Source organism: Porites lutea, chromosome 5, assembly GCF_958299795.1.
Source record: "Porites lutea chromosome 5, jaPorLute2.1, whole genome shotgun sequence".
Taxonomy (NCBI): domain Eukaryota; kingdom Metazoa; phylum Cnidaria; class Anthozoa; order Scleractinia; family Poritidae; genus Porites; species Porites lutea.
The window spans coordinates 32,569,042-32,809,041 of NC_133205.1; the positions used below are offsets into that span (position 1 = coordinate 32,569,042).

Here is a 240,000-nt window from a genome sequence, read left to right on the forward strand (position 1 = left end):
AAAATCTAACGTATTTCAAACTCTTCAAGTCACTGTTAAAAGGAAGGAAAAATTCGAGGAGCTTCCATTAGAAAACATTGAAGCAAATGTGGGATACAATAATGATAAGGATGACAGGAGCGACGCCTTTGGTGGTTGGAGGTCAGCTCGGGCTGGAAGTTTAATCGAATTTTCTTTTCAAGTTCCAGCTGCGACGAATTATAAAGGGTATGCATCTAACAGTTACTCACTAGGCATGGTGATCCGACGTTTGACCCAAAATTCAGGACAAGTCAAGATGTGGTTGGACAACAGCAAAAAAGCTGCAGTAACCATCGTGGGGAAAAGGTTTGGTAGAGTTCACTTCCAAACTCGCGTCTACTTTGTAGACTCAAACGTCCTTCCTGGTCACCATACTTTAAGACTGGAGACAACAGGTAACAAAGCAATTGGGCTTTTAGTCAGTGGCATTGTGCTAGGTCCTTCTGGTATTCGAGGGTTTAAGGGTTATAAACCTACTGGTACCCTTGAAAAAGTATGGAGTAGAGAAGACTATGAAAAGTTTAAAATATGAGCAAAGGCAATTAATACAAATGACAAAATAATAAAAAGGCCAAAAAGTAAGCGAGTAACCTTCGGTGTTTTTTGTAGGGATTGTTTCTCTTGTACTGCAACAAAAGTTTTATGACTTTCATGTTTTCGTAACAGTTTTCTAAAATTTCTCTTTTGAATCACAGTGAACATCCAAGCTAACAATTGCCTATTAAATGTAGGTATGCTGAAGTATCTTTAAGTCATGAAAATTCAACAGTGAACCAATTTTTTATATCATATTTTCGATACGGACTCATCATTTGATGGAAAAAGAGGAAATGGATTGATATTTCAAAAGGGAATAACTGGGGATCAATAAACCATTAGTGCCATTTAAAACCAGTTTCAACAAGAGCGAAGAAAGAAAAATTTTATCTTCATTTTTTCACTACATATATGGTGCTAAGAGAACAAACCTAAAACGTTCCCTTATAGGTAGAACATTTTAAAAGTTACGACTTGAAAAGGTGCTTGATTGCCGGGTTACATTCCAAAAAAGAAAAACGCTTGTAGAGTTTGTTACAAATCTTGCCTAGTTTTGTTTTGGGGACACTGCAGTGCTTTATACGTTTGAACTTTCCTGAATTTGCGATTCACTCTTATACAATATCTAATCAGGTGAAATTTGATTTATTCTCTAAAAATTGCCTGAGTACCGAGACTAAATAGTGTTCAGTTGTATTCACTTATTATTTACCGATATGTAACTAGTCCCAGTCTAATCTAGTCTATTGACTGATAAAACGTACAGCGCATCACATCAGAGTATCAAATCAATGACATAAATCAACCCTGCCAAACCAATGGTCCAAATGGTTTTTAAGTTATTTTTTTAACGCCATTATTAGTAGCACAATAGGCAAATCATTTTCAAGATCATTGGTGGCCAAATTATGGAATTGCATACCTCCAAGTATTAGAAAACTCCTAAAGCAGCTTTAAAATGAAAAAAAATTGCTTACTTCAAATCCTTTCACAGACAACGACTATTCTGGACTACCTACCTTACCAGGACAAACGCAACATATTCAAAATCATACGTAACTCACTCACACATTATCATTGCAATCATCTTAATAGTGTACTTGTAAGCTTCTGATTTAAATTCTGTATTCCAGCTAACCTCAGCATTGTTTTTAACTTAACTTTTCTTTTTCTCTTTACCATTTGCACAATTTATATAAATAACTTTTATTGACTTGTTCATTGAATACTATTTGGAGTGCGTATTTTGTGTTACATAGACACTGCGGTGCCCATCTAGACTAGCCTTTGCTATTTGTGAGCAGTGAGGAAATAAAACTGTAAATGCCAATAAAATGAAATGAAACATTACCTCCCCTGCTTCTAATCTCTAGCTGAAGATGGCTAAATCTTATTCAGGCAGTTCTTATCTTCTTAAAAATAAAGATACCAGGAAGAATTTGTAATATCCGGCTTTAAACTCACTAAACCACAGAAGAGCTTGGCTTCACAAACAGTTGAAGTATGTCTAAACTACCTCCAAATAACACTGAGGATATACTTAACGCGTGATGTAATACTAGCAATGACATCTTCTCAGTTAAAATCTTCCGAAAAATTAACACTCAGATTGGAATGATGGTGGTCGCTTGCGTGGCAGGCGTTTGAAAAGGAAGGGAAAGGAGGTTTTGGGAGTGAGAAAATAGGGGCGCGCGAGGAGGGAGGGATGGAAACTTTCTTTCCCTCCTCGCGCGCCCCTTGCGTTTCTCTTGCGCATAAAAACCCTTTTCCCTTCCCTTTCAAACGCCTGCCACGCAGGCTATGATGGTGGCTGACATCTAAGCTATGGTTATTGTATTAAAAATATTGGGTGCAGCCTGATTATATACGTAGCCTGCGAAAACAGCCGTTTCTCCTCGCTCTTTGCCGCTGAGGACGTTTCACGAGAAATAACGTCTGCGACTCAGCGACAGAAATTCCATACTGATGACGTAAAATCTGTCCGAAATCCGGTCAGAAGGGCTGATTGGTGGACTGAGTAGTTACATTACACGAATGACAGACAAAAGACAAAAGGCCTCGAAGGTTGGAGGTGGAACCTCATGACCACAGGATATATTATATAAACATTGATTTACGTCATCAGTAGCTGAGTCGCAGACGTTCCTCCGCGCGAAACGACCCCAGCGGCGAAGTGCGAGGAGAAACGGCTGTTTTCACAGGCTATTATATACGCCATTTTTCAAACGTTATCGCGGCACCGCAGGAAGTTTGAGTATATTAATAATTATACAGGCTTGCAAAGCAGCGGATAATCTTTATACTAAGAGAAAATTTGTGCTATACCCGGTAGCCTGCATAAATAAAATACTGTTGTGCCTTTACTTCGAGATTCAGTGATGATAGCACAGAATGTTGCTCTAAAAAATGCATAGGAATTAAGGAACTACAAAAATAAAACAAAATTTTTAATCCTGGATTGGCGCTGATCGGCCTTTCAGGTACCGGGGCCAGGTAAGCTCTAATCGACCTTCCAACAACTGGACCCAACGTGTAAATTGTAATGAAGCAAGAATTTTTTCATAACAGTATATATCCCATGTTCCCTAGCGTTGTATATATCAACACCATTCTTCCTATTGTGTGCCCCTAGGCATGACGCAGTGCACCGCCTGCAATTCATGTGAATGTACAGCTGTCCACACCTGTGGACAGCGACCATTTTCACCACTCCACATCTAATTACATATTCATGTGGATTGTAGGTGGTGAGAATATGTTATGAGCAACTCGCTCTACATGTGTAAATGGGATCAAACCAAAGCTTGGGGTAGATGTATAGCAAATTTAACATTATTTCTAGAGCGTGGTTGCCAAGCGGTTAACACCTTGATCTCCGAATTTGGAGGTCGGGGTTCAAACCTTGCCATCACGTTGTTTCATTAGACAAGAGAATTTACTCCACTTTGTCTCTCTTCACCCAGGTTTGTAAATGGGTACCGTAGAAATACTGCTAGGGGTAACTTTGATGGACAATTCTTCCATCCAGGGGAGCATAGCAATTATCCTCAGTCTTTTCTTAGTATGGAAACCGGGGATAATTTCGGGCCTTAGCTCGAATGCAGACTTAACCTTTTATGATTAAAGATTGTTTCTTTTGATATGAACTCTCTTTTAAGTTAGGTTTCAGCTATTAAGTTTGGAAACTTACTTTGAGTTTTCTAATATCATATGTGAATTTAAAAAAGGCTCTATATGGGTGTCAATGTATTTAGCACGAAGTACTAATTTTACGTCTCCTACTGGAGACGGGACAGCCATTTTGCGTGGTCATCCGAGCCACACCAAGGTCTAACTGTATGCAGGGAAAAGACAGTACCTTCATTTCTCCGTTATTTTAAGACCCTGATCTTTGGTCCGGACCCCGGGAATCAAACACACGGCGTCCCGCTCTGCCGTGAAGCGTTCCAGACCAGTGACTGAACTAATCATGTCGCGGTTCAAATAAAAGGCAAACACTTTTCATATTTGTATTCTGAACATTTTATTACCTTAGGAGAAATGAGTTTGAGCAAAAAAATCTAAAGTTATTGAAAATAAACAATCAGGCAAAGAACGCCCGTTTACTTAATCCACCCTGAGCTACTTTTTCTTTGAGCAGAACTCTTGAATTTTTCAAAATTTCGAGTCTAATGGAACTCTCTCAAGGCAGTTTAGTTCATTTTGTTTAGTTTTGTAAATGAACTTCTACGAAACTGAGCATCAGCGGAAAAAAACTTCTAGGTGAAAAATCGACGCTTCGCAAACATTAAAAATCACAAAGATAAAGTTTGAAAGACTGACACATGCCTTAAACAGTTTTGAAAAAATGCATTCCATTTTATAATTATCCAGTTAAGTCCATTATCAAATTTCTTGATTTGTACCAACCCCCTATTAAACGTTTATGAAAACACATTTCTATTATACTGTTTAAAATGAAAAAACGTAAAAGAAAACGAAAAAAGAAATATTTACTTCTGAACACTTGTGCTTTCCCGCTACAAATAACTTGGTAAGCCAAACATGCTGATTTGTAAGTTGTCAGAATGCTGAGCAAGGTGTGCTTGATTTTTGTCCCTCTACCCCTTGATTATAAGAGCCGTTCAGTACTGTTTGTAACTGGATTAGCCGCCATTACAACGAGTATTTATTGTTTGCGAAAATTAGGTCATCATAGATGTTCTTCGCCGTCCGTCTTGCTCATTTCGTTCCAGTGCAAGCTGCCACGCATGAATCGTGTGCTTGACAGAAACGTCTTCGGGCATTTCATCCAAGCCCGGAAATTCTTCCTCGTTTTCTTCAAAATACCTCGCCAAGTATTCACTTAGGCTGTAGAAAGAATCAATAGCTTAAATTTAAGGTGCGTTTGTTAGAATGCTTCATGGAAAGTTCGCGCGTATGGTATTTGCACATGGTTTTTTCACTTCAGTAATATATAGATATAGCCAAGGCCAAAGGCGAAGCTCCCGTTAATAAATTTATAATTTACTTCAAACAAACCGATTAAAATAGAAATCCACCAGCAATTGAGCCTGCAATCATTTAAAAGCTAACGACTTGTCAGCGACGGACGGTCACGTGACTACCAAGCGACATTCATAAAGCCAATAAAAATTAAGGCTTACACGCAAGGATTGCATGATGATAACAATTATTTCATTGATTTTAAAAGAAACGCAAACGTAAGGTAAATACAATACAATATAGTACAATACTTTATAAAAGAGATAGAAAACAAAACAAAATATCTCTCGAAAGGAGATATCTAGAGGTTATCCCTATATAAAAGACACCCCAAAATAAAAGAAAACAAATGTAAAATCTAGAATCTAAAACATTATATACTGAGAAAAAAAATCTAAAAACTAAAACCTCGAATCAAAAACAGTATTTGCATATCATAATTTAAACCATTATTCCACACAATAACAATCCGTACAAAAAAAAAGAATATTTGTAGCAATTTAACTGGCAACTTTTACATAGAGCTTATAATCGTGATTGGCTCTAGTTCGATTACACATGGTAAGCTCAAAAAAGTCCGAAAAAGGAAGGCTATCTAAAAACGTTACACACTACCTCATTTCCCCAATTTCTTCTTCCTCCTCAGCAAGACTAACACAGATGACTTCAACAACTTTAGTCAAGAAGAGATGTACGTCAATTTTTTTCCTAAGCGCCCCACTAAAGCGAGTTACCACTTTCTTCGGCATTTCATCCTTAAAACAGTCCGGAACGTGCTCAAAAGGATCCTGAGAACGATAGAGATGAAAAATACAAAAGGAGTCCAGTTTACTAAGTTGCAAATATACACAAAATAAAAGAAGTTAGCAAATCTATTAGTGACCAAGTTACAGATAAGCATCGTTTAAAGCAAATTAAAATAATAGAAAAATACCTCATTGTTGTTTAAGAGAAACCTTGCACGCGCAACAGCAAGGGTTCGCCACAATTCCAGAATGTTTTTTAATTTGCACTGCTGGTAAGCCTGGAAATAAGGAAAACAATTTTTTTTCAGTTTGAATAGAATAAAATATCTTTAAAAAACAAAACAAACAAAATATACCTAACTTTAAAGGCGTGTCATAAAACCAAATTTTAACATACATTTCAGTCATCACGACCTCTTTAACAATTTCCTAATGAATTCAAAACGGGCGTCAACATTAGAATCAACCAACTACATTACACGTGCTGGATATTCTTCTTCCTGTTTTGATATTATTTGTGAATTTATATTTATCATAGTTCTAGGAATAATTTAATGGTCTTGTATTTTGTTCACACGATTTCCTTTTCCCCGACTCGATTACGGTATTTTCGGCTGGGCGGGCTTGGGGCAAACATATGTTGGCTTAAATGTTGTAAACATAAAATCTTGTGTCCCAAGAGATACTTAAAGTCATTTCTACAATACGGGACCAAAAATTATCATGGTTTAGTCCTTCACCAGAAAAGCACTACAGTTAAAACCATACGGCAACTAATAACTACTACAGCTGTACTTATCAAAATAAATAAATTACATTTTATGTTTAATTTTTATTGAAAACCTTCTTGTTTTTCTGCCTTGATTTTCCTTCATTCAATCGCAACACGTCCCTGCAATAGTCACCGATGCTCATCTCTGGGTCTCCACCACTTATAGACAAAAAGCCAACTGTAATTTCCAGCGTTTTGATTACGTCGGTAACATCTTTGAGATCTTTGAACTCCGACAGGATCTGAGAACGAATGTGTCCCGTAATGGGCTCCTTCGAGATAAATAGAAAAAAAAATGTGTAAAGAAATGCTGTTTTGCTCATGTAAAAGTTTTTATTGCTGATAATTAACTACTTGATATGTAAAAACAACGCACCTGTGGAATCTTGTGTTTTAATGCAGCAAAGGAAAACTCATCTCGGGCATCCTCGAGAAACACAAAATCTTCTATCTGATATGTAAAAAATATTTTATGTTTTAATACAAAGGTTTTTTTCTTCTATAATTTTGTAGGTTTAAAATCAAGTTAAAGGTGCCGGCGATGAGTTAAAAACACAGTGTAATTTGCTAAACTTGATCCCCTATCGTTGTCCCTGGTTTGCTTCAAAACACTTTAAATTCCATCATTATGGTTTCTTTCAAACTTCACTTTTCAGTGAAGCCCGCCAAGAATTCTTTATTGGACGGTCGCGAATTTCCAGTCTCTCCCTTAAGCCGCTACAATTGTTAAAAAATGTCCAGCGATCTAACCATCGTTAACATTAAACCAGGGACGCCGAAGCCGGGGCCTAACCTTCAATTTTTTTCCATTCGAATCAGATATTTATCAGTGTCACGTGTGCTTGTTTCTCCTTGTTGTGAGAGCTCATAGAAGCGTTACGTGGTGGTGCCAGCTATGGAGCATTACTCAGTCTAGGGCCTGGCTGCCAAAAGTGGACGCCCCTAGATGTTCCAGGCACCCAACCTCGAATCAGCGATGCGGTTGTTAATACCAAAAGGATTTACTAAAACGTCTTTCAACAAAGTAAAAAAAACTTAAATTTCCTGTCAGTACAGAGCATTAAATAAAAAGTTGATTACTTCAAACTCCACTTGTGGTCTTCCCCGTATGAACCGATCAATGATTTGCTTCTCAAGCGCTTCCCAGTTGTACTGGAGCTGCGTTTCTCTTCCCATTTCTAGCGAGTAGCTGCAGCTCGCCAAAATCATAGGCAATAGGTCCCTCTCATAGTCATATGCAATCAGCTGCGAAGGCGACACCTCAGAGAGGGGAACATGGCCTTTGGGACTGGTATAAGATAAAAGACATGCATAAGAAATTAGGATTTTTAAAAAGTCATACTGAAACTTAATTAAGCTTATTTCAAATTAAAAAAATTATGATTACTGCCAATAATATAAGAAATCATTTGTTAAAATTGGTACCGGTTCGTTTTTCGAGCGGCAAAACGGTTTTAATTTCGAAGGCGACTGCGCGATGTATGAAGTAAGTAAATAGGAATGCGGCCTCTCGTGGTACTCAGATCAAGTGCGAGTTGCACATTTGCGGTAAGGGCTGGAAGCGTGGAGGAGGTTTTGTGCCACTGGAAACTCATTGTAAATTACCTTATATACCTAGCAAATCGGTGCACATCGTTTCAGCAACTTCAATGGATACAAGGGTCATGGGGATGCAAGCCAAAATTTGTGCATATTTACGGAATTTATCGCGCTGTGCTCGGTGTAGTTTAAGGAAAAAAAGGTGCTTTAAAAATGGAATCTACATATTTTTTTTAAATTAGGTTTTAAATGCTAATTACGTGAAACTTGGATGAAAGTAAAAAGAATAGTGAAGTTACCTGGTATTTTCACAACTTTGGTACGCTTGAACAAGTTCATTGTGGGCATTGACTAAAAAGAACATTAGTCCCTTGCAACAAACGCCTGGCCCTTCACTGGCTGGGAGTACTAATGACACGCTCGAAGTTCTCTCCATCGTCTTTGTACACTGCTCTTCAGTTGGAGCAAATCGTCCTGAAAGCAAGGGAAGTTATGGTGCTGATGATGCTTAACTTCTGGGTGCTCAAATTTTTTAAGGGCATATTACAAATCTCGATGCTACGAAATATTGTTTTGTATTGATTACAAAACAACTAATACAGACACAAAAATGCCCCACACTTCTCTTAAACAACATTTACATCTGTTAACTGTTGAGGCAAAGCGCCGTCTATACTACGTAAAATCGAGGTGTGAGCGAAAAGTAACCCTACGGAGCGAGATAGGAGGAGCGTAGCGCGGGTAGGAGAGAACCCTGGGAACTAGGATGACTCATAACTAATTGAATTGCAAGATTCGTAGGATTATTTCCGAAGCGATACATTTATAACGTCAGGGGATCACGAAAAAAGCACCATTGGTACCTTGAGAACTTAACTGGTGACGAACAAGATCCCATGCACACTGGAAACTTTGAAACAGCTTGAGTACGCTCCCTTTTTGATCTATGAAAAAGGAAGAAATAAACATTCAAAAAATTGTGGCAAAACAGCAGTTGCTTCACTTAAACATTTCAACAAATCGGATGATGTTTTATTTCATTCTATCGCGTTGAAGTTTTGTTCTTTACATAACCCTTGTTCAACTACCCTTTTCTTTAGTAAACTTCATTTCCTTGTCCCATAATTCCCCAGCTGCAAATAATTCAGAACGGAGAATACGTATTTCGAGAGACAAAAATTTCGTACAGTAAATAGCCAATTAAAATACCGTATTGTACATCAACCTCGCTACGTTTAGGCCTTCGGTCCTTGCCGCTGGGAAAAGAATAAATGTTCTGCTGTTACGGGCAAAATAACCTGGCCAAACACATGTTATTGAACGTGAGACAAATGACGAACATTTTAATGGAAGGTGGTGACTGTGTACAGTCTGTCATTAATTTGACAAGGAAGGTGGTTTCGATCTTTTTATTTTAAAATACTAAGCAGAAAAGGAAGGAACAATTTCTTAATGTAAAATTATTATTATTCAACCACTTATTATAAAATAGCTGGAATATTCGCCTAACCTAATATTATAGGTGACGAATTACTCCTTAATTTTGGCGCGAAATTTCAGCGATAATTTGTAATTTCACATGTGAAATTACAAAATTGCCATGGCAACCTTCTGTAGGTCTCAGTGTCAAGATGGCGACAAAGTTTTAAAATGCCGTGAATGAAGATGTCAGGGCACAAAAAGACGCTTTAGAAAACCTGAACACACAAGAGAACATCAAGAAGGACTCTAACAGGTATTTTGCCGAAAAAGTCTGAACTTTACAAGCCAAATTTAAGGTCTAAACATTTGAGAGAGTGGATTTCTCGATCGATATGATCCAGGATAAACATGTCAAAAATCCAAGATTGCTAACGTAATTCGTCACCCATGATATTAATAGGTAATCAAATTGTATACTCGTGAAATTAGGGAATAATTTCACTCGTCACCATTTGATTACACATACAAATTCAATAGCGCGAGCGTACTACATATTTCCATTGAGCAAGGCGATGACGTCAATAAGCTATACCTCGAGTTCTTGTGAGCTTAACACTATCCTCCAAAGACGTCTCCCAAGTGCATCCATAACTCAACAGTACATGATGAAGCGTTTGCCATGTTTTATAAGGTAATTTAATAGAAAACCTTTCGAATTTGTTTACCGATAGTAGGGAAAAGACGTGAGTGTTGTTTTTGTCATCTCCTCGAACTGTGCGGGCTATGGCGTGTGCAGATCATTCTTTGCAAATTTGTTTCTCTCAAAAATAGTTTTTCGGTGAATTAATAGTTTTCCGGCACCTCAATATGGATTTTACAATTTTTTTTGAGTTGTCATAAGCGACTTGAGGAAACTTTTTCTCAGTTTCAAGAAAAAAAAAACAACTGTGAGGTAAAAAAGATATTTAGTCACGTAGACACTGACGCGTACTGCTTTGAGCGCGCGTTGCAATAATAAAATTTTAATTAGTTAACTGCTGCATTGATCGCTTTGATAATGTTATTTAAGCAATAGAAAACGTTTTCCGTGTTTGCACAGCCTGATATAAACACGAGAAGGGTTGGGAGAATTCGAGACAGTTATGCAAACCCGAGACGAAAAAAACAAAACTCTCTTGTTTAGAGCATTGATTAAAAGAGAAATTCTTACCAGTCGCGAAGTCTTCTATACGAAGCTTGTAGGCGTAATCAGTCTTTAGTTTGTTTTGCAAAAAATATGCTTTCCAAAATACGTGTTTTTCTCGCGAAAAAACTGTCAGCTCAAGCGAAAAAAAATTGGCACAGCATGTTTCTAAAGATTTTTCAAGTTTCAACCGACGAGGAAATGGGTAAATAAAGTAAACTTGTCGAGTTTTTCAACCCAAAACCTTTTCCAAATTCGTCCTTGCGTGATTAGCTCGCGAAAAGCAAAACATCTTGACGTCACAACCATGATTACATGCTCTCATGCAAACACACCTCTCGGCCAATCAGAGCGCTCGTACTATCTTTAGTTAGTTATTTTACAAAAAAAGAATTCATGCTTCAGCTGTGCGTATGTCGAGATATTGAGCACTTGGGAAGTTTAGAGAGCACTCAAGAGGCTAGGGTTGCTCTCGGCTGCGCCTCGAGCAACTCTTACACCTCTTTCGTGCACTCCAAACTTCCAGCGTGCTCAATATCTCGACATACGCACGTTGACGCATGAACTTATTGTTAAGTTGAAAATGTGTGTTTTTTTTAGGAAAAAGACCTATAACCTCAAATTAACGCTATTTAAGCTTCAATAAGCTACCTTTATGGAGATCTTTCAGGACATCTCGTATTGTTAACTGATTGGCTCTTTCTCTCTCAATTCGTCGATGGAAGCGATCATTTAATATTCTCTGTAAGGCCACTATGTCCGGAAGATATTGTAATGCACGGAGTTTGTGTTCCTACACAAATAAATAGAAAGTAATATTAGTAATAAAAGTAGCAGATACATTTTTCCGGCGTCATTTATAGTCGCTAATCAAGTCAAACCTGGTACCTCATTAAGGAACCTTCCAAGAATCTTATGAGTGGTCTTGTTTGACTCCACATCATCAAAATTTCGTTTGACGAGTTCGACTGTTACGCGTGTCCTGTATCTCCAGAAGGCTGCATGCCCAGGGTTAATTTCTGTCACTGTTCGAGGAGGAGAAGGCGCATCAACCTCGTAAACCTCTCGCATGAGTGGGTCATTTCCTAAGTTTGGACAAAATTGAGTTAGTTAATGTCAAAGCTCTATGGAGCAAATTTCTTAGGACACAGAAAAAGTGGGTGCAGCTGGAACTGGACAGTTACTGGAATGGATCATCACTGTTAAGATCATTTTGTTTGAGTGACAAATACGTTTGAGTAAATTTTAACACGTTCGTGATCAGCGCGCAGAATGCTTGAACGTCATTGGTTATTTATGATCCCGGATGCGGCTAATTCTAATGCTTGAAAAAGGAAGGCTGTCACGGGGGTGGGGTTGGATGGCACCCCTCGTGTTTTTTAAATTGATGAAGAGGATTTTATCTGGGCACTTGGCTAATTCAGTACCTGTTTGTTTATCTTTGAGACACATTTATTACAAATTTGGTGTAAATCGGCCTATAGATGTAGCAGATATTAAATGACAAGTAAAGGTATGGTTAAAGGCCTGATATGAAAATTCAGTGGTAGCTCATAAAAAACGCTGAGTTGAAAGTTGAAAAGGGAGGTACGGTACACCTGTGAGCTAGTATTTGATTTCTTTGTCTAATTTTCTTTTTTCCTTTCAAGTTCGATTATGTCACTAGACCCCAGCAGCCCATAATGTGAACATCATTAACATAACAGGCTTTCTATTAAGGGTAAAAACTTTTCAAAATATCTTGAGTAAACTTCACGAGAATGCTAGATAGGAGGTATGAGTTTGCATATACGTGCGAGGATCAAAACTATGATCGACTACATTTTTACGAGGGCAGCACCTTCAAAGTTATGACGTAATAATTTCAATTGATTAAAAAAAGAAAGCAAAAGACAACTGGATGTATACGTTTTGTCTAATTTGCCATCTTTTTTATTGTCCGCACTGTCATTGCAAACAGGCGTAAATAGCACAAACAAGATCATTTTGATGTATAAGACATAGTAACTGTTGTCATCGTTGCAAAGAAAAAAAGTGGGTTCGTCTTTGCCCGGTGCAGTGTTCCCTTTCATTTTATAAGCATTGAGAACTTGGACACAGAGCCATAAGCAAATATGCAGTTACCCAGTCTTCTGTCGTTTACAGAATCTGCGTAGAAGGTCTGCAACCTTTCTTCCAGATCCTGTTGAAATAGAAGACCCATCATTACAAAAATGATTATTTATAACTAGTGGAAACGTAAGATTGATCGATCGATCGATCAATCAATCTATCAATCAATCGATCAATCGTCTATTTACCCACGTAACGTTTAGTGAGCTAAATACGTAGATAAGATAATATTTTCCATTCAAAATAGGAAATCCAAGTTATCTTTTTCTAGAGGCCTTTAATATGCCGCCTATAAAAGTAATTTCATGTTCTCCCAATAATCCATTAGCGCAGCCTGTAAGAGCACACGGGCTTCTGGTCAAAGGGCAACCCTTGACCGAAAACCCTATCGCATGTAAGTTTTTTTAAAAAAACCATTAAAATGGTTTCAGTTTCCACAAGACTAAGTGTCTTAATAAATGGAAAATTCACTTAAAAGTTGAATATAAAAAAAGGCCGTGTGTTTTTTTATGGAGTTGTTACCCAAACATCCATGCTTTTATCATGTTAACTATATAAACGGAAGCTTGGCTTTTAGGCCTGGCTAAATCTACATGTTACTATCAAAACTGCTTTAAATAAACATTTCCGTAAATTACTTTTCCACGAAACTCGTTCGTTAATTGTTTGATAATACACGGATAAGGTGCATTGCGACAGTTGGACTCAACTCGACCAAACATGTTAGACATAAACCCGGTCCTAGTGATCAAACCCTGAGACCACTACTTGAGCCTGATTTTTTCTTCCAGCTCGGGAAAACCAACGTTTTGTATGTAGAAAAACGACTTTGGAATTAAAAAGGCCACTGGATAGACAAAAGAAAAAAAGCGATTTACCATTAAAATCTTTCTCACAAAGATAGTCACAAAATCATTTTCCCATTTTCTTCTTTGTTCTTTTGTGGACCAAAATGATATCTTCTCAAAGCCAAGTAGGCCACTTTCTGGCTCCAGAGATCCTATTAGAAAAGGAAAAAAGTTGCAGTCAATTAAAATTTTCTCATGCACTTTTTTCTGTGCAGATCTTATACATCTATCATGCCCTCGCCGTTGGAGAGTACCCTTTCCTGTCCCAACTTACACAACATCTACCTTGATTTAGATCTTTCCTGCAAATTATGATCGATGGATTTATAAAGAAAGAAGGAACGAAAATAAATGAATGGCTTAGTATCAGTTGCTCAAGGTCGTCCATATTATTGGGCGAACTGGAAATTGAGGAGAGGGCAGATAAAACGGACTCTGCATTGAAAAAATCTCGGAGCAACGGAAGGAAAGTATCGTTAAAATCGAGCCAGGGAAACACAAATGTGAGAGGTGGGTGTTCTCACCACCACGCCACCCTTGCCACCCTTACCAAAGTAAAAGACTGATAAAATTTGAACAAGTACTGATTCCCAGACTTACTGTTTGTTGCTCGCCACACGATCTCGGATAAAACAAGATGAACTGCCAAAAGCACGTCATCCTCGCTCCTGTCTAAACTTGTGGATAAACTTCGCACGTCATTGGCAAGATGTTCCCAAAGAAAGCTACAGACATCATCTTCTTGGACATCATAAACTATCAGCTGCCTTATTTGCTAAAAATATATAGTTAGTTTATTAAGATTAAAAGCATATGCAATTTTAAGCTTTGACCTTTAGAGACCCTTGTTATAACACTCCAAAAAAAAAAAATCCTTTACCTAGAGATCCACTAGCATCAATCGCGGAGTCTGATGAAGTTAATCACAGGAACTAGTGCTATAATTTTAATTCGTTATTCTTAAGTCATCTTGTTTTCTCATTTATAATTTGTGATAGTTACCTCTGGTTGCCTACTGGCTGACACTAGCATGGCTGAATGGAGAATGATCCTTAATAGGCTTACAGTTGCTGGAGAAAGATCTCTTTCTGCGATTGATTTCTGGGGTACTCCTAAAATATGTCCTTTGGTAGAACGGTCAACACTGAGGAAAAAAATTGTTTTTTTAAAGTAAGTCAATAATGTGATACCACTATAATCAAATCTCCTTAACAAGTACAGAATACTTTGTAGACTTTATTGCTCAATATTGTATGTAAGGAAAGTTGACATTTTTTGTTATTACTTAAAAGAAATCATTACCATATTGACCAGGCAGCCTTAGAAGCCCTTATGGGCTTATCGAGGAGACTCCCTGTCGGTTTACACCAATGGATAATCATTTGATAACTTGACGATTTTAGCTCAAGAAAATAGGGGTTTTACATCATCAATATACCACATACTTAGGTGCTTACATTAAATCGAATATATCAATAACATATTACTAGACAGTGTGCAATCACTGTTTCATTCTACCTCTTCTCTCATAATGAATATTCTCATAATGTATATTCTATTCGAACAGAGGTCAGTGTCTAAGTAGTATTTACAGAAGTTTATATGTCCTAGACCGATGCGTCAATTCAGTATAAGAAGTTTGGTATCTTTGTTACCAATAACCAGTCCATCAATAGTAGAGGGTCCAGACTAAAAAGTTGTTGTCAGTAAGGAAGAGTTTGACAGCAGTAAGATATCACTCATTCCATGGTTTGTCATCTAGACACCAGTATTTGGTGTCACTTGAAAGGAAAACGGGGATTTTACAAAGCGACATTGTTTCCTTGTCTAGCCTAGAGGCTTATCGCACTGCATGAAAACTGTTAGAAGAAGTCTTTCTGTGACTGAATACGGGTAGCGGAGTAGTAAACTTAAACTTTTGACATTATGTAGGAAAAATCGCTTAAAATCATCGATTATTGTTTGCTCACGCTCAGACTAGAAAACAAAGTTGTCTTTCTCTTATCGTTTAAACTGCTTGAAGGCCCTCCGTTTTGTGTATTAGCGAGCCTAATTTATGTATGGCGTGGTGTACACATAAACTTGGTAAAAAACCTAGTAATTTCGCCCCTTACTCCTTCACCATTATAGTAGAAATAGTGTGGTGTCTACCCTACAAACTAGAGCAGTAATATCTTGCCTTTGCCCTCTCCATTGTTGTTTTGTGGATTTGACAAAGGGCATGCTAGCCTACCTCGTGTTTACAGGTCTGTTGGATTGCGCCAATGTGTGTTTTACCCCTCCAATTGTTACGGACTCTGAGCAATTAGGACAATTGCGCTCCTGATCTGGTCTTCCGCACTAGTGAAGAAAATCAAATAGACAAACAGAGGAAATAAAATCGAAGTAAGAGTAACTGTGTTTTGGTCACTTGCGTCTTGTACTGTTCTGCTCTTGTAAGTACAACATCGCCATGTTAGTGCAAAACTGGGATATAGCGATTTTGGAAGACCATTCTCAAGGTTTCCTCTATTTTAACTACCCTTTTATTGAGAAAAAAAATTACTTTAAGAATTAAATGTCATAATTTTTGTGTTAACTTAAAACAAGATACTTACGTCACCAACAAAGTATCGATGGCCTGCTGGACATTCTAAACAAAGAAAGACAGAGGACGCTAAACACACTGAAGTATAACCTTGATTTGGGATTCAGTAATTAAGAGATGAACCTCTAGTTAGTAAAGTTCTTAAAAAGTTTAAATTATCCATTTTGCGACAAATTTATTACTATAGACACAAACTGGATAATTCAGTTATTATTCAATTTTCTTAATTATTCATTCAAGATATTTCACCGTTTCTGATTGGCTGTACTCCTCCGGCTTTTTCCTCATAATCAGCCGCCACTTACCAAATTTGGAAGACGTAGGCAATATTCCACCGTTACGATGAGTTATAGCCCGAATATAAAAGAGCAACCTCGATTGCGGCAACGGTGCAGCAGCCTAACTGTGTATGCACAAGTGAACACCAAAAATTATCGAAAGAACATATACGAAATAGCCGAATCTCACACTAAAACTGAGCGGAAGGAATTGAAAAATATGCAAAAATGTTTCTCCGCTGATTTCATCTACTTTCTGAAGAATAGCTACAAGAACAAGAAAAGCATATTAAACCTTGAAATCGTGCCGAGAAACAGACAAATGGCTTGAAGAAAAAGTTTACGAGGAGAAGAGCTGAGTATTAAGGATTGTACATACCATAAAACTGACCGCCCTCCTTCATCATGGCTGACAATGTTTCATCAAGGCTGTCTTCGGGCATAGTTGGGAGATAGGTGTTCTAAAAAAAGTAACGAAAATAATGGAAAATGTCACTTTGAAAAAAAAATCGCACTATCTGGTAGGGTACAGAGGTTTTATTTAAGTACCTAACGGTAATTAGAGTTTATTTTATGAAATTTTTAGGGAATCCCGTAATAGAAATCCAAAATTGACCCGTTTTGTTGTCTTACTTCAATCTCTACCTTTATGTCTCTATTGTAAACTTTAACTTTCGGAGAATCTTCGTTGTACAAGGATCACCATGGGTGATGATTGCTAATTGCTATAGAGAACACGCCCCTTTCGGGCCAGTCTTCCAGTGTATCGGCTTTCAGATCGCTCCACGTTAGCTTTGAGCAAGACGTCGCTTATTTGGTTTATCTCATTCCGGGAACGAACGCCCTCTCGACTTTTATAGTCAATCTCTAGCTTTTGTTGTTTCCACTTTCAGTCATGTCGCAAAAATCCAAGCAGAAATCCAGGTCCAAACCCCAACCGGAAGATTACGCATTTCCACCGTCGCCGCAAGCTCAGCCATTCGAGCATTACGCTCAATTCCGCGACGGCGAACCAGCCCTTGGGCCTGTCCTCGGGCATCCTTCGCCGTCAGAAAGAAAACAACAACTTTTGGATAAAGAATTAGAGCTGGTGAAGCAGGAAAAAGAAAAGTTGGCGTTAGAACTGGAAGTGCTCCGTTTACGCCAAGTTCTCGGACCAGCAACGCCCCCAACTACATCGGCAGCGCCATGTGCGACTGAGGGGGGCGTAAGGGGGGTCTGAAAACCGCAAAACCGCACAGAAATACGCCAAAAAACCGCAAACCGCATAGGATTTTTTCCCGAATACCGAAACCGCGTACATGTAGGCCACAATATGAAAGCTGACGTCAGCAAGACTTGTGATATATTCTGATAACATTGTGCGTTAGCATTAAACGTACCATCATAACGCTAACGATATCTTGTACTACACTGTTATACTCTATTTACTACTAACCAAATGCCAAGTATGCTGGTCATGTACTTGAACGAGTATCGATTATCTCCCTTGACTTTGAAAAACTCTGTCACTGATCCTGTACGTCTTACATTGGGTGACTGATTACTTTGGATGACCCTGTGCTAGTTGTGGAACGCGGAATAAATGTTTCTTCTGGAATTGTGACCTTCTTGTCTCGTAAAGAGTTCACGTTCAGTGGAGAAGACGATTGTTAAAACGTACAGCTCTTCTGAAATTCTCCCCTTCCTTTCCTTCTTCATAGAAGATTGCCACGCAATTAATTATTACGTCCTCTTCGCTTTCAGTTGCGACCTCGACGACCTCAGTTGCCATTGTCGCGAATTGAATCAAAGCAATGAGAACACGAGGCTGTACGGCTGTACGGCTGTACGGCTGTACGAGCTAACATCCGGCATGGAATTTCACGAAGTCGACGCGTCATTGGCCAAAACGGTTAATCACATTAAGTATTAACTGGAAAAGGCCGTAATTGCAAACCACAGAGTTAAATTGTAAGCTGATATAATGAACCCTGATGCGTTGTAAAACAAAACACTTGGCTCGCGCTTGCAAAACAACCGGATGCCGACCGTTCTAAAGAGTGTTATCACCGCAGACACTTTTTTTTTCACCGAAAACCGCGACTTAAAGGTTGTAATAACCGCAAACCGCTTAGTGTTTTGAAACCGCAATACCGCGAGTTAAAATAAAAATTACCGCAAAACCGCACCAAAAATAACGCAAAACCGCATCACCGCAAACCCTTACGCCCCCCTCTGCGACTGGAAAGTCTGACACAAAGAAAAAGATCATCGACTGGCCGCAGGACTTTGTTCCAGATCGTCGCAGGCCAGTTCAACCATTACCAGATATTCTCGCATTGGATTCTCTCGGACGCGACTTGATTGAGAGAGCATACGCAGATTCAACCCGGCGGAACTTGAACTCCCACATAAACATTTATCTGACATTTTGTGAGGCGGTTTCGTCCGCTCCGTTTCCAGTGACTGTAAAATTAATTACACGTTACATAGCTTATTTAGTGTCACTCGGCCGCGTTCATGGTACTATCCTGAATCATTTAAGTAGCATTAAGCATATGCATAAGTTTCTCTGTCATGATTTGACTTGGGATAGTGATTATGGTTATAAATTGTTGTTACGCGGAGTTAAGCGTCATTTAGGAACAGCAATTCAGAGCAAGGCTCCAATCACTCCACGATTGTTATTACGCATTGTACACCTTTTCGATTTTGATAAGCCTTTGCACGTCGCTATGTGGGCGCTTTTTCTAGTAGCTTTTTACTCCTTTTTATGCAAGTCGAATTTGGTTGTCGATCGCGTGGCGCAAGTCTCGTCTAAGGTCCTTTTGCGGTCAGATCTTTGTTTTGATGCATCGTTCGCTTAGCTCACAGTTCGCGCGTCTAAAACTATTCAGTTTCAGGAACGTCTTTTTTCTTTACCCTTGCCGCGCATCCCGGGTAGTTTGTTGTACCCTGTAGCTGCTTTGGTTAACCACCTTCGGATTAACCAGGTACCCCAGGACATGCCATTATTCTCGGTTAGGTCCGCTAGTTCATTGAGTCATATTACCTATATGCATTTTAGTTCTTTACAAAATAACAGCCTTAAAGTAATTATACTTTGATGCTCCATGCAGCTTTCTTGCATGTTAAGTCGTATTGATCCTGGCGCTCCTGTTACAACTACGTTTAAAGCATAAAACCAATTATTTCGTTCAGAAATAAATATCATTGTCACACGTAACATTACTTTTACTATATCGAGTCATTAAAATTTTGCCACACACTTCTCTTTCGGCTTACCAGCACTTTTTCTGGATTCAGAAGAATCGCACTTAAGGGCTCCAGCAACTCATCAAAGTCGATACACTCGAGGACTGAAGCTGCATGTATCAACAGCTCAGTCAAAGCGTTTTCGTTGTCTTTTTGCCTCCCTGAGATTATGAGAAAAGGAAAACTCTTCTCTGTTGAATTTTTCAGAAGTGGGCGAGCCAAACGCCGTCCCTATAATAAAAAGCAAAAACACTGAACAAATGAGTGTGATGGGTTATCACCTACTCATTACCTGACAGACCATCAGTCAATCAATCCATCAATCAGACAATAAACCAAAGAAAAAACCGATCAACCAATCAGTTAATCAGCCATTCATACCCCCCAAAAATAAACGATACAGTTATGCCCTCCGTGTTACCACCAGTTCGATGCCCTTCCAAGTTCCAATAAGCTACGAAATCTTAGGCGAATTTTAAATTTTTATGATTTTTATCCTCGGGCTTCCTTCTGCTGGATGCATAACAAGGACGATGATTACTTCCTCATTTCACAAATTTCATGTCATTGATTTACAGTGCGACCGGAAGAACCATGAACACCTGACGCTTCCTAACCTGCCATACGAGTTTGGGGAAAATTTTTCGCGGCGAAGCCGCCAATGGAACGAACTCATAAAGAAACAGAAGAGCGCCTGTAGTTGTCCTTTCACCAGTCACTCGCACTCCAAAGTAATTGTTGCTTTCAATGCATGGCGTTGTTGCTATTACCTAATCTACTTTTCTGAAATACTTAGAACAAGTGAATCACAAATTTAAAAAAAACATATTGTTGAACGATTTTTAGTACGCTAAAAACTTATCAGCAATTCAACAGTCAGCCGATATTTCGGAGCTAATTTCCACACTTTTAACATTATTTTAAGCAAAATCTTACCTTTTCGATTCTTTTGATTTCGATTAAACCCAACTTATAACGGTTATTCAGTTTTTTGCCCTCAAACATTCCTGACATATTTAAGGTGTTCACGGGATTTCCCTGTCGCACTCTTGATAAAAGATAGTAAACGTGGTTTAATAAGGTCGGTACGAAGCCGCTGTGAGCTCTGATTTGCGGGAAAGAAAAATCAGAGTTCACTTGGCCCTAGTTGTGAGAGCAGCGTATCACCTTGAAAAGAACATTCAGACTTACAGTTTTAGAAAGAAATTTGCCACATTTCAAAATGACATCTTTTACCATTTGGCACGCCTAAAGGGTGGAAAGTAGATAAAATTAATGGTGATATAAAGGAAAGGGTGCAACTAGACGAGCAATTTAGTCATTTTAGACACGTTGCAACCTCATTTCACTAAAAAAGACACGTTGCAACCTAATTTCACAGAAACAAGTGAAAGAGAACCTCAGATGAAGACTAAAGCTTTTCCAATATAAAAATCAGTAGAAGTGAAAATAAGATGTTAATATCAATAACAGCAATCACAATGGCTGCAAACATTTGACTTTTACTATTAAATGGTGCGTGACTGAATTGTTAAAATTCATTATCCAGAATTCAGGAAATGTACCTTAGAGCCAAGATGTTGCTGGTTTTGCTCCTCCCCCTGCGGCACTCCAACTTCTCGGTACAAAGCCAGGAGTATTATGACATCTCTTGCATGTCTGGGAATACCATCCATCGCCTACAAGAAACGTGAACATCCGCACAAATTTAAAACCTGGTAGAACGCAAGGCTATGGAGATATAGCTGATTTATTAAATCCTTGGCATTAATGTTGAAGTTGATAAATTGACTAAGAAATGGGCAAAAGTTACCTCCAATGATGCAATAAGTTCATCCATATTTTCACTTAACATGGCACCTGCTAAAGAATCTCTCAGTTTGTGATAGTAGTCTCCGTAAACCAAGAACCTGTCTAGCGTCATTCCATCACCCTATTAAAGGTTAACAAACGCTTAGCGAATACGTGTTTGTGGAAAGATGTAGAACGAACAAATTCCATTTCCTGACTTAAACTGGTTTTGCATTTCTAGGATTTCATTACAAAGCAAGATTAAGAAAGATTGCTAGAAATCCCTTACCCCAATTTGTCTGAATTCAGCAGGAACTATCCAAGAAAGCTCTTCCTTTTGAGATACTGTGGCAATGGAATTCACTCCGTAACGCTTAACTAGCTGTTTGAGGAGAAAGATAGTGGGCGAACTGGACCGGACGGAAGCACACAGCTTCTGGACATGATTAAACAAAGGGTTTAGTACTGCGCGTGTTTGTTGGTTGGACCATCTTTCATCATCTCTGACGACGCTCATATACATAAACTCTGCGATCTTGGTCAAAGCGCAGCGCGCCTTTGCTATAGCTTCCAAGGAAGTCACATTTAGCTCATCACAACTTGAGACGTCCCTCGTCAGGAGTTCTAGTGCACTTTGGCACAAATCATTGACAATACCAATAGTAACTTGAACTTCGATGACGGAATTCTTGGCACAGTAACTGGCCCAAAAGTTCTGAAAAGGAAGAAGATAAACATGATAAATGCCTTCCGTTAAAAGACACCCTTTGGAATTACCAGCTTTTTTTCCAAGAACTGAAGACTATAACGGGAGCTTTAAAAGAAGAGTTGAAGCTTAAAAGGCCGCCGCACCATTTACACTTGAATGAGGTTCACTTATATCATATTCGTAAAGTAACACATTATATATTGGATCCTTGCCTACCTCCATGCATTGCACAACTAGGAGACAAACTTTCAGAACATGTGGCGTTTCTGAGGACAATCCCTGAGCTTTGTAAAAGAACCGTTCAAGATGCCTCTTGGCCTCCTGGTCACTAAATATTTAATAGAATTAGACACAGAAAATATTATTATTACTATTCTCATGTCCATACAGTTACATTCGCATGCGTCATGTAGAATGGATGATGAAGCCATCGTTCTATCATCACTGGGTTTTTCGTATCACGTTAAATCATCGTTTCAGCTCCGGCAATGTTGGCTCTATAAGGCCCACGTGCGACCTTATTAATATAGTTACGTTTGTGAAAAACGTATTTGTCGTGAATCTTAGTTTTGACCAAAAGTCCTAGGAAAAGTGAGGGAGGATCAATTTGCAGAATACACGTAATGATGCCGACTTTGCCCGTTGGCGAATTTGTCTTTGTTTTCAAGCTTAAAAACGATTGCAGATTTCGACGGAAAAATGCAACTGCTACACGTGTGTGTTACAATTGAATCCGCCCTAAACGAAAAACACCCAAAACTATTCCAAACCATATCAATGGAGCATGTTGACCAATGTAAAGAGATAAACAGGCCTAAAAATGCTGATCTATTCCACAAACCAGCGCTGATTTATGCCACAAATGCTGATTTATGCAAAGATATAGAATCTAACCTGGAATTAATAAGATGTTGTAAGAGAAATGATCTGACTATAGGACTGGCGTCCATTCCAAAGCTAGGAAATGGAGAAAAGGCTTTTGTTTCTGTCAACTCCTCTCCCATGGCATATCGCATGAGCATTTCAAACACTTCTGGATCCAACTTAGCAATATCTTCCTCGAAACAAAATACAGAAACGATATCCATGAAAAACGCGTTGCAGCGCTGAAGAAACTGTTCATGACTTTCCATGCCGTCTCTGCACAGGAAGAAAAGAACATCACAGACATGTTGATGGTAAGCGTAAAATTTAATACAGTTAAAAAGAAGAATAGTGGCGAATAAGGGTAGAAATTGTGATTATATTTGAAACGTAAACAACGTTATACCATAGGGCAACAAATTTTTCCACAAGTCAACTGTTACTTATAAAATCGTAACTGAAGCTACTTACTTCTTATGTTGTTGAGAAGAATCCTCACTGCAGCTCAGTAAAAATCTTTCAACAACACCAAGAGAGGTTTTCTTTGAAAAGTCTGTCCTTTCACCCAAAGCCTGGAAGAGAAAAAGGAACGTTTTAGAGATCAGGATCATCTTCTGAACAGTGAAAAACGAGGTATTAAGAAAATATGATGAAAGCGCTTTTCGAACGACTGATCATGAAGGAAATAGAATTAGCAGTGGTTTGGTCATATGTTAAAAGCATTACAAATCGCGAAAACGGTGCTCAGATGGAAACCTCCCGGTAAACTGAAGAAAAAACATGCAACCTAAAAGAGACTGGATATTTACAGGAACCTGAACCACTATAGGAGGTGTTTTCCCAGGAAAAGAGCTTCTGAGCGTAAATGAATGAGTGAATTTGCAAATGGCCTACGCTTCGCGTGGGGTTTATAATAAGTAATAAGTACAACCACAGAATATGAACCTTTAAATATAGATAATAAACCAAATTTATCCTATTTCTTACCTTCCAAAGCTTCAAAATTATCTGCCCAACATCGGGATTGATCTGTGATGGGTACACATTCTCAATGAACATTCTCACTGCACTCAGACGTTGCCACATGTACCTGAAAATTTTAAAGAAGGCTGGTCGATGAATTCTTGACAGTTGTTGAGAACCACCAAATTCTATCTAAAATCAATAGGAAATATCATTTAGGAAAACCTGCACTGTGTGAGTATTGCTTCAGTTTTGTCTCCAACTGCTGGCCTGTCTTTGAATGCTTTACCAATCATTGCTTCCACTGGTACTTTTAAGGATAATACTTCATCACACCAATCCCGCCTTGGTGTTGGCTCTGAGACATTTTCTTGGTGAGGCTCTAAACTCTCCAAACAAATTTGCAAGGCACAGGCGTCTACACACTGTAAAATAAAATGCGTCAGAAACGGTTGAAATGAAAAAAATAAACACTAGATTTTCCCAAGGCTATACTACCATTTACTAATGGAAATTCGACTTCTTTGATCAGATATGCTTTTATATTTCTTATGTCAGGAATCTAAGATGCTAATTATGGTCCAAAACCTTACATAATTACTTGACTACGAGAGTGAACAGATATGCATTTGCTCGTGTTGTATTTTAAGTTTTCTTTTGTTTTTGTCAGTGTACTCCTCTTTACGATTGCCCGAAAAAGTCACATTCTCATATGGCACAGGCTTCCAGAAATTTGACTTGTGGTTTGATGAGAATATACATGAAAAAGATAAAAAGAACATACGTGTAGGCCTTACCATCTCGTTTTCATCCCAAGAAAAACTGTTACATAGTTCTGGTGATATATCAGTCTTGGAATGTAGTAGCTGTGACAGCCAAGTAAGCCGTTGCCTTATACGGAAATGTGCTGTATGTATGGCTGCCAAGTCCAATTCAAAAGGCCTTCCAGTGGACCTCTCAGAATGCATTTCCTTTGCCGCGGCTACAATCGCTCTCAGAACAACCTGGAAAAAAAGATGTACATTTTTCTTGAAGTGAGGGTAAGCTACAATTTCTTTTTTGAGGGAACTCGACTCAAATAATCATACATACAGATCAAACAGGATAACGATTCCCAACTAGCATGAGACAAAGCAATTGGTTAATGGCAAGGGCGGGTCGACCGAGGTGTCCAATTCAAAGCATATCCAGCTAGTAATGCCTGGATTACTTTTATTCATCAACGTCGAATAGGCAAATGGTCAACTGTTACCTCTAGTTCGTCATCTCCTTGAGGTGTGTACGTCATGTGCGCAAAATCGTGCAAATAGCGGTCTGCCACTGCTTCCCCGCCATCGGAGATGGCTTCTGACAAAATTTCATGTACTTGTGAACTTTTTAGAAGGTTCCGCATACATTCAGTTGTGGATTCATTGGAGTTAACTAAAATCGCGATAACAATGAAATAAATATGGCGATCAAAGTAAATGAATGAATGACTAGTGGCGTTCACGCGTATTCATGAGTATGAGATCAGCTTTAACTAATTTCAAATATATAAGGTATCACTAAACATTTTCTTAGGTGTCGAGAATTTCTGCGCCTCTAATTTCAGCACATTCTAGAACATTAAGTATATTAGAATATGTCGACAAAAAAATGAGATTACTGAACTGATTTTTGAGCATGAACACTTGAAGCTCAGGTTAACGACAACCATTTAATCAACCAATATTCGGCCATTTTAGCATCATTGTTATAGCATCAAAAGAGAAACGGTGGTATAATTGATTCATCAGATTTAAAGTTTTGAACACAACTGGGATCTGTATTGCCATACACTTTGAACAGCGATTGAAGAACGGTAATTTATTCCCTGTGACGAAAGGCAGCTTTCAAACATTCTGGCTTAATCAAATTCCGTTTACATTCTCATGGACGCACATAACAAACTAATTAATTTCTTAACTTCGCAAAAAGCAATTTATCTGGAGATTTCCTTTACCTGCTATATTCCGCGCATCTCTATGCAACTCGTCCATACGCTCCTTGAGAAGCCATGAAAATGGTAACTTGCACTGAAATGAATGGGAGCGATATCCTGATGTTTGGACCGGAACCTTTCTTCTCAAAACAGAGGCATCTCCCTTTTGGACCAAAAAGTCATCGTACTCTAGTTCAGTGAACGAACTGTTTCGAAGAACTTTCAACCACAGGTTTACGATCCAATCGTCTTCGCTAGCTGCCAGTTCAAGATTTCCATCTCGGTCAACATATGCAATGAGTTCTGCCAGAAATGGGGCTACAACGGACTGGAAGCGACGCCACAATGCCTTCTTGAACGTTCCGGTTTCTTTTGTAGTGGCAGATAATGCCTCAGTTTCAAGCCATTCTTTTCCTTCATTCGGTGCTCGTAGATCTCTTTCTTGCAACAACTGATAGACACGTTCTGCAAGCACTGCCTCAAAACTTCCTTCACCTACAAAGGTTTGTCATTATGATCTATTATAAACACTTAATTTATAATAACGTTTCTTTACTCTATTAGGTTTTTGGCAAACGGATTTAGCATCGTTAATTTTTTTAAAATAAAAGAGTGATACTGCGTGGGCCATACAGTAATTCTCTATAACTTTTCCTGCTGTACTGAACTTTTGATAAACTAACGTAACAGATTGTGTTGAAAAAAAAAATACCAAGTACGAACTTCACTGTGGGTTATCTGTTAACATTCCTCGACATAAAAAGAGGCTGTAAAAAGAAGTGTGTTAGTTGCATTGAAAAATAAACTGGCTATGTCTTCTAAAGATATTTTAGCCAATCGTCTTTTTGGTTTGCAAAGTAGTCTCCGTAAAAATGTAGCAGTGGGTACTACAGCCAGATCGCCTTAGTGTAAGAAGAACACTGAGGCAGAGCCGTACCCTCAATGCAGAGAAGAGATCAAAAGAGAAAACAGAGAGGTGACAGCGACGATAGGGTTTGACTATATCATAACGTGTCTTGCAAACGCTCTAGATGAAGAACTGTTGTCAACAGTATCAACAGAAATTTATACATACTTTCACGAGTTATAGTCGTTTTGGGGGAGAGTAAGCTGACCATCAGTACAACTCTTCTTGTGGCTCTTTCAAGAGTGGTGTCATCATCCTCAATCCTACTAGCAGCTTCCTGCACACAACTAGCTAGCACCTGCCGCACAGTGAAATCATCTTCTGTCTTGTTTATTGCACTCTCAAATATTCTGCTAACAGAACGGCCTGTCATAGCTTCAATGGGTGGTATCTCCTCACTCGGTGGACAGAGCTCGTCAATATGAACTGACAACCAACCTTCCCCTTGAACTGCAACAAAATCGGGGCATCCTCCAGCCACTCTAGCCAGTTGTACAATCATCAAGATGTGAATGGACCCAATGCATTCTTCATCCAGCTCTTTCTCTGTTTCTCGGCACTCTTCTATGAGAAGATGTCGGGCACAAGCAACCAAGTCTAGAGTTCGGTCCGTGGAATCACATTGAACTATCAGTAGGCCTTCTCTGCCTCCAAGTTTTGCAAAAAACTCCCTCCTATGATAAAGGAAAAACAGTGATCCTAGTACTGGATTATAACCGTTAACCTTTATGGAAATGCTCGCTAATAAATACGATTCACGCCCGTTTATGAATTCTCACCTAAACGCAAAACCGCTTTGTCAAAAATGAGGTCAAAAGTAAATGAAAAATTGAAATTGTGTTTAATACGAAGTACCCAGGGTCAAGTGTGTGTGTATTTCTGGGCATATCTCGGAGAAGAACAACAACTTTTCTTTAGGGATCACCTGTATACGATAGATATTTTTCCAAGAGACAATCTTAGATGAAACCCGCGGTTTTCATCAAAGAGGGAAACAGGTCAAAACTATCGGAAATAAGTTATAATGTCGATATAAAATCTTCTCCGGCCTGGTATGAACACCTGTTCACACAGTCTCAAAGGGTATCACAAAATCCTGTCCGACATGTCACAATCGACTTAAAGGTACAGGTGCAGCTTCCCTCCGTTACATAAACCGTTCCGAAATCACAGTTCTTTTGTATGCGATGAACGAGAGCCCTATCCGATATGTTTCTTTTCTGAACTGTTCTAGTGGAGACAAAGCCTAGGTGCCGGTACCAACAGGTTCCGTCTCAGAGGGAGGGGGGGGGGATGGGGTTGACTCTTCGTACTATTTTATAACAGATTTTGTGATTCATTTACCATCATAACTAAGCTTACCCAATGCAATTGCAGAACTGTTGCTCAGTTTGGAACTGCTGTAATGATGCACATTTCACACAGCCTTCAGGAAGGCCAGTAGCTTCCGCTATGGATGTGATGTCGCGGTCAGAGAGTAAGCGGGAATGTGTGGAAATCTGCAAAAAGTGTTTTTTCTCTTGAGAAGGTAAGAAACGTCTTCTAACAAGCTGTGTACTAAATAACCTCTGGTCTGTTAGGCGCTCATTTCACAATAAGGGCCAGCAAAACCGTATACCGCGTTTTATCTCAGGTTAAAATATATTAAAATCCGCATTTATCCTCTTTTTGATGCGAACGTCAATGTATAATTGGAATATCAAAGCGAAACACAAGTGCTTGTTTTTCGTTCAGAGCTTTTCTTTTCAAAGTTATTTTTCCTCTTGATCTATCATCTAATAGCAGTTTCCTGTCAAGGACGGATTCTTGTTGATTTACTTATCGGATTATTTTCATTAACTCAAAGTTGCGTTTTATTCACAAAAGTAAGAAATTTAGTTCGTTAGCTTAGCAAGAACTATGATAAATAAGAGTACTCATGAAATTATCTTACTTGAGCACGCAGCTGAAATTTGAGCTCCTTCAGAGTTTTCGCCAAAAAGTTAGCCAAACTTGAGTGTTCCTGCTCCCGAAAGTACTTAGTCCACAAACTAGACGCCTCTCTTATCAGACGAGACGAATTCAGACGAGCCACAGAATCAGGAGTCGCGCACTGTAATAGACGTTCCTGGGAGCACCTCAATATCTGAAAAAATGGAGAGAAAACAAGCAATTTAGATAATCTTAAGCAATATTATAGGGGAAATCCTATGGGAATCAAGAGATCAGAGAGGGTTACCAGCAACACTACTGAGAGTTTACTGTGGCTGTCACTCACAAAATCCTCGCGTGAGAGCTGAGTTACCATCACCATTTGAGTCTCCAAGGTTTTTTCATAGTTTTTCTTTAGGCTCAAGGTAATTTTATAGTCTCGTTTATTCTTTTAAGTAGCGAGGAAACGAAAATAAAAACATGCAAATAAATGAATAAATAAATAATTAAAACAATGACATAAAATGAGGGAAAGTACCTTCTCTTGCCATGCGTCCCTTTCTACATCTGATAAGTCGGAGCCGTCTTCATGAAGTTCAGCACAAACTTGCAAAACTACAGCTGGCACGCAATCTTCGTGGTAACCAATAAATGCGTCTCCTTTTGTGAAAGTTCGGCTGAAGGCAAATATATACCTCTTATTAGCCGAGTTTTCGGTCCGTACTGTAAATTACGGACCGAGTTCTGTTCCATCGATTTATGGCCCAAGCGCGTGGCGCGCAGGCCATAAATCGATGGAAAAAAACGAGGATCCATATTTTACAGTGCGGACCGCAAAAAAAGGCTAATAAGATGTTTATTATATGGCTTCTTCCAGTTTCGGGGACCAGAAACAAGTGCAGGACGCGCGATCTGACAATCATTTGACAGGCGTCAAGAAAGAAAGTTTTTATTGGCTCACGAAAACAATAGCACACAACAAAGGGTTTCCGAGAAAGTGAAAACAAATTCGCCATGTTGAAAAAGTTTATTTGGTCAAAACTAAGAGCACTGTAAGTTTTAGCTCTTTAATGTAACGCTGGAGTATTTTGAAAACCGGGCATGGTGAATTGTTGGCACTGTATCTTTCTTGAAGTCGTTTCCATCTTTCCTCCGTTGGTCCATGTGAAAAAAAAAAAAAACACTGCAAAAGGCAAAGAAGCTTTTCAAGGTAAGTTTGTTGTCATTGTCGAAGATTCGCTCGTTCATTTTTTGGGAAAAACTTCTCGGATTTCTGCCAGTTCATTCATTAGTCTTCAATCGTGATCTGCTTTAAAATTTTCAAACACGGACCATATTTTTTTCCACGCAAAGGTTACGGGTTACGATTCAGTTTCTACATCAGCTCCGTTCTCGTTCAAACAAAGCTAGGTTAAAATCTGAAAAGCAAAGTCAACATCCCAGTCCTCAGGGTTTATAGACATATTGTTAAGTATATTCGGTCAAAACTAAGAGCACTGTAAGTATACACTCGCCAATGTGACGGTGGAGTCTTTGGAAAACTGGACATTGTGTCTGGCTGGAAGTCACGTCTATTTTTCTCTGGAAAAACACTGTAAATGACAAAGAAGCTCGTCAAGATGATCGGGTGCAGGCATGTTTGTTATCATATTTGTCGAAGGAATTACTCAGTTTCTCTTAGGCAAAACATCTCGAATCTCTGCAAGTCGATTTTCGTCTTCTTAACTGTGTACTTCGATAACATTTTCAAACACTGACTAGAATCCTCTTCGATTAGATTACGAGTTAGTTTCTTCATCGCCTTCGTTCACAAATAAAACACATTTTAAAATGTTGAAGGACAAAGTCAAAATCTAAGTCCTCAAGGTTGATAGACGTCTTGTAATTTAATTTCAACCTTTTTTTCCGAGGTAGGAAGAGATTTAGAGCTCCGAAATGAGCATTTTGTTTGAAATTTTGGTCCGTATAGCAAGTTACGGACCGCAAATTGACCAATCGCCTGGCGAAAACAGACTCACCCATGTAATAAATATACATATTTCACTGTTATTTAGCTGGTAAGGTACCTGTTGAACCCGGCCGTAGAAACACAAACACATAATTACTATAAATCGTGCATGCATGTAACGAACCCGGGTGCCTTAGTGTGATTCAGAATAAAGATGCACTGACACAAATCAGTCTTGACGATTTCCGCAGTTTCGTATGTTCCATCGAATGCAAATGGAATGGGAGTTTTGTAGTATTGGGTCATAACAGGTCAAATTTGATTGTTCAAAACCAAAGCTAAGGTGGAGGTAAACTTGGAGAAAATATTAATGCAAATTTCAACCTCTTTCTTTCATACGCCGGACGACAAACTTGTGCAAAGTCCTCCACCCAGCCTTGTAAATCCTTGGTTACGTCCTTCTGTGCTTCAGTGAGGCCTGACGACATGACCAAGAAGTGCTTCTCCATGCGGTTAATAAGTGGAATGGAAAATCTGTTGTAAACCACATCCTTCTCGGCGATAACAATAAGCCTAGAAAGAAAGCCAGTTAGAGGAACTCAAAAATTCATCTTCTGTTGTAAGGATACTGAAGATGTTATACTAAGTAATACTATTTTTTTGGCCTTTTCCTGGCGCAATTCTTAGAGCATGAGACTTTGGACGATAAAGTTACCAGCATAAGTCACTAAAAAATCGACATTGTTACAAAAATAAAAAACAAAATGGTTTTTTTTGCGTTCTCAATAAACTCTAGGCAGTTTTTCCCAATGTCACGGGCGAGCCTTGGCGTTTTATCCAAAATTTTCAGCATAATCACAAGATACACAATGTTCCTATCAATTTTCCTATCCAAAGGTTCAGTTGTTACCTGAAATCTTTGTGAACACGGCACTTTACCCGGTGGTTTCCCAGCCCAAGATCAACATATTTCTCTCCACCGAAAGTGACGTAGTACTATGTAAATAAAATGACAATTAGGCATACTCTTTGGTATTAGTCAGAATAACTAAGTAGTAAAAGTAACACATGCCACAGGAAGTTACACTTGAGCACCTTGCCCCCAAACTGCCATTCCAATTTCATCCACGGAAACAACATGGCAAGCTAATAGGTCTCATTTGTCTTAAAAATCACAAAGGGGTCCTTCATTTCTTTATCGAACAGTAACGTTTCAAATTGTCTGTGAATTCCTTAGATTTGAAATTTTTCAACTGACCTGATTTAGAGCATCGTAAAGGCTTTCGTAGAGATTGTCAAGATTTAACAGTATCACAGTCCTGCCTGTTTCCATACACATCTTGACGCGGTTTATGTTACGGCAGACCTGTGATAATAAAATTGCCCACGCATCATTAGGAGGAAGGAAGGAGGAAGTTAAGTGGTCTTTTTTTCGAGACAATTTTATTTTTAACACTTTTTCAAGACTGATGGGGAAACTAAGCGCAAAAAACGGGTCGCAAACTACGGGAAATCATTGGAGGAATGGAAAACAACCACGTGACTTACCAGTAATGTGCTTAAAGAGGGCTCTTTCTGAAGCAAAGACCTTCTTTTAATACAAATTGGGAATGAAATTAACCCTTGCCTGAGTGAACAACTGGTCCTTTGGGAAACTGCTGCCAAAAATAACATATGGCTCTTCTTTGTCCAATTCAAGCAAAAGCTGCTTAATTCTTGGTAAAGCCGCAAAATTTTCAGTCATAATCAGCAAATAGCGGCCCTCTCTATAAAGAAACATAATATTGAAAAGATCAAGTAAAAGAAAAGAGCATTGGAAATGATAGTTGACATTTACAAATAACGTTACTGTTAAAGAAGGGAGAGTGTGCTGGGAGACGCAAAAATCAAAGAGAATGAAAACTGGATCTGCTTGTCAAGTTGCTTACTAGCTACACCGTGGATTCGTTGCTTGCATCAGATGAAAGTTTTGAAACGACTATCCTTCACAAAAAATAATAACAATAATAATAATAACAATAATAATAATAATAATAATAATAATAATAATAATAATAATAATAATAATAATAGAGAGTGACACAGTAAAATGGAATTCGTCTAGCTAGTTGGAGTAAACATAAGTGCATAAAGCGGGTTATCGGTACACGACAAATAAGTCAGTCAATTTTTTCACGAGGACAAACTGACAGCGATATTTCATTTGAGGATTAAATATGCGGTAAAAAAAGGCTTGTCAGGAGAACAACCATCACGAATACAGCAAGTGAGGAATGCATTGAACATTTCAGACTACTATCAACTCACCCCATTAAGCTTCCGCCACTCAAGCTGTCCCGAATGAGGCTCAGATTGTCAAGACCCAGGTGGTCCTCCTCATCCTGTAGGCAAAGGAGAGTAATTAACATTTACGGCGTCGGCAAATAATTGATCTACTCGCCACTGACAAATCACGATATTTTGTGATAACCGAATCCAGTAATTGTTTTATCATTCATTCAAGTTTGTTTTATAGTGATAATCTTTGGAAAGCGAAGCGCTCCTACATTTTTACACAAGAGTGATCACAAGAAAGAGGAAAGAGTGGTTTCATTTACTCATGGGCAGTCTATTATCTGCAGCAGAACACAGTTGAACGACATTGCGCATGAGCAGACCATTATTTATAGGCAATTATTTTTAGGTCACGTGGTGCGCTCTGGGCCAATACAAAGGAAGAAAAATTTGGATCGAATGATATCAAACCTTTGGTGACGTTGAAACCGCTAGTCTAAGAAAATTTTTCGACCTATACATATTAAAAAAGTGCCTTGTTTATCCTTGTTAACACAAAAAATCGTATTTTAAGCCCGTAAGAATATGGCAAGCAAGAGCCACCTACAATATGAGGCAGATGTAAAGCGATGAAACACCTATCATCGCATTAGTTCGGTAATACTTTAATGTTGGCATGGTATGACTTTCTGCGCTGTGATACACGATATACAAACTTTTTAAAAAATATATTCAGAATTATTATGGAAATAGGTATAACTGTAAACTTGAAAAGATAGCAGTGCCGCAGCCAGGCTTGATCAAATGTTAAAAAACGTTCTCTGGCTTAAAATGTTTATAAAATACAAGCTTTCCATCACCTGAATTACGGTCCTCAAAGGGCAAAAAAAGGAAAATGAAAAATTCTTAAATATAGTTTGATAAAAATACAAAAGAATGAACATTTAAAAATTCAGTTTTGTTACGAAAATTTTATAAGTAAGAGGGCTGCATGTTTAAGAATTTTGAAATAATTGAATTAAAAAAATTTCTCTAACAAAGGTGAGCCTGTTTGGACTGTCGTTGGATTAATTTGTATAGGTAATAGCATGATTTGTAGTGATATTTGGCATAAATACCACGAGTGATATTTCGAAATTGTTATACGTAATTTCACGAGCCGTTAGGCGAGTGAAATTTGAGGCAATTTCGAAATATCACGAGTGGTATTAATGCCAAATATCACGTACAAATTATGCTATTAAATACCACTGCTCTGAGCCAATCAAATTGCAGAAATGTCTCATTTAGTATTATAACATAATGTACTTCTATTATCACATACATTTGTCTGAATCTCTCCTAAATGGCCTTCTTGGGGAGAGAGGAAAGTGGCCGTTGTGGAGAGGTTTAAACAAGTCAATGTAAGGACTGTCCGCCAAAAAAGCGGCTGTTGTAGAAAGGTGGCCGTTATGGAGAGGTGGATGTTAGTGGAAGTTCGACTGTAGTTATTAAACGGAAATAAAATACCTTTAGTGAAGTAAAAAGAATAGCCGATAAATCAAGAAGCATAGGAAGCCATGATTATGAAATGATTGTCTGTTTTCTTGCGTTGCTTTTACTTGCAGTATTTAAAAATGTAAATCTAACCTGTAGAAATTCGGGTGGAAAACGAAGGTGTTGCTTAATAATTTTCACGGGGACAAAATCCTCCTCCAGTAATCCGCCGAAATTTCTTTTAATTGCATGTTCAAGCTCTTGCCAGTTTGGAGAACGTCTCTGTTTCTTTGCAATGTGGAAGACCATCTTCACAAGGCTGAGATAATAAGAGACAAATATAATTAACATTCCTTTACAATAACTACCAAAATGATTTTCAACGAGGTATAGAAATAAAATCTACCCACAGTGTCAGGTGAATTTCAGGAAGAAACCTTATGTACACTGTTTAAGGCATAAAAAAAAAACAAAACAAAAACAATGCGTTACTACTGGCGCATCATAATCAACACAGACAGACCACAATCCTTACAAACTTGATCAGCATCGATAAGATTTGTAATTCAAGCTAAACAACACACCTGTAGAAGTCCCTAAGGCCGAAAAACTCGTCTTTCTTTCCATGCTGTAATCTTGCTATGTTTTTCTGTCTTTGGTAGAGGTCACGGTAGGCGGTGACTAAAGGAGGTATTAAATTCTCTAGCCAAGGCATAACGTCAGAGTCACCACCACAAATCCCTCTATAAAGTTAAAAAAACAATGTATAAAATAATAATCCCGCGAACACCTTCATGAGATATTGCTAAAAACTAGGGAATCGACTGAAGTCGTACAGTTTTTGAAAGACAATTTTGGTGTAGCTTTGGGCTTTCTTTTCCTACTCCTGCAAATATATTTTTGTCTTCTCTGTTTTGCGTTCCGCACCATCGTCTTTCGTTCTTGCAATTTTGTTCAAATGTATATTTTGTCCTATTCTTATCTTAGTATTGTAACCGTGTGAAAGAGATTAAATAAATAGACTGCATAGTCATCATGCCCGGCATTTCCCTAACACCTTTGGAAAGGTTATTGCTCCTGTACAATTGTGTTTCTTTTTGTAACACACTTCCCCCCTTCTGACGCATTACCTGTTGCTATCACACAAAAATCTTAACATACAGAAGAAATACCTGGCAGTTTCTTCAAGCTCATTTTCAGAAGGTTCACCACGAGACAGCATAATTCCACGGTTCATCTTGGCAGGGTCCAATGCCCAGTTTGATAGGCCAATGAAAGCAACGCGAGAAAAACTTTCTTCAGTTTCAATGACGTCATCTTGAGTTTTATCGCTGTCCTCCAGCAGAGGATGTAACGTCTTTAGGGGCATTTTTGGGGAATCCTCTGCAAGTCCCACCTCATCGAGCACTACCACCGAGGCAAACTTGTCGTAAATTGTCTCTGCCCGTTTGCGGTCTTGAAGCTCGCTGCATTGTTGGAAGGTTGCCATTATACCTTCAGGGGTAGACTGAGGACTGCACTGATACGAAATCAGCTGAATCTGTTTTAAACGACGGAAACACAAATAAGTCCTCGTGTGGTTCACCATGCTGGTAACTGCACTTAGTGTTGTGTCTAGTGCTTTTTCAACTTTTGACGGGGACGAGTAAGCAAACATCCATCAGAACGCCTTAAAATCACTGCAGTAAACGTACAAAGTTTGAAAGTGATTTGTTAAAAATTAACGAAGATATAACTTTGCAAAAAAGTTTACAAAAGTTTGCATGATGGGAGGCAAGTTCGCGCTCCTCCCGAAAAAATCTCAGTGAAGATTCGCGACCTTGTGTAGTAATAACTTCGTCGCTTTGGACGTATCATCCTAAGACTTTGTACGTTTGCTAGTTTTGAGACGATGAAAATTCGTCCCTATTAAACCGTGGAAAAACCGTGGAGGGTATATTACATTTATATACTGTACTATACTCGGTTGTATTATACCTAATTGAAAGAAACTGTGAAGACTTGCAAACCTGGCAAGAGGACTACCAAATTTCTGACTCACCTGTTTAAAATTTTTAAACAGCTCTGATGATGATCGTTCACCTTGCATGTTATCAGCCACAACAGTCTTTGCTAAAGATTTGGAGCTGCCTGGTTTACCAACTACAAACAGTGGAATTCTGAGTTCAATGCACACCAACATCATGAACACGTTCTCGCTTAATGCTGTGTTGCGGGCAATGTTAGGGCCAAGCTTGAGTTCCTTCATTACAGCTTGTTGACAGCTTTACGAAGGAAAATATTGTCAAAATAGCTAGTCATATAGTAGCTTACCACTACATGCGTGCAATCGAATACCCTGAGTGCCAGACGTTTTCTTTTTCTCTTTTTTTTTGGACGACGTGATTGAGCAGCACAGTTCAGTAATTCGCTCTTTATGCTTCTTAGCTCGCCGCTTGTAAGCGGGATCTTTGGCATTCAGGGTAGGATTAGTAACCGCACTACATGAAATAGAGGACATGAAATTCAGAAATTGTAGTAGGGGCTAGGGGTTTACTCAGTACATCGAATATCATTGACGGGAAAAACTAGTAACACAGAAAAGGGGAATAAATTAATTCTATCCCTTAAACTTTCACCATTTATTCCGACGACTTAGTAAAACGACTTTGTCAAATCTTCATTTCATCTAGTTTAACTGGCCTATCCGTTGGTAAATTGAGCTCAGTCCGACATCATGAGTTTCTTATATTATATGTCTTAATCTAAATTAAATATAAAAGGTCGGACTGAGCTCAATAAATTTTATAAACTGATAAAATTTAGGAAGACGAAGTAAAAACTAGGGTGGTACCTTATCTCATGTAAATTATAGTAAAGACGTTGCCACAGTCAAGAGAAACTTGAAAAAATTCTTCGGGCTATTGAATGTCTTTATAGGACTGGTAGTTTAGAAATAGGTAAACTAAACTGTGTTGTCAATTGCAACTGAAAGTTTAAATACAGCTTTCAGCAATCTAAAGTTACCATTTTGTTACAAACACTGCTACTATGAAAATAAAGTCAGTCTGAGCTTCAAGGTAAAAAACTAACCGAGTGATCTCTGTCTCTATTCTGTCTGGACCGCCAGGAAGCCTGCATGGAGGACTGAATACTTTTGCCACTTCCTGTCGATATTCGTCTCGGTTTTGTAATCGCGCTTGGTAACAAACTCCAAGAGCCATAATTAGTGACCAAGTGATTGGGTCGAGGTCATCTCCAAGTGTTTCCTCAGGCTGTAGTAAATAAGAAAATGAGACGCATGCATAACCACGGCTATTCGCTGCAAAAACAACCAAAAACTTTCCCCATACTCAAGAAAACAATATCCACACAATATGTTGTGATTTCCAAATATTGAAAATCCGATACGATGACTACGTCTTAATCAAAGTGTTTTGAGAAATGTACCAGGCTTACGGCTGTCCATGCAACGGGAAGGACGATGTAAATCGGACAAGTGAAAGATTTCGCTTTGTTTTCGCATTTGGCCTTCTCGCTTGTGCGTGTTAAGCTATTCGCTAAGGGCTTACAAGCCATGTTATTTTGTTCTTTCCTTTTTATTATTTCCAATTTGCGGATGACTTGGGCTATTTCCTCGTGGTGTACTTTATATTAAATCGGGCCTTAAACAACTTGCGTTAGTGCAATGCAACATTAACCGGTTCCATTACCTCAGTGAAATTCGCCGAATCATCCATGTCTTCTACAGGCAGCGAGATACCGGATTCAAAATGTCTTGCTTTTGGCATGGATATTCCATCTACATACAAAAATTCGTCGTCAGGCAATGGGATGCGGGAATCAGAAAGTTCTTCTTGAGGCATGGGCATTTCATCTAAAAGCTCTACTTTTTTCCCAAACGAATGGACATGTGGCGTTTCTTCTTTATCGTCCTCGTCTTCTTCACTGTCTCTTCTTTCTTTACTTTCCTGATCTTCACTTTGCACCAAAAGCGCAAAATATTTGTAGTGTTCATAAAACCAGACCATGACCTCCATAGCTCGTTTCACATCTCTAAGGCTGACGAAACTGCATTCATCCTATAATGAAGACAAAAATGTAAAAATTAAAATAAAATCAAATTAAAAGGACACTGACATCGTGAAGGAGACATGTATTTTTTCAAAGTTTGCGATCCGTCAATGCAACGATAAGACAGGTACCACAGGAATAACATGCTTCAGTCTCCAACGTTTGCTTATACGAACGAACAAATTCTAATGAAACAATTTAAAAACGTTTGCTCCACCTTTCTCTTTCCCATGAACTGCTGTGACACTGACAAGATCCTTGCTATAGTTTTGACCAAACCGTCGTCTCCCTGAAAGTGCTGTTCGTCTAGTACCTGTAGAAACGTAGAATGTGTGTAATTACCGTGTGCGGGGGTAATTCAAAAAATTTTAGAAACTGTTGATGCTGTGCATTTTATGATGTTGATTGTAATGTGCAATCTCATCGATAGGTCCTAATCCACTATTTTTACCATTTATCGTTTACTTACATAACGCTTTACAATCTGACAAATGTACTTCTCTTCCACGTCTGGCTGTAGGCGTCCAAAATCCCATACAAGACTGCGCATACTCTCTGGTAGTGCGTGAACTCGATACACCAGCTGACGCAAGGGAATTTCACCTGTTAATGTTTAAAATTTAAGAGAAGTCAATGTGATACTGCTCATCGCCTGCTACGGATAATAATGCCAAATCAAAGGTGGCTAAAGGGTTTTGGTAAGATGTAAGGGTCCAGTTTTCTTACGTCATTTGCAAGACAGGTCAATTTGAAAACACTTCAGCAAATGATTTTAGCCCAAACAAATTAATAGGCTCTAGGTTTCAGAGTTTCAGAAACATTCATAGTTTTTGGAAATAATAGAAAAAAGGACACACACTCTAAGAAGAGGCGGGGTGCCCTCATTTTTATGCCAGTGTCCTGTAAATTAAATGACTATTAATCCTGTTAAATAGGAGAAAAAGATCGAGATAGAACAACATTTTCAAGGGAAATACCTTAACTTAAAATGCTCTAACATAAGCAGGATGATCGTAAACAGATGATTAACCTTACCAATGCGTTCTGTTGTTTGGTCAGCTCTTACACGGTATCCCAGTCCTGCTGACTCCAGTTTCTTTATCATTTCATCGGTATGCCTAGTATTAGAAGAGGTGTTAACTTTATAATTTTAACTAAAACATTTACTCCTGTTTCTATTACATGCTTAAGACTAAGGCTAATAACAAACCCAAATTCCTGTAGCTTATTCAAAATTATGAGGTAAGCATTTTAAAGACAATTCTACGTTGGCTATATTTTAAGGCGGTTACCATTACTAAGCATTCACCAAGTCCCAATATAGAACATTGATACTTCCTTTTATGCACGTATATGTATCCTGTAAACATACAAGCAGAAGACTCACTTTCGATATGGGTTGCAAGCAACAATGAATTTCAGACGGTTACTCTTCAAAGAGAGTGGACGCCCATTGCATCTCCGATCGATCATGATTTCCTTGATCATGCCCAAAGCTTCAGTGGTGTTAGCTTCGTCAAAAAACAGAACGGTGTCAAAGCCACGTTGTGCGTTGCGGACGGCCATCTCCTCTGCGTGAACAACATTTCTTTCAATGTCTTTGAAAGTTGTCCCACCATGAATCTTTAGAAAAGAAAATTTCAAACGTCCATCAAAACGATATATAACTTACTAAGGCTATCATATAGAGGGTTTTTAACCTTCTATGTCATTAGTGAAACGTCGAATAGGGTGACTCTGCAAGGACAAATTCATTTTATCAATAGGCCGAAATATGCACTCTGATTCATGTCTCTTGTACCGGTCGTTGCAAGCGGTACAGGTGATTCACAAAAAAAGATAGTATAAAAACACTGATTTGTTTTATCGACGGCCCAATTAAAGAATTACGTATTCATCTTCTTCGCAGTTAACCTCGTAACCCGGGTCTGTAAAAGGATTCGAGCCCTTGATCTCCCAGACACCGTAATGGAGTTCCAGCTTTTGTTTTTCTATCTGATTTATCCTCACTCTCCTGTTATTCCTTGCATGAGGAATATTTAACAGATAAACACTTTTCCAGCGTCTACAATCTTAAAGACAATTGCAGGAACTAATCCGGCAACGATTATTTCTCATGATCAGTTATTGTTAAACTCAATGTTCACATTTCTTCACCGAAATCAAAGGTGTCAAAGCTTGCCAAATTTCGATGTTTATCCTTGTTCAAGTGCTTTCGACATTGTTGACCCAAGTAATATTCAGCAGGAAGCATTTCAGACATCACCCGTAAAATGGCTTAGGTCCACATGATTTTCTCTTTAGTGTCAGTAGTTGCGGCGTCAGAGTGGTTCTTGGTAAAATCAGATGAGCTGCTCTTTGTCCCACACTCACGTCGTCTTTTTCACATTATTGCTAATTTTTTAGGTGCTTTTTCGCTTAAGTCTTAACTCTTTTCTAGTTACATTATAATCTATTACCTTCATCAACAGCAGGTTTTTGCATTTCAGTCCCCCTGTCTGTAGACCACACATGTAACGAATAAGGCGTGTCTTTCCACATCCTGTTTCGCCCATGATGATTACAGGGATGTTACATCTGAATCGCATGTGTATGGCTAGAATTTTCTTAGCATTGTCTCCAGTCAGCTCATAAGATTTATCAGGGTCAATCATCCCCCAGTCCAGGCCCATGACCTTACACAAAGTTTCCATTATTTCACGTCTAGAAACAAACAGTTATCGGTCAAGTTATAACTGCAAAACAAGAACTTGTTGCAAAACGGGGCATGTGTGCTGTTTTTGCTGACTGGGTTTAAATACTTGGTGCATGACTTAAGGCGCTTTCCATTTGTCAGAAGTGGCCGGCCGGCCAGACCAGTCACTTAGCAAATGAAATGGGCTTTTTCCAGAGGGTTTTACTGAAAAACCATCTCCTTCGTGCATACTATTTAGGATTAAAAGTGAAATTAGTGATACGATACCCTATATTTTGTTAGCGATATAGCGTTGCTAAAGAAAAGAAAAGAAATTTAAAAACTGCCCCCTTAATTAGTTTGCTAGTGTAAAAACAGGAGGGTATCATGCAGGTATCCATATAAATGAGAATCTTCTATCTGGGCCGTCACAAACTTACTTATTCTTGCTCTCAAAGTCGTGGTTCAGGTCCACATTTTGTACATAAAGTCCCGTGCGAAGACGTCGTGGCATTAAACTTTTTTGAATAATTTCTCCAGTTTGAGGGTCCAAGAACTCAGCATTTCCATCTTCATCAACTTTGAATCCAAGAAAAGAAAGGGTCACATGATCCGGATGGAAAAATAGATACGGATGAGTACTGCAATCAAAAATCAGTATAGCCAAGGATGAATTTCAATAGCAGGCGACTTAAGCAGTGTTATTACAATCACATGGGAGTTTCGAGTAACTCAGTACTTGAAGATAAGATTTTTCTAACACTGAGCTAATGGGAAGATAATTTCTAAAAGTTTAGAACATTGACAGACAGGTTCTATGAAGTAAACGCGAAAGAGAAACATTATAACATGTACATTATATTTCACATTAATTCCGAGCGAAGCGCCCTGGCGGCGAGGTTTATTAATATGTCATCGGGATATTAGTGTGTGATGCCTGCCTGCCAGGAGAAATAATTCTCCTCCCTGCAAGGGACTCCATATAACAAGTGTGGGAGGTTCTGCGATACACGTATTTCTAGCTAGTAATAGATCGACGTATCTTACCTTTGTTCCCAGGACCGCCGTAGTTGTAGGGGACGAATGTCACTTTCATCATCTGTCTGCTGCATGCCTCTTTCATCTGTTTCTTGTAATGACCGTAAGGAAAAATCCTAGTAACAAAGACATGACGTCGTTTTAAGCGTGAAATCTGGCTAGCTGCAATGCTAGGGATTGGAGAAGGATAGTTCAGATTGAACGGAGTCCATCATAAGCGTGTGAACCAGACCCCCGGTATTGAGTCGAGTGAACCCCTGTGCTCTTTCGCCTTCTTCCGTCCAGTCTAGTCTCCTAGGCCCAGTTGTTCGAACGACGGTTAGCGCTAACCCGGGGATACGTTTTAATCCAGGTTTCTTTTTCTTTTTATCAAAAGCACTCTCTAGAATAATTTTCTCTATTCTTTTTAGAGTATCCAATCATCAAATTGTAGGCAAAGAGAACTAAACTGAATTTGCTTTTTGAGCCCTCATACCTGCTTTCAAATTTCGCACTAACCTAGACTCCCACGCGGACGTTCTTAGGGGTTCGTCACGCGTTCCTGCCCCACGAACGTCTGCTGACTTGAGCAGAAAAAACGTAGACCAATCACAGCAGACTTCCAGATCTGGGAAGTGCACTTTGGACCTTGAGAAATTTAGCGCTTGACTTTTTATACAGCTCCAGAACAGTTCAGAAAGGTCGCATGAAAGGTGAAGACCTTACAGTTTTAGAACAAAGTACTCAGTTAACTTACAAGCGTTATACTAGTGGTTACCCTCAGAATCTCGTTGAAAAAAAAACAATAACGTGTGAAAAAAATTCTGCCTTTTTTTCAGACTTACAAGGTAACCCCGCTGTTACATCACCCAAAGAACAACTTTATGAGCAAATGACATCTAATCCAGCATTTACAGAAAGAAATATGCAAAAAGCCAACGCTTATCTCCTATATTCTTGTCAGAAGCAAAAATCTTTGGTCACGTATCACACTCTAGAGAGCTTGTACGTATCTGTTTGGCTTGTCAACACTTTGACTTGAACAGCGCCGATTGAATCTTCGATAATCTGCATGTGATCTCCAGCCGATATTTGCGAACAATGGGAAAGGAATTTATCTTTCCGTTCAGCAGACGTTCGTGGGGCACGAACGCGTGACGAAGGTCGTTTGCGCGGGAGGCTTGCACTAACCCTGGTTTACCTCAACCCAGCTTCGAACAACCTAGCCCTGAGTCTTGTCAGACTAGTCCAGCATTGTATTTTGTGTTTGATAAATAACGGTAAGAAATAATGATTCAATGCATGAAACTGAAAATGTGTTGGGTTCGTTTTAGATAATTTTCCTTCGGTTGTTAGCTTGAAAGCTGTGCTCCTCTGACCACCGTACATTTCTCTCAAAGCCGTTTACTCGTATATTTTCATCTCTTAATTGTTACTTATTCCTATGTTACTCATATTATATGAAGTGTGAACAAAAAACTAAACTGACCTGAATCTGAAACTAAAGTAAAGTTCTAGTTCAAAAATTTTGACAAGTTTACTAAATATGTTTTACTTTGCCTTGTATGTTTAGGATTGTCTCATCTAAAGCATTTTTGGGTGTATTTAGTGCCTCATTTGCTAGTATATCCAGAATTACCTCATCAATCATCTAAAGCACCCTACAGTTACTCTCACCTTTGACATAATGATCATAAATCTCACTACAAAAATTCGAAAACCTTCCAAAGTGTCCCCAGTAAATTCTGATTTACAGTACACACTTTGCTCGCAGTCCAGAAGTTGGTGATTAAGAAAGCTAACAAATTGCCGCAGCTCGAACCATGATGGGTTATGAACGCCACAGTTCCTATGGACAGCGAGAGACAAAACGTGAAAATAATGGTAAAAATGAATTTTATTCGACCGAATAAATAGACATTTGTGGGGTACATTTTACACAGTGGTCCGAGAAAGCTACAAATTGCCATGAGGTTATATTAAGGATACAAAATCACCGTTGTTCGGTTATTCGGGTAACGCAAGAGTCAAAGGCAAATCTGTCATTGTAAAACAAGTTGAGGTTATCGTAAAAGATGAAGTCCACTAACAAGGACACAGTAGTGGATTATGAGGAACCAGTTGAATAAATTTTCGTCATGAATGCGCGCTGACCATTGCAACAAACAATTCATAAAATGTTTTTTTTTTTCACCAACAGCACTCATAACATAAAATAATAAAAGGCTTCTGTGAATGAGTAGGTCGCGAAAAAAAAATTATACCAACCTGAGCAAGACCTTTAAACATTCCAGTGGACTGCCTTCCGTTCTTTGAGGCATAAATTCAAAGTCCTGTATTTCACGCGGATCTTCATTAAATCGTCGAAGATACTGCCACACACGTTGCACTGCCTCGCTTTTGAACTCTTCATCATCAAAGAGAGGACTTTCATCTGGTTTTAAGACACGATAGTCAAGGCATAGTTATTACTGAGGCTTAAGCAAGTAAGTATTATTTACAAACAGCTATTATTATAGTGTTTTAGCATTTGTTCTATCGAACGCGTCATTAATGCCCTATCAACATGAGAGCGTCGTCTGACACTCACGCATGAAGAAAAATAAATGAATGAACGGACTGATTGAAAAAATATCAATATCTGTTTGAAATCGAGGTGAACGGGGAAAATATTTCTAAAACAGCTAGTACTGTCAAAGAGAATAAAGTTGCTTTTTTACATTGTTTGCCTTTCGCTAAAACTGTTTTGTTTACTTTAATTGTCTTTCTTAATAGGTAATCTTCCAAATGTTCAGAAATCGACTTGCTCAGAGTATGGAATTTAGTTACCTTCTCCTCGGACAAACTACAGTTGTTAATCAATGAGAAACTCTGATTGTTTTGAATAGTTTTATACCTCTATAAACTGTAAGGCGTTCCTAGACAATATTTTTAGGGCCAGTCATGCTTCTGTCTTAGCAATCCAGTACAGTTTCACAAACCACTAGGATCACTGGGTGCAAGTAACTAAGAATTATTCATCAGTGGAACTCGCTGTGAATTACCTTTCTGGTTTCTGATCGGCAGTATCGTCATTGGACGAAAGCACGTAATGGTGGGAAGAAGTTCGAAAAACCTGCAGCTTGTTGTTTCTTCTTTCTAATGGATAAACATATAAAAATTCTTATTTCATAACTCGTGGTGATGAAGATTGAATAAAGAACATTTAACTTTTATGATCCGTTATCAAATAGACCTATTCGGCTAACTCAATGTTGAACCCAATTCAAATCTCCTGGGGTTAAGATTCTTTATGTATTGTCATTGCATTATAATGTGGCATTCACATTTAAATGATATGGAAATTCCTGAAACAAAAGGTTTCATTCCCGAAGCGTGTGAATTGGGTACAACATTAAGTTAGCCGAATAGGTCTATTCGTCATTTTCTTTCTAAAGGCATCATAGGGGAGAGGAGGAATAACAGCAGGATAGACAAATGGGATGTAAATGGCAATCTAACATACCTGGGGTGAGGTGTAAGTAATTTCCAGGATGTACAAATCATGGGGGTTTCGTCTCCAAACACGTCCACGATTATCTGTTAGTTCACCCAGGATGAGCAAGTTAAACAGCAGTGTGTCAATATCAGGTATAACCTGAAAATCGGGGGAAAAACATGTGACACATAATAGACACATAACTAAACTGATGTAAACGTCAGTCTGTATATAAAAAGAGATTTATTGAGTTCTGGTGGAATAGCTCAACAGCGTTAGCTCTAAGCCAAACGTCGAACGTTTAGTGAGACGAACCAAACTTAGTGAGTTAAGTTGTTGAAAAGTTCGACGTCTGGCTCAGTTATGTTCGTCTGAATGAGTTTGGATCGTCCAACACGTTCTATCCGTCTGCTTTAGACGGAGAGAACGTCCAAAGATCGCTTCCGGGACAAACATCGACCTTCACTTGCGACGAACTAAGCTAGCCAGTAAAAAAATGTATGACAATGTATATTTAGCCTCGTTCGGGAAAAAAAATTAAAATTGCTTTTTGGTCTGATTCAGTTGATTGGTTCGACGCCTCCTTAGTTTGACGTCTGACCCAACAGACGACCTGAACTTAATTTACGTTGACAAAATTAGAGTTTGGTTGGTCTCATGAAAAGTTCGACGTTTGTCCTAAGCCTTATATTATCAGCTTATTATTAATAGTAATACTGAAATAGGAACAGGTCAAGTAATTGCTAAGTGTTTCAATTCCCATCGTAGGGAGATGCTGTTGTACTTAAAGACCGATGCTAGGCAGTCACTCAGTCAGTCGTTCAGTTCTTCATTGGTACTCGAAAATACATACCGTGCAAGAACTATCGAGATGAAAAATCCTAGACAAAGGCAAATCTGGATGGAGAGCGTGCGGAAGGAAATATTCAGTGATATCAGCGACACTTGCACGCTCATTGTGCAAGGGAATCGTCACGCACAATAATGGTGGATCTCGTTTTTGCTCCTTCATCTCCTCCGTGATAAGAAGATTGTTTGGAAGGTTTGACACCTGCTCTGCTAACCTTTGAACGACTAAGCTTTTACCCACTCCAGAATCAGTAGAGGTTACTAGGCGAACACTTAAGCTGCAAAAAGAAAGCATCAGATGTTATAATTTTTGGAAACACTGGAGAGGTCTGATCAAGCCTTCTTGTTTAATAATCGATTTTTGGATTTAATCCACACACAGCGTATACAAAATTATAGTTCAAAACGTTTTGTTCAGCCAAACACATCGCTTAGTCTAGAGTGTGTGACTGTCAAACAACTCAGCGTAAGTCGAAAAACCTACTTTCCTGAGCGAATGGTGTCGGCGGCTGGTCTCCAAATCACGTGCTGACCGTGATAACAGCCCTGCCGTCCTTCAGGTGCCGTAAACTGGTCCCGAAGGTAACGTCTTAGCTCCTCTGGTTTAGGATATCTTGGTATTCCTGTCACTTTGTATTCAACCAGGGCGGCCACCATTTGAGCACGTTCTTCATTTTCACTGCTGCACAAGACCACAAGACCAAAGTCTGGAGAAGAATATAAAAAGATCCTTTCCGTTACAGAAAGAATTATAAATCACGCTCTTAAGTTTTGTTTTTCTTCGATGGATCGAAAGTTTTATGTAGAATTCACATTGTTAATGTTATTTCTTTGATATTATAATTATAGTAAATTACTGTTTCTAACTCAATAAGTAATAATGTGATAAAGGTAGGTGATGATCGCTTGTTCATTAAAAGTCACGTTTCTGAAAATAATCGTGCATTGACTATCCAGCATATCAGTCTAATACTGAAGGGACAGGTACTAGCCAAAATTAAGACTCTAAGACAATCACGAGAACTGCACTTGCACCGGTAAATGTAGAGAGAAAACTACACAAATTGGCTAACGATGAGGAAAGAGTCCGACAAGTTGACTAAAGAGGCACACCCGAGGAAGGAATTGGTTTTTGCTGACGAGCTGACACCTATAGTCTTATCCATCATTCACAAAATACATGTCACGAGCAGGAACATATCAGATGTCTATGTAAGTTGTTAACATGCAGAAGAGACATAGGTTGGGTGGAAAGTAGACTGAAAGTGTCTTAGGGCAGGAAAAGTGAATTATCAAGGGAGTTTTTTCCCAAGAAAAGCAAACTTAGAAGAATTTAGGTTCGACTGCTAAAGGTCAATCATGTCAATTACCAAATAACACTATTACGATGACATGAAACATCATGTGATTCCTTTGGAAGTTTAAAGAAAACTTTTGCTTTCCATGTTGACTCCAACTTTATGCACAAAGGGGGGAATTTCATATATCCCATGATGCTTCGCGGCAAATTTCTGTCTTCTCTCCGCAGTCGAAAGAGCGTTCGAGGGAGATTTTCAACGACCTAAATTTCAAGACGCCGCTCATCCAAGGTAAGTTTCAATGAGCCCTGTTAATCTTTGGTATCTTATTAATAATGTAAAATGGTTCCATGGTCATTTCACGCATTATTGCTCTCGTTTACGACCCTGTTAAGCTATGCTGTTTTAACTTGCAAGTGAATATTTATTTAGATGACTTTCAATTACCGAAAACTGTCTTTATCCTAAGAAGGTTTTACCCTAATAAATTATTTAAATCGGCGGACAAGGGGTGCTTGATACTAGTTCCACGCTCCGACCTCTTTCGACCTCGCGATTTTTATGCGTTTGATCGTTTTGAAATATCGCATTTTCTGTCCTTTCTCCGCTAAGATCCAAGACCAGGTTTCAATTTCTTTATCCTAAGTCCTGCGAAGATGGGACATTTTTTCTTGAATTCGCTCTTTTTTCGCTGATCAAAACACAAATATTATCTCTTGAGGATATGATGAATGTTTGAATTCAATGGGTTCTATTATTAAAGCTTTTTTGTCTGATTATTTTAGGTAAAATTGGTTTCTCATGGTGGCTTCCGGTCGCAACCGCGCCTGGCGAACTTGAAATATACATGCCAGCAAATGTCATAGAATAGCACGCCGTAAGACCTCAACCGGCGTATAAAACCTTTTAAGACATTTTGATAATTCTTTTAGGATCCATTGTAGTGAAGAAGTGGGTGTTTTTGTACATGTATTTTGCCATTTCGTAATAAAGCTTTTTGTTTTTATGTTTGACAATGATGCTTAGCTGGTGTTGTGTTATGAAAAATATAGAGATGTCTTTGTTATTTTTATTGTTTGTTGGAGCTATTTCCCTCCTTTGAATTTCATCGCCGATAGACGTCACTTTGCACTTTAACGGTCTCGGTGTTTTCGACTACATATGCCGAGCTTGTTGCGAAGTAAAAGCATGTGCGGTCACCGTACGGTTGACGTACTGCATCGATGAATTATTGAACTGACAATATGAACACAGCGATCACCTACAAGCAACGAAGAGAAATCTCACACCTAGAATATGTATTTATTTCAAGCCAAGTACGTGGAAATCGCTTGTTAATCCATGAAGAGCTTTAATTTTTATCAACGCACGTTAAAACAGGACGTACTAGTAGTAGTAGTAAACCTTTATTTAACTAGGGTAATCCCTTCAGAATACTTAAAAGTATATCTGTTATCAATAGGAGCCCTAAATTAAGACTAATAAAAAAAAAATTCAAAATAAATAATAAGAAACTAAGTAACTATAAGTGACAGTATAACAATTAAAACTAATTCTTATTTACTAAATAATTATTATACACAACTGAGCCATTATAATAAAAACTTTTCTTGGCGGTCTCTTACTGCAGGTAAATATATAAAATTGCTTCTTCTTGTTTCTCTTAAAATAATTTCCTTATTCAACTTAAAATAATTCTTTAAAAACTGTGGTACATTATTACTTAAACACCTCTTCACTAAACCTAAAATATGAGCGTTACGGCGATCTTCTAAACTCTGAAATCTGACGCAAAGACTTTCCTCGCTAGCTTCTAAGAACATTTGTGTGGACTGCGTTGCTATCGTAAGGCTTAGTTAACTCATAATCGGCGACCAAAAGACTCTCTTTGACTTAACAAGAGATATATTTGGAATAGTAAAACGAAAATCATAAATAGATCGACACAGCAAAGGTACAGAAAGTTTTATCGGCAAAACAAGTCGCTCTCCACTGCCACGTCCCTGTTAATAGCATCACGTGCGTTCGGAAGCTTGATAAACAAGACGCTACGGAGCGTACACTTCGGCGTCGTGGTTGTGGAACTAATCAATTGTAAACGCGGAGGAATAGTAAGAAATCAAATATGGTAAGAGTAAGGTGTTAATTTGTGAAATTATGGGATTTGTCAGGATATTCTGAAAAACTAGCATTTCGGGACAAATTGTCTCCGAGATATTAGCCCAGTTATGCTCTGATGACTCCATACAAATCCTTCTAAAAAAACAATTCTCTATTTTTCTTAGTCACATCAGGCTTCAAAAACAGCATAGCAGTCTCATGTACTGATTAAAGATATGTAAGGCATGGGTAAGGAGTCAATTACGTTGAGCATGGAAGTGGCTGAAACTCAAAGTCACGAGTTCGAATGTTTTGAGGATAATTTTTCACTGACTATCAGCACGCAGGGATGTCGGATTAACACAAGGAAGTTTAACACCAAAGGAACATAGCCTTTACAGAGCTTTAAAACACAGCATCCACCAACACAAACTTGACTTGAACTTTGAGTAAAACTAAACAGCCTCTACCAATAATAACAAACTCTCACTTGAACTTCAGATATCTTACGGCTTCCGCGAACTTGTAAACACAATACCTGAAAATCGACCTTCATCACACTTGACTAAACTCAACAGTCCAGCTCGTGGGAAAAAAACTTAGTTCTTCAAAAGAACTCGCTTGGAACTTGTATACCGTTTGAGATAAGGTTCTAGAAAATACTAAACAGCAGGCGAATAGTAGTAGCTTTTCGACATATTTTATGATTTCAGTAACTGATGCAAATCTGCTGACTCATGCTGAAATGTAAACATGCCCTAATTAATTATTCATGGATAATCCAAAAACGTAGAGAACGTTCGAGAAAGTCACGCAACGCATGAAAGCAATTTTACTACGTAACACTCAACAAAGAAAAAATGTCTTTTTGCAGCATTTTGTAACTTTAAATTCATCATAAAACAGTTCGAAAGGAGGGCTCACTCGTGAAATGTTTTTCAACACTCGAAGAGAACTTTCTTGTCTCTGCGCGGCCACGAAATATCCTCTATTTATTCCTCGAGTAATTAAAGACTAAACTCTGATCTCAAGATATCACGAAGTAGTCCGGTCTCATTTCGTGAAATAGTTGAAACAAGCCGAAAAGTCACGAACTTGCACGCCCAATCTTGTCCCGAAACAAGTGCATCATTTCATAACTATTTTTCATATCCTAAACTACCTTGGGTCGCAGTAGCGCAATCGGCTAATCCCTCAACTTAGAGTCTCCTCTGATCTGACGGGTCACACAGGTGAGTCGGTTCAAACCCCGGGAAAGCCAAAATAATAATTCTTTCTTCCTCGAAAAAGTTGAAGAATAAATCAAAGAAATCGAAGTGATCTCGAGGTATCTCGAATTAATTCGGCTCTCACTTCGTCAAATAGCCGAATAAAACCGAAAACCTACAGACTTTGCATGCCCAATCTTGTCAAAAAATTATAACTTTGATACATTCCTGAGCGTCGCGAAACCTTTACTTCGCGCTCCGCCGAAGTAAAAAGTACGAAGCGATGAATCATGGGATATATGAAATTCCCCCCTTTTTTATGCACCCAAGCGCAAACATGGCCAATCCTAAACCAACATGTCAGGAAGCTACCACGCTGCGAGGTGAAGTAATTAGAGGAATGGATAAAGCGGAACCTGTGACGCAGTATACTGTGAGCTGCCAACGTCTTTTATGGTTCGTTAAATAATTCTAGACACCTCACGGTAGCTTATGATGATGATAAAGATTTCTTGTGCAAAAGAAAATAAACAATAATAAAAAAAGAACCAAACCAAAAATAGAAATATTACTTTCATTGTTGTAATCTCGTATCAATGTGTGCAGACAATCGGCTGCCTTCTGGCTAACGTCATAGTCCAGCAGATCACCCATAACAAGACAGTGAAATTTTCCCTGTGGGTCCGTCAATGCACGACGCCACAACAACTCTACCTATAAAATAAATGGACCACATTCGAAGAAATAAATATCTAAAAAATATCTAACAAACATCTAAAATGTTATCATAACATTTGTAACAAGCCATGAATGCACGGATGCCCAGTGAATAAGCACTGGTCAATTTCACTTGGTTAGTTCCTGTATGCTTTTCGCTCAATTATGAGATAGTATTTAGTTAAAGGCTGTCCTTCCCGCAAGCAGCTCTAAGGGCAAAGTGATATACCTCCTTAATTTAAATCTTGGAAAACACGAGTAAAAGCATTTATCGGTAGAGTCCTTACTGATTTAAAGGGTTTCCATCATGAATTAATGACATAACTTAATGTAATAAAGTAACATTTAACCAAGTAAGTTCATTGGAGCAGTTTCATCGAAGACTTTTCCTTTGCATGATTAAATAGAAAAGATATTACGAGGTAACGCGGACAAAATAAAAGCGGCTCCAGGAAAATAGAAGGATGAAGCGTGAAGTAATGTGAAGGGTCAATAAGCTAACAACAAGGTCGAAAAATGTTTAATTTAAGCACGGAATAAAGCAGTCTCCAGGTTTTTACCTCCTCTGCTGTCGTTGTAGATGTGCAAACCAGAACTTCGTTACCATCTGGAAGATTCTGTGCCCCACCTTCCTTGTAAAGGCTGAGCACGGCAGGAAAAATGTTTTCTGTAACAAAAGATGACATATTCACACATATACCCGCAAACTTACGGGTAATCACACTCCAGTAAGTATTATGCACTTGTCCTCAGGACAGTGCTTCAATAAAAAACGTAATAACTTCCAATAAAATTTTCATCTGTTACTTCATTGATTGGTTGCCAGGTACAAAAGCCGTATTGTTTAGCGTTCACGACATCGATGTCATTTGAAACCGAAGATGTGGCCTAAAACATGCGATCTAAAACAAGTATTACCTCTGGGCGCCAGAATCAGATTTGGTCTTCCCTTTTTCAAGTAGTTAGGAAACGGTCGCGTTGCTGTTCTTTCTTCTAAGGAAAGGAAAACCAATAATAACATTTGTTTTTGTTCTAATCTAAATATAAAATGGTTTTTGAGGAAAATTCCAAGTATATTTTGTAATGAAACAAAAAAAAAAAAACAACGTACCCACCACCGGAAAATGACGAACAAAAAAATCAAATCAGTGAGTTAACATAGGAAGATTAAATATACCAAATAAAATGCCAATAATGTTACTATCTACAAACACGGCGAAAAAGTTAGACTCGCGACTTTCGGAAAAAAATTCCATTAGTGGGTGATTTGGGACTGCCGACGCCCGGGTGCCGACGTGCTAACCACTTGGCAATGCTTCCTTCTCGTATTTAAGCGAGCAGTAGATAATTACCATTGGAAGCAAAATGGGATAGGAAAACAGCGACTTCTTCCAAGGTTAAGTAACTGCCTCCTCTTTGTTCGTCAAACGAGATCTCTTCTAATGTGCTTGAGTCTACCACTTCTACCACTTCAGAATTATTATCGTCTGATGCGCTAATGAAAAATAACGGGTGCAAAATTCGCAAATGAATAACTCGCAACCGTTCGAGACAACAATGATTTACAAACAACAGAAACATTGCATGTGCACTTAAACTTGCAGTTGTTGGAAGGAAAAATAATTACAGGCTTGAGAGGGCTTAAACAAGAACCTGATAAACTTACACGGAATTGGCATCCATCATTTAGTTAAGGGTTATTCGTGAGGCAAAGTAAGAATACCATGACTCTTAAATTTTTCAAGTAAAGACCTTTGGCAATCACAAAAAGAACAGTACATAATAAACTGTTATCCCAGTAGGTTAAGTTTAGTTTTGTGTCGCCAAAATGTGTGTAACAGAACAAAAATCTGCAAACCTTGAACCCCACCCCAAGAAAACTACTCCCAGGCTTACACCCCACCACCGCCAGAATAAAAACCGTTCCTGACCTCCTAAAACGGTAGACACAGATTATAAGAATTGCCAAAAATATCGTAAATGTTTCTGAAAAGAAATAAAAAAAATATGAAGTTTGAGATCAAGCGAACTAGCTCTCATGAGGTGTTTGAGGCGGGTTGAGCCAAAAAATAATAAATACCTGATGTCTTCTTCTTCCGAATCTTCTGAGCTCTCCGAAGACTCTAATCCTGCAACCTCTTTTACAATAACTCTAAATAAGGGATTCTTTTTCGCCTGATCGCAGAGATCATCTATCAGATCATCATTGGTGTTGTTTTGTACACACCAAATCACGAGGTCGGCTTCACTGCTTTGCCAGTTGTCCACAAGGGCAGCTAAGGCTAGACGTTCAGCCTCGGGATAATTCAACTTCTCAACACTTTTCAGAAGAAGTTCGAATTTTTCTTCAATTTCAACTTGTTCATCTGCTGCTTGATGATAATCAACCACATGGCTGCCAGGCAATTTGGGTTGGTCTGAAACCCCATCGTCAAAGTTTTCACTCTCTTGCATTACCCCAGCTTCAATTAAAACATCCTTTAAGGCCGACGGAGAAATACCGGGAGCAATTTTTTCAAGAAGTGCAAACACTTGAAAGTTGAGAAAATCTATGTTAGCGCTGCGTTTAATGGCAGCGAGTTCCTTTCGCAAAAACAGTAATTGCTGTGTTGTGAAATAGTTAAGCTCACGATACTTCATTCTCTGTTCGTGCAAGCGCACTCTGTAGGCATCATAGCGAAGTTCGAATTCCTGGGCTTGGGAGATGATGTCATTTATGACTTCTTTACCCATAATGCTGCTTTTACATTTATATTCCTTGTTCCAGTCGAGGTAAGACACATCTCCAATTCCGCAGAGTTTAACATACGCCTCACCCAGTCGAACGGCACCTTGCAAAATCTGAAAAAGAAGTAGCTGATTTGTTATTTCCAGGCATCGTGAAGCGATGTAGACACTAAATTGAGTTTCAAACTAAGATGTGAAGGTGCCCTAAGAGCTTCAATTTCTTACTCATACCGAGAATGCCAGGTTAACCATAAAAGAGTATTTAAGGTGATTCCATAGTAAAAGAACCTAACATAGATTGTAGCTTAGACTTGGTACACTGATGTAACAAGTCAAGAAGATGATAAGAAAGTAAAAAAAAGTGGGGGTCACCGTGCTCGTTTTGACGTCACAATGCTGACAAATACGGCTATTTAGGACCCTTTTACAAAAACCGCGGGCAGCCCAAAATTAGAGAAAAAGGAGAGATTTTTTCGATGATGCATGTGGCATCACACAGAATTTGACTTTAATGTATTGTTCATCCACTTAGGTACCAGAAAAATGCCTTTTAATGTCCTTGTTTTTACTTTACGCTCCAAAGTAGAATTAAATTGGACGCGCGCTTTTTGACCCGTGATGGCTCAATCCGTACAATTTAGTAAAATTGCCAAAAAACTGAACATAGATTTATGCCAATTTTTTTCTCATCGAAAGGAAGCACTGTCCTTATTAAAATCATGAAATAAAAAATGGGGGTCACCGTACTCGTTTTTGCGGTAGAGCTGCAGAAAGTGCGCACCAAACGCATTTTCTCCAATTTTTGATAGAGGACTGGGGCGAGTTTCAAAATAGAATGTATGTGAAAGGGGGAAGAAACTATTAAAAAATCCGTTTTTACAGAATTTACATCGAGATATCACATTCAGGACACAACGTGATAAAGAAAGTGTTTAAATGAAAATCAAAGTGAGTAAGCACAAGTTAAACATCCACTATCGAGGTTCTCCTAGAGGAGGTCGAACTCAGCAACACGCGTACTGCTTACGTTATGCACATTCCCAACACGTTGAGTCTTACCTCGGCAAGAAAAACCAGCAAGCAAAAATTCCAATAGCGTTTCTCTTCAGTCAACTTCATTTTAATAATGTTACTTCACATGCTCTTGTTTACGGCGGACATCTTGTTATGCGCAGTAAGAGATGCGCAGTGCAAAACTAGGGAATCACCTTAAGATGGGGGGCATTTAACGATTGCCACACATTAATCACTGTTCAAACTCTAAACGGAGAATATAATCTGCCAAAGAAACTTAGTCGCCTGACGATTGGTGACAGTGAAGTAATTTGTGTTTAGCAAAGAGAGAAAAAATCATACCTGGCCAAATCTGTCCACATCATCCTGCCCAGCAGAGCGTTTACCAGAAATGAGAGCTAATTTGCTTTGCAGTTCTTTAAGTTTATCAAGACTGTACTCTCTGAAAGCCGAGGTTGCGTTGGCACCGCCCTCTGAAGGAAGTATCAAATTGACAACAGAATGAACTGTTTTCTTGTCAGAAGGCTGTGATGCGGTCGTGGTGTCCAGTTGACCAATGCAATAAACGCCTCTTTCATTAATGTTCTGGGCCAATTCAAGAGAGGACATGGCATGAGCATCTTTTACTCCCTTGAGCCACTCTAGATGAGCAGTGATACCCTCCTAGAAAGGAAAAGCGCAACTTAGGCCAGTTATGCATATCTTGATCATGCATAAGTTAATCGCATTAATTTAGTAAAAATCTGGTTAATTTAGAACAGAGTTAAGTTCTTGAAATACTCTATCGCCAAAATTCATTAATTTGACAGCGGAAAAGCAAAAAGAGAATAGGGACTGCAAATTGCTGGTTTGCACGTGACGTCACGGCGGTTATGTTGGTGGTGTATTAGGGTTAAGAAAAAAAGCATTTCCCTCCTCTGGGAGCTAAAACCTATTTTCATGTAATTCTTCTAGAAAAAATTGTATTATATTGACCACCAAAACACCATCAACATGGCATGCAGCCTTGTCACGTGGTTGCAAGTAAAAAATTACGGACAAGGATAAACTAAACAGTTATTCTTTACCAGCTGTTTTGGCAGAGTTTTGTTTTCGTCAATTTCTTTCCAAACTGTGTCAAATATCCTTAACAATTGACTGAAGCCAATATCTTTATCCAGATCAAAAATGAATGGAGCGAATCCAAGTGCTGTAGTGTGCAAAAATGAGACACGGTCGGTTTCAATGTCACTTTCTCCGGCAGACATCATTGCAAGGTCCACAAGTGTTTTGACTTCTTCCCGCCCTCCTAAATTACAAAAAAGGAAAAAAAGAAAAAGAAAAGGAAAGAAGGCTACTTATTTCTGCTTGCCATTTAAATGCTGACTACTATTTCAAGGACCATAAGTTTCCAGACAATTTGTGGAAATGAAGGGCTAATATAGATCTATCCAGTAATCAAGATTCTTATTACAACCACTCGTGCGATTGACTTGCTTAAGTAACATTTTTACCAATAAAATCGCTTTTAGAAAAGGGGAAAATTACACTTTTGTGATTTTTGTCAAGAAATACGATGTTGTCCAGTTCCATGGGGGTAAATTTTACCATTGTCCAGCGCAAATAACCTATTAGTAAACTTCTGAGATGAATCCTGGGCGCAGCAATGCTTTAAACTAAAGGTAATGTGGCTAATTTCTTACGATTCAGCTTTGTTTTGCCCAATGTTATCTTGCTTCTCGGTAGTAATCTGGTTTCAGCCGTGCAGATGACCCAAATTAATTGTCTTGGTTCCTTACCGCAGTGCGGACTCTTAAACCGGGACACTTCGGAGAAGATCGCCCAATCAATGTGAAAACAAGAGATTGTCAATTTCTTCTTTTGCAAACGGACCAATAACGCTTTATGAATTTGTGGACTGATTCCTGAGAGGTCAGGTAATTCAAGCGGTTAAAGATTTCATCAGTTGCATACTTAAACCTTAAATTTTATTGGTCTGCAATTGGGATTGAACAATCTTCGATCATGCCTTAGTTCGGTATATTTGTCCTCGCGATTTCGTCTCCAGAGCCTTCGATACCATTGTCCAGCGAATCTAAGACTCAGTGGGATGGAAAGTAAACGGCAAGGTCATTCATTGGTGAATAATTGCTTATTATCAGAGCAAAAGTGATTAACTTGAAGCACGCCTATTTTCAGTCAGTCAATCTTAAAATGGAAAATGGTTTTGAATCCATATGGCATTTTTTTAATTAACAGGGCTAATCCCTCTTTCTGGAAGTGAATCCCCTCTCATGCGTACCAATGCGGTATAGTATCCAAAGAAAGAGATTTGTTGACTGTCTGTCATTTGTTGATTTGTTTTCCCGGAAAAAAAACATTTACCTTTCAATTCTTCTCGAAGCCAGAAGATGTACTCTTTGCATTTAATGACAGTTCTCAAGCACTCAATCTTTTCTCGTGTAAGCTGTTCAAGGCCTTTTCCCATTTCTAAAATGCCTTCACTGATAGTGTCTAGTGTTCGCCGGTCAAACGATTCTTCAATCTGTACGGAATTAAACACAAGTAGCTTTACTAAGTTCTTGGCATTGCTACCTATACTTAGCTTATTCTTGTCATTCATGTACTTAAATAACTTGAATTGTTTATAAATGGGTAGCCTGAATGTAATAAGCCCCATGGCTTTCTATTCGGGCTGCCCTGCCACGTTTGGTGGTAAATTACCTGATAAATAAATAAATTAATTAATTAAAATTTTAAAAAAATTCCAATCCAATCTTTGCAACACCAAGCGTTGAGTGAAAGATATAATCATTTCAATACTGAGTATTTTCGGATTTAGCTTAATATGTTCTCTCGAATATGCCCCCTATGTCGATTTTAAGCTTATATGGAAGTCTAAGGTCCACTGAAACATCGATGGAGTAATGATAGATCCATTACAGAAAATGAAAAAAGCAAACAAACATACAAAAAACGAAAAACAAAAACAATTACCTGATCATGGAAATCCTCAAGTCCTTGGAAGTCTCCCTCAAGGCCCATTTCATTTTTAAATAGCAGGACTATTTCTACTGCATCGGAACACTCACTTAGTTTAAGAGACTGCTTGATCTGATCAATTCGATGATAAAGATCGGACTCTTCGACACCTTCTTTATCAGAAAAACACGCCAATGTTGTTTCTATCTCGGCATCAAGAAGTTTTTGATCTTCCACAAATCTTCCAAACTGTTCCTTTACTTCTTTAAGACGAATTTCTCCACTGATAATTCTCATCCACAAGTCCTGCCATCTTCGATAGCAGGGTGTCCACACAAGCTCAAACACATTATCTATGGTCATCCTTCCATTGATTCCCTTGTCTTTGGAAATGTCGGCTGCTCTTTGAACACACTTTTTCCACAATGCCACAAAAAGTAAACTACCCTGAACGCAGTAGAGCGATTGTATCATCCGCTTATTCATTGCAGAAAGGCCAAAGAATTTTACAATGGGTTCATCACCTGAACTGCGCTTGTAGCACATTTCTGACAGTTGGCAAGCTAAAGGATCTTTGTCTAACTTTTCTTTGATTTCACCTAGGTCCACATCAACAACTGCAAAAAAATAAAGTCATAAAAATAACGTTGTCTAGATTATATTTCTTACATCCGTGGCCCCATTCAGAAACACGGTAAACATTGGACACTCTTCATGTTCGGCCGTTATCTGTAGAAAACGAAGCGCTCTTGAAATATATAAATTTCACCCCACATAGGGGTGCAAGATCATGGAGATAGCTTTAGCCGATTGCTGGCCGAAGAGAAGGATTTAATTGGTATGTATCAAGACGCTCTTTTTAAAGGGGTTTGTACAAATTTTGTTCTCCTTAAACAGAAGAGGGAATAATAGTTTTTGAAACTGCTTCTTAATCGAGATTCTACTTAAACAGAAGAGGGAATAATAATTTTTGAAACTGCTTCCTAATCGAGATTAACCGTCGTTTAATATGATCTTAGGCCCGTTTCCGTCAAACGTCGTACTACTGCCGTGCCGAATTAAATTGATCGAATCAAATTCGACTTTTAGCACGGCAGTAGCCCGAAGTTTGAAACCAAGTCGTGCTACTGCTGTGTCGAACTCAATTCATAAATTATAAATACATTAGAATACATGTAAAAGTTTGCTTAATCGTTTCTTTATTTTTGTGTTGTTTTCGGCAACAGCCGTCCTATTCGACTGAATTAAACTCGACGTCTGAAACCAAGTCGTGCTAGTGTCGTGCTGCAGTCGAGCTACAGTCAAGCCAGCTTAGCACGGCAGTAGCACGATGTTTGAAACAGGTCTTAGAGTTTCAAGATACTAATAACTCGTAATACAGTAATAAAAGTGCTACAAACGTCGAATTTTCCATAAGACGAACCAGACTTAGTGAGTTCAGTTTGACGTCTGGCTAGGTTAAGTTCGTTTGAATGAGTTTGGATCGTCCAACACGTTCTATCCATCGAAGATCGTCTTCGTGACAAACGTCGACTCACATGCGCCAAAAAAATTAATGAATTAAAAATTTGTATGAACGGTATATTCAGCGTAGTTCGGTAGAAAAATTGTAAAAGTTGCTTTTTGGTCGGATTTAGTTGATTGGTTCGACGAGTCCTAAGCTAGTTCAGCGGTTGACACAACGGACGATCTTAACTTAACAGTGCACAGTAGTTTTCAAGGAGTTATAATAACTCCTTCATTGGGGCTAATTTAACTCCTTACAGTGGAGTTATTTTTTGGGGAGTTATTTTAACTCCAAAAAGAAGTTTGAAGAACTCTTTTTCAGGAGTAAAAGTGACTCCAGATATTGAGGAGTTAAAATAACCCCAGAAAAGGAATTATCCTGTACCTAAAATTTTTACTCCACTTTCAGAGTTAAATTAACTCCAAAAAGAGTACAGGTGATGTTGCCCAGTATCCGGACACTTCAGTTTAAAATTGCAATAACTTTCCTTTATTAATCGCAAGAGCTCGAAATTTGGCCCAGAGAAAATCTATCTAGTCCTTAATATGACGAAAGACAGTTTAACTTTTTTGCCTTTGTTTCCATCGCGAAATTAATATTTTTGCAGAGCTCCTATGTTGCCCAGTATCCGGACAGCTGGCCCAGTATCCGGACACAACAATAATAACGTCATTGTACGTAAATTTCGACAGGCAAGCGACTTATAAGCTTTTCTTGCACTTGCAAAGTAGTCTGGCAATCGATTCCGAAAATATAACCCAGCATCGTGAAATAAAACATAACAAATGACTGGGGCATGGTGGGGAACGCGAGCGGCTGTTTTAAAAATGGTATAATTTCTCACTTCTTTGTCTAGGAACTTTTCCACTGATTTAAGGAAGGCATCCGTGGACATGCCGAAGCCGCAGTTTGCAAGCTCAATTAGCCAATCTGCAAACGACTTTCTTTCTTCATTTTTTATTTAAAGACAAGCTTGGGGAAGGGACCTCAACCTGACGGTCAAAGGTCACTCTCCTATTTAGTTTGACCTGCAGTGTTGATTTCTTCATGCTCAGTCCCCACAATAAGCCTTCTTTTCTAGCACTAATTCCTCCTTCTTTCACATCTCTCAATCCCTTTGTGACATTTTTTAGACCATTGCAAACCCATTCTAGCAGTCCCAACTGGGGAAAGTATGAGAATTCCAGGTTCAACTCGGACGCTTTCAGTTATATATAGAAAATGCAGTCACGCGAAACAAGCGGCGCACACGAAATCAAGTCGCCTCTGAATGAGTGAAGAAAATTTCCATACGGAGTTGAGTAGAGTTACATTTTACGACTATATCATATATCCTAAGCTTTAATTATAGTTACTGATATGAAATAAGTCTTATCCGGGGAATTTACACAGCTAATTCATCGATTCTGTACAGCAAAGAAAAAACTGTCCGGATACTGGGCACATGACATCAAAACTTAGTGAATGTTTCTGGCTTCCGTTATTCCAAACAAATCGAATTTCAAGAAGAATTAATAAACTTTCTGAAAACCTGACTTCCTTAAGTATCTTCACTTTAAAAATAAAACAGTTTCTTTGAAAATATCACACCCTACCCTCCCTTTTCTGAGCAGCATTAACTTTACTGCGCAGTAAACAGCGTAAATATTAGCCATGAAAAGTTTCTTCACCTGATCAGAACGGCGTCTTCTGCGACTGTCTCGCAAGCTTTCAAATCGCCAAAACTTTCACCTTAAAGCTGAAAAGTTCAGCTTTCATTCGAAATACTTCGTTTACCGAAAACTGAAAAGGGCGCCTCAAAAATTGAGTTTTTGTTTCAAGTGTCCGGATACTGGTACCGTCCGGATACTGGGCAACATACTGTAAGAACAACCCATGTAAGGAGTAAAAATAACCCTATTTAGGAGTTATTTTAACTCCAGACTGGGAGTAAAAACAACTCTTTTTCAGGAATAAAAATGACCTTAAATTCGGAGTTAAATTAGGAGTTAAAGTAACCCCGAAAAAGGAGTTATCCTTTACCTAAAATGTTTACTCCATTTTGGAGTTATAATAACTCCCTAAAAATTGCGGTGTGGATTTTAGTTCGACCTAAAATAGAATTTGGTTCGTCTAATGAAAAATTCGACGTTTGGCTTAGGCCTAAGAAAGATTACTTTTTTGACTCACTCGACTTGGCATCGGTGCACATCTGGACAAAACAGCGCACTGCTTCTCTCTCTTTCTCAAAAGCCTTTAACTCTTCAATGCGCATGTCAAGAAATATTTTCTCTGGACTTGTATCCTTCTTGCTCTCATCACCTTCGCTCCTGTGGCGTTTATCTTTGTTGTGAGATACTAAAGGATACAGCCTCAAAAAACACTCGGAGTGTTTCTGGACAATTCGAAGTGTTTCCGCATCAATCTCGGCCGTTCTCAACCCCAGGCCTACATGCTCTAGGAGTGAGGAAGCGGATACTAGGAGGTCCAAGCTGTCGTCCGGTAGAGCAACTCCTTGCAACTTATCACCACCTAAACCACACATCATTATCATTGTAAACGACAAATCTTTCTTTAATTATGAATACTAGCTGCCAATAAAACGTAAAAATTAATAAACGATTTATTCCATAAGCGTTGAATTTATGTGCTATTCATTTCGTATTCGTTCTAGAGACATATGACATGTTAGAAGTGTTATTATTACCATCAAATTATCCTTTAAAAATTTACCTTTTATTATTATCAACATAAAAAAAAAACAGTAAAAAAAAAAAACAAGTACATTACAAAACCTTTGATCTCACTTTTACATTATTACTATTACTACTTCTTATTATTATCATTATCATTATCTTCATTATTATTATCATTGTTATTATTTTGATTATTATGATTATGATTGTGATTATAATAAAGATTATGAGAATTATTATTATACAGTAGAACCCCGATAACTCGAACTCGGATAGGTCGAACTCCCCGCTAACTCGAACTAAGCTTAGTCCAATTTTTTGGAGGGGGATTTCACTTTTCAGTCATTTTTACTCCGTCGGTTTACTCGAATCCGGATAACTCGAATCCCTGCTAACTCGAACAAAATTTCCTTTCCCTTAATTAAAGATTTACTGGAAATTAGCCCGATGACTAGAATTCTTAATTGGCGCAAGAAACAGATCACGTTTTATCATAAAATGCCTATATTATCATGTTGCCGTTTCGGGTGAAAATAATTTAAACTTGCTCTGCAGTAGCACAATACACTGAAGTGCTGAAAACTCAAGAACTATCGATTTTTAACACTGAAAATTGAATTTTGCAATTGACCCCGATAACTGGAACCCCCGCTAACTCGAACTCGTGTAACCTGGTTTCTACGTGACTGTAATTATTTTCATCATCATCGTTATTGATATTACCACTTACCGAAGCACTGAAAGTATTTAGCCATCGGCTTCCAGGAAAGAATGTATCTCAACTGATCACCCTGTGAAGGCTTTTTGCCACCATCCCCTTTAGGCCAACATCTCTTCAAAAAGAGGCCAAGCAATTTTCTAGGACCAGAGTCTTGTTCTGTGTGTCTCTTCCTTATTAGATCCTGCAAATAGACATGGAAATGTATCTGATTTTATCATGCAAAGTTTCATGGAGGTTTTTGTTCAATGTTAATGTACACCCGGCTGAATGCCAAGTATCAGCCTCAGAAGTGGCATCATTAGCGGTTTCCCCCGCTCTGTGATATATGTGAGGACATATAAATGAAGGGTTATTTCTAAAACCGTGATCGGTGAGGGATGATTGAGTCGATCAAGTTACAATCATATAAAGATGTTATCAAGTTTCCATCCTACAGCTGAACTCCATGCAATGTGTGTTGCTTATATGATATACAAGCCACTCATAACCCACAATCGCTTGAACGTTCGAAACGTCAGCTTTTTAGTTGATTTACAATTGTAAATTGGCTTCAAAAACTCCAGGTGAAGTTTAATAAGCAGCACTAATCGATTATAGTGTAGAGATATAGTATAGATATATATGCATGGCGTAAATAAGCCTTCTAAACACTTTCTTTCCATATAATTCGAAACGAATTTTAACAGCATACCTCCGCGAAACAGTCTACGGCCTCAAATGATGCAGCCATGAAAGATTCGCCAATTTCCTGGTGGTAGGTGCTCAGATCCAATTCACAAAACAACTCCACAATATGCTTCTTTTCCATCTGTTTAATACAAGAATTTCGAAGTTGAGAAGATGGAGTAAGAATTTTTTTAGCCGTGTAAATTTAAGTACAAGTTCTCAAGTCATTACTCCAAACAAATCAAGAAAATATGCAGTTAGGCCAGGTCATCAGTAACCCAGATTTAGAAGGTGACTATAGCCCCATTTACACTACAGAAAAAAATGGGTCCGGACCCGTAAATAAGTTGGTACGGACCAGATATTTTTTCCGTGTAACCCTTCCGTACTATGTTTTCATGAAATGGATCCGGACTCGTTTTTTCTGGTGTTGTGGCCCCAAAACCGAAAAAAAAAAACCAGTTCGGACCCCTTTTGCTGTTGGAAAGCGCTGTGTAAATGCATCTTCGTTTCATACCATCTTCTTTATGTGAGCCTGCCGTACTTGGTTTGGTTGACTGGTTTAACCAGTCTTTGATGCACGGGAGATTTCCCGGATAATTTCTATTAAACCAGGCCTGACCGACGTTTCCGTATCGTAATAAAGGTAGCACTTGAAAGACATAGTTAACAGCCATATTCTATAAAGGTCCTGTAGCGCGCACTCTTTGGTCAAAGTCTGTAATTCTGGATCCACTTTTCTCTCCGTCTTCGTCTCATTGTTCGAAATTCAGCTTTTCTTTTTCTTACCATGAAAGCTATACGGTTCAGGAATTTCTGTCACAGTGACTCACTTGAAGAAGAGTTTTAAACGAAAGCAATTAACCCGAAAATAGAAACGAGTGAGAAGTTCACTCATAAGCTGCGGTAAATATAAGTATCCTCCGTGCACACCATGGCCTACGAACGGCAGACTTTTCTCCTCACTCATCGCTACTGAGGGACTCGCGAAACGTCCCTCAGAAGCGATGAGCGAGGAGAAACGTCTGCCGTTCGCAGGCTATGCACACCAACTCGAGGTCTGAACTCATTTGACAGGCTAATATGCTAGCTATATCTGGAAAAAAATGTACCAGATTTATTCGACGTTTAAGAGCCTCCTTGACACCATGCTCCCAGATGACTTGAAATTCCCTCTCCTCGATCATCACGGACAGCAATGTTGACCAAACCTATTATGTTTTAGGAAAGAAACTAAACTTAATAAATAGTCTTTTCTAACCATCAATGCAGTCAAGTTTCTATTTTCTGTGGGCATCAATAAACACTGGAGCCTAAACCAGTACGCACTTGTACTCGCCGCAAAAGCCGATAACTGAGGCTGATCATGAATAACTTTGAGAAAAACAATTAAATATCACACTAAGGAAATGGCAGGTTACTTTCTAAAACAGATATATTAACTGAAAGTGTGTGTAGAATGGACGACTGATCAACTGATTAACTCTCATATACTGCACATGGCACATCAAACGTAACTTAACATAATGACCGTCTAACAAGTCTTCAGCCGCCACAAACACTTAAAATACCTACAATCGGCGACAAAATATTATTGTTGAGACATGTCCTCATATGAGATAACTTTGGGAAACAAAACAATCCACACCCATCTGTCCCTTGCCTCTATTCAAAGTTAGGGTATTTGTTGTTTTCAACCAAGAGAGGAGGAGCTTGTTTCAACATGTAGCCCGAAGGGTAGTGTAGTAGCCTGGCACTAGGCTCCGAATTGGGGGGAAAAAGCGAAAATCGGCGTGGGCGAAAAAAAATATCGGCGAGCGAAGAGAGCCGAGAGGTGGTCTGTGGATGGGAAACGATGGCGCCCTTTTCCCCTCCCCAGAAGGCTGCTGGATTGGGAAAAACGTCTTAGAGACCCCTCAAGGCATACCGTCTCAGCAAATTTTTCTGATTGTATATACATTGAAGGAAGAAAAACCGAACTTTGCCCAAGAACTAAATTATGAAGAGGATTTACTATTCAGTGATGTGAAAACTGATTCAAGAACATTGGGGGGGGGGGGGGGGGGTCTATATTATATTATTATATTTTTATTGCAACGTGTAAAAGAACTTAGCAGATGATGAAGAAGAATCCAGGAGATGGACATAACATCGTACCTGAAATTCTTCTTGTCGCAAATCTTTCGATGCGTAGAACAAGCTCTCTCTAAAATTTTCGTCCAAAAAGCTAAGTAAGGACTGAACTGCCCTTTGAAAAATGTCTTGGCAACTGTCATCAGCTTCTTTTGATGATGCATACACGACGAAACAGCGCTTGGCCAGTTGAAGGCTTTTGGCCAGAAGTTGAAAAATACCAGAGATGACCTGGCTTTCTTTACGGATCGCCAATCCGTGTACTGAGAGCAAATGGTGTAAAAGATAGAACGCAGCCTGCGCAAGAGACATCATTGCCTTGTAGGTAGATTCATTTGTCCTTAAAAGAGAAAAACGGAGTTAATTTTAAATATGTAGTTCCGAGATAAAGATTATGGTAGAGAGGCTGACAATACTCGTTAACTCGGTTTTTTTTAATCATAAGCAGAAGATGTCATTTTGAACACTCGCAAAGAAAATCTCTTTTCTTGATAAAAACAGCCATATTCTATAAAGGTCGTTTTTCCATACAAAGCAATATCAGTAGGAAAGACATATGAAACACTGGTTTTCCTACCGCCTTCACCTTTCTCTTAACAACACGCGCTTCCAAAAGTGATCAGGCAGACTTGAAACAAAAACCTTCCTGTTTAAGAAACAATTCTTACCCCAATTTTAATTAAACAAGAGTGTTATTTGACCAAACGATGCTCTCACCTGGCATATGCTTCGACTTCAAGGCACATTTGACTAATGGCATTTTCAAGGGAAACCCACTAGGTAAAAACATCAGCAGAGTTATATAGTCAGCAAAGAAAAAGAGTTGGTTTCAAGGGTTGAAAAAGTTACCTCATACTGTTGATAAAGCAATTGTTTTTATACTTTTTATCCGATGAAAAAAGTATATTGTTGCTCAAGATCATCCTGTGCTCAGAGATTGGCCAGTGATCACATTTCAAAGATATTACCTGCCTGCGTCATAGCATATTAGGCAGCTCAATAACGACGACGGCGACGGCAACGAGAACGGCAAAAATGCAATTACGGTTTAGATTGGCAAGATTGATTAGATTGATTCCTTTGCCGTTGCTGCACGACTACAACGTGAAAGTGCCTAATTTCACGGTTTGTGGAGGACTTCAACGAAGACAATTCACTTACAAGTGACGTTTTTGTAGACGTCGTCGTCGTTGTTGCTCAATTTCCCTATTACTTACTACTTACAAGCGCCTGCTACGGGGCTAAGATATTACCAGCTTTGGGTCGTCGTAGGCGCTTTAACAAAAGGAAGCTTGAGCAACGACGTCGGCGACAGCGGCGAGAACGCAAAACAACAACTCAGGACGGTCATCACGTTTCTTTTTACATTTCTTTGCCCTAAATGCACGGCTCTGTCGTGAAAACCAGTATCTAAAAGACGTTCTATGAGGACGTAAAGACACGAAGTTGATTGGCGTCCCTACAAATCCATGGACGTTTTCCGCAACTCCGGGCGAAGTTGATTGATAACGATAAGCCTTGAGAGTGTCAACGTTTTTGCTTAATTCTTCCTCGTCACAAGTTTCTTAAGCTCCAAAATAAAGTAGTCAAGCATTCAATTACCCCTATATCTAATGCAATCGATCAAATCATGACAAACGGCCCAAATCCCAAGTTAACTTACGGCGGTGTTCAATTACTCCATAATTAAGAAAGTGAAGTTATCTAGTTACCTTTTCTGGAGACAGATACGGGGGATCTCTCTCTTCCACAACTCGTGCGAGCGTCCAGCAGACGTCGTGCAGTTGAAATATGTTTCTTTCTAGAGCCTTAACAAGGTCACAAATGGGAAGAGCCAACAAAAATGTCCGCTTAAATAAGGGATCGACCTTGAACAGTGGGGTGAGCTGAATAAGCAGATTGAGAGGGGTACTGTTGCTGCAATGATAACAAAGCAAACAACTTAAAACTTCTTTTCAATTTGCAAGAAGCTAGGGCGTATACAGAAATAACTACTCAAGAGCAGTAACAACAAAAGACCTCATTAACTTTAATTTTTCGCTGGAAAGGTTTGAACCCAGGTGCCATTTTATAAAGTAGGTGGAGTAATGTCATTGGTGCGTTTCAATCGGTCTTTTGTCACAGTTTAACAATCGTTTACCGGGTGTCCCAAAAGTTCGTTCCTCTAATTTCATGCGCTATAACTTTTGATCAAAACTTTATTCTCGCATGAAATTTCTAGAAGGTGTTCATTGCTCCATCGATTCAGAATTTCAGTAACCGGCATTCCCCCTTCGTTATTTTATGAAGCCGTTGCAGCATATGGAGTGGGATACAGCATGTAGAGCCACAGATGACTCTATTTTGACCTTTTTTATCACCTGGTACGCAAGAGCCACTTCTCCGCTTCGACCCTCCCCCAAACAACATTATTTTTAGTTTGGGCGTTTACGCAGCTGGAAAAGTATACTTTAAGCATTCATCCAAAAACACATAATCATCCCAGCCTCTATTCACAGTAACGCTTTTGTACCTCTTTACAAATTTGTTTTGCAGATTAAGAGAGGTTTTATTTGCCGTTTAAGGGCCTCTAACCTTCGCTTTTCATGAAACTGCTCTAGACATGGCTTGCTAACTATTGTGAGAGCTATCTCGTCGAGTTGTCTCTTTTAATTTGTATCTAACCTTCTTCAAAACTATTTTAGCCGCTTTATTCAGGACTATCAGTCTTCTCCTCCTTTTTTTGTCTTCAAAACCTTCATTTCTCGATGACCATTTCACCACCGAAAATTCGGATTTTTCCATTAATTTATCAGTTATTTCTACTGATAAGCCGGTAAATCGAAGTAAACATGTTTATGCTCTCACGTAGCTGAACGTTTTTGCTTTTTGAGGTTTTTTTCTTTCATGATATTCACAAAAAACAAAGAAGGAGTCATCCTCGGAGACCCAGGGGCAGTGAGTCGGGCCGGGTTAAAACGCGCGACGAAAGTTTCATGGGCGGAAGAGCCCCTGGGTACCGACTGTCACCGGACCATTTCCAAACGGTCAAGAGAATGCTGGTTCCTGATTGGGCACAAAAAAAAGCTTTGTATTATTGTGCCCAATTAGGGAACAGCATATCCTGAGTTCTTTTCGTGGGTTCGTACACAACGGCTATTATCTCGCCACAGTTGCCGGGTTCGTTCAGCAAGTTTTGCTAACCAGAAACGAAGGAACTACCGATGAGTCGAAAAACGTTTCAGATGCTATCAGCAGGAGCAATTTAATTTGCACTAAGAAAATTCTGTTTCTGACGAATCACAATGTATTGTAAATAATAGGAAGTTTACGATGAAGCGGCGACGAGAAAGTAAAAAAAGCAATAGCTTGACAAGGCAAAACAACAACTTTGCACGTGCATCACGCGTTTTTGTACATTTCTTTGCCGTCGCTGCACGACTACCACGTTAAAATGCCTAGACGGAGAGAGAGAAGGAGAGAGACCTCTCTCCTTCCTCTCATTTTTTCCTCGTCGTGAGAGACCTCTGCTAGCAGGGAAAACTTGGATATGATTGATAGAAATTCAGCTCCAGAAGAGTTCGCTTGCATTTGACAAAGTAAGTGAGTTGGAATAATCACGATAGAGACTGAAAAAATGTGAGTTTACTCTTCATGCGACGTTTTCGTGGTTGTAAGCTGTCGTGACATACAAAACTCCCTAAGATTTACGAAGGCGTGATCGATGCAAGCGTGAATACCTGTCAGTTGTAAGCTCAAGCTTGTATTTTTGGAAAAGCGTCTTTAGTTTTCGTGTAGACAGTGGTTGTCTTTACACTAGGCTGGTAAGTAAGACTTAAGAGCTGCTAAGTTTTACTTAACCAAAAATGCGTGTGTGAAGGCCTAAGCAAAATCTCAAGTAACTTTACTTTGCGTCTCATTAAAACCGACTTAGCGAACTTGCGGTTTTCCAAGCTTTGAGAAAAGCGAAGCATGTCAATCAATCTTAATTATTTTGCGTGGGAAAACCTGAAGTGAAAAAGATAGGTTGTGTGTGAAGCTTTCTTTTACTTGAAGAATTTAAAATTTACTTGTCTTGAAATGTTTCTTAGCTTATTTAGGCTCTAGTGAAAAGACTACCAGTATTTTGAAATGTAGCGTTTATATCAAACTGAAAGATTCCTGACTGCGTGCGTTTCTTTGGTGCATGAGCCAGACAAGCCGTGATCGAGTCAATAGCCGTCCTGTACGAACTCACGAAAAGAACTCAGGAGATGCTGTTCGCCGATTGGGCATAATAATACAAAGCATTTTTTGTGCCCAATCAGGAGCCAGCATTCACTTGACCGTTTGGAAATGGTCCGGAGAGAGTCGGTACCCAGGGGCTTTTCCGCCTGTGCTTGAAAACTTTTGTCGCGCCTTTTCTCCCGGCCCAACTGACTGCCCCTGGGTCTCCGAGGATGAGAAGGAGTTTGAGCAAATCAGCTATAAAATACAAAAAATATGTGGCGGGAAAATGTACTCGCGCACACGCACCTTTGGCGCGGAAGCACACAAATCGAATATTAGAGTCACAAGATGGCACAACAAGTATATAATATTAAATTACTTTGAAAGACACAACTTTTATTTAAGTGATTTGCTTACCAAGTCCAATCGTACTACATTACAGTCTTATAAAGTAGAGGAACGAACTTTTGGGACACCCTGTATTGTTTGCGGTTGTCCAGATGTTATGTCGTTGTCCGTTTTACTTGGGTCCGACAAAAAGCAGTTTGTACGGTGCCGGTAACTGTTGACTTTGAATCAGTGGCATTTTTTCTAAGTAAGTAAACAAGCTTTCTAAATTAAAGTGAGACGTTGATAGTAGTCTGTACATGACGCAGAATCCCAGTAAATTTGATATTTCGTCTGTAACTGGTGTTCAGCGATGCGATTGTTGACATTACCGTTTCTTGTCGCTCGTTTGTATTCAGTCAATCGCGTTTCAAGGGTTCTGTTGCAGTCGCAGCATTATTTGATCTTTTCGGTTTGGGCAGTGACTTACGCATGTGCACAGCTATAACACTCAAGAAGTGGCAGCCATATACTTTTGTACAGTTGTTTCGTTCTTGTAAGATACTAATTCCTTGTCAGAAAACTGCGGGGACTGCATGCGTCCTTATAAGGGAAAATTCTGGAGGATAATACGGCTGTGTGCGTGCGTAAGGTACTGGAAATAACACGAAGCGTTGTATTTCTGAGCTTCTTGCTCCTTATGAGTTTGAAGGGAATCCCGAAAGTTACATGAACAACAACGACTTTAAAAGTTTTTATAAAATGTTCAGTTACTTTGCAAATACAGCTATCTTTCATCCCTACTGGGTGTGTTTCGCGACACGTCTCTGCGACGAGGAGCGATGAAAGGCGGCTGTATTCACAGCAGTACTATTCAATACTACAGTATAGGTAGATTTAACAGAAGTCACTAATTGCCGTGGTAGTTAAGTTACTGTCGTATGGTACATCTCTTGTTTAGCAGGACTATACTTACGGCATCAACTCAGCTCGTTTCCGAACACTCTGAAAATTAATTTCTTGCGCTCCCCACCAAGTATCGTCTTTAACGGAACTAGGTACTGAGGATAGTTCACCAGAGTATGGAGCAGCAACTCCGGAAAGGAAATGAAGCAGAGGCACCGTAAAAAGCCAATGGTAGATTCCAGGGAGATTCTCAATAACATAGTTGCAAATTCGCCACAAGCCATCTGCCACTATGCTATAGAATTCAATTAAAGTTGAATTAGAACATTCCAGTTACTCTTAGTATGTGGTAGTAAACGCAATAGTAATGACCCTATCCAAAACAATTCAATTTATCTGGCTTCATTTTGTTCCCCAATGCCACTTTGGAAACGGACAGATTAGTAATATAGCCTACTGATATAGCGCCTCTTTGTCTGGCACAGGCATGGCATTTGCACTTTTCATTTTAACACATTTAAAACGTTTCTATTGACCAGAAAATCATACCTAAACGCAATTTATACTACTCAATGGATCATATAAAGCAAGGGAGAAACACTCTGAACTAATGTTATGGGGAAATAAAGTATATTTCATAACACATTATTTTTACCTTAAATGTTCCATTTGGTCAAAGTGAAGGAAAATCGCATTAAGGCCACTGCATCTCCTGCGATCTGGATCCCCATTTAAAGTCAGACATTCCAAGAGGTCTCTTATCTCGTCATCTCTAAGAAAAGTCATTTCATGATAACCGACAAGGGACGTAATGATTGCAGAGGTAACCAATCGCTTGTCTTGAAGATTCTCGTCCTTTGTGTGTAGTTGTAAGATTTGTATGTTTTGGTTCAACCGCCGAGAAAGATATTCCCAAAGAACCTTAAAAAAAGGCAAAAAGGGAGTAAGTTGTTATAAACCATAAAACAGTAACTACTGACACGTTCAAGTACGAAAAACTGTCAATCAAGTGTTGCTTGAGAAGTTGAGCGACTTGTCTATGGCGTGTGTTCCCCGCCAAAATTCAATTTATCTAATTTCTGTATTTCGCTAAATTGTGGCCCGAAAATTTCTCGTTCCCTTAGCAAATTCTGTCCTATGTTATCAAATTCGACAAAACCAAATTCTATTCCGTGTTTCTAATTTCAATACTGATATAACACCAAATTCGATGTCTTGACATCAAACTCTGTCACATCAAATTCTATCCAGTGGTTTCATATTCGTTACTTTGCACCAAATCCTATGCTGTGTGCCAATTTCTATAACTCCAAATTCGGTCACACCAAATTCTGTGGGACACAATTTTTTTACTCAGTAACAGCAATTTCTGTACTATTGTATGGAATTCAGGAACAGCAAATTCAGTTAGTATTTAATTTTACCGAAGGACGGCAAAATCTATCAGTCCGCACACAAAATTGCAACTAAATTCAACAACGTCAAATCCTGGTACCAAGTACGAACAGGCTATCTGGGCCTGGTTAAAAAGTATTTAACACAGCTGACAAAATGGCGGAACAACAGCAAATGGTTCTGTTTATTCGTCAGTTGTTGGCGAGTCTTATAAGGGAGCTAGAAAATGACAACGATCAGTCAGATCATTTAGATAGCGTTACGATCTATGATCAATTAGTAAACAATGAGCGAAAATTGGCTAGCGATCGATTTTGATCAGCTTTTGCGCTCCATGAACATTCATTCGCTAGGGCACTTGATTCCTGTGCTCCGGGATTCACAAATGACTGTAACAAAGAAGTTTGATGAAGTAGAAGACGTCGAAGGTCTCGAAGAGGAAGAGTTTTCCGGCCATGTGTGATGAAACGAAATAAATTATCGCAACGCGAGAAATAAATTTGCACCTCTACTTTGTAACCAGGCCCAGATGCCCCGGCCGTACTGGGTTCCAGGATTTGAAGTTAATGGGTTCAGTTGCAATTTTGTGTGCGCACTGACAGATTTTGCCGTCCTTCGGTAAAATTAAGTGCTAACTAAATTTTCTCTTCCTTAATTTCATGCAACAGAAGAGAATTTGCTAGGGGAACGAGAAATTTACGGGCGACAATTTAGCGACTTACAGAAATTAGATAACTTGAATTTTTGCGGGGATCACATGCTTACTTGTCAAGTTCCTAAGTTATGAAGGAGTAAAACTTTGTTTGCAGCACAAACCTGTTTGGCATCAAAACCAAATAGTTCACGAGGGAAGCGATAACCTCCATTCTCAAAAACGCAATTTAACATGCAATATAGTATACTATTGATCTTAGTTATAGCAGCAGGGGCGGTCAACCGTTCTCCTCTATGTTCTGCAAAGATATTGTCCAATTCAGGAAGCATAGCAAACATCGCCATCCTTCGGCCTTCCACAGGGTCTCGGACAATGCTTCTTAACGGTTGAATATGACTATAGAGAGATTCCAGGAATCCTGGTTCACTGAAGACTGCATCGTCATACTGATGCCATGTAGCTGTGTAATTAAAAAAAGAAAAAAAAAAAAAGAAAAAAAGAAAGAAAACAAATAAGAAGCTATTCAGTAAGCTATTCTAATCATACAACTGAAAGAACTTGAATTCAGAATCACTTTCATTTTCTGCTGTACTTGTCACTAAGCAATATTTAACACGTTTTGACCAGTAATACCATGTTATTATGTGTTTTTGGATATGCACTGTTTATTAAAGACGTCACAAGAACTGAAACACTTTTGTACTTACTATTTGCTTTAATAGATGCTTCGGGAATGATAAGGCAACGATTAACATGGCCAGGCACGAGAGACTTGAATCCAATAAGGCACTCCCACAGCTCCTTTCCATTCTGCTGTACAACGACGTACTTATATGAAACGCCTCGGTAAGCCTCTTGCAAAGACAGCTTAGCCTTGCCTTCCAAAATGAAGTAACCATTCGAAATCTCTCTAAGAAAACAAAACATCAGTCAAAGTAAACGGTTTTTTTCCCAGTCATGTCATACATGAGCATAATATAAACGATACCAGCATCAAGCGGCCTACCTCCCAACGCGTATCTCCAGTTGTCTTCCAGGACGCCAGGAAAATGGCGGGTGTCCACGCAGGACCACTTTATTATAACGTCGCTGGAAATTAAATGTGGGAGTAAGCAAAGCATGAAAAACAACGTTAATACATTCTTCATCTAAATGGGATCTTTCCGTGTTAGTGAGGTTGTGATCAGACATTCCCTCGTTGTTTTGCAAGTTGTTTATGCTTGATGTCACCTTAGCATGTCCGTTGGTCTTTGTTACTCCAGTATCAGGTGTTCGTAAATCTTGCCTACCAGAATCACTAACATTCTTTGTGTCTCCGCTTACGAGTGGAGTGTTCTTTATGTCAACAGGATTGGACTGCAATGTAATTTGGTTTTTAGACGTCACCACTCTCTGTTCATTACTTTTTCCATGTGTTTCGTTAAGGTTACCACCTCCTCTATTAACCTGGGTACCCTCCTGCTCAGAACCCGTCTCAATTTCTTTTAAGTCAAGACCTTTTGAAGCAGTTTTTCCAGCATTATCGCCTCCGTGAATTCCTTGTTTTTCATCACCATTGGCATCAACTGAAACTTGCTTGTCGGTTTTAACATTTTTTTTCTTATTCTGATTGATCTGAGGTTCATCGGAACATGATTGAGTAACAGGTTTCGCGTCATTTTTCAGATCCCCACTGAGTGCTGGTATTATGGTACCACTGTCTGGCACTGAAGCATTATGGGCTCCGTTATTCAGCAAGTCTTTCTCAGGAAAGGATCTTAACGTGAAGGAAAAGAAAGAATTCCAACAATTATACATAAATAAAAGTCCCATGCCACATGTTAAGCAGTAATTGGAAATCGAAATGGGATCGTCTTCCGTTTAAATGCAATTCGTTGGAAAACGACCCAAAGAAAGACATGGGCGCACAGCTAAATCATTTCGTTTAATTGCATCAGTAAATCATTTTAAAAACACAAAGGTGAAATGAGATAACTTTATTTATACATGGTGTCTTCATCTGCTTCAGACGAACCTCTTCCCCCTCACACTCCCAAAAGCGGGCTCGCAGCTGAAGCTATCCTTATAATATTATGGAATAAGACTTAGGCTACGCGGTTCACACGATGCCGGTCGAATTTTCGACTGGTCAAAAATTCGTACGTTTAGGTGTTCCGTTCGCATGAACCACGCTAACCGTACGAACATTTGAACGCCAAGGCAAGGTGTTGCTGCATGGGTGTGTGGTTACTGAGCTGAAAATAGAAAGGAAAAATTGCACACAGATATTGCGAACATGGATTTGCGAATCGTGTTAATACTCGCATTGCTTGAAAAGTACATCAGCTACTTACTGAGATGATTCCCTTTGTATGTTATCTTGAATGGTGCTCCCTTGCTCTCTCTTTATTAGCGCTTCCCCATTGCGTATCTGTTTTCGAAGAAACAAATGTAAAGTTAGTTGCAGGAAAAACGGCCTAATTCCTCGAAGCTTCCGGTAAGTAGTTCGGACCAAGTTATTATCAATTATTGTAAATTAAGTTATTGGCTAAACGGGTAACGCTCGGGTAGCTTTACTCAGTCATAAGTATGTTCTTCCTCTGTACCGTTTTTTCGAATTATCCGATTTGTTTTCCTAGTAGATTTGAAAAGTAGGGATTCCACTTTTTAATATCACTTTGCTGGCTCTCAACCAGGTTCCTTAACTTATTTTATCCATATTTTTTGGTATTGACACGACGTCAGAGTCCATTGTATTCCACGTAATGACGTTTTTACATCTTGAATTCCTTACGGAATTAGGCTTCTTCTATATAACTTATCAAAATGTGAATCTTTTCTTTTATACAAATCTCAGAAGACTCAGTATGCGACATGCTTACAGCAAGCGCCTCCTGTTTCTCGACATCTTGGTCAGTAAGTCCAGACGCCGCGGGACCATGTAAGGTCGTGTTTGATAACTCTCTTTCTGCTGTTCCTGAGGCTTGAATATCATGCTGCACTGCAGGCTTTGTGTCTTGAGCATTTTCCTGTTTTGTTGGCCACGCATTAAGCTGTTCTGCACTAGGAATCTCTTTTAGAGGTTCTTTACTGGCATCGCCATTGTCTTGGACAATTACCTCTTCACTCTCTTTAACTTCACCTTCCTTCTTGTCCCCCTGAGGAGCTAACGTAGCCTGAGACTGAGAAGGTTCGGCTGCAGCTGTTGAAAAATTGATTAAATTAAACAATGAAACACAGTGGGACCAAGCCACCACCCAGAAGTGTCATCAAAGCGTGATATTTGTGGTTAATTTGCGATAATGTTTTAATCAAGCTTTAAATCTCTCTGTCAACCAAACTTGCCCCAAAAAATATATGATGTATATCTGTATTTCTTAACAACTGTATATCTGTCTACACCTGAACATATGATCAGAACAACAAAATTGGCATAGAAGATGATACAAAACGTCAAATTATGACGTCACATTTGCTGACATCAGTCATACGTAAATTTTTAACTTCGGGATCATTTAATTTCTTATATAGTCCATGGGCCCGACCAGATTTTCTTACCACTTCAGGGGAGAAAGAGTGACATGTATCAGTTTAAAGACTAACTTAAGTTGTTTAAAATTTTTGATGATAGCAATTTTTAACGGCAGCTTTATTATATTTTTTGGAAATTAAAAAGGTGGAAAATAGCCCTCTATAAAAACCAGACCTTAGAGAGAAAATAAAGTGTCAGAGAAGAAACGATAAACGTTGAACCTTCTAAAACAAAGAAAGAGATGAAATATGTTTTCTTTTATTCGTTGCTACCAATAAAGAATAAAAACAACGTAAAAAAATTGTTTTATAGCGCTTTTACTTTCAGCTGCCTTTGTAATGCATTATGGGTAATCCAAGATGGCGGACAATCTCTCAGGTAAATGGTTGGTCAGGATTTCGATGCACAATACAACAATTTACAATATTATAATAATTGTCTTTGAAATACAATTAGGCAAAATTAAACAATGTTTGCAGTGGTTTTCGGTAAAAAGTATGCAAAAACTAATTACCAGCCTTCGAGATGTGAACTAGATTTCAAAACTATAGTTATAAAGCATCAGTTAATTCCACCTGCGTCCAGCTCCCCCCCCCCCCGGGGTTGACCCCCGGGCATTGGCATTTTTTTTTGTCTTGGATGGCAAATTCCCGGGGATGGGGACTTTGAGCTGTCAAATTCCCCGGGGTGGGGACAAAAAAAGAGGGCAAATGCCCCGTCCTCCGTCAACACTGTAACATTTTTCATTGATCGCCCAGTCGAATAGTTCCATTTTAAGCATTTTAATGTGCGATTTTTTGTTTCAATTAACGTCTTCCTTTGTAATAGCGCTAGGATTCTAACGATTCTAACGACGACATGCACCAGTTTATGGTTTTAGTGGTTTTAGTTAAATTAATAGAACACTGTAAAGTTATATGTCATGAATAGTTTTATAATCTTCAAATAATATCAACAGAAATTTGATTCAATAACCAAAAAACGTTGATTCACATCGATAGCTCCAATTTCGCTATGTCATTTTAGCTTGATAAGCAATGAAGAAATGCATGCATAAAATCGAGAAAATGCCTTTACAACCGTCTTCAATTTATTCCTGTCCTTGACAGATGGGCCAATCTGCTTTTTTTCCAGTAAAATCTTCTGTGTAGTTATATTCTGATAGGAAACCGCGTGCGTGTTTAAAAGCTTGGGAATCGCCCTGGGGTTGAAAAATGCCCGGCCGCCGGGCAGTGAAAAATTTGCAAATGCCCCACCCCCGGGACTGACAAGGCGGGCAAATGCTCCGCAGTAGCCTGGGAGGGGGGGAGGGGCTGGGCGCAGGTGGAATTGATTGATGCATAAGTCGACTTAACTTTTCATTTTCCGATTTCTATCGTTGTACAAACATTATTATTACTGGATAAATTTCACCGGAGGTGTATGAAAGAGAAGCTGCCTAGTGCTATGAGGGATTTAGAAGAATGCTTGAAATTTGTTTAAGTTCCAGACAGTGAAATGTTGATTTTTTTCTTTTACTGGCCTACTTTCACGAAAGTCTTCACAAATATAGCCTTGTTATCTTAATTTTTTAGGAAATAAACATAAGAGGATTATCAATATAGAATGAGATGGACCCCCTAAGAAACGTCTTTGTGTGGAAATGAGAAAGGACTGTTCAAATTTATTACATTGTACCAAAGATTATGGTGACTTATCAGTGCAAGACTTGCAGTCATGGAAAACGCTTGTAAGGGCTGCCGAAATTCGGCAGTAAGCACCAATTTTAGATCTCGCCAAAGCAGTGGTTGGAGAAGAACTTCCAACCATTACGTACCACCGTAAATGCCGCAATAATTTACTTTGAAAAGAGATCTATACAACATATGTAAAGAGAGAATTCAAGGCAATGAACCAGAATTATCAGAAAGAAGATCCTCTATTCGGGAACCCCCAACAAAAAGCACAACGTATAAACTGTAAGCTGAAAGCATTCCTCTTATCATAAATAGTAATTTATATATATATATATATATATGTATTTTTTTTTCTTCCTTTGTTCTTTTATTTTCTTTTGTTTTGTTTCGTTTTTTCTTTTTGTCATTTCGCTTTTTTTAGCCTAAAACTATGATTAGTACGACTATCTAATATACTTATTTTAAGATTTACTGTAGCTCTGCCATTGATTTTCCCATGTGTAATTACGATAATTTTTTGTTCTAATTATCTAACTGAGGGAGCCCATTCCTTATAAGCCCGGTGGCTTCTCTTGGGCTTCCTCGCCATGAGAGTTTAAGTAATTAGATTTTTATTTGATTTGTACAATTTTTGGCAAACAAAACAATAAACAATCAAGTTTGCATTTTCTGTGACAAAGTTAGTAAGTACGCTAAAGGCAGAGATGTACGGGAGAAACTGATTCAAGGCATTGATCTGCGTGCAGACGAAAATATCAGAAAGACTGCGTTGGCAAAGAATGATAGCAAGTTATTAGCTATTGTGTCACGAGATTTGGTAGCAGCTGAGGCATGCTATCACGGAACTTGCTACAGAGAATACACCCGACCAAAGCCAGAAACAGGCACATCCACGACTTTATCATTTACATCTCAGGATGACGAATATGCTTGCACTGAGGCAGCAGCGTATGAGAAGCTTTTCGATTACGTCAGGAATAACGTGCTGGTGACGCCTAATCTAATAAGGCTCACTGATCTCATACTCAAACGATGATCTCCTACATGAAAGATCTGGGCATCAAGGAAACTAAAGAGTCCTCCAAGACACATATTCGCAGGAAACTTCAAGCAGAATGTGGGAGTTTATTACAGTTTGAAGACTTGCTTGGTAACAACAGAGCCTTTATTATCCATGCCAATTTGTCACGACTTCAGTTGGCTAAAGAAGTAGCGGGATTACAGCATCTGCAGTGCAAAGGTCAAGCATCATTAATAGATGACATCCAACGAGTTGCTCTAGAATTTCGGAAAGCCATATGTTGCAAAGAAATCGAGATGTCGTGGCCTCCTAAGCCTTCCCAGCTCACTGAAGAGGAAATGAATCTCCCTGATGAAGTTAGAGTGTTTCTAGCTACCTTTTTAACAGGAAAGTCAAAGTATCCAGAAGAAACATGCTCATCAAAAGTCCAGCGCCTTGTCAACTCGTTTGGGCAGCACATGGTATTCGGAGTGACTGCCGGCCGAAAGAGGCCTCCAAAACACATATAACTACCCTATGCTGTCAAGACCTTGACAAATAATATAGAACTAATTCAGATCTTGAATCGATGAGGACATGGGATAGCCTACTCACAAATCGAAGAATTGAAGACAGCGTTGTGTCTTCAGAAAATGGCAATGACCCCGGAAAATGCCGTCCCGTTTCCTGACAACATCAAGCCTCACATCAGTACATGGCTTGCCTGGGACAACATCGACAGATTAGAGGAAACACTCGCAGGTGGGGGGATGTTGCATAGAGTTAATGGCATTGCAATACAAGCTCGACAAATGTCTTCGAACGTCATGGTTCTAGGATTTGCAAACGTCTTCCTGGTGTGCATGCTTTCCCTGGATGTGATAGTGTCAGCGCATTTTCTGGATAAGGAAAACTGATGGCGTTAAAGTTAGGAAAGCAACGTCCTGCATACCAAGATTTATTCCAACACCTTGGCGTGGAATGGAAATTATCGGATGAGCTATTTGTGCGTCTTCAAGAGTTCACATGCCTGATGTACTCTTCAAATCCTGGAACTAAGGATTTTAACTTGTTGCGTTACCGTCTCTTCTGGGCCAGGAAAGGAGAGTTACAGTCGCACCAGCTTCCACCATGCCAGGACACGTTACGAAAGCATTGTGAGAGAGCAAACTATCGGTCAGCAATATGGTGCAGGATTCTTCAAAGTTCACCCCAAATCCCCTTGCCCATTGGCTCTGGATGGTGCCTAAAGGATGGTAAATTGACTATTGACTGGATGAGTGGGGAACCGGCACCCAAGGCTGTGTTTGAGCTCCTATCCGGCCAGTGTAGGATAGTCTACCAGTTGCCAAGCTGTACCTGTCTGGCTAACGGATTGCATTGCAATGACATGTGTCGGTTACAGGAGTGTACAAACCAGCCAGAGGAAGCTACAGAGGATTTAACTGCAGGTGATGTTGAATGTGAAGATGATTGAGCTGTAGTACTCTAAAGGTTCTCGCAGTGCCTTGGCACAATCTCTTAGTGTTGTAGGGTCGTGGACAAAGTTATTTGCAAAATACCAGACAGGAAAGTAAAAATGGTCATTAGGTGTTGAGGTTTTTAGCAATGTTACTGTGTGTCACTAAACAGACTAAAGCTCAAGCACTAGTGTGCTGCTCTTGTAATGTTTATTTCGATGGAAATGCGACTAAAACGTTGATTATTTAACACAAATATTCGATGCAAAGTGTACATTGACACATTAAAGCAAGTAGCTGACGATGTTTCCTGAGGGAGTTCAACATTCCTATGTATGAAAACACTTTTAGCCCACGTGATTGTTGCTATGGCAACCAAGGTATATTAATTCTCGTTAATTTTCTTAGTCAAATGTTATCATAATGCAATTTCGCATTTAAATCAACAGTAGAGCACAAAATATGCATGAAACACTCTGTTCTCATCAACCACTTTTAGACAGTTTGTTCATATTTTGTCAGTGATTACGTCACTTAATCACGTGATTTTGATATTTAAGCTGGCCATATATCGTTGCTATCATATACCAAACTAAAGTATAGGAATTGAGGTTTAAGAAAATGTATGATAGCACTGCTCCGTTTAAGTGGTAAGAAATTTCACAATTTTAGCTCTTGGCCCATGGACTAATATCGTTTTTAAACTTTTCAAAGGGAGTTGAACACCGAAATAAAATATTTCAAATCTGGAAAACTCAGTTACATCAGTCTAAATTGAAGTGTTTTATCGTCGTTTTACTGTAGAAAGCTAAAAGAAAAAACAAATTTGAAAAAGGAAGTTCCTAACTGGTCCAAACCCGCGAATTCACGTAGTCATTTTTTGTTTTGCTTAAATTAGCGTTTTTAGTCAAAAAAAGAAAACCTAAAATGATACGAGACTTGGGGCAACTATAAAATCTTTATGTTAAGAAAAATCAGCTTCTTTTGAAAAAAATAATAATAAATAAGAAGAAAACCACAGGAATTTTTTTTCTTTTAGGAAAAGTACGTTTCGGGGGTAACACACTAAATTTCTTTGAAGTCCAATAAAGCGAGTCGGAAGTGTCGTAGCGAAAATTGGTTTTCGGTGCCTTAACCCTTTTCTAAAGCTCTAACAGAAATTTCATTAAACCTTTCTATGGCGTCATTCTTGGTAACGTCATAATTTGGCAATTTGCGTTAAACAGATACTTAAATATATTTGGCCGTGAACTGACAAGTTTGGTTGTGAAATGAAATGAAATACAAAATATTTCTAAAATTAGCCCTTATAGTCACCTTTGAGGGGTGGTTTTGCCCCACCGTGAAATGGTTAAATGAGATAAAAGCGGATTAAGCTTGCCGAACTCATTAGACGTTTCGACGTTTAGGACATTCTGCCTTTTGTATTGACTTCCAAACAAAATGCTTAACCCTTTTAATACTGTTTAATCTAGTTGAAAGTATGTTCATTACAAATACTTTGGCATGATTATTTTCTGGCAAACTTGCCCAAGCATTTTCCAGGCAAAGAAAATTCCGCGACAGTCATAGATGCTTATCAAGTCCAATGGTGTAATTCATGTGTTTTACGGAAGAAATCTTGGAGCTGCAATTCAATGTCCCTTATAAGAATCCATCACATGGATAAAAAAGCAGGGCAAGAAACTTATTTCACATAAAACTAAAGTACAGAGTTTTTATTTATTTATTATTTTTTTATAAACAATATTTATTGCAACATTTACAATGAGAGCCCAAAGGGCTCATCTAGAGAGCACATAAAAAAAGCGAAAGAATAAAAAGAAAAAACAAGCAAACAAAAAAATAAATATGAAAAATGAACACACAACAACTAACAGAAGCGATTTGATGGCAAAATAAACGTTTGGACAAGCTGAAACAACGCAGAGCTGCAAAATTGGGCAGTAGAGGAAATAATGTTTCACGTCTTCAAAAGATGCATCGCAAAGAGCACAGGCAGGTGAAGGACAGCATTTTTTTTAAAAAAAGGTGATAATTTAAGGTACTAAAATTAAATCTCAAACGAGTCTGAAAATTTGACGCTGAACGATCCTCGATGTAAAAAGGTAGCTGCAGGATGGAAATGCAGGAATTTTAAAAGGTTGCGCTTGAAGATACCTGGAGAAGACTATAGTACAGAGTTCTTTGGTTGTCAAATAGTGTTGCCAATTTTTTGTTCTGGGAGAAACTCCAATCTTGTGACTTTGGCCTTTTTCGTTTGTCTCCTTGCCCCGCTATCCACAGTTTTTTTTATCTATGATGGAGAGGGAGAACATGCCTTGAGAAAGACTTTCACTGCATTTATCCTAAAAATGGACCACTTTTGGCTAGTGTTACTAAAAATTTGTTGATAGTCCGCGCAATAAGCTTTGGGCGGATAATGAAGAAATCTGATTAGCATAAAAGATTTCCAGGTTAATGATGGTTTTAAGGCTAATATACTGATCACCGTTCGGTTTTTGCTCTCTTTGCTTTACAAAATTTCGTACCGAGTGCTCGAACAGCCTCGAACGCGTGTGTTTTTTCCTCTGACCTGTTGGCTTCTTTTTTCAATTTCAGTCATATATCACTTTATGTTCATCCCCACTGACACCCTTTGAAAATTTTATTATATTACAGGGGCGAATCTTAAAAATTCAGAAAGGGGTGGCCCGGACACTTGCCCACTTGCCAGGTAAATAGATACTTTTTTATTTCTCTGAGAATTCTGTACTTGAATATAATACAAAATATCATCAAAGAAAAAGAGGTGGCCGCGTTTCCCTCGGCCAAACCCTAAATCCTCCCTTGTGATGACAAATCTTTGAATTAATATTCTTGTGACTCCTTTACTTAAATATATTACTTTCACAGCAATTGCCGATTGATATTTTCATTTCTTCGGAAACAGTACAGCCTGGAAACAGTATTGATCATGCTTTAAATTAAAACTTCCTTCAATTTTCCCCAGGTACAATTATACATGACGTTTTCCTTTCGTGTTATGAGGGATAATTACCTGGTCCCTTGTTTATAGTACATTAATATTCTTTAACTACTTCGGGCCTTCTGATGCGATAAAAAACCCTATCGTTTATCTTTCGTGTCATACCGCTCACATTATTAAAACTGAAAAAACTCCCTACTGAAAAGATATTACAGAAAAACAATAACCAAAGTAAAAGCAAACTTTCTAATCGGCTAGCTGCTGAAATAAGCCTGAGTTCCTAAACTGAACTTACTTGGGATGTTTCCAAAAACGTAAACATAAAATAAATAAAAAAAGCCTGAAAATATATCTATATTGATCGCTCGTCTTCGGCTTGTGATTTCACCCGGGCTCATCACGGTGGCAAAGCAATAGCTTTGAGTTTGCAACCCTGGACGACTTGGCTTATATTAACGACTCATAAAATAATAACATAGTATTAAAATCTTCAGGGTCACTGTTGGTGAGACGAGACACGTATCGATTATTATACTTGGACATGGTGCAATAGTAAGTTGAGTTCTAAATTCACGAGTCTCCAATTTCTATCTACCACAGCTGCAGCTCCTTATCTTCCAATGAGTGGAATATATATGTTCTCTCATCCAGCCATCATTTTAAACTGTAATGCCGTCAATCTATAGTCCATTGCAGCGAGCCAGAATTTCGAGGCATTCTATCGCTGTAAAAAGCTGTAATCGTTTCTTCGATCGACTCAAAGGACATAACCATCTATTAAGATGTCTTAATCGCAAAAATGAGATGTATACAGAGTTTGATTTTGTTAATATGCATCTCCTATCATTTTTATTATTATTTTATTATTTTCATGTGGAAATACTGCAGTTGTAGTGAATACTGTCTCTGATTAGTATTTTATTGACCTTTGCGGGTTTTCCACAAGGACAAGTCTTGTACAAGTTTATGTTCCTTAAAATAACTGTTGTTCCAAATTAAAGAGCAATACAGCGTAAATTCCATTTCACGCTTATTTTTTATACATGGAAGCGAATTTTTCGTGCAAGCCTTTATTACATGCCAAAAACAATTTTAGTACATTGCACCAACAACGCGGCAACAGACTTTAAACTTACCTGGCGTGAGGGTGAAACTAAGTACTAAAAGATAAAAAGAAGATCGACAACTGACCCGTAGAAGGAGTCTTCAACTCATGATCAGGCACTATCTTCTGCGGACTTGTTTCTGATAAACTTGTAGCGCTTGATGCTGATCTGCCGTCAAGGAAATATCCACATTGCGAACAGAACCGATGATGCTGTTGCAACTCGCTGTTCCCACACCTGGGGCAAATCATATTTTCTCAGAAATTTTGTCTACATTTCTTGGTTTAACTGAAACGTTTTCTCACTGTGTGTACAATTACAACTCGTAAATCTAGTCGCTTTCCAAAGAAGAGACAAATCAATTCCAAGAAAGCCCCCTTTATATTTACCTACAACCCGTGACTTCTTGGAAACATGCAAATGTAAGCTCATTTTTCTTTCATTTTTTAAAAAAAAAAAACAATAATAATAAAAATTCCCTGAAAGGAAGTTGATATGCATTTTGATTTGTTATATATCTTTTTATTCATAAGTGATACCAGGAGAAAGAAAAATTACAGATAGGCTGATGATTTCTTCTGAGCTTTTCTAGGCTGGATGGTTTTGCTTGGATTCATAAAATATAAACTGTACTTCCGGGATAGTTTGTTAATCATCCATGCAGGCTTCCGGGATTCTTAGAAAATTCAGCGGAAGTTGTTTCGATATTAAAGGCATTTGTAATTTAAGTTCTAAAACAAAGAGTTCTGCGGGTAATCCCTGGAACAAAACTGCCAACTGTTATTGCAAAAGGGTGTTTTCCTTTCTGTTCCTTTCTTATTCGCGAAGCAGATGAGAATTAAAAATTATTGCTCGCAGGGTAAAGGACTCTAGGCAAATAACAGCCTTTTTTATTACGAGTGATTTGTTCCTCTTGTTTCTTGAACCCATCGTAAAAGTTTTCAAGCTCACTTAATGCTAAGAAAAATTGATAATTTATTTTACAGTATTTACAATCACGACCATCTTGAATTCGAGAAATTACGTATGAGGCGGACCAAGAGTGAAAGGAGTTGCGCAATATTTCCAGTGGTGCCGAGTACATCGTAATAATATTGTCAGGATTAATATCATTTTAGGGACAAGTTAAAGATCAAGAAATACCAAGGAGACTGGCCAGCATGAGTCTGGTTCAATGCGGCTCTGTTGCCATAATAGGATATGGCCTATAGTACTGTTTTGAGAACATTCTCACTTTTTTCATTGGGCTGTAGCAAAGTTACGCAGAATACTGGGTATAAACAAGAGAGGATAAAGCTCAGAGAACGAATCCCCCATATAGGCCCTATACCCATCGTAAACCCTCTAAAGTTAATTTTGGAACGTACCGGTCTTCCTGTGCATCCAAAAAACGGCTGCGAGGGAGACTAGTCTTACTGCGGATAATATTTTCTCGCGGGTTGCGTGGAACTTCGTGGAGGGGCGATAGTGCAAAACATGTCGGGATTGACACAATGACGTAAATTGATGTCATTATGAAGTCATGTTGTTGAATTTATTGGCAAAATCCAATTCCATAATTTTTCCCTCGACGCTAAAAATACTCATTAAACAGATAGTAAGGTGTCTGGAAAAATCAAGAAGTTGACAAACATATTTAGGACACCTTACTTTTAGAGAAAACCCGGATAGCAGCTAAATTCCAATACAAAATCCCATCACAACGGACTCTCGCTGTTATGGACAGTATCTCATGGTCTCGAGGTCGTCCGCATAAAAAAAGTTGTACTTTCCCACAAAGATCTTGAAGCTGGAAGGCCGCAGTTGATGTGAACACTTTCCTCCGCCCCCACTTGAGACACTGGTGCTGAAAACTTTTCAGTGAAATGCTATAATTACAATAATAATAATAACAATGATAATTATTATTATTACTATTATTACTATTATCATTATCATTATCGTTGTTGTTGTCGTTGTTGTCGATGATGATACTTATTATTGGGTTTACTTGTCCTCCGACCATACATTTCAAGTTTATTACAAAGTGCGACAATTGTTATTACAAAATGCGACAGGTAGTACTAAGTGCGACGATTATAATACAAAGTGCGACACAACAAACCATCTTAGCCAACCACTATTAAATGGAAAGCGGCTGCTCATAAACGAAAATGAATTTTCTCGTGTTTTGGTTTCCCGTGCACTTATTTTTCTGGCGGTGAACAAAATATTGACCGCTTGTCCATGGACTACCCCGATGGACTACCCATATGGACAACCCCTAAAATCGACTAGCTACGCCGCTGGAGTTTAGTGATTTCCCTCTCTAGTCTCCATCGTTTTTTTTTTCATCGTCAATTTTTCACCGGCGCTCTTCTATCTGAACGCCCGTAACAGGTTAATATTTTCTTCTCTACTCAAAAACTGTGCCATTTATAAATTGTTAGAAAACTGTTTCTTGAAATCTAAGTTGAGGATCTGTTCGCTTTTTTTATGAAAGTCACCTCAACTCTGTCACTGGATGATTTTCCCGTCTTCGGCGGCTAATTTTTAATAGGTCCAGGTCGTTGAAATCGAAAATCTTAAATAATTCCCAAACTTGGTCGCATTTTGAAATTTAAACCTCAGCAGCGTTATATTCATTAGAACCTTACTACAAAATGAAAATGAGGGTAGGCTAGGTTTTGAGCTGTGGCCACGGTTTGCTCGATTTTTCTCTACATTCGCTCTTAACGTTTTCAGCTTAGTTTTTTCTCTGCTCAACGTTTAGAGAATCTTTACTTTCTTACTTTACTTACTTTCCCTTCGCAAACGTAATCATATTTGTCATCATAAAAAATGCAAGATGAGAATGACCTTTTAGGACAAAGCGATTTAGGGACGGACCATTAGAAAAGTTATGAGGGGGGGAGGGGAGTTTTCGAGCTGCAAGAATTTTTTTTAGTTATCAAATTCCTTGTATGAATTTTTTTAGGCCATAGCATGAATATTTTTTAGGATTAATTGGCGTGCATGAATTGTTTTTCATGTAATTTTTCCTTGCGCCAAAATTGTTTTTGTACTTCGCCCCCCGCCCCCCCTGCCTCCCCCATAAGTTTTCTACTGGTCCGTACCTTAGGTAAGATTTTTATATCGCTCAATAGTTTGGAGAAATCAGGTTTCAGAAAACAAATACTCGTTACCCTGTTTCTCGTTACTACTTTACGCCGTTACGGGGTTTACTAACAACCCCTGTTATGTTCTGACGCTAGACGCTCTTTAATATGTAATGTTTGCAGGACGTTGAATTATCGCGGTAAATTATCTTCAGATCCGAATTGTTGCTTAAACCGAAGCCACACCAAGAACATTCCTCGGGCGCTGATACAATTCACTTTGTTTTTCTTGTCATAGGTGAATCTTAAGACTGAAGCGCGATGTCTTATAGTTCCTTTGTTTTGAATTATTTGAAGCTTTACCATGTTAGCTGGTTTTACAGTCTATGCGACTGTACTTCTTCTTGCTAAAGCACTCACTACACTCACTTCTTGAAATCACATTCGTCAACAAAACGTATGCACGCGTCGTTTCCCTACGGCTGCAGTGTACAAACAATTTGATTCGCGAACGTCGTGAAGCTTTGCGTGGGACTTCGCCCAGCTGTCAAAATGGGTAAAATTAAGGACTTAACACTCAACTCTCTTGGGAAAAACGGATCAAGGAGAAGGTTTAAAAATATCTTAAGAGGGATTATGATGGGTGTAGGGCCTATATAGGGGATTAGTTCTCTGAACTTATCCTCTCTTGGTTTCTCAGAACAGATCGAACGGCCATGCCAATTCCGAATTTTTAAACTCTCTGGCACGATTTGGCAATAATCCGCATCTCCAACTACGCATACAACTGTATGAAGCAACCGTTTATATGCATGCGCCATAACCTACAGCGTACAAGATTTTAAAAAAATATATCGTAGCTGATAAGCCGTTATTGTCAATCAGGATTACAAACATGAACCTATAGGTTGTTAGTCATTCCCGTTCAAAAATATGATACTGAAGTGGGAGATAAATTCCATCAAAGCCAGGATTCGAGCCAGGACTCGAGCCAAGACTTCCCGCCATTTTCACGTCTTGCAAGTCCCATGACCATTAAGAGGAGAGTTTTCGTGGCAATCATGGAAGGAAATAGGGTTAGGGTTAGGGTTATGTTAGGGTTAACAATAGAACACTCGTACAGTCAATGAGAACATCACTCTGGTACTCCTTAAAAAAACAAAACTCTTTACGTTGCTATTAAAGTGACAAATTTTTTATGTCATTTTCTATTACAGTTTGCTTGTAATTATTATTTTTGGTAATAGCATGATTTGTAGTGATATTTGGCATAAATACCATGAGTGATATTTCGAAATTGTTATAAGTAATTTCACCAGCCGTTAGGGGAGTGAAATTTGAGACAAATTTGAAATATCACGGGTGGTTTTTATGCCAAATATCACATACAATTCATGCCATCATTTGTTTATAATTCTACCCTCAAAAAGTTTGAAATTTTTACATGTAGGTATTTCAAATTAAGCTGAAATACCACTGCTCTAAGCCAATAAGAGAATAAATACGAGAACAAATAAGCTGGCACGATGTTGATATGTTTCGATACAAAGCGAAACTTCCTGTAGTCTTGCGGATTGGAGGGTGTATCTACAATACAAAGGTAGTTTTTTCTTAAGGTATTTTAGTGACACGTCATCAACAATTGATATGTCACATACTGGCCATTTTGGAGATAGATGAGGCTGCGGGCCGGTGTTGTGACCAAGTGCACTGCAGCTTAGGACGCTATTCTATATGAAGGTAGCGTGGCCGAGAAGTTAGAGCGCTGTGCGCATTTGCAATCCGGTGGCCTCAATTTCAAGTCCCACCATAACCGCTTGCTGGATTTCGGCTCGAAATCTTCAATCACGTTTTTAAATAGCCAACTGGTTCACCTTCTGCCAGTTGGTGTTTTTAACCCTTTCATGTCATTTTTTTATTTGAAATTTTTTGTTCCAACTGTTGTCCGCGAATTCCTAAGATAAATAAAGTTCTTCTTCTTCTTCTTCTTCTTCCTCCTCCTCTTCTTTATTTTTAGTGGATATAGCAAAGTTACACAGTAAGTCCATATTCGTCCCAAAAATAAATCCACAATGCACTTCATTTCCGCCACCAATGTATTTCACGCTCACCCTGTAAATGGCAATCAGCATCGTTGACACCAACGTGCAATATCCGTATTTTCACAAAACTCTCTACATATGTTATGACTATTGCCTTACGCCCTCGGCATTCTACAAATGGTATATACCCAGGGTTAATATACTCCAAATTTAACTTAAAACGAATTCATCTTGAACTTGGACCTGCTTGGCGGATAAACTCTTTAGCCTTTTCTAACGGAATGTATAACATAACCAGTGATGACTATCTTTGAAAATTCTGGTTGGTGGTTGCTGGCATCCTACCAGTGCTAACAAGGTCTAGGTACATTTTGTTCTCTGTTATCGGAAAATCTTTTTTGACGATTATTTTCTCCTTAGCAAAGAAAAGAAACTGCATCCAATTCCCAAATCAAGCTAATTGCACGATGACAAATCATAGTACGTTAAAGTGCTTTTAATTATATTCACTGAAAAGTAGAAATTTTACCAAGAATTTATGGCTCAATTTGAATTAAGGATGGCTGTTACTTGTGTTAAGTTAACAAGCTTTGATTGCCGGGATTTCAAATTGTAACATTTTAATATTTTGAAATTCTTGAGGTAGCCTTTCATACTAAAAGCCCAGTGTAAACAACTAACTACAGCAGGTACCTTCCAAAGACCAAAACGTAAGACTCAATTTCTGCGTTTAGGTCCCCCTTTTTAAACAGGAACAACTCTCTTTCAAACCCTGTAACGAAATAAGCTGACTTAAGTGAACAATTTATTTTTCACAAAGGCAGGGATGCTTATAATGTCTGTATCGCCCGTAGCTGTACACTGCTGCGATGCGTATTTACGCTTTGTGGAATAGAGACCAATGCCAATGCCTTAGCTGCTATTGTCTGTGTTGGCGCTAGTTCTACGTTCCTGCTATCCGCAATGACGATCTGTGGAGTGGGGGCCAGTAAAACTCCTCTGGATCTTGAAAAGGAATTCCTTATTAGCTTTAGCACTCTGGTCTTGCAGACAAAGGCCACGAATATGAATACCCCTTGAGTAGTTGTGAGAACTAGGAAAGGATATATCAGCGCCTTGTGTATGAGTTCGGCGCCGAAGCTAAAAAACCAAGTGAAGCCCATGAGTGTGACCAGGCGCAGGAATATTTTGAGGACGACCTTTTGATCTTGACGGGCAGATGTGACTCGGGTTGTTTGCTTTCTGGCACTGTTGATGACCCATATGGTATGGGAAAACGCTCCAATGTTGTACAGAAGAACAGAGGCAATAGGAACAGCAAAAACAATGATCTTGCCATCTTTACTAACGAGCCAGCAAGCGTCTTCATTGCCATATCCGATAAACACCACTTGGAAATGATCAAGAAGAACGCATCCACCTACAAACAACATAGGTAAGCCCCAGGCAAGGCACGTGTACTTCAAAAAACGAATATTCTTGTTCTGACCACCAATTGAGATCCCTGGAGCTCTAGAAATCTGACTGGAGAAGGTACGGTGAGTGTCAAAGGCTATGATGGCCATGCATCCAAATGATACCAGGAAATAGTAATGGATGACGGCCGCCACTGCGGTACAAAAGGTTGGTTTATCGGTATCTCCGGTGCCTAACATCCACGTGACCTGAGCAAGGGTAAGGGCCAAGCACAAACTCATGAGATTTTTTCCCGGCAAAGGCCTTCGCATTTCAGCGAAAATGGAGTGGATCACTAAAGTTAGGACCAGTGCAAAAACGGACACTGAAAAGCCAACGACAGTAAAGTACCACAGAATACGGGATTCTGTCTTGGCAGTTATGTTAGGTTCTATAACCTGGGTGGAAGTGTTGGTAATTCACTTGGTAATTAGTGTAGTTAGTGCAAATCATAACTCTTTCTCCATTCACATCGAACTCTCCCGTAGAGTAAACTCTTCCAGTAATGATGTGTAGTAAGGTTTTGTTGGCAAATATGGTGTACTCATAACTGCGTAATGGCAATAGCAGAAATGAACATTGAACAGTAAACTTTGATTTGCACACGAAGAGACTTTTATTGTTGCTACCGTCGTTAACAACAAAAAAGCGGTTTGAAGGTAAAGTTTGCCCTGTTTTGTTTATTTTAGCCTGACCTGTTGGTAAAAGTTTAAACTCTCCAGGAAAATATTCCACTGATTCCACGCAGGCTAGTTGTCTTTCAGTAACGCGAATGACCTCCCATGTTTTGTTATTAATGCTGATCTCAAAGGATTCGTTGAAATTGAACAAAACAGACACATCCATGTTGTCTTTGTAAGGCATATGTGTCAAGTTATTTATTCTGGAAGAAGCCCCTGCGTACAAATTGAAAGCTACCGCTTTGGAATTATCTTCAGAGGCAAATACAATTTCGTCGATTTGTGATGGATCTAGTGCAAACGTTTTGCAGAAAGCGATACTAAATTGGTCAGGTGTAACCGGTCTCATTTGACCATCCAAAGGATGCATCCAAAACTTCACGCGATACTTGTCGCGAATTGCGTGTAAAGGATTAGGAACGTAACCAATCCTGCAGGTTTCCAGATGTGGGTCGTAAACCCTGTCTTGTGGACAGGTCAAGGTGACTTTCGTGCGCTTAATTTTCTGTTGGTTAGTGATCAAAGGTTCAAATTGCATGACTATTTCGAATGATCTGGGTTCAAAGATAGTGTCTGGTTCTCGAGGGCCGCAGCTTGCATTGGTCATTGATAATCCATTGCAAAGCACACAATGATAGTTCTTGTAATTCTTCAAGGTCTCCCCTTTAAAGACAACTCCACTTTTACCCTTCAAACAACCATCTTTGTGCTGAGTTTGCTTCTCTATGGAGCATGAAGATACCATTGGAAAGCAACTTCGAACTTTAAATTGTTCAGGCGGTAAAACGACTCTTGTTGGACAGTACTTAAGCATGTAGTCCAATGTTTGAGTGTTGTTGAAGCCCCTGGGTGGTTTTATATTGCATCGAAATTTTAGCTCCCAAAAAATGTGAAAGAACTTTATCACGTTATTGCAAATACCACAATACATATTGCTATAATGGATTCCTTGTCTAAGAGGGTCAAATAATGCCACTGGAATGCCTTCTAAGACGTTCGCCGACGTGAATATGCGATTCGTGGCGTTTGCCCCTGACAAACATTTCGAACGCACTTCTTTGTCTTTCCAACCGGCTGCACAAGTTGATATCATAAAAACACCTGTAGCAATTTTTTGGTCAGTGGATATCTCGCGGCAGATATAATTTGCATTATCCATTCCTTGAGGTACTGGACTTAAGGGATGACAGTAACGTGTGTAATCAGCACAGCAGTCATGATACGTGAGGCAAGCTTGATCGCAATGGCAGTGTTCTTCACTTTTTCCTTGGCTGTCTAGCTCATCCCACTGTGTAGAACGGTCCTCACATTTATTCCAGCAGGAAAATTTCTCATTTGTCTCATTGCATCGAGGAACTGGATCCGGCGTTTGGGAGGTTAACACGTCAGACGTTGCCGTGTGAGGAGTGGCTGTAGGGTTTGATACAAACGATGAAAAATTTGTTTCTGAGACCAGCGCACCACTTGCGTTAAAAGGCGCCTGGAGATGGAGCAGATTCAATGAAAGGAATAGGGCACAAGCTGTGAAGCTAATGGCAACTTTTCTCATTTTTTTGTAGTTATAAGCTACGTTTTACCCTTTGTACCTACAAAACAGTCAAAAGCTATCAATTGCCGCCTGACAAAAATAAACTGGCGCGCTGCTTATGTGCTTTTCGAACTGAATTGGTGATATCAGACGTTTTTAACGGAAATGTACTTTCTCTGTATAGAAGCTGTTTATATACTCAACAATATTGATCGGAAGAGCTGTAGCATAGGTTGGAGAGTCTGAAAAAGAGGGAAATAAAAAGAGATATCAATCTGTTATATACATGAAGCCATATATGCGTATTATAAGGAGGTACGTGAATAAACGAAACGTTTTTTTTTTTTTCATTTAACTTCTAGTACTATCATGTTTGTTTGGTCCGTCACAGACTACCCTCTCTAATCAGCTTTTAAATTTATTTATCTTCTGACAGAAGAGTGACTTTATTATTTATTTCAAACACTGAATTGTATGTGGTGTAATTAGTGAACGGACGTCGGGGCTGTCTTTAAATGTATGTCTGAATGACAATGAGATTCACTGAAAGTTTTAATAAATGTTCGACGGGAACTTAGCGATAAAGTTTAAAAATGACGTCCCACTAATCAAGTGTAGCAACTGACAACATAGCTTATCTAATGAAGCTCTTGTGTTTTCTTTTACCCAGGAATAAGCCAGCCTGAATTTCAGACGATTACTTCGAGTCGTTTTTACTCTCTCAGTAACATCTGAATCGACCGGCCGTTAATGCAGTCCAGTGGCGTCACTACCCGAAAACCGGATAGAGATTTTGATTGGTTGATTGTCCAAACATTCGCATAATTATGTATAATTATGAGAAATTTTAGCGGGACTGTCGTTTGGTATTCAGCCTAGTTTTATTAGTTTCCTTTTTTTTTTTTAGGTTTTCTGCTGCCTGTTTAGTAGTGACAGAGAAACGGAACGCCTCTTTTTATCACACAAAATTTCTTTATATCGTAGAGACATCCAGTTTGAGACAAGTGAAGCTCAATTTCGACCAAATACTTGCATTTTTATTGGTGTGTAAATGCTTTGAGTCTGTCAAAGGAAATATTGAAACACCCGCATTGTTCCGCATTCAGCATAACGTACACTAAATATTTTGATAAAAAGTTCTAGCGGGGTTTGTGTACTGATCAAAAAACACAATAATATGCCCAAATGTTGTTATCATGTTCAGTGTTAGGAAGTTGATTTAATTCATAAATTTGCATTTGCTTATTTTTTAGCCACTAAAACATTTGGGGGAAAAGCGCTCTTTAAAAAATTACATATCCATTTTTAGTTCAATTTTTATTCAAATGTTTGGTTGCTGCGTAAGGTTAAATATGTGCTCTACCAAAATAATTATCAAAAAAAAAGCATGAACGCTGTGGAAAGAGAACTTCTAAGGAACAGCCAGGGATGCCATGAAAGAGTGGTAGCCTTCTTATAGTCATAGTGAACGAAATTTATTTTATTCCGCATGAACAAAGCCTTTGAACAAAAGAGTTTAGTCAAGCTTTTCTGATTTTCTCTATGCGTTATCATTCAAGAACGAGAACCCAACCAAACTTGTCACGAGAATAAAAAAATTAAAAATAAAATGATACCAAGCAGCGTGACGATAATAACTGTGACGCAGGGATTCTTAGAAGCAAGAGGCTGTCGAAACCGGCGAGCATAACATGTGTTTTCATTGTCACATGCATTACACATACAATGCAATAGAAAATTGAAAGCGAAGACACTAAAAACACCGCCCTTCACTTAAAAAACCCAAGGGTCACTTATAACGGCTGACTACCTTTAAAAAATGGTGACTGGAAGTCCAATCCAGAGTTCTCAGCTCCTCCTGTTGTTACTGAAGCTGACAGGAAAAAATAATCAGAAATCCATAAAACCCGAAGATGAAAAATGTTTTAGAAATACCATACTTTTCATGACAGCCTTAAACTGAGTGAAACGCTCGCCTATATATAGTTAAAGAGGAACGGCGAATATTTGCGTTTGTCAGCTATTAAACCCACGGTGGCAATTGTTGACTCAATTTTGTTTTTAAGTGATGGCAGAGTCTAATGCATTCATGGTTAAAATGGAGAAGACTGATCAATTATTTAACAATTATTCCACGAGAGTGCGTTGGATATGAGATAGTAGTAGCCAACGATGCGCGTAGCGCCGAGTTGGCTATAATCATCTCATATCCAACAAGCGCGAGAGGGATAATTGTTTTATTAAAAACGCCCCCAAAATATTGATCATTCGTCCCGACTTTATATTTAAAAACAAACGATTTTCAACTTGTTTTTAATTTTTGAGCAGGCACGCACAGTTACCATTTTTGGAGAGCATCGTATAATGGCTCATATACCATGATGGCTAAGCCAGTCAGAGCCCTAGAATTGCATTATCCAATGATTCAGTTTTTAATAATTTCAGTTAGTAGTTGCTCGTGTACTGGTAAAATCGATTTAGGCCTGACGGTTCACAAAAGCGCCAATGGAATACTCAATTAAGTTAGAGCCAGTATTATGATCGCAAGTGAAAATGGGTTTAATAGAAAAAAAACCTAACTAACTAACAAACAAAAATAAGACAAATAATAAAAGGTTTCATTTTAAGGCTCGCCGATGTATAGTAAACGAGGATTTTACGACACAGAATTAATTTTGTGTATCTCAACTATAATAAAGCCCCATTAACAATTATAGTACCTGTTATTATTCTCTCTTAGTAATGGTAGCGACTAAATGGTTTAAATGGAGACGAATGATGAATTTCGCTTGGTATAGTTAGTAGTTGCCAAGTTTATAATTATTGAAAGTCACCTGTTCTTAAGCTATCAAGTTATGGCTTACAGGTCACGAAAAATTGCCGTCGGAATAGAGAGGAAGTCTTTACGTCACGCTGGCATGGTAGCAAAATTTCTGTATCGCAAAAAACCGTGGTCCTGGAAATATGACAGAAAAAAAAAGGAAGAAAGAATTGACATATGTGACTTACCTGTGCATAATTGCACTCGGGAACAAAACAGTAGCCCATACTTCTTCTTCTATCGTTCGACAATGTAAATAGCTGTCTCTGTCAAGAAAAATGATTGAGGTCCATAAATATTGCTACTATGGTAACCTGACGTCACACCTCTGTTCTCTATATTCGATATATTCGTAAGAGCCATTGCAGTATATAGGCTTTTGTACATTATGCTTTTGCTTCCCTACTAAAATGCTCCACCTTAATGCTCCATTTTTCCCACTAAAATGCTCGGTCTCTCCAAAAAAGTCACTAAAATGCTCGGATAATGCTGATTATACAACTGTTTTTTAAATTAATTTCAAAGTTTACACTTACAAAAACGTTCAAGTGTTGCCAGTAACAACGACAACGTGTACAAGTTCATAAATACAGCCAAAAAAACTAGCTGTATTAGTTTTTTTGTGAATTTTGAATTTTAGTCTTCATTTTAGTTAAAAAAGCAGGAGCTCATGGGGCATGGGCTCCTGAAAAAAGTTAATTTCTATTTTATTTTCTCGGAAAAATTAATTTTCCGGGCAAAAGGCCACTAAAATGCTCGAATAATGCCCAATGCTTTTGCCTCACTAAAATGCTCGAAAAAATGCTAGCATAATGTACAAAAGCCTACCAGTATAATGATCGCAAGTGACGTTGATAAAAAGGTCGCAAAGGAAAAACAAAACAAACACGAAACAAAACCAAATAAAAGTTATTTAGTTAAAAGCATGCAATATATAGGCAAAGAAGAAAGGCGCACAATTGCGTAAGTCCACTATTAAACCCACAATTCTTTAAGTATCTATTTTGTTAATAATTGATGGCAGCGACTAATTAATGTACAATTCAGTTATATTAAAGTTGAAGAGGAACGACGCACAACTGTGTATTGCAACCAAAATAATGGCAATCAGTAAAGTATCTTTTTTGTTGATACGTGATGGTAGCGACTAATGATTAATGCCTTTTTGGTCTAAACGGAGACTGATGATCAATTACACCCACAAGTTAGTAGTTGCTAAGTTTATGATTATTGTTCATGATTATTATTATGCCATATATATTTAAAGAGGAAGGGCGCCCAATTGTGTAAGTCCACTATTAAACCCACAATTCTAGTATCCATTTTGTTAATAACTGGTGGCAGCGACTAATTAATGTACAATTCAGTTATATTAAAGTTGCAGTGGAACGACGCACAACTGTGTACGTCAACCAAAATAATGGCACTCAGTATACTATTTATTTGGTTGATATGATACACGATGGTAGCGACTAATGATTAAGTTGCTGCTTATATGTCTTTTCAGTAAATCATCCAGACTTTTGATTTTAATTACTTTGCCCAAACCGAAAATTCATTGTGTCCTGAGTAGGCTTAGCTTACAACTTCCTTTTGCGGATAATTGACAAGAAGGGTTAGTAAAGAATTCCGATCCCATTAACACGAGATATTCAATGTGAAAGGTTTATTTAGGATATGTTAGTCATCTCGGTATCCTAATTAAAATACACCAATGTTGTATTTTACAGCAAAACGCTTTAAGTTATACCTCCTGCGCTAGAACGTGTGCACCCAAATTACGAAAAACACTAAGAAAACAAACACCTTTGAGAAATGGCCAAACCATATGTAAACATATTCCCAATTTAATCTAATGCAGTGGCCAACGAAAACCGGGAAAAGGTTACATGTACCAGCAAAAAATATAGACAGTTGAATTACCTTCTTTCATAAACTACTCTAACACTGAAGACTGAGATGAATGCGCGTTTAAATACCGAAATACACAACATGTTGTATACCAAAATAAGAAAGGTTTCTCCAAAATTCCGAATAAGCACAAACATGAATTAAAGACGAAAGCTATGACGACTACTAGCCCGACGTAGAAGCATATAAATAGGCCAAACCTATCCCACGAGGACTCGTGTACCTCTAAGCTGGCCGTCAGATTATCTTTTCTAAATTTTTTTTTCTCATGTCTCTTAACGGTCAGCAACATTTTTTTTGAGGAGACGACGTTCTTTGATATCCAAGGTAATTCCGGCACAAATAGAATAGTAATACGAGCTTTTTATCTAGGGGTTTCTAAATGGGGGATTCAATCTCTGAGCTTATCCTCTCTTGTAGATACGCGCCAATCTTCTCATATCCAACAAGAGCGAGTGGAATAATTGTTTTATCAAAAACGGCCACAAAATATGGAGAAATATTCCCGTCTTTTTTATAAAAACAATTAACCGATTTTCAGGTTGTTTTTAATTTTGAGCATACTCGTACAGTTGCCACATTTGGAGAGCATGGTATAATGGCTCATATACCATGATAGCTAAGCCAATTGGAGCTCTAGAATTTCATTATATGCAATGATTTAGTTTTTAATACATTTATATTTATAGTAGAAGAGGAACGACGCACAGCTGTGCACGTCAAACACAATATCTATCTATTTTGTTGATACGTGATAAGAAGCGGCTTATTTTTCCTCATATAATTGGCCCTAATGGCAATTACAGTAACCGTTCTGTTAATTGACGTGATGTTAGCTATTAATGATAATGGCTTTTTAGTCTAAACTGAGACGGATGATTAATTACACTCTTATCGTAAGTAGTTGCAAAGTTTACGATTATTGAAAGTCGCCTGTTCTTGGACAATCAATTTATGGTTTGCAGTTCACCATAAGTGCCCACGGCGGTTAAGTTAGAGCCAGTATTACGATCAAAACTGCAGTTATTAAAAGGAGTTCAAAGAAAAACCAAAACAAGCTTAAGATGCTGTCCCATAAGAAGAATTTTATCCCAGATAAGGACTAGAAGAGTAGATCGTACCAAGCGCTGTTGAAATCCAAAAAGAAAAGCGATTGGTAAACACGCAGTTTTCAGATATACTGAACAGTTGCTTCCTTAAAAAGCCAAAGACGCCAAATTGGCATTTCTAGAAGAAAATAGAAAAAGGTACATTTTCCCAGCTCTCAGAGTGGAGACTTTAACTGGCACAAAAGCAACAATAAATATAAGGCGGCTTCAAAAGAAGGAGCAATTGGTGAGAAAACTACTGTTGCTTATATATCTTTTATTAAATAATACACACTTTAGATTTAAATAACTTTGTCCAAAACGAAAATTGACAGTGTCAGGAGTAGGCTTACAACTCCAATTTGCTCATTTGCGGATAACTGAAAAGTGAGGTTAGTAGAGAATTCCGAGCCCATTAACACGAGATGTTCAGTGTGAAAGGTTTTTTATTTAGGATGTGTCAATCATCGCTAGAGCAGATGTATCCTAATTTTTAAAACACATAAATGTTGTACTTATAGCAAAATGCTGTTATACTGTTTCCTACGCTAGAACGTGTGCCACACGGGTTAAGAAAAAAAAACTATGAAAAACACCTTTGAGAAGTGGCTAAACCATTTAGAAACATATTCGCAAAATAATGTAGTAGCCGACGAAAACCGGGAAAGGAGTACAAGCAGAAAAAAAAGAAAGTTGAATACCTTGTTACATAAACTATCCTAAAAGAGACTATCTCAAAAGGATGCAGTTCTAAATATCGAAATGCAAAGCATGTATACCGAAATAACAAAGGTTTCTCCAAAAATATGAATAAGCACAAACGAGACAAAAGACGAAATCGATGACGACTGCTGGCTCGAAGCAGAAGCATAAATAGGCCAAAACCTATCCCACGAGGACCCGGGCGTATCTAAGCTGGCTGTCAGACTATAATTTCTAAATAATTTGTTCCCATGTTCGCAACGGTCAGCAACATATTTTGGAGGGGAGGACGTTCTTTGATATCCAAGGTAATTGAAGCACAAATAGACTGGTAATGCGAGCTCTTTATCCAGGGGTATTTCAGTCTAAGTGCCGAAGTGAAAAAGAGCCAACAGGTATTTTTAGCTTGTGCATCTCTGAAAGGTACTCGTAAAATCGTTTGCTTACTCTCCTCCAAATTTTATCATACTATCTTTCCGTAGGTTGAAGAATCTTAACCAATTATAAGCTTTATATTATTCTAAAAAATGCTGTCAAGAAGAGACCGTTGTTCTTACGAGAAGCCTCAAATGTAAAAAGAAATAGATGCGGCGGTATTTGTGTAAACATCTCTTTGAAATCTACGTCTTTCCTCAGTTTTCAAACTGGCAAAAATTACACCGTTCAGTCAGAGCTGTCTGGTGATTCAAAATATGTTATCTAGGTAGCCTCTTTTGAAATGTCACCTGCAATGTGTTGGATCTACCACCACTGATTTGCAGATTCGACTTCGCGATCACAACTCTGAAGTTCATTACAAGCAAAGCGAATAGACCTTTCGCATCTTGACCCTCTTAAAAACTTGGCTGAACGAGAATATTCAAAATCAAGAGGAAATATCTCAGGTTTTTAGTGCTTTTAACGCTATCGAATGGAAAGAATTGTTGGTGGTTTCCTTTCTACCCAATGGTTTTACATATTCAATACGTGAAGACCTAGACTGTTTGATAATCCCCTATTTTTCCGTGAGGTCGCGTTTATTACCTCGCGTTTAGACTACTGCAATAGTCGTTTGTATGGGCTGCCTGCGTCCCATCTGAATACAGTACAACGCATGATCTTAAATGCTACCGACAGCCAGGTTAGTGTGCAGAGCGCCACGCTATTTTCACGTAACGCCTTTAATGCATTAACTTCACTTGCTTCCGATAAGACAACGAGTACATTTTAAAGTTCTCTTGTTCATATTCAATTTCACGGCATCGGCTCTTGAGTACATCAGGGAGCTGGTGGGCGTGTTTATAACACGAAACGGCGAAATGGCTTTCCTAAACAGTAAAAACAAATGACTCTCTCTTTTTTTTGTCGTGTTCAGTTGTTATTTCTTTGCCTTCTATGAACCGGCAAAACTCTGTTCAGCATTGAAAACCTCACAAATCTAGCTTGTTCTGCCATCGCAGTTGTCACTTTCTGTTCGCGACTAATCGCAGTCACGTGTCTGATCTTTCTCGTTCGAAGGATCTCTCCTCTCCCCAGGGGCTACTTGGTTTTCAAAATGGTGTGAGTTTCTGTTTCCTTCTGCTTCCTTTGGTACTCGACCAATATTTGGGTATAGGTGAGCCACTGAGGGTTTGAAACCTGACCTACTTTACGACAAAAAATCGTTTTATTAATACATGCCCTGCCTAGGACAATATCCTCAATTTTATTACAATGTTTAGGACAAGGGACAAAATGCACGCCGTCTTCTTTTTAAAGCCATTTATTGGCAATTGCAGTAGAACAAATTTCACGTCATAAATATTGCTTTTGTATACTTCGAGTGCAAACAAATTTCATCAAGCAAATCAGATCAGACAATACACTGTTTATAATTAGGATAGACTCGCAGGAAATTACGTACCATGCTTATCTGTTAACAACTTTTTTTTTAACTTTGGAATTTTTACTCCTTCATCCTCACGAACGTTGAAGTTGAAGGCTGGTTCGCTTTGTAATACGCTCCGCCATCTCGATGTCTCTGCTAACACTGCAGTTGATTTCCCCACGGAAGAGCTATTTTTCGACGCGTATGATGAGCCGGTGGGGGGGGGGGGGGGGGTACTTCCTAGTAGTAGGCTAATGGGTATGTGCCGCTGGATGGGGTTGCATTTTCAGGACTGGATTGACTATCATGGGGTTATAACAGTTACTAACTAGAACGGGGTCGCCACATTTTTAGGATTTTGGGGGTCTGAAACTTAAGGTATGTGTGGCTGCAAATTGGTGTAGAGTTCGCGCTCGGGTCGAGAATGCGCGTGGAAACTCCACCGACCAAGTAGTAGGGAGGAAAACCGGTGAAAGAAAAATATGTATTATTTCTAATTAATTTTAGTCTTTTCGCCATATCGCCATTTCCGCCGTCTCGTCATTTTGTGTTTTGAACACGCCCGGAGCTGGTCTCACTCAAAGCGCAAGGTGCTTACAATATTAGATCTGCTAGTGGACTACTTTTGGCCATGCCCTCCAGTAAGACTAGGGTAAATCTAGGCGACAGATCAAGGTGGAATTCGCGCAATATAAGCAATACAATATTATTATTATTTACAAATAATAAATCTCAGTCTGAGTCTGAGAGTACTGTGTCCTTTATTAAAAGCGTACTAATTTTATTGCAACTAACAGTTACTCACACAATTAAACGCAATCGAAAATAGATCATTTGCTTCTAACTATTTGGCAAAATTTGAAATAATTGATTGTTTATTAATTTAAAATGATTCTTAGTTTAAAAACAAGCTAAAGCATACCTACCTCGATCGATGTTACGTAAGTTCTCGTATTCATTTCCCTGTTCCTCGGCAAATTCAAGATGTAAAGTAATGCCTGTTCTAGCGAATATTAGTCCAATTTCAGATGTCATGCGTCGAGTTAGCATTCTTGCTCTTTTTACTATGTTCTAGAGCAGTAGTTTGGCCACTCTTCCGTCTTCATAAAATGTGAGAAATTTCAGCCATTTTCTATAGCTCCATCAAAACAGCGTTACCTCGTCCCCAAGGGTTCTTGTTTTTGTTCCCTTTTTCTAGTTTTGAGACCCTTCTTCTCTTTCATTTTCCTGATTTTTTTATATGGCAAACGTCTTCCGTGTTTTCAACGCTAAAGATGGCTATGAGGAATTAGCCGGGGGAAATTGAGCCAATCAGAACAGCAAAAATAATGATCTGTAATGATCCGTATTTCTAACCAAAAACAAGCTTCTGGAGAATCTTTTTATGCAAGAAAACGAGTATCGTAGCTCAAGCCTTTATTGTCCTTTATTGTCAATCACGATTACGAACTAAGTGCGGTGCTCAGGTCATATATTGGTTCTGTGTTCGAACATGTAATACTTAAGTGTAAAAATCCTATTTATAATCTATAGGAAAGGAAATGCACAAAACCAAACCTTTGTATGTTCCTGTCATTACATTTATTTGATTCTCCTTTGTAACAACTAAATCATTCGTTTATGTGTTTTAATGTTTAAATATATATGATATATATTAAATTATATTCACTGGCGCGTTATTGAACACGTTGTTTACGTATTGTTGATATATTGTCCATGAAGCTATTAAAACAGAGGAGCTAATTTAATTGATGTTGCCCATCCTATCTAAGGGACCTTTTCCTTTTCAACTTGCAAGTACAGCGTGTCCGTTTCTCAAGCAACGAACTCTTACAAGCATCGATATTAAGTCTAAATTCTATGATATAGTGATGGATCTTTCAGTGTTCTATCGAAAGACGTGTTTGATAAAGCTTTGAACTCTATCTTTTTAACCAGTTTCTCGTAAATTCTTAATCTGCTCTTTAAAAACGTGAGTATTTGTAATAAATGTATAATTTTACATGTTGTTATAATTTCATTATTGTCAGTGCACGAACTATTTCGATAGCTGCTTCATAAAGCCAACAAAAAAACCATTTGATATTATCTTTCTGTCCGTTGCCTAGCAAATTTTTCATTTTTGAATTTTATTTTCGTATTTCAAGGATTGTAAAGCTCACCTTGAACGTTTAGAATATGCTGCTCTATATATTTAAGTACTTGCTTTAAATAACAATGATAATAATAATTATTATTATTATAATTGTTATTATAGATGTTGATCAAATGACAGAGAAAATTAACTCCTCTTAAAAAGAGACCTCTTTCTAAGCAAAACGATATAATAAGTACGTTATTACAGAACAAATGTACCTGCAAGTCGTTGTGAAGATGCGATGGAAAGTCAAGCGAAACTTCGTGTAGTCTTGCAGTTATACATGTATATTAGTAATTAGCTAACATTGTAATTAGTATTAGATTAAGTGTTGTCATTAGTTATTATAAATAATGTAATATAATCATTGTTCCTGAAAAGCCCCTTTGGGTAGGTAACAATAAAGTATGCATGTACGAATATTTATATCATATCAAACAACTTATAGGAGAAGAGGGATCAAAAATGATATATAAAAAGAGAATAAAAGAGATAAGGGAGTATATCTCCAATGTAGGGCAGTTTGCCTTCTGCCATTTTTAGAAGCATTAAGCTTAAGAAATACAGTCAACACAAGGAGATTAACCATTTGACTGTCATCTATTGGCCATTTTGAGGTTAATCATGATACTGGGTTTGTTTTTGTCACATTGCACCACAGAACTGGTTTGTGGACGCTATCTTCCATTAGGCTAAGTCAAGCGGTAAACTGGGTCCAAATTCGTCTCCAAAAATAGGTTCAATAATGGAATAAAGACGAGAAGTGATGACGTCACAAAACTAACTTTGGGAAATTATGGAATAACTTTGCATACTCGGGAAGAACAAGATGAAAAATCTCCACTTGTTAAAAATGAGTCTGTTGGTGCAAAATGGCGGGAATATATAACAACAGTTATGCCCTGATAACGCCTTATAAATCCTTCTAACATAGGCTTGGATGGAAATTTTATAAGGATTTGTATGAAGTCATCAGAGCATAACGGTACTTATATCTCCCTACCAATTTGTACTACCAGGCTGATCTTTGGCAAGAGGACTTTTTCATCTTGTTCCTTCTGAATATGCCAACCATTCCCATTTTTGACGTCAGGCTTCTTTTCTCTTTTCCGTCAACACTCTACCAGCCTCACATTCAACCTTGAAATGGCAATCAACATGAATTAATCGGGTGATGACGAATGTGAAATAAGGGTACTTTCTTAAGGTGTTTCCATATAGTTTTTCAGAGGCCATACCGATATTTTTCAATCGCTTTAAAAGTGATTTTATCCTTGTCTGATCGCTTTAAAAGTTTCACCAATGATTGACTATAGATTGAAATTTGTCAAAATGTAGGTTTTAGTGAAATCGATATTACTATGACAACAATAAACAAAAAACTTTGAAATTAATAAACACCTAATTTTGCGCGATCTAGACCAGCTACTGAAAATCCAACGCTAGAAACTTAAAGTTTGGTGTTTAGCAAATAACCTGCGTAGGAAGTAAAAAATTCTGCGTGTTTAAATTCGACTTAAACGAAAATATATTTCAAACCTTAAATTTTCAATAACCGTAATAGATTAATTAATAAAAACGTTATAAATGACTCAGATTATTTTTAAGTAGGGTCAGAATGCTGATTAATATGATATTTTGATGCTAGGAAATTTTGATGTATTTTCGTTCTTGCGATCTTAAAAACTAACCCGTTTTCTCACCACCTGTCTAAGTGCAACTTCATTCAAAATTTGGACGTTTACCTCTTTTTTGTATATCTCTTTAAAATTTCTTCTTATAATCTTCATAATGTATATAACAATGTCTGAAACTTTCATTAAGATTGATTCACTGCAACACGTTGAAATTTCAAGACAAACCTATCCTACGAACCGGTCAAAATTCTGCGCTACAAAGTTCATTGCTTTGACGTTATGCTAATTTTTTTCCAAATTAACGCGAACGATACATATATCCATGACTAGTACATTGCAGTGTGAGTATTGTCAATGTTTTACATTCAAAAGATGTGATAAATTCAAACTTAAATGTACTAGTCATGGAGGTATGTATAGTGCGCATATGATATTAAACAGCATTCTTACGTTACTTAAGAATAGTTTGAGTCATCTATAACGTTTTTATTAAATAATCTATCACGGCTATTGAAAATTTAAGGTTTGAAAAATATTTTCGTTTTAGTAGAATTCAAACATAAAGAATTTTTTACTTCTTACGGAGATTGTTGGCTAAACACCAAACTTTAAGTTCCTAGTGTTGGATTTTCAGTAGCTGGACTAGATCAAACAAAATTCGGCTTTTATCAATTTCAAAGTATTTTGTTTATTGTTGTCATAGTAATATCGATTTTACTTAAAACTACATTTTCACAAATTTCAATACATAGCCAATTACTGATGGAAATTTTAAAGCGATCGGACAAGGAAAAAAAACACTTTTAAGGCGATTGAAAAATGTCGGTATGGCCTCTGAAAAACTGTATTGAAACACCTGCTTTTGGCTAATTCCCTTTGGGACCTCTACGACTGGGATAGTTAGGATGCATTCTGTAATTTTTTTTTGTAACGGATTTTCTAGTGGTGATAGGATGTCCTATTAGCGATTTGCGTTAAACAATAGGTAACAAAGACCTCTTAATTTTAAGTTTAACAATCTCTACGAGTTTTAAGTTGTATCCTTGTTTATCATGATGCCATTTACACCCAGTATGAGCTATGAACTCGGGAGATGTTCGACTAAAGACCAGGTGCCAGAAAATCCCAAACCCATGTCCAAGAGCTGTGAGTTTCAATTCCTGTCCTAGATAAGCTGCCTGAGAACCATTCCCCATGCACCAGTCCAAAACGATCTCTCTTTCACAGTTTACGTGATGCTTTCATATATGAGTGTCTTCTGTTTCTGATCTGTATTGGCTGTACGTTGGTGGTAAGCTCCTGGAATCGGTACTGGCTGTTGGTCGGGTGGATGCCAAAACATCCTTCCTGGATCTTAGAAACGAATCCTTTATCAGCTTTAGCACTCGGGTTTTGCAGACAAAGGCCACGAATATGAATACTCCTTGTATAGCTGTGAGAGCCACGAAAGGATATATCAGCGTTTTGTGTACGAGCTCAGCACTGAAGCTGAAAAACCAAGTGAAGCCCATGAGTGTGACCAGGCGCAGGTATATTTTAAGGACGACCTTTTGATCTTGACGGGCAGATTTGACTCGGATTGTTTGCTTTCTGGCACTGTTGATGGCCCATATGGTATGGGAAAACGCTCCAATGTTGTACAGAAGAACAGAGGCAATGGGAACAGCAAAAACAATGATCTTGCCATCGCTACTGACGAGCCAGCAAGCGTCTTCATTGCCATATCCGATAAACACCACTTGGAAATGATCAAGAATAACGCATCCACCTACAAACAACATAGGTAAGCCCCAGGCAAGGCACGTGTACTTCAAAAAACGAATATTCTTGTTCTGACCACCAATTGAGATCCCTGGAGCTCTAGAAATCTGACTGGAGAATGTACGTCGAGTGTCGAAGGCTATGATGGCCATGCATGCAAATGATACCAGGAAAAGGTAATGGATGACGGCCGCCACTGTGGTACAAAAGGTTGGTTTATCGGTATCTCCGGTGCCTAACATCCACGTGAACTGAGCAAGGGTAAGGGCCAAGCACAAACTCATGAGATTTTTTCCCGGCAAAGGCCTTCGCATTTCAGCGAAAATGGAGTGGATCACTAAAGTTAGGACCAGTGCAAAAACGGACACTGAAAAGCCAACGACAGTAAAGTACCACAGAATACGGGATTCTGTCTTGGCCGTTATGTTAGGTTCTATAACCTGGGTGGAAGTGTTGGTGTAATTCACTTGGTAATCAGTGTAGTTAGTGCAAATCATAACTTTTTCTCCATTCACATCGTACTCTCCCGTAGAGTAAACTCTTCCAGTAATGATGTGTAGTAAGGTTTTGTTGGCAAATATGCTGTACTCATAACTGCGTAATGGCAATAGCAGAAATGAACATTGAACAGTAAACTTTGATTTGCACACGAAGAGACTTTTATTGTTGCTACCGTCGTTAACAACAAAAAAGCGGTTTGAAGGTAAAGTTTGCCCTGTTTTGTTTATTTTAGCCTGACCTGTTGGTAAAAGTTTAAACTCTCCAGGAAAATATTCCACTGATTCCACGCAGGCTAGTTGTCTTTCAGTAACGCGAATGACCTCCCATGTTTTGTTATTAATGCTGATCTCAAAGGATTCGTTGAAATTGAACAAAACAGACACATCCATGTTGTCTTTGTAAGGCATATGTGTCAAGTCATTTATTCTTGAAGAAGCCCCTGCGTACAAATTGAAAACTACCGCTTTGGAATTATCTTCAAAGGCAAATACAATTTCGTCGATTTGTGATGGATCTAGTGCAAACGTTTTGCAGAAAGCGATACTAAATTGGTCAGGTGTAACAGGTCTTATTTGACCATCCAAAGGATGCATCCAAAACTTCACGCGATACTTGTCGCGAATTGCGTGTAAAGGATTAGGAACGTAACCAGTCCTGCAGGTTTCCAGATGTGGGTCGTAAACCCTGTATGGTGGACAGGTCAAGGTGACTTTCGTACGCTTAATTTTCTGTTGGTTAGTGATCAAAGGTTCAAATTGCATGACTATTTCGAATGATTTGGGTTCAAAGATAGTGTCTGGTTCTCGAGGGCCGCAGCTTGCCTCGGTCATTGATAATCCATTGCAAAGCACACAATGATAGTTCTTGTAATTCTTCAAGGTCTCCCCTTCAAAGACAACTCCACTTTTACCCTTCAAACAACCATCTTTGTGCTGAGTTTGCTTCTCTATGGAGCATGAAGATACCATTGGAAAGCAACTTCGAACTTTAAATTGTTCAGGCGGTAAAACGACTCTTGTTGGACAGTACTTAAGCATGTAGTCCAATGTCTGAGTGTTGTTGAAGCCCCTGGGTGGTTTTGTATTGCATCGAAATTTTAGCTCCCAAAAAATGAGAAAGAACTTTATCACGTTATTGCAAATACCACAATAGATATTGCTATAATGGATTCCTTGTCTAAGAGGGTCAAATAATGCCACTGGAATGCCTTCTAAGACGTTCGCCGACGTGAATATGCGATTCGTGGCGTTTGCCCCTGACAAACATTTTGAACGCACTTCTTCGTCTTTCCAACCGGCTGCACAAGTTGATATCATAAAAACACCTATAGCAATTTTTTTGTCAGTGGATATCCTGCTGCAGATATAATTTGCATTATCCATTCCTTGAGGTACTGGACTTAAGGGATGACAGTAACGTGTGTAATCAGCACAGCAGTCATGATACGTGAGGCAAGCTTGATCGCAATGGCAGTGTTCTTCACTTCTTCCTTGGCTGTCTAGCTCATCCCACTGTGTAGAACGGTCCTCACATTTATTCCAGCAGGAAAATTTCTCATTTGTCTCATTGCATCGAGGAACTGGATCCGGCGTTTGGGAGGTTAACAAGTCAGACGTTGCCGTGTCAGGAGTGGCTGTAGGGTTTGATACAAACGATGAAAAATTTGTTACTGGCGAGACCAGCGCACCACTTGCGTTAAAAGGCGCCTGGAGATGGAGCAGATTCAATGAAAGGAATAAGACACCAGCTGTGAAGCTAATGCCAACTTTTCTCATATTTTTCTTCTTATATGCCACAACAGCATAGAAATAAATGTCAGTTCAATGCGAGATTGATCCAATCACTCTCCTTTATGCTTTCGTTGCGACTCCTTTTTGTCTTTAGACCTTTGTTGCTACCCACTAGTTACACTCTTTCTTTTGACGTCCGACGAAGATAAGGTCGATGAAGGTGGGCCGCATATGTGCTTTTTCAGCTGAATTACTTACGATATCAGACTTTTTCAGGAAGTGTTATCTTCGCAGAGAACCTGTTTAGTTATCGGTGATGTTTATCGAAAGTTCAAGGGTCTGAAAAAGAGGGAAATACGAAGAAATATCACTTCCATGAAGCAAAGCATACATAACTAAAGGCTGTCCATGAGTACACGAAACCTTTTTTTATCATTTCTTCTCTGTCAATATATCTTCTGTTTGCTCGCAAACAACCCTCTCTGATTAGCTTTTACATTGATTAATTCTTCAATGACTTAGAACTGTACCGGTGGTTGGAGCAGAAAACAATTTCCTTAAACAAATATAATAGGCAATGTTCTAAGGACTATATGACGTGAGGCTGAGGCTTGATTGGCTTAAAGCCTTTAAATGCGGGCAAAGACCGACAAACACGTCGCATTACAGCGATAACAAATAAACCACGAACTTTTGTATTTGTCATTTTCTTTCAGTAATATGGGAAATAAGCAGGTGAAGGCAAATTATTATATTAATCTCAACGTCTTAGAGCTTTATTTCATCAAGAAAAAAATGCGACAACAAAGCGATGAACCCTGCCTTGCTTCATTCCTTTCTTCGTCTTTTCTTGTGCTTTTCCTCTGGATATTTAATTTGAAATTTATTGAATATTCGCAGAAATGCAAATTATCTGCTCTAAGGAACAAAGAAAGGTGATTAATTTCATATTGGAGAAATCAACTGGAAATTGAGCTCTAAGCACATAATGTAGGGGAAGGAATTATATTCGAGAAAGAAATTCATGTGTGAGACTCAGATGACCAATCGGATGTTTCCAAAAGATATGCATATCTTCTCAACAGATTAACACTGCTATTTCCTTCCTTTCAATACGGTTATGTGGCTTTTGTTCCCACAAATTGTCGCTTTCTATATGGGACTCAATCTTTTCATCGCTACCATAATGAGTGAAAACATACCTAATAACTAACATAATCGACGGTTTTGCGCGGCGTTACAAAGAAACTCTGGTGCTTTCTATGTGAAGTATACAATGAGACTTTTACTCCCCACATCTCGTCCGTCAGTTTCTCGTACTTTCGGGAAAATTATTATTTTCAGGCAAATGCTATACTTATGTACAAGCTCCATCAAAAGGGTGTGTGACATAACAGCAGGTTAACCCTTATTTTTGGGATTAAAAGTCATTCCAAACTTTGGGTCAATATCTATCTAAATGACAATGAGAATCAATGAAAGCTTTAATAAAGTTTTCGCCACAAGCTTCAACAGAAACTAAGTAATAAAGTTGAATTTTGACGTCCGACTAAAGTATTAAATCAACGTTAGCAACATGCTCAAAAAGAATTATTGCTTAATATTTCGACTGTAACAAGGCTCCTGCTTTTGTTGTCTTTTTTGCCGTTTTTTCAATTTTTGTTTGTTTTGTTTCGATTTTTTGAAAAGGAAATGCTTGGTCGTTTTTCTGTCTTATGTATTAAGCAGTATTTTGAGTTGCTTTCGAGTTGTGTGAGAACAATACTTTAACAAATATCCAGGCAGTCCAACAAATCGCGATTTAAGTGCAATGTCGTGGGGGTTCTGCCTAAAAAGTATAAGAGACCCATTAAGGGAACTTCTAACCTTTTCAGTTGGGTTTAATCGTGATTTTTTTCCCCTACCTTCACCCTATATTCATTATAGTGATCATGGGAGAGTAACAAAGACATTTTAATTTCTATAATTTTTCCGAGGTGCGACCGTCGATAAACTTTTAATTCTTTATATGGTCAAAATCTCTTGTTGGAGAAAGTTAAGTTGATTTTCGTCTACATATATGCAGTTTCATTAACATGTAAATTGAATGCTTTCACTTTAAGCTCAGTGAAGTGATACGGCACCTTTCAGCATAATGTACAAAAAATAAATCAAAATGAAAAAAAAAAATGAAAAAATGAAATCCGCAATTTGTTCAGTACTACGAAGTAAAGTGCCACCACACAAAGCTACCAAATACATTTTTCTAAATGGTCGCCTTGTCCACATTCACAAAGTTAAAAGGAACAACTGCGTTGTATTGATCTACACTGTTCCTGTGAAAAAGGGTAAATTATTCCTTCACTCATGTCTAACTAGGGGGACATTGAAATATTGACAAAATTATGGTAAGGTAAAACCGATGTTACCGATGGTAAAGGCGAGGGTGGAACGCGAATGTCATAGAGCATTATACCAAGCCAGTTGAAGAAAAGCATCCTGTCAACTGCGTATTGTGTAACTAAACAGCTGCCCGAATGCCGTAAACGGTGGTGCCGATATCAAGCCTATCATGCTCGAAAATCATCTTGGCGCGTACGAACTGAAGCTACCCACCATGAACTTTCTGATACAAAAAAAAAACAGTATTAAATGACACAGTAAATTTGCTTTCGATGGTAATTTTTTTTATGTAAGAGAGATTAGTCGTTAGGCTCGGCCTACTGAATGTTTTTTTTTTTTCAAAGAGGAAACGGAAAAATAAAGGTAGATAAAATACATAGAAACAATGTTTCTAAAAGAACGTATTGACAGAACTAGGATAGTCTTTACTAAAGAAACTGAGCTCTTCTGCTTCAAATCTGAAGATCTAAAATCTTATGTATCGAGGAAGACTTTAAGAAGCCGTTTACTGAGAGTATAGTCTTAGCAGCCAGAGCACCTCAACCCTTTAAATTAGCTTTTATTTCTTTGGTGTTGTTGTAACAACGCCCACCCAATCTTAAACAAGGAGAATTTATGTAAAGCTGGCAAGTTGATTTATTTCAGTTTTTCTGCTGTTTAAAATGCTATCTCTAATCTTCAATCGCTGGCAATGAAATTTAGGGGAACAACCGAAAGTTATTAACAAATTTCTAGCTCTAATATGAAGTTCACGATTGGACCGGCTAAACCCATTTCATCATAAACAAATTGCGATAAAATGAAATGACCGAAATTCGTCTCCATGCCCAGTTTTCATTTAATTGTCACGTTAAATGTCTGTGCCATCAAAATTGTTACCCCATACGCAAGTGAACGTTACATAAAAAAACAAGAAACAGGGATCTTTATGAACGAATGATAGCTTTCGAATTCTTATATCCGAATTGACCTGTATTTCCGGGATACATGAAGTAAGATAGCTAATTGTACGAAATCTGTTTTATTTGTGCACAATTTTCTTAGCTTTTCATAGGAAATCCTCCTTGTGTCATATAAAAAAATGTTAAATAGTTTCACAAGAAAAAAACTTGTATTTACTATGAGAACTCCGAGTTGCAGCACATACACCACTTAACTTTTATTTACGAGTTATGATCCCTGTCTGTTCTTAAGGCCGTCAAAGATACATGGTATAATTTAACCCCAGCCTGCCACCGTTAGTAACTACAGGAGAAAAGAGAACTCTGGATCGGACCTCAACTGCCATTTATGACAGGTAGTAAGTTGTAACTGTACCTTTGGTTGGCTTTAGATGAAGGGCAGTGTTCACTATGTCTTTGTATAATGTTCTGTTGAACTGCACTGAATTGAGAACACTGTTATCGAATGGTCCCCCGATAATTTTATCTCCATCGTCAAAACAAATAAGATCGTAATAACCCAAAGAAAGAAAATTATATAATAGCTCAGTGTTGTTATGCATTCCCTAAAATTGTTTATGATTTTGTCGTAGTTGGGGGATGGAGAAAGCCTTCCACTTTATCGCTTTTTTAAACCCGTACTAAAATCTCAAAGCTGAACGGTGACGTCTACTTAGAAATTAAAATACTCAAAAAGGGGAGGATACGATGCCTCGTGCAACAAAAGATCTTTTGCTCCAAATGTCTAATTTTTTGTGTATCAGAAAAAGAGTAATTTGAGTAATAAAGGGACCTTTTCAGTCTTAGACTTCCTAACCATATCTGCTTCTTTATTAATTTTAGAGCATTAAAAATCTTGTTTGGCGTTTTCATGAGGATAGTAATCAGAATCGTTTTGAAACAGCCGTTGTGTTGCTTGGATAAAATGAAAGGGAAAACAATTTTTACCAAACGATATTATCGTTGGACAATATTTTCTAACTCGACAGTCAGTCTTAAATTGTCCCATTTCGTCTCTGGTAATCATGAGAATATTAGCTTACCTCATTTGAACCTTAAATTTCATGTCGGAAAGCGTGGTTTCTCGAGCGTACTTTGCAGTCATTCAATACTGCTCTTTTCTTTTTTGACAAACGCCGCGTTACTGTTCTATCAGCCCAATAATTTACCGCTAGTTTATATGGCCAAAATTACTGATGTATGTTAGATTGAACACCAAAGCTAAATGTAGCTCAAGAAAGTTTGGACAGTGTATACCCGCCGGCAATGGACATCGTTTTCACTGTCACGCAACAAAAAATAAACTGGAAACTGTCCACTGGAAAAAGCCAAGAAAATGAAATGTTATAAAAGACTAATATAAAAACAATTTTTTCAAGTCTCAGGTCTTTGTGGCCCACAGTTCCTGAGTTATTTGCCGAAACATTTCACTCACCTTCGTAGACCTCTGCATGGAGACGCCATATTGGTGTATCACTATGGAAATCAACAAAAACATCTGGAGTTCACTTTTTCCATAAAAGCTCTTTCTTTTCACTCGAGAACTAGCATACGTGCGCATACACATATCTTCTAATACTTAAAATGGTTATCCTGCTGAAAATCAAGAGGAGAGACTTTTTTTCAACGAGACAGCATTCCTTTTTTTGGTGTTACTTACTGGCCGGGAAAACTCCGAAGTTCAAATTGCTGTATTTTCGAAATGAAAAATGCTACGGAAATGGAAACGTGTACAAAGATTTACTTTTTGTTTATCTTCAACCTAGTGTAAATAAGAATTCGTAAAACCTCGCTATTTTGACTTTACGATTTGACGACGTCACTGTGAAAACCATCCATACGGTGTTATTTCCTTGTGAGCTTTCCAGAAAAGGGATGTTCGATGACGAGAGTTTATTTTTTTTTGTTTTAGCGCTGATCAGAAACAGTTGACGCCGGGCTGGTCGCTAGGAGGAATACCCAACCATTTTAGCAAAACAGGGGCAAACATTATTACTATGGACTTTCTCTAAATAGGGAGTAATACATTAAACCAGAATGATGAAAACGATATTTTTATTTATGTTTCCTTCACTGTCCTTAGAGGTAATTTACGAGTGTCATTCGCTTTATGTTTCGCGATGATTGCATCATCTTGGTTTAAATTTCCGCTTTCAGTTCTTCCTCTAACGATAATACGGTACAATTTAAAGCTGATTCAGATAAAAATATATCTCTTGATACTAAGATACCACGTAGGAAGAAAATATGAAGACAATGGGAAGAATGCGAGATATTAAACATAATGTAAAGATAAGACGATGATAAATTGGGAAAAACTGAAAAAAAAGAAAGTGAAGGTATATTAAAACCGAATGCGAAGAAATAAATGAAAAAGCTGAAATTCGTATATAACGGTACGTACAGAGCAGGTTAAGACTGTGTGACAGTCTTTGCTCACTGGGAGTGGTATAGGTAGAATATCCATTGCTGTCTTGGGTAATCCCACCGGTATTTTTTCTCTCTTAGTTTAATTCCTACCTCAGTAAAAAAGGGGTGGAAAATGAGGATAAAAGAGGTCTTTGCGGCCAGCGAGGTACGAATTGCAGTTCATACTCACTTTCGAGTGAGTATGATCCACACTCTAAGAGTATTGCTATACCTGACATGGACAGCAGTTTTAAGTCGTTAGCAAGGTTACCCGCAGAAGAGGGGAGATACAAAGTGGAGTAGAGTTTCCTGTTAAAAACAACAACAACAACAGGATGACATATAAATAAATAAACTAATCGAATGTTAAGTTAAACAGATAAATATATATTAATTATTAACTAGGCTCACTGTTTTTAGCGACGGAAGAAAAACGTCTCAAACATATGTTCAACCGTGGAGAGAGATATTGACCTGGGATAGCAATCAGCATGTTCCTGTTTTCCCAACTTTTCCTCATGCTCAACAGTCGTAGACCACGGGGGGGCCTCAGTGTCAGCGGGTGGACGCCTTCTCTGATCATGAGATGAAGGACTTCACAACACTTCAGATTCAGTGTAATGACTCCCATTGAACTTTTATGTGAAAATATCGGACAAATTTGAACGTAACATGAAGGGAGATTATTTTTGTGGGACTTTTATTTTGTGTTTGCTATTTCTCGTATATTTAGGCCATTTCTCATGTAGTTTTAACATCTTCTGCATTTGCCTTCTGTGTTCAAATTGTTTATTGGTCTTCCTACTTCTACTAGCTCCACACGAGAAACAAACGGCAAACAATAAAATTTCTTCTTTTTGCTTTTGGAGCAGTGTTGCTTGGTTCGTCTCTCTCTTTCTCTTTTCATAATGTTAGTTACTTGCTTCTTGTTGCCAGTCAGGTGGAAAAAAATAATAAACAGGGTAGATCTTATGATAGTCAATTGCAATAAATGTATGGGTCTAATATGACTGCACCTGACGCAACTTCTCATTCTTAAAGCAGTCATGAGTCTGTAATTTTCCTTTTTGATGAAAGTATATGATGTATCTTGGGAGATAATCTTTTCATAATTATATGACATGTTTTTTCGTGAGGGATCACTTTCTTTTTATGGCATTTCGGTTAGCGAAAATCGCACCCCTCGAATTAAATGTACCTCACAGTTTAGTGCACGATAAGAATTATAGAATATATATCAGTAGAGTATGAAAAGCCTGCGATGAATAACAGCTGGTGTATTAAAAAAAACAGCGCTTTTGAGACAAGATGGCACTGAGGCATTCAAATAAGGCGACAAATAAACTGATCCGGTCGGCTGACTCAGTGGTACCTCTGACTAATCCTTGGGTAACAGGATTATGTAAGATTTTAGACTGAGCGCCTATTACAATATTATAACGTAAGCTCTCTTATCTAACTCAATATCGTCCATGACGCACAGGAAAACGGAAGACAAATTATCTGAGCTGCTGGTTCCTTTGACGATATGGGCGCACGAACACGAGTTAGATTGGAAGAAGACTGTTTTTAAGGGGATGGTTTAAAAGAAAAAAAAAAACACTTTTTAGGAGATGAAAAATTACAGTAGAGGCATGATGTGGAGGATTCTTCAGACAGAGGGAATGTGGCTAAGATAGGATGATGCAGCGGATCGTATTAAATACTTTATAAAACATTTTCCGCAAAATCTCCTTTAAATGTGTCGTGCGCCGGATTGTAATAAGACTAGAATTAAGGAAAGAAATGATTAAGTGCCATAGAATCGATGCCACATACTTATGGTGGGACCACACAAGAGCAGCAATAGCAACAACACAGATCGATGACCATCGGGAGAATCGTATCCACGTCCTGTGAATTATAGTTGGCCGAAGGAGACCTGGCGTTGGCTTTATTTCGTAGTGATTAATTTCGATGAAGAAATAAAGTTAAATTTGATCGCTAAGTTACACTTAACTAAGGGACAGAATCAAGCTATTAAAACTTACAAGGTAGTGCAGATTTTTTAGAATTGAAAAGTCGATGAGTATGATAGCCTATTTTGAAAAATATTTCTGTGACACCAAGGCCAACACCTCATGTGAATAGAAAACTTGAACACAGCAAATGGTAATGTAAGGTGGCTGATATTCAAGACGCCCAGTCAAGCCAAAATGGGGCTCATGCGACGCGCGCGTTACGCGAAGACGACTGGGGATGTGTCATGGGCTCAACACAGGCCCTGACATAAACGAGAGGATTACAAAACGTACTACGACCATCCCCGATTCACAGACTCTGTGTGATTTGATGGAAATTAATTCAACCTCGTTCCCATATTCCCACTTCCTGTCTGGAGACGGGAAGGATAGAGAGCCTGGGAACGAGCAAGGTATTTTTCTATCGTTGTAGTGTTAAAACGCAAATTTGTTAAGACTTCTTACTTGCCCCCGGTCGTCTCTCAGTCTCAGAAATGTAAACGAGAGAAGCGCAGTCAAGGGGAGCACAAGGCATCCCTGGCGCTTTCTTCGGTCACGCTTCTCATGATCTCAGTGTCATGGAGAAGCGTGACCGAAGAGAGGCTCCGCGTGAGACTGGGGACGAGTCAGGTTAGGCTTGTTCTATGTGGCCCCCAATCTTACCCCACCTTACTTTAAGCGAGTTCGCCTTTTTGCCAGAATTGCCATTTTCGTTAAAATCGCCACTCTCCAAGGGGCCCCCTTTTGCTATCTAATTCGAATATTCGCTAAACTCATGGCAAATTTTTCGCCAGATTGGCCATTTTTGTCACCTTCGTCACTTTACAAGGAGAATTTCTTGAAATCTGATTTAAATTTTCGCCAACCCTCTGGCCATTTTTGCCAGATTCGCCATTTTCACCATTGCGAGTATTTTTGTACAAAATTATTTGTTCTGTAAAGAAAATAGAAACTAAAATCAAAATCGTGGTTAGACAAGAAAACAGGTAGATATTGCTGAAACTGGCCATTAAAACAAACGAACATTATAAAGAAGTGTTAAAGGTAGCCTTTAACGTAAATTAACACAATACGTGCTAAATTGTTAAAGTGTTAAAAAGTTCGCCTTGATCAATATTGCATCTAAGAAAACCTTTTGTTCTTAGATGTTGTTAGAACTCTGACCATTGTTTTTAGTTTAGTACAACAAACAGTTGCTAGTCAGGTAAGTATGTCTGATCACAAAAAATTGGTGGAGAGGAATGAAGTTGCTGTTACCGAAACGCAACTCCTGAAGGAAAAAAAATGAAACACGAGCCGTTAAGACAAGGTGGACAACGGCATGATTATAAGATACTAACCAGAGAGCAAACACGAAGCTTCACACAGAGGGATTCAGAGATGCAAAAAGTAACTACCATTCTCTCGATGACATCTCAGAGAGAGTGCAGTGATGAAATTGTAGATACTGGCTCCATTGTGAAGAGACAAAGCTGCAGAAGAAATCACCACAACGCCAAAGAATCGAGAAACCACCATCATAAGAGATCGGCGCGCATTTCGACGACTGATTCCATGGCATTCGGTGATGAATCTTATCTGGTAATTCAGGGGAAATCGTTCTTATGTGGAAAGGAAAGAGAACAAACCCCTCCATCTTCATCTAATGAACCAAACGATGTAAGGCGGATTATACCGGGAATTCTTGATAGCCCCAAAAAATCAGCACAAGATACGCTGCCCGTTATATCAGGGCCATCTTTCCGACCTTGGTCCAAAGAAAAGAGGGACAGGAAGAAACTTAACAGCGACCCAGAAGAACGGCAGACGTCAAAGCGCGAAATTTTTAATTTGCAAGAAATACTAGCCGAGGTTGAAGAAATCTGGCAAGCTAACATCGAAAGTCACACCGGTGAAGAGTTTATTCCTTTAGTAATGCAATGCAAAGTTTTTGATGCAACGCTACAGGGGATGGGGCTGCCAAGCAACGAGGGCAGAGAAAACCCTTACAATCACATAACGAGCCGCACCGCCTTAGCAACCAAAAAAATTTTGTTTATCCAGCTGAGATAGGGGACTAAAAGTCCCCTATCTCAGCTGGATACTCAGAAGCTTGTAACATTCACTATTCCATTTATCTCTGATCATATTTCGCATCTAAACGATAGAGGCGTCAATTTTCGCGCCATCATGTCATCATTCTAGGGCGAGAAATTTAATTAAAAGCGCGGCATTCAACAAATGTACGGCTCAGGTTTCGGCTAAAATTATTCGGTGCCGTCAAAGAAAAAAACATGTTATTAAGGTCAGCGTATAAAGTCGATCACATTGCTAACACAGACAAAAACGCTTAAATATCTCCTACAAAATGAACGGCTGAGTTTGTTTTTTCTACGGGTCAAACTGCTACTATATATCCCAGAAGCGCTCAGGCATAATTATATCATGCCAGGACTTCTACCTGGATGAACCAGAAAGGATATAGAACAACTTCCTAATTGTTTTTTACGGCTACGGGTTGAAATACTAAACGTGTTACATATCCTAGAAGCGCTCAGGCATAATGATATCATGCCAGGACTTCTACCTGGATGAACCAGAAAGGATATAGAAAAACTTCCTAATTGTTTTTTACGGCTACGGGTTGAAATACTAAACGTGTTATATATCCTAGAAGCGCTCAGGCATAATGATATCATGCCAGGACTTCTACCTGGATGAACCAGAAAGGATATAGAACAACTTCCTAATTGTTTTTTACGGCTACGGGTTGAAATACTAAACGTGTTATATATCCTAGAAGCGCTCAGGCATAATAATATGCCAGGACTTCTACCTGGATGAACCAGAAAGGATATAGAACAACTGCCTAATTTTTTTTTTTTTTTTTACGGCTACGGGTCGAAATGCTAAACGTGTTATATATCCTAGAAGCGCTCAGGCATAATAATATGCCAGGACTTCTAGCTGGATGAACCAGAAAGGATATAGAACAACTGCCTAGTTTTTTTTTTTTTTTACGGCTACGGGTTGAAATGCTAAACGTGTTATATATCCTAGAAGCGCTCAGGCATGATAATATGCCAGAACTTCTATCTGGATGAACCAGAAAGGATATAGAACAACTGCCTAATTTTTTTTTTCACGGCTACGGGTTGAAATGCTAAACGTGTTATATATCCTAGAAGCGCTCAGGCATAATGATATCATGCGAGGACTTCTACCTGGATGAACCAGAAAGGATATAGAACAACTACCTAATTGTTTTTTACGGCTACGGGTTGAAATACTAAACGTGTTATATATCCTAGAAGCGCTCAGGCATAATAATATGCCAGGACTTCTACCTGGATGAACCAGAAAGGATATAGAACAACTGCCTAATTTTTTTTTTTTTTTACGGCTACGGGTCGAAATGCTAAACGTGTTATATATCCTAGAAGCGCTCAGGCATAATAATATGCCAGGACTTCTACCTGGATGAACCAGAAAGGATATAGAACAACTGCCTAATTTTTTTTTTCACGGCTAGGGGTTGAAATGCTAAACGTGTTATATATCCTAGAAGCGCTCAGGCATAATAATATGCCAGGACTTCTACCTAGATGAACCAGAAAGGATATAGAACAACTACCTAATTGTTTTTTACGGCTACGGGTTGAAATACTAAACGTGTTATATATCCTAGAAGCGCTCAGGCATAATAATATGCCAGGACTTCTACCTAGATGAACCAGAAAGGATATAGAACAACTGCCTAATTTTTTTTTTACTGCTACGGGTTGAAATACTAAACGTGTTATATATCCTAGAAGCGCTCAGGCATAATAATATGCCAGGACTTCTACCTGGATGAACCAGAAAGGATATAGAACAACTTCCTAATTGTTTTTTACGGCTACGGGTTGAAATACTAAACGTGTTATATATCCTAGAAGCGCTCAGGCATAATTATATCATGCGAGGACTTCTACCTGGATGAACCAGAAAGGATATTGAACAACTTCGTAATTGTTTTTTACGGCTACGGGTTGAAATACTAAACGTGTTATATATCCTAGAAGCGCTCAGGCATAATGATATCATGCCAGGACTTCTACCTGGATGAACCAGAAAGGATATAGAACAACTACCTAATTGTTTTTTACGGCTACGGGTTGAAATACTAAACGTGTTATATATCCTAGAAGCGCTCAGGCATAATTATATCATGCGAGGACTTCTACCTGGATGAACCAGAAAGGATATTGAACAACTTCGTAATTGTTTTTTACGGCTACGGGTTGAAATACTAAACGTGTTATATATCCTAGAAGCGCTCAGGCATAATGATATCATGCCAGGACTTCTACCTGGATGAACCAGAAAGGATATAGAACAACTACCTAATTGTTTTTTACGGCTACGGGTTGAAATACTAAACGTGTTATATATCCTAGAAGCGCTCAGGCATAATTATATCATGCGAGGACTTCTACCTGGATGAACCAGAAAGGATATTGAACAACTTCGTAATTGTTTTTTACGGCTACGGGTTGAAATACTAAACGTGTTATATATCCTAGAAGCGCTCAGGCATAATGATATCATGCCAGGAATTCTACCTGGATGAACCAGAAAGGATATAGAACAACTTCCTAATTGTTTTTTACGGCTACGGGTTGAAATACTAAATGTGTTATATATCCTAGAAGCGCTCAGGTATAATAATATGCCAGGACTTCTACCTGGATGAACCAGAAAGGATATAGAACAACTGCCTATTTTTTTTTTTTTTACGGCTACGGGTCGAAATGCTAAACGTGTTATATATCCTAGAAGCGCTCAGGCATAATGATATCATGCCAGGACTTCTACCTGGATGAACCAGAAAGGATATAGAACAACTACCTAATTGTTTTTTACGGCTACGAGTTGAAATACTAAACGTGTTATATATCCTAGAAGCGCTCAGGCATAATAATATGCCAGGACTTCTACCTGGATGAACCAGAAAGGATATAGAACAACTGCCTTTTTTTTCTACGCGTCGAAGTTGTAAACGTGTTATTCTTAGAAGCGCTCAGGCTTAATAATATGCCAGGTTTCCAGCGACTGATTTTAGCTGATTTTGCGGTGCGCAAGAATGGATAATTTACCCGACTTGTAAGCAGATATTTCCTTCAGCCGATTGTGTCTTATGCAGGAGAATGTCATGTCTGCGTTGTTTTGTTTCTACTGAAGTTTTATCAAAAAAAGCTTAAGCGAAAATAGGGAGATCGCAATTTATACTCTTACGAACTGTAAATTAGGGCTGACCTGGAAGACGCGTTGAATTGTGCCGCCATCCTTCAAAATATAATCTGGCTGCGTTTAGGGAGACAATTTCCTCTTCCATCCAGATTTACTTGGTATATGTGTTTGCGAGAATCTTCAGACAAAGAATTGGGTATACACTGATTCGAATGACTTGGCGATACTAAGTGCTTAAGTCTACTTACCGATTACAACATGTTTTGAGAAGCGCGCCAAATGAGGTTGTCACAGTGTTCTCGAGCGAACACGGCGCGACCTGGATTGATAAAATTACCATTACATGCAGCTATCATGCCAGTGATTTCTCCTTTCGTCGCATAGTGAATAGTTTGTGAGCACATCCTCGACTCTGGAAACATTTGTCTTGCGCCGCTATAGAAGTTGCTTCTCCCGCGAACCATAGGTAGATTTCCCGCTTAACATAATGTTTGATAATTTATGCAAAAGTTGACCTCGTGAAAGTCAGCAGTGCATTAATCGACTCAAAAATAAACAGACTTCCTACAGGGTTTTGAACACGGTTTTAATTAAAGTACTTTACGAGCGCTGCGGTAGTTGACCGCAAAAGTGTTACGGTGATGGATACTCAACTGGATGATTACGTCACTTCATAGCAACCAGACGGTACGAATTTTTTAACTTCCGGAGCGCTGAGGCTCGTAGTGTTAAAGAGTCTGATGAAGAGTGTGAATCAACCATAACAGTCAACCCTTACCATAATGAACAGTTTTTAAGTAAGAAATCTCTAAGGAAAAGAGTAATGTCATACTATGACCATGGGGGTCTTATTGAGCCTTCTGAATCAATCTTTGGCGAAAGCTTTAATCGAAAACGTCCCGGAAACAAAATCCAATTTATGCGCTCGTTTTCGGAGACAAAGTCGGCAATTTTTCCATACGCTGTTCCACATTTTCGACTTCCATTAATCCCCTCTTCAAGAAACGAACTAGTAAGAATAGCTAAAGTGCTAACAAGGTGTAAATTATTACCATTTCAATTTCAAGATATGCAGAACCAGAGCTCAAAGGCAAAAGAACGCTTTGCCAGAAAACCAAAGAACAGGGAAGATGTAAAGGGCGGCATCAGTTTCTCAGAGGGAAGCTGCCGTAAAACGGAGCTTCAGGTTTTTATACCAGCGAGTGAGTGACTTTTTGGATCAGATTTACACTGTGAATTAGTGGTAATAGTTTATGAAAAGAAGGCTTCTTTTTGTTGATATAAGGCACTCCAGATATAATCAACTTGTGTCTGGCAAAATTTTGCTCGTTAGCATTGTCGTTAAACATTTATAGTACAAGTCCAACCGTACGTACCTTCAATGAAAATTACTGACACTATATGAACCAGGGGTGTAAAAGTAAAACTCATGATCGATAAGTCTGGAACTTCTTTGGGATGTAAAGGAAACGTCTTTCAGGTTTTGTTAGCCAGTGTTCTCTTTTAACTGAACCTCAGTTATAACCACAAAGCTGCTTATTCTCCGAAAAAGACGGAAGAGTTCCTTAACCGTAGAGCTGGAAATTACAGACTGAGGCCTCATAGTTGCACTGAGTTTTGGTGTTTCAACAATTTTAGGGTGACATACCATCAAATTCGTACAAATTTATGGTCCCGAGGTTCCCTGTAAGAGAGCGTATTGCTCTAAAACTGGCGAATAACCTTATATAAAAATATAAAATCAAATAAAAAAACAAAAGTGTGATATTCGCTATGATATATACTAGCCATGGTGACCAGTGACCTTACAAGAATTGATGTGGGTTCGCATTCTAGACTAAACCTCTTCCCCTCTTTTTAAGTGGCTTTCCTGTCTTGTATGTAGTTAATTAACTGAGGGAGTCTATCTTTAAGGCTGAAGTTTATGCAAGCTGGTCAATCAAATTTTTATTGTAATTTTTAAAATTACAATAATGACAATAATCTTTCACTGAATTACTCATCAATAAATGATTCGTTTACTCGTCAAGAGTCAACTTTTCACTTTTTTCACGCCCGTGGCACAACGTGCACTTGCCGGCCATTAGACACCATTGCTATCGTCTTGGTTGCTGAGAAGAGGGCGCTTTTTCGAAGGGATAAATCAAGCGAGAAGTACCACTGTTCAGCGCGATAATTCAAATTACTCACCCAATTTCCACTCAGTGTAATGTGTTAGTGATGTACTGATTTCCATTTCCGATCATTAACACCGGCAAGGCAAAGGTATTTTGCGGAACACCGAATGGTCGCCTAGCGCCGAATGACTTGTTTAGTGATTAGGGTTACTAGTAAACCAAGTGAATCTGTTGCTCATCACCAAACTACCTCACTTCCGCTCATTGCAGTACCGTATATTTCTGTATAAAATTTCGTGGTAGCTCCTAATAAACCTGAGGAAGACTGGTATTGGCCAGTCGATGTATCGTAGCTTATGGTGGCCCACAACTGTCACGGCAAAAACAAAAACCTCACGGCAAAAACAAAATATCTCACGGCAAAAATAAAATATCTCACGGCAAAACCAAAAACATATACAAAGACCCTCGCCAAGATTCAGGTCAGAGAAATATTTCCTATACGAGCTGTTTTACCCAAACTTATAGAGATTTGTATGGAGACGCCATGCTGGTGCTCACCTGGATGAGCTTCAACATGGTGGACGGAAACCAGCAGAAACATCTGTTACCTAGTTTTGCTACAAAAGCGTGAATTTATTCTTCGAGAAACTCATAAACATTAAAGTAATACTTTTTCTAATACGTGAACTGTTAAGATAGCAAAATTTCCTGAAATAAGTCATTTTTTCCTATCTTGGCCGTCATGTAAATGCCGCGTCACGCAAAAGCTTAGAAATTCAAGCATACTATCACAGAACCGAGAACCCTTTTGAAGCGAAAATTTGTATGAAAATTAGTTTTCAGCTGCTCTAATGCATCGTGAAGGCAAAAACTCGGTAGGATCGATAGTTTTTTAGAGTTAATTTTTAGTGACGATATGTGAAAATAAAATTAGGGATCACTTGTTCTCCATTTCCGCGTACCTTTAGCGCGTGGCTTCTCGCGATAACCGTCTCCCAAATGGGGGAGCTTCCTCGCAGGCAAAATGAATTAAAGAGTAACCCCGTTATTTAGCCATTTATCAGGCCACTATGAACTACCATGGCCGCCGCAAATAGGCTTTTCGATCTGTCCCTGTTCTTCATTACTTTAGGAACCAGCAAAATCAGAATCAGGAGCTTCTAGTACAGTGGGCCATTCTGTTCAGTTGTGATAGTTATATTTTTTTCATGCAAACAAAGCCAATTTTCAGAAAAAGGTTTTGCACTTGGCCTCGCTTTGAAATTTAGGGTTTTTGGAACTTTCTTCCCCAGCGCTTCCTCTAAATTGCGGTAAGCTGGACACCACTTTACATATTATACTCGTCCCAGACCTTTTCGAGAAAAAGGAAATTTTGTCGCCATACTCGTAATGACATTTTGACAAATGGAAGACTTGATCAATGTGCTTCGTTTGCACAAATAGCTGTTATAAGTTGATAAAGGATCAAAAGCACGATCATTGGGAAGAACGAATGAATGTTGTTTACAAGAGTGGCTTCGCTTTCCTGGAGAATGATCGTGAACAAATGGATGGTGGTAGGATTTCTGCTCGCGCTGTTGATTCTTGAATTCCAGATTCTGCGTTCAAGGCCTTTTACACAACAAATTCATGAAAACGGTAGGATTTCAGATTTAAGCTGAAATTCATTGTATGACTAGCTCCAAGGAAAAGTCTAGTCTAGTGAAAAAATGTTACTTCATGTTTGGAACACAATGATTATGCGTGCCGAAGTACATATGCGAGTCGTATGCTATAAATGTTTTTGTCATCGGGTGTGCGGAATGCTCTTTATATGACTATAATTTAATTCGCGTATTAGAACTTCGTAAGCTCGTAATAAAAGTTATTTCTCTGCAATATAGGGTTAAAAATAGGGCAAGAACGCTTCACACTAAATTATTATTACCATCCAGTCTCCTAGTAAGACGCTTAAGTCAATTATAAACCAGGATTTCAGAAAACAAGTCTCTTCGTATGTTATGATTACTGGGTAGATATTAAGTTTCAACATCCCCGGTATGTTCTTTATCCAGTTTGGTTGTGGCTTGATTTCCCTTCACGCAACAATTTTGAATTGTTTTCATTTTTGCAAAGTCTAGAGACACTTATTGTTCAAACTTTATGGTTGTTGTGCTCCTTTTTAGTCCTATATGAGATTTATTGCCTTGAAACAACTTGATGAAATTATTCTTGCCACTCGATTACAAATCTCTTTGCCCCGTTGGAAAGCAAAGTGCATGAGACATCATCTAGTCTGACGTACCCATTGCATTTTTTGGAATAAAAAAGTTGTTCCAACGTTGCTGACAATGGTGTAATTAAAATATGATCTGGGTTATTTAAAATAGAGGCCCGTAATTATTATATTTACATTTATTTAATATGTAACCGCAACTGAAAAAAAAAAGGTGAGTTTTCCTTCCCTTGCATGTAGCGAGAGGCTGAATTACTAAGGGATCAGAGAGGTGAGATGTGGCAAAAGCGTGTTAGCGTTGTCTGTGATATCCTCATAGTCTTTTGTTCTATTTCAGAGCTCGGTTCTTTACCAGTTGAGGCTGTAAGAGCAATATCAAGTAACATTCATAAGGTACTTATCCTAATATATTGTAAACTTTATGTCAGCTTTCTATTATTTACTATATCTAATTTTATACCTTTTTCATTTTTAGAGGATATTCTTTGATAATGCTGTGTTCCAAGTAGTGAGCCAATAATTATAAATGAATAAATAAATAAATAAGTAAGTAAATAAATAAATAACAAATAAATAAAAAATTAAGGTTGGAAGTCACTCAGGAAGTTAAACCTTGACATGATCCTAAACGTAATTCTTGAAACTTGAAAATGTTATTTTGAAAGTTAAATGTATGTGTCAAGTTTTCGATCATGTTGCTCAAGATGGAAAAAAATATGACATGAACAGACAACTATAGCAATCATTAATCTTGAATAATAATACTCCAATTTAATTTTTGCATATAATCACCTTTTTAATCTGTATTTTCTAATACCGTCAGCTTCCTTTAAGGAGGGATACAATCTTGAACAGTGGAAGTAAAGATGATGACCTTGTGATATTCTACAACAGAGTTCCGAAGACTGGAAGTACCTCTTTCATGGGAGTTGTGTATGATCTTTGCTCCAAAAATAAATTCTATGCTCTTCACTTAAATGTGAGTCGAAATGCTCACGTTATCTCTCTTCCTGACCAAATGCGGTTTGCAAGAAATATTACTACATGGAAGGAGAAGATGCCAGCAGTTTATCATGGTCATCTTGCCTACGTTGAGTTTGAGAGACTTGGTGTGTATAAGAGACCATTGTATATAAACATTGTGAGAAGACCTCTTGACAGACTTGTGTCGTACTATTATTTCTTGAGATTTGGTGATACTTTTAGACCATATCTTCGAAGGATGAAGCAAGGAGACAAAGAGGTAATAAAAAACCTTTGTTGATCATACTAAATAGTAAAATTTAATGTTTCATCTTAATAAGTGAACTTTATGTTTAACAATTACTATACATCTTAGGCCCCACTCAGGCACTGATCTTTTCATGAGCCGACTTAATTTGAATTTGGGCCGACCTATTTTATTTAGACCGGCTGAATTGATGCAGACAGCGATCTTAAATGAACTAAATTCAAAGGGAGAAAGATGCTCAATTCGGTCAATTTGCTTGCAAAATATGTTATAATAATATATGCATTAGGTTCAGCACATGAAAAGTTCAGCGTTTGAATCAATGGTTGAGCCATTCCAAACTGAAATACGTGAAGGCATTCCAAATTGATTCAGACACCAAAAGTTTCATGTACCTGATTCAATGTATTAAGTTTGGCTCATGAAAAGTTATGCATCTGAACCGGGCCTTAATGGCCTTCTCTGATATTTATGCTCAGTTGCTACAGGTCTCTTTTGCTTCCCCTTCCTGTTTTCTCCAATATTTTACTTTAACATAGAAAAAAATCTAGGCCTAACATAGTGAGTATTGATAAGAGCAGATTAACAGCCTGTTTACATGGAGGTGGGGGACCCCAGGCAGTTGAGGGGACCCACTTAGGGTGGGATAACCCACCTGTCCATACAATCTCTCATATGGTCACCCCCCCCCCCCCCCCCCCCATCATGTAAAGGTGATCAAATCAAAATAACAGATTATATGGACATGTGGGTGACCCTACCTAAGCGGGCTACCTCACCTGCCTGGGGTCCGCCACCTCCCTGTAAACAGGCCCTAAGGGTTGTAAGCAAAAGAGTGTGTGGATACTAGGCTCTAAAAGACTCTTGATCCAACATACATTCTTTTTCAAGCCAACAGAAGACAATTTGAAGCAGTGTTTATTGGAAGTGGTCAAATAGGGAATTTTTGGGGTCCTTTTAAGTATTCCTTCTTTGTCAAAACTTACATTGCTGTATTAAAAACAAAGTATATTTAGGAATTCTTAAAGTATTAATCCTTGAGATTCATCTTGAAATTTAGTTTAATATCAGGTTAAAGGAGGGCTGCGAAGAGGGTATTCATTTTTCTGTGACACAAAATAGAAAGCCAGATGGGGGTGGGGAGGGGGGGGGGGGTGGTGGTTAAAAGAAGAACAATGGTGTCTTAAGAGTTATCATGAAAACAATTGAGTGATTAATATTATTTTTTCAGACTTTTGATGAGTGTGTAGAACGAGGCCACCCAGATTGCAAACCTGAGAAACTGTGGCTTCAAATTCCATTCTTTTGTGGTCATGCACCTCAGTGCTGGTGAGTTTGTTGTGTTACTGTGAATCAGAATCTACAGTTGAACTTCATTTGATAAAAACCTCTTTACAATGTAAAGCTCTGATGTCAGTAAAGATACTATAAACATATAACTAGAGTACCAGTTATCATCATCATCATCATCATTATCATCATCGTCATCATCATCATCATCATTATCACCACTATGAGATCATATCTTGAAATGTCATTTTCCTTGAGTGAACAGACCACTTGTTTTCCAAAGAAGAAGGGATTGAGTTATCTCACCCTTTGCTCGTTAGCAATGATCGGCAAATTGAATACGGCAGTGCTGGTGAGTTTGTTGTGTTACTGTGAATGAGAATCTACAGTTGAACTTCATTTGATAAAAACCTCTTTACAATGTAAAGCTCTGATGTCAGTAAAGATCCGATAAACATATAACTAGAGTACCAGTTATCATCATCATCATCATTGTCATCATTATCATCATCATCATCATTATCATCACCATGAGATCATATCTTGAAATGTCACTTTCCTTGAGGGAACAGTGCCACTTGTTTTCCAAAGAAGAAGGGATTGAGTGATCTCACCCTTTGCTCGTTAGCAATGACCGGCAAATTGAATACGGCACTTTGTCAGCTTTTGGGAGAATGGTGGTAGTTTGCCGTAAATCTGCTTACACGTCGCGTGCTATTTCGGACACGTCGGAGTAAGTTAGTATGTGATAGCTGATAAGATGATATTCAATTAAAATATATAAAAGTCAGTGTCAAGTGTCACGCATCCTTGACGGGTTTTCCGTTCAATATTCATTATTAAAATAAGTCATAAGTATATGCTTTGTCAAAGCTCTGCAAGGTCCACGGTTTACAAGCTGGGATTTAGTCAATGAATTGTTTTCATTTTTTTTTCAGGTCTCCAGGAAACAAATGGGCATTAGATCAAGCAAAAAGAAATCTTGTGGAAAAATACCTCCTAGTAGGAACCACTGAGGAAATTGGTGATTTTGTCGCCATTTTGGAAGCAACTATTCCAAGAATCTTTAAAGGAGCCACAAAATTATTCAATGAAGGTAATTTCTGTATTCTCGTGACCTTTAACCTTTTCCTGACAGCTAGTCATTTTTTTTCTAATAAGTGCCCAAACAAAAACCCTTTGCCTCAGTGCTAGGCTACAAAATTCCGTTCCTTTTTTTAACGTGGGTACGCGCGAGCGTATTACGAGTTATTGAAGGGACAGGGATATGCAAATGAGTCACTCGCTCATTCGTAGTAGACGGACTTCGTAATTAATGGGGTCCGAACTTGAGAGTGCGAAGATCTGTCGTTTCCGAAGAAGCACGCGCTCGCCGAAGTTCGATGGGATCAAATTCCTCTCTGAGAGCGTGCATCGTGCGCTGCTAACAGTTTTCTTTGTGGCAAATTTTCTACAGTACGGTTAGAGGTCTTCTTAAGAGCCTGTATGAGCCGGAAATGGATGTGATTTTGTCCATTAGCTTCAAAATATGAAACAGCGGAAATTGAGATAAAGAAACATATGTTTTGCGTCCTACTTCGCAGACGAGTTGTATCGGCTTTGTGTGGCATATGTTCTTTCATTGCCATGAAATGCTCATACATTTTTGCTGTCAATAGCTCGGTTTATACGACTCGATCATCTTTAAACGGCGTTTGCCGGCGGAAGTTCCATGGAAAGGGCATTTTGGCCAAGTGTACACAATCAGCCTTAGTTGTGTAGTGGTAAGGTGAAGTCGCGTCGAGCCGAAGTTCCTGCTCAGTACCTTTTTTTGGTTTGTTTGCTTTTTTGTTTTGTTGTTTTTCTATAAATATATACCTAACTAATTGTTATTTAATAAAGTGCAAGAAACAGGAAGACAAGTATTGTGTTTCCAGAGCAATGAGTATATTTATGCATAAACAATCTCAAGAGCCATAATAGGGGATTATGGCTCTTGACAATCTAAATTTCTATCATTTCCTACAATTTACTGTGGGAAAACCAGAGTTGATAACCATTTGATTATTTTCTAAACAACGTACCCACGAGTTGACAAAAGTCTTCCTTTGATATTTTTTCTTGAACCTGCGAAATCCCACTTTGCAGACAGGCTCTACACCAGCTGGAGTAACTCTGCTGCGGTCGAAAAGATATGCTTACTTATAATAGCGGAGCTCTGGCGCGCGAAGCGCGCCTGCGGAGCACCATGGGTAAGAAAATGTGGTAATCTACCCATCCGAGAAAATTTGGTAATCACGTGACCGTACGCCCGACCGTCCGTCCGCACCACAGGCATACCAGTGTGAAATAACTCAATCAACAGGTATGGCAACCCAAATGCAACTCGACGTTGTTTTGGCGGGAAATCGCATAACCACCCGCGTCTGTAAAGCAGAGGCAACTAAAGAGTCAAAAAAGACGAAACCGAAAAGCGGAAATTGTTTCTGTATCCGTGTTTTCTAAAGCATTAAGGACCATTAAGCTTAGATTAATTGTCATGTTCACACATTTGGAATATAGAGCCAGAGAAAGACAGAGAAAAAGAGAAAAAGAGGAAGGCCAGCGAAACTCAACGATAAAAACGGCAACAGAGATCTAGAGCGAGAGATAAAAAACAAAGGAGACATTTTTTGTTGGAAGAACAACATGAAAAATTTGTAGGGGCGGTGACAAAATGAGAAATGCTAGCGGCCACCAGTGCAAGGAGAAAATGAGCGGCAGTGAAAAAAAAGTGAACGAGAACACGTACGACATTTCCGCTATAAAAAAGTTTCTGGAAGTTTCACGTTGTGGTCGTGCAAAACAACGGCAAAGAAATGTACAAAAAAAGTGTGCTGCACGTGCAAGGTTGCTTTTTTGCTAATTAGACCTATTGTTGTTTTTTCTCCTTTCTCCGGCGTTGCCTTCGCCGCTTAGCATTACACATTACATTAAATATTATCGAGAGCTTCGCTTTTAGCCCTGGCTAAATCTATATATTATATTTTATACTTGTTTTTCATAACAGGTGGAAAGTCACATCTCAGGAAGACAACCTCAAAGAAACCATTAGAACAGTCTACAATACAATACTTCGAACAGTCTAAAATATGGAAAATGGAAAATGAATTCTACGAATTTGCGAATAAGGTTTTTCAAACTGCAAAAAAGAGAGCATTGACGTCCAAGTCAGGATTACCTGAAGCAACAGGAAAACAGTTTTTTTATGAAAAAATAAGACCGAAAGAACCGTCATAAATGAAGATACCATAAAATTGTAGAATATTAATATATAATAATTTTATGCTGAACGACATAATTAGTGTTTCGTAAGTAATGAAGTTACATGAATCTAAGAGGACATAAAAGGTATCAACAGACTAGAAGTTTACCTGTCGGTAACCACGTGCACCCTCACGGCAAAAAAGCACTTTATCTCTTGGACAGACACTGGTGGTTCGAACACTAGGTGCCCGGGCCCCTTTTTTAGAAGGTCAAAGGCCTAAACATTGGGAATCAACTTCATATGTACAGCCATAAACTTTCAAGTTTGAATTCATTTCCAATCTCATTTTTTTCGACACTTAAGCTCAATGAATGACATCTTTTTCTTCGTAGTTATAGAAAAATGGACAAGAAAATGCCAATGAAACGTGATCCCCCTTATAACGAACGATTTCCCAGTTTCTTTGACACTTTGTTATATGGGGAATCCATTGGACGTTTACTCGTTTTCCTCTAGTCTGCCGAAGCCCTGTGTTGAACATTCATACCAACAGTATTGACTGGAGCTCGCTCAAGTTTGATTTGATACTTCCCGAAACAGGTAGGCTAAAGTTACGACCAAGAAATAAAAATTGAAAAATATCTATATAGCTGTATATTTAAAATACCACAAAGTATCACTATAATAGTTCAATTTTCTTTAAATATTTGTCATAATATTTTTTGTCACCGTTTTTATCTCGCACGAACTTTTTAAAACATTTTTTTAGCACTGCAGACTTTTTACGCAAGTTTCTTTTATATTTATGAGCCTGAAGCAGTATAAATAAATAAAATAAAACGATGAATAAGTTAACGATTCAGTGGTTGCACACCTCAAACTGCTTCTTCGTGCACTATAATTCTGTATTAAATTGGAGTTGAAATATCAAGGCAGTCTGCTATTTTTTTTTTTACCGTTTAAGCCCCAATATCCACAGACTAATTCTCTAGTATGATCTCCAAACAATTCCTTGAAGATTTACTTAAGAAAATTAGATCGAAGATAAGAGCATTTCCCGCTTTGTGATCACTTCATCCATTTTTGCAAGCTATTCTCTTGATTGTGCATTGATTCACCTACCCTGGCTCCAGAGGTCCGTTCTGAAATTGGGAAATTTTTGCTTGTGGAATCCGCAAAGCAGGGCTTTGGAATCCGAAATACAGCTCAAACGATTGGAATCTAGAGTCCAATCTGGAATCCAAATACCACTGACAGAATTCGGAATCCAGTAATCTTGAATCCGGAATCCATGGCATGGAATCCAGGAACCAAAACTATCTTGGGGCGAATTGATATTGTTGGGAGAAATAGGCCATTTGCACTAAGTGGTCATGTGACATCGTTTTTATGAAAATGAAAGTCACGTGGCCAAAATGTGATTTTTAAAATTATGAATTACCTCTTTCTGAATACAAATTTTGCACTTAAACTTCAAGAAAATGTTGAAAGATGACGTGGTAACGTTTACAGCACATCTCAGCGTAACTATCAAAAGTTTAACAAGATATAAGCAAAAAGTAGTTTTGGCCGCCATGTTGGACGGCAAGAGTATGTCCTCCAACATGGCGGCCAATACAAATCATACTACTTCATTGAAAAATCAAATCGCCATAAAATATTTCCCTTAAATGCGTTTCCTCTCAAGTTTCGGGTGTAAGATAATTTTTATGTGCTCTGTCAATTTTTGGCAGCATGAAGATTCCAACACATTGTTTAAAGGAAGCATTGGTCACGTGACCTCTTAGTGCAAGTGGCCTATTGCTGTAGTTCACCGACTCTTGGAGTAAAAGGGTTGAATGACACAGTAGGCAAGGGCTGTTTCTATAAAAATACTTTATTTTCACTTTGTGAGGTGTACTCTGTGTACGGATAAATAATTGCACATCTTATTCTTATGCGTTGTGTCTATCTCGAAGTGCTGGTACAATACGTACAAGGGGTGAAGTGGTCATGAGTCAATTGCTTGGCGCAGTTTTGGAATTTGTTTTGCTAGGCTATGCTTTGTTTCATTCCATCCAGCTACAATTTTTGTTAGCTTTATCCGATTATTTGTTTTGGCGCCTTAAAACCAATGATAATTTTGTTTTAAGCCCCCGAGCCAGCTGCCCATATAAAAACTAGGAGCGTAGCGCGAAGGTGAAGGAAGCGAGGCGCGGGGACCCCATTCGCGCGCGTGATCTTCGTCTCACGTGATTTTCAAATGCAGAGCTTCTGTCATTTCCTATGTACTACCTGGCCTTAACAAGGAACTTCAAGGGTGAACCATTAGCAGAAGTTATGGGAGGGGGGTGCGACGTACGAAAAATATTCATACCAGGGAAAATTATTTAAAGAAATAGGGGAAATATTAACGGGAAAAGTTCATGCAGCTAAAAAGATTCCCCACCCCCGCCTTAACTTTTCTGATGATCCTCGCCTTACGTGTTTCTGTGCCAGCTCCTTGAGGTATTTTATCGACATTTCAAATGTCATATCTAATTTCACTTCACTATCCTCGGACAACCAGGGCTCTCATTATTTGCTCTTTTAAATATCTGGTCATCTTAGCTGTCCCTGGATCTCCGAGGATAAACCTTCACTGATACTGTGATGGTTTTTGTGAGGGTCTTTTTTAGTTTACTTCTGCTATTTCTTCAACTTTAACTTGCGTACCGGCAACCTGTTGAACAGAGAGAACATCATGTTTAACCGAAACCTGATAAAACCGAATAAATTTTGTCAATAAATGTAAAATTGGTGATGCAGCACTGACCCAGAATCAGGTATGATTTCGTGCAGAGGAAACCCATAAGTAAGTCATTGTATGACAACAACAGTTGATATTGTAAGAGTTGATAGGATGTTGTAATTTTTATTCGAATATTCGATTTATTGAGTTCTGAAGTGTTTCAAAAGTATGTCCAATTACTTTGGTTTAGCATACGCAACCGACGGAATCAGTTTTTGCGTGTGTGAATGAAAGTGTGTGAAGTGGCGAGGCGGCTCTGTCTCCTCCCCATTCTCCGTACAGCTTAGCAGCTCCTCTGCCAGAACTTTCCCCGCGCGAACGATTCCGCCGGCTACGCAGGCTAACTTTGGTCTTGTACTGCTGCTCGTTAAACCGACTTTCGTTTCAACTAAGAGTTGAATAGATTTCATTTTTCCTCGTTCGCACACATTTTCTCACTTTATACAATTATTTTGATTCTTAATATTTTGATTGGGTTGTGGTTGGGCTGGCCACGGTGATTACTGGGCCAATTTGCGTTTATTTCAATCAACCATCCCTTTAAGAGCCACTGTGCTTCACGGCCTCGGTCAACGTCCTTGTTTCCTTTCCGAGACCATCAAACATAGGGTATTATTACCCATTAAAGTACTGTCATATCATCTGCATTCGGAAGACATAAGCTAAAGTGCGACGTCTAGGAACAAGTGGATAACCATCGTAGCACGGAAGCTATCAGCTCTTTGAGGTGTCAAATTCGCTTGGGCCATCCCACTAAAATGTTTCGTTTCTCATCGCCCGACCGACCCATTTTATTTTTTCCAAAAGTAAAAGAAGGAAAAAAAAATTCCAGATTCACTAGTCAAATAAGTAAGTACGTACTTTAATTTACAAGCACACGATCTTGCTTTATTAACAACAATTGGTATGATGTGATGTCCTTATCTTTAATTAACATCGATACTACGTTTTTTAAAGGCTGTTTAGACAATTGATATTCGAAAAGACCACGTTTTCGAGTTGACTTTGTAACGAGGCTTTCTTACTTAGCAGCCTGGTCCTCCATGGAACCCAGATCCCTTCAAGTGTTCGTTTTTTTTTTTTTTTTTTGCCCTATCGACCGACCCACCATCACAAGGGACGGGGCGATGGGAGACGAAACATTTTATTGGGATGGCCTTGCTGGCACCGAAATGCTCTTAATTACCTCGTGTGCTGGCTTGTATTTAAAATATCTCAATTTGATATCCCTGTCTGGACAGCCCACTCTTCTTAGTCTGCAAAAAGCAACTTTTGTTGGTATTTATGTACAATATCCCACTTCTGACACACTACTTAGGTGTCCCCTATTAGTAGAGGGCCTGCCCCTCGGCTAGTTTTTCTTTCTTGACACATAAATAAAGTTTCTATCTATCTATCAATAAAGGAACCCATAATCTCCGCGAAAGACAAAGACAGTGTTGAAACTTTTCATGTGAGTGTCTTACTTTTTCCCTGTCCATTGTGGTAAATCCTTCAGCGCGTATTCACAATTAAGCACAAGGTGCGATACTCCTACTTGGAGAACTGTCATGGTGATGTCCTGCGGGTCGTTAAAAAAGAGGCAAATAAGACAGTTATCGCCCACGAAAAGGCGGTTCGAGGAGGTTTCGTATTGTCTAGCGTCAGTTGATTGAAAACTCTATCCTCGCATCATAGCGGGAATTGAACTAGTGCCGCAAAACCATGTCTATGTAACAGAGGGAAATGATTCTCCATCCTACCCATTGAAAGTATATGCCGTATTTATGGGGCTTCTGGAATCGAGTCATCCCTGAGAGAAGTTCATTTTTACATCTTCAATGAATGAATTATGCATTGCTTCAGTCTCTCTATTTCCTTTCAGTCTTTTTCTCGGTCTGGCCCAAACTTTCACACCAACTTTGTGTAAAAACAACGCACTGAACCATGCATTAGACACTTCTATTGAACATTACCTGTCCAGGACAGCGATGATTTTGGGCAGTCGCCTCTTCGTTAAAGGGCCCATAGCCAAATATGATATGATTTATTAATTCCTATAAAAGAGTGAAAACAACGAATTAATTTTCAGGTTCATAGATTTTGAAGAACCAGAATTATTAGGAGGCAAGGAATAATATGCTAAAACATCAACAAGCTTTTTAACGTCTTTTTTATCCTGCTTACCTTATTTTCAAAACGAGAAGGCATAAATGTGTCCGGCTGATCGAATATACTCTCGTCTCTGTGCGCCATGTGCACGTTTCCCACAAGAAGCTCATCTTTTCTTACTCGAAACTTTTCGGAATCTGTTTCGAGATTTAGGTTATCTCTGTTGTAATAAACAAAAAGATAACTTAGATTTTATGGGCTATATTTTTAAGGCTAGGGCTAGAGATGGCATTTTATGTCCTATATGGTCAGATCAGTTCCCAGAACACCTGGCACTTCAGAGTGCATTCGGGATGTTCTTGACTCAACACTCAAAGACAGATATTTGCATGGTTGATTCAGATAAACGGAAATCAGAAAAATATTGTTCAAATGAGGCCTTAAACTGCTGTTAATTAAAATTAAGAATAAAAAAAAATTGTAATCCAAGCTTTCGCCAATCAATGGCATCATCGGGGATGAGAAATTATTCCGCATGGGGCTATACAAAATGGATGAAAGGTAAAATGTGCAAAAGCGTAAAAATGACGTAAAGTATGTATGAAAGGTATAGAAATAATAAAAAAATGAATAAAGTACAACGGTCTACTTGACCGAGTGTCTCAGGCAAAGGTCTCTGGAAATTCAAAAAAATAGTCTCTAAAATACTTAAACATTCTTAAACAAATGGTCTGCGAATTCTCTACTTTCTTTACGGGAATTTAGGGTAGGATTGTGCTTTCTTATGTAAAATGCCTCGTAGAGGCTTAGATTTGTGGGGTCGTTTTCGCTCATAATAACCAGGACTTCATAATCTTTGTTCTGGCAGGCGGATAGTAGCTACACCGTACCACGATTATTAAACAGAGCCCGCATGCGCGTCTTTGATCGTCTCCCTAGTGCGCATGCTCGCGATGCAATCATGTGGGTCCAAGGGAAAGTACAAATACTACGCAGTGCACCGTATAATCTTACTCTTGAATGCCTTAAAAAGTGTCTGACAGTATTTTCGAGAAAGGATTGCACCGCTTACCTTGCTCGGCCAAAGAAGACCGGTACTGGTGGATGCATGCGTAGGACTTCAAGGATAAAGTTTTTCAAAAGTGGCATTTCTTTTAAAGCCTCTTTGCTGAATTCCTGGCCATTTGACATCACTGTTATAATTTGGCTTTTCATTCTATCTTTGTATTCGTTTTCTAATATATATAATCTTGCGATACACGTTCGCAATGCACCAGACACTCCACCATAGGCGTTGAAACTGCAATAAAAGAAGCAAGAGTTATCTTTCGATGGAAATTACTAAGATGAAAACAATTTTTTTTATATAACTTACTGTAGGAAACGCAAATTACTTAGGCGAATGTACATCATCATCATCATCTAATGTCGATTTCAATACGGAGTCACATTCACATTTACAGTGGTCTTCCAGTGAGCAGCAATTACAATAACTCATGATCTCCTATTCTCTTACTTCTATTGGGAGTTTACGCCAGAGGACCCTCTGTAGTGCAGGCTATGTTTTCCTATTTGTAACTTAGGTTTAGGAACATAGGAGTTAACTGATGAATTTGTTAGGTTATAAGAGTGAACCAGTCAGAGTCATTCACAAAAATATTTCTCAGATACGGCGGGGAAATGTCATGAGTTATTTTACATTAGAATAGCGAGTTGTCTTACTTTTCTATCTTCTAGTACCTCCCATCCCAGTTCATCCAATAAATATTTAGATCGCGTTTCATAATTTGATAAAGTCACTATTCTAGCAGCTCTATTTTGGCGTTGCTGAAGTTTTTCTAATAATCCTTTCCCTATATATCCCCATACACAGCTGGAGTAATCAAAATAGAGCGCGATGAGAGCTTTGTACATGGTTTCTGTAGTATTGGATGGTATGGTTCGATTTACACGCCTTAGAACAAAAACCAACAGGCCTGCTGATATTCTCTTTGAAATCTCATCAATGTGTGTTTTCCACGAGAGATTTTCATCAATTGAGATTCCAAGAGATTTATAAACAGTGACCCTTTCTATGGGTACATTAGTAACCTTAACTTTGAAGTTGTCTGACAGTAGTTCAAGTTTGGAACGACTCTTTGGTATTTTTTGACATTTAGAATAAGCTTATTCACCTTAAGCCATGTCTGAATTTTGTTTAGGTCAGAATTCATTTTCACTAGTAAGGTATCAGGCATGAGCATCTTCAGCTGCGCACGTTAAAGTGGTGTCATCCGCATACATTCTGGGCCTTGAGTACAGCTGGCTTAAGGGAAGGTCATTTATGTATAGAATAAACCACAGTGGACCAAGAATTGATCCTTGACGAATTCCACACGTTAACATACAGAAGTCAGGAAGCCCTACTTAGACATCCGGGAGTCAGATGTAATTATATCAAATACTTTTCTACCTGGAATTTTGAGACTATGGACAAAATGATGTGCTGAGATAACGATTAAAATAAATCTCTTTGGCATTAGTGTTGCACAGTACTAATTACTTTTATAAGCGTTATCTTGAAAAGTACTCAGTTACTTACTTGAGCATGAATAACATATCCATCAGGGCTTGTTCCTCTGAGATTCCAGCCTGGACTCCGACTCGGAGAATTTCTGCCACAGCAGGGCTTTCTCTGAGGGCTTGTTTTAAACAGCTAGCTGCTGCCAGTGCGTTCTTTAAGGTACTGAGAAAGAAAAAGCAAAGTGAGGGGGGCGTAAGGGGGGTACGAATACCGCAATACCGCACGTGGTAGCGCGAGAATACCGCAATACCGCATCAAAATTTAGCCAAATACCGAAACCGCAGTAACAAATGGGAAAAAGTTGACGTTGTCAATACTACAAATCCTCCTTTCAAATAGAAATAATACTTTTATGTCAGTGTTTCCAAATCAAGGTGCGTCGATGTCAAGCGTACGATAAACATAAGATCATCGCACTCGTTTAGCTTTGTTTATTACATGTATACGTTTACATAAATGATACAACAGGAGTTTTCTGGTATCACTTTATATATTACTGACCTGGATCATAAACGGATGGAAAACAGTTGACTCTTATGAGGTTGTTTCAGATTCACAATTAACTCGGTTCTGTGTTGAGGGTTTCAAAACGACGACCCGGCCTGCCTTTTGGATTCGAAGGGCACACAGTACACACTAGCCTGCGTAGCATGGCGGTTTTGGTTAGGCGCGCTAAATAATAAGTCGAAATAAGGCGGTGTCACAGCGTTTTGGGCATCCCCGCGTTTTGGGCATCCCCATTCCCAAATCCCTAGAGTTTTGGGCATCCCCTTCTCATATTACTGCAGCGTTTTGGGCATCCCCCGGTACCCTCCCGGGATGCCCAAATCGCTAGTGTTTTGGTCATCCCCTCCAAAAAAATGCTGGATTTCGCGGGAAAATCGAAAACGTTTTAGAGATGGCTTCCGCTAAATATAGAAATCTTTTCCAGTATCTTAAAAAGAAGGCTTATCCGGAAGGCTTTACAAAGCAAAAAAACGACTCTGCGAAATTTGCCAAAAAGTTGGAGTATGACTCAAAATTAGAGTCCTTGTTCTAGGTGGCCAAGGAGAAGGATGGCACAGCGCTACGACGAATTGTTCACCGAGGAAGAGAAAGCGAGGGTCTTCGAAGAGTGCCACTCTGCTCCTTTTTCTGGACACGCCGGCCGCGATAATACTTTTGCACCCTGTGAAGGTTGTTCCCAAGGTGTGGTACTCGGTCGGAATTGATTTAATAGAAGCCCCTACTACATCTCAAAACGGCAACAGATTAATTTCTTCTGTCCGGTAGGTGCAAGAGGCCTCTGTATAAATTGTGTGACAGCCTTTTGTGTGTCAAGTAGCGCTGCGGGGTTAAGTTGTACAGGCCTCAAATGTCATGCATACTATGAATTCAACACCGCAAAACGCAGTTTTATTCATGTTTGTCTTTTGATTGTTTTGTTTAGTATTCTTGTTTTTGGCTGTATAGAATCAGACGATCGCAGCTGCCGGCGATTGCGGCATGTCTCGCTGGTAAACAGTTCTATTAAATAAAATTGAAGCTTTGCAAAAAATGAAGCGTTGTACAGCGAAGGGATGTTATGCGGTTGTAAATTTCAATTTCGTCCCGTTTTGAGCCAACGTTTACTGCCTATGGGTTTTTTTCTGCGCAATAAACCCGGCGAAAAGTGTCAGACGATATAATTCTAACATGCATCTACACTATTCAGCCGTAAATTCGTGATTGACAATCCCGACTTTTCCCCAGTCTGAAATAATTTAGGCAAAGTCTAAGCGATCAGCGTTTTGGGCATCCCCCACCGGGGATGCCCAAAACGCTAGGGATTTGGGAATGGGGATGCCCAAAACGCGGGGATGCCCAAAACGCTGTGACAGCGGGCGCGGACGAGGAGATTGGGGCAGGAGCTGCTTCGCCGCTCACAGTGGTGCTGCCGACAAAACCATCTAAAACTGCCATGCCCGGGGTGGGGGGGGGGGGGGGTACTTAGGTTAATATTTGGTTGGTATGTGCCGCTGGCCTCTCAGAGCCCCTACCCCATTTCAGTCTATTCTGTGGCCAATTATAGGCCCCATCTTAGTTATTTGAACAAATATTTAATTTTCGCGATCCCAACTTCGTCACTTTCTATTTTTATGAATTGACCTTGTTTTAGATAGTCTGCTACACAGCCGTTTTTAGTGTCGTTTTTAGCGTTGCGTGACGACACTAAAAACGGCTGTGTAGCAGACTATGTTTTAGATTGAATGAAGAACACTTTACTTTTCATCTACCATACAAACATTCTGGTACCTTTGCTAACCGTAAATATGACGAACTGTCTTACCCCAAAAAAGCAGAAAATGTGCGAACCCATTCTAAAAAACTCTCTGAAAATGCGACCCCATTATAGTCAATCCAGTCGTGAAAATGCGACCCCATCCAGCGGCACATCCTCATTAGCCTCTTATCAGGAAGTACCCCCCCACCACCACCCCCTGGCTGCTATACTACGTAGGGTAAGCACACACGAATACTAGTACATTCTATATTCCTGCATGCACAACGAGAAGGACAAGTAGTAATTTTTAGACCACACCATCTTTATAGATTATCTTTCGACACTACGCAATTATAATTATCTCGCTGACCTCACTATTTGCTGGAATATCTGACTGATCACTTAGTTGACCCTCTGGATAGCTCTATATTGTTTGGCGACTGGCACGAAAGTGGTGGTAAGATTGGTATAAAGGAGGTTAACCAAGCTGACTATTCCCACAAGGTCCATGAAGTCATAAATAATGCGACATGTTTGCGTATCATTGGAGGAAAAAGTTAATGTCGTTAATCATATCAAGTATTAACTGAAATTAGAAGCCATACGATTTGTCTGCACTGTTTGCGCAATACAATCTCCGACTGTGCACACAGGTCACGCAGGCTAGCCAGGGAGACCTTTTAGGATTTGTATCCTCTTGTCGTGAAAAAGAAGCAGATCACCGCGACACAACGATTTTTTCACCGACTACCGCGGCGTAAAATTTAAACTTACCGCAAACCGCTTGGACTCTCAAAACCGCAATACCGTACTTTGAAATAAAAATTACCGCAACACCGCACCAAAAATGACCCAATACCGCAATACCGCAAACCCTTACGCCCCCCTCCAAAGTGCAAACTATTGAGAATAGGAATCAGCTGTGCTATCCGTTGGTTATAATTTTACTAGTTTGCAAAATGTCTGAGAAACTCCTCCATTGAAAGTTTTCATGTTAGGAGTTAAGGACGATCTTGGAGTCGATGCAACCGTGATGCCGGCATGTATGAGTAAAAAGCTATGAGCATATATGCGAAGTCTAATACGAAAACCATCCTTGGCCTGGGACGCACAGTGTTTCAAGCCCTTCTGTGACTGATTGCTCAGAGGGGATCATGAACCTTATGGAATTCGAATAAGAGAATCATTTATCAGGTCAACTTGGATTTTGGTGATATGCGCCGTGTAAATTATTCCGTTTTCTAGACAATGCTTCCATTGTAAACTTTCAGCTTGTAAATGGAAAAAAACAAATAATAATGATAACATTTAGCTTTCACATAGTCCACCCTACCAAGGTACAGAGGAGTAAACAAGAACATAAACTTTTCTACAAAAGGTGTCTCTACATTATAAAGACCGAACTGAGGAAGACTGAGCAACAAATCCAGAATGCTTCTTTTAAGCATTTTACCTTTCTCAGAGTCTGTATTATTGAGTCCCAGACAAAATACTCAAAAGTAATTCCAAAATGGAACTCTCTTTTTATCATTTGTTGCAAAATTATTTTTGGGATCGGAAAGCTTTCGTTTTGATTTTTTTTTCTTTTGGCTACCGTTGGGATTACTTTGCCTTATATAAAGAACAAGTTTTCTTCTCTACTTTTTTTACCATTTACAATGAAAGCAAATTAATGCGAAATTACCCTTAATGGTTTTGATTATGTCTGGTTTGTGTGCTTATTCATTTTTTAACTTTATGCGCTGCGTTAACTTTATACGGAAAACAAACCTTCCTTTATGCCAGCTTCCTTTCAAACATTTGTACATCGAATTTGGATCTACTCTACATCCAAAGAAAGCTTCCATGAAAATGTCACTCGTTAGATTCATAATGCTCAATTCCCATTTATTCTCCATTTTTTGATCTGTAGATAAAGTAGTATAGCGAATAAGTAAAAAGATCTGGGATACAGGTGGATATTCTTGCAAGCCGCGAAGAAGAGAAGAGTAGAAGAGTAGGGAAGAGTATTGCTGGTTTTCACATGACCTCATCAAAGTTCGAACAAAAGAATTATCAATCCTGGTGATTTTTTACTTTCTTGAAATATTAGAACGATTAAAAAGCTGGTATTTGTAAAAATTTTCACTTCTAAACGGTTTTTCGTTTTGTAGTACAGTACGCTTGAATTTCTAAGTTTTTGCATGACGAGACATTTACTTGGTGACCGAGAGAGTTGTCATATTGAGGAGAATTATACTATCTGAACAATTATTGTGTTAGAAAATAATAATATATAACTTAAATTTTTATGAGTTCTTCGAGAGATGAACTCACACTTTCGTAGTGACCGATGTTTCTGTTGGTTTCTGCCCATCAGCGTTGGTACCCTCCGTATGGACACATAGTGTATCCATGCAAAGCTCCATAAATAGTCTGAATATCGGTAAATCATTTCTGCGAATATATGTCTCATATGGAAAAACGTACCGGCCTGAATTTTGGCCGCGAGTATCTTTGTGTATTCACCTCTTTTCATTTCCCAGATTCTAGACTTTATACATATTGAGCGTTTATTTTTTTATGGCGTGACAGTGAAAAACCATCATTATGTTATTCTCCGACATGATTTTGTTCTATGCGCTGCAGAAAGAAAAAAGAAGAAAAAAATACCTGCATTTTGCCATATCTTGGAATATTCGTTGAAGATTCTGATACTTGTTTCAAATATTTTGTTCCTCTGAGCTATTTTGCAAATCTGCATAAGGAATGTCTTTTGTTTTTCATGAGGAACTCCATTTGAAAACATTGAAGGTGTATAACCATCCAACAGAGAAATGTTATAATTCAGTCTTCCAAAAGCAGGCTCCTTGTAAATCTGACAAACAGAAAGGTTGTCTTGATTATTATGTTAGTTGAAACCAAAGTGATATTAGCGTAGGAGCTCCAGACAATCGAATCGCTAAAAGGCACCTATGCATTATTAAGGCCGACGCTATAGTCCTTGTCCATAAGTACCGTAAAACAGTACAGTTTTTACCTCTCATAAGCAAACACCCCTCCGAAACGGCCGGAACGTTTTTACACCTGACACCTGATTGAAATCATTTGTCGAGGGCGTCCTCTTAAGGGAGGTTCCACTGATATAAAATTATTAGTAACGTACTAAATTGGCGCCTTACTTCACAAACTGGAACGACGTGTACCTTCTTAGGCTGGTTCACACTCAGTGCCGGATCCAGACCTTGAGATAAGGGCGTTGGGGGGGGGGGGGGGGGTGGGGGCGGTCATCCAGACCCTGACTGAAATAAGGGGGAGCCCGGTTTGCAAAATTTTTTTTCGGCCCTATGGGTCTTAGTCTGGTCTAAAAATAAGTACGGGGGGTGGGGGAGGGATCCGCCACTGACACTAGACGACACGAAAAGCTCTCCGGTATAGTATAAATACTTATCTCATATGTGACTCTCCAATTTCGAGATCTGAGCAGCACGGCTTCGAACCGCTACAGAAATCGAGCCAAAATCACCTTTCTTACAGTGTATGTATGAACAGAAGAGAAGACCTATCCGGTATTATTTTCGCGCCGGCGCAAAAGTTATCCAGTATAGTGTGAATAGAGCCTTAATCAATCAGCCTTAATTAATAATGTATGACATCGCCCCCCACCCCCCCCCCCCCCATTTTAATAGCAATAGATTCAACAACTAAAATAAAAACTTGTAAAAAATTCTCTTGCTGGTTGTCTTGTAAACGATGTTTGAAGGAGATGTATTGCACATGTGCCATGTCTAGAAGCCAGTATGCAATTGCCGGTCTGATGCCAATTTTCATTTAATGGCGATGTTACAGGTCGAAAATAAATTCAGAATAAAATTTTTTAACCTAGGTTGATTCTCCATTTCCTTTGTCTCCTATTCCTAGTTATTCATGAATGAGGGGTAGGAGAGAAAGGAAATTGAGAATCAGTCAACGTTAAAAGCCTGAATTTAATTTTTACGTGTAACAGCGACACTTCATGTAGAAGACACGCTATACCGTTAAAATTAGATGATTTTAATAACAGGCAAAGACCTTTAATTTACCAACCTTATCCATGTCAAAAAGGACTTTGATCCCCGTTCTGTCACAGATGTGGACTCCCTTGACACCCATGTTCACCCTGAAGACCGATCCATATTTCTTTTTTCTCTTGTAAAAGTATCCTTGGCCCGTCTGAATAAAATAGACACATATTAAATAACGAAACAAATGAAAAATAAGTACTTAATTGTAAACCTGGTTGTAAAATTCGCAGGTATAATAAAATTAACGTAACATCTGACAAAATCACATTTAATATTCATGGTCACTTCATTTATTCACTTTTTGGTTTTCTGGATTTTATTAAAAGTGACACTAAGGTCCAAACAGAATCCGTCTTAGTCGTTGTTAAGTTAACCGCAGTAACGTTAAGTTAACCGCAGAATGCAACGTTTTCTTTTGGTGTTTTGCTGTTTTGTGGCTTACTTCTGTCTTTTCAGCAATACAACACGCCTAAGTTTATTTTCAAAATTTATTATTATTATTATCATAGTCATTATATTATTATTATTGGCATAAATTGTAGTTGACGAGAGGCCATATGAGCTTTCCTTTGCAATTGTCATGAATCAGTATATATTATGCATATAAAGGAACTATTATAACGATTCTATCTAACCAAGCAGACAGAGGATGATTGATGACCACTGAATTTGAAAGTGAATCCTGGCAATTAGCGTCCAGTGTCGAATGGGTACACGCTAATTATTTTGTAAGTTACTACATATTGACTCAATAGGCAATGTTCAGGTAATTGTTTACTTATTATAAGCAGCTATAAAGAGGGTCTATAAACCTGGCAAAATTCATAATTTGTAACAGGAATTTTCAAGATCGGCCCCAAGACGGTAAGACTTAGGAATCTTTTAGTGGTTTTCACGACAAGAACAACCAAGAAAAATTGAATTAATCATAAAATGGCGAAGTTTGTCTTTGTTAGAACTAACGTCACATACGAGTAGTTTGACGTAATTGAATATATACTCAAGTATTTTTGAAACAATTGTTTGTTTTTCAAGTAAATCAAATGCCAATCAATAACTTTCTTGAAAGGCCTGGATATGCATAACAGTGCCTGTCGATTTGTAGACGGAAAATATCGCATTGTGCTGTTTGACAATATGTTGCCAATGTCTTGTTATATATGGTTGCTATGCCGACCCTACCCGCGCCCGGCTGCTTAATAGGCTCTGTACGTGGTACAATAATCTTTGGTAGGGTTGGAGGAAAGCGATTCTGTAGTATCTTGAAAATAAAACCTTTATGAAATTTGCGACCCTTTTGATAGCATTCTACTGAACATTTTTTAACGCTTCGATGGGTATTAAATTAATGGATGGAGAAAACAAGTTCGGATAATTAAATGACAACAAAGTCAGTTGTTCTTTTGTGCTCGCACTAAAAAGTGGATCTTACGTAATGGGGAAAAGTGCCCCGCGTTTCATCCATTCAAGGCTCGGGAAATTATTAGGATTTGGACAAAACGCAAGTGAACTTATTTCCTAATCTCACGAGTATACCATTTAATTATCACTATATCATGGGTGACGAATTACGTTCGCAGTCGTGGATTTTTGACATGTTTATGTCATTGTAGTATCGATCGAAAACTCCGCTCTCTCCAGTGTTTAGATTTGGCTTAAGTTCAGAATTTTCAGAATGTTTCAGGGGCACCCAACGAGAATATAGTTCAAAACCACTTAAACATAGCATTGTTAAACGTATTTTAGTATTTAAACGGTAGATATAGGCGTATTTTTATCCCCTAAAAATTTTTCATCTGTTCGGATTTCCTAGCTGAAAGTCTCGAGATCCGAAAATCATAGGGATCAAAACTTACCTTTTCGAAAATTTCAGCCAGAAAAAAGGCTCCCGAAAATTCTAGGTGAGCCTTTTCGAGTAAAAATCCGTTAAAAATGGGCAATTACACCAATTTTTAGATGTTCGAAAATCATAGGAGAGGTAGGCAAGCAAGAAATTTTACAAAAAATGTTCCGAACATTCTAGATCTCAAACCGTCTTCCGAACAGATATTTTTCGAAAATTGACGTTGGGTGCCCCTGATGTTTCAACAAAATGCCTGTTAGAATCCTTCTTGATGTGCTCTTTCATGTGTTTAGATGTGATGATGATGGTAATAATATTATAATAGCAGTTGTTTAGAGAAGAAGTGGAGATGTAGTAGTAATAGTAGTAGTAGTAGTAGTAGTAGCAGTAGCAGTAGCAGTAGCAGTAGCAGTAGTAGTAGTAGTAGTAGTAGTAGTAGTAGTAGTCGTCGTCGTCGTCGTCGTCGTCGTCGTCGTCGTCGTCGTCGTCGTCGTAGTAATAGCAGTAGCAGTAGTTGCTGTAAATTAAAAACTAACAAATCCACTTGGACTTTGTTTATTTTAGAGGTACATGTTTGTCTTTCGAAAGATAATTCGCTTGGCGGAGCGCTGATCATTGTTACTAAGCATGGTTTTTAATAAAACACAACGACTTTATCCAATACAGTATACCTAAACCTCATATGACTCGTACATTCTACACTAAAAAAATTAATTTAAGGCCAGCGTACAATGGCTTAGTTAAGCTGATTTTGTACACTGGCTTTTTTGGCAATGACCGACACAGAATTGCATTTTCGATTCGTAAACAACGAAAACAATAAAATAATTTTATGGCGGTTTCTTGTTTACCTTGGTAACGACAGACGTACGTAGTTCAGTGATGTATAGCCATTTCTTTAGCATGTATAATGACGTTTGGTGCCACAACACAATAACGTGGGATCAAAAAATCATGACATGAATATGACGACGCTAAAGTCACTATTTTCGATTTGATGACGCTATAATCTAAGGCTGTTAAGAAAACTTGCAAGGAATAAGGGAGATTTCAAATTTAATTACACAATAAAATAGTTACACGACGTTTCCCAGTGTACAATGTTTTCAGTCACGAAGAAACAATGACAAATCTGAGCTTTAAAACTTTCATCAGTAAAGAGCAAACCGCTCATTTATAAAGTGCCTTATTGGCCCTTAATTCTAAGTTTGTGTTAAAGGAAGCAACACTAAAAGACGTAACTATCTTTCGTCTTCCCTCGAACAAGGACAATGTAAATTACAATCGAATATGCCATTGCAGGGGAATTTAGTACGTACCCTGATCAGTTGAAAAATATGCAGAAACTTCCATCTATCCTGCCCAGGAACTTCTTTCACATCACAAGTAGGAGAAACTTGCATAGTGCTGTATAGAACTTCGCAAAATAAAAGAAAAGAACACTTGAAACTTCGCTGAACTTGTTTGCCCTTGTGTTGTCAAGGCACAAAACTGCTGCACATAACTAAGTAATTCACACTTAACATTGAAATTCCCATGCGGTTTGCATGTTGTAAAATGGTCCTCTTACCTGACGTTCGAAAGATCTCAATTGGTCATTATCGATTATGCAGGCATGATTTTATTGCCACTATGTCCGCAATCTTGTGACAAACTTACACGCACCATTTGCAATCTGTTCATTTTTACCCTATAAACATGATCCGAGGGGTGACAAAATTTGCATTAAAATTACTCCCTCTAGTGAATACGTAAAACAACAAAAGAAATTTGCAATTCAAGAAAACAGTTGTTGCGTAAACTTGTAATGCGGATAATTAAAAGCAACCCACTCGGATAGGACGCTACCGCTCCTATGGCTTCTTGCATTCAACTGCCGAGACAAACAAATACACAGCCTTAAAACTGACAAAGTCACTTGAGTCCCTCAGTAGAAGATACATTAACTGAAGAACTAGAACTAAACCAAGCGCTTGCTACTTTAATGAGGAAAAAGGAAAAGACATTTGTGTTTTTTGAAGCAGGAAACTTTACTGCTAAAGAAATTGTTGTCGCTTGATTTGTTGTTGTGTTGTTGAAGTCAAGCCAATATATGAGTGAAAGAAATAATAAATTAGAAATAGAATTTAATAGAAAGTTTGGAAAACTCAGCTTCTTTAGGACCTCAAAACTAGAAAGGCGATCTGGCAATAAAGAGATCGAAAGCTTTCAGTATAATCATATAATATAAGAGGCTCCGCCTGACGGATTGTTCGCATAACTTTGAGTGTTCTGGAGGAACAAAGAAAATTTATGAATGCAGAGTTTTCGTCGCACGCAATTGCGATATGATCACGACATGAAGTACTTTGTGGTAAACTTTTCTAATAAGACTAATAAGCGAGAAGTCTGGACTTGTTGATATGCATTACTTATGCATTCAAAGTATCTAAATAATCGTTAAGCAGATCATACATGTTATTGCCTTCTTCCATACCGTGGAAAAACGTAGTGGGGGATAGTAGCTCGGGAGCATAATTACGTTATTAAAAAAATACACTAATGCAACATAAATAATTGCCATAGCAACACCCTTAAACTAAAGAGTATCCTGCTGAAGCCCTAGGGGTGTGCACGGTTTTGCGGCAAACTGTTGTTGGTGCTACTGTTTCACGGCAGTACTGGGGTAAATGGAAAAAGGGACGGGTCCACTCAGGAGACAGTCGGAGCCCCAACTGCTTGAAAGCCGTCAACACGAATGACATCGAGCACCCTCTTTGCCGCGCGCCCTACTCGTTTTCCAGTCTTATGCCGCCGATACACCTGCAACATGGCCGCCGGTACTGCCTTGGAAACTGTTCCGATATGAGCTAGAACGGAAGAGGCCGGCAACATTGGTCATCCCAGTCCTTACCGCCGCCATACTTGCGAAGTTGACGTTGACTCGAGTTCAACTTCGCAGGCATGCCAGCGGTAAAGCTCTGCTATGGCTCTAGTTGCCGGCGGCGGATGTTCTCATTCCACCGATGGCTACGTCGCAGATACATCGCCTGCATATGAGAACCGGGTTTAAGCTGGCGCTTTTAGAGGTTTTTTTTAGAGGTTTTACTGCATTAGCAATGTACCTGGTGTACTATCTCAATGGCCGGACTTAGCGTAGGGAAGAGAGAGCGCTAAAGGAAAGCATGCACGTTAAAGTGAGTACAGAGCGCGGGAAAAAAAGCGCCAAGCACGACCGTGAAAAAAACAGCCCTAACATGAGTTTTTGATATGCCTTCTTTTTAAAAGGATTTTGCTATGTCTGTATTAAGATTAATACGCTCTGCGTTTCGATTTGTAAGGCCCAGGCAAAACGCCGAATTCACACAAACCAAAACTGATTTACAGTTAGGGTCACTCGAAATTGTTAAGTTCCACCGCTGGGCCAAACAGCTGAACTTAACAGAACCTTTGTTGCACGTTTTTGTCACATTTGATTAGGACCGATAAGCCAACTGAAATCCATCAACGTCGCTGCAAAGTAACGAAGATGTGGCTCCGCAAAGTCACGAAATTCTACAGACGTTTGTTTTTAGTGTGAATCCTCACCATACAAACATCTGCATAATTATGCGACTTTTGGGAAGCTAAATCCTCGTCAGTTTTCAACAAATTATTTACAAACATGGCAACTTTACAAATTTTAAGGCGTTTTTTCTAGTAGTGTCGATGTATAGTAGCTGACTGGTCTTTTTCAATACATGAAAAAAACAAAAACAAACACAACAACAAGAACCTGGAAAGATCTTTTTAGCCTTGGACTGAGACAAATTGAATTGCGCTCTGCTCATGTGAGGTGAGTGAGGGGTTTGCACTGCTTGACCCAGTAAAGTTAATTATGCTGATTGTGTTTGGATCGGCTGACGCGTTCTTTGCGCCTGGAGAAGGCGCAATGAGCGCCTCGGCTTATCGATCGAAACCCGATCCATAAAACGATCCGCTATCCGATCCATAAAGCGATCCGATATCCGATCCATGGACCGATCCGCTATCCCATCCAACACCCGATCCGATATCCAATTCATCAACCGCACTTAACTGGGTCAAACACCGCACTTCACATGAGTCGAAGTTAACCGAGTGCGGTTCATCTGGAGTATGGTGTTTGATCCCGGTCTTTTAAAAGACACGGCGAAAAAATGCATCCAGATGTTTACGAATCGAAATCACATCAATTTTAACATGTTAATAACACTGAAATGTAAGGAGACACGTCTGTTGTCCTCCCATTATCGACTTAATCCATTTCTTTCTTCATTCGTTTCGTTCATTAGTGGCGATTGAACATATTAAAAATCAACCCAAATGAAAAGAAGAATTTTTTTTCAAAAATGGCTGGAGTTTGTGACTGCTTATATAGACAACATCAGTAAAATGTTTATTAACACTTGATCACTTAAATACGATGTTTCTATGTAGATATGCATAGAAAATAAACTGGAATCGTGCAATGCTGACCCTATATACTCAATACAATGGGACCCCCAAAATTTTAGTTTACAGTTTCGAATTTCAAATGATATAAATATTAAACGAAAAAATAATGAGCTTAAAACAGTGAAGGAGCATATAACAGCACCGGCAGTAAATACAATAGAAGGAACGGATCGGCACAGAAATTGAAGTTTCCTAGTACGTAACTGACCAAACTTAAAAAAAAATGGACGGATATGTACCGTCCAGGGGCCCGTTTCTCGAAAGTCCCAGTAACTTTTCGGGCCCGAAATCAAATATTCACAGCGAAATATAAAGAATAAGAGCGCGGGTACTGGCTAGCAAACTACTCCATTTTGTTTCACTAACTGATAGTTTTATCATGCTAGATGCAAAACTATTGAAACCTCGATCTTTAATGTAAACGGAGACAGCTTACCGGGCCTGTTAATTATCGGGACTTTCGAGAAAAGGGCCCAAGTCCCTTTAAAAAGTTTAACATTTCCACAGTAGAGCGGTCACTGCTTTCAAGATTGGAGCGAGTATAATTGGACAGTTCTAATAGTGCTTATTAAAGCAAAAGAATTAAACAAAAAAAATATACTGTTTCACAAGGCAATGACTAACATTATAAGATGCCAGATGATTTTAGGTAATCCCTGAAAACCTATCGCCACAAAATCCTTTAATGAAAACAAAGCTTTAGCCTTGACGCGTTATAATTCTCCGTTTATCAGTTGGCTTACTGTTAGTAGGAAAATACATTCAGTTGTTCATGGGCCTTATGGACGTGCATCGCGTCTTAGCAAACCAACAGCAGCAGAAAAAGTCTCTGTACTCTTCCATAGTACTATACCACAAAAATTTCTATCGAGCAAGCTTTGGTATTCACACTTGTTCACATGTTAAATCGGGCAGGCTCCCTGAGCATCTGGTTCGTCCACAGGACACTCACTATCCGGTGGTGGACCATCAGCCTCTTCCTCCTCAGTACTTGAACTATCAGGTTGATCGGGCAGCAACAGTTCTTCCTAAGAAGTGGAATTAACCCAGACAATCGAAACCAATACCTTCATTATTTATTGCAAAAAGAAATAGTTACAAATTACTACGGAAAACTGAGCTTCAACCAAACCCTCTTGGCTTGGGGCTAGTTAGCCTCTGTCGCAGACGTTATTTAACCTCGGTTAGTAACGTCTGCGAAGTAGCATCGATATCCTTGTTCTGGGCTCCCAACGGACTCAACGAACTACCGGAAGTGCGTTTCGAATTTCCTTTCATTTTGATTGGCAAATCGACAATGGCTTTTTTATACCAGGCCAATAATTGCGCGTACTCAAATCCTGGTACACAGGTGGGGGCCCAGAACAAAGATTTCGTCGCTGTTTCGCAGACGGACCTAACCAGACTTTAGTTACGTCTGTGGCGCAGGCTAGGGGGTAATGGGTTCATAGGCCGTTTAATAAAGCTCGTAATAAACTGCACTTAACTACAGCGTGCTGACTGATCGTTTGAAAAGAATAATGAGGATATTAGGGCCGGGATCCCGGCCCCCCTCCCCTAGATCCACTTCCGATAGACCTTACACACGATATCAGCCATCCAGGACTGAAGGGATAAACTCAAAGTCAAGTGGATTCACAGGGGGTAAAAAACAGATAAAATCTGCATGCCAATACTAGCCTGCGTAGCTGGCGGTATTGTGTAGTAGTCGAGTGAGATTTGGCGGCGGAGCCGTTGTAATATAGTCGAGTGAGATTTGACGACGGAGCCGTCACGAGCGGCGAAGCCGCGAGAAATACCGCCTGCCAGAGAATCATGATTTTTCGAATGCCGCCCATTTTTGTCACCTTAGCTGATCGCAATTAAATCAGCCAGGCAAAGAGAAACCTGCAATTTGAAACTTCCGATTATTTTCGCGCGAGACGGTTTAAAAATAAGCGTTGACAGGCTAAACACGACTCCTAAGCTCGTGAAAATGTGAAACGTGACCTTGTGAGTTTGCTTGAACAGAAGTTTTTTTATTTTCTCGGCTCTCGCGCGAAGGTTACTAGCACTACACAGTGCATGTATCATTCTAAACTTTGACTGAGTAAATATTTTTTTGCAACACCAGGCTTAACATTAAAAGGTCATGAAGCTGGTTTGTTACATGCATACTGAGTAACCATTTCCGGTGGTTTATTCTTCTGCAGGTGTTCCTGATAGGATTTGATCTCAGATGCAGTTGTGTAGTGTTTTAATTTTCTTTGACCTTTGTTTCTTACGGCTAAATAAAGACAATTTCAGCACTGTGAAGTTTAAAGACGCCATTTCGGCAATTTCGTCATCAATTATGCTCTTTTTAAAGCGGAAATCACAATCACAATCACTTTACATGTACGTCTTTTTCAGTTTAACATCTGCTCCCTAAATTGGGAAATATATGCGAAGGCTCATCTAACATGATTGACATATGTATGGCCCTCGACCAATCCGTTTCCCCGCACACTGGTTTGCGGACTATTCAAAATACCGGGGTTTTCTGGCAGGCGGTATTTCAACAGCCTCGTCCCCACTCCCTTTTTTTGGTCTTTTTTTGGAATACGGCTCCGCCGCCAAAACTTTAATCTCGCACCCACACAATACCGCTAGCTACGCAGGCTATGCCAATACAGGAAATCGAGGTCAATCTTGTTTATGCTTATGTTCATGTTGCCTACAATTCACAAGCTTGATGGTAATGGCAAATTATGGGTGGAAGGGATCATTTTGACGTTTACAGATCCAATAATCACCGTTCATATCTTCGCAGCAAGCATGCAATAGTGGTCCCGTAAAATTTGACAAAACTAGATGCGTTTAAAATTTTGCATGACTATAATTGTGGTTTTATCTAGGGAGAGTACACAAACTTGACCATGATTATTTTTTGGCAGTTGTACCATGTTTGCATACTGAAAACCACGTGACAATGCCAGAAACGTATGATGATCCATTATTCTCTTATTATAACCTCTGGAAGGTACAGAATAAGAAAGAAAAGACCAAAAAATTTCATACCAATGATAATAATTGATTAAAATTGATTAATTGGGAAATACAGTCAACTCTCTCTAAGACGGACACCTTTGGGACCGGCACTAAACAGCTAAGTGTCCGTCTTAGAGAGGTGTCCGTTAAGAGAGAGTCGACTGTGTACGCTAATATTTATCGAGCCGTGATTATTCCCCTTGAAATCCTACAGGCATGGCACGCCTGAGATGTATCAAGTGACAAAGGTGTGAAAATATGTAACTTCTAGCAAACCAAGTCACTTGTAAATCCTGTGATAAGACTATTAAACCAAACCTATCTGCAAAACCTCTTCCATTAAAAGTCGAAAACGGAATAAATTCTCACCTTATCTCGTGTGTATTTAAAGTATTTCAGGCGGATAGGTTCGTCTGGATTTCCGTAACGGACCAGTCTGAAAAGAGATTTGCGCAACAATTGTATATGAATTTTATTATTCTAAAAAGGATTACAATGAACCCTACATAACTGGCGGGATTTTGATCGCAAGTTTTCTTATTTCTTTCTTTCTTTCCTTTTTTTTTCAATCGATTGGATTCGCTTAGGTGTGAGAAACAAATCCGCGAAAAAGAAGAAGTAAGACGATTTGAATTTTTTCCAGCAACTTAGTCACTCGCGAAATCGAACCAACTAGGCAGTCAATTCGAGAATACACCTTTCTCGATAGACAAGCTTTATTTGCGGAATGGATTCAGTCGTTGAGACGGGTCTCCAACCGTAACTAGGCGCCTCGTGCGGGCCTCAGTTTCAGTCTAAATATAATGTCAGATAGGGGCTGGTTGGTAGGTTGGGGGGAGGGAAGGTGGCGGGGAGTTCGGGCCGCTCACTTAGATCGGCAACTGAACTGCTAAATAAATCAGAATAAAGAAAACAGGCACACTTTAAAGGGGGAGACTGGTTAAAATTTGGGGGAAATGATGTTGATTTGGGAAGGATACATATGAGGGTAGAATGGGCCATACACATAAACTAGTTAGTCCTCTAATGGGATCAGAGGCACCTTGTTGTGGTGGTGGACTATCTGGTATTAGTAAAATCCAACTAGTGGTCTATTATCAATGCTGCGTTCTGATTGGTTGAGCTATTACTAGGCTATATGTTATAGCCCCCTAGTAGCGAAAAGCGCGGGCTTTTGACGTTAAAAAAGGATTAAAGTCTAGCTTTAACTAGCTAATTTTTTTTATTCTCGATATTTTTGACCAACTAGTTGGATTTTACTAAAACAATTATTCCTCTCGTCCTCATGGCCTCTGAGTCAACAGCCCTATTGACTCAGAGCCCATTAGGGCTCGAGGAATAATTGTTAAATCGTCTACCAATTAATCACTTCATATTTTAATTTTTAACAACCCCCAACTCCAATATTTTTTATTATTTTTTTAAAATTTTAACCATCTCCCCCCCACCTAATTTCTGTACATTAAAAACATTCGAAAAATCATCCAAAAATTCTCAAACAATTATTGAATTAAGGACTACGACTTAAATAAGTCATTTTTGGATTGAATGAAATCTTGGCTAGATATTTAAGAAAAAGGGTGGAAATCAACAAAAAATATTGCTTTTAACCAGACTCCCCCCTTAAATAACATTTACGCTTTGCAGACAAGGAAAGTTCTTACGATTTATCGGTCCAGTAAGGCTTCTCTTCCAAATTCCAGTCACAAAAGCTGATCAAGTAAAGAGCAAAACACTTAATTATCACATATCCAACGTTCTGAAAAGAAAGGAAGAAATACATATTCATTTAGTAAATTAAAATAAGCAGTGTAAAGATGGCATGTTATTTGCAAACAAATAAACTCTGGCATTGTAGCAAAAATGAAACCTACTCTCATTCTAAAGTTTCTTTTGCCTCAATTCTAACTTATATTACCTGGACTATAATGCATAACAAATGATATCTTAGAAGGAAGTATTTGGCTTTTCTTTGTCACTAACTGGACCTCGATCAAGGGAAAATAATGGCGCAGGTCGCTCAAAAAAGCGGGACGAGAATTTAAGTAGGACCTTGAACAAGGCTGTCTTAAAGGAATTTGACAAGTTACCGTCAATGCTAATCTAAGTCTTTAATCGGATTATATGCAGAGGTTGTAGCCATAGGAACAGCGATTTTCGGAAAAGAAGGCACGGAAGTTTACGAAAAAAAAAAAGGTGTAGAAACTTTTGTTCTGTTATTAGTTAGATCATAGATTAGCGTAGTAATGGTTGCATTAGAAATTAATTAATCCAATATATCTTACCGTCCCAGTGCACTTGTGGTTATCTGCTGATGGTGGGTCAGATAACTCACCGTGGAAGCAGATAAGCTTAGATTTAAGGCCCTGAAAGATACCAATTGAGACTATTAGTATTAGCCCACCGTGTTCTGAGGGTCCTTCTCTAATCAGCAGTCTTATACTCGCTGATGACGCCAGGAGAGAAGAAGTATCTTGATACCGTAAAGTTCCGAAAGTAACGACCCCTCGAAAGTAGCGATAAAATGTCACAGGTGTTAGCAAATCCCAAAAGTAGCGATTCCCCACCGAAAATAACGACCCTCCGAAAGAAGAGACCTCAAAACTTTTTATTTTGCAAAAAAAATAACGGATATGATACATAGTTTACAAAGACTTTTATAAGTTCATTCTTCCGATTATGTGACTGCTTAAGTGTCAAAGCTGCGTAGCACTCGCACAAAGCGAAATTAAATTTGAATTTGTGTTAATTTGTGAGAGCTGAGAAGTGAGACATCCTACATTCAAGTCTTTTGGAACTGCAGTTTCCTGTTAGGAAAGTGAGTTAAAAAAGGAATAAAATGAAATGGCGAGAATTGAATTCACTACTTCTGAACTCTACAAGCGCTCTAACCGGCCAAGCTACAAAGACAATCGAGAACTAGTTGTGAGTATTATGAGTGTGCTGTTTGAATTAAGTGTCACGAATTGAAATAATTATATGAAATGGAACATATATTGAAAGGCAGATAAAGATATGAAAGTAAACATGATTTTCCCAGTAGAATGAATTATCTAAAGCAAGTGTGTAAGAAAGGGGTCCCAGTGTGACACCATCCTTTAGGCCAGCACCACGGACCAAAAGCCACATTATTGTAATCTTCACAAGAATAAAAAGGTGGTGGCCCTGTGGGTAGGAATGCGTCCCTGTATTGAGAAAGTGACCCAAGTCACTCATCCTACCTTTTGCTTGAATCTGGTTGGATCAAACTCATTTACATCCTTGCAGCCAGGAACTTCAAAAACCTTCTTATCTCTGTGAGCTAGATGACAATTGCCTACCAATTTTTGGCCCTTCTGAATCTTAAAAGTTCCAGAACCGGATTTCATGATAAAGTGTCGCCTAAGAAGGAAGAAACAGACACAACTTTTAGAGATGGATAAACAGGGAATTTTTTTGTGACTGTCTTATCTTTATTTATCACATTTGCAACATTCGCAAGCATTTGCCTAAATTTCTAGTTTTCTTTCTTTCTTTCGCGTAATTATGGCATTCGTAAGAAGCAGCTTTGTTTATTAATCTTTCCTTTCATGAAATGTTTTTTGCTGCTTTTTTCTCTTTTGTCCGTTTTGTTTTGCTTGCTTCAGTTTATCCTAAACGTATTTTAGTATGATTTAGCCGCTTATTTATTCATTCTATTTTATTAGTCTTCGGTTAGGGAGGGAGCTCTTATAATAACCCCGAAGGTTTCTATTTGAGCTTCCTTGCCAGAAAAATCCTTTTAATTCTTTTACTTACAATTTACATCTCTTTAATCTTTAAAGTAGCATTTTTGTAATATATTGAATGTCTGTATGCATATGCATTTTTCTTTTTCTGGCAAATAAATAAACTGAAACTGAAACTGATCACGGTTGATCATAGGGACACCACATGACCCACATGACACTGAGCTAACGCTGATTGCCCCTTGCCCTTAAAATCGTTGAGACACATCTTTAACCTTGAATTTCATAATATTTTCATAGTTAGAAGATGTGAAGGCGACAAGAATTGCAACACAGGACAAAGAAATCCTCGAACCAAAAGAACTGGTTCTTTCCGATTTCATGACGAACGGACAATGTACCACCACCATCTTTACATCCACTTTCATGAACTCTCTCTTCAGAGGGTGATCTTACTGTTACACGTATAACGTCAAACTCGCAATACTAAGATGTCTTGGAATTGCCATCGTTTGCGATCGGCCTTAGCACGGATGTAAGGCCAACAACAGGGAAATGTAAACGACAGCGAATTTATTAGCGCCCCGAAGCGAGGTCTTCAGACTCAAAATATGGCCATTCGTGACGTCTATGCATTAAAAAGCACTGTTCACTTCTAATGTACTCATTGGTGACAAACCTTAACTATTACTTTCAGTTTTCTTATCAACCTCGCCCTTTGGGAATGGTGGCGTAACGACAAACGAATTTGTTATCAGGACAAGGTCTTCAGTACGAAAAAATTAAATCCAAAGCCATCCAGGCGTGACATCTACGCATAGCCATCTCATCAGTTGGTAACAAAACTTAACAATTATTTTCAGGTTGCTTATTAGAAAATTATGCTCTTTAAAAGAAGGCGTTTACACTCACAGCACCTCTTGTCTACACCTGCAAAGAGTGCATCTAACTCCGCGTGGAAAATTTGAGGAGAAATTGCCGGTCGACATTTTACCAATTTTGATTAAAATGCTCAACACTACGCTTTGGTGTCAAGACACTTACCTGGCAATTCCAAAATATAACGCAACTGGAGGATACATCCTAAGAATCTACAACAAAAATGAACGACAGTCTCAACTACAACAGAACGGTCTCTAAAAAGCAAAAACATGAACAAAATGAAAGTGTTATCCTATGAGCAAACAAAGGTAACCCACAGATGCAAGGCGGTCAAAATAATTATACCTCGCAAACCAAGTTGTCTAGTTTTCTCATCTTGTGAAGTGTCTTCAGATTCAGCCCGATCGTTCCCAGGCATTCTCTTATCTCCATTTTTAACTCCTTTCGTTCCTCGTTTGTCATGATTGACAGACGAGCGGCCAATGATCGCATAGCTGCACCTGTGCCGGGAGCGGCGTTGAAACTGAAAAGAAATGTATATCAAAGTTAGTTCGGATAAATCGTGTCATTTATAGTATGCCAAGCAGTGGCGGATTCAGACCTAAGATAAGTTGGGGTGCGGTCTAAAAAAGATTTTTTTTCGGCCCTTCGGGCCTCAATTTGGTCTAAGATAAGGGGGGAGGGGGGGGGGGACTGGGCCCCGTAGGCCCCTCCCTCGAATCCGCCACTGCCAAGTCCTCTGAATATTGGTTATCAAATTAGTTGAAATTGAGTTCGGGTCGGGCTTTCTTAGGCTTTTTTTTACACTACACCGGATAACTTTTGCGGAGAGTACGAAAACCACACCGGGTAGGGCTTCTGTTCAGGCATAAGAGGGGTGATACGGGGGCGATTTCTGTAACGGAGCGAAGACGCGCCACACCGATCTTTAAGGTGGAGAGTCACGTATCGGATAGGTGTTCATACAATACCGGAGAGCTTTAAGTGCCGACACGAAAAGCTATCCATCATATTGAAAACAAAGCTTTAGGCCTAGGCCAAACGTCGAACTTTTCATGAGACGAACCAAACTCTAATTTGGGTCAACCTAAGTTAAGTTAAGATTGTCTGTTGGGTCCCAGCACACGTCGAACTTATCAGACGAATAGCGTGTTGGACGATGCAAACTCATTCAGACGAACTTGAATGAGCCAAACGTCGAACTCAGTTTTCATGAAATTAACTCACTAAGTTTGGTTTGTCTCATGAAAAGTTCGACGTTTGGCCTAGGCCTTGAAATTCGAGAAATCGGCAAAAGGTGACGGATTTACTCATCTCTTCTGAAACATTTTTTTAACATTTGAGAGGATATGAATAAATGCTTTTCCTGTCAATGACTTTTGTCAAGTACGTAAAAACATTGAAAAGTAGCAAAAGAGAACATTTTATGCCTAAGAAGGAGAAAACTTACTAGTTGATTCCCCGTTTTATCCGCAGATTTTAATCATTTCCTTATTTTGCAAGAAGTCGTTATATTAAACCTAACAGAAAAGAATCTGCATCTATTCTTACTTCAGCATCCACAAGATTTCCAACACTGCTTCGTCTTCTGTCAGACCAGCTTTGTCAGCCTCCTTTAGGACTGGGTTTATGTCAGGAGCATTTGCAATTGCTTCTTTCAAGTGGTTAAATGCATGTAATGCTTTCTTATACTTCCCAGTTGGTCTCCCAAAGCACGTCCTGTGTAATAATAAACAGTCAAGACTTGTAATGTAATGTCGCGAATAGGGTCTGTCGGATTATCCCGGCATACTTTTCAGCATGACACTACATCTGGAGCATCAGGCATAATGCTGGCATAATAATAAATATTTTTGAACAATAATGCTGTTGTTTCTGGAAACTGTGATTTTGATTTCCTAAACTCGTACCCAGTGCATTTTGGTATAATCGAAGGCCTGGTTACCTCTTAATGCCAGGCTTTCAAGCTTGTATATAGTTCGTGGATTTGCATCATGGCAGAATCAGATAATTCAGATTCTGCTGCTGGTGATCAGCCAGGGACTGCTTCTTCACTTGCAAATCAGTCAAATGAACAATTAATGTCTAACATTTCATTCAAAATGAAAGACTAGGAATGTTTATCAATAGCTACGGGCCTATGGGGGGTGTGGTGTAAGTGTCATAATTTGAGCATTATACCTCCACCCGAGCATAAGTTTGAGCATAATACTCTTGGTTTCACGGGTGACGCCCGAAAGCATAATACGCTATTTTACGAGCATAATCCGACAGACCCTAGTTCGCGGACAAGAGGACAGCAGTGCGTGTCGTGTCCTCTTTACATTATATAGAGCTTTTTCACTTGACGCCCATCCGTTATGTTGGTTTCCACCCAAAACAATAATTTGGCTGCCATGTTAGTGTCCTGTGGGAGTTAAACTCTTTTCTTATGACGTCGCTTGCTGCCTCTCGCGGTCCACTTACGGGATTGCCTAGTGTAGTGATATCAGAGGTGGAGGCCGATTATACAACTGGGAAACTTGTCCTCCTCTTTTCGAACCATGGTGTGGGTTTTTTACGTCCCCTTCTTCGTTACTGATGAAGAAAGAATGAAAGAGACAAGGCCAACAGTGTCACGTCACTGCCCAAAGGCACGATCATATGAACTCAGACAAGACCTTTTAACGCAGCGAGCATGATCTTACTAACTTTATTGAACTAGAAATAGATAGCTTTCTATAGGAAAAATATTGTTCTTCTAATATTTCACAAAATAAAGTGCCAATCAAGGTAAACTCACTTTTCCTCCTTGAGAACTTCAAATCTCCACTGCAGAAAGCTGTGTCCACTCAGTCTTATGCCCAGCATGGTCTCACTCAGCACATCCATGGAGAGATGCAAAATTCTTTCTTCCCATTCCTCCTGACTTGGGCTTCCCATGCCTAAGACAGAGGTTATGGGAATGAATGAAGCTTTATTTAATCTCGTGATTGATGAGGTTGTTTAGACCTCTAGCAATAATAAAATAAGCTAATAAGCCGGGAAAAACAAAAACAAAAACAAAAACAAATAAATAAAATTGACGATGAGTAAAAGGGAAAAGAAAAACTTACTCACAATATAAAACCTAAATTACGCAATAAAGCGATTAATTTTCAATTAAAATTCTAATTACATGATAGATATAGCTGTTATTGAGAATGGCGGCAGCGCCACGGCTTTGGAACAGTCTTCCCGTAAGCATTAGATCTGCTTGCACCAGAAGTGATTTTAAACAGAAACTTAAGACATTTTATTCAGCAAGGCATTTTGTTAGAACAATTAGTTTATATTTAGATTTTGATATAGTTTTTCTGCAAACTACTTTTCTTATAGCCGATTGTAAATAGTATAGTTTTCGTCTTTGCTTCCTTAGTGATTGTAAATAGGTTCTTATTTGTGTATTTATTGAAATGTCTGTAATACGCATTTGATTAGTTTTATAGAAAACGCGCAACATAAATATTAAATATCATCATATTATTAATTATCTAGAACCAGTCTTCTGACGAACTACTTTTATAAAAGCTAACAAGTTTAGGGATCTTAAGGTATCAGAAATCTTGTTCTAAGTGATAGTATTTTACTGAGTATTTGCCATAACGAGTCATATTAGGTTTCGATACTTGAAGCTTGTTAACCCCTCTCAGATTTTTGATGTTGTCTCTTAACCTGAAAAGGTCTCTCAGATATTCAGGTGGATAATTGTTTATTACTTTAAACACAATAATTGACAAATTCTGGATACGTCGATCCATATGGCTGTAACCAATACGACCATGAAACAAACTGCTATTTTGAAAAGACTCATCACTGTATTGATAACGCAGTGCTCGTTCATGCAACCTTTCCAGTTTTTTGCTATCAGACTTCAAACAGTGATGCCATACCGAGGAACAGTAATGAAAATGAGACATTAATTATAAAGGCAGAGTTTGGTCCGAAACTATAATATAATCTTTATTAATCTACAAAGAACATCTATTAACTGCTTCCTATTTGCTCATTTTGGTAATGTGTTTTCCAAAATTCAGGTAATCATCCAATGTTAGCCCAAACAGATGAACTGTAGGGCTGACAACAGTTTTATAGCCAAGTAACAAGATAGAAGCAAATGTGGCCTCTATTTGCTTCTCAAGGGTAATAGAAGAGGTGACTCTCATACTAACATATCAGTGATCAGGATGTCAAAATGTATGAATACTTGCAGGACAAACTCGTATGTCTTCTCCGGAGAAGCCCGTGTCATTGTAAATGATCATTGAATGATCATTTAAGTCTTCCTAGCCAAGTATTCACTGAGCTAAAATGCTAACACGGCATCGCTTTGAACATCATAAGACGATACATTCTGCTCTAATTCAACATTTAATCCCTAACAGCATACCAGATGCTTGTCACACACGCGACCGTACTGTTTACACGAAAAACTCAATCCTACGAGTCTCCCGTAGCTGGGAATTGGAGCGTCCAATCCAATAATCTGAGGCTCTTAAGTTCAATTTCCTTTGGGCTGAGTAGGAGTTTTTTCCAGGTAGCCAGCACCAATAGTAATGAGTAATGACCTTTTTCTCTTTTGCAATGTTATCACCATTTTCTAACTTTGGAAATGTCATTTGGTCAGCCTGTGCCAGGCTTTCAGATAGTAGAGAACGGAGGTCGCGATACCGGCAGCGAAAAAATAAGACACGCCTGATCGGCTGGAGAAGGGGGCGGTGGTAGGAAAAAAAAACAATCCCCGCGCGCTTTGATTCTCACATCAAGTATTTTTTCTTGGAACCTGGAACAGCCAATCATTTGGTAAGAAAAGCTCATCGGGACCATGAGCTATTGAGCAGTCAAAGTTTGAGTAACGTTTGTGTTTCTTAGTTAATCTGTTATTTTTGAATAGTCGGAAAGGCAAATGTCGAGCCAACACGCTTACCTTCCTTAAAATTCCATTTGATGAGATGTTCTGGCATGATGTCCATAATATTGGGGATCAGTCTACCCATCCTGAGCATATTCTGGGATACAGCGATCAAGAACGACTTCAACTGTTTATGTCGGTCACCATTTTCAAACATGGAAGGCACATGATCTCCTAACAGGCTTTGATTGAATCGAAAATTTCCAAATCCCGTCTCTTTCTCCACCTGTAAAGAATAAGGACACATGGGAATCAGGTATTTGAAAAAAAAGTTAGCAGCTTTACTATTGGCCATTTTCGATTTGTCCAGTCCTAATATTCTTGACTAAGGCCTCCGTATCACAGGAGGTTTGACTGTAGCTTCTTCAGTTACCAAGTCTGTGCCCTATTTTTCAACTTTCAAGGGATTCGCACTCTAAAATCAAAAGACAGAAGGGAACTGACGCGCACTAAAACTGGTTGTAGTACATTGCATTGCTATGGTGAGATCACTCGCCTCCCACCAATGTTGCCAGGGCTCAAATCTTGGCGGTCAATATCATTTGTGGGTTGGTTTGATGTTGGCTTTCTCCTCTGTTTCGAGAGGTTTTTCCCCGAGTGCTCTGGTTTTTTCCTCTTCTCAAACACCAACACTGTCAGTCCAATTCCGGCGACCTGGAACTCACGGACATGTTCAAGTGCTGCTAAGTGCTTCTGCTTCGGGGGCAAACAAATTAGAATTTTTTTCCCCATAGAATGCTCTGGAAATGACACGAGGCCAGAAAAGTACGGATTATAAATCTTTTGCACAGAAGAGGAGCACGACATTCTGGCTACTCACCAATCTTGGGTCGAAGAAGCATTCCATTCCTTCATAATCCGCTATGGCGATAAATGGTGCACCAAAAAAACTGCACTTGAAGACGGAACTTCCGAGGGATTCCATTCGCTTTTGAAAAAAATGATGGCCTTTCTGTGGACAGAAAAAAAAAGAAAACTTTGTCACTGAACAATAACTGCTTCTCATTGGATCATTCTGACAACTACACAGAGAGAAATCATAAGGAGAAGATTTAGCCTGCATCGCAGAGTTTAGTTCAGTTTCGTCTGTGGCGCAAGGTAGAAAAAAATATGAGCAATATCAACTATCTGGATGCATATACACGTATCTTCTGTGGGCCAAGCAAAAAAAAAAAAAACGCTTACAGCAAATAGAAATTCATTTTTTTTAATTGGTTGGGAAAGAAGAGAGTGGTTAGCTTATGGACCTAATACTCTCTCATTTGATTAAAATGTTGTTTTCCCGTCCCAGAAGGGGTATTCTTATTTTTCTGCAGATTTTAGGCTGAATTTATTCTCGTGTTATTCTCAAGTTACAGCTTATGGCATTTCCGTTTCAGAATGTATTACTGTCAATTGCAAGCGTTGGTGTCTAGACGCGCGGTGTCTAGATCTGCTTTGGCGTTTAGAGAAGGGAATAATTTTATTTCCTGATTAAGTCTAGTGTAAACAAATATAATTGTATTCATGACTCGAAAAAAACTTGAATTTCAGCTTGTCCTTTGGGCAAGTAGCCCTGACATTTTGCTAGCCCAGGGCCACTTCTTGCTTTTCTAAGTTAATGATTTATTTGGAGGATCACCTGCTTGGACCCTCGCCCATTGGGCGAGTAAGCTTTAAAAGTTAATTGCCCAGCAAGAAAATCTTCTTGTCCCGGAATACCAGATGAAACTTTTTTCGAGCCCTGCAGTGACTATTGTGTTCACAGGTTTTTTAAAACAAAACTTATGTCCTTTTCAAAAACTTCTTCTCTGGTTTATTCTTATAACATTCTTATAGTTTCGCAAATTCCAGCCTCGACATTTTTATAAAATATCTTCTTACAAAAAAAGGGTATCTTTCTTTATATGAAGACCACTCCATTGCAACTTACCGTGACCAACTCAATGATTTGGGGTACTCTACCACTAAAGGTTCCTGGAATAGGTATCGGCACTGTTTCGCCATCTTGATTGGCTGCTTGGCTTTCCCTTCGATGGACGTGCAGAACACGCTGGCTAGAAATGAAGCACAATGAATAGTACTGTCATGGTTAGCTGCTACAGATGTCTACAACACAGCCACAAACAATTATCATCATCACCGGCTGCCACTGTCACCGTCACTGTCGCCTCTTTTACATCAACATAGCAACAAAGTGCAAGAAAACAAAAATTGGCTTTAGGTATCGGTAAGCAAGGCGACTCAGCAATTTTCTTTGTGTACATTGTGCTAATAGGTCAACAAACAGATTGGTGTTTTCTTTGCAGTGAATAAAATGTCGTCAAGCATACAAGTAAAGAAAGTCATTTATATAATCTCTCGAAAGGCCAGTTGTGTGGCTGAGCCTATTAAAGAACAGCCCAGTTCGACGAGGAATCGATGAATGAGTTAGCACGAAAAGCTCAACAAACGTTTCGAACATTTTTTGACCTATGTCGATAAATTAGTGTTCAATCAAGACCGTCTGGCCCAGTCCAAAGGTTATCTATTTTATTGGGATGTGAAGATAAACTTATCCATTCAACCGGTAATTGTATTTAAAATTGACTTGCGGCAAAAAGGCACAATCATAGAAAGGCTTCTGTGACATAAAGAGCTAGAGTGACGGAAACATGACAATGTTAACAATCACAACAACGGGACGTAATATATAGCAACGATTAGTCGAACCGTTATTTAAAATTCTAATTGGTTAGACCTCATAATACGCACAACCCGGCTTTCCGTTGTGGGGAAGAAAGCGTTAAATCGTTGTTCGGAAAGTTACGCGACGTTTTGTCCAAGAATGCACAAAACTTAAGGCAATCTATTGAACCACTTAACTAGGCTAAATTCCTTTCATAATTCAATACATGCAAGTTTAATACTGAAATGAAAACGGCTTTGTATGTTACTCAACGTTTAAAAGAGCAAATATTTTGGAATTTTACCACACAGTCTTCAGACTCACGTACTCAACGGACGGAATCCCCTAATCAGTCAACTGACCTTTGATATACTTTTTGTAAAGTCTAAAAGACACAAAACCTACAATATCAATTTCGGTGACATAAACTGATCCCTGCTTTGCGGAGCTCTTTATGATGCGCCCAGCTATTTTATTCATGCCGGTTAAGGTCATGTATAAATTTGCTACACCCTAAGATTTCAAAGAACTCCCGGTGAAGTTGTTTTTGAACAAAATACAGTTGAATTAGCTCCAAGGCAAGCGTTGAATGTAACGCCTGATAACTAGTAAAAGCAGTGCGTAATAGACGGAAGGTTTCGATCAAAATTGCTTGTAGCCAAAACTAAAGATGAATGTTCGACATCTTCAAGCAAAGTAACTGCAAACGAACGAGTCTATAACGATGTTCGTGAAACGTGTGGTGGAATGAAAAGTCTTGGGAACTAGGAGAGAGTCACGCGAGCCAATGTTCACTTACCTAGAGAGCCCTCTTTTTAACCACCTCCCCTCATTCGGGGAAGGGCTTACTTTTCCTCGTGACTTCTCCAATCTGGCTGATGACTACAACACTACTACTCTACGGTGTTGTTGTTGAATCGCGATAAGTAACATAATAACACTGCTGGAGTAAATTTATTCACGACAGCGGTCAAGTCGTCAAGCGAAAACGTAATTGAAATGACGTCATAAGTGGGCGGGATACTCGCGTAAGTTGGGCGGAAACCATGTGGTAAATTTGCATTGCTTATATTAGCTGATGGGATTCTGGATTAGCACAGTAAGAGAGGTTATCTACAGCTAACATTCAGGTAAAATTAGGTAGTTTTCAGGTTTTAAAAAATATAAAAAAAGGCTTAATCGTTACACACAATAATACTGATTCCAGCCGCCTTTCCCGTTTGTAGTCAGCGCTTGTAAAGGTCTTCCAGAATTATTTCATCTAAAAGATCTCCGGGAGCCTCTCAAAAGCATTCAAAACACAGCGGAGGTAGCTACGAGGTTTCAGCGCATAACTCGACAGTAGACACAGTACAACCACACAAAATTTAGTGGAAATTAACATTTTCAGTTCAGTCCAAATTAAGGAGATACATAAGTAGGCTCTGGTCAGTGAAATTATTCGACCGTTAAATTTATTTACAATTCACTACACCAATTGTTCACAATGTTATATCTGTTGATCAAATAGTTGGTTGAAAGCAGAAGGCTTCAGTTTCAAAATAGAGTTAGTTTGGTAAGGGTTGTCAGTTTTAACTGGGTCAACATGTCGCATATAAAGCACGTTTCCATCTTATGTTTGTACCGCGTGATCTCTGACATTTCGTACTCTTCCTATAGCGACTCCACCTCTGTACTTCGGATTTGGGCAATAATGGCCAATGAACAAGAAATAAGACGTGACCGTTGTTGAAAAAGAGGTCATTTCCAGCGACTGACCGATTCTAGTTTTAAATTGAACCCTGAAGGTGATTTTATAATGTAAGGATAAAATGTATGTAATAAACCAAGATTTTAAAAGGCCACCTTTCTTTCTTCTTTCTTAGGCCATCTTCAACTTTTTGTTCTTTCTTAAAATCCCAAGTGTTAAAGACATATCCTCTTTAAATATTGGCTTAATGGATGTATTTTCCTCTTCAAAGGAAATGGCCCTTCTTTTGTTGTTATCGCTTTACCTTTAGAAGGCAACTGTAGCGTAACGAACAGACCTGGGGCCCGTTTCTCGAAACTCCCGGTAATTGCCGGCCCGCGACAGCTGTCTTGTTTCCATTTAAGACTGAGTTCGAAGTGCTATAATGATTTCAATAGTTTTGTAGATAATATGTTACCCCAACCGTTTTACAAAACAAAATAACTGTTTTTATTTATTTTTAAGCGAGTACCCGCGCTTCTATCCTTCAGATTTTGATTTTAATATTTGGCATCGGTCTCGTTTCACGAAAGTCCCGATAAAAATTATAGGGCCAGGAAAGCTGTTGTTGTTTTCACTCAAGATCGAGGTTTCAATGGTTTTGCCCATAGCATGATAAAACTACCTAGATATCCCGGAACAGCTGAATGGACTGGTTTGTTGGCCAGGACCCGCACTTTAATTCTTAGATTTTTATTTGAATATTTGATTTTGGCCCCGAAAAGTTATCAGAAGTTTCGAGAAACAGGCCGGCCCCTACAGGCCGTCCACGTTGCAGAGTTTTAACCGGAAGTGTCCGTATCACTTGTCCGGGGTTCTGATCAATTTCGGATAGTGCGAAAGGCAATCAGTGCTCAACAAGGAAATAATATAATGCTAAAACACTGTCTCCATTAGAAAAGCGGCTTAACAGCAATCATGTTTTACTATTGGAAAATTTTCCTCATGGAAGCAAGAATGTTTCTGTTACTTCACGATAACATTTTCCCACGTCCAGAAAACTTTATTTGGGGCCATATTCTTAGGGCGCTTTCCATTTGTCATAACTAACCGGCCTGACCATTCCTGTCATACTGAGAATTTCATTTTTAATCAAAACTATCCAGCCAGATCAGTCAAATCCTTAATAGTATTACACGAAGGAGATGGTGTTTCAACAAAAACTCTTGGAAAAAAAAGCGCATTTTTCACTGTCAAAATGACTGGTCCGGCGATGGTCCGGCCGGCCAGTTTTAACTTTTGGAAAGCGCCCTTAGTTTCTTGCCAGGTACTCTTGTGTACTTAACTGGGACACATGTGCCTGTGCAAAATGTTTCTAAGATAGAGTCATCATCATCATCATTATCAATTGAAATTGCGCCGTTCAAAACTTTGCTTGTCGAATCGTCAGCGGTGCGAAAATTATAATCATGTAACACCCCTCTTAAAAAGTCTGTCTTGGTTGCGTGTTAAGGACCAACTGTACTATCGCCAAGCTATTATGGCCTTCACATGCATGACCAGTCACGTCGCCGAATATCGTAGTAGAATGACGACGGCTATCTCGTTTCCCCGCCAAAACGACGCTGGTTCACGAGCGCGCACTACTCAGCTCCCGTTCTCGTAGTCCTTCTCGTTTTGGGCTCTAAAGCGATCTCTCAACAGTGTCACTGTTCAACCCTGCCTTTCTACCGCTCATGAAAGGAACTGATCATCTGGAAGCAAACGGCAATTCACATTTGAGGAAGCTCTGAAGGAGGCTCACGCATGACGAAAATATAGGAATGTTTCAAAATAGAATTTTAGCTCAATCCCTACGGAGCCGCATTGCAAGACGGAATTTGAGTGAGTGCGAAGAGGAAGTAAAAGTAAATCACCGTGGTTATAGAGTGGCAATAATTACACTGCAACGCTGATATAAAACAGCAGTAAGAGAACACGAAAGGACTCGTCTTAATTATTTTCTCTTGACTGTGAAAAGGAGAGTAGGTTTAGGAAGCAATGTTACAGTTTATACTTGAGAGCTACAGAAGGAAAAATGATGCGGCCTTAAATGTATTCTTGGACGTATGAAAATGTTAAATCAAGTAAAAAAAACATCTTTGTTTGGTTTTCGTGTCCAATTTTGCTTCCGAGACAAAATGTTTTCAAGTTTAGCCACATTGGAATAAAACATCTTTTCACACCGAGGGAAGGGGAACGCCGCTTAATAAATCTGTTTTATAAAGAAGACTTAAATTTGCGAGAGAAACAGCCCTTTGATTGGTAATCTTCTCAATACCATAAACAGACGAAATCGAAGGCAAAAGCATATTACTAATAAATTAGTAGAAGGCAAATACCAAAAAAATATGTCTCACATTTTCAGAGGATCAGGCTCTTCCCTAGCCTACGCGCGTGGGCATAGAAAGCGTACCCTAAGCGATGATGACTCACAATAATCATGGAAATCAGCTTTACCTTCTCAACGCAATATCAAACAACTTCCCAAGACTCAAGTGTTTTGCCGACTTCCGAGTCGTATGCTGTACGTGCACGTGAGTACATTAAAAGTAAGACTATTAGGGATTTAATTCAATATATAGCTGCCTAAACAGCGCTCTGTATAAAGTTTGTTAGGGGACATCCTTCCTATCACAACCGCAAGTTTCCTTTAAATGTTTTCGTTTGAAGTCGAGAGGGAAAAACAAACCTGATATCGGCTCTATTTTCGTTGTGCTTCAGTGGTATTAAAACAAAATTCCGGCGGGCTAAAATTAGGCCTGATCTCAGGTTGAGAAAAACAGAGCGATTTTTCCTTGCACGTTTTTATTTACGAAACTGGATGTTATGAAGGGAAAAAAAGAAGGAGTGAAATAAGAAATCCTGGTGTTTGCTCGTTTATGTAGTAAATGACTAATGTAAAGTCGTAAAATCTTCAAGAGCCGACGTCTCCAGCGACACAGGCAGCTTAGACTTGCTGTATTTACATCAGGATTTATAGATCAGAAAAAGGATCGGAGATGGAGGGTCCACTATATTTGACTGAAGAAAGTAAAAAAAAAAAAAAATAGAATAGTTCCAAATGAATCGTACCCTGGGTGCCAGAGACTTTTCAAGTCTTAAAAAGTCTTCCGCCGAAGGTCGAAGACTTGTCGGCCTGCGGCCGACGAAGCTCCTCGTCACACGCGAGAAAAAATCTCTGGTACCTAGGGTAAATGAATCGTCTTTTAATCATTATATCATTGTCTATTAATTTGTACTGGTTAAATCCCCCTGTCATGTTTCTTATCGACTTCGACGCTTGGCGGCCGATTTTAATATGGGCTGGTTTTATCGATTTATAAATCTTGATGTATTATTACAGGAATTGACATAGCACGTCTGGGCTACCTGTGCCAGCACCAACATTTCGGGCTTAGCACTCGAAACATCTCGCTTACTGGCAAATTTACTCTACAAACTTAGATGATAAAACTAAATTTCTGTTGTAAGTTAAGATAAACCTGCTAGTATACTTACGGCAGCCTGCATGATAAGCATAAAAGAAAAGTATTATAAAAATACAAAAACAAAAACAACATAACCATAGAAATATTGTCGTGGCCGTAACGCACAGAGTTATATAAACGTAAAACGACGCAAGGTGTCAGATAATCATCGAACGACAATTATTGAAAACACTTTTGAAGAATAATTCACAAAGTCATTTCGCTTAGAAATCAAATCGAACTCGGTGGTTTGGTAAATTGTTCGTCTGAAACAGTGAGTTGATCCAGCTTTGTATTTTCAAAACAAAAGGATTTTGTTTGCGGTTCAACTGGTCCACGTATATTTTGGAGTAGAATTTGGGGAGGCTCTATACTGTAGAGTTAGAAAGGCGAGAAAGTATTCATTGATTGAGCACACCATCTCTCCTGGCCACCGCACTGGCCTGCTGGCATCGATGCTGATAAACTGGGCCCGCGTTAGCTGGACTTCTACCGGTGCGTTTTGTAACTAGATGATGAAATTTGGACTATTCTAAGCGCTGAGCTGAAGTTAATCCGGAGCAATTCTAAACTAACTCACCTCGCTGAGGCAAAAGCTGGCTTTTTGTTGTCTGCCATGGATGGCGCTACCGAAGTCATACTTGTGTTCAGCCCATCAAGGACAACTTCTTTAGATCGGACGGGTCAGCCATACTTAAACCGGCCGTCTCAGCAATAGGCTACAAAGGAGTTATTTCTAGTACTGCAGGTCCCAGGAGAACCCTTGTTCCTAATAAATTAGCTGGTTCATCATTATATTTCCATTTTTAATTTCGAATATGACTTACATTATTTGATTTGTTAATTTTAAGCTACTGAAAAAAAATTTATCTTCAGCAAATTAAGAATTTTTTTAGAAAAAACATAAAAGGAAAGAAAGGAAGTTTGGTGATTATTGGTTAAGAAAGCTATGCTCCGGGATTTTATACTGTTGGATGTCGGGTGTAGCTGCAATCTGGGTATTAGCTTACTCGATCTGGCATTTGCGCTTCAGTTAATCTTCCTCGTCGCTGTTAGTTTCACGTGAAATATACTATGACAAGCTCTACATTCCATTTTAAGCAGCTCTGCCACTGGTTATTTCTGACTCATTTCTGACCGGCTCAATTTTTAAAACAGAATAGCTGTGTACACTTATTAGAACGCAATCATTTCGAACATATTGCTAGCAATCCTCTAGATGAAGTGTCGAGACAAATAGTTTTAAAGAACGGCTGACCGCCGAGTCCATCGGGCAACCTTTGTCAAATTTCTAACAATATGGCTATGTATTCAGAAGCTCTGTAGTTGTTAACAGTTCTGGGTCACTTACCTCTCTGTAGAGAGCGTTGCTGGGTCATCAGTTTGATTCATGTCTGCGTAAATGTCGCCATGTTTTGCATACGATTACAATGACTTAGTGAATGGATAACCGTGGTGTGACAAATTGGACACGCTTGATAGAGCTTTAGGCATCCACACAGTTAATGGTTAATAGCCTGGCGGCGATGAGCGACGAGAAACGTCTGCCATTCGCACACTACACGGTTGGTCTTTGGGGTGCTTAGCTCGGGAGCAGGCTTCGCATTTGGGTCGGGGCGGGAGGGGGGGTCGAAGGAAAAAAATCGGTAGTCTGGGGAGGGGAAAGGGTGGTGGAGCCTGGAGCCATGCCTTTGATGCCAGCGTGAGCCTATTATGTCGCTTTTGTGAGGATATTTGAATTCGAGATGTAGTAAGAGTGCAAGCAAAGAGATCTACTTGACTTCGATCGCCAAATGGAGTAACACTAGCCTGTTCCAGGCTTTCAGATCGTGGGGACAGCGCAAAGTGATGTGAGCGACAGACAAAAAAAACAAAAAAAAAACACACCAAAAAAACACCGCACGAGTAACAACAGCTTCGGTGAAGAGAAATAAGGACGTTTCAGAGGAAAATGCGCCGCATGCGGCCGGTGAAGAACAGGCGAATAGAGTCTCAAGGAGATCCCTCAAGACCTCGCCGTACAGTTGAGGTTTACGTGTTCTCGGAGCACGAGGCTTAGCTGTACGCAACATGCATTCTTTGCATATACAAACTGATTTTAGGGTTTTTATCACGCTTTTGGTAGGAGCGTGATTATAATACTGTGCCTTTTAAACGTCGGTTATAAGTCAGTCGCTTTGTAAAATTGTTACCGTTGTTTATCATAGGAGAATATCAAAACACCATCTGGGGCTCAGATTTTTTTTCTGTGTCTTCTTATGGTTGATTCTTTACACCTCCCTTTATTTCCTTTAGACATCATTTCAAGCAGATATATAATGTTAAAAAAAAGTCATGATAACTTATCCCTGTGCTATGGTGTGTTCAATTCCAGCAAGTGAGTGAGCACATTGAGATATTCAGTGGGATATTTCAAGCTACCGGTAACTGATTTCGCATAAAGTTATCAACCCTTTTTGTGGTTATTTGGCTCTTGAGAATAAGGGCTAATCCACACTAGGGAAAAGTTGTTTATTCAGACACATCTTCTGTTATCAGCAATGCTTAACAAATGCGGATAGTTTGCCATGATTTTAAAAATTTTGTCTGAGACAGGACAATCTTCAATGAGCCAAAACCACAATTTGTCTGGGGTAAAAAGTGGACAAAATCGACTAAATATTTTAACGAGAATGTGTTTTTCTTGTCCATCATTTGTTGTAAAGCCATTTTTCTTTCCACTAAGTAAAGACACATGTGACGGCCTGTTTAGAGTAAATGGTTTCCAGTGTGGATACATTTTCTCAGCACGAAAATTGTCACCATACTATTTTGGTTTTGGAGGTTTCGAAGACAACTCCAAATTTGTCTGATGGTGCGGATCGACCTGAAGACCTGTCTATCAGTCTGTGCAATGGCAAAAAAACAGATTTTGTAATACCACTGACCTGTTTTCATATATTTATCAAAAAAAGTATACACGTGTACTGACTGGTCAGTACTGACTAATAATGCCTTCATGTTTTGTACATTTACAAGCATGCTCATTTAGAGCTGAAGCTGTACAACCTTGACAGATACACAAAATCTGAAACTATACAACTTCAACATTGCAATTATAAGTTAATCTGTTAATTATTTCTGAAATAAATGAAAATAAATTTGGTATCTATTAAAAACCTAGTGCGTAAATTTCTAATTTTCATTAGGAGCTTTAGGCCCAGCGATCTCTCTGTCGCAGCAGGACTTCCCACTTTTGCACTCTACATCTGCAGAGGAAGCTATACACATTACAAAAAACCCCTTGGTCAAAAGGATTCACATCTTCACTGAGTGTTTTCAAATATGAAATTCTTGACCGTGACATGTATTCCCAGGTTGTTTGTGCTGTAAGCATGAGATATGAGTGACAGGAAAACAGAAGAGAAACTACAATAAAAGTGAGGCAAAGGACAAACATGGCGAGAATGAAGAAGCCATTGGAAAGGAACCAGCCCAGCCAAGTTTTCTTGTGTACAAAAGCATACCTGAAAGGGGCAAAGAGAAATGTAGTGTTAAATTTTTTACAAAATGTATACAGTTGCGATAAAATTAATTTTCATGATTGATGTGAATGATTAGAGTAATCACCCCCACGTATTTGAACCTTTGACTGATATGAGTAAAAATATGAGTTACTGTTATGTATTGATTTCTTATTCTGGAATTCTCTTTCTTTTGTACCAAAAACATGGTTTATTTATCAGGCTGAATTGGTTCTTATATTGTGTGGTGCATTATAGGCCAACTTTCAGCCTGATGAACTCTTAATCCACTTGTTCTTAATATTCTTACATGTGAGTGTTTATTCAATGATTTCATTACCTCTGTGTCCTGAGTCCCTGATGCACAAATGCAAAATAATTTAAGACATTTATTCCATAGGAAGCAAAGAATGATTGATCGATTTGAAGATTTTTTGGTAGAATATCCTCTTTGTGAGATTTCTGAGGCTGTTGTTTAAAGATGCATATTTATTTTAGTCTTTTTTGTGCTTTAAATGTATAGAAAGACTATATTTTAATTTCAGTAACTGTAATAAAGAGTTTTGGTGTCTATCTCTAGATTAACTGCCTGCTTTAATACATAAAGGCCAAAGCATGACTCCTTGTTTTTTTGGACTGGGACTCATTGATTCTGGACTGGGACTCATGATTTTTCCCAAGATGCTGAGTCCCAGGACTCACCATAACTATTTGTAACAAAATCACTGTTTACTGTAGCTTTAATTAATTAACCTTGGTAAATGACTGGCTGACTCTGAAGGTAGTTACTAAACTCCTGATATAATACCAATTTCTCCCTTTGAATCATCAGCATATACAAAGGTCATTGGAAGAAGAATCTAGCAGTTTAAAAGAAGTCACTTTGACCTTTATTTCATGAACTCCTTTATGTTTGATGGAAATAATGAATCATAAGGAAACAGTGCATAATAAGGTTTCAATTGCTGAGAATTTTGCTCTGTGACACCTACCAAGTAATTTCAGTAGCCCATGCAATGAGCACACACTGTGTCAAAAGAAAACACCAAAAGAACCTGTGATTTCTCTCCCCCACACAATTCCCAAGCCATGGACAGTGATGATCATATCGACGCACACATCGACCACAGTCTTCACAATGCTTGGCCCGAAGAGGTTGTAATATTGCACAATATCCACAGCGCCGCAGTCTAGATCCACCAAGAGGAGGAGTGGCTAAGATCTTACAAGATTCCTGGGCATCGTCTCCATCTGATTGACTTTCAGAATCATGCTCTTCTTCTGTTTTCTATAAATAGAAAATTTAGCTAGTTTAATAGCTGGTTAATGATTTTCACCATGAATTGGTGAACTGTCTTTATATTTGTTTTGATCTTTTACTAGTTCCTGGACTGACATTGGTATTTTAATCTTCTACCTTCCAACTGAGAACACCCTGATGACAAGAAATGCTATTGTTACCCTACTGAAAGGGAAAAAGCCATTCAGCACGTTTTCTGAATTTGTTCTTTCAGTTCAAAAAGTGACAAGAACCTTTTAACAAAGGCAAGGAACTATACCTGCCCAAGATAGATCAACATGGCTGGACCTTAACCTAGTCTAGCATGGAGTAACTAGGAACATTAATATTCCTTTGTGACACTCAATAAAAACCTATGGAGCTTATTCTTGTTGATGTTTCACATTTGGTGACGTTTGGCGAGAGTTTCCCCCACTAGCTAGTTCACCTGAGAAAACAAAAGCAGTTTGGTTGAATTTTTTTCTTCTCAGCATTACACTTAACCTTTCCTTAACCATTCACTAGCAGTGAGGGTGAATTATTTACGACAGATATGTATTGGCAAAATGTCACAGAATAGATGTGAATGCTACTAATGAATGAGGTGCTTGTAAGTTTACCAATCATACTTGGGCTCATTACCTTTTATGACCCAGATAATTTGCATTTTTGATGGGTGCATTTCTTAAAGTATTGCACGTAAATACATGTAAAGATCAGCTAGACGTTAATCAGGTTACTTAGTTTCAACAAACTCTGTCAGTTATTGAAGGAAATTTTTATTTCAGATTTACAATTTGTATGGCCTTGGAACAAAATTGTAAACAATGACATCGTACAAAGATTTCACTTATCTTATTAAAAAGAAAAGAAAATTTTACAGTTTAACCATGGGAATCCATTTCACAAGCTCGATCAAAAGAAAAAGATCTAACTTCCGCGAACATCTCTGTTATTCATTATAACGCTTGTTTCAAGAACATAACCTTACTTTGTAAATTAAGTCTGTTAAAGCAAACTAAGGTCCCCAACAGAAGTCAAAAGTAATTAAATGAAAATAGAAGAGACGTTTTTTTAAACCACAAATCACATTTAAAACTACGGCAAAATCGTAGAGTCAGTAATAATGAGAGTCAGTATGCAATATTCCTATGTCCGTTAACTTAATTTTAATAATCAAAGAATCTTTGAAACTCACACCATCTTACCTCGAATGTAACCATAATACTTTTCTGGTCGCTTATTTCCGCAAACCCAGGATCCATGCAACTTGCAACGAAGTAGAAAATAAAGCCGATAAAACAAAGCGAGAAGAAGCCAGCGACATACAACCAATTACCACTGAAACAAGCTCGCCGAAGTTCTGAAAGGAAGTAAGGTAGGTGACGGAAACTCAATATTTACGTATCTCTAAAACTGTGGATCGAACCTTCCTGATAGAAAAAGATAATCCAAATTACCTGTATCTTTAAGCACGAGAATTAAGACGATTCCTGTCGTTAATGATACGTGAAATATTCGAGAAAGAATTCTCTCATGGCAATTCTTCGCCTCCATGTTCAGTTTTTTTTGTGTTGTGTTTGCTGGTACTGCGGGCTCGTATTATCTCCTGACGAGTCGCCTGATTCCCTCAGTGCATCCTGGGACGACACCGGACGCGCGAGATCCTCGAACCGCGAGGTTTTCTCAATCAACACCGATCCCGGTGCCATTTTCCCCGTTTATGCCTTTCTTGCAGACTTAGATCAAGGCCAGAAACCAATCTCTTCGGGTTTACTTTGGGGATGAGAACTCCGGATTTTTTTAGCCTGTGTACAGTTGTCTCCTCCCCTCAAACTCTCTCCTCGATCTTTGAGGAGAGGGGGCGGTATGCAGGAGTTCACCGGCAGTCGGACCGCCTGTTCCAGGCGTTCAGATAGTGGAGTGCGGTACGAAGGAAGAGAGGGAGAAAAAAATAAGGAGGAAAAGAGGGAGAGGGCTCTCACCCCTACCCCATCCCCTCTTTGTTTGTTTGTTTGTTTTTTTTTCTGCTTACATCTTCTTTACGCTGTCCCCACGATCTGAACTCCTGGAACAGGCTAGTGAGTAGAGCGCGCGGAAAATTGACAAGAAAAGGGGAAAAAAAAAAAACAACAACAACGACAAAAACAAAACAACAACAACAACAACAACAACAACAACAACAAACAAGGGGCCTCTCGTTTTACCCGCCTACGATTAACTCGCGTTGGCCGACTCTGAACGCTGCGCTCGACTATACGCCTTAGAACAGGCTATACACAGGTTTTTTTTCTTTTTTTGTGTCGGAGCGCTTCCACCTTTATATTCCCATACGGCTTGATTTCACTTACATATTGTACTGAATAGGCAACAAAATTTAATAGTTGAGTCACTTTGCCATCGAAAAATTTTTCTCTTTCTGCCGACACGGACCTTCCTCAAAGGGAAACTCAAACATTTGAAATTCCCTCCCAACCCTCATCCAGACAATTTGGTTTTCCCCGGATTGTAGCTGTTGTTTTAAAAAAAAAAGTGACTGGGAGAGTTACAATCATTTGGACAGAAGAAAGTGATGAACAAAGATGAAGGATGAAGCTGCGCGAATGCCAAAACACGGCATTCACTTTTTTCGTATTGTTTGTTTGTTTGTTCACTTTTTTTGGGGGGGGGGGGTAGGGGGGAGTCTGAATTGCCATTTATTTTGTCCAAGACGGGTTTTGGCTATGGGGCGAGTGCAAAACGCCTCCCAAAAGTATATTTGATACTCAGGGTTCAGTGTAATAGGCAAATAGAGGAAGGATGGCTTATCTAAGTTCTCTGGCGACTAAGGCAACTATTTCTGTTTTCTTCAAAAAGTTTTAAAAATGTTGCATGACTATGCAAAATTTTTAACTAATGTCGAGATTGAGATTGTAAGAAACCATTGGAAACCGGAGATTACTATCTAGCTATTGGTTCCCGGTAATTTATTCGGAGATCAAAGTCCAAAGTTCAGTGATCTGTCAGATACATAAACATGCGCTTTTAGAACTAGTGACTTCGGAGATTTTTTACAGAAGTAACAGTGTCCCACTTTTTGCTATTTCTGGATTTAATCTAACAGCCGACGAACCAAGAATTTTATCAGGATATCTCGTCCTTGAGTGGAGACTGGAAACAAACGAAGGTAGAGTGAAATGGCGACTCCTTGGAAGCTTTGGCGCTGTAATACACGCTGTATTGTAAACGCGCTTCATAATTAAATTTTATTTACGCTACGACTCGATAAATTTACATGTACATTTTTCCAATGCAGCTTTTCGAAGGAGTTCGTATGTTGGGTGTAGTTACGAGACAGATTCCAAAGGCGAAGGTAAGGAAGAAAGTTTGTTCGGCAGACTAAAATTATTGGCAAACAGCTGTGAAGAGTCTCTTCGCTGTTCATGCATACATGCACGTTGTCCACGTCATAAGGTGTAACCGGGGGTGTGTTCCCTTCGAAATAAACAAGAACTTTTCGATTTCTAAACCTAACCCGCTCTCAGACGCTTTTTTTTGTTCTTTTTGAGAATTCTAGCGGGAAAGAGACATACAGGCATAGTGGAACCTCCCGTAAGCGACGACCACAAAATAATGTTAAGATTATATGTTGGTTGGTGGAGATGGTCGCTTTCGAAAATCAAAGTAAAGGTGTCTCTTTTGAGTAGAGGTTCCGAAACATCTATAGACTGTTCACAAGCCCCTATTTTTCCGTGATATCGTCGAGATCGAATGCTTTGCGTTACGGGCCGCCATCTTGCATGAATGTCAAAACTACTTAGGGGGCGAGGGCGGGGGCGGGAACGGTTTGGGTTTGAAGCGAGAAAAAGAGAGGGACTGTAACAACATCACTAAAGCTCGCGTTCAGAAGACGTGACAGGAATTTCACGCCTTTTACCATTCATTCATTAAGAAACTCCACTGGAGATGAAAAACATGCCAGACACAATTAGCATCGATTTTGCGTGTTTACAAAATCTTTTAAAAACAGTGATTTTATTGAGTTTCTTGGACATTTCTCCAAATAAAATCGGCAAGCATGCACAGGTGAAACATTTTCCCAAAGGAAGTGCTAAGCATGCTCTCTTCACATCAGATTACAACGGTTAAATCTCCTATTAAAAAGCCAGGCATTTCTGACAGGTCGTCTATTTTGCATCAGCGTAGCGTTAAATTTCAATTTGTTTGGCAGAAACTGTGTTACAACATTCCCCTGGTTGGGCTGCTTCAAAAGCACATTGGCTTAGGTCATTCATCCACAAAATACCAAAAATCCTTCGTGTGTTTGCACAAGATGCGCCTTACGGTAGGTAGTATTATGAAAGTGTATGTTTTATAGAAACGATGACTTGTCAACAACTTGTCAGTGTCGGCAGCTTAAACTAAACCCATTGTCAATACAAATTAACATCTGTTGTCTAATGACTGATCAAACGCCTGCATTGCTGGTACAATGCACTCTGTGAATGCGAGCTGTAATAATGTTATCACAGTCCCTCTATTTTTCTTGCCCCTTCCCCCTAGAGCTATAATCCCTGACGCCCATACCCCCGGTACATTTGAAAATCAAGATGGCTGCCATTAACGGTAAAACGCCCTATATCTCGACAATCTCAGGAAAAAATAGGGGACTGTAAACAGTCTAAAACGTCTACATTGCAACAAATTACAGGCAAAAACAAAAAAAAAAAACAATAATAATAAACTGAAGTCTCTTTTTAAGCATTCATATCTGAATTCAGATGTTTTACTAATCCTAGGTTATCTTAATCCAGCGTTGAACAACCTGGCCCAGGAGGTTAAAAATAATGGAAAATAATATTATACTGTCAAAAGTGGTTGTGGTCGTTTATGAGAGTTGGAAGTTTATGGTCGTAGTAGACCTGGCCTCAGTTGTTCAAAAGAATATAGTACTATCTACGGGATAAATCTTTATCCAGTGGATAGTGCAATAAATTAGCGTCCCTAATTAACTTATCCTGCACTGAACAGAGATTTACGTGATGGATAGTGCTATCCAGCTTTTGAACAACTGGGGCCTGGTTTTTAGAGGACAATTAGATAATTCTTCATATAGGTTTATTTTACAGAAAAAAAAATGGGAAGATAAATTTGGGGTCTAGGGAGGCTTGTGTCTACTAACCTTAATGTAGGGCATCTGCTAGGTGTGAGAGTGACAGGTGCTGCCTACCTTTGAAAGTCTCAAGATAATAACCCTTTCTCCTTGGCCTTTTCAGACTGCTTCACAGACGTAATCTAACCCCAGTTAGTAACGTCTGGGAAGCAGTGCCAGTATCCATGTTCTGGGCCCCCGAAGGAATCAATGAATTACCAGAAATGCATTTTTAATTTCCCTTTAGCCTGACTGGCAAATTGACAATGGTATTTTTCAACAGGCCAATCATGGTGCGTTCTCAAATCCTGGTACACGGGCAGGGGCCTAGAACAAAGATTTTGGCGCTGTTTCATAGACAGACTTAACCAGAAGTTAATTTCCATCTGGGGTGCAGGCTATGACCTTTGAAGTTGTTAATGTTTCTGTTATTTCATCAGATTGCTGTTAGATTTACAAATCCAGTCATGGTGAGAACATCAGCAGCTCTTTACAAACCTTTCAGTATGCTGGCCAAACAGGAATCTCTTCCTCCTCTGCCTGTGCCACCTCTCCAACAAACAATGGACAAATATCTGAAGGCAATCAAACCATTGGTGGATGAAGAAGACTTTGAATACACTGAGGATCTGGTAAAGAACTTTTCTAAGCCAAAAGGAGATGGTGAAGTGCTGCAAAACTTGTTACTGGAAAAGATGAAAACTGAGAAGAACTGGGTAAGCACTTCCTACACTGCTCATATTTCTTTTCATGGCCAGCTTCTACTGTCATGTCATGCTTGAAAGTCAAGTCTGTTATCTTTCTTTTTTGGGGGGGTCTAGAGTAGGAAGCTGATGAATTGGTAGGAGATTTTAGTCTAGACTACGGAAACCGATGATTGACACTTTAAAAATTGAAATCAGCCAATCTAAATTTTTAAAGCAAAGAAAGCATCGAAATCAGTAATTTCTGGAAAATAGCCACTCTAGGATGGATAGGGATGGACTTTTGGGAGTTTAGTCTAGTTTAGGTAGCAAAATTCAGCTGTACAAAGTCTGGGCTGTATTTTAAGGCTTTAAGGGTTCCATGGTCCCAAACATTCCTCAAGTACCTCCCCCAGGGCCCACTGCCACAAGTTACGCCATACAGAACTGCACTGGAGCCAGGTATGGTTCATGTGCATGAGTTCCAAACCAGTCAAGATAGATCCATTTCATTTTGTCTCTTTCAGTTGGCTAATTGGTGGGACAATGCTGCCTATTTTGACTGCAGATCACCAGTGGTGATTACAACAAGTCCAGGACTTTCCTTTCCCAAGGTTCCATTTACTGGCAAGGTTGATCACTTGAAGTGAGTTATAATTGGCTCTTGATTGAATGTTTTAGTCACGTTTTCATTGCTCACAGTGAATTGTGTAATCAGACAATTTTCACACAATTATAATCATGGTTATTTTAGCACTAACAGTGGTACGTGGTTATGACAAATCCCTACAGTGTGTATGATAAACACCCTTTGGTAACAACAAAATGGTATTTGCCACTTTAGAAATGATTTGGAAAGAGGGCTGAGTTACATTTTGCTAAGACTTCTGGGACTGTCTCTAGGGACACTGGAAAACAAATGGGCAATACCTTTCTGGCACATTCCCAGCAATGATCCTGAGAAACAATAATTGCTGGATGCATTTCAGCTCCAGTTCCCTTCTGATCATTTCTAAAGTGGCAAATAGGCCATTTTACAGTTGTAGACTTAGTGTCTTAGCGGTTGAATGATTGCGAAGTTGAGGTTGAGGTTCAGAGGTGGATCCAGGATTTTTTTTAGGAGGGGGTGCACTCGTCTCTTGTTCTACTTCAACACCAATAAACCACATAGTTTTTTTTTTGCAGAATACCAGTTGTATTAGAAAACCACAGGTCATCTTAGGGGGGGGGGGGGTGCGCACCCCCTGCACCCTTCCCCTAGATCCGCCCCTGAGGTTGACCTTGTTTTGATACAAACCTCCTTCGTTTTCTAATTAGGAAGATTATGCTTAAAAAATTAACAGTTGTCTGTGTGAGAACAACGTGTTTTCATAGTAAAGTAACTGTTGTTTTTACTTCAGAACAAGGTAATCTCCAGCCTTGTTTCCACCTGTAACTGTAAAATGGACTTTTAGTATTTGCCCGTAGCTTGATAGTCACTGTGAAATAGCCCACTTACCAGAAGCTGTCCTGAGCATATTTTCCCAAGTCCTGTGTAATGATTTTTTTGTTTGTTTTTTTTTGTGTTTTTTTTTTCATGATTCCACTGTAGTGATGAGGTTCTCATGACTCTTGAATTTTATGCAAAAGATGTGAGATTTATCATTATTTTACATTTATTTATAGTTATTTTTAATACCAATGGTTGAGATCTTAAAAAGCACAGATGTTCAAAGCTTGTTAAACAGTTTACAAGCATTAAATTTTGTCTTCGTTTTGTCAAAAATAAACATTCAGACACCAAACTTACAGTGGTCGATATCCATCCAGATTTACTGCTCTTGCAATTTTTGCTTTACCTAATGACAATTTTTTTCTCTTTTATTTTGTGTTTATAGGTATGCTGCAAGGGTCATCTCAAGTGTCTGGAAGTACAAGAATCTCATTGACAGGTATATGTGAATCAACAGACTTTGAAACTGACTACATGAAGATGCCATGATTGTAAATGTGATCTGATCATATTGTCTGATAAGTTATGTACTTCTTGTAATCATTTGCAGTGAGTCAATTCCTGTTGACATGATGGGAAAGGCTCCATTGTGCATGGTTCAGTACTTGAAGTTGCTTGGTACCTGTCGAATCCCACAGCCAGCAAGAGATGAGGTGTTTGTGGCTCCTAAGGGCACATCCAAGCATGTCATAGTTGCCTACAAAAACGAGGTGATTTTATATTAACCTACAGTACCAGCACTCACTTTTTTTTTGCTTAGTCCCTTGAGTAACACAAAAATGACCATGTGCGTTACTAAATTCTCGACACAGGAGAGGCATGAAGTGTCTTATTTTTTCCTTCTATGGGCTGCTGCCCAATGTTTCTCGCATTTTTCGCCTCGACTGTTGGAGTGACTGCTGTGCCCCTGCACTTCCCTCACTAAATCTAAAGAAAAAGAAAGACTGCTCACAGTCAAATGTAACCACTCCAGTGTCTGACTCTGTTCTTTTTAACAGTTCTACATCTTGAATTTGTTTAATGGAAGCCAACTGCTGACTGAAGGAGAGTTGGTTGCACAATTAGAAAAGATAACAAACAGCAGTGATCCCCCTGAGGAGCCTGTAGGAGTCCTTACTTCAGCTGAACGAACATTCTGGGCTAAACAGAGGAAGAGGCTTTTGAGAGGTACATGTACAACATGTGCAATACTTAAAAAGAACGTAAGATTAAGAAAAAGAAGTTGTTGACCCTCTAAAGCCCCAAGAGTGACCAACAAAATTAGTACATCATAAATCACGAGAAAAGATTTGAGAATGAATAAGATAATCCTGGCCCCCTTCCTCCCCCCCCCCCCCCCCCCGGGAAGATAATCACGTAAGGGAAAATGATTCGATCTTTTGAAATTCTCTCAACTAATTCTTTAAGAAAATGTATGGAGATCACTTTGGAGAACTTGAAGTTGGATACAAAACGGGACTTGGAAGGGGTACGAGAGATGCTTAGTACACCCTGAGTTAACCACTTGCAATGTTGCTGTTGACGGTGGTGACAACAGGGAGCTTAAGCGACAACGACGGGGACCACATCGACAACTTCAAAAAACAATTGCTTGTATGAGCAAAAGAACATTTTGCACATGCATCACGCTTTTTAGTACATTTCTTTGACGTCCACTGTATGACTACGACGGGAAAACCTCCTAATGCGACGTTTTATGGAGGACGAATTTTCCTTTCTCTTTTTGAACCTGGATAAAGTCCTTAAGAATTCATCTCCAGGAAAAGTCGCCTTCATGTGACATATTGAGCGGGTCCAAATAGACGTGATTACGTTTGAAAGAGCGCAAATTCATTTCTTTTATTGACGTTTTCACTGCCGTCGTCGTCATCGTTGCTTAAGCTCCCTATTTAATAATAGTGACAATGATTGTGATAATCTGGTGGCAGTTACAGCCTGCATAGCAGGCGCTTGGAAGTAGTGGGCGCAAGAAAAAACGGGCGCGCGAGAAGGAGACACGCGAGGGGAGACACCCCTCGCGTGTCTCCCTCGCGCGCGCCCGTTCTCTCATTTCCCCACTACTTCCAAGCGCCTGCTACGCAGGCTAGCAGTTATGTTTATGATGACAACCGTGATGATGATGATAATGACGATCATCGTTATGCTGATGTTGGTAGTCCTCGGTTACTGCCCATGGTTCTGGCATTTATGCTGTAGTATTGACGTCATTTTTTAGACACTGCAAACCGCTTCCAAATTTGTTCAACGCTAGCTGGTTATGAAGAATTATCCTCGGGATTTGAGCCAATCAGAAACAGAGAATTTTTTTTTACAGGACTCTGTTTAAATCAACTTCATGCATGCTAAACCAGATGTTCCTGTATAAATGAATAAACAAACAAATAATTATTTTGAATGAGTTATAATAGTAATTAGTGATGGTGATCTGATAGTGGTGAATAATTATGGTGATGATGATGATGATGATGATGATGAAGGCAAGGATGGGATCATGTTTAGCTGTACTGTAGAATATAGTGCACCTGTGTCACATCTGATTTATGTCCAAAATACATCGCGTTTATATTTTTGTACTGTTTCTATTCGCTGTACATGTATTTAGAGCGATTTTCGTATGACCTTGAAAAATGGTTTCGGCAAGTGTTCGTTATCCATTTAATCAGCCAATGGATGGAAAGATCAAGACATGGACTCTTCGTTTTCCCGCCAAAGAAAACCCTAATATGGAGAAGGCATTGTTCGATTGGCCCAATCGTGTTGAAGTATGACGTCAAAGCGAAGTATCGATTGATTATCACCCGAGCGTTCGCTTAACCAACCAAAAGCCACGCGCGTTTGTATCCGTTCGATAAACCAATCAAATTGCTCTACTTCCGTTCGTTTGTTATTTCCGTTTTGTTCGCGCGTTTTCATATCAAGGTCATACGAAAATCGCTCTGTTGGGCTAAACAGTGATTGCCTTTTTGTTGTCCAATCACAGATCGTAAAAACAAGGCCAACCTTGAAGCAATAGAAAAAGCTGTCTTTGTTCTGTGTCTAGACCAGCCTCCACCTCACTCGACTCAATCTCCAAGTGTTATGGAGAATCCAACCTGCTCAGTTACTGCACGCCAATCTCTGCATGGAGATGGTACGGAATACAACAGCTGTAACAGATGGTTCGACAAAATTGTGCAGGTACCGCACACTGAATTATGGCAGTCGATGAAACCGATTGTTTTGATACAAAGTTGTTTCGTCGATACAAGTCGTTTCGATACGAACTTAAGCAGTGAAACTGCACAACAATTTCGATCACATCATTTTTTAATCAAGTATAGTTTGTGCGTGTACAAGAAAAAGATTTGGGGTGAATATTTCTCGTTATTTAAGCCAAGTACGTGAAACTTGACTGAATTAACTTGTATCGAAACGACCGGCAAACTTGTCGATGTATTTAGTTGTTATTTACCAGAATGTCTGGGCTTTCAAAATCTAGGAAGGCAGAAAATGGACAAATGAGCGGACTCAAAAGCCAGACCCAAAAAACGTGGTTTGTGTCTTTAGGTGCCAAGAATAATGGGCTTAAAGAAAGAGGCAGAAACGTGGCTACGCGGCTATCTGGCTACGTGGCTACATAGCGATTAAAGTGGCCACTGTTTTAGTAGCATGAATGCTATTAGAATACTGCAATGCTAGATTCTCTATCAACATTTGCGGACTTTTGATAGTATTCAATTTCAAGGCTGTGCTCTTTCAAAAATTGAAGGGAACCCAGTTACCCAGCATATGATTTCTCTGAAAAAAAAGACAAAACAAAACAAAAGCAAAAACAAAAACAAAAAAAGGCTTGGATTTTTTTGCTGCCCAGGAGCAAAAGTCAAGGAGAGCTCCATGGTATCTCCCAGAGGGGCAAAGGGTGGCATTCGTCTTCGTAAAGTTTCTTACTCAGGCACGTTAGACGAAAATGTGTGATAAGCCTGTGTCATCTTCTGAATAAGGAAATGTCCCTGATAAAGAACTTTGGGCCATTGGCTGCGTTTTCTCTGCACAATTAATCAGCAGATGTCCTGGTGCTTTGCTAATCACACGATTTATTATAAAATGTCACTCTGTCAGTGTACAACACGCAAATGACAAGTCTCCTTGTTGAACACCCAAGTGGGCATCGTAACATCATGGAAGCGTTATGGACAGTCTGTCTAACCAGCCAACGATAGTCCTTTCGAATGCATTCGGCAGGTGTGAAATGCGATTTAGAAGAAGACCGGCGCTGCAAATAATGTATATATCGTGGTTCAATTTTTTCGTAACCTTGGTTTAAATTTTATTTTCCTTTTTATTACATTCACTTTGAAATCACTGGCTATCCGTGCAATCTGATTGGCTCTCAGCAGTGTGATTTATTCCTAAATCGCACCAGTTTTTGCTCTAAATCGCATCTTTTCCAAATCGCGTCCTTTATGTTCTAAATCGCATCATTTCAGTTTTAAATCGCACCATTTTTTGTTCTATATCGCATCATTTCTGTTTCGAATACAAAATGAGATGTAAAAGCCTTTTTGTTTCGGCTTTTTAACAAACCGGCTACTTGATCAATAAAATATTAGTGCTAACTAATTTCTGCGATTTCAAAATGGATGTAATAAAGTGGTAATTGAACTTCGTGTCGTGCAAGTTTAGTCTGAAATCATACTTGTGATTTCAAATCGAACTCGTGCTGCGCGCTTGTTCGATTTTGAAATCACTCGTATGATTTCAGACCATATTGTACTCCACTCAGTTCAATTACCATTATGTATCGATCTCAGTAACATACATTGCCATACCCCAAAACAAAGGAAAATAAAATTTAACCCAGGGAAAAAATTGAACCACAACATATACGTTCATACATACATACATACTTGTATTCCGGGAAGAATGTAGTTGTAGAGCTTTGACTATAACTTCACGGGAGTTCAGGCTTCACGAGGAGTTACATTCATTAACTTTATTTACGCTCGAATTTTAGAGTAGCTTTCAAACCTAATATCTTCCAGAAAGCAACACATAAGATACATTAAAAACATTACAAGAACAAGAATTATATCTATGCACTTAAAATGAACTAATATTTACAACTTTATCTTCACGAGCAGAAAGAAAAAAAAAGTATGGTATGTGAAAGCAATAGACTGAATCTGCTGGTCTTAAAATCTGCAAAAACACTGTTGCCAAAAAATGTCAGGCAGTGCTGTCCACTGCTTAGTTAAAAAGTAAGAAAAGGAATTATTAAGACCAAAAGTAGTTGTGTACTTGACGGCGGCGTACAGGCATTTACAGACATTACAGACATTTCTAGTCCAGCTGAGGAGTCTGTTGGAAGCAAAATCACGTCGAATGGCCGAAGATGAAAATGGCGTATGAATACGTGAAGCCCCCATCGAGCGGTGGAATAATTCTCTTATCGGAAACCAGGAAAAACCAGGAACTTATCTGCATCTCGACGACCAATGAAGTACTTGCGCGTTGACGTGTACTTTGGTTTAACTTTACAACTCGTAACTGCTAAAAGTTTTGTTATGCCCGCCTGCCCCTGACTTTCCACTCGCGGGTTCCGGTTTAGTTAAAACTGTGCACCCTGTCAAAACTACACCCCTGCCCCTAAAAGCTCTAAACTACGCCTAAGTAACATACACTGCTCTAATATCCAGTTTGGTATATCCTTCTGAGTTGTTTTTGTTTCTGAAAAGTTTGTACAAGGGAAAGGGTTTCTCTCTTCAAGAGGTTTATTTACTGACACAGCAAAAGGTTGCATATTCAGTTGTGGATAGTTGTTTGGGGTATTCGCTGCAAATATAAAAATTTAGTAACAGTAAAAATTTATGTCTTCTTTTCTCCTATCTTATCCACTCCTAGACCAAGTTATAGCAGGATGATTCGTCATTTGTGCTTAAAAATTTATAGAGGAAATCCTATGATGTTGCCATTCTAAGGAACCTCTTTGACGGAACTTTTACACAGAACTATTAATTTCTTACGATTTTCCAAAACCACATTTGAAATCAGTAAGGTGATTTTAACATTAAATCTGAAAATGTTCACTTCATTTACACAGAAGTTGACGCCTTTTTATCTTCTTGAGCTTGACCTACAGGTAGTGCAAGGCTTTCCGCGATGCTTTTTGTTCCGCCTCCTAAGATGTCCGCATCTTGGTCATAAACCTTTGAAAGGAAGAATTCCGCTAAGTAAACTCTCAGAGCGTTGTTGATGATTAAGAGCATCAAACTGGCGACGGCCTTTACTTCAGGTGGATCTTTACTGCCGTCTTGAATGCTAGGAACATTGAGTACTTGGTAAGCAGCAATTGCTGTACCAAGCATGGCCATTGTGTAACCCTCGACTACGTAAACCGCTAAAGCTGCTTTGTAAAGCACCAGTTTTAAGAGAGAGTTCTTTTGACGCAGATCATTTGCATCTGAGGGGAGAAAGTTCAAGACGAGAACCACTGCCACCGCGAAAGACTCTTCAAAAACGAAGATGATGTAAACCACTGTTTTTAATGTATCTGTGTTGTGTGTCATTGTCAAAACGTTGTAGACGCAGACCGCAATAAGTGTGAGAAGAAGCTTCATGAAGTATTTTTTCCTGATCAGGTGCTGTAAAACCGGACGTAAACCAGGGAAGTGGTTCAAGCGACATGCATGGAGGATCAAGAAAGCGGAAGTCGCAATACATAGGCATAGCCAGACGCTCTCAAATATCTTAGGGCGAGGAAAAAGGGTGAAGCTCTCACAAAGGGCCGTAGTGTGAAATTCTCTGCTGAAACAATCCACTGCCCAGGTTGTGAACATGGAGAGGCCAACCAAGCGAGCTACGAGCACCAACACAGCACATATCCACTTAAAAACGTTGAAAAATTCAGAGAAGATGCTTAAAAGCCGTCTAAATTTCACACGGACCTCCTTATCTGTCTCGACAAGCGCGTCCTGTAATGTCAGAAAGAGGCAGGAACGTCAGAATGATCTTTTAAGAGCCTGACTTAACATGGCAACATTTTCCACGAAACTGAAATTGCATCATCAAATTGTGTTTACATCGCACACCAACTTCCACTCAACAGTCAGGTCATTTGTATATTAACCTTAATTATTCTTTACTTGTGTTGGGAAAAACCCCTTATTTCATTTTCACTTTCGAATGCAAGTCCTTTTCCTTGAAGAAAAACAACTCAAACCTGAAATTTCGCTCCTTTTAAATTTTATCAATTAAAAGAAGCGTTACGTCGCATGTTTGACAGAGTATGGTTCTTTGACAATATTCCTTGAAATGTTCCTCAGCGCAAATTATTGTTTCACTATCACTTTTGCGTTTTTTCCACTGCCGGATTAAACATGTCGTAGTTTAGGTAAAATATGCTAGATATTTTCACTGAATATTCTGGTTGAACTTTCTACCGGAACACTTGCTGACCATTCATCAATGCAGGAAAAAGCTGTCCTAAGAAAAATATCAGTGGGACTGCACTGCAAATGATGCGGTTTCCTCTTCATTTTTACCTGGCCAAGTACATTTTGACTTAGCTGAATTCTGAACTTCAAGCAAAACCTTTCCGACTAATAAATCAGAAACAGTTCTAAGCCAAGTTTGATCGACTGGGATTGGAATTATATACAAACGATTTTCGAGGAAAAGAATTTGCCACAATAGTGAAGGAAACCGCTTTCTTTTAGAAATGGATAAGTCGAAAATGAAATCGGTTTTAATTCGCAATGCGTAAACTCACCGTTTCCTTAGCCCGTTCACTCATTCTTCTTTTCTAGACTCTCGTCCGATATCGCAAACAAGTACTCAATCGAACAAATCCAGGATTTGATACTGAAGGGGAAACTCGACAGTGCTGAATCAGGACAATCGAGAGACTGGTCTGACGGTTCTCAGCCCTCTGTTGGCTCGTTTATTGTTCGATGAGTGCTTTAACCGGATGCATGTGTCAATGCTGATTGCGTGAGGGAGTGGACAGGAAGTGAGAAAAATAGATATTTTCGCGCTCTCCCACTCTACTCTAGGCTGAGAACGCAGACGTAATTTCGTTCGTCGCTTCTTTCCACTCCCTCCCCGCCCCAAGGGGGGTGTGACACCAGATTCTCCGAATCCTCACCCTATTTCAGGCCAAAAACTGGCATTTCCCACACCCGTTTTCTTACCGTGCCTCTCAAATCCATACTTATTTTCAGACCTGTTCTCTAAAAAATTTGTTATCATCACTTAGATTTTAACGCCTAGATTTCTTAAAATCTGTTTCGAATTTTTTTTTTGTTCTTTATAATTCTTAACCGTTGAAATTTGAACAATGAATACGTTCATACACTCCCGTAGTTCCCTCGAAAACTATGACAACTACACCCGATTCCAAACCAGAATCTGCAAAGTCTATGCCCGTTTTCAGTCCGAAAGGGCGCAAATACCACCCCCGCGCTCCACCCGAAAAGTATTCGGGTGGAGGGAAGCGACGACCGGATCTGCGTTGGTAGGCTAACTCTTCCCCTACCACAACTCCTTTACGCTTCTTAATCTTGCTTGCTGTCGGTTTGCTGCGTTTCTTACGGTGTTTCACGTTGATGAGAATTAGACAGTTTAATACAGTGACGTTGAACATCAATTTAGTTTGAACTTTATTGTGTTTTTGTTTTCAGATTTGTGTTAGTGTAGATGGACATGCTGGAATGTGTTATGAACACTCTGCTGCTGAGGGACCACCCGTAGCTGCTTTATGTAATCACATCCTTGATAACCTGTAAGTTTAAACTTGTCGTGTGATACGTGACTCCCCTCCTCATCCCCCTCCGCCTCCCTCTTCTCCTCCCCTCCTCCCCTCTTCTTCTTCCCCCCACCTCCTGCTCAACCTCCTCCTTCTCCTCCTCCATCTTCCCTTCCTTCTCCTACCCCTCCTTCTCCTTCCCCTCCTCCTCGTCCCCATCCTTCTTCACCTCCTCCGCTCTTCCTCCCTCTCCTCCTTTTTTTCCTTCTCCTCCTTTTTCTCATCATCCTCCATCATCCTCCATCTTCTTCTTCCTTTCCACCTCCTCTTCTTCTCCCTCCCTCCCCCCTCCTCTTCTTCCTCCTCCATCTTTTCAATGTTGTCCTGTTTTTCTGTAGCTACTTCCGCCTTTTCTTGTACGGGAAAATTCTCATCTCTTTCATGCATAAAGGGAAGGAATCAAAGTAACTGGGTCGCCCGGTTGTCTTATAATCTTTTGAACGGTTGTTGCTTCTGTAGCCTGGGCTGTTAGCCTTTTTGGTATTGTTACAGTAACCATGCAGTGCCTGACTCGTCCCCAGTCGTCTTCGCGCGTTTGTAAGAGACGTCTTGGGACGAATCAGATGCAGTCGGTAAATGTTAACGGTGGCCACATTGAAACGTAGCTTAAACAAGCAACTCTCGCTTTTGTGACTTATTTTTTCTGTTGTATGTGTTTTTGTTTTCCGTTTGTCACGGCAGTGGTCTGGGTAAAAAGGTTATGGAGTCTGTGGGTATATATTCTCGCCCTTATGGCCTCTGAGTCAATAGAGAGTTTTAGATCCGACTTTACCGCGAACCTCTAACCGTGGTTTGCGGTTACCCGTTTGCCGTTCGACGTTCAAACATTATTCGATTTAGAGTGGTGGTGGATTAAAGAAGCCATTCTAGGTTTATTTTTCCATTTAGAAATAGAAGAAATATCAATCAGTGAAAATAAAAGATATTTAGGTAAACACTGGGTTATCTAGCAGCAAAGAGCTGTAAATTCTTACATTAGTTCTTCTTGCAAATTTACGGCCGCCATTTTGAATCAGCAGCCATGAATGGCACTTGTTTTCAAGATCCAATAGGATTTATCAAATTTAGCCATTTCGCCCAAATTTGTGCCTCTGTTAAAGGATATAGAGAATACTTCATGGAAAGTGCTGGCGTACGGTATTTACGCACGAGTTGTTGACGTATCAGAAATCGAACGAGTGAGCGCAGCGAACGAGTAAGATTTCTGATACAAAAACAACGAGTGCGTAAATACCGTACAAAGCACTTTCCATGTGGTATTGTGTTTATTATATACATACCGAGACATTCATCATTTTGGCGGCCTTTTTATTTTAAATCTTATCTGCCGCTACACACTTGCCGCAAAATGACAACGAAAACGAAGTATCAGCTTTTTAGTAAAAACGTTTGTTAAAAACATAAATGACGGTAAGGATATGAGGTAATCCAAGAACTATAAGTAATCTTAACTGTTTTTTGTCAATGCACAATTGAAAATGAGTGAATTTAAGTAAAATGTCCGGTTTCAATATAAGCTTAAGCTTAAATGAAAGGCAAAGTAGCTCCGACAAAAAGCACAACAAAAGCTTACGTCTCGTTCTGTTTTTCCCTTTCCGCTGTTGTTTCGCCGGCTCTCTACCGTTTTCTTTATCGACAGTGAAACAAACGAAACTATTCCACTCCATTTCCGAAATGTTTTTCACTTTTTTAGCGAGAAAAACTCTTTGAGTAAAACTTTTCTCCTTGAATGTGTGCGAAGCGGCGCTGCAAGCTGCAATAAAAGGCGGGAATTTTGGCGAGAAACTCACACACCTCTGTGGCCTCTGATTGGACGTATCATTTTTCTCACACGTGAAAAAACATCGTTCGCGATTCTGATTGGACGTATCATTTTTTTCACGTGTGAAAACCATCGTTCGCTCCTCTGATTGGCTAGAACTAATTTGCGTACGAAAATTTACGACATAGCTTTTTGGTGAGTATTTCTCAGTATGTATATAATAAAAAGACTTGCTCCACAAGAGTTTTGTATCATTACGTGGGATAAAACAAGAATTATACGCTAGAAGCTTTCAGGTAAATGACATGCGTGAAAACCTACCTCCCCACGTTGAAAACGCACGTCGTAAACCTCAAACGTGACGCGAAAGACTTGTCACGTGACCTCCAGCGGTTAGACGTTCGCGGTAAACTCTGATCTAAAACTCTCTAATAGCCCATTCGGCCTCGAGGAATAATTGTTAAATAGTTGTAGTTTTCGAAATCGGTCAATCGAATTCAAATAAAAGTTACTTGTTCCCCTTTCCAATTTTTTTGGACTGTCCGTTCTCTGGTGTCTTATTTGTTGTAAATTTCTTACTTTTTTTGTTTTAGGGAAAACCATCTACACATAGAACCCTCAGACGCAAGACATTTGGAAACTCCATCCAAGCTGAAGTGGAACTTATCTAGTAAAGTAAAGGAGGCCATTAAACAGTCAGCTTGTGATCTTGACGCGTAAGTGACTAACTGACTTTCTGTTACCCAAACATGACCATATTACTGCTGAGATGTTTGAAAGCAAGAGCCATGTGATTGTTGCTGCACTACACTGGGGTATTTTTGCAGCACATCGTCTGATGCGCTTCAAACTCCCAAAGACACACACAAAAATCTCGAAACATGGCAGCGTGGACGAGTGTTTAGAGCATGGGACTTACAATCCCGCGGATCCGACTTCAAGTTCCGCCCTCACAGTTTCTGAATTTATTTCTCGGTAGTCTTGAGTTCGAATACTCCACCACGCTTATAAGTTGCCAACGACTTGCCTCTTGCTAGCTGAGATACTTTTTATGTTTTGTTTGAAAATAATATTTGTTTAAGTCCAGCCCTACCTGCCTTTACGCTATAAATACTACCGCATGTACATCAAGGTAGTTTTAATGAACGCATCGTCACGGTACATCAATGTTGCTGACCCTAGCAATATACAGAATTCAAACCAGCGTGTATTTAATGGAATGCTTGTGGTAACCTGTGTAACTTCGCACGCATTCTATACGTATATCACGTGATGTTTACCATGCAAACAGTAATGTTTTTGTTTGACATTTCTCTCAGAATGATCCAGGACATTGACTTACGGTGTTTTATTTATGATGGCTATGGTAAATCATTCGTGAAAAAGCAGAAGATGAGTCCAGACGCCTGGATACAAATGGCATTTCAGTTAACATTTTACAGGTATTGCGTTTATAAGTAAAGAACACCTTTAACATAATGCTTCAGGCCTTCATCAAGCAAAAACAAACAAACAAACCAACAAACACCTTTTTAGTGAAGGAACATTTTTGGTGAAAAATGCTATCACGAAAGTTCGTTTAAATTTCCCCCGTTTGATATATGAAATTTCTATCACGACTCTTAGGCTTTAGGGACAAAATTGCAAATTTTTCACGACTCCATTGTCTCGCAATTCCCAGAAGAGACTTGAGCACAAAGAAAACCAAACCAAATATAGAATGAATATGAGCAGAAAGCCTCTTTCTCCAGACTCCAAAGTAATTAATCTACATAAACGACTCATGGGTCCCCCTCTCTTCCTCCGCATTTTTTCCCGCTCTCTGACCTCTGACTCAAACACATCTTGAAGGAGTTGCATGTAACTTAGGCGCGCAAATATCTAAGGAATAATTTTAGGGCTGCTCCTAATTGGTTGAGAAGGTTGCGCGAGAATTCTTTGGTCAGCCACGCAGAAATGCAGAACTAAATGACTAACCCCAAAATTCATTTCGACGCTGTTGATTCAACCGTTCACATAAAAAACTTTTTACTAAAGCAGGTTCGCGTCTCATATGACAAAGATTTACTTAATTTGAATTTCGCACTTTCTATGTTTTTCATTTTGTTTCTTTGTTTGTTTCATTTGTCTGCAGACTTCATAATCACAATCCTCCAACTTACGAGACCGGCTCAACTCGCAAGTTTCTCCTGGGAAGAACTGACACCATCCGCTCTGCCTCCATCGCTTCGTCTGAGTTTGTTAAAGCCATGGTGTCACCCAATAAAACTGTAAGTTATTTATTTGCAACTTTAGACATTTAGTGAGAGAATCTCTGTTGTAGGCAGTTCTCTTGATCACCTACAGAAACCACGCTCATACTGTATCAGCAGAATTCCTTCAGTGCTCTGTAATGCAAAACTAGAACAATTTTAGTCCCTATTACCCCTTTTTTATTCCTAAAAGCGGCCAAAGTCAAAATCTGACAAAATTTCCAAATTTCATTTTGTAAAATGCTGAAAAATCGCAAAATATAGAACCACATCAAAGTACTGGCCAAGAGGTTCCATTCAAACGATTTATACACCCTAGACTGGCATTGTTTTCTTCATTATTATTTGCAGAATGCGGAAAAGCTTGATTTAATGAAGAAGGCGAATGGAGCACATACTAACTACACTAAAGAGGTACCTAGTGGCAGAGGATTGTTACCACGCGATCACTCAAAATGAACTTGAAGTAGCTTTCAGTCAAGGCCAGTGCAAGGAGATGCATATCTCTCGCCTGAGTCTTGGCTGTAATCCAGTTTATTATTGAGCACTAGGAAAATAGTCAATTACTTGCAAGCGTTTTCCCCAGCATTTTTCATCATTCAAGAAGTTGAATCGAACGCTCAGTGAGTGATTCATATGTTGTCCCCACAGCTCGAAGACGGTCTAAAAATCTCAGATGTTTTTCATCTGCTTCCATGGTTTGTGTATCACTTGAGAGTAATAGGGGAGTTTTTAGACCTGTAAATTGTGCAAAGCGCCTCATACTAAGGGCTATTAACCAATCTATAGTGTTATAATACAATAGTATTAGTGGAAAGTATAAACATTTTAGTGCGGAAAAAGCCTAATCATGCACAAAGACATCACAGCAATTTATTTTGCAAGCAAACAGTTTTTCCCCACAGTTAGCGCCTATGCCGAGCTCCATACGATGCGTTTACGTAGGTCTCTAAAGCTTTTAACTTTCCTATTCTTGCAAGCCCCAAAGACCCTGGTGACGACAATTAAGCCCCAGATCATGAGCTGCCTGTTGAGGTGCCTGTCGTTTATACTCTTGCAGGCAGTGAATGGCCAGGCTATTGACAGACACTTGTTGGGATTGAAATTAGCTGCCTTGGAATCTCGTATGAATCTTCATGAGCTGTTTATGGACAGTTCCTATCAATACGCGTTACATTACAAAGTATCAACAAGCCAGGTAATCACTAAGGCTATGTTCACTCAAGTTCTTCTTCATAGTTTGTCAACGCATACTAACGTACGTGTTTGTAAGTTTACCAAGTTATCCTACCCTGATACAGTTTATTCAAATATTCTTTCACGTGGTCGTTTTCCTCGCTCAAGTGTGAATGGAAGCCGTTAACACATAATGGGCGGTCAAAACTTGTTTGCTCAACCTCGGCTGGGGCTGGTAGGGCTCTACAACCCTCCCCCCTATCGGAGGAGCTTAAAGGACACAAATTTTTGCATGAAAATTTGAGATAAGACTGCGATATTTTGTGTGCATGTCGTCGGGCTAACTGCACAAGGATATTTCAATCTTACACTTTTTGAAGGGCTATGCAAAAGAGAAACCATCTTTTTACTGTGGGAAAGTGGGCGTTCAAAACTTTCTTTCTTTGCCTCGTGTGTTTCCGTGATTTCCATTAACAGCGGTAACGCCCATTGGGTTATTTCTAGTACAGATTACACTTCCGAGTTCTGTTCCGTCTTTGGCGCCATTGTACCACGCTCCAGTTGTTCGTTTCGTTTCGCCGTGGCAAATTTCCCTTTCGTCAACGGTCGCAGCCATTTTAAAGACGCGTAGAAAATGTTTGACCTGTTATAGAGGGTGTTTCTATTAAAGACCATTAAAAGTAAGAAGATCGCAACCCTTGGTCGAACACGGACATTTCGTATCCTAATCTCTCTCCCATACTGACTACACCGACCCGCCAAATTTCCGAAAAATTGAAGTACATAAACTAGCGAGCTGTCTTTCTTAACTGATACGTTAATGATAGGGTACCCTTTCCATAACTTTTAACATAAATTCAACTTGGCCTTCAACGTCGTTCTCTCTAAGACTATTCAAAAACGTATTACTTCCCTTATTATAACTTAATAATCCAGGGAATATCTTATATCTATCATGACTAAAGGCTTGGTTACCAATGGCGGCATCGACCGCTAAAAAATGGCAACGACCATTTACGAAAGGGAAATAAGCTCTCCATGAGGTCAAAAAGAGGCGAACAGGGCGATTAAAGTTTACGCACGGCCATTTACTGCAATGTTGGTTTGAGTAAGCTAGAATACCTATCGTATCAAATGTTTGAAAAGTTCTGCAACTGAAGAGCTTTTAAGAAGTTACCGTTCATTTTTATTGTTGTAGGTTCCATCAAACCACGAGCTGTTTTTATCGTTTGGTCCTGCGGTACCTGATGGATATGGAGTCTGTTATAACCCACAAAACGACAAAATCATTCTCGGCGTATCTACAGTTAACAGCAACCCTGAGACTAATTCGGGTCACTTCGCTGCGTATCTACAGAGAAGCCTGGATGAAATGAGGCTCTTGGTTACAACCGCTAAGCTCTAGTGGCTGCTAATACGTCTGTGGCACCGATGACATTTCCATGATAGAGTCGTTTCTAGTATCCACACGGCTATTTCACAGCATATTGCTGTACATGTTTTAAAAATATGGCGAAAAGTTCAATGGTGGTTTTGCAAACTAAGTTTAACCACACACGATTTAGGAAATTAGAAAATAAGCTGTAGACTAGCACATAGAAGAGGGCGGTTAAAACACCTTCTCATCTAACTGTATAGCTAATCTTTATATAAAATGTTGAACGCAGCATTTCAATAAAGTTTATTACTTAATTTATTTTCTCTCTTATTGCACATCTAGCTTTCCTCAAACTCTATCGTGCGGAACCAATAGATATGCTTGATAATAAGAAATAGGGTTCCTACAGAGTCGGCTTGAATTCTAGAAAAAATAAAACTGATTTGCAAAGCAATTTTCCAGACGCGGAGAAAGCCTGGAGAATAGGGTTAAAGTCTGGAAAAAATGGTAAAAACTCTGGCGTTTGTTGTTGTTGATTTTCAACGTTACAACAAATGCTCCTGCAAGTGCTTAGTAAGTGCTTTTTTTTTCCCGTTGGGAAATCGCAGATTAAAAGCAAACCATTCCTGTGGGGGTTAATACCCTTTCTTATGTAAACACGCTTTCTTTTGTAGCAACTAATTTGCATAGCTGCTGGCCATGTGAGTGAAAACGCTCTATTCACTACTTTCACATAGACCATAATGCACCTTGTTTACCTCCCAAAAGTTTGCATAACCATTGTTTCCAATTTCTTCTGGGTATTACAGTCGTCCCAAGAGAAAGCCAAGACAATGGTTATGGAAAATCCTGGGGGGTAAACAAGGTGCATTATGGTCTATGTGAAAATGGTGAATAGAGCATTTACGATTTGCCCCCCCCCCCTCTTAAAAAAGCCTCTGTTTCAAAGCGAGGGTAAGTGCAAAGCTATTGATATGAAAATGATATTTTTTATCCTCATGGAAATGATAAATCATTTTCACAACAAAGGTTTTGCACTCAGGCTCATTTTGAAAGCAAGACTTTTTGGAACTTGGAAATGGCTTATTCGAAACTGGCCTATAAGTATGACCTTCAAACCCTGACACTCCTTTGAGAGCCTCGGTTTGTTATTTTCTAATCGACAATTCAAAGGGCCAACATCAAAGCCGACGGAAGTCGAGGGTGAGACTTCCAATTTTTTAGTAAACTTCTACGGCAGACGTAAGAAGAGCACAGGTGGTTTTAATCCAGCCAATTGACGAAAACCCCATCGTCGTGTTCTAATTTGCCTCGTCCCTAGACCTCATTATTCCCCGCGGCCAATTCGTTTCAGGTTACGTGGTCCATGCGAAGACCTGCCCGTTCTCCTCGGATATGTCACCGAAGTGAATTGACCGAGAAGGCCTGGAAGAACACCATGCAGGGACTAGACAAGCTACTCGGCAAGCCATTCTTTACAGTTGGTTGCCCATACTGAAAAATTTTCAAGGTCGTCTCGTATTTTGTTGGTTGGATATTTCGAAAGCAAGAACCTTAATTTAGAACAGAAATACCCTTTTATGAAACTTCAGATCTTAGTTACAAGGTCTCTGAAAAATTCGCGAAAATTAGATCTCACGCCGGGAAAGGTCATTATACTGCACAAGAATAAGAATAAGAAAAGTAAGCCAGTGAATGAGGGGCTGGAGAGAGGTGCAAGCAGGTCAGCATCGCCAAGAGCAAAGCTGAGCAAGACCGTAGGGACAAGGATTAGTGCACAGTTTAATATAAACTATGGTAGCATAGTATGACAAAGACTTCCAACTCAGATATAACACATAAAATTTTATCTTCTGATATACTTGATTTCTTTGCATCAAAAAATATAACTTTAAATTGAATATAAAAGGGGCCTAAGGTCTGCGTAACTTTTGCTCTCGTCTTGAAAAGTAACACAGACCTGTTGTGGCACCAGTTCGTATAAGGCCCATATTAAACGCCGCGAATGATTGAATAAGGAAAGCCAAGACAGCGGCAGTTGAATCAAATTCAATGGTTAGGAAATTTTTCCTTGGTACGCTGCCACAACGTCGCACGGCACTGAAATGGAAATGACTGATTCACACGGCGACATGTTCATGCGCCAAATAAATGTCACAGTTTCATATACTTTAACCGATCCTACCGTAAATAAGAGTGATGCATTTTCAATCACTTTTTTTTGTTTCGACTCAAATACGCCATTTGACTGTCCAATCTGACCTGTCCTATCTAAATTAGCTTGGTTAGAGACGGCGTTTAAACCGGGCCTTAAAAAAACTTTGATAAAGTCAAAAATGACATTCTAACCTTCCCATAATGTAAACGTAACTATAATAATTACTTATTTGCAGTCTATAGTCAAACCCCACTTTACGGACACCCAGTTAATACGGACACCTCATTATTATGGACAGTTTACTCGAGCCCCGTGCAAACGGACGCAACATTGTTGGGCAACAGCTCCCAACATTGTTGGATGTTACATGTTGCGTCCGTTTGAACACCCTGTTGCATGTTGTTGCGCAAAGTTTGAAACCGGTCAAACTTTTCAGCCAACAACTCCCAACATTTCTTTTGTTCCGTGATCGCCGAAGCGTAGCACAACAATGTTGGATCCGTTTGCACAGCTCGTCCAACATTGTTAGGGCCACGCACGCTCATTACGCATGGTTTACAAAGACTTATGGGTTGTATCCTCCCACGGTGCACTCCAGGTCCCAACATTGTTGGGAGTTGTTGCATCCGTTTGCACACCACTGCCAACACGCACGCAAAAATTCCCAACATTGTTGGCGCAACAATGTTAGGAGTTGTCGCGTCCGTTTGCACGCAGCCTTAGTCCCTGCTTAATACGGCCACCTTTTATGGCCCCTCAGGGTCCGTATCAACGGGGTTTGACTGTACTTTCGATAAACTAAGGGCACATTCGATAAGGCATTATTTTAGGTAAGAATACACGGGATATGTAACCAATCTCTTCTTTCGGAATTCAGAAGTCACTGACATACAAAAAACCCTTTTACGGGTTCAAAATTTCGGGAAAGCTAAATCATCTCAATCTCAAAACATAATTATGTTGAAATGGCAATCAGGCTTGTATTTGTTCTTAAACAAGCAAAACACTCCTCTCACATAAAGTCACGTGTACAACCATGAACGGGATATAAAATGATAAAGCAACCCTTACCTCCCACCCCTTCTCCACAAAAATCCAGGATAAAGTCGCACGAAGGTCAAAACGAACCCCTTTTCCATTCTTTATTTGAGTAGCGGGAGGGGGTTGATTGGGGATACCTCACACCACTCCCGTTAACCTTGTAAATGGGTGTGCTCTCCATTAGTCTCTCCGCAGCTCAGCGGGTAAAGCAGTCACCCTCAGGTGGTAGCTTGCGAACGAAGACGTATTTCCGGTCGTCGCTTCTCTCTCCAAAAAGCCCGATAATTGAGGGGTCATAGTTTCACATTCTATCGGGGACTCAAGATTTTTCCTTGTCCCAAGTTCAGGCGATCATACCCTCTTTCTCGTTCACTGTCGCGCTTCAAATCTGCCATTTATCTTAAATTATCACGAAACACGTTTTTTGTACCAGTGGACAAAACTAACATGACCGCAGCTTATGGAGAGAAAGAGCTATACTTTCCTAGGTTCCACCCCATTCATTCTTATCCTGAAATAAGGCCAAAGGAACGCGCCCTAAAACTAAGTTACAAAGTAAATAAACGACTTAATGACTCAATACATCTATTTGTTTTATAGGTTCATTTTGTTCACTGCTATAGTAATATGTGTAAGGTTGGGGCAACTGAATTTCTCCCAAATACCAGATATACAATCCCCATGTACACATTATTTGATTTTTTAACAGATAAAAAATATCCAGACATACACTACATCAGCTACAAGAGGCATAAGTCAAATGCTCAAGTTAGCATGTTTTATAAGTCTTCCGTTGGGTAAGTCCTCAATCTAGACATCACCCAACAATACCCTTGTGCTGAGAATGTGTTCAACGGTAAATGTCACCTTGTAATATTAATGGCCAATCTTGATACAAGATTTCAAAACAATATGCTAAAGCCATCATGATCTCGAAGAGTAACCGATAGACGAAAGGCAAAACGAACATTGAAACCAATGTATAATATTGATTAATTCACAGAGTGAAATGAAGGAGTCAAGTCATGGGGAATTTGACTCTCTATTTTTCGGCACCTTCCACTCTGACTGATACCAGAGTTTTCTCGTCTACATACTTCTGAACGACAGAGGTTCAGAACTGCTGCTCCTCATCGACATCTTGCTTCTTATCACGAGGAATGTGATTTGCAATAACTGTTATGAGAGCCTCGCCTTTGCCGCTTCCTAAAAAAAAAGAAAAAAAAAAACACTTTCAGTTAAAGATGTGGCCAAATTCAAATAAGACAAAAATTCAAATAAGACAAAAATTCAAAATTCAATTTTGAAAAACAAAGAAAGTGCTGCCAAAGATATTTTGTTTGAATGGTCACATCATACCAATTTCATCCAGACTTTAAAGTTAAAACTACATGACTACATCACATGTAAATGAATATATACTAAACGAATAGTACCATGAGAAAGTACTGCTTAAAATTAAAAGTTAAAACTACATACTTAATAAATAGTAGCACCTGAAAGTACTGCTAAAGAGGTTTCGTTTGAATGGCTACACGATAGGATTTCACCCACAGACTCAAAGTTAGAACTACATACTCTGTACTAGATAAATGGTTCCATCTGAAAGTACTGCTGAAAAGGTTTCATTTGAATGGTAACACTGTAGCATTTCATCCACAGACTCAACAGTTAGAACTATTATACTAAATAAATAGTAGCAGAGAATCTGAAAGTACTGCTGAAAAGGTTTCATTTGAATGGTAACACTGTAGCATTTCATCCACAGACTCAAAAGTTAGAACTATTATACTAAATAAATAGTAGCACAGCATCTGAAAGTACCGCTGAAAAGGTTTCATTTGAATGGTAACACTGTAGCATTTCATCCACAGACTCAAAAGTTAGAACTATTATACTAAATAAATAGTAGCACAGCATCTGAAAGTACCGCTGAAAAGGTTTCATTTGAATGGTAACACTGTAGCATTTCATCCACAGACTCAAAAGTTAGAACTATTATACTAAATAAATAGTAGCACAGCATCTGAAAGTACCGCTGAAAAGGTTTCATTTGAATGGTAACACTGTAGCATTTCATCCACAGACTCAAAAGTTAGAACTATTATACTAAATAAATAGTAGCACAGCATCTGAAAGTACCGCTGAAAAGGTTTCATTTGAATGGTAACACTGTAGCATTTCATCCACAGACTCAAAAGTTGGAACTATACACTAAATGAATAGTAGTGCAGCATCTGAAAGTACTGCTGAAAAGGTTTCATTTGAATGGTAACACTGTAGCATTTCATCCACAGACTCAAAAGTTGGAACTATACACTAAATGAATAGTAGTGCAGCATCTGAAAGTACTGCTGAAGAGGTGTTATTTGAGTGGTCACACCATAGGATTTCATTCACAGACTTAAAAGTTAGAGCCCCCTTTCCAAGACTCTATCATTCACTCTGGGGGTGAAAGGGTCAAAGACCACTGAAATTGATTATGATAAGAGTTTTACTTACTTCATTTCAGTTCTTGATTGAGTGTATTCAAACCACATCACTGATGGAATGAGAGTCGAGTCACGGACCATTAGATATTCACATAGAGGCCTGTGGAAACAAAGAGCTAGAGTGAAACCTTAATAATCAGGACGGTGGATCGAGGGGATGGTAGACTGCTTATAGTCCACCCTTCTTTAATTCCCTTGTATTCTCATCCCAGCCAGCGTGTTCCCAAATGGAGCAATTTTGTAAAGAAAAATAAGAGACTGCTTGCAGTCTATAGGAGTGGCAAAATAATATTATTATTGCTATGTTTTTCAAAATTGGGTTTCATCATCTCAGGGTACTTGTCTTCATATTTTACCATTTATGGACCAAAGAATATCACTTGTTATACTGAGGACTTTAAGGTAACGGTTTCAGAGTATTTTGTCATTGTTGTATTTGGGAGGGATAGTGATTTCAACAGCTAAATAGTTATTATCACAAATAAAAGAAAGCCACAAGATTAAACAACACACATGTCAAAGGCTGAAAGAGAACAGAAAAATATTTATTGTTGGAGTGACTTACAAGAGAGAATACAGTATTAATTAAATTGTTCAAGGTGAAAACAAAGAGAAATGATACGAGTAATTTAATTTGCCCAATTTGTTTGTCACATCATGATGAAAAATGAGACAGTATGAGAACTGTGTGATGTACAAGGGTTAAGCTTCACCCCAGTATATTAAAAAATCGGAAAATTAGTCTTTAATCACCATTATCTACTTACCATGTTGTTATGGTTGGAAAGAGTGGCGTTAAAACTGTTTGAGTGAACATGAACCAGGCAACACCAATTGCAGAGCCAAGGAGAAATCCATAACACACTTGATGTAGTGTGTGGTATCTAAGGTATATTCTGCAAAAGGAGGGAATAATTATGTGCTCAGGTTCAGGACGGTACCTGTAAGAAGCTGTGATCTTGTAATATTATTTTCTTACAATCACTTTGATATGCAGTGGTGGAATTCTTCACTTAAGGGTTTTCTGAGACAAAACCTGCTCTATACAGTACACATACCAGCAGATAAGTCACACTTTTTCCCTTGAATATTTCGACACAAAATAAGGAGTAGAGTTTTTCATGGAAAAAACATAACTGTAAAAACCAGTGGACCTAAGGATACCGAATTCTATATAGTTTGTACCCCTGTCATGCAAACAATAGGCTCTGTTCCTTTGGTGTCCATATTGAGGAAGTTCAACTGTTATTTATTTCTGATTCCCTTTTATTACTTTTCTTTTCAACATTAATCAGTTTGCACTCACCTACTGAAACCTACAGCAACAGCAGCTAACACAACACCAACTGCTACTAAGTGACGCCACAGATTTTCTATTAAATCATCCCAGACAGTGGTTGACTGAGTAAAATGGACTAGTCTACAAAAAGAAGTACCTCATGAGATAGACATTGTCTGAGGGCAAGCTAATAAGCATTTTTTACTCTACTGTTGAACATAGCTGTCAACTTTTTAATTCTTGTTATCTCAGATCCAACATCAAACTCTTAACTCTCACTGTCCTACATTTGTCTGTGGATTGGTCAAAAAAGACAGGCTGAATTAAAGTAAGAAGGCAGACAATAACAAAGCAGGAAACCTGAATACCATAAATTTGCATGAAACAACTCTCTGCAAGTCTTCAAGCAGGCATTTTTTGTGATTTAACTGTGCTCTTTTGCTTTAATTAAAAATGATGGGTCTTGTAAGTGCAAGTGTTGTCCGTACATCAAGAATATACATTGCTGTGTATTGTAAATACACCAATAAATATTAATGTTATTTAGAACAACTGCTTTATGGCAAAACTTGTCTGTAGTTAAAACTGGCCCACAAAGAAAGTCTTCAGTGAGCAAGTTTTTAAAAGCTAATTGTCAGCAGTTGACTACCTCATACACTGTACAGTACATGTAATATTGCATGTATACATAACCAGTATAGAGCGGTTTTCATTTGAGTGTCGAAAAGTAACTGGTTTTGCACTTTCTACACGATGCGATTGGCTTAAAAGATTCGCGCCACCTTTTCATCCAATCAGAAGTAAAACCAAAGCCAATTGTGACGCGCTCGCATGCATTTTCCCGCACTTTGCGTCAGCCACATGTAATTACTTCGAGTTTTGATTGGTTCAATGTATTGTCTGTGTCCTATGTGATTGGCCAGAGTAATTACTTTGGTTTTGGTTTTACGACACTCAAACAAAAACCACTCTATTATAAAGGTCTACTACTTAACTCAAAAGCTCACCTTATATAGATAAACAGGATAGAGTAAACTGCAAAGAAGGCCATAAACTGAGCATGATCTGAGGGCATTGCATAAGAGGAATTTGGAAACACGTGATCTGCACAGAGCCTAGGATATGCCAGAGTGTGTTTTACGATCAAATTTACAACTTCATTTACTAAAATTCCAAGAAGGAATGTCATCTGCAACAAAGCAAACCATATTATTATTAAAAATACAGTTGAATAAAATATTCTTTTGTGTATAAATACCACACATTACAGTCTGTAAATGAAAATGAGAGGTACTAAACACCACAAAAAAATAACTGTCTTTAAACTTATAGAGGTTGAATGTGCAATTGTTAATATATAATTTGTCACATAACACAGCTTATTTACGAAGTTAGGCTGGTTACCAGTTAGATTTAAAACTGAGTTTAAAATTCCTTTAATTACTTTTTAAATCCCTTATGGTTTGACTCTCTTTCATTTATCATTTCTTATTTCTCTTAGCTATCCATCATGATACAGTTATAATTATCCTCATTTTATATCCAAAGAAACACTTGGTGATAGGTCCTCCAATCGTGCCATCAAAAGACTCTGGAAAGCTTCAGATGGCCAAGTCTGTTGATGTTTTTAAAGTAATTATTTAGTTTAGCATTTTTATCATGATCATAGTTAACAAAATGTCTTGTAATTTTGTATTTTAGTACGTAACATTCTCTCATTGTAATACTTTAATGAAAATTTTCAAATTTAAACTATTATTTTTATTCATTTATTTTTAGATCGTACATTGTTCACTGATGACTGCAATGTGCATTTGAATATTTTTATGGAAACTGTACACCATAAATGCATTATTTTTAACTTGTTTGTTTGTTTGTATGTTGTCAGTATAATTATTATTCGGGGACTATTATCTGATAACATCCTCGTTGATCTACATAATTATTCGCATCATACACAGGCTCGTAAAATAATTAATGTTAATTACAAGCCAGGGATACCTAACCAGATATTAAAAGTGGGAGTGGTTGTCAAGCTTGTCAGGGTAATCACCGAAAGAACACTCGTAAAGAGAGAAAATGTGCATATTTACTACATAAAATTGAAACTGCAATTTTTATCGACCAGGAATTTGACTATCTTACCGTGTGTAATTCGCGTCTGAAGATTATCAACGTTATGAAACCAACCAAGATAAAAATTGGTAGTAAACTACACCAAGCTAAAACCTTTCCAACAAAGTCCCCTGTAACGAACAAAATAGGAAAAAAAAAACGATAAATGGACGACTGTAGTAACAGCAAGCAGGGATGTGTTCATAATTACAGAGAACAAACAGAGGTGTACGCTTTGAGTGTTTTCAATAATATCACGATTAAAATTCGCGTGGAGAAAAGGGGGTCTCAGCGTTAGAACGAAATTAAAAGCCAAGAATAGTAATAACTGAGCCAGGATTACCTTCCGGATATTCAACGTGAGTCAGAGATATCGTTTTCCATTTAACATTGTTTCCAGCCAAATCAAATAAGTAGGAATTGTCCCCATTTTCACACGACCGTCTCAACGTGTCTTCCGCCATATTGAATATCCCATGGATCTCGGCGACCCGTTTAATCCATGATGCCTTGCGTAACGGAAAGGTCAAAATGGCGTCCGAATCCATGGAAATAATATGGAAATTTGTAACTTGAAAAACTTTGTCGTTCCAAGCATAATATGTCCCAGTCGAAATCTTCCGAAAATGTGATATAACTGTTAAGTCTTAAGTCCACATATAAGGAATACAATATTGGTATCAAAAGCCAAATGCAATAATGGATGTAATCAGCGAACAAGATTGCTCGACAAGGAACCCAAGACGGTCAAGTGTTAATAGCAGCAGTTCAAGAAGTGGTTCGGCGACCGACAGATGCCGCCAGGAGTTAGACGACTATGGTGTAGATTTTGATGTCAGGCCTCCAAGTGGCACCAACCATCAGGTAAGTTCATTAGAAGACCGTATTAAGTTTGATTATATCACTGAAGACTTGCTTTTCTGCACCAAACACTAAAGCAAATTTCTGCATTTACACTGTACCTAACTAAAGCTTTATTTCAACTGATCAAAAATATAACTTTCACATCACTATCAAATTAGTTTCTTCAATTATTTTGAGACTTCATCTCCCTCCTGTTCTCATCTCCTTATACAGGGCTGGGTTGTTCAAAGCAGGGTTAACGTAACCCAGGGTTAGTACAAAATTTGAATTCAGGTATGAAAGCTAAAAAGCAAATTCAGTTTAATTCTTTTTGTCTACAATTTGATGATTAAATACTCTAAATAGAAAAGAGAAAATTCGCAAGAAAAATTAATGCTCTTGATGAAAAGAAAAAGAGACGTGGGTTAATATTTAAACCTGGGTTAGCGCTAACCGGCCTTTGAACAACTCGGCCCAGCTTGACAAATCTCTGACAAATATGCTCCATTGACTGACTACAAGTAGGGTATATAGACCCAAGGGAGTGGGACTAGGGTGCTTCCTTATAAGAGGCTAATGAGGATGTGCGGCAGGATGGGGTACCATTTTCCCAACTGGATTGACATAATGGGGTCGCATTTTCAATAGAGTTTCTAGAATAGGGTCATACTTTTTCGGATTTTTGGGGGGTAAGACAGTTCTTCATATTTACAGTTAGCATACGTACCAGAATGTTTGTACTGTAGCCTGTGTAAAATACAGTGTTCTTCATTCTAATTAAAAAGTGAGTCAATTCATAAAAATAGAAAGTGACTAAGTTAGGATCACGAAAATTACATATTTGCCCCAAAGTGACTAAGATGGGGTCTATAATAATTAATTGGCCACAGAATAGACTATAATGGGGTAGGGGTGCTGAGAGGCCAGTGGCACATACCCAGCAAAAATTAACCCAAGTACCCCCCTTCCCCCCGCTCCCCAGATATAATGGTAAATTGGAGACTTCGTGAGACTGTGAGACCCCGGTTTCAAAATTTGAGACCGAGACTTAAGGGTCCCTAAGAGCGTTTTTCTCAATTCCAAGCCCGATACTTTCCTTCTGAAAATTCTAAGCCCGAGACACAAAGCGCCAAAAATTTCGAGATGATGGTACAAAAAAAGCCTAATAAAATGGCCGAAAATGCTGGAATGAAAGCTAGCACAGTGGAAGCCCACCAATTTACTGCTTTGTCTTGTATTACTGTTGTAATGTACGGGCTCATTTCGATAAGCTGTACCCATGAACCCTGAAAAATTTGTTTAACAAAGACAAAAAAACGACAAATCCAAGACTCCAAGACCCGTTTGCAAAAAAAATTGTGACTGCTCAACGCAAAGATTACCCAAAAATGGGCTTAATGATACCCATCAAAAACGCTTGCAATATTTTGAGAATGGGCCAAAATTTTGCAAGACCCACGTTATTCAAGGTACCATCCTATACCCCTGCAAGTCATCTATTTGTACATTTGCTAGTAGTAACAGCTGTACTACATGCGTTTTCCGAAAAAGTAAAAGAGATAGAAATAGCCAATTATGGTCCTGCTCATTCACCAACAAGAACTTGTTGGATAACGTTCAGAGGTCTGTTTAACAGCTGCCAGCTGCCTGAGAATATTTAGTGTTAATGCATGTATGGAATTAAATGTTTGATTGAGGTTGTTTTTTAATTTTTGCTAACATTTGCCATGTATACACTCAGGAATTTTATTGCATGCCATTAATGCAGGTCACATTCCACTTGCAGTGAGTGCAGGTCATTGCTCTTTTGATTCATTGTTTTAATAGTCACGCACAGTTTTCCCTCATAAACGAAAACTCTTTTGCTTTTATATTTGCGATTACATGTAGGGTGAAAAGACTCATTTTTTTTCCTTTTCGTTTATCTCTGGAACAGGTCCTATCTGGGGCATGTCTCTGACATATAGAATGTGACCTGTATTTAAATTGCCAAAAATCAAAAATTACTTTGCTGTTGTTTCTCAAATTGAAGAGTCATGAGACTTGTCCCTTGAGACAAGATTCTCATCTCTCAAGACACTTGCTTGTCTCTAAAGACAAAACTCTTATCTGGTTAGAGGTTGGTAATTTTCTCCTGTCCAGTTTTGTAACTTCAAACCAATCACTACATGAACAACTTTACTTTTTTTCAGCAACCAGGGAAACATTTAAGTATAGACACAAGATTTTCAGAGCTCAGCCTTGGTAAGACAACAGGTTTGACTTGACCAATAGTATAGACTATACCACTGTTACTTATAATAAAAAAATTCCCTTTAAAGAAGCATTTGAAGCATTTAGGTAATTCAATAAGAGATCAATCAATCAGTCAGACATTCCATCAAAGAGTCTGATGGTCCCACGGAAAATTCAGCGGGTGTTGAGAAACTTTCAGTGTTAGCATTTTAGCGTTGTTTAAATCTGGTGATATTGGCAAGGTATGAAAGCAGTCAAAAATTATCAAAGGCTCACCAAAATGCCAAGACACTTGTTTGAAAAATCCAAGTTGTTGTGGCAAAAAGTTACAGTGCAAACACTTAGTGGCTTGTTACAAAAGTTAAATGCTTCCTAGATATTTTGACCAGATCTTAATGAGACCTCATGATTATTTCCTTGGTGCCATATCCGGTCCACCAATAGCCTGCGAGCAAGCTCTCCTATTTGGGCAAGCGAAGCGAGCCTCGCGAGAACGCGCGAGCGTGGGGCCGAGGAAAAGAGAGCTTGCAACCATCTCTCATAAATTTTCATTTCCACCCCGGAAACCCCGGGACTCCGCAAAGCGTGAAAATTGTCACCGCAAACGTGCGTCAGATTAGAAAAGTGACAACCGTCTGTCAAGTAAGTTTAGACAGCCGAGGGCGCATAGAATTATTTATTTATAAATCGCTTTCGCGACAGCATTAAAGCAATGTTGTTAGTATCACTGATATGTTTTTTTTTTTTTTCACGGGGACATCGAACTTCAAAGTGTCTGCTCGGATAAGAACTCACTACTTTTATTCTCGTTTCGTTTACTTTTGAAAGGTCGTCCATACTGCAGCGTAGAAATCTACTCCCCATCGCAATGACCAACAAAAACATCATATATTTGTCCGTCTGGAACTGGAGAATAGCGTTTCCGGCACTTGGTTCTCGTAAGGTTTATTCCAGTTGCTTCCAACTCTTTCCCTTTTCCTTCTTTACGATCAAGCTACACAGCTACACTGTCAAGTACACGTTTCTGAATTTTTCTACCCAGTAGAATTCAATCAGGTGAAGAAACCGATGTTGGAAGACAGCGCTTTAATCACTCTTCACTTTCATTCTCCGGGTTTTCAGAACTAAACAAGGCGCTTGACACAAATGAATACAACTGATGAAGAGTTTTCATTTTCCTTCTACAAGAACTACAAACTCGGTCCGACTTATCCTCAGCACACAATAATATTGTCTCTTTGTGAGAATTTAATTACAACAAACGAGCCCGTCTGCATTGAGGGCTGAAACAAGTTCTCGGTACCAATCTGATCCCCTGAGAACCAAATTTGACACACAGGCGAAGCGGGTGCCAGCTTGGCCTGTTATCAATCAACTTTGATTTCCGGAACGTCATTTTTCAGCCAATGGTATTTCCCTTCGTCTGGGCGAAGTACAAATGAAAATTTGTAAGGGATGGTTGCAAGCTCTCCTTTCCTCTGCCCCTCGCGGCTTCGCCGCTCGCTCGCGCATTCTCGCGAGACTCGTTTCACTCGCCCAAATAGGAGAGCTTGCTCGCAGGCTAGTCCACCAACCAAATTCCCCAAGAATTTTTTTGGAAGATGTTAAGTCTTTATGGTTACCAAAGTTAAAAGTGCATTCCGGGTAATAACTATCCAAAGCTTACTTGTGTTCACTGTAAGTATTGCATTCACAAATTGATTTTTCTAGCTCGAATTGTTAAATAATGTGTCTTTTTTACTTCCTTTCTATTGATGCAAAAGTTAATGTACTATTGTCAATTGTAGGGTGTATGTTTTCAACATTATATCATGGGGGCATTGCATTGTAAAATAATAATAATACTATTAATAATAATAATAATATGTGGCCAGCAAGTGGAGAGCAAATGCAGATTGTGTTCCCAACATGAAGAGACAGTGGACCATATTGTATCTGGATGTGAGGTATTAGCCAAAACAGAGTACATCTCCAGGCACAATAATGCTGCAGCATATCTCCATTGGAGCATATGTAAAGATCATGATATAGAGATTGCAGACAAATGGTACGAACACGAACCAGAGACCGTGATACACAATAAAGATAACAACATCACCATCATGTGGGACATGCCAGTCAATACTGATAGAACTATAACAGCGAACAGACCAGATATCATCGTTAAAGATTCAGTGAATTCCACCTGCAAACTTATTGATATGACTGTTCCATCAGATAGAAACATCGCACTGAAGGAAACTGAAAAAAAATGCAAGTACAAAGACCTAGAACTAGAAATACAGAGAATGTGGCATATGAAAACTGTAGTGATCCCTGTGGTTGTTGGTGCGCTTGGTACAGTGAAGAAGGGTATGGTAGAAAACATCAAGAAAGTATCAGAGAGAGCTAGTATGACAGAGATTCAAAAGATCTGCATGCTGGGATCTGCACGAATCCTTAGAAAGGTGCTCAGTGTATGAACAGAATGATTGACTTGAGTGACTGACGCTCTAGGTGCATGGTTTACGCCCGGCTGATGCGCAAAAAGAACACCAGCAAAGACTGTGATAATAGAGATAATAATAATAATAATAATAAGATGATATGGATTCTTCTTTGGCTTCTCTTGGAGAATGCACAGAGATAGTTTGCATGAATCTTTGTTGCGGAGAGAAAAATAGACAGTTTTATGACATAACTGTCTAGTAATTTACTTATTACTGTTTTTTCCTTGTTTAGAAGACTCCTCATTTGTTGCTGAAAGTGAACGAGAACAACATAGATATGGTGCAAGTAGATCCACTTCTAGGAACAAGAATAATCTGAGCAGGGTACAGGTTCCAAAAGGGAATTTTTATATCAGTTCACCATTCAAACAAGGCCCAGAAAAAGATACTAAAGGACCAATAATGGTAGGTCAGTGTGACTTAAGAGTACTCTTTCATTCAGCTGTATGTTCGTTCTTTTGTTCGTTCATCCATTGATTCTTTCATTCATTCATTCCTTCATTCAATCATTCATTCATTCATTCTTTCTTTCTTTAATTCTTCTGTTCGTTCGTTCACTCATTTATTTGTTCATTCGTTCCTTCATCTGTCCTTCTATCCATTTCTTGTTCTTTCATTCATTCAGATGACCTCAGCGGAGCTAGTCACCTTGCCATCCAGTTGTCTCCTCAGTTAATATAAATAACACACTGTATGGTACAGTGTAGGTAATAATGTATATAGTGTGTCAAACATGAAGCACAGTTCAAGGCGTTCCAGCAGTGCTGCTCTAGCAGCATGTGGTAGCCTCTGGCACCTTAATTTTGCTTTCAGTAATTAAGAAGTAATTTTTTGTCTCTTGAAATTACATTTGTATATGTTGGTCACCCTGGATTTCATTGGTAGACAGCACTGGGCTCCCTTCAATATTATTTTTTCTTAGAGCACAGCCTTGGCTTCTGGAATCCCCCCTTTTTCTCTTTTTTTGTTTGAGCACTTGGCACTCTAGGTTTCAGATGATAAGGTACTAACCACTTCAGACAGTCATGTTGGAGCTCAGGTCACCCTTTCAAAATGGCTGGTTTCACCCCTTCATGAAAGTTCTACATGTAGTAGTCTACACTTTCTGCAGTTTGTGTCTTTGAAACACCACACACAACTTTTTGATTTATCATAGTATAGACTTATTGTCGTTCGTTATATTTTAGAATTTGTTCTGAGCTCTGTTGTGGTGGAATAAATCAATAGAAATGCATGATTATTCATCCTAGAACCTCAAAGCAATTTCTTCTATTTTATTACCCCACGACTCGGAGCCCAAAGTGGTTTTGAAATATCAGAATACTTTGGTCTATTTACCAGGAAGTACAGTGAAACCTAGCAGATTTGAGTGGACACCCACAGGACCTTTGCTGGTGTCCACTTAACAGCGGTATGACTGCTAAATACAGGCTGCTTGTTACTGGAAAGAAAAACATTTAAAACAAACTGAGCCATTTGTCCACTTTATATGGCATTCGCCTTATTCAGGTTTCACTGTATGATATTTCTGTCTCAGTCTCCAATGGTTTCTTGGTATGTCTCCTTATCTGAGTATAACCTGTATCTCTCAATTAAATGATTTGTTGTGTTTAGGTTGTAGACCCAAGCCATCAGTTAAAACAGCAAACTATGGCAGGTGTTTTGAAAGTGAAGAGGCAGCTGGAGAGTGAAAAAAGAGCAAGACATTTTAGACTGCATCACTCACAATTACAAAGGGGTAACCTCAGACCACTTGGTAGGCCTGTGACAGCATCTGGTCCAGCCATGAGCCAGTGTAAAGGCATTGTAGCTGGTAAGCCTGTGCACTGCATGTCTACATTTGTGTGCGTCACATTTTAAACAAACCAGCTTGAACTGAAGAAAGCATATTTTCCTGGTCGTAGAATCTCGAGTACTATACACCTGTACAAACACTTCCATTCTATATGGCTGGGAGGGAGAAGGGTTATTGCAAGGTGTACGTATCCATTTCCTGTAGAAGCCACGGTGGTGCAGAATCGCATGCAAATTATCGTGGCACCCGACTATAACAGACTCCAAGGGGACATGTCATAGTGCCTGTATTAAGTGGGCTCTCAGACAAAACGTCGCGGGCACTTTGTTTTAACGATTCGTAGATTCAAAGGAGCAATAACTAAAAGCAAAAAGCCGAGGAAGTGAAACTTGTGTCGTAGGAGGCAGAAAACTTTATTAAACGACTACAGTGTAGTGAGAGGGTCAAACATCGGAAGATAGACTGGCTGATCAAAATCCAACACGTCACGCTAATTTGCTACCTTTTTTAGTTATATAATCGTATTAACCCGTAGAATTCTTTCAATGTTTACAATCAGCACATAATTAAAATAGACAGTGCGCCGCTGCACATCGTAAAACGGGGTTGACGATATATTAGAGTCTGTGACTCGGGACACGGAAAAGTGTCGTTTGTCCCTATTAACCGGTGTCCATATTAAGCAGGCTGATTTTAGAGAAAGATATGAGCTTTTCGTCGGGACAAACGAAACTGTGCTTGATGTACGCGTGTCCGTAGAGCGGGGTTGCACTGTGCTTGTACACATTACAGAAGTTACAGTTGTATTTATTAACGGTTTCTCTCCCACAGGTTCAAGAAGTTACCACGGCTTTACCAGACAGCGTACAAAATCTTCACAACCCGACGGCGATTGTCACCTCTCCAACTCGAATAATTCGATGTTTGGTTTGGCAAGGCCCGATAGTCCTCATCAGAAGTTGCGTCCAGAGAGTACCTTCCACAAAACTTCGTCTGCGTCTTCTGCCGATCCAGCTAACGATGACAGCGATGGAAGTTTTTCAGAAGACGAAAGTGAAGACAGTGTTGACGTTGAAATCCAAGTACCTTATGATGAGGGTTTCACACACTACTCGACGTCTAGAAATGAAAGTAACTCAAAGCTTACCAGTACTTGTAAGCCCTATATTGATCCTGCTAATAGCAATAGGCCACGCCCAGATGATGATAGTGATAAGGAAGAGGGTCACTGGGCAAGACAAACAAACCAGTCTGTTAGTTGCCAAAATAATAAGGGCTGTGGGAATGGGACCAACAAAGAACAAATGAAAAACAGCAGGAGTTCTCAGGGAAAACAGGCGCGTTTTGGGAGTTGTGAACATGAAGAAAATAGATGCTCAAGCGTTGATCGAAACGTCACAAGCGATCTGGTAGATTGTCTGAACATTTCAGCTTCAAATAAATCGACTCCGAAAATTAAAAACAGCAAGAAAAAGGAAAGGGGTCGTCTTGACTGTAGAAAATCAGAGAATCGTGAAATTAGGGAGTCTCTTAGTAGTTGTTCTGAACTAGGGAGTGATTACAAAATAATCGATGTCCACATCGTGGTTTCAGAGAGACAACATGCGACAACAGAAGGACAGCATGTGACAGCTGTTGGAACACATGCGACAAGAGATCAACGCAATGCGTTGATATGGGAACCTGAAGACAAGAAAACGTCGAAAGAACACGTGATAACAGACCGACAAAGTTCGGCAAAAGAAAGGCAAAATGGGACGACAGAGAGCTTTGGTGAAAATGAAGGAAAACTGATTCATGGTTTTAGGAACGATTTTGTTAAGGTCGAAGATATTGATGACAAGTTGGAAATCGAGGCCCTAGATTCTGACCGAATACCTTCAGCAGATATTTTCAGAGTACTTGATAATCTGAACCTGAATACTTCCACGATGAAGCCTCCAACTGCTGGTAGTAGGTTCAGAAGTAGAAGAGTGCAGTCTGCTGGGCATGCTAGAACTAAACGTGACTCGCTTTTGATGAAAAGAGGCAAGCGACCTACTTCAGCAAAAAAAGCTGATGAGAAAAATAGCCAAAAGAACAGTTCTTCGGAAAATGATATTTCCCCATTAACCTTTGGAAGAGCGTCGAGTTTGAAACCAGATGCGAGGGAAAAAATCCCAGGTTATTTTACTAAGGAGTATCAAAAAATATTAAAAGAGAAGGATGCATATGGCAAACAGATGGGTGAAGTGGATATCGGCGCAGCTCCTTCTAACGGCCTCTGTATGGCTCTGGTACATGAAGCCAAGGATTTAGCAGAAGGTACATGTAGAAGTGACTTCGTTCATAATGAAAACGGCGTAAAAAGTTTGGAAACCAGCTCAAGCTGCACTGGAAAAGAAGTCGGAAATATTTCAGAGATGCCAAATACTGAACGGACTACCCTAAACCAGACTGACTTCGTGGGCCATGATGAAGATTTAGAAGGGATAAACAGTTCTGTGAACTCTGCCTCATCCGGGGTGTTCGTGACAGTGAATAATAACAGAGAACTGGGGAGTGCTAAAGATGCAGAAGATAGTAGTTCTGGTGTGGAATCAATGTCTAGTGTTACTGAATGTTCTTCCTTTAAACGCGTTGGCGTTGCTACATGCAGGAATAACAGCAGTCAATACATTCCACGGGGTTACAGAAACGAAAATAGCGGTGAAGATGAGAATGATCTGGATTTAAAGAGCACCGTAAATGATGATGATAGCGCCGGTGGAGAAAGCATGGTTGATGAAAATGATGGTTTTAGAGACAATTGCGATGAAAATGCCAGTAATTTGGAGGTGGTAGCTAAGCCGAAACCTCTCTCCGAGTCAAGGTACAGCTCTATGTATGCAAACGACGTTGATACCGAATATTTCAGTTTACATTTTACTTATTTCTGTTTCAAAATTAAACCCTCAATGTCATTGATTTATTTTCGGGTAATCACTTTTGGTCGGTTAAGGAGGTTGTGGTTGGAGGTTAACCCTTTAAGCCCCAATAGTGACCAGCAGGCAATTTCTCCTAACAATCAATACTGGGCGATAAATTAGACAGGTCATGACTCGTACCCAGATCTCTTGTTGACGAAGCCGAAGGCGAGATCTGGTCAAATCCGATTTGTATACAGAATCGCCTGTCATTAATGTGATAGGCGATGAAAGAGCACATACTCGAAATGAATCCTCAATTTTAGACGTGTTAAACAACCAATTTGATAGAGCAGTGAATTTTTTTCCAACAAAACGTGGTTACACGTAGACAACACTCACGTCATTCGCTCACAATCTAGCCAGTCAAAAAGTGTAATTTTCTTACATGGACAGATCTCGCCTTCGGCGTCGTAAACAACAGATGGGTACGATATTAGTCATGAGAATGAATGAAATGATCACTAAAGATGAAATGTCATCACGATGTTGAACAAATTCTCTCAAGCAGTACCATTAAAAATGTGTGAAAAACAGTGTGCAGAAAGTGCATGTTGATATTGGGGCTTCAAGGGAGGGTTAACGGAGGGTGGGCGAGTAGAAGCTAACGGAAAGACTGATGACAATAGCGTTTATTATATGGCTGAATCCGCGAGCGTGCAAGATGAAGCGAAACCTGCATTCTAGTTGGCTACACGAGCGGTTAAGATGGGCCTATCTTGCCTGCTCGGGATTCCCCGCGTTGGTCCCGCAAGCAAAAATTCTCTTTGGCCATATATTAAATCCTTTATTGACCAGGCGTGTTCGGTCAAGATGGCTGGATAGAGAGATTTTCGTATGACCTTGAAAAATGGTTTGGGAAGTGTTCGTTATTTGTTTGTCAGCCAATGGATGAAACTATCAAAACATGGCCTATTCGTTTTCCGGCCAAAGAAAACCCTAATATGGAAAAGGCATTGTTCGATTGGCCAATCGTGTTGCAGTATCACGTCAAAGCGAAGTACCGATTGATTTCTAGAAAGTTCTCGGGCATGAAGTTTTTTCACCCTAGCGTTCGCTTTACCAAGCAATAGCCACGCGCGTTTGTATCCGTTCGATAAACCAATCAAATCGCCCTATTTCCGTTCGTTTGTTGTGTCTGTTTTGTTCGCGCGTTTTCATTTCAAGGTCATGCGAAAATCGCTCTATTGGCCTCGTTGTGTTTTGCGTTTCTATTGACTTCAACTTCGTCGTGGTTGATAAAAATGCAAGAAAGTACTTGGCCAATATCCAGTCATCTTGACCTCTCGCTTGCTCAGTAACGCATATAAATCGCCAAAGGTTCTATGATTGTAAGTTTGTTGGTTGAAGGGTTCAATCTGCTGTACATACTAGAAATGGTTAGAAAAACGTTCCTTTGAGCAAATCCAGTCGCCTTTTAAACAGACAGGAGACCAGTTCAGCAAAATCGAGAATCTTGTGAGGGAAAAGAACCTTAATAATATCTTGGAAAGTGATTTCGTCTCATTAGCATGTGGGAGAACGTGAAATTTGAAGAAAATGCGAGGGAAAAAACAGATTACTTTACTAAGGGGTATCAAAGCACACTTGAAGAGGAAAATGGGAACTTTGATTTGAGTACATGGCGATCAGCAAGTGTTTTCCACCAGTGAGGCAAGCTTGACAATCCGTAACTGAAGTAACTTAACTCTTCGTTTTCTAGATACCTAACACAGAAGAAGCAGATTGCGCCCTTTCCACCTGTCTGCTTCCGTATCAATGCAAGGCCCCCTGAAGGGCGTTTGTATTATTTTGCCTATGGTCCTGATATGAACCCTAACAGGTTGGTACACCAATCTTATTGTATGCTACCTGGTTAGCTCCGGAATTGGATAAGCGTCGTTCTGCCAAGCGGGAGGCCGCTGGTTCAAACCCTCACTACACTAACACTCAGTGTCTTTCAATAACTGAGGAGAAACTGTTGCCTTTGTAAAGACATTAGCCAATTTTATAGACTTTCTTCCAGTCTTCTCGGATAAGAACAACAAACCATAGGCCCCGTCTCACAACCCTTGCAGATATAAGTTCTGTGGACTGTCAAATAACCCACACACTGTTCGTAAAGAGTAGGGGACCCCGACCCTATGGTGGTCTATCTCTCATCGGGGAAGGGACTGTAATTGGCCCGCAGTAATTAGCTCCACGCGCTGGTGCGGTGTCACTGCCAAGGGTGGGAGAACCTGAGGAAACAATAAAAATACCTGTGAAATAACTACAAGTACTGTTTAGAATATTTCCAGAATATTTTTAATGGCGAAAGTTCGAATAAAGCAATTTTTATCTTGCCTAGGATCATTAGAATTCTCTCAAATTTCCGTTCAAACAATTGTGCAGGCATACTTGCTAACGAGGTTTCCTTAAATAGCATTGTCAAATTAGTCCTGCTTCTGTCCTAGTCGTAATTAGCCGAATTTTTGACGCAGAGTTTTTTTCACAGAGTTTATGTACTGGTATGACCAGGCCACTATTAGTGTATTTCGTTTGAATTACAATTAGTCCTAACACATTGTTTTAAAGAGGTGGGTGGTTTAATTCTTTACTGCTTTCTTCTGTTAAAGGATGACTATATACTTGCGACGAGAGCCCAAGACGCGACTGTGGGGGATTCTGTTCGGGTTCCAACTCTGCTTTAACAAGCGAGGTGAGAATTTCTTTTTTATAGAAATGTTAAAATGAAGAGCGCTGGATAGGAGGGGGAAAATTGCCCCTTTCCTTAATTTGTAGCATGCTAATACAACCGTCTCTCTTTGCCGCTAAGGGCCGTTTCGTGAAACGTCCCTAGCGGCAAAGTGCGAGGAGAGACTGCTGTATTCGCAGGCTACAGCTGTATTTAAATTGTTATTAAGCACATACTAAAGCTTAGTTTTTTTGCCGTATGGTAAAGTTTTGTTATGACCATTTTGATCAAAATCTGTTACGCTCGTTGGCAGGTACTTGTGAGGAGGCTGGTGGTTTCCCAAACATACAGTTTAATCCAGAACACTCTGTTGAAGGATGTGTGTATGTCATTACAAGTACGGACCTGGCTATGTTGGATAATTGTATGGGTTATCCTAAGGTTAGTGACTAATTGACAAAATTGCAGAAAATATCATCTAAACTAAAACGACCGCAAAGACTCCCGAAATGCATCTCCAACCTTTGTTCATTTCTTTTCTGGGATGTAGGGGTTGAAGGGGGTGTGTGTGTGTGTGGGGGGGGGGGGGGGGGGGGGGGGATTTGAATAAGCAAAAGACCGCGTAGGTACGTACCTAGATAACTGATTAAAGTGCAGGTTGCGCGCGCGATGTATGATTTCCCAGGGCAACGTCAAGTTGTCGATGGTGTGTTTGTCATTATTTCCTTCAACCATGTATAATAAAATAATTCTAAGATTCGTTTTTGTGATATCCGGAATTATCAAGGTCCGGGTAAGTGTTATTGGCCAAGGCTTATGGAGATGGTGATCTGAACATAGGCTAAACAGACGTTGTCTAAAACTCAAGTGTTCAAAGATTTATGATTGATATAAGTAAAAAACTTAAATGGTGCAGTTTTGGTGAGTCTTTTACCATAAAGTCGTTGCTTTAGAAAACTAGAATTCGTCATTTTTAACTCGTGGGTACGCGCGAGCGTACCACGAGTTATTGCAGGGACAGGGATATGCAAATGAGTCACTCGCTCACTCGTAGTAGACGCACTTCGTAATTAATCGGGTCCGAACTCGAGAGCGCGAAGATCTATCGTTTCCAAAGAAGCACGCGCTCGCCAAAGTTCGGTGGCATCAAATTCCTCGCTAAGAGCGTGCATCGTGCGCTACAGCACGGTTAGAGGATAGAGGTCTTACCAAGTTTAAGAAACGCAGGAATCTTTCAGATTAGTTCGATTCAAGGGCCTTTGACTCGTCTAGGCGTTAAACTTGACGTGAAGATGAGCATTTGCTCTTCGACTCCTTCAACTTCGACGCTGGCTTGATCTCCTACCTTGTAGTAATGTAGTAGGTTATGTGTATGAATGAATGTATGGTAAATAACTACTTCTTCTTTATAAGGACTCCCCAAGATCACAGGGGGAAATGGATGTGATTTTGAGCGTTAGTTTTAAAATAACAGCGGAAATCGAGATAAGAAAACATAAGCTTATGTTTTGCGTCCTACTTAGCGGAGGAGTTGTGTCGGCTTTGTATCGCATGTGCTCTTTCATTGCCATGAAATGTGTTTGCATTGTTTTTTACTGTCAGTAACCTGGTTTCAATTAGCCTTAATTTCATCCGATTGCTTCGAGTCGTTTTTTCAATCGGTCAAGTATGGCTCGATCGTTTGCCGGCGGAAGTTCCATGGAAAAGGCATTAAATTTGAGACTTTTCACCAAATCATGTAATCATCCTCCATTGCGTAGTGGCTATGTGAGGTCGGGTCAACTCGAAGGTACCGGGTTCAAATTCTGCTAACGACCTTCTTTTTCCCTTCTTCCTTTTTTTTTTCTTTTTTGTTTTGTTTTGTTTGCTTATTTGTTTTGCTGTTTTCTTTTTCTTTTTTTGTTTTTAAATATATACCTAAATAACTGTTAATAAAGTGCAATAAACAGCAAGAAAAGTATTGTCTTTCCGGAACAGGGAAAGTATATTTATAATCTGAATTTCGATCATTTCCTAAAATTTACTGTGGGAAAACCAGGGGTGATATCTAATGTATTATTTTCTAAACAACGTACCCACGAGTTGACGATAGTCTTTCTTTGATTCATAACGTGATAACACGAATCAGCCAGTCAATGACGGGGATGTAGCGAAGCAAATGGGTCGTGGACCTGTTGTACGTTCTAGAAAAGATGAAAGCGAACAAGCAAAAGAGGAGGGGGAAATCTGGAAAGGGGTGGAACAAGACCATGACTTTTTTTATGCCCTAACTCGACACCAATGAAAGTCAGAGAAGCGATGAGAATTCGCTTGACTTATTTTTCAGTTAAAGTAATGAACGTACGTTGAAAAAATATTTGGACTTGCTTTTAACTGTTTTTGTCATCTCCTTATAGCATTACACTCGTGCAGTATTTCCTGTTTGGATGCTCAATAGTACCAGTCCCTCTCAACATGGCGTAGCACAGTTCTGTGTGCCAGCGGTTTTGTACGTTGCTCAGAACGAGTGGGTCACGGACGGTAAGGGGCTTGTTTTGAGTCTATTGTACTTCTCTATATTTGTTTAACTTTTGTTTATTTGTTTGTTTTCTATTAGAAAGTCTCCAAGTCATCAAAAAATGCTTACCTGCTTTTCTCTTGCCAGTGTAATTTGTAGCCCTTTTTCCTGAAAACCCATAATACGAGAGGCTGTGAAATGTTGCAAAAAATAATTCCATTTTTTGTTTGTTTCTTTTAGAATTTCAAGTCTTGTGCCTGAAACTCTCATTAACCTTGTCTTATTTTTTGATACTGAAGAGCTGGTCGGTCAGACCGATCATTTTAAAATGAAATAGGTTTTCTCGAGAGTTTTTGCTAAAAACCCCCATTGCTACGCATACTACTTAGGAAAAGACAGGTGTGAGTAGTGAATCATAGTAGTACCCTAACCTCGTATTGGTTTCTGGCAATACTGAAACTCTCGTCACGAATGGATGTGTCTGGCCTGCTAGTTCTAAAACAATGTTAAGCGCCGGAATCCCCCCCGCCCCCTCCCACGGAAAACCTTGGTGCGGTTTTAAAAAATAAATAATAATAATAATGATAATAAAATAACCCTCCGAGTAGTCATTTCTTGTGTTTGTTCTCTTTGGCAGTCGAGAAAGCTGAAAAGCTGAACTTTCCGTTATAACTATTATTTTGCTGTTCATTAGGGTTTAACTTCACTATTCAAGTAAAGCCTATGGAAAACAGCCCTGTCTTCTCTTTTTATTAGTCGAGTTTTTATTTTTACATTTCAATTCATTTGTTATTTTATGCAGATTCCTCTCAAAAGTTGGACTGCAGTTACAGTGTGAGTCAATGTATGAAAGCTTCTGACATCCTGACACCAAACTACGTCGAGTTCCTTTCCAACCAAGCCACCAGCTAACAAACACTTGGTAGCTAGAACAGCGCCCGCCTGGCGGGATCGCCACGTCAGCGCCGCATTGAAAGTTTGCACATCAGCGCCGAGAATGGGGAGAGACGCTTTGAACTCCCGCCTGCCCGAAGACTAGTGTTTTGAATGTTTTGCTCACTGTACAGACGGAAATGTTTGGTTGGGTATGAACAGAAACACGTCAATCAAATGCTACTTGGGAGCTCACACGTCTCCCATGGTAAACGAAGCAAACCGTAACATTTCTAAACTGCACGGTTGTTCCACTACAACTGCAACATAGCCATTTCGCTAAAACGTTCATAATTTCGGGCTCTGTAAGTGAATTTGGCTGACAAATTATGCTACCTTTATCTGTGTAGTTTTATGACAGAGTATTGGTGTCAACTAAGGGCCTGTTTACATGGAGGTGGGGGACCCCAGATAGGTGAGGTAACATGTGGTGGGTCACCCCACCTATCTTGTAAACGTCATAAAATTAAAATGAGAGATTATATTGAAAGGCAGGTTACTCCACCTAAGCGGGTTACCTCACCTAGCAGGGGTCCCCCACCTCCATGTAAACAGGCCCTTTTGCAGGACATCAGTCACGTGGTGCAAAACCTCCAAGCTGGTATGCGAGAAACGCAACTTGGACAAGGCAAACAAAGACTTCACATCACTTGAAATGATAACTTCTTTTAGTTGTCTTGACCCTTCCTTTCTTTGTCGGTTTGTACCACGTGACCTGTGATATGACAGCGTAAAAAGTCATGTTGTAGGTACTAAGCTCTGATACAAACAATGATTTTAGAAGGAATAACAACTCATAGCACTCAATCTCAGTGCTTGAACGTTACGTCGAATCTTTCTCCAAGGGGTAAAGGTTATTTATGGATTATCAAAAACGGCGCTCTAAAAGAAATTAAGAAATCTATACAGAAATAATTGTACTACAAAACAAGCAGTGTTTGTAAAAGTCTTTAGAGCATAGACAAAGCCCTTTTTCTTGTTTTTTATGTATTTATTTATTTTTGAATATGAAATTATGTATTTTCTTAAAACCTGGAATAAAAAGTGTTCTTATTTAACAGACTGTTTATTAATATTGTTATTGCTGTTGTTGATGTTGTTGGTTTTTACTCGTTATATTCGTTTTATTACGTTCCTTCATATTTATGACAACTTACGAAAATTGACAGTGGAAGAGAGTAGACGGCAAACCTTTTGTGACACGCTTGACAATGATTACGCTTAAAAGCATTTTCTACCAAACTACCCCTTTCTTTCAAAATACCAGGGGCCCGATTCTCGAAAGTCCTGGTAACTTTTCGGGCCCGAAATTTAATATTCAAATCAAAATCTGAGGAATAAAAGCGCAGGTTCTAACTGACAAAACAGGCCATTTTGTTTTGTTAACTGATAGTTTTATCATGTTTTTTTGCAAAACTTCAAAACCTGTATCTGGTAGGTAAACAACAACAGCTTTCCGGGAAAGTTAACTATCAGGACTTTCAAAAAAAGGGCCCCTGAACACAGTAATGTTACGCAAGAGAATCACAGCAAAAAGTAATAGCTCTGTCAAATTTGTCTCACGCACACTTAATGCCGTCCTCTTCTTTCTGCTGTCCTGTTGCGTAAGCTCATTAATGTTGTGAAGAATAAAGTTTCTTTTGGCTGGGTTAACAGATATTTTTCTTTTATTATCTTATTGCCTTCTTTAATCATCGTACTCTAATACAAATTTTTTTCCCATTATTGATTGATTACTGAAAATTGACTACTATCAACTGTCCTTTTTTCTCCTTTCCGTTTGGGCTGGGAATTTTTATACACTAACGACGTGCGCTGAGCTGGAAAACATATTATTGCCAATAATAATGACCAGTTCTCTCATTTGACTTTTAAGCACTGCCATTTCACGACTGAGGTCCTGGTACCGAGCTGGGCTGCCAAGCTTATTCCCATGAAGGAACTGGGGCGGAAATGAAGAAGTACCGTTTAAGTAGGCTTCCTATTGTGAGAAATAGAGAAAATAAGCTAAAATAGTGATAACTGATAAGATCTTAAAGTTATTAAGATGGCATACGATGATTTGGAATTTTCACAGCAGTCGTTCATCTTTTTCACTTCTTGAGAGGGGACTCATTTAAAGGAATTAAAATGCCTGTTGATAAATCATATTTACAATACATCGAGGGACAAGAAAAGTCTTAACCTGGATTAAAAACTGGAGCGTCGTGAGCCTGAAACCAACGGGCAAAGCGTGGGAAAGACACGATTTAATTTGGTGTAACATGTCATTGGCGCATCTCTTGTTTGTATTATTTAGACATTGAGTTTCTAGACAATGATGTGAGCCTATAACGTGTCATAGCAATAAACAGATTTTTGCCCCATTACTGGTCATGTGACGGTTTCAAGGAAATTTGCTTTTAGCCTTTTTTTCATAGGTACGCAAATGAGACAAAATTTGAAAACAGTTTCCAGATTACGTGGTCTCGCTCTTAAAACTGGAAAACAAACGATCAAAGTCGAAGAGGAGTCCTAAAAACTACTTTAAGCGCCAGTTGACACTGGCATTGAAGGAGTTCTTAACTGAAGTTTAAGCTTTGGGATATGAATTACTTACCGCCACATCCATACCAATAATGAGACCTGACAAGAGGCGAACACCATCCTTCAAGCACAGATCAGACTGTGGACCAGTCATGACACTTGGAATTTGACTAAACAATAAAGAGTAGATTTTGATATGATTCAAGTCATAAGTCAACCTCTGCAATACCTGAAGGAGAATAAAGATCCATGATCAGTAATCTCTACTATACTACTATACCTTCGTAAGTTTAGGTGGAATGTGATCGTTCGGCCGAGCAAAGCCCTGAATAGGACTGTTGTTAACAGTGATCGTGACTGACGTTTTGGACAACCTGTCCAGTAGTCGTCTTCAGATTCAAAGTGAGTTGTATCAGGTCATTTGATGGCATTAATCTCTGGTTATTGACCGCTTTGGTCAATTAATTTGCAATGTTATTGGTCGTCTGTCAAGTAAGCCGTGGTGTTATTGGTTGTGACTGAAGACTCTAAATGTGATTGGTGCGTTTCACGGATCTATCTTCTGTCAAAGTTATAAGGTGCCTTAACCGACGCTTCCACTGTTTTACTTAGCAACTTTGAGGTATCTTTCATTGTCTTAAAACACTGCACTCACCGTCACTCCTGAAGAGGCTGAAATGTAGGAGCTTCCCATTGATCTGTTGAAAGGGATAGATGCCTGGGATGAAAAATACAGCACACTGTAAGTTAGTGATCGGAGACTAGCGAAAGTATCCTAGTAGAAAGTATCCCACTGCAATCCAACTGAAACAAAATTTAGTACTGAGCAAAAGAGAAGAAAAATATATTAGATTTTCCGCAAACATCTGATAGCCTGCAAGTACACGATCTTGGCCTGGCTTTTGCAACTGATGATCCGATCAAATGGTAAAACTTGACGATAGTTATAATTTGAGGCAAGAAGAAAATTTACATGAGCTACTAGCTATAGGCTATAGCTCATAGCTGGTGTAAATTTTCTTGATTCGTGCCCTCAAAATAGAACTATCCAAGTTTTTGTACTTGTTTATTTATTATATGCATACTGAGAAATACTCACCAAAAATCTGTGTCGTAAATTTTCATACGCAAATGAGTTCTAGCCAATCAGAGGAGCGAACGATGGTTTTCACGAGTGAAAAAAAGTGATACGACCAATCAGAGGCGACAAAGGTGTGTGAGTTTCGCGCCAAAATTCCCCCCTTTATAGGCGCTTGCAGCTTGCAGCGCCGCTTCGCAGACATTTTCCTCGAAGAGTTTTTCTCGTAAAAAAAGGGAAAAACATCTCGGAAATTGGAGTTTGTTCAGAAGTTTGTTTCACTGTCGATGAAGAAAACTGTACAGAGCCGGCTAGACAATAGCAGAAGGGAAAAACAGAACGATACGTAAGCTTAAGCGTAAATTCATTTATTTTCAATGGCACATTCAGGTTAAACAGTTAAGATTACTTGGGGCGCTTTCCACTCAACCCAAAATTCCGGAAATTTCGGTTGGTACATCAAAAGGAACGGACCATTCTGGTTCGGTTCGACCAGAATCAGTTCGAGACCAGCATTGAAGGTGGTCCACTTTGACCGGTCTGGTAGTTTCGGTCGGTCGGACCGAACGTCCCTTTCCATTTGTCCCCAGTACTCTTCTTTGGTATACTGCTTACAAGAACAATAACTAAACGCGCGATGGCTTGGGTCTGGTTTGAGCAACCGGAAGTACCGTTCCATTGGGCACAAGAAATGTCCGAAATTTCCAGCCGGAATTTTTGTTGAATGGAAAGCGCCCATGTAGTTCTTGGATTACTTCATATCCTTACCCTCATTATATTTTAACCAACGTTTTTACTAATACATAGCTGATACTTCGATTTCGTTGTCATTTCACGGTGTGTACTAGCGGCAAAATTTAGCATTTTGGAAAGATTTGAAATAAAAAGGCCGCCAAGATGATGAACGTCTCAGTATGTATATAATAAACACAATACCACATGGAAAGTGCCTCATTGTTTATGTAATAGAAATCTCCCTTGTTCGCTGCGCTCACTCGTTCGATTTCTGATTCGTCAACGACTCGTGCGTTAATAGCGCACGCTCACAATTGCCGTAAAGTATTCTCTATATATAATTCACTTACAAACTTTTCCAAAGTTGTGTTGAGATGTGTCGTCAGGTTTGTACACCATTCATTAAGAACCTGAACAGTTGACACGGTTTGACCACCTTGTATCGATCCCACAGCTGAAAGGCCGACAATGGACCTACGACTCCTCAAAGTCGCTGAGTGGGTGTTTTGGCAGAGAAGAAATGTTGTCAAAAACACAATGGCGAATGCTTTGAGGTTCATTTTTTCTGTAAAGGGACACAAACGACCAATGATCAGCAAGTCAGTGATGAATCAAACAATACTTCGTTGATGAGTAACTGAATGCAATTGTAGCGGGCAACAAATCAATCAATTAATCAATCAACCATGTTTTGGTTCAATTCTGCGCTGAAGTCATTACTTAGTGCTCTTATCCGTACACAAAATGCTTCTGTAGAGGTATTTAACAATTATTCCTCGAGCCAGAATGGGCCTTGGGCCTCATGGGCTAATGACTCAGAGGCCATGAGGGCGAGAGGAATAATTGTTTTAGTAAAATCCAACTAGTTGGTCAAAAATATCGAGACAAAACAACTTTAGCTAGTTAAAGTTAGACTTAAATTATTTTTTGCCGCCAAAAAGCCGGCGATTTTCACTACTAGTGCGCTATAACATACAGCGTAGTAATATCTCAACCAATAAGAACGCAGCATTAATAAGTTGGATTTTCCAAAGAGTAGATATCAAACAAATTTCATCAGGAAGCACTAACCATAATAATTGTTTTGGGGATTTTTACGGGCATAGCATTACAACTTGAAAACGTTGGCTCATCCTTTTAAAGTTTCAATCCTTGTCCATCCTTGACATCCTTTGCAACAGACGACAGGAAACAGTTTCAATGTCTGAATTATAGTCTTGAATAACAAAAGTAGGAGTTATCTTTGAAACGAGGAAAGGGGAATCGCGAATCGTGGAATAGGAATGGGGAACGGGAAACGGGGAGTCTCTAAAAGCCGTAATCTTTAAAATGGGGAATCTTTAAAAAGCGGGAATTTTTAAACTGGGGAATTTTTAAAAGCGGGAATCTTTAAAACGAGGAATCTTTAAGAGCGGGAAATCTTCCCCGTTTTAATGATTTCTGCTTTTAAAGATTCCTCATGTTAAATATTCTCGCTTTTAAAGAATCCCCCGTTTTAAAGATTTCCGCTTTTAAAGATTCCCCGTTTTCAAGATTTGTTCCCGCTTTTAAAGATTCTCTGTATTAAAGATTCCCTCTTTTAAAGATTCCACCATTTTAAAGATTTCCCTTCCCCGTTCCCCATTCCCATTCCCCGATTCGCTAATTTCCCGTTCTTTGTTTCAAGGATATCCCAAAACTGGGTCGTTATTTTTGGAATTCAATTGATGCGAAAAAAGTTTCAGCTTCTTCAAAAGATAGCAAATAGCGACATACGCCCTTTAATCAAGTTCAATGTAAAATCGACGACTTATATCGATTAATCGATCGATCAATCAACCAATCAGTCCGCCATTCATCATTCTGACAAACCCAATCAGCCAATCAATTAGCCAGGTGATCAATGGAGACTGAATTTTGAACGTGATCGCTAATCTATTGACCGATCGATTCTGTGTGTTTCTTTATAGGTCTCAGCAGAAGTCTGATTTAAATATATAGCAATTTTGTCAACCACGCCGCGTCGGCTGCAAGCAAAAATTGGTTTCCAGTTCAAACTAAGTTTTGCAATTTTTACATCCGCTTGAGCTAAAACTTTTCAGGAAAATATCCCTCGGTATTCCCAACAATGGTATGTTTTTGGATTTTCAACTTAAACGGTTTTTGGCGGTAAAATTATGTCATAAATTAGACAGCAAAATATAGTTTTCGACTTTTAAAACAAGTAATCCGGGTTTCTGTTTCTTTTTTTCAAAAGTATTTTTTCGGATAATTTTCTCTATTTTAACTAGACCATCCTCTCATCAAATTGTAGACCAAAAAAATAAACAGAATTTGCCTTTTGGCTGTCACAATTGATATTCAGGTAAATTTCGCATTTACCTTAGGTTAGTTTACCTATCTTTGAGCAGCCCGGCCCCGGTGTTTTAGAATACCTAAACTGCTGGTCCAAACTACTGGGGCTTACTAGTTTTGACATCAGTGTATTTTTCTGATTTGTTTTGCTAATCAGAAGTATTTTCTCCTACATAAGTTACGTCCAAAGATGTTAAGAATTCTAGGATCATGAAGTTGAAACTATACGTAAAAATTTCCTTACCTTGGTTGCTCTGGGTGTGAAAAAATATAGAAAATTATACTGCCGTCGAGTTTCTAAGTATTGCGTGAACTGAGTGTACCTTATAATTCTCACGGCTATTGAGCGATATTTATAAGGCTGTTATGTTTAGCTAATTGGTGAAATCACCGCTTCAAATTTAGAGAAGTGATAGGCAAATGGGAGAATTTTTGTATCAGACTGAATGTAACAAGAAGTAGGATATATTGCATTTGTGTACGCAGTTATATTTGCTTCAGGAAAGCATTCCCGTCTTTTGCTTGCTTATGGTAATTCAAAACCACCTTTAAGTGGAAATCAAGGAAATTCTGAAATCGATGGAGCTAGGAGGGGGGGGGGGGGGGGGGGCGCGGTTGGGGGGTGCACTTTGTACTTTGTAAGAGTTCGTCCACGGCATTTTCTATTCAAAAGGCGATTACTAAGGTTAACTTATACTGAATATTAATCCAGTCATTCTGTTTGAACAAAACGGGATATGAATTGGCGGGGATAAATGGTTAATATTGCAAACTGACTACCGTGATCGCAAACAACTTCCTTTCTCTTAATGTCGGGCATGGAAAAATTGACCCTTGAATTTACACTTCCGTGATTTTTTTAGAAAATTGTTAGTTCAAAAAAAAAATATATCTTCAAATCTACTGTTTATTAAGCTAAGCGGCAGTAAATTAAGTTTAACAAGTGCTTATTAAATGAAAAACTCTGTTACCACAATGAAATAATTGTCCTTTGAATCACTTTTCAGTACTATCTCTGCTTTTCCAACGATTTTTGAATACAATTTATCAAGATCGTTACATCTTTGTTTTTTCATGACTGATCAGCTGAAATACGATTAAAATGACAAAAGTCGGAATAATAAAGTAAGAACGATTAAATCGATATACTGTAATACCGGTTGAATTTGAGAAGTAATTATTGCTGTTACAGGTGTCTATCGATCATCATGGATTAAACTGGTCAAAATTTGCTGAGTGTCAAATGAGAATCTTTAGGGAAAATATTTGTTGCTTCCAAGGTTCTTTTTTATTCATCACATGATAGCATTGACGTAAGAAGTGGCCGAGATCTAACTCAGCATCTTCGATCGAGGCGTTTTCGTGACATAGGACAGAACAGCGTTTTCACTTACAAAATAATTGATCTGAATTAAAATTATAATATAAAGATAATGAATGTGACGCAACAGATTATTTTTGATTTTAAAGTTCCGGGAAAAATGTAACTCCACCATAAGAGACAAAATGGACTAAAGGTTGACAAATAACTGAACTCTGGGCTTTAAAGCTCAGATGCCAAAAAATTAGAGATGAAGCTTGTTATAATACTTAATTTGTGAGGATAGGCAGAACTATGATAAAAGCAGTTGATTAAAAAACACCAACACCAACAAACAAAAAAACACATCCACTGCTCACTTCAATATCCTTTGATTTTTCTACATATTCTTGTTTTGTGTCGGTTGATGTTTGAAACTAACCGCATGTGGCTGGTTAAAAGTCTCGTCAGAAAAACTAATATTATCAAAAACAGTGACAACACCCGAAAATGAGCAATTAAAATCAAGAAGGAACGTTACAAACTCCCGCGGAAAGGCCGTTTTAAGTTTTTGCTTTCCATGCAGTTTTACAATCCACGTTAATTCAAAGTTAATGAGAACAATATTTTATTCCCACAACAAATTCACAAACTATATATTCCACAATTCTCCCGATATATTATATTTTAGCTTAGCTTAGCTTGAAAGGAAATTCAGTTGAAAGAAATCGGTTAAGTTCCTTCGAATTCCGTTGAATACAGCGGAATCCGGAGGACCGGAAGTACAAATTTTAGTAACGTACTTAAGATTATCTTTTTCAGTTTAAATCACAGTTAACGAATTATTCCTGACATCGCCATGCTATTGCACTTTCTTTCAAGAAGATTTCAGTGATCAGTGAAAATACCAAATCAGTGACGCTCTTCATTGTTCATTTAAATTTTGATTTGTAATACGACCCGATAGTTTAACGAGTATAATATTACAACGAGAAGCATCAAATTACAATTTTATAGTTTTGTAATTTGATCAGTACTGAAACTGTCGTAAGATGTCAGTGGGGTGGTTTTCCTGACGAAAAAAAATCGAAAACCAGGGATAAAATCAGGCTTAATAATTAAGACAAAATAAAATAAATTCTACTTTAAAAAGCGTTTAAGTCACGACATCCGCTAGTGTCTACATTTAGAGACACGTAAATTTTTCAACTGTTTATGCTGCATATTTCAGTGAAATGGGCTTAAGAAGCAATGATAACTCTCTTTTAACTGGTAGCATTGCTAAAATTTGGATATGATAGAGGGTCATAGAGGAAATTGTAAAAAACAGGAAAAGCGCGAGAAAAAATGTTTACTTTATATTTAAAGTATAAAGTGGATGACTGGTAAGGGGTTATTTTATTTTTAATTGTGACAATATAAAATTGGGGAAATTTGAGATTTTCCAAATTCCCTAGCATTGTTGCGGAGAGACAATTTAACCCGGCGTTTTAATGCGTGTGGTCCATTCAGTGAGAGATACAAGAAAACGAACCCCAGAATCTTTGTGAAAGCAGAATGAAGACTTCAAATCCCGGTAAGTGCCTTGATTCTTTAATACTCAGTCATCAAGTTACTAACTCTCTAATTGATCAATGAAGGTTAAATTTCATTTAATATTGAAAACAAAATTACAGGGTCGGACTACATTAAGTTCTGATGAACTCAAACTGTAACACGAAGTATTTGTTACTGACAGTGCCTTTCAATCAATAATTAAGGAACCATGAGTAGTGGTTAATGTGTTGAAAATTGAACACCTTTTTTTACCTTGCATTATTGAGTTATCAGAAAACAATTCATAAGGAGAAAGGCTCACTGAAATATAAAGAACCAACTTCAACTTAAAAATTGAAAAACTAGTCAAGAGTACTTCTATACTTAGGCAGGTAAAAGGCGGCGTTGCAGTATTGCATCTGGGAATAAAACTCAAATATGGCAAATTTATTATAATTGTCATTATTACTTTTTACCAACCAAACAATGTATGATGGTATATTATGTTCTTCTTTTTTTTCCCCAGGTTTTTACGCTATGATGATTTTCGTCGTCTGGACAGCTCTTCCTCTGTTCTCCAGTGGTGGAAATGCCTCGTCAGTATGCGTGCCGGCTTCGCTCCTACGTGTATCTCCAGAACTTATAAAAAACTTTACTTATTCCTATGTCATTCAACTCTCAAAGACTGTTGTTGAAACACAAGCAAACTTTGTAAGTGAAATTAATAGTTTAAAATAACCCTCACTCGGCTACTCAGCAGCAAATGCCCAGATCGATAGTCCCCTTGATCTTATTTGCTGAATCAGTAATGCCTTATTCCAACCGACTTTTTGTTCTTCTCTCCCACTCTGTTATTAAGTCAAAGGCTTTGTTAAGCTGTTGTTAAAGAGTGAATCATCTTATATTTGGCGTGTTGGGGAATAAAAGTATCAGAGAACCTAAACTGAAGAAAGTACACGGAAGTTTATGCTCAACAGTCAACTGCGAAACTGCTTAACCGCCTTACCCTTGAAAATGATGAGTAGCTTCTCCACCCTTGCCGTTTTAAAATTTGGAAACAAAAATGTCAGAGTTATGTTGCTTTATTTCGCCCTTTTTTTATAAAATAAGAAAGATTCGAAGTGCTATCACTCGTTTCAAATTAAAAACCGCTTACTGCTGAAATATTTATCGGTAGCACTAGCTGAAACCACCTTAAGAGATCATGGCAGCGACCCTTAAGAATTTTAGCGTTTATTTATAATCTTGTTAATTTTTATGATTTTTAGGATTCAATATCCTCGTCTTAAACGTTCAATGTGATTCAATTTATCTCTGTCTAATAATACTTTGTCCCGTTTTGTTTTCAGGCCCAGGTTCGTCTTGGTGACAGAGATTACGACGAATATCTGCGCCGAATTCCACTACTACCTCGACCAATACACCAACCAGAAAAGATACCGGTAAGTACCGGTAATCTTTTACATAAGTTAGAAATGTTGAAGGTCGCTTGTGCTTAAAAATAGGATTATGTCTTCGGCAACAATTGTAGATAACAAGGCCGAAAATTACAAACTTGAAAAACTTTGACATGAAACCAGTTAAATTTTTTATCAAAAGTTAAGATATTGCTTCAGCTTTTGGTTTAAGATCAATAATCGCTAATCCTTAGACCGTTAATTTTAATTCCAACGAGCAGAGGTTTGGCTGCTCTAGTGGAAGCTTTCTAACTTGACATTAATCAGGATCATATATTTTGGTTGGCAAACACACATCATGCTCTATCAGCGATAGCAGCTCTTGTGATCTTTTCTCCCTAAGTTAATTAAGCTCACACAAGTTTTGTCCTTGCATCAATCCTTTGTATATTCAGACAGTGCACCAGTTACTCCTTGTTGTAATTGTAACAGGATCATTTTTTAAAGGGTTAAAGAATTCATCCGAAAGGGATACAGAACGACATTAAACCTAAAAATAGGATAGATGCAAGACAGTCCACGACTTTCATTTTGAGTATGCAAATTTTCGACTAAGGGCTTTTATGATCCATTCAACCATAAAAAGTAAATACCACCAAAAGAACAGATTTCTTGGAATCGAAGATGGAAAGTGTGTTTCCGGTATTAAATACACAGCGAATGAAGTTATGAAACATCTGATTTTATTTATTTGTCTTTTTATTTAATACATGTTTTTCTTTTAGGAAGAAACGCTCCTTCAGATGGAAATAAAAGATCTCCTCACCTTTAAAGAATTTATCAAGGAGATGAAAACTCACGAGAAGAAGGACAGTTTATTTTTGGCCAAGTTCGAAACCATTGATGGAAAAATCAACAGGTTAATTGGCAGCCTTCGGGATCTGGTACGTGAATCAGAATAGTAAATTACTAGTTAATACTACTTAAGGCCAGCAAAAGCGGTTGCAATCAGTGGTTTCATTCATTTAGTCGATTTATCAAGATGTCAGTTATTGCATGAGTTTAACGTAACCCTTACTAGTATGTGATTGCTGCCTTGTTCTCGTCCTATCTGTCATTATTGTAAACGCATTTGTACATGTCTTTATGAACACAGAGGCTGTTTATTTTTCCTCAAATCTTTTAAGGGAGTTGCTGGACATTCAGATATGTTTTCTTTCCTGCCCTATATAATACTATAATACTATTATGAAAACCGAAGACTACGTCATACTGATAATAAAGTTTTTACCATACTTTCCTTATCTCTCATACAAACTGTTCTTTTTTCTTTCTTTGCATAGGAAAACTGTCGTGGTTATCAAGTCACGTATCAAGGTGCCTCTGTCCAGCCCACCCTCAAACCTACCGCCACACAGAAAGAACAGGACAAATGGGAACTGGGGGTGATGAGAGAATTGTGGCATTGGTTGATACCAGTACAAGGAGAACTTTACAAGCAGTTGAACCACAAATACTAGACTCGAGTCCCTCCCCTGCCTCGGAGAATTTAGAAACATCAAGAGAGCAAAGCCAAAGAGTTTTTCTTTCGTACATTGTATCAATGAAGTTTGTAACGTAGAGCTTAGTGCTCATTCTAGTCAGATTTCGGATTAGTTTTTAATCTCACGTAGTCTCGTAAGTTGCTAAAATCAGGAATTGCTGTATCAGTTAAAAAAGCCAAAAAAAATTGGAAAAGTAGAAGTTAATATAAAAGAATAAGTTTTTACAGTATTTCGGAAAGGTTTTTTACTCACATATATGTGCAAACTGTAGTAAAGTATAAATAAATAAAAAAAAAAAAACTTGATTCTTTATTTTTATAATCTTTTGAGTGGTCACTTTAATTTTCTCTCCCTTTTGCGTGAGATGTAAAATACATATATTTTACTGCCACAACTTCAATTCGTTTTAAAAGGATCGCCGACCTTTTTCCATGGTAAATTTAAGGGTCTGACTATAATGTAAGACTTTTTAAGTCGTGTAAAACAACAGCTGAATTAGCGGCGAGACAACGACCTTTTTTTACATGAAAGGCTGGATATGAACCGAGGCGTTTCTTGATTTTGGGGAAAAACGTGTACTTCTATATTAATATTTTGAAAGAAAAAGAATCATAAAAAAGACTTATTTTAGATTATTTGACTGCACTCGCCGATATAGCCTGTTTACCCCCCTCCCCTCAGAAACAAAAAAAAAATTCGAGGGGAGGGGTGGGGGGAGGGTTTGTATACAGGCTACCGTCACTTTTTATACTATCATGGTCTGTTCTTGG

General features: G+C 38.9%; 12 protein-coding genes and 1 pseudogene across 14 annotated transcripts in view; 4 read left to right on the forward strand and 9 right to left on the reverse strand.

Annotated features, from left to right (window-relative positions):
• Positions 1-722, forward strand: part of LOC140938875 (uncharacterized) — a 3,116-nt gene extending 2,394 nt beyond the window's left edge. The window contains exon 2 of the mRNA XM_073388400.1: positions 1-722. This exon is cut by the window's left edge and continues 975 nt beyond it. Within this exon, the coding sequence (XP_073244501.1) occupies positions 1-553 (553 nt within the window). The 3' untranslated portion in view covers positions 554-722.
• A 3,342-nt stretch (positions 723-4,064) lies between these two features.
• Positions 4,065-85,903, reverse strand: LOC140938248 (E3 ubiquitin-protein ligase rnf213-alpha-like). Its single transcript, XM_073387755.1, has 82 exons — positions 85,649-85,903; positions 76,704-77,023; positions 76,176-76,252; positions 74,849-75,598; positions 74,550-74,752; positions 74,004-74,302; positions 72,448-72,713; positions 71,863-72,087; positions 68,084-68,288; positions 67,089-67,147; positions 66,396-66,711; positions 65,351-65,449; positions 64,264-64,380; positions 63,582-63,753; positions 62,346-62,687; positions 58,685-59,286; positions 58,073-58,232; positions 56,776-56,996; positions 56,051-56,371; positions 54,048-54,808; positions 53,320-53,462; positions 52,886-52,960; positions 52,528-52,634; positions 51,823-51,964; positions 47,129-47,351; positions 46,649-46,922; positions 45,823-45,954; positions 45,362-45,455; positions 44,586-44,751; positions 43,995-44,166; positions 42,348-42,454; positions 41,741-41,941; positions 41,086-41,329; positions 40,014-40,249; positions 39,662-39,744; positions 39,096-39,229; positions 38,844-38,939; positions 38,266-38,634; positions 37,646-37,827; positions 36,615-36,837; positions 35,746-36,113; positions 35,158-35,316; positions 34,727-34,892; positions 33,131-33,204; positions 32,451-32,589; positions 32,082-32,189; positions 31,734-31,819; positions 31,208-31,396; positions 29,414-29,552; positions 28,898-29,089; positions 28,327-28,463; positions 27,133-27,638; positions 26,079-26,552; positions 25,347-25,516; positions 24,892-25,098; positions 24,320-24,519; positions 24,119-24,221; positions 23,603-23,703; positions 23,162-23,407; positions 22,484-22,595; positions 21,848-22,273; positions 21,581-21,700; positions 21,333-21,446; positions 20,959-21,015; positions 19,798-19,998; positions 16,910-16,991; positions 16,263-16,297; positions 15,899-16,005; positions 14,668-14,809; positions 14,266-14,440; positions 13,696-13,817; positions 12,830-12,887; positions 11,594-11,790; positions 11,357-11,498; positions 8,964-9,044; positions 8,400-8,574; positions 7,642-7,849; positions 6,938-7,012; positions 6,633-6,833; positions 5,978-6,067; positions 5,659-5,831; positions 4,065-4,908 (listed from the first exon to the last, which is right to left on the reverse strand). Exons 1-82 carry the CDS (start codon positions 85,812-85,814, stop codon positions 4,743-4,745), a joined length of 16,107 nt encoding a protein of 5,368 aa, XP_073243856.1. The 5' UTR covers positions 85,815-85,903; the 3' UTR covers positions 4,065-4,742.
• Positions 85,904-91,509: 5,606 nt separating this feature from the next.
• LOC140937454 (uncharacterized) lies at positions 91,510-93,941 on the reverse strand (annotated as a pseudogene).
• A 13,752-nt stretch (positions 93,942-107,693) lies between these two features.
• On the reverse strand, positions 107,694-110,846 carry LOC140937223 (uncharacterized). The gene has a single exon (XM_073386759.1). The coding sequence runs from the start codon at positions 110,522-110,524 to the stop codon at positions 107,729-107,731; it is 2,796 nt and encodes a 931-aa protein (XP_073242860.1). The 5' UTR covers positions 110,525-110,846; the 3' UTR covers positions 107,694-107,728.
• A 16,067-nt stretch (positions 110,847-126,913) lies between these two features.
• On the forward strand, positions 126,914-134,330 carry LOC140937319 (heparan sulfate 2-O-sulfotransferase 1-like). Its single transcript, XM_073386863.1, has 6 exons — positions 126,914-127,180; positions 128,095-128,150; positions 128,581-129,000; positions 130,220-130,317; positions 131,217-131,374; positions 133,307-134,330. Exons 1-6 carry the CDS (start codon positions 127,039-127,041, stop codon positions 133,534-133,536), a joined length of 1,104 nt encoding a protein of 367 aa, XP_073242964.1. The 5' UTR covers positions 126,914-127,038; the 3' UTR covers positions 133,537-134,330.
• Positions 134,331-135,204: 874 nt separating this feature from the next.
• Positions 135,205-150,760, reverse strand: LOC140938874 (uncharacterized). Its single transcript, XM_073388399.1, has 12 exons — positions 150,627-150,760; positions 150,376-150,473; positions 147,236-147,361; positions 145,823-146,027; positions 144,941-145,076; positions 140,947-141,090; positions 139,438-139,665; positions 138,441-138,585; positions 138,230-138,310; positions 137,741-137,835; positions 137,461-137,530; positions 135,205-136,205 (listed from the first exon to the last, which is right to left on the reverse strand). The coding sequence occupies exons 2-12, from the start codon at positions 150,457-150,459 to the stop codon at positions 136,158-136,160; spliced, it is 1,362 nt and encodes a 453-aa protein (XP_073244500.1). The 5' UTR covers positions 150,460-150,473; positions 150,627-150,760; the 3' UTR covers positions 135,205-136,157.
• A 2,666-nt stretch (positions 150,761-153,426) lies between these two features.
• Positions 153,427-174,586, reverse strand: LOC140936975 (uncharacterized). 2 transcript variants are annotated; one of them, XM_073386487.1, is made up of 13 exons: positions 174,445-174,586; positions 167,952-168,075; positions 166,860-166,991; positions 166,055-166,265; positions 163,892-164,033; positions 162,661-162,828; positions 161,455-161,632; positions 161,272-161,318; positions 159,742-159,901; positions 158,806-158,886; positions 158,185-158,279; positions 156,890-156,956; positions 153,427-154,539 (listed from the first exon to the last, which is right to left on the reverse strand). In XM_073386487.1, exons 1-13 carry the CDS (start codon positions 174,501-174,503, stop codon positions 154,414-154,416), a joined length of 1,590 nt encoding a protein of 529 aa, XP_073242588.1. In that variant the 5' UTR covers positions 174,504-174,586; the 3' UTR covers positions 153,427-154,413. The 2 variants fall into 2 exon arrangements, with proteins under 2 accessions (XP_073242588.1, XP_073242590.1); XM_073386489.1 differs by lacking the exon at positions 174,445-174,586 and adding an exon at positions 169,486-169,647.
• Positions 174,587-176,773: 2,187 nt separating this feature from the next.
• On the reverse strand, positions 176,774-180,221 carry LOC140937077 (palmitoyltransferase ZDHHC12-A-like). Its single transcript, XM_073386609.1, has 4 exons — positions 180,107-180,221; positions 179,855-180,009; positions 178,360-178,655; positions 176,774-177,370 (listed from the first exon to the last, which is right to left on the reverse strand). The coding sequence occupies exons 1-4, from the start codon at positions 180,201-180,203 to the stop codon at positions 177,058-177,060; spliced, it is 861 nt and encodes a 286-aa protein (XP_073242710.1). The 5' UTR covers positions 180,204-180,221; the 3' UTR covers positions 176,774-177,057.
• A 1,427-nt stretch (positions 180,222-181,648) lies between these two features.
• LOC140939165 (carnitine O-acetyltransferase-like) lies at positions 181,649-201,616 on the forward strand. 2 transcript variants are annotated; one of them, XM_073388723.1, is made up of 15 exons: positions 181,649-181,812; positions 181,942-181,998; positions 184,218-184,493; positions 184,988-185,106; positions 186,338-186,391; positions 186,503-186,662; positions 186,951-187,119; positions 188,933-189,129; positions 194,610-194,710; positions 197,090-197,212; positions 197,816-197,938; positions 198,631-198,766; positions 199,100-199,162; positions 199,809-199,946; positions 201,123-201,616. In XM_073388723.1, the coding sequence occupies exons 2-15, from the start codon at positions 181,960-181,962 to the stop codon at positions 201,327-201,329; spliced, it is 1,905 nt and encodes a 634-aa protein (XP_073244824.1). In that variant the 5' UTR covers positions 181,649-181,812; positions 181,942-181,959; the 3' UTR covers positions 201,330-201,616. The 2 variants fall into 2 exon arrangements, with proteins under 2 accessions (XP_073244824.1, XP_073244822.1); XM_073388721.1 differs by lacking the exon at positions 181,649-181,812 and having other exon boundaries at positions 181,936-181,998.
• LOC140936677 (uncharacterized) lies at positions 190,926-192,917 on the reverse strand (the record flags this gene model as incomplete). Its single annotated transcript, XM_073386168.1, has 1 exon — positions 190,926-192,917. A coding segment is annotated over one exon (894 nt), but the record flags the coding sequence as incomplete, so codon positions are not given.
• A 1,513-nt stretch (positions 201,617-203,129) lies between the features above and the next one.
• On the reverse strand, positions 203,130-210,950 carry LOC140939166 (dolichyldiphosphatase 1-like). Its single transcript, XM_073388724.1, has 7 exons — positions 210,731-210,950; positions 210,418-210,518; positions 209,280-209,461; positions 208,300-208,413; positions 207,761-207,889; positions 207,004-207,093; positions 203,130-205,707 (listed from the first exon to the last, which is right to left on the reverse strand). Exons 1-7 carry the CDS (start codon positions 210,933-210,935, stop codon positions 205,653-205,655), a joined length of 876 nt encoding a protein of 291 aa, XP_073244825.1. The 5' UTR covers positions 210,936-210,950; the 3' UTR covers positions 203,130-205,652.
• On the forward strand, positions 210,920-227,832 carry LOC140938249 (uncharacterized). The gene is made up of 11 exons (XM_073387756.1): positions 210,920-211,251; positions 213,423-213,474; positions 216,187-216,359; positions 217,569-217,767; positions 218,581-220,805; positions 222,069-222,217; positions 222,397-222,516; positions 223,292-223,374; positions 223,664-223,791; positions 225,747-225,870; positions 226,650-227,832. The coding sequence occupies exons 1-11, from the start codon at positions 211,087-211,089 to the stop codon at positions 226,757-226,759; spliced, it is 3,528 nt and encodes a 1,175-aa protein (XP_073243857.1). The 5' UTR covers positions 210,920-211,086; the 3' UTR covers positions 226,760-227,832.
• A 585-nt stretch (positions 227,833-228,417) lies between these two features.
• Positions 228,418-231,595, reverse strand: LOC140939148 (uncharacterized). Its single transcript, XM_073388707.1, has 4 exons — positions 231,470-231,595; positions 229,962-230,024; positions 229,380-229,535; positions 228,418-228,761 (listed from the first exon to the last, which is right to left on the reverse strand). The coding sequence occupies exons 2-4, from the start codon at positions 229,998-230,000 to the stop codon at positions 228,576-228,578; spliced, it is 381 nt and encodes a 126-aa protein (XP_073244808.1). The 5' UTR covers positions 230,001-230,024; positions 231,470-231,595; the 3' UTR covers positions 228,418-228,575.
• Positions 231,596-240,000: the final 8,405 nt, after the last annotated feature.

Coding starts and splice junctions, on each gene's coding strand:
- LOC140938248 (XM_073387755.1), bottom strand. CDS start 85,814: ATGATTTGCCCCAGGTGTGGGAACAGCGAGTTGCAACAGCATCATCGG. Junction 38,940..39,095: donor GTCAGATTGTAAAGCGTTAT/GTAAGTAAACGA, acceptor ACGTTTCTACAG/GTACTAGACGAACAGCACTT. Junction 25,517..26,078: donor AGATGCGCGGAATATAGCAG/GTAAAGGAAATC, acceptor TCGCGATTTTAG/TTAACTCCAATGAATCCACA.
- LOC140937223 (XM_073386759.1), bottom strand. CDS start 110,524: ATGAGAAAAGTTGGCATTAGCTTCACAGCTGGTGTCTTATTCCTTTCA.
- LOC140937319 (XM_073386863.1), top strand. CDS start 127,039: ATGTTGTTTACAAGAGTGGCTTCGCTTTCCTGGAGAATGATCGTGAAC. Junction 128,151..128,580: donor TATCAAGTAACATTCATAAG/GTACTTATCCTA, acceptor TAATACCGTCAG/CTTCCTTTAAGGAGGGATAC. Junction 129,001..130,219: donor TGAAGCAAGGAGACAAAGAG/GTAATAAAAAAC, acceptor TTATTTTTTCAG/ACTTTTGATGAGTGTGTAGA.
- LOC140938874 (XM_073388399.1), bottom strand. CDS start 150,459: ATGCAAGTTTCTCCTACTTGTGATGTGAAAGAAGTTCCTGGGCAGGAT. Junction 137,836..138,229: donor ATCATCGCTGTCCTGGACAG/GTAATGTTCAAT, acceptor AACGACCCGCAG/GACATCACCATGACAGTTCT. Junction 137,531..137,740: donor CCACAATGGACAGGGAAAAA/GTAAGACACTCA, acceptor TGCTTTTTGCAG/ACTAAGAAGAGTGGGCTGTC.
- LOC140936975 (XM_073386487.1), bottom strand. CDS start 174,503: ATGACTTCGGTAGCGCCATCCATGGCAGACAACAAAAAGCCAGCTTTT. Junction 159,902..161,271: donor TTATATTTTGGAATTGCCAG/GTAAGTGTCTTG, acceptor CTTCCTTCTTAG/GCGACACTTTATCATGAAAT. Junction 158,887..159,741: donor CAACCAGATTCAAGCAAAAG/GTAGGATGAGTG, acceptor GGTATCTTTCAG/GGCCTTAAATCTAAGCTTAT.
- LOC140937077 (XM_073386609.1), bottom strand. CDS start 180,203: ATGGAGGCGAAGAATTGCCATGAGAGAATTCTTTCTCGAATATTTCAC. Junction 180,010..180,106: donor TCTCGTGCTTAAAGATACAG/GTAATTTGGATT, acceptor ACTTCCTTTCAG/AACTTCGGCGAGCTTGTTTC. Junction 178,656..179,854: donor GTATTATGGTTACATTCGAG/GTAAGATGGTGT, acceptor TTCTATTTATAG/AAAACAGAAGAAGAGCATGA.
- LOC140939165 (XM_073388721.1), top strand. CDS start 181,936: ATGCAGCTTTTCGAAGGAGTTCGTATGTTGGGTGTAGTTACGAGACAG. Junction 184,494..184,987: donor TGAAAACTGAGAAGAACTGG/GTAAGCACTTCC, acceptor TGTCTCTTTCAG/TTGGCTAATTGGTGGGACAA. Junction 186,392..186,502: donor TACAAGAATCTCATTGACAG/GTATATGTGAAT, acceptor AATCATTTGCAG/TGAGTCAATTCCTGTTGACA.
- LOC140939166 (XM_073388724.1), bottom strand. CDS start 210,935: ATGGATTCGGACGCCATTTTGACCTTTCCGTTACGCAAGGCATCATGG. Junction 209,462..210,417: donor TCAGACGCGAATTACACACG/GTAAGATAGTCA, acceptor GCTTTGTTGCAG/ATGACATTCCTTCTTGGAAT. Junction 207,094..207,760: donor TTTCCAACCATAACAACATG/GTAAGTAGATAA, acceptor TTGTTTCCACAG/GCCTCTATGTGAATATCTAA.
- LOC140938249 (XM_073387756.1), top strand. CDS start 211,087: ATGGATGTAATCAGCGAACAAGATTGCTCGACAAGGAACCCAAGACGG. Junction 222,517..223,291: donor CCTGATATGAACCCTAACAG/GTTGGTACACCA, acceptor CTTCTGTTAAAG/GATGACTATATACTTGCGAC. Junction 223,375..223,663: donor ACTCTGCTTTAACAAGCGAG/GTGAGAATTTCT, acceptor GCTCGTTGGCAG/GTACTTGTGAGGAGGCTGGT.
- LOC140939148 (XM_073388707.1), bottom strand. CDS start 230,000: ATGGGAAGCTCCTACATTTCAGCCTCTTCAGGAGTGACG. Junction 229,536..229,961: donor CAGCCTCTTCAGGAGTGACG/GTGAGTGCAGTG, acceptor ATTCTCCTTCAG/GTATTGCAGAGGTTGACTTA. Junction 228,762..229,379: donor TTATTGGTATGGATGTGGCG/GTAAGTAATTCA, acceptor TTCTCACAATAG/GAAGCCTACTTAAACGGTAC.